This window comes from Mauremys reevesii, linkage group 6 (assembly GCF_016161935.1).
Source record: "Mauremys reevesii isolate NIE-2019 linkage group 6, ASM1616193v1, whole genome shotgun sequence".
NCBI classification, from domain to species: Eukaryota; Metazoa; Chordata; order Testudines; family Geoemydidae; genus Mauremys; species Mauremys reevesii.
In genome coordinates, this window is record NC_052628.1 from 47,165,850 (window position 1) to 47,381,829 (window position 215,980).

At 41.3% G+C, this 215,980-nt stretch overlaps 3 protein-coding genes and 2 long non-coding RNA genes across 11 annotated transcripts; 2 read left to right on the plus strand and 3 right to left on the minus strand.

Annotated features, from left to right (window-relative positions):
- Positions 1–1,337: 1,337 nt before the first annotated feature.
- Positions 1,338–32,057, minus strand: PTCD2 (pentatricopeptide repeat domain 2). Of its 4 annotated transcripts, XM_039544348.1 has the most exons (11): positions 31,900–32,057; positions 27,495–27,587; positions 24,478–24,607; positions 23,735–23,852; positions 20,357–20,435; positions 19,007–19,098; positions 15,558–15,671; positions 9,924–9,998; positions 8,292–8,405; positions 4,926–5,095; positions 1,338–1,452 (listed from the first exon to the last, which is right to left on the minus strand). In XM_039544348.1, the coding sequence occupies exons 1-11, from the start codon at positions 32,030–32,032 to the stop codon at positions 1,407–1,409; spliced, it is 1,164 nt and encodes a 387-aa protein (XP_039400282.1). In that variant the 5' UTR covers positions 32,033–32,057; the 3' UTR covers positions 1,338–1,406. The 4 variants fall into 4 exon arrangements, with proteins under 4 accessions (XP_039400282.1, XP_039400281.1, XP_039400283.1 ...); XM_039544347.1 differs by lacking the exon at positions 1,338–1,452 and having other exon boundaries at positions 4,771–5,095; XM_039544349.1 differs by lacking the exons at positions 1,338–1,452; positions 31,900–32,057 and adding an exon at positions 31,205–31,341 and having other exon boundaries at positions 4,771–5,095.
- MRPS27 (mitochondrial ribosomal protein S27) lies at positions 32,030–96,015 on the plus strand. Of its 4 annotated transcripts, none has more exons than XM_039544345.1 (11): positions 32,030–32,163; positions 37,867–37,944; positions 45,637–45,707; positions 48,259–48,317; positions 78,780–78,894; positions 79,517–79,595; positions 80,303–80,418; positions 85,927–86,029; positions 87,923–88,065; positions 92,180–92,335; positions 95,637–96,013. In XM_039544345.1, the coding sequence occupies exons 3-11, from the start codon at positions 45,654–45,656 to the stop codon at positions 95,874–95,876; spliced, it is 1,065 nt and encodes a 354-aa protein (XP_039400279.1). In that variant the 5' UTR covers positions 32,030–32,163; positions 37,867–37,944; positions 45,637–45,653; the 3' UTR covers positions 95,877–96,013. The 4 variants fall into 4 exon arrangements, with proteins under 4 accessions (XP_039400279.1, XP_039400277.1, XP_039400280.1 ...); XM_039544343.1 differs by lacking the exon at positions 32,030–32,163 and adding an exon at positions 32,170–32,312; XM_039544346.1 differs by lacking the exons at positions 32,030–32,163; positions 37,867–37,944 and adding an exon at positions 44,903–44,921 and having other exon boundaries at positions 95,637–96,014.
- On the minus strand, positions 63,202–83,347 carry LOC120407950. The gene is made up of 3 exons (XR_005600348.1): positions 83,243–83,347; positions 80,865–80,953; positions 63,202–63,299 (listed from the first exon to the last, which is right to left on the minus strand). It is a non-coding gene; the product is annotated as an uncharacterized LOC120407950 (long non-coding RNA).
- An 11,558-nt stretch (positions 96,016–107,573) lies between the features above and the next one.
- MAP1B (microtubule associated protein 1B) lies at positions 107,574–215,759 on the minus strand. The gene is made up of 7 exons (XM_039543857.1): positions 215,311–215,759; positions 209,181–209,282; positions 139,257–139,339; positions 133,597–133,737; positions 118,803–125,427; positions 114,563–114,801; positions 107,574–111,271 (listed from the first exon to the last, which is right to left on the minus strand). Exons 1-7 carry the CDS (start codon positions 215,486–215,488, stop codon positions 111,116–111,118), a joined length of 7,524 nt encoding a protein of 2,507 aa, XP_039399791.1. The 5' UTR covers positions 215,489–215,759; the 3' UTR covers positions 107,574–111,115.
- On the plus strand, positions 133,609–141,976 carry LOC120407786. Its single transcript, XR_005600252.1, has 4 exons — positions 133,609–133,742; positions 136,435–136,658; positions 136,747–137,673; positions 140,564–141,976. It is a non-coding gene; the product is annotated as an uncharacterized LOC120407786 (long non-coding RNA).
- Positions 215,760–215,980: the final 221 nt, after the last annotated feature.

Consider the following 215,980-nt stretch of genomic DNA (forward strand, 5'->3'; position numbering starts at 1 on the left):
GCAGCCCTGGAGCTGGGGAAAGTTGCCTCTTTCTCTGGCTGCTGCAGTTCTATGTCCCCCAAATTCCTCCCACCCCCTCTGCTTGCCCCACTGCCCCCTCCCCCCTGCCACCTATTCCCCCCCAAGGCCACCACCTCACCTTACATATGCGTCTTCTCCAGGGTCCAGTTACCAAATTAGTGGAGCCATGCCTGTGCAGCTCCACTAATTAGGTGTGCAGCCGCCCAGGCACGCACCTTAGAGGGAACTATCCGTGGACCACCTGAATGGAGCTCGCAGACCTCTGGTGGTCTGCAGACCACAGTTTGAGAACCTCTGTTTTATTCTCTAGCACAGGAAGAGTATGGCCCTAACAAATACCGGTATTCAAAAATAGCATGCACATCTACAGTGGAGCCACGCTGACACCATCTCAAAGAACTGGTGTTTTCTTAATGTTTCAGCTCTTGGAGTCACATGATTACCAGATCCTGGAGCTCTCAGCTTTCATAAAAATAAAATAAATAAATAAATAGGATGGCACTAGTCATATGTATTATGTTCCTTAAGCAACACTACAAAGATAAAATGAAGGTTTTAAAAAAGTTATTTAAAACTAGTTATGACCTTGTGTAAAACAGAATCAAGACTTATTTTTTGAGGCCTGGGAACAGTCCTTCTCTCCCACCAATAACATGACAAATGAGGGTTTTGTTGGAAAGGAAAATAAAGTGGGGGAAATCCTAAAATACTCTCTCCCAAATTACTTGTTGGGAGAGGGGAAAAAGCACTAAAAAGATATTAAACCAAGAGGAAATGACAGAATGTATAGACAGTAAAAAGAAAAATATTTAGAAGGCATCACAGGTGCACATCTTATTTTATTGTGAAAAGCATGTGAATATTAATCCCTGTATAACCTCAAGAGGTACAAACTTTAGTCATCAATATGGTGCTGATGAGTCTGAGCCTAAAAACACTTTTCAAAATTTGATGATTTGCAATAAAACATTTGGAAATTTTCTGTAACTCCTAATGAAAACATATCTCATTCCCTCCTCTTTGATTATGGGTAAATATCTTCTCATGCATGCCATTCAGAATGCTTTAAACACCCTCTGTCATGAAGTAATGTCAGAGATTATTTTGATTTAGTAAATTTAATGAGGCAGTTTTCCACTTAAATGCCATGGATGTCTGAGTTTAGAGTCTATGCCAATAACCAAACAAAAAATCACTATCTATTAAATCCCCTATTTCCCATTTCAGATTGTTTAAGCAGGCTTGGGTTGCTAGAGGGTCAAACACTTCATTTTGTCATTGCCTGACGTAATCTCATTAATTAAAAATACCCACTTTTAATCAGACTTTTATATTACTATGAAGCATGAGCTGGAGCGCCCTCTGTTGTATGCTGTGTCACAGTTCTAAGCAGCTAGTGGAAGACAAGCATGCAGATTTTCTTCTTTCAGTCTATACTGTGCAGAAAAAGGATTTTAGTTTATTTAAAAAATAAAAATACATAATGCATGATAGAGACAGACTATCAACTGTTAAAGCTGCATGATCCATCATTTATCTATTGCGTGAATAACACAGTAAAGATAAACATAAGGAAATGTCATCCGATGATTTATTACTTTGAAATAGAATATTTCCTTTCTTTCACAGTCATCTGTCAAGCAAGATAACTCTACCAGTTGAGTTTCGTGACATTGGTTTCTCTTTGTTTTTATGGCTTGTCTTCACACATTTTTTATTCTAATTATTTTTAGTTTGTATGGTATTTTGCTGTTGTGTCTGGATGCAATATTGTACAGTGTATTGTATAATAGATGGGTACATTGGTACCTGCGAAAGGCTTGATTCCCCAGGATTCTGAGCATTCTGACTCCAATCCAGCAAAACGCTTTAAACGTGTGCTTAGTTTTAAGCATGAGTAGTTTCACTGACGGCTCACATGGCCCACATTCAGTCACACTACTCACACATACTTGTAATAAGCACGTTAAGTGTGCGGCTGAATCAGAGCCAGAGTGGTCAGCACTTTGCTCGGCTGAGCCCTAAATTAGTAGACAATATTATAATACACAGAGGTTTTTTGATCACATAACTCCAGGATATGCACAATTTGTGAGACCACTGGCAACTTGCTTAAAACTTGACTACATTTAATTTAAACATAACTGCGCATGAATGTAACAAAGCATACGAACATAACCATAGGGTTTGCTTACTCTTATCTTCCTTGATACATGAATATGTTCCCAGTTTAAGACTGTTCTAGAAAGGTTATAGGAAACATCTTGGCAAGTATTAACATTCTGAATTTTAGCTACCTTTATTTTTTTTTTTCTTATTTGGCTGCCTCCTTTATTTTCCACTAAGGCGTTATCTATTCTTTATACCACACAATTTTGGGCCACCATCATTAAGCCCTCTAATTTTATTACTGTGCTGAATTACACCAGCTCATGTTTACTAAATCCACACTTCCCTCAGGTAGTTAGTTCCCTTGTTTTTTGGAAGGTGGTGGTGGTGCTGCTGGTGTGGTATGCAGCAATTCTAGGAGAGCTTTCCTCCAAGATTGACTCTCTCTTTTTTGCATCATATGTTTCTCTCCATGATTTTCAAACCTTTCAAAAACACTATCAATACTCATTACAGACTAATAGCATACGGGTGGGGGGAAGACAGCTTCTACTGCTAGGAGATTATTAATCTAATACTGATGTATGCTTGATTTTATTACCTAAGTGATATCTAGCAGGTAAAGTACATGTGTTTTAAAGTACCAACAAGAGTTAGTCTAGGCATTTTTTCATTCTTGCTTTGTTCTAGGGCTAGCTATCTGCAAGAGGGGATTTCTGCCTCTCCTCCTATAAACATGTGCTTCCCATTTTATACATTCTCAGTTACCATATTCCACCCCTGGTGAGATCGCATCTTTGCCTCGCTTACAAATAACCATCAAGAGGTACCAGATTCAATTACCATAGTCATGGTTTTTCCCTCCTGCCCCCGAGGATTAGGGAGTGTAACCTGGTTTCAGCAACCCTCTCTCTGGTCCCCATTTCTCTTACCTCTGTGTTCATACCCTCCATGTTCAATAGAGCGATGGGAACAACCAGAGTGGAGAAATGCCCCTCATGCCATGCCATGGTATTCACTTCCATCCTAATCAATGCAGCAGGGATGGGGGAGACAGACTGACAGAAACACTTGTTTGGGCAGATGGAAGCTGGTGACTAACCATGCCCTGGTGGCTTTGTCCTCCTCTCTGGCAAGTGTAAAGAAGAGCAAAGGTGGAGGATTAGTCAGCCATGACCTGTGCTGATGGTGGACTTTAGTGACACAAGATAACATTAAAAAAAACCTTCCAAGTCGCGTACAGGACAGTGGTTGGATTGGTTTGAAAAACGAAAGAGCGGCCCGGCCAATCAGGAAAGCTGATGTGCAGAATACTGACATACATATCAGGGAACAGCAACCATACAAGGAGCACATATTTTTGTACTAAACATACATTTGGAGATTTAGCAAAAGTAATCTAGCAAAACTGAAGACACATTAATAATGTAACAAAGACAAGTCAGACTATTTTTATTATACATAAAAGTGCATTTTACATCAAGCTATTTTTCGCCTAAATGTCAAATGCATCCTTCTGAGTGCATACACAATTCTCTGCTCCTTTCAGTCTACCTTCAACTAACGTTTAGCCATTACTGCATTGAAATGCAGTCTTTATTAAATATATTTACAAATATTGTGTGAATTTTTATTTCAAAAGAAAATATTCTAAGCTTCTTTAGTGTCTGTACTGAGTTAGAACTAGTGAGAAAATTCCCAACTGAGGAGAAGAAAGTTGTCCTGAATCAGTAAGCCAATGAATTACATATATAAACAAAAAGTTAAACATGTTGCGCATCAGAACAAGTCTTCCAAAACCAACTGTAATACCAACACAAATGTGTGTGTGTGGCATTTTATCTTGACCACATGTATGTGGTCATGAAATCAGCACACAGACTCCTACATGTCTCAAATCACAGTATGAACTTCAAATTAGGTAAATCCTTTATGCTGCACTTGTGGAGGTCACAAAACCAAGCCCATACCCACAACACTATTTCCATAGTAACTAATGATTACAATACTAAGGGGACAAAGCAGAAGGAGACTTACTGAACAAAAGACAAGTTGATAGAGTGAACATGTGTGTCAGTTATAAAATGTATTGTAGTGCCAGAGCCGGGAGTGGAATTCTGCACCAAGAAGTGATTGGTCGAATAAGACAATGCCAGTTTTACACAACCTGCTCCCCACGTGTTTTCAGAGTCATACTGGCTCACTTGAATGACTACGCCTTTGATCCTGAATGGACGGAGTCCTGTTTCAGCATGGAGCCCCACTGACTTCAGTGAGGCTACATATAGGGGCAGGGGGCTGCCAGTGTGGATTTTATTGCAAGATCAGAGCCTAAGCTTTTACTCCTGATACTTCTGCAAAGCCAACACAGAGGATTCTAGCAAAGTAATCTGAGTTGGATTCTATTCTTTCTTGTATGTCTATTGGATTATTTACTAACTTCCAATTACAGGGCCAATTGTTTCGACACGTGCAAAAGCAATAGAGATACATAGATCACCAAGGTCATAACTTGGAATCATAACTTTTATTACTGGGGAGACCACACAAGAAGGAAAGAACTCTGCTTGACTCTCAGATCCCTGGTTGGGTGTGCACGGCTAGTAGTCAGAAAACACAACACTGTTTCAGACAAATGGCTTAAAACATCTGTCTGCAGGAGAAGGGAAGAAGAGATGCTTTATTCACACATTTTTTGAAGTGATGCTATTGTTAGTACAATTTGCAGTCAAATATAGAACTACTCAGCTAACAGAGCCGATTTAAGTGGTCTGAAAGTCCGACGGCTCACTTGCCTTTGCTTTAATAACTGCATATGGCGCTTCTTTCCATAAGAAATCTGGCACAGCATGTCGTCCAGAGTCAGCTTGGTTACCTGTCCTGATGCTTGCAGCTTGGCACAGATATCTTCTAATCTGGCACGAAAAACAGAGTTTTCCTCCAACTCTTCCCTGACTGTAGCCAGCTTTGAAGAAGAGATAATGGCACATTGTAACAGTCCGGCAAATAATCTCATTTAATCATTGCCTTCCAGACAACACAAACATTCAATAAAAAAAACTATGTGGTGACAGTGAGACGCAAGGTTAACATAACCATCTGCAAGATCTGTTAAACAGCACAGGTTACAAGGCAACATACCACCGAACATGTGTTGAAAACCAATTAAAAAGAGTTTATTAAATTGAAAGCTTCTGTAAAGTATCCAAGTATTCTTTTCAGTCCAAGTACAGACTGTAATAACACAATTATTTCTTCTTTAAACCCAAGTGGTATAATTGAATCCTGTATTATAGTGTTGTTTCCCAGATCAGCACTATAATTCAATGAAAGTAATCTAGCACGTTACACTTACATAGCAATCAATGAAAATCAGGCTGCTATAATGCTCAAAAGTTCTGTACACCATGAAATCTGTACAAAGAGATGAACTCAGAAGAAAATCTGTTTTATATGGACTTGACAAATAATGCACTCTGCACAGGAAAGGGGTAAGATTTGTGTTTGGTCTTTGACAAGTTTATAAACCTTTATTTAAAAAACAAAACATTTGTAACCTTGGAGGGGAAAAGACCCATGAAGGGGAAAAAACCCATGGAGCTGAGGTTTGGTCACAAAAACAATTAAATTACAAAACCAGGATGCTGCTTTTAAAAACCTTATTTTATGTATCTTATTGTTTGTAGTAGTTTAAAAGATATATATACTACGTGATCATCTTTCTACCAACAATTGTGTTTGATGCCCACTCTTTCTCCACCACCCCATTAATTCTATAGATAAGTGTTTAAGCAGGTATTTTTATATTCTTACAATGGCTCTGTCAGTAAATGTGTTCAAAGTGAACAAGTTCAACATGTTGCTAAACATTTGCAGAAAAGGAAAAGCCGGGCTGTCAAACCCAACTAGATCAGTGTTCTCCTTGAACATGTTCTGCCTACTGATTAATATAGTAATGGAATGATAATACTTTTTCTGTAGGAAATCTCAAAATACTTTACAAACATTAATAAGCCTCACAACATCCTGATGGGGAAGGTAAGAAACAGGGTGTACAATTTTCAAAAGCACTTACATGACTTAGGACACTAAGTTCCACTGATGTTAAACAAGACTTAGACACTTAAGTACTTTGTGGATTCAGGCCTTACTAGCCTAAGTCCTGGTTTTAGGTTCTACTGCAATCCACAAAACCCCCAGTTGGCTGCCACCTGACCCTGTAGATATCTATATTTTCGCAGTAAGAAGTTCCCTAGGCACCTAGGTTCTGTCTCTAGGCACGCACACTGCTGCCTTGCTCAGGTATCCAGATGCCTCTCTCCTGCCTCAGCTCCAGAGGGATCCATAAGACAGGGGAATATAGGCATTTCTCTGCCCAACTCGCATGTGGAGTCTGAACCAGCAGGTGTGCTCACAGGCTGCCTAACTCCTTGCAAAATAGCCAAGGGGAGGAGGGGAGAGAGGAGCAGCTTCCTTTAACCATTGGGCAAAAGGTTATGGATACTCATCTGGGATGTGTCACTCCCTCTTCCACCCCACCCTCTGCCTGCTGAGGAGAAGGAAACTGCAGTCTGCCACCTCTCAGGTGAGTGTCCTAACGCACTGGACTATATAGAGTGAGTCTCACTTTTTCTTTGGCCCAATTAATATTTAATTATTCAATTAAAGTGAAACAACTTCAATAGGACAGACTGAAGGAGACCCAATGAATATCCTATAGTCCCGTGGTTAGATAACCTACTTGAGAGGTGGCCAGTCCCTGTTCAAATCTCTGCACCTGCCCCCACTCAGATGAAGTGGGGACTTGAACCCCTGGTCTCCCCCATCCCAGGTGAGTACCCTAACCACTGGGATAAAGGTTGTAAGAGCTCCTCTTCCTCCGGCTGTTTTATGTGGAGACAGGTGGCTTCTGAGCATTCCTACCGGATCAGGCCCTGAATTTGAGTTGGGCAGAGGAGCACCTATCTCCCCCGAGTTGTGGATCGCCAGCAGAGACAGGTGCTTCCCTGCAGCTCAAACTTAGGTGCTTATCTCCTTGAGAGGGGCGGGGCATAGCACACACCTTTCTCATTGCCATCTCCCACTGGCTAACTTAGCCCTGGTCTACACTGGGGCGGGGGGCTAATTGATCTAAGTTATGCAACTTCAGCTATGTGAATAACTTAGCTGAAGTCAACATACTTAGATCTACTCACGACGGTGTCTTCACTGCGGTAAGTCGACTGCTGACGCTTTCCTGTCAACTCCACCTGCACCTCTCGGCCCAGTGGAGTACAGGAGTCGACGGGAGAGCACTCGGGAGTCGATTTATTGTGTCTAGACTAGACGCAATAAATTGACCCCCGCTGGATCAATTGCTGCCCGCTGATCCGGCGGGCAGTATAGACGTACCCTTAGGTAGCTCCCTGCCTAGCATGTGGATCACATTCTAAGGTGCCTCTCTCTGCCCATTCATTGTACGGGGAGCACAGGTGCCTAACTCAGGCTTGTGGACCCCAGGGTTGTTCTTATGATTTTGTAGGAGCCTAGAACTTCAGCACTGTGACACTGTGCATCGCAATGCCTAAGTTACTTCGTGGATCTGGGCCTAAGTCACTTCTGAAAATGGAATTTAGGCTCTTAAGTTATTTAGGCACTTTGAAAATTTTACCCAGGGAGAGCAAGTTAGTAGCTTAAGGTCACAAAGGAAGGTTTTGCCAGAGCCACGAATATAAGACAGGTCTCATGATGACCAGTCCTGTTTTTAAACAAGATCATTCTTCATCCCCATTCCTATTCCACAGAGCTGTTATGTTTGAAGAGAAGCAGAAAAGTGATCATCAAGTTTGTTCACTTATCTGGTTATGGTACCTTAATCTATCTAGAACATTAAATACAATAATTATAATAGAGAAAGGATGATAAACTAGATAAATGAACAGCACTGATGATGATAATGAAGTTTTTAAAGTAATCTTTGTTCTTTCACTTATTTTGTTCAATATCTGCAAACTATGCTAAAAGAATAACTTAAATAAGCCGAAGCACTAGAAAACATGTTGGAGGAAAAGAAAACCTGCTCTGTCAGGGGAAAGGAATCAACTAGATGATCACCTAACAGGTCTCACCCTCAGTGTTAATGATTCTATGATTTTTAATTAACCAAATTATGGAGTACTCACCACCTGCTCAGAAAACTCAGTTCTTTTCACCAATTGTGAAGCACCCATATCCACTGCTGCCTCCAGTATCTGCATAAGGTCTTCTAGTGCCCCAGACTTGGCCAGTACAAGAATCTTTTTAAAAGGAAAAAATAGAAAATCATACACACCACCAAAAAGCATGCTTTAAATGTGTTAAAAGGAGGACACTGGCAAGGATGACAGGACTAAATACAAGCTAACTGTAAAGGTTTAAATTTTTAAATGCTCTATTGATCCTCTACCAATCATGAGGGGAGGACTTAACCAGTAGAGCCTTTACAGTGTAACAACTGGGCCTTGGAAGGTGAACCATGTCATGGAGACAGTGGTCTTCACAGACAGCTGTGTTTGTTGCTCTGGGGGAAACTGGTTTTGATTTTACTGAGTTATTAGCTTCTGAAAATCACATACAAAGGATTTTCCTCACTAAGCTGGTAAAATGTGCAGCTAAAGAAAGATTCACTGCATGTGCATGTGCACAGAGCCGAGGCAGGGTTTGGGTGGAACTGGGCAGAGCTAGCTGTAAAGTTTACTTAAGAGTTTTTGTCTGTCTAAATGGTGATGTTTTAAAATTGCAGTTTTAAATGGGAGAAAACAGCATTATTAAAATAACTTGCCCAAGGGCCCAGAGTAAAAGCAATGGCTGTATGAGAACAGGGTCCCAGCTCTACCCTCACCAAACTAGGTCATGCAGCCCCTCTCTCTGTTACTACAAATATTCAATAAAAATGAACTATTTTTGTAACAATTCAGAATGTGACATTTTTAAAAGTGACCATGACAAATAGCGGAGTCTGTTTTTGGAGCAGCCCACTGAATCATTAAAATACTTACAAGGTCCTAAAAACCAGATTCTTCTCCACTGCCTTGCACCTTGTGTAGTGATTCACACTTGAACAATGCAAGGGCAAAGTAAAGACTCACTGTTTTACTTCTCTTAGACCTTGTCTATACTACAGGTTACTTTGGTATAATTTATCTCACTCAGGAGCGTGAATAATCCACACCCCTGAGCAACATAAATTCTACCGACCTAAGCGCCGGTGTAGATAGCACTATGTAGACGGCTTCTCCCACCGACATAGGTACCACCTCTCTCAGAGGCAGGAGTTACTAATCTCTCTCTCATCAGCTTAGAGCCTCTCCACTGCAAGCACTACAGTGCCTAGCACAGTGGGGTCCTGATCCATAACTAGGGCTCCTATAGGCTACAATATTACAAATAATAAAGAAATAAATAATAAGCACCAAATCAGAGGGGTGGCATTTTACATCCAGATTGTGCTCATTTTGCACAGATATATGTGATCTATCTGCAATCTCAAAATCACCCATGTTTTTCACATTTCTAAATCCACGTGCCAGATTCCTCTGAGCTCTTTCAGCTACCAGTAGTGAAAGTGCTACCATACGTAGACATCGATAATTATTACATTGTCCTGCCTTGAGTGCAGAGGACTGGACTAGATAACCTCTCAAGGTCCCTTCCAGTCCTACACTTCTATGATTACACAAGATGCAAGAGAAAGTCAGGGTCTAAATGCATACATAACTCCTTTAGTGTATTTCTCTGCACAAGCCTATGTGAACATGCAAAATAAGCACACTTACATTAAGATTACTGCATAGTCTGCTCTCTGTGTTCATGATCTGAGAATAAAAGGACCGGGCTTTTACCACATCATTCTAGAAGGAAGGAAAAAAAACCCAAACAAATATCAAGTTATGCTTGTACAAAACCGAATTTTATTAAAAAACCTAAAAATAGCTAGCTTGTACAACCTCCCAATTAAATATCCACACTCCCCAACCCATGCTCTTTCAAAATATTTCAAAAGACCCACTCATTCTATGAAGTACTCACTGTAAGAAACACACCCTGCTCAGTGTTTCTTGTGTCATGAAGCTCTCTATGGGCTGGTCTACACCACGTTGTTAGATCGACATACCCCACATTAGGTCGAATTTATAATGTGCGTGTCTACACTACTAAGCCCTTCCCACCAACCTAAAGGGCTTTTAAAATCAACGCCTGTACTCCACCTCAACAAGAGGAGTAGTGCTAGATTCAACCTTCCCGGGTCACAGCAGTGTATTTTGACTTGTTTGGCCTCTGGGAGGCACCCAAGAGTGCTCCAATGTGTCCGCTCTGGACAGCACTTTCAACTCCACTGCACTTTAGCCAGGTAAACAGGAAAAGCCCCGTGAACTTTTGAATTTCATTTCTTGTTTGATCAGCGTGGAGCGCTCACTACCATAGCTGCCCAGGTACACAAATGTGCTCCAGCGTGGAGCGTACAAGAGACACTGGATCTGACTGCTGTGTGAGGAGAAGAGTCTGTGCAGGCAGAGCTCCGAACCAGCAGAAGAAATGCTAACATCCATGCCAAAATCGCACAGGTCATGGGAGAAAAAGGCTACACCAGGAAGACAGAGCAGTGCCATGTGATAATAAAGGAGCTCAGGCAAGCGTACCAGAAGACAAGGGAGGCGAATAGTCGCTCTGGTGTTGAGCCACAGACATGCCACTTCTATGAGCAGCTGCATGCGATTCTAGGCAGGGACCCCGCCAGTACCCCAACACTCTCCCTGGATACCTCCCAGGGGACTCGGGCAACAATGAGGACATTGTTGATGAGGAAGAGGAGGAGGAAGAGAATGCGTAGCAGGCAAGTGGAGGATCCATTCTCCCCGAAAGCCAGGACCTTTTCCTAACTCTGGAGCCAATCCCCTCACAGGATCCACTGATGCGGGACTGTGATGGTGGGGAAGGCACCTCCGGTGAGTGCACACTTGTAATAACACTACAGGGGTTAAATGCAATTGTGGTTAATGTTTAATTTGAGGGAAACAACTGGGATACAGTGGCGGTCAGTGCAGCCAAGCAAAAGGTGCTCCCTGGAAAAGCCTCTTTATGTGCCAGTAGTTTCCACACCAAAAAAATATCCCCAGGTGTGCCCTCACACCACTTACCCTTTCATGTGTGCTTACCAGGCCTGCCCGCAAATCGAAATCTGCTGCCCAGCACTCTGCCATTTGTTGTACCTTACTGGCAGGCTCTTTTAAAACACAAAATTTGGCTGAGTGCCTCAGGGAATGTATTTACTGCTGTGAATTGCTGTTTTCAACAATGTATGCTTTTCCTTGCAGCTGCAACATTTTCTCTGAGTGCTTCCTCCACTCCAGCACAAAGGCTGTCTCAGATTAGAAGGTGAAAAAAGTGGACAAGGGAAGACATGTTCTGTGATTTTATGTGTTCCTCCGAGGCTGACAGGGCCCAGCTGAATGCATGGAGGCTCACGCTGTCGGAGAGCATCCGCACTGACCAAGAGGACAGGAAAGCATGCAGGGAACAAGAGTGTAACATGCAAGAGATGTTGCGGCTTATGGGGGAGCAAACAGACATGTTGAGGCCTCTGGTTGATGTGCAGGAAAGGCAGCTAGACCTTAGAGTCCCACTGCACCCAATGATGAACCAACTGCCCTCCTCACCAAGTTCCATATCCTCCTCTCCCAGACATCCTAGAATGCGGGGCTGGGGTGGGGTGGGGGGAGAAAGAGCTCCGTTATCCCTTGAACTCAACTCCAGGGGATGGTTCATGGAGCAGAAAGCTCTCATTCCTACAGCTGTGATTGCTAGACATGCAATTGTAATAAGCTAAGTGTTCTTACCCCTCCCTCCCTGTGTTATCAGGCCCTTACTGGTTATCATTGCTATTCATTGCTGTCTCTGCTCAGTGTTTGTTAGCATAATAAAAATGCATGAATTGAGGACAAGAGGCTCTTTAATCACTGTGCATACTGTGGTGGTGGGGGGTTAGTTTACAGAGCAGTACATGCGAAAAAGGGGGCAGGTTGGTAAGGAACAACACACACAACTGTCACATCAGTGTTGGATCATTCATGAAACTGGTTTTCAAAGCCTCTTGGAGACGCAGTGCGTCTTGATGTGCTCTTCTTATTGCCCTGGTGTCTGGCTGCTCATAATTGGCAGGCAGGCGATCTGCCTCAATCGCTCAACCCGCCAGAAACTTTCCTCCCTTCTTTTCACAGATATTGTAGAGCACACAGCAAGCAACAACAATAGGAATATTGCATTCACTGAGATCTAACCTAGTGAGCAAGCTGCACCAGTGCCCCTTTAGATGTCCAAAGGGGTATTCTACCGCCATTCTGCACATGCTCAGCCTATGGTTGAACTGCTCCTTACTGCTATCCAGGCTGCCTGTGTATGGCTTCATGAGCCACGGGAGCAAGGGGTAGGCTGGGTCCAAGGATAGCTATTGGCATTTCAACATCACCAACGGTAATTTTCTGGTCTGGGAAGAAAGTTTCTTCTTGCAGCTTTCTGAAGAGACCGGAGTTCCTAAAGATATGGAGTTCCTAAAGATGTACCTTTCTCAACCATCCCACGTTGATGTCGGTGAAATGGCCCGTGATCCACTAGCGCTTGCAATACCATTGAGAAGAACCCCTTGCGGTTTATGTACTCTTTGGCAAGGTGATTTGGTGCCAAGACAGGGATATGCATTCCATCTGTCACCCACCACAGTTAGGGAACCCCATCACAGCAAAGCCATCCTCTTATGTCCTGCACGTTTCCCGGAGTCACTACCCTTCTTAGCAGAAGTGAATTGATTGCCCTGGCTACGTGGATCACAGCAGCCCCCACGGTAAATTTACCCACTCCAAACTGATTCCCAACTGACCGGTAGCAATCTGGTGTTGCAAGCTTCCACAGGGCTATCACTAGTCACTTCTCAACTGTCAGAGCAGGTCTCATTTTGGTATTTCTCTGCTTCGGGGCTGGGGAAAGCAATTCGCAAAGTTCCATGAAGGTGGCCTTACACATTCAAAAGTTATGCAGCCACTGCTCCTCATCCCATACCTGCATCACAATGCAGTCCCACCAGTCTGTGCTTGTTTCCATGGCCCAGAAGCGGTGTTCCACTGTGTCAACAAGTCCGGCTGCCACTGCCAGAATGTGCAAATCGCTCTGTTCCATGGCTTCCAGCGCAGCTATTTGCATGGCATCACATTCTTCCATGCGGCTGCTCCTGGGTAAGCTCTGCAAATACTGCAGGACGATGTTTGTGACGCTCACAGTAACAGTGTACAGCTGAGCGGGGTCCATGCTTGATATCTAGAGTGTCTGCACAAGTAACCCAGCTTAGGCACGAAAATGATTGTTTGCCATTGCTTTCAGGGAGGGAGATAGGAGCCAAGCGCATCATGGGAGGCTGATGATATGTACCCAAAACACTTAACAAAATTTTTTTTGTCCCATCAGGCATTGGGAGCTTAACCCAGAATTCCAATCGGCAGTATCAACTGTGGGATAGCTGCCCACAGTGCATCACTCCATTGAATCAATGCTACCCATGATAGTGGGGATGCGCTCCGCTGACAGAATGTGCATAGTGGGGACATACACTGTCAATTTTGTAAAATCGGAGGCTACAGGTCAACTTTAATAATTTCAACCTAATTTCATAGTGTAGACAAGCTGTATGGTAGCATCTTGAGCCTTTAGACTTTAAGTCCCCAGTCTGAAGGGTATGTAGCTTGGAGACAATAAGACTCTCACCTCCTTAAATACCTTGCTGAACTAGCAGGAAACTGTTCAGCGCTTTTACATTGTGGACATAGCCAGGCACATGTTACGGTTCTATTATACGGCAGCACTACATGTGTGATCAAATCACTATATACGCTTCTTAAGCACATAATGAGACATGATGTCATAGTCCCCATATCTTCAGGAATATACAGGTACATCCAAGGGTGTTGTTCCATTTGTAAAACAGGAATTTAAAATATTTTAGTGAGCAAAATAAAGGCATTATGAATACAAAAGAATGAGACTCCATATTTGTATATGAAATGAGATTTTGGTTTTAACCTAATGGCTGTGGAAAGAAGTCGACATCACAAGAACCACCACCACCACCACCGATACTAATAAAGTACACTTGTTGATATTATTATACTATGCTCACAGAGATGCACCAGGGGGGCCAAGGATTGAATGAGCATGGAGACTGAATATTTAAATACCACTTTACACATTCAAATCACTATACACACATCAACTAATTGGTCCTTAGAACACTCTGGTGAGGTAGAAAATATCATCCTCATTTTACACATGGGGAAGTGACACAGAGGGTTAATGAATTGCTTAAGATTGCGTAACCATCTAGTGTCAGAACTTGGATTAGAACTCAGAATTTTCTAGTCCCCATTCCTCTGCTCAGTCTTCCAGACTATGCTGCCTCAGAAACCTGAAGATGGTCCCTTCTGTGTCAGGTTTAGAGCATGCTCTCAGGGCAGTGTAAAGATATTTGCACTGCCTCTGTATGTGGTGTTCCTATTTTGTGGTATTCTGTTTCAGTTTCAAAAGCTGTTAGTAGGCAACTAATTTACAGCAGCCTTTGTATTTATGTTACTATTTCCCTAGGTATTTAGTTATTACCAAAGAGCTTTGTTAACTTTTTCATTGATTCATCTAGTCTGACCTGCCATGTAACAAGGGCTATAGAACTTCTCCAAAATATTCCCTAGAGCATAACTTAACTTACAGTTCTTTCTCTTTGGCCATGGCTACACTTGCAAATTTGCAGCGCTGCAGCAGGGTGTGAAAACACACCCTCTCCAGCGCTGCAAATTGTGGCGCTGCAAAGCGCCAGTGTGGTCAAAGCCCCAGCGCTGGGAGCGCGGCTCCCAGCGCTATATATTATTCCCCACAGGGAGGTGGAGTACGGACAGCGCCGGGAGAGCTCTCTCCCAGCGCTGGCGCTTTGACTACACTTAGCGCTTCAAAGCGCTGCCACGGCAGCGCTTTGAAGTGCAAGTGTAGCCATAGCCTTTCTCTGACCCCCTCCCCCCCACTCATACCAAGGAAGTCATGAGTTAAGCCATTAACAACCTCACCAACATGTTCAGGGCAGGGTCCACGTTTACGTCTTTGGCCTCTGGGCACTACTGTTGTTAGCAGCCATCTCAATTCACACAGTGTTGGGATTTTGCATTAATAGGGCTAAATAACTGTGCACTGGACTGAATATGTATTCTAGAATTTCCAAATTCCCACACATTTTAAATGGCAGTTATATTATTCGCTTTTTGTCAGAGGCCTAATCACAGTGGTAGACAGACACACCTTTTTCTTTTCCTTCTGCTTGCTACCACATTGCACAGAAAGTCAACAGAATCAAAGACTAAATAAAAATAAAACCCCAGTACCTGTTTCAGAGCAAATGCTACAGCAAAGCAGTATGCTCGTCTTGACATGTTCTCTCCTTTTAACTGAGCCTCTTCAAGTAACTTTGTGCAGATTTTGCAAGACTCTGGACTGTTCTGTGTAGACATTTAAATCCACATTGTCATTATCAATTTAGAGAAGCAGCAAACGTTTCACATGATTTCAGAATTTTATTTGCATGTAAAAATAAATATATCATAAGACTAATAAGACAAACATCTTTTCAAATGGTCATCACACCTGAACCAAACTACACTATGCTACAGGACAAATTCTGTGCAGCAATTCCTGAGAAGGACAGCACCAAAGGTATAATCAAGGGGAGGTAGGATTGTGGGAGCAAAGGTGACTTTAAACCACCTTTGCATTGCCCTTTTTGTGGGCTGCTCGCTAAAACGGCCCCATGAACCATTGTGCGTAGCACTATAGAGACTTCCCCTCCCACCTCCAGCATGCCTCCTAAACAAATTGACTTTTCATCATTACATTTCTTTGTGAGCTGCATTGGATCTCAAAGGAAATCCATATGTTTTCTAGATAGCATTAATCTAAGAGAAGACTGTACCCAGGAACTTGAGAATTCATTTGTTTCCATAAGGATTATTACAGAATACATTTTGAAAGGTAGTTCAGTAGGAGGAATTCTAATATAGCTTAGATTTCTGCTAATTCTTCAGTATGGATACCTTGCATTATTTCTTGGAAATAAATAATCACATAGATGTTCCACTAATGCCTTAAACATGCACTCTGTTAGGGCCAGCTGCTATAAAGACTTACACACATACACTTAACTTTATGCACACAAGCAGTCCCATTGAAGTCAGCAGGATCAGGGTCTTACTGTGCGGATCGATGTGCCAAATGCACTCATTGATATTGCATCACTATTTTTAATGGGATCATATAATAAAGTGTGATGAGTTTGTCCATGTATTTTCTGCTTAGTTAATCACCTTTAATTTTTTTTCTACTACTTGTTCCTGCTTTCTGTTGCCACGGCTTCAAGAATTACACCTGCAATGTACCCGCTGACTGTTTTATGATTAGTGTCTTTCAGTGTTTAAGGCTGTTGTTTTATTATTGTGAGAGTCAGTCTTCACTACTATTAATGACCCTTCATGTGTTATTTTATTTACAATTTTATTTAAAAGTATGTTTTTGGATACTTATTCCAATGATTAGCAGACAGACTTATTATCTAAAGGTTTTGTTCTCCATAAGAGAGGTACTGCCCTTCATGGCAGCAGCAGAAAAAACCACCTGCTGAAGTCAGCTGATAGGCATCCTTTACAATGATTTGAAATATTCAGTTGTCTGACCTTAAAAACACTTCTGTGCAAAGATTAAACAATAATTCCATGAGCAATAATCCCATCTTTAAATCCTATACATCTCTCTGAGCAGTCTCCTGGTATTGCTATTCAAAATAAATCTATACAGCTATAATTACATATTACTATTACTTATAGTAGCATCATAATTTTACATCTGAAGACAGTCAACTTTAGAGTGTTTCTCCTTGTAAGAGTGTGCTTATTGCTTTCCTAAGGCTTCCTATATTGCAATATTAACAATAATATTTTGCACTTCTATAGAGCTTCTGTAATATACTTTCCCCAAGCCATCATTTTAGTATGTACCACTTTAAGAGATGGGTGGCAGAACCAATGAAAGACTAAAATTTCAAATAATCTCCTTTCAATCGTCTTTAGTGCATAAAAGGCTATCCTGGCATATCCCCTTATCAAAGGCACCTTGTCTTGAAGGAAATGGGAAATGTATTACTGCTGTTAAATTTTAACTGGGTGATTGTTTGAAACCACTGCTCGGCTCACCCTCCTTTAGCAGCTATGTTCAATAAGTGAGGATGAGCCAGGTTCTCCTAAAAGCATGACTAGGGTCAAAAGCAGTAGAAACCAAGCACTTCCACTGAACCTTTGCAGGATGCTACATACTTTTGTGTGCAATGAAACCAAATTCTTCTGCAGCTCTCTGCAGCAGACTATACAAGGATATTAATCAGAATTTTAGGGGTATGAACAGCAGAGGTCCATGATCCTCTAGCCCAAAATTACATATGTTGATCTGTTGGGGGAGGAGTGTCAAAGCAGTGGACTGTATGTGCTGCTGATACTCCTCACAACTTGTTGCATGCCAGCTACTGCAGGTAGGGGCTAAGGATGCCTTAGAGATGCTGGACTGGTAGGAGTGAAGATCAAAGCCCTTTAATAGGGGGTTGCTCCTTGGGCCATGATCTGGCCCTATATTATTACTCTTATTACAGTAGATACCTGATAGCAATCTCTATAATTTAGATAACAAAACAGTTTGATTATAACCCAAGTTTTTACATGCTCATAACTTCCCAAATATTAACTTTCTACATTTAAATTATTAGGTCTGGGCTTCCAATCTGCCTGCAGGCAGAGGGACCCACCCTTTTTACATAGTGGACAATCTCCTCTCTCATTCTTGAGCACTTTCCACCTCCCATTCTATAGGCCATCAGATAACGTCACCATGTGACCAGCCAGCTCTCCATGGACCACCTGAAGGTGCTCCTCAGGCCACTGGAGTTTGAGAATGATTGACTGTAAAACTCACTACCATGATATAGTGTTTTAGGCCAACTCTTTTTCTTTAGTGAAAGTAAAAAATATCTCCTACATTTAGCTGAAAAATTCTGGGAACTGAGTTTACCATGGAGTCATTATTTTGGAGCCAGTGGCTGTATTCCCAATGAGGATGATGGAAAATTGTAAGTATGGATTTCCTACAGAGCTATAACTAAAAGAGGAAATCTTTTCTAGGGTGGCACAAATAGCAGAAAAAAATATTGTGTTAATATCCTTAACATTTCATTTTTGCATAACTGGGTTCAAATTTAGAGAAACAGAGATCATAAGTGACACCAATTTGGGTGCCCCAGTCTAGTCCCTAGACAATGTTTGCCTATAATACAAAATTAGTGAATGATTTGAGCATACACTGACATTTCTGCAAGGAGCAGATATTCCAGGAAATAACAAATGCTGAATGCCAAGTTTGGAGTGTATTATAATAGCAGAACTGCCACTGAATGAGGCAGGAGCCCTGTGGAAAAAATAGTATGTAATCATATGATTATAGACTGTATCATAATATATGCGCACAAGGGGGAAGAATTACACTTGCACAGGAAATCTTAATTCTGGCATTTCCTAATTTATGAGTGCTCAATTTTGCAAACTTAACATTTTTTTTTGATGTGTGCAATATATATTGTACACTTGACAAAGAAGCAATCTATGATTGACTTAGGTTTCCAACTGAAGTGTTTGCAGCAGATGAGAAACAACGGCAGGGTATCAAATAGAAATTTTAAAGATAAATCTAATTAAAATAAAATACCACAAAACTTCTTCATGGAAATAATGAAACATTTTACCAGTTTGTAGCATATTGCAAATGCAAGTAAATAGGTATCTTTGATGAATTTTATATGTTGTTTTTTCATTTCTCCCAGCACTTCCAAGGCACCTGCCAAAAAACAGATATTCATCCAGTAGTTAAGTACTTCACTAATTGGGGCTCTTACATTTAATGCATAACCCATCTACTACCGAAAAAACAAGATTACAGTATATGAGCCCCCAAAAATATACATTTAAAATAATGTTGCAGATTAAGAACTATTAGTCTAAAAAGAATTTACATATAAATGATACATTTTCAGAAACCTTGCATCAGTGCCAGGTAGAGATAGCTGTTACTTTAAAAAAAAGAGTTGTGATGAATACTTGATTTAGATTCAATTTGTATGAAAATCCTGTCTTATTGTCAAATCTATATTCGTACAAATGTGATTCTCAAATCATATGCCTCCTTATCATCCTCCCAGATCCCAATAGACGCCAGGCAGTGGCCATTTACAAATATGGCCAAACTCCCTTCACTAATCCCGTACAGAATTCCCACAAGCTCCCAGCTACTTCTCTTCATGCTGGCCCTGTATACAGTCTCTAATATGCTCATTTCCAGGTTAGCTTGCCTTCCTGACCTACTGACCCTGACAATATTGAAATCAGGTTTGCCAAATGCCAGGACATTGTGCTGGATATTCTTCAAATTAAAAAAAAAAAAGGGGGGGGGGGTTGTCTCAACTTTACTTTACATTGTACTTTAGATTTTCATGTCAGAAAAACCTTTCTAGGCCACATGAGACAGCTTCCCAGGTCTTCATAAAGGGTGAGATTGTGGTTTTAAGACAATGGCAGTGATGTGGGGAAGACACTCTGATTGTACGTGTTTTCAGATCAAACAAACAGAGCCTCTCAACAATTTTCTTACAAACATATTTTTCCCACATGCTCTAACGCCCACAAAAATGCCTGAATAAATTTTCTTCAACCTTCCCCATACCACAAACAAAACAGTGTAGGGGGAAAAAGCATGAGACATTTCAGTCTAAAGGACATTTTTAGAGAAGTTAAGCCCCTGGAAAATAGGAGTCTAAAACAAAAGGCTCTTGCCTCAACCATAATTGTACAGTATTGCTAATGGGAGGCTAGAGTGCTGCTGCAAGTACTTAATAAGTACACATTATGGAGCCCTTCAAATGCTGTTACATACTGTTGTGCAGCTTTCAAATCCAAGAGTGATCACATATGGCTCAGCTAGCCAAAAGAAGCATACTGTTCAGTGTTATTTATAGCTTTAAAATAGATTCATGGTTATATTGAAGACGTGTAGCTTGCTCAAAATGCATTTGCTTTGACCCATTTATTTTAGTACTTACTTTCGTAATGACCTTTTTTAAACAACATATCCATCAAAATATTGAATGATGTGCTATCAGAGAAGAAGCCGTGCAGAGTCTGGTGAAGAAACGTATAAACAGAGCCAGTTTTAAACAAAATTGCTATTAGGCCCTGCCTTACCACATACAGCATGTCCTCCAGCTGTGAACTGGCCATGTCCCCATAAGTGATACATTTGGCTCTCAAAGTTCTCCTTGTGTCCCCCAGTGGAATAATCTTTAATTTTTCATTGAACTTTAGATCATATTGTGTCATTGATTTTTGAAGAACTTCCCACTGAGTTCTACTTCAAAAAAGATTGATGGCAGGATATGCCCTTTAAGTTAGTACAAACAGAACTGACTGGGCATGGGCTACTTTGAAAGCTTAACAGTTACAAATCCAGGTTTGTGTTTTCCTATAGCTGAACACTGATTAATGATGTCTTTGAGGGAAAAAATGCCAGCACCATCAAACTGAAGGAGGTTTTTTTGCTGAACACAGAACAAAAGTGGTGAGCTGATCAGGACTAAGGCTATAATTACCAAGGGCAGAGAATTCAATGAGAGAGCGCCTTAGAATGAAAAATTAGCGTATTTTCCCTCACTGAAATTATACTGAACACGGAGCATTCAGGGAAATGAATGTGTAAGAGACAACACAATGCTAGAGGTATATTAAGTTTGAATTTCTATCCACAGAGGCTGCACTAGTGACAGCTGAATGTTACTGTGGAGAATGAAGGGTTTACACGTAAGGCTACGACTCTGGTGGGGAGATCAGTGTTTCTGATAATCATGAATCTGAATAAAGTCCGCGATCGTCGCAGCAACAGCTCCTTTCCCTTCTGAGAGTTGTGACCTGGCCCACATGGTCGCAGGGCCACTCAGGTTTGGTGTGTCCGCCACTCTGCAGATGGTGACAGAGGGGCGGAGACGTCAAACCTGAGTGGCATTGCGACCCATGGACTAGGTCACAATGACAATCCAATTCAGCCCTCCCTTCCTCCATAGACAGAGGGATGGACAAGCCACACCTAGTGGCGCTGTGTCCAAGTGAGCCAAGTACCAATGCCTGGAGCAGGGAGCCAGGCCCAGCCCTACACAATAGGAGCCGCTGCTGCAGGGTGAGTCCAAGGCAGGCTTCCTCTGCAGCCCCCCTTTTTCCTCAGGGTCTTCCCTCCTCACCGAGATGGGCTCACTCTCCAACCTCTCCCATAGGCCCCCCTGCTCTTCCCCTTTCCGTGAGATGGCCTTGTTTTCACACACCTCTGCCATCACATTTTTTAAAATTTCTGTGAAAAAAATTGTAGCCTTAATTACATGTAGTTTTTTTTTTTATAAATATGGCATGTCCCTCTGGTTATCTGTTCCACATTAACCTGCTTGACTGCCAGAAGTTAAATCAAAGGAGGTTGTTAAGGGAGAAACCAGCAGGAAAGACATGGCAGTGATGAAGATAAGACTCCTTGGAGAAACAATGGGGTACCTGTGGATTGGGAATAGCCCTTGCCTGGCTCCAGATAGTCTGGAAAGGTATATAAACCTAGGATCAAGCTGTTCCAAAAACGTAAGGTATGTCTTTACAGTACAGTCAGCTTGAGTGTTACACCCTAATTGGACTCCCATCTACATACACAAATCTCTAGCTTGAGTTAAGTGGTGCTTTAGGCTTGAGCTAGCTGGTCTGTCAGGGTATGTCTACACTGCAGCTGGGATCATGCCTACCAGCCCAAGTAGACAGACATTCCTTAGTTTCACTTACGCTCACATCTTAAAAATAGCAGCATGGCTGTTATGGCATGTGTGGCAGCAAAGGCTAACCACCCTGAGCTCAGACCCAGGTGGTCATGGTGGGTCTGAGCTCAGGTGGTTGGCCCATGCTGCCTGACACCCATGCTATAATGTCCACACTGCTATCTTTACCACCCTAGCTTGAGCGAGATTCAAGGTTGCTTGGGTAGGCTAGCCAGTGCACTTTTGCTGTGTAGACATAACCTGAGGCTGACACCCAGACTGACGGAGACATACAAAGGGACTGTAGCAAGCAAGCTGGCTCTCTCAACCCACAGATGGGAATAAGTCAGACCCACCTGAGCTATGAATAGGGAGGTTAAGCTTATGTAAGGGAATATATTCAACTCTTTGTTGTGTTGACCCTTTGCCTAAACGCTGTGTTCTCTTTGGCAATTAAATGCTACTTTGTTTTGAAGATGCTGTTTTTGAGTCACTTTAATCAGCTGGCACTGGTGCCTGGAGAAAAAGGGGCTTACAGGTGCCAAACTTGGTTGGGCCTGTTGGATTAACATGGTTGGGTAAACAGGTGTGCTACAGTCTCAAGACTCAATCTAGGAGTGGTTGGATCACATGGTTCCACCGAGAGTGAGGTGCAGGAAGCCAGGCCTGTCACCTGAGGGGTGCACTTGAGAAAGACACAAAGGTATTTAAGATATGGCTGGCCCGGTAACCGTGACAGCTGCCTTCCATGATCTAATACCATTCATCAGTTCTGCAAGAACTCAGGGCCTTTCTTACATAGGCCCCAATTCAAAGAGATTTATTTAAAGACATCCCTGAATAAGCATGCGAGCAGCCTCAGTGATTTCAAGGGATTTTTTACATGCTTACAGCTAGGCATGTGCTCAACCATGTTACTAAATTAATGCCTGATCCAAATCCCAGTGAAGTCGAAGAGAGTCTTTCCATCAACTTCAGTGGGCTTTGGAACAGGCTGATAATATGCTCTCTCTACATCTCCCCTGTAATAGGTAGCATGTATATAGGATTTTATATCTTCAAAATGCTGTCCAAAAACTATTCTTTATAATTGTAAAGCATTAAGGGACTGGTTTTCAGAGGTGCTGAGCACACACAGCTCTCGTAAGCTTCAAGAGTTGCTGCAAATGCTCAACATCTCTAAATCTGGGCCTAATCTTCTATACAAAAAACTCAGAATCACCAATGTCCAAAGATGATGCTAGAGAACAACAAACGATGCATCAGTGAAATACGTTTACCAATATTAGGTGAGTTCGGTAGATTGAAGAACTACTTCTATTCAATGCATTTTATAGAGAATGTTGTAATTATTCTGAAATCCAGCTAACCTCCCAATTACAATGGAAATGCTAGTTTGGTTCAATGTTTTCAATTATTGTTCCTAATAGAGAAAAGCAGAGACTGGAAAGTCAGCACTGGCTAATCAGCCCACACACCTCTGCATCTTAGAAAATAACTTCCCATTATTTCTACAAATCTTCCACTTTACTATAACTTTGAGTTCACAGGAGGTCAGGACATGCAACATATTACTAACCAAAATTAGAATTGAAATGGAAAATAATTTTTTAAAAAATTATATATATAAAGGGAAGATACCTGATCTTTGATGAGTTCTATTGCAGGTACTTCAAGGTCCAGCTCATAACACAGCCTCATAAAAAGGGGTCCAAATTTAAACTCACCAAAGGCCACATTTCTGTTCTCTGTATGGTACCTGATTAGAAAAGATTTAAAAAATGTAAATACATCAGGAGTGGAAAATTGCAACTAATTATGACTTTCAAGAGGCAATGAAATCTGCATATGAAATGGCTTAGGCATGTATACAGTCAATGGCATTTAGAACAACAGTAAGATCATTGCATGGCTGGAGCTGACAATGTTCTTTCCAATTAGTAAATAATGAAGTGAACAGTAATAATAATAATGTCATCTCTTCTGTTGCCCACAAATTAATCTCTATTAGTTTAGCAATAGAGTGGGCCTATATATCGCTACAGCATTTATTTGTATTGGGTTTTGTTGCATTATTTTTTTAGTACACATGCTACTTGTAAAATGTGTTGGATTGACAGTCCTAAATACTCTAGTCCTCTATTTACAAAGCAAAAGCAGTACAGGCAGTAGCAAGGCTATTTTCATGCCAACATGCTTCCATCTTTTTCTGCAGGGCAACATCTAGGTGTGAGTGGCTTTTTCACTCTCCATAACCATTTTTCCTTTTACTGAGCTCAGCGTTTCATAGTTGCTAGAAAGATACATTACAAATAAAATTACCATAAATGAAAAATACAAGGAAACAGAGAAAACAATTTGCTTTGGATTTTTTTCTAAATTACCTGTAAATAACATTTTTAGCTATTTCCACATCGTCTGGTGTCTGGCACAAATGCAGCAATGTTTTTAACTCATCTTTGAGGATTATTCCATTTTTCTTCAATTTTTCTTCAATATTTCTAAAATATGAATCTGAAAGTAAACAAATTGTTGCAGTAGTCTATTGGACACAGCTCCTTCAGTCAGTATACTATACTCTGTACCAGAAGTATGACAATTTCATAGGCTACATCTACACTACAGCACCGCTGCAGCTAGGGTAGGGATAGCTCAGTGGTTTGCCCATTGGCCTGCTAAACTCAGGGTTGTGAGTTCAATACTTGAAGGAGCCACTTAGGGATCTGGGGCAAAAATCAGTACTTGGCTCTGCTAGTGAAGGCAGGGAGCTGGACTCGATGACCTTTCGGGGTCCCTTCCAGTTCTAGGAGATAGGTATAACTCTCTCTCACTGCTTGTGGTGGAGATACTCTCAGGAGACAGCTCTCCCATAGGCTTAATAACTCCTGCCCCTGCAAGAGGTAATAGCTATGTTGGTGGGAGAAGCTCTCCTGCTGACAGAGTGCTATCTACACTGGCACTTAGGTCGATATAATCCATACCCCTGAGCGATGTAAGTTATACCAAAGTAATCTGTAGTGTAGACAAGGTCATAGCATTAAAAGGATTTCCTCAGTAATAGGCATAATACTGCCCACAAAGAAATACATATCTGGGGTTTTCCTTGAAAATCTGAATGTCTGAAAGAGAGGGGGACTCAGCAAGTTTAAAAAGGGCTCCAAATCTAAAGTTTTTCTAGACTCTTCTGCACCGTGTACTGTATGGGATATAAAAGTAAAAACCCCAAGAGCTTTGACACTCTTCTTTCTTTCTTCCCGTCCCAGTTGTAGACTCAAACAGGCATGGGACTACACCAATCACCAGATAACAGTATTGGCCTGGGGGATTCATAGTCCTAGATAAGTGAAAGAAGCAAGGAGAAGAGATGTCTCATACTCTTCTAAAGCTAGAACAGAAATGCACAGGCTATAACCATAGGATCTTGGTAAAAAAAAGTAATTACGTCTCTTGGTCTCTCAAATGCTATGGTGGGTGCAGGAAATAAGAACACACCCAACATATGCACCATAAACTAGGGATTTGACATATTATAGATCCATTAGTTCCCAGGGGATAATATAATTCAGCTAAGTAGACAAAAAAGGTGAAATATGACCTGAATCCCTATAAAGCTTAGTTCCTACATTTAGCAACAGTGCCTGACCCACATTAATAAGTTCAATATATATCTTATGAATCTTATTCCACATCCTCTGCATACTGAAATTCCACCACTATAGCAGGGATCTTATGAGTGAACCAAGCAGTGGAAATGGAAGAGAGCCCTTTTAAACATAAAAAACAAACATCTACTTTTAACAGATCTGTGCAAATCAATACTACTAGTATTGTAATTATTAGTCCACCAATCCTTTGCTTTCCTTGTGGCGAAGGCCTGATCGACTGTGGGACTACTAGTCCAAATTTGCGCAACCCAAAGTAAACATCACAGAGTGTAAAACCACATTCTAGGGAGAATTCATCTGAAAAACGCTATTACATCAGACACAAAACAAGCATTTGATGTTTTAAGAAGCACTATTTTTTCAACATTAAAAGCTTTTAAGAATTGCCATGTTGCCTAATATTTTTAAAGAATACTGTTTAAATAATGCTATATCTATACAAAGTACCAGAAAAATGAATAAGTATGAAGAAACTTATGCTATTTTGAAAGAAAGCAAATTTCCACAGCAGAACTGTGATTATGTTAGGCTTGGCAAGCCAGTCAACTGACTGCTCAAATAATGTCATTTGACACCCATTTATTTGACCGAAGTCAAATGTTGCCAAATATTCCAGCAAGAATGGCCTAATGTAGGTGGGAGCCTACGTTTTTAACTGCATCCTGGTGCCATTCTTTCATTTTTTACAACTTCATTTCATTGCATTTTGCAATTTTCTGAGTTAAAATAACTGTTAAGTAACTTGTTTTTTGTAATTAGTCATGATTATCTACCTAAGGCTAAGCCTATTGGGGACCGTAAATTTTACTTTTTTTTTTTGGTTAGTGTTCTAATAAATCACTGCTTTAAAATATATGATCAATGTATGACCGGTCAATTGACTGATTCTTTTTAGGATCGATCAAATGGCCAACCGCAGATTATGTCTCACCTGCATTGCTTTTTCTCTGCCCCAGGGCGCTAATGTGACACAGTTTCATGCCATTCATCCCTTGTTTAAATTATGAGTATCTCACTCTTACCCTATATATACTGCCAATTACATTTTTTAACACTTATTTCCTGAGATAAAAGATAGAAACAACTCTCAGCTCTGACTCTGTCCCCCCAAAGATTGGGTTTTACATCTTCACAGAACATCGTTCCCCCATCCCCTCAACAACAAACCTCATTTTGTTCTTTGGGATAACTTTTTACTTTCACAAATGCAAGAATTATCAACAGAAACAAAATCTGTGTATAATCAGACAGCTTCATGAAGATAAGTCCTGCATAATCTTTATGAACTCCTCACGGTAGATTTATGTTTCATTAAATAAAGGGAGAAGGAACCTCTAGATTTTCCCTAATGGGACTTTATCTATTAACAATAACAATCCAAGACTTCACTCCACACTCATTTTGGAGATCCTGAACTCATCTTTCGTATTTTTAATTTACAGGTGTCACTGGAATCGGAGGAGATACAAGATGAGAGGTTGAGAGAAAGGAAATAGCTGAATAGCACAAAATTGCTAATTTACAAAGTGGGTTAAGAATTATTGGCATAACCCTCTTCTGGATACCTAAGCATTTACTAAATTTTGTACTAAGTTTCCCTGTAGAAGAAAACAGTTACCTGTTCTAAAAAGTTATAAAGTTGCACTGTGGTTTGGTGGCCTTGATTGGAACAAACAGAAATATTAAACGCTAATTTTAATATTGATGATATTGTTCAATAAAATAAATACTTGTACCTCTATTGCCATAAATTTGATGTTCAGTTGCTATCTTCTTCTGCTGAAATTCTTGCAATCGTATAATATCATCTGTTAGCAGATATCGCTTTGCTAAAAATGGGGAGGAAGGAAGGGGAAGATTCAGCATAATATTAGATTTACTGTTTGACAACACTGAAGTCTCCATTTAGGAACTACTGCTATTATTTACCATGCAATCTGGGACCACAAGAAGATTTAGGGCCTGGTTTTCAGAAGTGCTGGGCACCTGCAGCTTCATCAATGGAAGCTGTGGGTGTTCAGTGCCTTTAAAAACCAGGCTCTTAAAGTGCATCATAGTTAAAATGTGACCGTAAATATGGCACCTTCTTTCTCAACTGTGAGTCTCTGAGTCATAGTTGCTTACTTTACTGACAAAATAAGTATTTACTCCTACAGCTTTGCAGGGCAAATACAGACAAGGAGGAGTGAGCATTAGAATAGTTTTGCTTCATGCGTAATTAAAGTAAACTGCAAAAAAAATAATTAAAATTGAGATGTGTGTTTCCCCATTAACCAATCAGTGAGAGCAGTCATAGCAGAAAGGAGGAAAAAAGCTCCCTTTTGTGAAATCCTCTTAGTAGTACTCCTTTCTGGCTTTCTCAAGAGATCCCAGAATGCATCATTCTATGACAGGACAAATAGTGGCTGTGAAGAGATTTTGATATTTGTGCTGTCATAGAAAGATGCATTCTGGGATCTCTTGAGTAAGCCAGGAAGTACCAAAAGAATTTCATAAAAGGAGGGAAAAATTGGAAGATGAGCATGTATTATATGCATCACAATAGCACCCAAACTTCCCAATCAAGTTTGGAGCTCATTCGTGTTAGGTTCTGTTCAAATACATAGGAAGACATGGTTCCTGCCCCAAAGAGTTTACAATCTCAAGACTTCGATGCTGAACTCAATTTTTTTATATCTCATCTTTGTCAGCTAATTGTCAGCTAAGTTCTGTTTGCAAAATCTTTACCATCACAGACATCTCTTCAGTAACAGAAACTTTTTGCAACAAAGCAATTTTAACAGGGTTTACACTGATACAAGCCACTCTTTTAGGTTGCTTATGGAATCATTCTAATCCTTTTTGTGTGTTGGCTTAATCATAAGTTAGGGGAATACAAAAAGGAAATACGTAGCCTAACTAATGGAGCAGCTCATATCGAGCAGGAAAAAAGGATGATTTTATTTATACATACACACAAACCAAAAATTCTAAGGAACCAAAAAAAAATTAAGAAAATCCTAAGATTTCTATTTACATAAAAAAATAAAGGCCCATCTATACATATTAAAATATACACCAATGCAAACCATCCTAACATGGTTGAAATAAATACATCTCATTTCTTTCAAGTGTGTCTTGTCTCATGGTAACCTGTTATAACTGGGTGACTAAATGACACAATTCATTTGTTACCACTGAACTAGAATGTTGAAAATTGGTATATTCATTCCTCCTCCCATCCCTGAAATGTGCCATTTCTAACATATCTCATCAAGAGATCATCAGTTTAATAACTTACAACACATTCTTTATTTTGAGGTAGTCTTATTAATAAGGCTAAGATTTTGTCACAGATATTTTTAGTAAAAGTCATGGACCGGTCACGGGCTTCCATGAATTTTTCTTTATTGCCTGTGACCAATGTTTTCAGAAGAATGTGGTGGGCACCAACAATTACTCACATACAGGGCCGGCTCCAGGCACCAGTGGAGCAAGCACATGCCTGGGGCAGCACATGCTACGGGGCGGCATTCCGTCCATTCTGCAGAGTCAGAGAGGTTTTTTTGTTTGTTTTTTGGGTTTTTTTGGCGCCAGTTCTGGGCAGTGCAGAGAGAAGCCGGAGAGAAGCTGGGAGGACAGAGAACACTGGCGCCCGCAGCCTGCAGCCCAGGAGTTCTCTGTCCCCGGCAGGCGCAGGACCGCGGCTTCTCTCCAGCTTAAGCCACAGCCCCGCACCTGCCAGGGACAGAGAACACCAGTGCCTGCAGCCCTGGAGTTTTCTGTCCCCAGCAGGCGTGGGGCTGCAGCTTCTCTCTCCTGCTGGGCACTAGGCAGGCATACACAAATGCCCCAGCGGGCGCCATGGCACCCGTGGGCACCACGTTGGGGACCACTGGGATATATCTTGACTGCAGAGTTAACTGAGGGTGATGAGCACTTTCATCGGCCTCACCTAGGTGTGAGTGGCCACATTGCAAAGCTATACTCAAGAGTGTCCATGGTGCATGTATTACTAGAACTTCTGAGGGGCTCATATCATGGCTGTTAGTGCTAAAGTAAACTGAGCTGCTTTATAGTTCTTTCCAAGTAAACTGCAGAACTTGTCTGTCCTTCTGAGCATCTGGGGCTAATTGTGGAAAAGAACTGGAGGACTATCAGCACTAAAGTGGTTTAGCTTGCATCCACACTGCAAAATGGGTGGGTTACCAGCCCAAGAGTAAACATCATTCAGGCTTTAGCATATATCTCAGTAACAGTAAGAGCTCAAATTAACGCTGCAGTGAAAACAAACCTTTAGTTGTCTAAAACCAGTTGTCTACATTACAAAGTTTTCTCAGCATAGCTATATCTGTGTGTGTGTGTGTGTGTGTGTGTGTGTGTGTGTGTGTGTGTGTGTGTGCGCGTGCGTGCGAACCACATCCCCTAACTGACACGATTATGCTGACAAAACCCCCAGCAGAGAGACAGCTATGTTGATATAAAAGTGCTTCTGTTGGCATAGCTAACACTATTCAGGAAGCTGCTGTTACTATGCCTATAGAAAAATTAATTGGTATAAACTGCATCTACACCAATATAGCTATATCAGCAAAGCACTGATAGTGTAGACAAAGCTTCAGTATCAGGTTTGGAATATCTAGGCTCTCTGGAAGTACATCCCAGCAAGGCAGACATCCCTTCAACCTTCTAAGGCAGATAAACTGGGTATCATACAGGGTAGACATTCGGTAGCCACTGAATCAGCGCTGGGACAGAGTGTCTATGTATGGGACAGAATAGTTTTATCTGGGTTGAATTCAATTCTTTGTCTTCTGAAGTATTCTATAGCCTTAATTTTGTAACTTATACAGTAGAAAATTGAAAAGAAACTTTAGAGGGTAAAAGTAAGTATTGAACTGATTACTAGCACTGTACATTGTGGGATCATGGACATTCCACTCACTAAGAAAAACAGCTCTGTGATGAAACCTGCTTTTGTTGAAGTGGCCTTTCATTGTTCAGAAGCTTCCATAAAAGGAAAGCCCATAGAGGAATTCCCATTTCTAAAAGGATAGGACAATAATAAATGGAAGGCCATTCCCAGTTAAGGCACCTCCAACATCACAAGTTGTAGGTAAGGAATGGAACAAGGATGTAGTTACACAGGCTGTTCTGTTGCTCTTAAATGCTAGAAGCACTGAAACAGAAATTCAGCTTTTCTTGGGCGGATTCCCTTTTCTTTATTTCCACAAAACTGAACACAGCACATCTCAGATTATGGCATTTGGAAAATTGGTCAAAATAACTACTTGGTGTCAACAAGCAGAGGCAACGAGCGTTTGGGCAAGGGCACTTTTCTCCCTGGGAAATTTTTATATTAAAAAAATAAAAAGTTAAAGCACTTTTCAAGGCCAGTAGGCGTAATCTTATATTTACAGATTGGTAAAGTGAGCCACAGAGATGAAGTGATCTGCATACTACTCACCCAGGGATCCAAATGCAGAGCTAGAAACAGAACCCATATTTCCCACCACGTTCCTAACCTACCCAGTGGCATTAGAACTATTTTTACAGTGGAGGATGCTGAAAGCCATTGAACAAAACTATAAACCCTGTATATGATGGAAACAACTTCAAGTCGGGGGTGCTACAACACCCCAGCACTCCTAGTTCCAGCATCACAGACCAGGAATCCCTATTTCGGGCTGAGGCCCCATGTGGCGGGGGGTGGGGAGGGATACCACGCTCCGCTCCGCACAGCACAGCTAGACGCTGAGCGCTGTTAGCTGCTAACACAAGCGGCTCTCTAGCCCCCTGAACCGCTGGGGGCAGGGCGGGTGGGCGGGCAGACAACTCCGACAGCCCCACTCCCACCGGCGGAGCCTAACCCCCAAAACAACGTGTGCACACGCTACGAAGCAGCCGCTGACAGGCCAAGGGGCCGCTCCATGCCAGCCCAGCAGTGAACAGACGGAGCTCAGCAGGGACCACACATCCCAGCAGCCCCAGCACCAGTTAGCCGAGTCCACTAAATCCAAGACGCTGCAGTGCATGCTGGGAAGCGTAGTCCTCCTGGGCCGTGACGCCGTCGCTGGAGTACGCAGCCGGCCGCCTCTATAGCCCACGGGACACCCCAACCCCCGCTCATCTCCCGAGCCTAGGCCAGGCGCCCGCGAGTACCTCCGTGCGGGCAGCTCCAGCAGTCGAGCGCCGCGGCAGCTGAGCGCAGCATGGAACGTTTGATTGTCTCCCGCAGGATTCGATTGGAACCCCCGGCTACCGCGGCGGCCATTCTGTCCTCGGAACGTACCATCTGCGCCCAGAGGCAGGCGGGCGGGCAAGAGGCCACCTGTAAATGGGATTCACCCCGCCCCCCCGCTTGCTAGTGCCGGTGTCCCTCCAGGGGCAGGGAGGGGCGCGAGTCCTCAGTAGCTAAATAGCCAGGTCAGCGGAGCACTGTCCCTGTAGCTGCTCGCGTCTCCCCTCTCCGCCTCAGGCGTTGGTACATTCCGAGATGGCGGCCCCCATGCTCCGGCGAGCCGTGCTCTTCTGGGGCAGGGCTGGGGGTGCGAGAGTGTCCCGCGCCGCGCCAGGTGGGTGACGGTCCGGAGCGCGTGGCCGGGGCACCCTGCAGGCTCCACCTGCCCTGGGGCTCGTTGCGGGGTGCGGACTCCCGGGGGAATCAGGCTGTCGGGCACCGCTTGGTCCCATCGCCTCCCGCGCGCCCCGGGGTAGGAGCAGCCCCTCGGGGCGCTGAGCCAGACGGGCCCGAGCTCGCCGCACGCGCGCGGCTTCTCTATGGCCCAGGCGCCATAGGCCAATGCAGGAGAGCTGGGATCTGCTCCTGGCTCCCTAGCGCACTGCTGGGGCGACCTGTAAAATGGGGATAATCATGCTCCTCCCCGCCAGTGTAAAGTGCTCTGGGAGCTCTGCGTGCAAAGAACGAGTCGGAGCTGAATGTCCTGTGGCTCCTGGCTACTGCTCCCAGAATAAAGGGGTTACTGACGCCAGTGCCCGTGCTAGCCTCCTGGGGGCGCTAAGCAGAATTTTTTGGGGGTGGTGGGCCTACAGTACATACTAATCATTAATAGGGAGCCTTCTTGTACTGCTCAGGGCCTTAAGCAATTGTTGAGTCTGCTTATTCCTAGCACCAGCTCTGACTACAGCTTGAGAATGTAGACCTACATTTATTACACATTCACCATACTATCGTCTACCCAATCACCTGCTTTTCAGGCTAACATGAACTAGCACCCTGCTGTTATGTTGGGACTGGGATAAACACTTAACAAAAATTATCCATCCAGCAACAAAAGTTAGAGAGGTCAGGTGGGTGAGATAATATTGCCTCACCATCTTGTCTTTCTAGTAGCCTGGGACCAACTGGGCTATAACTCCACCATGTACACCAGTGGTCACCAACCTGTCAATCATGATCGACTGGGCAATTGTGATCTCCAGTGGTGTAGCGTGGCTGCCTCTAAGGCTGATTCCCTGCCTAACCGGCCCCATGCCACTTTTGGAAGTGGCAGTGGCCCTCTGTGTGCTGCTCCTGCCTGCAAACGCTGCTCCCACAGTTCCCATGGGCGGGGAGAACTGCGGGAACGGTGCTTGCAGAAAGGGGCAGCGTGCAGAGCCACATGTGCCCCCCCGGGGGGGGGCTGCAGGGGCATGTTGGCACATTCTGGGAGCAGCATAGGCCGCCTCTCAGAGCCAGCACCTCAGACCTTCTCCTGCATCCCAGCCCTGAGTGCCCTCCTAGAACCAGCACCCCATACACCCTTCTGTACCTTGAACCTCCTCCTGCATCCCAAGCCCTGGCTCCTCTCCCAGAGGCAGCACCCTGTACCCCCTCCTGCACCCCAAACACTTTGGACCCTCCTCCCAGAGCCAGCACTGTGACATTGCACTCTGTGTTTTAGGGAAATATGCTTATGAGTGTGAATATGATGTAACTGGAATATGCTTTATGCAAAAGGTCTCTTGTAAGATATAACAACAGTTATAAACTACTGAATATATTCCTCCTATTTGTATGCATTTATTATTCTTGTATCTGAAGCTAGACATATGAAGTATAACTCTGAGGTCCTGTTGTAATTATGTAAAGTGTGGGCCATTAATGGTGGTTTAGAATCTTGCTGGCTCCTATTGGCTAGGACAATTGGTTGTAGATGGTTTATTTACCTGCAAGCCTTCCTCTGTACGGTGGGCCAAACTAGGAAGAATGGAGACTAGGGGCTAGTCTACACTGGCAGCGCTTTAACATGGCTTGTATAGTCATGGCAGAGGAGTTGAGAGAGCTCTCCCAGCGCTCAAAAAAAACCCCCACCTCCATGAGGGATGTAGTTACCAGCACTGGTGCACTGTTTACACTGGTGCTTTACAGCACTGAAACTTGCTGCACTCAAGGGGATGTTTTTTCACACCCCGAGCGAGAAAGTTGCATTGCTATAAATTGCCAATGTAGACAGGCCCTAGGGAGGTCTTACAGTGACATGTGACCACGTCACATGCTACTGGAATCCATCTTAATCCTTGTACTTTTCCATTGGTGAGGCAGGGGTGGGGACAAGCACAGACAAAGGATTCCTGCCTTGTGCCAAAGCTATAAAAGGGGGTGGAGCAGGACAAAAGGGGCTGCCAGTCATGAGAAAACCACCGCTTACCTCCTGAGATGTCTGCTAGATCTAACAAAGACTGTACTGGGGAAAGGATTGGGCCCAGACTAGGAAGGGGTCAAGTTTGTGGAAAAAAGCTTATTAGAACATCTTTGAGGGTGAGATATTATCTGTAATCAGTTTCTTAATGTATTAGGCTTAGACTTGTCAGTTTGTTTTATTTTGTTTTTGTGACTTACTTTGTCCTGGCTATTATTACTTGAAACCACTTAAATCCTACTTTTTATACTTAATAAAATCACTTTTATTTATTAATAAACCCAGAGTAAGTGATTAATGCCTGGGGAAGCAAACAGCTGTGCATCTCTATCAGTGATGTAGAGGGTGAACAATTTACGAATTTACCCTGTATAAGCCTTATACAGAGTAAAATGGATTTATTTGGTGTTTGGATCCTACTGGGAGCTGGGTGTCTGGGTGCTGGAGACAGGTAACTTGCTGAGTAGTTTTTAGTTAGTCTGCAGCTTTTGAGGGCATGGCCCAGACCCTGGATCTGTGTTGCAGCAGGCTATCATGTCTGGGTCAACAAGGCAGGGTTCTAGAGTCCCAAGCTGGCAGGGAAAATGGGCTCAGAGGTAATTTCAGCACATCAGGTGGCAGTCCCAAGGGGATCTCTGTGACTGCCCCACCCTGAGCCCCCTCTCAGAGCCAGCACCGCAAGCCTCCTCCTGCACCGCATCCCTGAGCCCCATCCTGGAACCAGAACCCCATTCCCCTTTCTGCACCTCAAACCTGCTCCTGCACCCCAAGCTCTGACCCCTTCCCAGAGCCAGCACCTGTATCTCTTCCTGTGCCCAACACACTGCCCCAGCCTGGAGCCCCCTCCTGCACCCAAACTCCCTCCCAGAGCTTGCACCCCTCACCCCCTCTTATACCCCAACCTCCTGCCCCAGGCTCAGCCCAGAGCACCCTCCCACACTGTGAACCCCTCAGCCCCAGTCCAGAGCCTGCACCCCCTCCTGAATTGCAACATCCTGCCCCAGCCTGGTGAAAGTGAGTGAGGGAGGAGGAAAGCGAGTGTTGGAGAGATGGAATGAAGTGAGTGGGGAAGAGGCGGCGTAGATCCTAGGTTGCCCTTAGATTCAAAAAAGTGATCTTGGGCATAAAGAGACTACTGACCTACAGCAACCCAACTTAACAATTTTTTGTTAAATTGTGTTTTTACAAAAGCAAAATTTTGGGCAAAGTTGAACCAGAGTTCCCCTTAAAACCCTGTACATAAAACTCCTCTGCTAGTGGAGTTTGTTGGGTGAGTTTACAATTTCACTAATTTGAAATCTCTTCTTGTTGCTTCATAGTAGATCAGTGTCCATGTCACAAAAATCACCACCTTTTCATTTGGAACTAACTGGTACCCTTGTGACAAAAGTGAAGTAGCATGGAGACTGAACTACCCTCAGTTAGGGTTGAAGCGCTAAAGGTAGTACAAGAGTAGGATTGGCAATACCATGATCCCCCCTAAAGATAACCTTGAGACACCCTCCCCGCCGCAACTTCCTTTTGCATAATGTCCCGGCGTTATGGTGTCTATGTGTGTTCCGTGGAAACATCACATTTCAGCCTCTAGGGCTGGCATTCTTAACCACCTCTAACTATGCACACAGACACAAACGGGGAAGTTGTTCTAAAATGTCTAATTAAAATTATCAGTTTAACACACCTACCACTTGTATTGAAGAATGGAGGATATTAAATGCTTCTTGTGATTTGAAACCTTTTTGTACAGCTGAATACATACAATAATGTATTTTGACCACAGGACTCCAGACCACCAGATTTTTTGACACACATTTGCAAAGAAATGCAGAACTGGACATCTTTAAAAAGAAGGATGGTGAAGTGAGAGAGGTTCATTTTCTAGCTTCCAACTATAGCAGGAAAATAACTAGGAGTGAAATGAAAAATGATAACTTTAAATTTCATGAGGTTTATCAGTGCTTTGAGATGAGGACTTGAAAACAGGTGCTATTTAGTATGTGGAACCATAATACACCTCTACCCCGATATAATGTGACCCGATATAACACGAATTTGGATATAATGCAGTAAAGCAGTGCTCCCGGGGGGGTGTGGGGCTGTGTGCTCCGGCCGCTCAAAGCAAGTTCAATATAACACGGTTTCACCTATAACATGGTAAGATATTTTGGCTCCCGAGGTCAGCGTTATATCGGGGTAGAGGTGTAGTAATTTGTACTTATAATATATATTTCATCCAAGTCTTTCAAAGCATTTTACGTCCATATCTGAACCTCTTTCCCCTTCAGCAACACATGACATGCTGCCTGTTGCACCTCTCATGTATTCCTTTGCACAATGGTGTTCCCTGTCCTCCAGGATTCAGCACTTGCCATTGTCTTCCAGAAGTTATGAACAGTCTTGCTCATGTTTCACAGGGCTGCCAGTGTCCCTTAAATAGATCTTGGAGAATAACCTTTTTTATGTGGCTTATTGGCAATTTAAAAAAAAATCCTTTTGAGTTGGTTCTAAAATGAAAACTTTAGGCAAATAAAGTTTTGTTCAACCCCCAATGGATTTTTTTTTTTACTTTTTCTGACACTAAACTTTTCCTTTAAATTTTGAGCTTTAACATTTTTTAATTTGTTGAATAAAATTGAATGACATTTAAAACCCAAAATAATTTCAAACTGAAAAATTGTAACATTGTTTGGAAAATATTGAAACAATGTTTTGAGTTTCAGATTTATTTTCAGAAACAAACAATTTGGGGAAACTGACATCAATTTGCAAACTGACACTAAGTTGTGTTATTGAAACCTTTTTGGCAAAAAAAAAAAAAGGCAGATTCATTTGAAAAATTGAAGCCCTAATCACAAATGTGCATAAACAGAAAAGTATGGGGAGCAAAGTACATGTTTGATGCCATGTGGGTTTGTACTTCTTGCTTTGGTTCATGAATGTTTCCTGGCCTTAAGCTTTTATTAGAGGTGTAGAGAAAAGAAGGGTGTGAACAATAAATGTTTTAATGCACCAAAGCTTTCTCCCAAATGCTAAAATCAAGTTAAGTGTTGTGGAAGTTAATTTCATGTTGCAGGGGACTATAGAGGCTTCTAGGAAAAAGAAAGTGACCATGGCAATGTCTTGTCATGAATCATAGAATATCAGGGTTGGAAGGGACCTCAGGAGGTCATCTAGTCTAACCCCCTGCTCAAACAGGACCAATCCCCAGACAGATTTTTGCCCTGATCCCTAAAGGCCTCCTCAAGGATTGACCTCACAACCCCAGGTTTAGCAGGCCAATGCTCAAACCACTGAGCTATCCTTTCCCCTCATGCATGGTTTGAATGCATATATGATGAATTAACTGCTTGAAATATGGAGTGCTCACAGAACAGTTTGTTAATTCAGTGAATGGAAAATATAAACGTTTGTTCTAATAAAATGTTTGTTTAGTTAAACTGACACATTTAAGTGATCTGACTTTGACAATGATTTTTTTTTAAATTAGGCAGAAGATCTATTCTTTCTGCAGCTTACGTGGACAGTTCAAAATGGGAAGAAAGAGAAAAAGAGGTGCACAGCTTGGGTAAGGAAAGTGTTTTTACATTTACTCATCTTGACTAACTGAAAAACCTAAAATCATTATGGAACAGTTAATACCATTACTCAAATTAGAACTTTATACTGAGTATTTGTGGAGTAAAATGCTACTAAGATTGAGTGAGTGGATCAGAATCCAATCCTGTAAGTTAGAAATGTCTTGCCTGTTTGTACTATTGATCCAAAACAAAAATATGCAGATACTTTCTCCCAAGGGTAGACTTTATACCTTTCATTAAAATTAGAAAAAGTCTTTTTTGTAAATTGTTTTTCACAAAATACACATTCTATGGACGTGATTTTTTTTATCTAAAAAGTTCAAGTGCCCATTCAGAGTTTTGATATCAAAATTTAAAAGGCAGTCTGTTACTTACAATGAAGAGTAAGATGTGTTAGATGTGCAAGATGTCATTTTGTAAACTATTGGAGGATAATTTTCCCTTTTAAAAAGACCGACTGAAATCACAGTGTCTGCTAAATTTTTTGCAGAGATTTTTTAATTTTCTGTCAGGAAAATTGAAGCTTAGTTTTGGGTTGGTTAAGCATTAAACCATGTGCTATGATGTTTCATGGAAGTTGTAGTCTGTGCACTTGTATTATCTCCTTTGGGCTGAGCTCCTGGGCTGGACTACATCTCCCATTGTTAGGGCCCTACCAAATTCAGTCTATTTTGGTCAATTTCACAGTCATAGGATTTTAAAAATAGTAAATTTCATGATTTCAGCTAGTTAAATCTGAAATTTCATGGTGTTGTAATTGTAGGGGTCCTGAACCCACAAAAGAGTTGTGGGGGGAATTGCAAGTTTATTAGGGGGGTGGGGTTTGTGGTACTGCTACCCTTACTTCTGTGCTGCTGCAGGCGACAGTGCTGCCTTCAGAGTTGGGCAGCTGGAGAGTGGTGGCTGCTGGCTAGGAACCCAGCTCTGAAAAGCAGAGCTGCCGCCAGCAGTGCAGAAATAAGGATGTCATGGTATGGTCTTGCTACCCTTAGTTCTGCGCTGCTGCCTGCAGAGCTGGGTGCCTGGCTAACAGCTGCCACTCTGTGGTCACCCAGCTCTGAGGGCAGCACAGAAGTAAGGGGGGCAATACCATGATCCCCCCCAAAATAACCTTGTGAACTCCCCCCCTTCAACTCCCTTTTGGGTCAGGACCCCCCATTTAAGAAACTCTGGTCTTCCCTGTGCAATTGGTCTAGTATAGGGTAAAAGCACATAAGACCAGATTTCACAGTGGGAGATCAGATTTCACAGTCCGCTACATGTTTTTCCATGGCCGCAAATGTGGTAGGGCCCTACCCATCGTGCACCACAGCATCTCCTCTGACCTGCATGGCATATCATAGTAGTTTTATGGCAAGCTTTCAGCTTCCTTTGGGTAATTATGCTTGATAAGTCCAGATGATCGGCACTGAGGACCAGTTAGTGCCAGTTGTGATTTTTTTTTTCCTTTTTGGGAGGGTTTTGCAACTGTAGAAGCTTAGAGGGGAGAGGGTGGGCAAGGAAAAGTACTGCAGTATCCAGTTCGTGTCCTTGCCAATGCAAGAGGATGTCTCAAATCAAGATTGGAGGTCTTTCTAAAAGATATAGTGTAGCTCAACCAGAAGTTAAGCTAGATGCAGGATTACTGGGTGAAAGTCTATGGCCTGTGGGGTGCAGGAGGTCACGATCACCATGATTCCTTGTAGCATTAATGTTTATGGATCTGTGAACTGCTCTCTATAGTATAACTTTTTCATCTATTTATAAATAACTAGACTGATACTAACTCATTTTACTGTACATAGGCTACCAAAATTTTTGGATAGCAATTACTATAGCCCCGATCATAGAGCTCTTTTATGACACTTTTTTGGGGAGGAAGACTGCAACCTCTTTTCTGCCTGAGACCTTGGACCAAAGCAGTTACCCTACTCCTGGCAGCCTCAGAAAGTCAAGACCGCTTCCCCTCTCTCAGGGTTATCAGAACAAATTCATTCATTTGGTTTGGGTTTTGGTGTCTTGTTCCTGGAGGGAACAAAAGAAGTTAGTAAAACCATGTCATTTCTAATAGCATGTTGGGGGAGATGACATCAGACATCTGGACTGTAGCCTGTCTTTGCTAATTGTGTTGCTGCATATTTAATCGTGTGTGTGTGTAAGAACAAAAAGATAACTACTACTAGGATGAATTATTCATATTAAGACGACTTCGTTTTAGTTTTTATAAAAACAAAAAAAACCTCATCTCCCACAGAACACTGAGAAAGAAGATTAAATTGGCACTTACCCCTTCTGTATCTGTTCTGCTGGTAGAAGCCTATAATCTCCATGGTTGTCAATCTGGCACATCTCATGATGATTTAAAGAAAGTAGTATTTTTGATAAAGAAATTCCCTCTATTCCACTGCTCTGATGACATGGCTGTGTTTCAGGCTTGTTCCTTTACTGCGTTATCTGTGTAGTGTATTGTTACAAACTTAACTCCATAAAAATAAATGCGGATTATAGCCTAAAGTTAATGTTCCTGGAGTGATAGGATTTCGAGACATTAGCATTTGTTCCACATCCAAAACTAACCAAAGAACGGTTGGTTTTTAAAAGATATTGACATGTTCTGGTCATGGTTTTCAAATAGCCTACTGATAGTCTATTATTATTAAACTGACTTTTCCCTATCTTTTGAAAATTAGATGTTCAAAAAGGAGGAGGATTGGATGGATTTGCATTCTCTAAAATTTCAGTTGCTCTGTCAACAAAAAAGATGAAGTTAATGGACAGTAGCTTGATGGCAAGCAGAGACCGCACTAATGGGGCAGCATTAATTATTTTTTTCATTTTATTTGAAAAAGCATTGGTGTTTTAGTTATCAAAACGGTCCTATCAGAACAGTAGATGGCAGTGCTCTCTTTGTAGACTTCAGTGACTCAAGGCCTTTGTTATAAAAATCAGTCCTTTCCTGATGGATCCCAGAAATGTGGAGGCTAGGGCCAGTTGTGTGTGCTGCATCTCATTTGCATGTTGGCAATTGAGAGCAGAGAGACATTTGATGTAATACTAAAGTTATAGGGTGAGCTCTTGACTCAAGCAGTCGTTCAGTCTCCCAACATAGGACAGCATTTTTTCCTCCAAAGCGTTTTGTTTTTATAAAAACGGAACGTTAGCACTTGACAATTCTGCACTGAAGTAGGTCTTCATTCACAGGACAAGTATCAGAGGTGTAGCCGTGTTAGTCTGGATCTGTAAAAGCAGCAAAGAGTCCTGTGGCACCTTATAGACTAACAGACGTATTGGAGCATGAGCTTTCGTGGGTGAATACCCACTTCGTCGTATTCACCCACGAAAGCTCATGCTCCAATACGTCTGTTAGTCTAAAAGGTGCCACAGGACTCTTTGCTGCATTTACAGGACAGGTATGTCATAGGTACTAGCTTCCCAGTGTTGCCTCATCAGTGGGCTTCAACCTTGTTCCTGATGATCACCACTGTGAGTGAGATGATAGTTCAAACTCCATGCCAATTACATGTTTGCCATAAGGGTGCCAGTTGTCAGAGTGGTTTGTATGATGGACAGATGCCTACTAGGAACTGAACTGAGACCACATACATGTTGCAGCTGAAGTAGTTTTTTTTTTTACCCACAAAAGCTTATGCCCAAATAAATCTGTTAGTCTTTAAGGTGCCACCGGACTCCTTGTTTTTGAGACCACATTCATATCACACAGGCCACCAAACATCAATCAGATGTTAGCCACTGTTGACCTGAATTGTATTTGAAATCAGTAACTTGGGAGATGAAAGACTCTTTCATCAGTAGGTTCCCTGAGCCACCCAATTGTTGGGAGCAGGAATTTTAGTTTCCACGAACAGATTTAAAAACAAACAGGGTATCGACAAGCCCGTTATTCCCATGACTAAGGGAGGAAGGTGATGCCTTGAATTTAAGTGACCCCCACTCTTATCTTTTTTTTTAAAAAAAAGATAAGACAATATATGGTTATACTGTCTTTTGTAGTCTGTGGAAACCTTTTTATGAAAGATAATTCAGTAAAAATTAACCTTGGATGAGAGTTGATCATATTCGTCTCCTATTTGATAATTACCACTGCTGGACAAATAGCATAAAAACATTTTTGGTGGATATTTGTTAGAATTTAAATACAAATTCATTTGGCCATGTAAACACTCCTTTTGTGTTTCTACACACATACGGTCAGGTTTTACTGCCATGAAAGCTAAGAAATATAAATCATGCACTTGCATTCAGATATCGCACAAGTAGGGTTGAGCATTTGATCAGTAAGATAATTGTCAAACAGTGTAAAAATGGTAAAATACTTTAAGCACTAATTTAGTAGCTCACTAATAAAAGAGTAAGACTTTATGGTCTCCAGTAGGCTGAGCCTTAGATACTTATGCCTAATTACAAGAAACAAGTTACTTAACTGAATTACTTTAACTTAGAAAAATGCAAAACATAATGAAATGAAGTTCTATCGAAAGAATGGCACCATGATGCAATCTAAAAAGGTAGGCCACTACCTACTTCAGGGCTTTCTTGCTGGAATATTTGACAGTGGTCAAATATTCATGGTTAACTGACATTATTTGACCAGCCAATTGTTCAGCTTGCTACACCTACCCACAATTTTATCATTTGCAACACAGCTACATTATTTTTTATTAAATAGCAATCCACAGAATTAAATTCACAAGAAACATTAATTTTTCTGAAATTCATTATTTTAAATTATTCAATCTGCTCTTATGCTCTACAGACAGAAGCAAACTTGAATGAATATTTTGCAGTGAACATATTCCATCTCTAGTAACTACAGTAGAAGCTGCAGTTTGGCTGGCAATGTAGTTAAATTTTCAGTTAACCTGATTTCTGTTACCTATATGTTAAGCTTTAATTTTAGTGTGATTTTTATACTGGGGCTGAGGGAGTGGTATCAGTGGTGCAAGTTACTTTCTATGGTAAAGTGCTGACAGATTTCCAGCTTCATTGACAGATCAAAGGACTAATCCTGGAAGTCCTGGGTGTGCAACTCTCAAATACTTCAGGGGGAGTTCTCTGTGAGTGCCTTTCAGGATTGGACACCAACACTCAAAGCTATCCTAGACATCTTTCAGTTTCAGATAGAGATGCATTAAATCCTCAACAACTCAAAGTCGTCTGAAAAATGACTGCTACAAATGTTTCCCCAAGCTGTATATTCATTCACCACAGAACCATGTTGTGTTATTGTTTAAATACTGAAGATATTTGTGTTATTGTTTAAATACTGAAGATATTTTTATTGTATACTTTCCTGTCTTATTCACTGTGTAGATTAAGAATTCTAGATAGTCTTATGCTCAGATGAGCATCTTTCTGTAACTAGCCTTTTGCTAATTGCTGTCAACCTGATGTTGCTGCTACATCTGTTGCCCTTGAAGAATAGTTCATTCCACAGTTTGAATTTTATCACTGCAGTGAAGAATTGAAATGGCCTCTCCAACTGTTATCAGTTGTCTAGACCTAGATCAGGGGTTGGCAACCTTTTAGAAGTGGTGTGCTGAGTCTTCATTTATTCACTCTAATTTAAGGTTTCGTGTGCCAGTAATACATTTTAACGTTTTTAGAAGGTCTCTCTAAGTCTATAAACTATTGTTGTATGTAAAGTAAACAAGTTTTTTAAAATGTTTAAGAAGATTCATTTAAAATTAAATTAAAATGCAGAGGCCCCGGACCGGTGGCCAGGACCCAGGCAGTGAGAGTGCCACTGAAAAAATCAGCTCGTGTGCCGCCTTCGGCATGTGTGCCATAGGTTGCCTACCCCTGACCTAGATCAGTTGATCAGCTGCAGGAGAACTGAGTTATTCAGTCCCTTCTACCATTCCCAAAGGAGTTTAAAAAAAAAAAAAAGTACAGCAGATACATTTATCCTTTAAGCTTAGTGACTCAAGGCAATAGGTGGTTGACAGTTTTCCATGCTTTCCCTAGAAGAATCTTGTATAACATTTTCTCCCCCTTAGATCAAACACTTGAAAGATAGTTGAAGTTAATAATTGTGGTAACTACAGCTAGGTTTAAAATAATCAGCATTTTACTGGGTGTGGTCATTCAGACATGGTCCTGAGTTGAAAGGCCTAAATTTTCCTACTTAGATATCTTGTGTTTAGACACCTAAATCCACATTTAAGTACCTAAATAAGTGGCCTGATGTTCAGAGATGTTGAACAGTCTGAGGGAGCTGCACCTTCTTAGCACCTGTGAAATCAAGCTGCTTACTTATATGCCAGAACACAGATTTAGGTGTGTAGCTTTAGCCATCCTTTTTTGAAAATTTGGCAAAAGATCCTATTTACAATTGTAGATAGAGCTAGATTTTCAAAGGTATTTAGATTCCTAAAGATGTGGATTGGCATTTCTGAAAATCCCACTAGATGCCTAGGAGCCCATCTGCATCATCAGGCATCTAAATACCTTTAAAAATCCAGCTGAAAGAGCTTGAACTCAGGTGCAATGGAGACAGGATCTACAGGAAACCAGCTGTAGCTCTGTGATTCAGGGCCGCCTAGGGTAAGTGGAGGCTGCACAGGTACAGACTGATTTATGCCTCTGGTGGTAGGGCCCTCAAATACTTTACTTACACCACTGGAGGATCAGGTGTAGTGGGGCAGTTCTTCCTCTCTGTCCTGGCCCACCTCCCCTCCCACTCTGCTGAAGTTTAGAGCTCAACATCCTTTGTGCTGGAAATTATGGATGTTGCATATTACGACAGGTGGAAAACAAATTTAAAAATAATCAACGCACTCCTTCTCTTGATTGCACTGCAAGAGCCTGATCAAAAGCTCATTGATATCAATAGTAAGACTCTCACTGATTGCTTAATAGGCTTTGGATCAGGCCCTAAGTGAGTTGCAAAGGGGTCAGTGAGTAGAGCTGTTTGGAAAGGGGGCTTGAGGAGAGTACTTGCGAGTCTCCCTGTCTCCCAGGTCTGGTAAGTACTCCTGGGGCTGCTGCCAGGACCACAGAGGCATTTGGTATCCCTGACTCTGCAATGGAGCTGATACACAAGAGAATAGAGAGACAGTGAATCTGTCTTAGTATCATGGTTGGGATACCCTTGACGCATATCAGAGATGCTGCAATAGAGCTTTTTCCAAGACATGGTTAGACATGCAAAAAAGATACCAACTTAGATATCTCAAATTCAGTAGTTAGCCCCAAAGTTTAAAACCACTGTGCAGACTGTTTAAAAAAATTACCATGTTGGGCTACTGGGATGGTAATAAAATACTGACATATAGCCCAGTTTATATTTGACTTGATGTTTATCTTCTTTGGGCTTCTAGGAGTTGTTAGTGTTTGACTTTTATTTTATTATAAAATAAGAAGAAACAAAACAGCTGCGCTGTCCAGTAAACACCAAACTTGAAACCAACAGTGAACTTTCAAGGCATCTGTCCAGCTTGTTTAGGCACTTATTGATTTCACCTAATGCTTTAAGTCTTTTCCCGGTATTAAACATTTTGAAAAATCCTCCATGGATTTTGTTCTAACTTCAAATGAAAATAAAATACATTGCTAAGAACTAGTGTTTAATTTCATGACTGAATGCCTTGTTCCAGTTTGCAGAAGAGTTAATCTTTTACTGTCAGGTTTTCCTCAGTAACTTTGATTAGTGGAAAATAATTTTTCATGTGTTTCTACAGCTGAATTGGCCACATTAATGGACAGAACCTATGAAAGAAAGCTTCCTGTCAGCTCTTTGACAATATCACGGGTAAGAAAAAACTCCACTATTAACAAAGATGGGAGTGACCTGAGAATACTTAAGAAATCAAGTAAATTATTTGTGCTGAGAGTTCAAATTGTAAACATCTTGTTATATTGCTAAATTGAAGCCTTAGCTTTGTAAAAGCTGTCTGCTATATCCACCTGCTTTAACTATGTGCTGTACTTGGATTGTAAGCTTTTCAGGGCAGAAACTGTCTTTATTGTGCGTTTGTACAGTACCTAACGCAAGGAGACCCTGACCCATTATTGGGATCCCTAGATACTTCCACAATACAGATCAATATATTGGATCAGATTCTCTGAAACTGGCACAGAAGGGTGTAACTTACACTCCCCTGTGCCAGCCTGGCCCCGTGTACCAGAGTTGAGAAGACCCATCCCAGTGGAGTGCTGGCAAAGCTGCTGTTGCCTGCCCTTTTGTGATTTCTGTCTGTGGCAGCAACAGCTTTAAAATCCACCAAGTACTAGAAGTGTAGCACATATGACACTTGCTTTTAAAAGAATTTCAAAGCACAGAACTAGGTCAGAAAGAAAAGCTGACTGGATATATTGGAAACTCAGCAGTACTATTCTCACCCATTAGCAATCACTGGAATGACCGGTAGGGCTTTCATACCACTTCATTCAGAAAAACTTCATGCAGTTACTGAACACTTTCTGTGGCTTCAGTTCTGGTAGTCCTCTTGCTTATAGCTGCTTCCACTGGGAGAACCTGTAAACTGTTTTGAAGCATAGTATGGTCTTGATCGAGAGCCCGTTGAAGAAGTCAGTGAAAAGACTCCCATTGACTTGAGTGGCCTTTGGATCAGACAGCTTTGCCTTTTTTGGGGTTGAGCTTTACTTTCTGACCCAATATCAAACTTGTGAGAAGCAGGTAAATTCTGAGATCATTACTGGAGGTTGGGGAACAAAAATAGTGTTTGTCAATTTTTGATTCCATTAATTCAGAAAGGCTGGAAAATTGTGTATTGCATTGAGACCACTCAGTGTAACAGATTCCCACAACTCCTGTTCTCTGCTCCTGTTGTCTGAATTTAATTTTAAGATTTTTTTTGTAAGATTGTCTAAATTAGAGACTTTCCATTGGCATAGGTCAGCATAGCTTCATGGAGTTACACTGGTGTAAATAAGAGCAGAATTGGGCCTTCTAGCTCTTTTTTTTTTTTTAACTATTTAATGCCTAGTGCCAGGTTTCAGAGTGGTAGCCATGTTAATCTGTATCAGCAAAACAACAAGGAGTCCTTGTGGCACCTAAGAGACTAACATTTATTTGGGCATAAGCTCTCATGGGCTAGAGCCCACTTCATCAGATGCATGAAGTGAAAAATGCAGGAGCAGGTATAAATGTATGAAAGGACTCATATCTATTCAAGGGACACCATCATAGGACCTAGCCACACCATCAGGGGCTCGTTCACTTGCACAGCTACCAATGTGATATATGCCATCATGTCAGCAATGCCCCTCTGCCATGTACACTGGCCAAATTGGACAGTCTGTACACAAAAGAATAAATGGATACAAATCTGACATCAGGAATCATAACATTCAAAAACCAGTAGGAAAACACTTCAGTCTCTCTGGTAACTTAATAACAGACCTAAAATTGGCAATTCAACAAAAAAAAAACTTCAAAAACAGACTCCAACGTGAAACTGCAGAACTGGAATTAATTTGCAAACTGGATACCATCAGATTAGGCCTGAATAAAGACTGGGAGTGGCTGGGTCATTACAAAACCTAAACTTAATTTCCCCATTACTAATTTCTCTCCACTGTTACTCACACCTTCTTGTCAACTGTCTGTAATGGGCCACTCTCTTACTACTTCAAAAAGAGATTTTTCCTCCCTTGGTATCCTGCTGTTAATTGATTTTATCTTGTTAGACTGACCTCACACTTGGTAAAGCAACCCCCCTCCTTTCATGTATTTATACCTGCTCCTGTATTTTTCACTTCATGCATCTGATGAAGTGGGCTCTAGCCCACAAAAGCTTATGCCCAAATAAATGTTAGTCTCTAAGGTGCCACAAGGACTCGTTGTTTTTATTAATGCCTAGAGACTCTAGCTAAGACTGGTCCCTGTTGTTTTTGGGGGTGTATATACACAGTAAGATCTTGTAATATAAATAGAGATGACAGACAAAGTGGAAGAAAAGGATGATTTTTAAAGATAGGGAATAGAAGCACAGAGAGATTAAGGGACTTGACCTGAGTCAGAGGATGGAGCCAGGAATGGAATCCAGATCTCGTAATTTCTGGTCCAGGGCCTTAACCACCACACCATTCTCAGTCTTTTTGGACTGTGTCTCCATCTGTGTCTCATAATCAGTGACTCTTAAGGTTATACAGCATCTCTTGGATGTTTTACTTGTGTTTGCATTTAAGAAAACAGTGCAAAAATGAAGTCAGTTACTAAACAAAGTGAAGATTTTTTTTGTGGCTAGATACTTAAATGTGAACCAAAACAAATTCCTTAATGTTCTAATATGCATCGTGACTGCTGTACACTAAAGCTTTTTTTATTTTTAAATCAGTTTATTGACAACATTTCCTCACGAGAAGAGGTGGATCAAGCTGAGTATTACCTTTACAAGTAAGCATCTTTTTGCCCAACCTGACCTTTAAATCAAAGCCCCTCCCTTTATAGGAATGACACTTTCCCCACTCATTGACTTGGATTTCTGTGTTTTAAAGCATGTATCTGTTGCTCTTATAACTTAATTGAGGGACGTTTTGATATTCTTGGTGCTGGTTTGGATATCCTGTTTCCTGTCCTCTGGCACTGGCTCCAGTCAAGCATGCTGATTTTGTGCAACTGAGCAACTAATATATACCACTGGTTATGCCTTAAGTAAGAGATGATAAAATAAAGGAATTATGTCTCTAAGATTTTTCCTTCTGTTGACTTTCTCTAGGTCATAATTAAATCCGCCATTTGTGTTTGCATGTGTAAATACACCTCTACCCTGATATAGGGGGGAGGGATAGCTCAGTGGTTTGAGCATTGGCCTGCTAAACCCAGGGTTGTGAGTTCAATCCTTGAGGGGGCCACTTAGGGATCTGGGGCAAAAATCAGTACTTGGTCCTGCTAGTGAAGGCAGGGGGCTGGACTCAATGACCTTTCGAGGTCCCTTCTAATTCTAGGAGATAGGTATATCTCCAACAAAAAAAACAAACACTGTCCTAGGGAGCCAAAAAAATCTTACTGCATTATAGGTGAAACTGCATTATATCAAACTTGCTTTGATCCACCAGAGTGCGCAGCCCTCCTTTCCCCCCCACCCCCCAGTGTGCTGCTTTACCATGTTATATCCGAATTCGTGTTATATCGGGTCACATTATATTGGGGTAGAAGTGTACAGGATTCAGGGCAGCTTCTCAGTCTACTTCTTCAATCAAAAGAGTCAAGAAATAGGGTGCTGTGGTAATGATTGAGTCAGGCTAGAGGAGATACAGTTGTTTATCTCCTTTCAACTTTAATTGTTCTGAATAAACTGTGTGGTTAACACAGTGTGAACATGCAAGTGAAGAAAAGTAATATACTACTTTGCTAGTTCAAGAGAAATCAAGTGTCTAATAAGCAGATTTGGCCTCCTTAGGTTAGTACAGTTTGCTCTTCATGTTGAGAGGGAAATTAATCTTAATGGTCACTGAAATAAAGAAGTCAGTACTATATGTATTGCTATATACATTCTGATACCTACATTTTCAAAAGTAGAGAGGAGAGATTCCTGGGCAAATATATAGGTCTGTATTTGCATGTTCATTTACCATGATTGGTAATTAGATATCTGGAAGTGCTAATGATCATTTTAGCAAATAACTGTACACACAGTTGCTGTAAGTGCACAACTCCATGAAGCCTTCAGGTCTTAGATTTTGAACATTTGACACTTACTATCTCTGTTATGAGAAGGGTCAGCAGGAGTACAGAGCTTCTAGCATAAAGATGTATGGATTCAAGATGTATTAAAAATCCTGTTAATACTTACCCACCCCACTTCTGTAAAGAAAATAAGCTTAGGGATGCCTATGAGGGGGGGCTCTCTAGTCCTGATAGAGGTTGCAGGGTATTATAATAATCATAATAATGATGTGGGGCAGACTATTCAGTCAGAATGATACAGATGAAATCAGCATATTCAGAATGGAGTGTTCATCTGTGGATGACATCTTATGTTTTTTCCTCCTTGTAAGAAATAGGAGGTTCACAGATGGATGACAACAATGATTAGAAGCATGGAAATGCTTCTCTAGCAAAGTAGAGTGAATTGATCATTTATTAAATTGTCATCCCATTTTCCCTTATTACTCACCCAGGTCTAACTAGGATCCTGAATTAAACAAAAACAACCCCCCCACATCTTTTCAGATTACATTCTAAAGAAGAGATTAGCAGTCCAGAGCAACAGTTACAGGGTATTTGCTACTTATTTGAAAAAATAATAGATTTCCCATAGCTAATCAACTGAGATGTAGTTATTTGCATATGCAGTTTGATTGGTTATCACTGTTTCAGACTTTAACCTTTTGAGAAGATAATAGAACTGTATTGTTTTGTCACATGATTGTTCTCAAAATGCATTAATACGCAAGAAGCCCAACAGAAGCCCATCCATATGAAATTGTAAATAAAACTCAAACATCACTTTCCCTTTTAAATTAAAATAAATGCACTAGCTTGAGGAAACTAGAGAAGTGATATTGGCGAGATCCACTTTATTTTTCTGCACATTTCTCACTTAGGCTAGAGTTCACATGAAGGACACATTTATAAAGAGATCTCTTTGCAGCTGGGAGGTTGTTAGAAAGCGCCTGCACATTGCACAGTGTTCAGCCAGCTATTGCCATCAGGCATAAAGGGAGCAGGGGAGTTAAAGGAGGAATAGCAACTTTAATTAGCACTCTCTCTTTTTGGGTAGTCACATCTGTAATGTTGTAAAATAGCTCCGTGCATTTAATTTTCCTTTTGTTTAAAAATCAGTGGAAATGTTTAAAAAGGGAAGGAATGGAAAATATTTTTCTTTGGTCCTGTGTAAGGTTTACAGATTGGGTCCTATTTATGAGCAAATGGCTTGTAAATTTCATTATAACTAACCTGTTTGTGTCACTGGATGAATGCAAGTAAACAGAGGGCTCCCAAACCACCTACCATACAGCTCTCTTCCTTTCACTAACTAGAGTCTAAACCTGTATTAGTAATGGGGAACCTTTTCCATGGAGTGCCACTTCCTGTGACACTCGCCCTGGGCACATTTCCAGGAGGAGGTGGCACTTCCAAAGGGATTGCTGATATCCCCCAACACAGGGCTGTCAAACTCATTCTGTGGAAAGGACCATATTACACTTCAACTCTTGGGTTAATGGTACAAAGACCATACCACTTATCTACAGCAAATCTCACATGCAAAGACGGTGATAGAACATGGCTCATTAATAACTAAACGTTAATTTATTAGAGTTGCTACTGCATTCAGTAAGACTCAATGCTCTTTATTTGAAGCAGTTTGTGTGTAGTTAGCTGGTTTGTGCACATAATTGCATTAAGTGTGTGAAAATTAGGAGTGCTAATATAAAGGGATTGTTTGTGGAATCATGTGGATAGATATGGCATGTATCGGGGGACAAGTGTGTGTGGGAGAAATGGAAAACAGGAGTGATAAGGTGGAATGGGAAGAACTGGAGGGGGTAGGAGGTTTAAAAACCAGCACAACAAGGGAAAACAAGATAATTAAGGAGCTAGAACAAGGGAGACAGTGTTTGGGTTTAATGCCAACATTTAACCATGCTAATTCAACATGTTTGTGGCACTTCAAAACATGATTTACTATTATTAATCTCTCAACGTTTTTTGGGGGGAAAATAAAATACAGCCAGGCTGACAATACTTGAGCCAGAATTTTTATGACTAATATTTTAATTTTCAAAAGGAAGCTGGGCAGCTTTGAAATAAAAATGCAAAATGACCTTCAGGTACAATTCCTATATTCCAGTTCTCATTTTCCACTTTTTCCAACCTCCTGCCTGACCCTTCATCACCTTATCATACTAATTGTTGCACCTTCTTCTGTTCCATTTCCTATGCTTGGAATTCTCTTCCTTTCTTTGTTTTGCCAAGCAGCCTCCTTCCTCTGCATTTCTTCTGCATGACCTTTAATAACCCACTGTGTATTTGCTGTAGATTTATACGAGGAACCCACCATCTCTCACTCATGATGTTACATATAGAGCTTACTTTAGATAGAGGGTGAACCATTTATACATAGTTGTTCTTGGTTTTGCTGCCTATGCTTAAGTTAGTGTCCCATGCTCCCCTTCCTTTATGTACATAAAGGAAGACTGCATTTGTGGATGTGGCCTTGGGGACACAGAAGGGAGGAGAGCCTCCTCAGTGCCCCCCTCAACTCGGTCAGAGGCTCTGGAGTGTGAAGAGCATGGGGCACCAACCTGGTCTCCACTGGATTTTTCCTAACGCTTCCCGCCCCCACACTCCAAAAAAACAACAACAAAAAACCCAAAACTCAGTGGCACAGCAGCATAAGTTACAGCAATGGAGTCTGCAATAATTAAACACTGCCTCCTCCATGCTGCAGAACACTGCCCTCAATAAGGGAAACTTGAGGGCCCAGGGAGCATAGCTCCTGCAGTGGCAAGCAGCAGTTCAGATGCTTTTGGCCACTGCATAGATCTGCCAAGACTGACCTTGATTACAAAAGGGCTGCAGGTTTAGGGTGTGGAGCCCTGTCCCTTTTGCAGAGCAGCAGATGTCTTTGGAGCAAGAATCAGAAGGAAATACAGAGTTTTCACTCCCATTCTGTGGTTATTCCCACATATGGGAGTTTACTGGACCTTTAAATTGTAAACTGCATGGACAGGGACTTTTTGTACATTGCCAAAACAGTGCACATGCAGTAAATACAGGTACATTCCAGAGCATTGCTTAATATATTTAGCGTATTGAAATAAAATATGCTTAACGTATTTAGGCCTATGTAACTTTATCTGCTTTAGAACTGTGGGTCTCTAGCCAGACCACAATATCCTGCGCTCTCAAGTATAGCTGTGTGGAAAAGACTATGCTGCATGGTGGGGAATGTCAGTAACAAAAAAATCCCATTTTTAAGCAGGATGTCAGTGGCTTGCAGTGCTCCTCTTTTTGTTCTCTTTTGAATACCTTTTTTCTTGTTACTGTCTGACTTAAAATCCTTTCATCTCCTAGCAGCCCAACATAAGTTCTAATCAGAATTCAAAACACTTTCTGTCTGCATCAAAGGCAGACTGTTTGCCCCACTTTGTCCTGTCTTACCGAAATGTCACTTTTCCTCAGTTAATGACTGTTCTCAGATGATGTAAATATTAGTATATTGGGGCTGAATTTTTTGCTGTCATAACTTCATTGATTTAAGGCTTTATGCTAGCAGAGAATGAGTCTTAGTGTATCAGAGAAGTAACATGGAATTTTTACATTTTTACTTTATAGGCTTTTTGTTTGTATTAAGCACACAACCCTAACGTTGAGAGTGAAAATGTGATATATAAAAAGGTTCCAATCCAGCATCCTACATCTACTATAGATGAGTCAGCTTTGGTTTAAAAATTAAGAACAGTGTTGATACGATATGTCTGAGACTTAAAGCAGGAGGAACATGGATATACTGTGTAAGAACACAATTTTTGTGGAGCGTTTTATTGGCCCTGCTGGTCTGATATCTGTGTGGGGATATGAAACTTTGTCCTTTGAAAAATGCAGGTACTTCCATAGATTTGACTGTGTATTACAAGATTTAAAAAAAAGTGTGTGATTATAATTGCAAAATAATGCAATATCAAGCTATAGAGCTTTCTACGTATTCTAATCTTATAGCTCTGCTGGTAGCAAATTACATTTTTTAAAGCTTAATTTCAGCTCTCAAACCATTTCGGGACCACAAAAGTCTACAGATGCATTAAATTAACTTTGTTCCTCACAGTGCCAAAGTATCAATCTGAACTAATATTCCATGTTACAAAACAAGTTTCATCTGAAGTGAGCATGCACGCATGCCTCTGTATTTGCTGCCACAGATTAGGTTAGACACCTTTCTGCAAGTCAAGCAGCTGAAGGTTAGTTGGAGCCACCCAGAATGTTACTTAATAAAATGATCACCATGCACTAAATAAAAAATTTTGCTCCTGCACTTTGGCTGGGTGTAGTATTTTTGTACTACTATGATAGTTTCACTTCCTTTCTTTGTAGTGTATGCACATACTGGTATTGCATAACATACTGCAACATATTACCATGCAAACTAGGGACCTAGTATTGTGAGATGCTTAATGCTTCCTTGAGATGCCACATCTCCTATAGACTCCAGTCAGGGTCATAGCAACATCATAGGAGTCCTGGTCCCAATCGTCTATGGTCTTTCAGAGTTTGTACATTGCATTACTGAGTTCATAAACTCTGCAGGAATCATTGTAGACTGGTAACCAGCCTCTAACCTTCAGGACTCTGAGCACTTCAATCACAGTGTCTACAAATCTCACAATCTTCAATGCTCTGTAAGAACCAAATGCTGCAGCCTCTACTCACCTGAGTAGCTGCACTTAAATTACTGGCTGTTTGCACAAGTAAGAGATTCAGGACCCTCCTCACAGAAGAATCATTCACAGCATTGAAAAGTTCTCGTTTCCTGTAGCACATAGTTTTTCAATTATCTGATCAACTCAGTCCCTGTACATTAGTTCTCCCTCAGACCTGGTGAATGTACTGAATTTGGAGTTTCTAGATTACATGTACAATAGCCAAAAAAGGTAGACAAATTGCTTTTTAGGAAGTAAAGTTTTGAGGTTAACAGCTGAAGACCTGCAAATGGTTACAACAATGTGTATATATGATAATTGGCTAGGAGAGCTCATGCAAACTTCAGGTGGAAAAAACCCTTTACTGAGGAGGCGTCATTTAGCTTAATAAAAGGAAAGATTCTTGCCTTGTTAATTGAACAGTCATTTCACAGACTCCAGAGCTGTTTAACCACATGAGAAATGTAGCCAAAAAGTAGGGGTGAAATCCTTGCCCTGTTGAAGTCAATGGCCAAGATTTCACCTCATGCCAATACTGGGTAATGGAGGGCATTGGGTAAACATTGTCACTCCCAATGAGAGACAGAAGAGTGAGTTGAAAATTAAGGACCAGATCCTCAGTGTAAATTGGCATAGCTCCATTGAAATTAACTGAGCAATGCCTGATTACACTAACTATGGATCTGGCCATAAGTGTCTTGAATCATCATAGTGACTGAGAAAAGAGGCTGTTTTTATACCAGAGGAGAAATACTCAATATAGAATAGGTTAGGTACATTTTCTTGTCATGTACTCTGATGGCTATTTGTTGTCATACTTGCAAAAAAAAAAAAAATCTTTTTCCTACCAGCATCCCAAAACATTTTGTATATTAGATGAAATCAATAACAGGTTGAAATGCAACATAAGAAGCATTTTACAGTCAAATCTTGAGATGTGCTGATCACTTTTGATGCCTGTGGAAGTTATTGGGAATTATTAGCCATTTTAGATGACAATTCCCTAATTCAAAAAGTGTTGCAGCCAACCCAGAGAATTCTATATTACACCTTGTCCTAACAGGTAGAGGAACTGATCACAGACTTAAAAATTAATGGTAGCTCAGGTACAAGTAATCATGACTTAACCACTATTCATTGTGCAAGTAGAATATAGTCCAGATGAATATATATCCTTGACACTTTAATAGGGCTGGTTTCAAAACAATTGAGCCAGATCAGCTGGAAGGAAGAATTTAAACAGAAAAATGTGATTGATAATTGGGAATCCTTTAAGAACTCCTTACTAGATGTCCCAAAAGCCACAAATCAAGGAAGAAGGCTGTACTGATTAAAAACTAGACTTTATTTAGAGGGGAAGTGAAGGCAGCTGTAAAAATAAATAAAAACAAATGGAAGAAAAGGGGAAGTTGATAGTAATGAACATAGATTAGAAATTAGGATTTGTAGAAAATTGATAAGGGAAGTAAAGGGACACAAGAAGTCTATGGCCAGCAGAGTTAAAACTATAAGAAGGCATATTTTAAATATGAAACAAAATAATCATGACAATGGTATTAATCAATTACTAGATGCAACTAGAATTATCACTAATAATACAGAAAAGGCAGAAGTGTTCAATAAATGTTTGATCTATATTTGGGGGGGCAAGCAGATGAAATAGTCTCATCAGATAGTGATAACCCTCTTTCCCTTTCACTAGTATCTCTAGAGCATGGTAAATAGTAGCTACTAAAAGTTAGATATTTTTAAAATCAACAGGTCCAGTTAACTTGAATCCAAGAGTTTTTAAAGAGCTGGCTGAGTAGATTGCTGGACTGCTGATGTTGATTATCAATAAATCTTGGATCATTGGGGAAAAGGGTAAATAGGATGACCCAGGTAATGATAGGCTTGTCTGCCGGACATCAATTCTGGGCAAGATAATGAAGCAGTTGACACAGGTCTATATTAATAAAGAATTAACAGGATAATATAATTAATGCAAATCAACATGGGTTTATGGAAAATAGATCCTGTCAAACTACCTTGCTTTTTTTTAAAAATGAGATTACAAGTTTGGTTGATAAGATAATAGTGTTAATGTAATAGACTTGGACTTATGTAAGGTGTTTGACTTCATACCACATGACATTTTGATTTAAAAAAATCCTAGAATGATAAGATTAACATGGCACATATTAAATGGATTAAAGATTGCCTAACTGATAGATCCCATTATGTAACTAAACAGGGAATCATCACTGAGTGAGTGTGTGTTTCCGTAGGGGTCCCAGTTCTTGGCTATATGCTATTTAACATTATCGTCAGTGAGCTGGAAGAAAACACAAAATCACGATAAAGTTTGTAGATGACACAAAAATTGGGAAAGTGGTAAATAATGAAGAGGACTGGTCACTGATTCAGAATGATCTGGATCACTTGATAAACTGGATAAATGTATACAACTAGGAACAAAGAGTGTAGGCCATACTTACAGGATGGGGGACTCTATCCTGGGAAGCAGTGACTGAAAAAAGATTTGGGGCTCATGTCAGATAATCAGTTGAACATGAGCCCCTTGTGATGCTGTGGCCAAAATGTGATCCTGGGATGCATGAACAGGAGACCCTTAAGTAGTAAGAGGGAGGTTATTTTACCTCTATATTTGGCACTGCCGCAATACTGTGTCCAGTTCTGCTGTTGATAATTCAAGAAGCATGTCGATAAATTGGCTAGGCTTCAGAGAACAGCCACAATAAGGAGTAAAGGATTAGAAAATATGCCACACAGTGATAAGCTAAATAGATTGAGCTCCTTGAGTTTAACTAAGATAAGGTTAAGGGGTGACTTGATTACAGTCTGTAAGTACCTACGTGGAGAACAAATATTTAATAATGGGTTCTTCAGTCTAGCAAAGAAAGGTATAACATGATTCAATGGCTGGAAGTTGAAACTAGATGAATTCAGACTCGAAATAGACATACAGTTTTGACAGTGAGGGTAATTAACCATTGAAATATGTAACAGGCTCACTCACCATTGAAGCGTGCCTCCTTTTGGCTCATCTAGGGATTAGCGCTCCATGAGTCTGATGCCCCCCTCCTCTGCTTGCTTGCCCCATAGTCAGTTTCTCTCACTTTTGACTCGGTTGCTCCCTCTCGGTAACAGCTTTATGGCCAGGTCACTATAGTCCTCCTGTTCCAGGGTACCAAAGTCCCAGCCTTCCTATCCACTGCCCAGTCTGTGTCACTTGCCCAGTACGGGAACCTGGGCCTGCCCACTACTCTGGGTTCCAGCCCAGGGACTCTGCCTAGCAATCAACATCTGTGAAAGTTCTGACCTTGTTGCTGTTTTCCTGGGCCTTTTCCTACTTTTCTTCCCTATCTTCTGGCTCTTTGAGTAACCACTGGGGCTTTCTCTTCTCCGTGTGATTACTTCATCCCCTCTGGGCTCTTGCCAGAGTCTATTTTCCAAGGAAGGATCCCAGGGCTTACTCTCCTAGACCTCTTCCTTGTACCTAGCTGCCTTCCTTTTTCTATAAGGACTGACTGCAAAGCTCCTTTCTGTAGCCTTCTCTTATTACCAGTTTCCTCTCTTTATAAGCTTATCCTAGCTAAGCTTCCTAAGCCGTTAGGCCTGATCAGGCCCAAGCTTTCCTCCAGGTGCAGCCTATAAAGTAAATTGGCCTCTTTTAACCAGCTCTGCCTTGCGTGGGATGGATACCCCATTACAAAATAATTTGCCAAGGGTTGTGGTGGATTTTCTATTACTGACAGTTTTAAAATGAAGATGGGATGCTTTTCTAACAGATCTGCGCTAGGACTTATTTTGGGGAAGTTTTGTATCCTGTATTACACAGGAAGGTAAACTAGATGATCACAATGGTACCTTTTAGCTTTGGAGTCTATGAGTTGCTGCAGCACGTCTCAGGATTTGGCTCTTATTCTTCCCAAAGTTAAACTGAAGTGCATTCAATAGCAGTCTGAAGGTTATTTTAGAGCCTGGACCCACAACAGCAAAAAAGCCCTACTGGAGACAGGTTGTGGATTATATTTTAGAAAATTTAAGAGATCAGCCATAGACAAAATAAAGTTGCAGCCAAAAAACGTAGGGAGTAGGTAGTTCAGATGAATATAAATGAGAATAATATGAGATTCAGAAAAATCTTGTTAAGAGGCAGAGATGTGTCCAGAAGCCAGTTCAGACATCTAACTGGCAAAATATATTTGAGACTTAAGCCCTATCCGGCTACCATTGAAATGACCATCTGCTGCCATAACACCTTCGGAGGACTACAGGCAGCCAGTATAAGGCAGAGCAGCCCCAGGTGAGCATAAAACACACGTGGAGCCACCCCCACTCCAGAATTGCACTGAGTTGCTCTTAGGTTAGCCTAGGGAGTTCGATCATCTTATTTGCAAGATTGGTGCAAACTATATAATCACTTACTTAAAAAACATTCATGGGCTAGTGCTTACTACCTGCCAATTTTCATCATTCCTTTACAGTATCAAGTGTGATTTTTTTTTTCATTTCCTTTTTGTGGCAAACAAAACATAGACATAGAACAAAGATGATACACGGAATGAGCAATAGCCTAACTGTATTGTATTAATACTCAAGGAGCTGACTGAGGAGATATTTGAGCCAGTAGCTATTATCTTTGAAAAGTCATGGAAGACGGGAGAGATTCCAGAAGACTGGAAAAGGACAAATATAGTGCCAATCTATAAAGAGGGAAATAAGAACAACCTGGGGAATTACAGACCAGTCAGCGTAACTTCTGTACCCGGAAAGATAATGGAGCAAATAATTAATCAATTTGCAAACATCTAGAAGACAATAAGGTGATAAGTAACTCAGCATGGATTTGTCACGAACAAATCATGTCAAACCAATCTGATAGCTTTCTTTGACAGGCCTTGTGGATAGGGGAGAGGTGGTAGACGTGGTATATCTTGACTTTAGTAAGGCTTTTGATACTGTCGTGCATAACCTTCTCATAAGCAAACTAATGAAATGCAACCTAGATGGAGCTACTATAAGATGGGTGCAAAACTGGTTGGTAAACCATTCCCAGAGAGTAGTTATCAGTGATTCACAGTCATGCTGGAAGGGCATAACAAGTGGGGTCCTGCAGGGATCAGTTCTGGGTCTAGTTCTGTTCAATATCTTCATCAATGATTTAGATAATGGCATAGAGAGTACACTTAAAGTTTGTGGATGATACCAAGCTGGGAGGGGTTGCAAGTGCTTTGGAGGATAGGATTAAAATTCAAAATGATCTGGACAAACTGGAGAAATGGTCTGCATTAAATAGGATGAAATGCAATAAGGACAAACACAAAGTGCTCCAATCGATTGCACAGATACAAAATGAAAAATGACTGTCTAGGAAGGAGTACTGTGGAAAGGGATCTGGGGGTCATAATGGACCACAAGCTAAATATGAGTCAACAGAGTAACGCTGTTGCAAAAAAAAGTAAACATCCTTCTGGGATGTATTAGCAGGAGTGTGTAAGCAGAATACGAGAAGTAATTCTTCCGCTCTACTCCGCGCTGATTAGGCCTTAACTGGAGTATTGTACCATATTTCAGGAAGGATGTGGACAAATTGAAGAGGATCCAGAGAACGACAACAAAAATAATTAAAGGTCTAGAAAACATGACCTATGAGGGAAGATTAAAAAAATGTGGTTTGTTTAGTGTGGAAAAGAGAAGACTGAGAGGGGACATAACAGTTTTTAAGTGTGTAAAAGGTTGTTACAAGGAGGAGGAGGAAGAAAAAATATTTTTCTTAACCGCTGAGGATAGGATAAGAAGCAATGGGCTTAAATTGCAGCAAGGGAGGTTTAGGTTGGACATTAGGAAAAACTTCCTAACTGTCAGGGTGGTTAAGCACTGGAATAAATTTCCTAGGGAGGTTGTGGAATCTCCATCATTGGAGATATTTAAGAACAGGTAAAACAAACACCTATCAGTAATGGTCTAGATAATACTTAGTCCTGACTTGAGTGCAGGGGACTGGACTAGATGACCTCTCGAGGTCCCTTCCAGTTCTATGATTCTATGATTTCTATTATCATTATTGTACTGTGATCTAGTCAGATTATCAAAAACTGGTGGTACAGCTGAAAGCTAGGGGAATCCATTCAAAGGAAAAAGTTAGATCATCCTAACTTACTTACGAAGATAGGTACAAACAAAGAGACCTTCTAGCACTCACTTCTTAACATGGAAGGTTTTGTACCTATAACAAAGGTTTTGATGTGTTCTGGATTTTATTGTAACTCTGGTTCACAGGTATAGCAGCATAACAAAAAGGAACAAACACATACAATACAGTGCACCTATGCCTTACATATGTGTGTCCCAAAAATGCTATAGCATCTTAAATATTACAGAACAGCTTATGGTATAAAGCAGAGAAAGAAGTAGGATACATTTTTCAAAGGTTAAGCACAGGAATAAATTGCCTAGGGAGGTTGTAGAATCTCCATCATTGGAGATTTTTAAGAACAGGTAAGACAAACATCTATCAGGAATGGTCTAGATCAGGGGTGGGCAAACTTTTTGGGCCGAGGGCCACATCTGGGTGGGGAAATTGTATGCAGGGCCGGGGCGGGGATTGGGGTGCAAGAGGGAGTATGGGATGTGGGAGGGGGTGTGGTGTGCAGGAAGGGGCTCAGGACAAGGGATTGGGGCAGAGGAGGGGTGCGGGGCATATGAGGGAGCTCGGAAGGGGGTTGGCGTGCAGGAGGGGTGCCGAGTGCGAGAGGGGGTTCAGGGCAGGGGGTAGGGGTGCAGGAGGGGTGGGAGGTGCAGGCAGAGGGCTTAGGACAGGGAGTTGGGGGGCGGGGTGCAGGAGGGGTTCGGGCTCCGGCCCGTGCCACTTACCTAAAGCGGCTCTGGGGTGGCAGCGGTGCGAACTGGGGCCAGGGCAGGTTCCCTGCACGCCTGCCCTGGCCCCACGCTGCGCCATTCCGGAAAGCGCTGTGGCCCCTGGGGGAAGGGGGGTGGAGGGCTCTGCATGCGCTACCCTTGCCGCGCCTCCAGGTACCTCCTCCAAAGCTCCCATTGGCCATGGTTCCCCGTTCCCAACCAATGGGAGCTGCGGGAGGCAGTGCCTGGCGGCAAGGGCAACACATGGAGCCCTCTGCCCCCCCGCCCCTGGGGGGCTGCAGAGAAGTGGTGCCGGCCGCTTCTGAGACCGGTGTGGGGCCTGCAGCACCACGGGGGACAATTCCACGGGCCGGATCCAAAGCCCTGAGGGGCCGGATCTGGCCCGTGGGCCGTGGTTTGCCCACCCCTGGTCTAGATAATATTTAGTCCTGACTTGAATGCAGGGGACTGGACTAGATGACCTCTCGAGGTTCCTTCCAGTCACATGATTCTATGATTTCTATTGATTTTGACAAAGAGATAAAAATTGCATTGTAATCAGTGACAGTTTAAAGAGGATGATCAGCAGGGTGACTTTAGAGATTAAAGCAGGCTTTAGAAATTACAGTTCTTGGAAAAGTGGCAGGGAGGTGATTTGGCCCATGTGTTTTCAGACGACTGGGGAAGAGTAGACGCAGAAGCAATGTTTTAATTTTTGAAGGATGGAAAGTGGTTGGTCAAAGTAGGTAAGATATTTTAAAAATCAGCTAAACATGCCTTGCAGGCCAATAGATTTCTTTCCATGTCCAATAATAAAAAAGTTTAAACATTTCAGTGTTATGGCAGGCACTCACCCTTGAGCATCCCCAAGAGTGGGGAGTCTTCCTGCATGCCTTCTGGTTGCCTGGTGTGGAACTGCAGGTACATCCCTGCCACAGTGAGCTTTCAGTGAGGCTTTGATGCAGTGAATAGTGCCCCTTCAGGGGTCTGATTTTTTTTAGTTAAAGGCCAAACACAGTACACAAACAGCCTTCACCCCAGCATCCTAGTTTGGGGGAATCACTTCACTTCCTACAGAAAAAAAACAGGCTTATGGTGCAAATAGAACAAAATAATGTTTCAATATACTGTATAATGGCACTGATAAACCCAAGGTACAGTTTAAAAATTTGCTGAGGTGGCCTGTGTTATACAGAAGATTAGACAGATCACAGTGGTCCCTTCTGGCCTTGGAATCTATGAAACCCTTAAAGCAGTGTAGTAAAACTGGCCAGTTAAGACTGCCTGGTATTTATTAATGCTTTCGAATAGTGGTCACTTTGTAGCTGTATGCCCATAGTATCTGTGCTGGAGTGAGGCCAGCTGCATTTCCTTTGCTCTCTGAAGCAAGCACTCGAACCATTACCTGCAGCTATTGTCAGAAGCTCAATCACCTATTTTCCCTCCTTTCCACCAATCCCATCTCTTCATCCCAAAATAGTAAATCCTACAGCCTTCCTCTGACAAACATCCCATCCCTGCTCTCTTCTTCCTCAGAAACAGCAGCTCCAGTCCCACCTCTCAGCTGTGTACACCCTCCTAGTGTCAGCACCAGAGTCCACTCACCTCCTGAAACCTTGTACTCTTCAAATGCTAAGTGTCCGCAGTCCAACCCACTCAGCTATCAATTTCTCTCAATTGTGCTATGCCAGATCTAAAATATTTGAAGCCCAGAGATTCTGCAAAACACAAGCTTGATCCTCTCTGGAGGAAGGCCCCCACTACCTTTTTTCTGCTGTATGTTTCCATCTTCACCCTCTAACTGTCTGTGGGTGGGATGTGGACCCCCTCAATATGTGCCTGTTAGATTTTGTGGCCCTTGCTTCCCACACTGTTATAATTGACCATGTCTGGTGAAGTACCTCACATATATGCTTAGTGCGCGAGATCCTCAGCACCACTGAAGTCAGTGGAGCTATGCTGTGTCTGGTTACAGCTGTTTAGGATTTGGTCCAGAGTGTTTTTAGGGGGCCTTTAAACACTTTCTATGGTCATTGTCATTTGGATTATAAGCGTTTATTCAAAGCACTTTAGAGAGCAGTTGGTGGAATCTTCTGTTTTCTCAGCTGTAAACTCAGATGCAAATGGTATGTCCTTTGTCATTCTCTTTCTGGAAAAAAAACATGAATGGAGTTTTGGATTTTGTTTTTGTAAGTCTAGATCTCCTCAAACTAAAAGTGTTCAGATTTTGGCAATTGGTTTTGCAAGTAGGTACACACCTTTGAATAATACACTTTTCCAAGCATTGTAGTTTCTAAAGCCTGCTTTAATCTCTAAAGTCAACCTTCTGATCATTGTCTTTAAACTGTCACTTATTTCATTCTGATCTTCCTTTTGTCTTCACTGCAGTTCTCATTAACTTTTTACCAAGGGAAAAATATGTCATCTTACTCCATTCTAATTGTAATTTTGCTGTACAGCTGTGCTGGAAATGCAGCTTAGGGAATGATTTTAGGACTTGCTTCTTGGACAGGTGAAGTCTAATCCCATCAAGGCTATCACAGGTTGCGTTTTCTGGGTCACTTTGAATGAGGTTAGTAAAGATGTAGGAAGGGTACATGCTGTAAAAGCAGCCAGGCTGGGGAAAGGTAGAAGGAAGGCAGGGCTGTATAAAAATCATGGGACTTAACAGTGTCAGGCCTATTCTGTGTTGATTTGGGTGTATTTTAGTGGAGACACAGGCAGGCAGGAAGAGGGAATCCTGAGGGATGGCTGGTTGACATGTATTCAGTGGCTCTAGGTATGCCAGCCAGTTTGGGAAAGAACTAAATACTGACCATGTATAGTGGAGGAGCAGTCTGCCAACTGGCTGGGCAAGTGAAGAGGCAGTCCAGGTGTGGAAGGTGGTGAGGAAAGAAGGTAGAGCCATATAAAAAGAAAGTGAGCATCATGGTGGAAGTGCTGCACTTGTTATATTTCTGAACTGTTCCTGATATGCAACCAAGTTATGAATTGGGCAAGGGGTCTACTATACAAAATATTATTATCTATTACCACTCATTGTGTTGATTGACCTTGATGTAAAATGGACAAAAACGTGTGTCAGAAGAAGAGAGATTTGGGCAAGGTGCTGCAACTGGGGTTCTTGTGTCCTGCAACTAGCCAAAACTAAAAGGATTTTAATGAATTTAAAAGATATTTGGGGTCTTCCTTTCCTGAGGCTGAAGATTTTATCTTTTGCCATCATGAAGATTCTTTAAAAAGATGAAAGAATATGATCATGGTTCTGTTATGATAATTATCCCTCTAACTCTGCTAGTAGCTATTCTGATTGATTGATTGATTTTTGTTGCACTTTTCAAGTTACTATAGTAGAAATAAATAATAATGTCCATAGGCCCCAGTCAGGGCTAGGGCCCCATTGTGCTCTCTATCTAGATCTTCACAGTATTTAAAGGTCATACAAACACTTAGAAAGACACGGTGCCTGCCATGAACATCTTAAAGTGTTCACCTGAGTATCCACTGGAATACAGCGTTATTGCTTTAAAAAGGAAGACCACACCTCTTCATGCTCCACCGAAGCTCCTATTTTGCAATGGTCACACATACCCAGATGGCTTCCTTTATCCAGGCCAAAGATTGTAGCTACTAACTTAATTTTAGGATTTTATTAATCTGTTTGGAAAGCTGTGGTTCTTAGGAGGTTTTTAAAAAGCCTGCCTGGAAAATAAATCAGTGCTAGTAACTGTTTTGACTCACCAGTGCATAATATTTTAGCTCTGATCACAGACACATGAATGTGATATGCACACATGTAGTACTTTCGCCCATTCTGCCTGTCTGCTCTGTTTTTGTATGCAATGGGTAACATGACATTTATAAGCCTTATGCACTATGAATGCTTCAGAGAGCTGGATGCTTGTAAATGTCAGTTCACCGTCTGAATACAAGAGCTGAGGAAGCCAGCACAGTGGGGAGGAATAACATTGCATACACACACTTGCACCATGTTCTGATGCTCATCAGCAATCACAAACCCAACAAGTGGGTCATATTTTCTGACTACCAAACTTGACAGTGTTCCTTTTCAGATGAGAAAGGAAAGGACAATAAAATATCCCCCTGCATTTTCAAGTCATTTGTCTGAGCTTTGAGTCACACAGTCTAATTGAATGTTCATGGGAATTATGCAGCTTGCAAAAACCGACAACTCTGAACATTTATCCAGTAACATATACAGAACGTCAAGTTAGGTTCTTACTGTCTCTTTTTAAATAAAAGCCTTGACTTTTTTTTAAAGAACTGTGTAAAATGCAAAACTAGCCATATTCCTTGTGTAAGTATGCTTGTTAGATTAAATTCAATATTTGATAAGGAAGTACCAGTATATTAAGCAGTTGCTGTAAATCCAAGAATGTAGTGTTTCCCCACCCCACCATTAGTAAATTAGTAACAATACCAGGGCTGGTGCAAAGATGTTTTGCGCCCTAGGTGAAATTTCTACCTTGCGCCCATCCCCGAGCCCCAACCCTTAGGCCGCCCCACCCCATGGCAGCTCCGCCCTGAGGCGCCCCCCCCTTGCGGCAACTCCTCACCCTCCGCCACCCCCCCCCCACCCCAGTTCACCCCTGCTCTGCCTCCACCCCGAGCACGCTGTTGCTGCTTCACTTCTCCTGCCTCCCAGGCTTGCGGCGCCAATCTGCTTAGGCGCCTCAAGCCTGGGAGGTGGGAGAAGTAAAGCAGCCACGGCGTGCTTGGGGAGGAGGCAGGGCAGGGGTGAGCTGGGGCGGGGAGTTCCCCTGCGTGCCACCCTCCCCCCTTACTTGCTGCAGGCGGCCCTCCCCGCGCTCCCCTGCCCCAGCTCCCTCCGCCTAAATGCAGGTGGAGACTGGGGCGGCCGAAGATGCGGCCGCCGCGGTCACTGCTGAAGAAAATGCCGCCCCCCAAATCCTAGTGCCCTAGGCGACCGCCTGGGTTGCCTAAATGGTTGCACCGGCCCTGACAATACATATCTGTAAGTTGTTTTAACTGTGACTTACTATTGACTTTAGGGCATTTACCTTTATTTCCCCTCCACACACACACTGTTTTTTTGGCAAAATGCTTGGACCAGCTCTATCATTATTAATTGTTTAGTATTCACAATAAGTTTGGCATGGCACAGTACAGTAATAAAGACAGCCCCTGTCCCAAAAAACTTAAGAAAAGGCTAGGCACACAGAAGACAGGCTGTACTGGGAAATCTTCAGGTTGGATAACTTAGTTTGGATGCGGGGTTGGATTGTTTATTTGTCTGTTTTTGGGTTTGATGAACTCAAGATTTGGGTTTTGTTTGGTCACTGAATAAAAGAGTTAAATAGATGAGTGGTTTGTAAAGAAGGAGATACAAATAGATTGCTATCCAGTTCTATGATCAAATCCTTAACTAGACTGCATTACTTACATTACTTCATAGCACCCAATGGGGTGGTAGGTGCTGTATAAGAAACAGATGGTCCGAGTCCCTCAGAGCTGACAGCTGGACATCAGACCTGTCACAAAAAGTGGTGTGACAAACAGCAGGAAGGAGATAGGGGTGGAAAGACGAGTTACTACAGTAAAATCGTGCAGTTGCTGAGATTGATCTAATTTTAAATAAAGACTGTGATGAATGTTATTGACTCACTTATTGGCAGAATCACAAAAAATAGGAGTTTTCAGAAGGATTTAAATGAGGAAATGCTAATTGCCTGTCAGACCAGCTCACAAAGGAAAAAAGCACAGAGGAGTTGGATTAAAGGAGTGCTCTCCATGGGCAGAGTGGTGGGAGTGGGAGCAAGTGGTAAGAGATAAGGCTGGATAAGTAGGGGAGTGGCAAAATTATATATGGCCTTGAAGGCAAGGACAAGAAGTTACAATTGATACCAAGGAAAAGGGGAGGGCTAGTGGAGAGATTCATGGGGGTTAGTGAGGTCAGAGGAATGTTTTAGGAAGATAATTTTAGCAGCTGCATTCTGGATGGACTGGAGAGAGACAGGCAGTGTGGAAGCTAGGGAGGCTGGAAAAGAGGGGGTTGCACAGTAAGTAAGTGGGGATCTGATTGGAGCATGGATGAGATTTTTTTGTAAGCCAGACAGAAAGGCTGGATCTTCAAAATGTGGAGAACCAGCAAGACTGAGTACAGCCTGGATGCGGGAGGCGAACAAGAGGGACGAGTCAAAGATGATTGCCAGATTATAGACCTGAGTGATGTGAGGGGAGGTGGTAAAGTTAACAGTATCAAAGAAGGAAGAGGAGGAAGGTGAACCCATTACCCGGAGCTATAATACAATATGGCCTTGACAATATTGTGAAATGTAATATTGTTCAGTTAATAGTATAATAAGGCTTTTCTACTTCACTTACTATACATGATAAACCTTAGACATGACTGTAATGTTGAGATACAGCACTGATTCAAGGTAAACAGCCCAGTAGCAGCCTTCAGAGAGAGTGGTCAGATTTTGTCTCCTATGAGTGAATTTTTCTCTGTGTTCCCCTAGGTGTGAAGCCTAAGGCATCTACTAACATTGCACTAACATTTTGGAAATAGCTGCAAATTTGTGGCCAAAACATCAAATGAGCCTGAATCAATTGGTCAGTGTTACATGTGCGTTTAATATGAAAATCTCATTTGTATTCCTTAGCAGTTCATCTCATTCATTCTAGCCCTGACACCACTCTGTTCATGTTGAGTTTGGGTAGCAATGCATAGTGGAATCAGATTGTCATAGTGAAGAATTGTGAGTACAGAATAGTAAAGTAAAAACTACGTTCATCTGCCACATGGACTCTTGTTATGAGATGGGGAGCAGGGACAGGGAAAGGGTATCACCCACTTTGGATTAAAACATTTTGAAGTGAATAAACATAGCAGTGAATTTTTAAATTTGGAAATTGGTTCATGCCATTGTTACTTAAAATTTTTTGGCAGCAACTGTGAAGTTCACCTCTGAAAGGTTAAATCATCTTATAAAATTTGTTCAGTAGTTATGTTGTTACAGCACTGCCTTTTATTTGCGTGTGTGTGTGTGTGTGTGTGCGCGTGCGCCTCTGGGGCGTCTGGTGTGAAAGTGAATGACATTGCAGAATAAATGGCTTGGTCTCAGAACACGCTAATTCAAGTTTCTGGTACAGAAACCAGAAGGAAAAGGTTGCTGCATAATCTGCACGGCTTCAACTTTGGCCCCTGTGATATTCAATTGTGTAAGCAGTTGTGGCAAGTGGCCAGGGCCGGCTCCAGGGGTTTTGCCGCCCCAAGCAGCCAAAACAAAACAAAAAAAAAAAAGCCGCGATTGCGATCTGCGGCAATTCAGCAGGAGGTCCTTCGCTCCGAGAGGGAGTGAGGGACCCTCCGCCGATTTGCCGCCGAATCCCTGAAAGTGCCGCCCCACTCCCGAGTTGCCGCCCCAAGCACCTGCTTGATAAGCTGGTGCCTGGAGCCGGCCCTGCAAGTGGCACAGTTTTAAACTAGCATCCAGTCTGTGTCAAAAAGAAATTATGTGAAGTACTGGTAATTTGAATAGAATAATAGAATTATTCTATTCAAATTGCAACACGTCTATTACAAGTGAAGGCTTTCTAGGTGAGCTATATCTTTGACAAAATTGGTCATTTCTCCCTCTCAGACTAAATTTAGTCTTACATTAGCCACCATCAAAAGTCAGTATTTACAAGCGCTTCCCACAGTAATTTATTGCAGTTTTTTCTGTTCTTGGAATAGAAGGTCATGGTGGCAATGCAGTATTTGTTGGCAATATTTACTTTTTAATGGCACCCATAGTGTATTACTTTATAATGTGAAATAGAAAGGCATGCGGTAGTGGTATGAACACAGGACTAGAATCCTGGAACCCCTGCGTTTTAATCCTAACTCTGACACAAATTCTTTCTTTGGCCTTAAGCAAATTATTTAATGGTCCTGTCATCTTGAATTTTTTAGGTATAGACCATTCCTAAGTTAAAGCAAACTAGGTACCTTGTAGTTCACCCCAGTAGTGTCCACAAAGGGGAGTTAGAGCACAGCATGGTAGTGTGCGCTAGAGTTCACACCCCATAGTCTAAACTGTGGGACCATGTAGACATAACCCTTAGATCTTCCTTTCCTCCTGCTAGGCAGCACAGCTTTTGTTACCACAAAGTAGAAAGTAGGTCATCACTTGTAAAACTCATTTTTTAAGATTAAAATGAGCAAAACTTTTCAAAGCAGCTAAGTATGGAGGGTTGGCCATAGGCTGAAATATTGGCAATCTGAGCAAATGACAAGCGAGGAGCTGAAAAATAAAGCTGTCATCCTCTAAAAATGAGATCCTTTGATAGCTAGTGCTTGAGTAATATAGAGTTTGAAACATACCTTTTTGACACTGTAAATTAACAATAACTTGCAATATGCGATTAGCTGGGGCAAGGAGTGGATTTAGTTGGCTTGTTGCCAGTTTTTGGAAGGCTCTCTCTCTCTCTCTTTAATTGTATAATGAGCCCAGATGGGAAGGTGATGACTGCAATAGAAATTTAAGTACGTTTTCAACAACATGTTTACTTGTTTTTGAAAAATGTATCTGGCTGATAACTTGTGTGCCAAGTTTCAGACAGATGGAGAATCAGTCAGGATGGCAACAAGCATCCAGAGAGGCTGAATGACTAAAAGGGCAGAAGGAAAAAGTATTTTACTTACATTTGCTGTAGTTTTATAGCCTTTGTGTCTAATTAATTTTTAAGAGATACGCAGATAAGCAATGGCTCCATACAACTGCCCTTTTGTCAAATCTTAATACAAATAAGTTTTAGCCTGACACTTTGAAATTGCTGAGATTCAAAAGCAAGAAATCTAAAGCGTTGCTCAGTTCATCATTTTATAACCTGTATTTCCATGCCAGTATACCAGGAGAAGGTATAATTAATGCAAGTGTTGGTTGTAAATTAGACTTTATTATGGTTGTATTGGGACTGAGAAAGGCACTAGAGAATATCTTCTCATAGAGTCGCTATAGCAACAGCTCACCCCATCATACTCCATGTTTTCCTGAGCCTATCGTACTCTGCATCCTAACACTAGATTATTAGTGGCATTTGTATTCAAATCTGGTCATTTTCAACTGTAAAAGCCCAGAAGTATTTTTAAGAAGCAGAATTCCTAGGAGCTGTGTCCTTAACTGTCAGTAAGATTTTTTTTATGTTAAGAAAAGGCTTTTTCCATTTAGTTTCTTAACTGCTGCACCTCAAAGGAGTTTCAGCTTTATATCGAAAGTAGTTTAGGTTCTTCATGCCTGTGACAAGAAATTCTGATTTCTTCTCTCCTCCTATCCCCCTTTCTTTTCTGTTAGGATTTAGAGAGAAGGAGATGGTTAATCAGATATTCTGTTTATCCTAAGGGCAGGGACAATAGGGACAGTATTTTAAAGTTGGGTCTCTGTCTTTCATCAGGGGTTTATCCCTGAGCAACAAGGAGTGAAACTAATCTTTCTCTAACACATCTTTCTGTCCTGAAGAGAATCTGAAAAAGTAAAATCCAAAAGATATTTGTTGATTAGTTTGTGTTTAAATAAAAAAAAAATTAAAACACTGCTAAAATAATTGGCTTACATTCTACAGGAAGCAACAAAGAATCCTGTGGCACCTTATAGACTAACAGACGTTCTGCAGCATGAGCTTTCGTGGGTGAATACCCACTTCTTCAGATGCAAGTCTTCACCCACGAAAGCTCATGCTGCAGAACATCTGTTAGTCTATAAGGTGCCACAGGATTCTTTGTTGCTTTTACAGATCCAGACTAACACGGCTACCCCTCTGATACTATTCTACAGGAAATTAGGCTAAATGCTATCTTCTGAGTTTATTAGTAGTATTTACATTTCCACAGTGCTTTTCTCCTATAGGCTCCCAAAGGGCAATATAAACTGCACAGCAAACAGCTGGGAGACATGGCTTTAATTCAGTCACTTCATCTGCATTAAAGGCAATATGTCTTGTCTGTTCTAGACTTTTTAAGGCATGTTAGTTAGCACCTTTAAATCTTGGTCTAGACAAGGCCTGAGACTGAGGAACTGTTATTCTGGGATATGAAAAACACCCACGGTCCCTTAACCAAAATTTTGTTGAGGAGAGCCTGAGGCATGCTGAGAACCGAACTTTTGTGGTTACATCTTAAGACTGATCACTGTATTGTTCTGAAGAGATGTGGCCATTAGAAGATTCTGGAGGAACTGCAGTAACAGCCAGGGGAGTTTTCCATCGATTGAGAAAGAATCAAATCCTGAAGGGGGCACCTTGTGTGTTCTCTCTCTTGGTTTTACACGTTGGAGGACCTGTCTTGCTCAACTTCCATCAAGTTCACTGCCAGTGGATGGATGGCTAAATTTGTAATATACTTTCCAGAGTCAAGAATTTCAGAGCCACGATGGTCCTTTGGGCTTTGCTGCAGATTCTAGAACTGCTGCTGTTACTATTTCTTTCCTAATGCTTCTTTTTTGTGTTTTTATGAAAACACAGTATTTCCTTTGTCTTTGTGTAATGAGTCTCTATTAATATATTGTTATGAAATGAGTAGCAACTCTTATGATTTTTTGCAACTGCTTGACAGTCCTGTTTTTCTCTGTGAACATAAGATTGTTCTTTTCTGTTTTGTTTAGAGAGCTGCATTATATCTATCAAAAGAAAGAGGAGCATTTGAAATGACATAAGGCTAGAAGATTGACAACATTGGACATAAGTGCTTGTTGTATCAAAAATTCAGCTTGTCAGTCATTTGTAAGGAAATTCACATAAGTGACTGTCAAATATACTAAATGGGTCACTAATGGATGGACCAGATCTTGCCAGCATATGGATTGATTGCCCCTCAGTCACTGGTGGAAAGAGACCTTTTGAAGCTGTTTTCTATGCAGCAGAATAGTTTTGAGCAAAATGTTAGCCTTTTCAAGATTGTTGAATGGTAAATACCATTGCTTATACTGTTAAGAGATTGTTTTTCATGATCATATGAATTTCTCATGCAAACCCATGCACATCTAAACTCCTCCTAAATGACAGTATATGCAAATGTGTGCTTCTCCCAACAAAAATCCAGACCAAATGTGTCTGGTGCTTTTACCAAACATGATTATTACTGCACGTGGGGGTTAAAAACAAAAACCAACCAACCAACCACCCACACTTTGGACAAGATAAAAATAAAAGGACAGTGGAATGGGAAGGGGAGAGAAGGGAGTGGCAAATATGATTAAGTGGTGAAGGCTGGCCACAGGGTTTTGAGTTCTGGGTTCTATTCCCAGTTCTGCCACAGACTTGCTGGGTGACTTAACTATGCTTCTGTGCCTTACTTTCCCATCTCTAAAAGACATTAATCATTTCCCCCTACCTGAAAGACTTATTGTGAGACTAAATTCATCAGTGCTTGGAAAGCTCTTTGTGATGCTAAGAAGGAAGGTGCTACAGAAATTACAAAGTATTACTTGGGGAAGAAAAAAAAGCCAACCGTATAGATGCTGTGGCAGTGAGTAGAATACAAATGCTTAGAATAGCTCATAGGCAAAAGATAACCGGTTTAAACTCCGTTAGAGAAAGCTGATAAAGAATTAAAACATCATGGCTGATAACCTAAACACATGACCATTTTCAGGGAGCACAGTGAGGCTTTTCTATAGGAAAGAGCAGTTGTGCCTGGCAATTATTCTGCTCCCCCCACTTACAAATATTCTGCTCCCCCAACCCCCACCCCAACTTAATCAATCTGTTTTTAAAAGCTTGTTCCTATTACTGCTCTTGATAATTGATTTATTATACTATGTAGCAAAGGTATTCTGCCTTAATCCTATGTAATGTTTTTATTTTACTTTAAAAGTTTAAAAAAAAAAGTTCCCTTTGCTCCTACCAGAAGTTAATGAGTCATTATGTTAAGATGACTTGTGTATTTCTTGCATGAATGGTATGACTACGTACTGTACTGGATTTTAAACCAAGTATACACACACTCATGCAGACAGACAAACATGGATATAGCTGAAAAGAGAGAAAACTGACGCTTCCTTCACTCACTCATGTTTAAAAGGAAATTTCCAAACCACAAAGTTTTGCAGGGCAATTGTCTTGACATTGACACATGATCCCTGCCTCTGGGCCATTCAAATGCTGAGGATTTCTCCCAGAGTATGCAGCTTGACATGACAAACAAAGGAGACATTTAGGTGACGTTTTTCTTAACATGTTAGTTTCCAAGCTAAGTCTGCCTGGAATCTATTTGATCATTATGCACTGTAGCTTGAAAAATGTGCCTTGGAAGAAAAAAACCTGGCATTGCCAAGGAGCTTTGCATCTCCATATGACTTGCATTTAGAAATTGGAGTGGCTTTGGATTTGTTCCAGAGAGGCAGCTTCTTTCTGGCAATTAGAGATGTTTCTTAGGAGTTGAGGCATTTTTCATCCTGTTAATTCCATTTCTATTTTGCTCCAAGACCTTTTAGAATCTGAAGTGGATGAGAAGAAGCCTGACTCTCTTCCTTTTCCTGATTAAAACAGATAAGCATCCGGATCCATCCCTCGCTCTGGTTCTAGGGAACTAAAAGACATCTTAAAAGTTAAATGGAAGAATTTCACTGTAGTTTTCAACATAAGACAGGATTCATGTTATGAAAGGGAGATAAACATACACCAAGCCTATAGGTTAACTATTATGAGGAAAGTTAAGATGAGTGAAAGATATGAGCATCAATTATGGGTAGAGATGGGAGGTATAATAGAAATCTTCCAAATATGTGAAGACTGTCATTGCCAGAGAGAAAGAAAAAAATATTTAGGGTAGTTCCCAGTTGTTTAGGAGGAACAAGATGACATTTTAAAAAGGGAAATTTCAGGTGAAATTCAGTAAAAATCTTCTACAAAATGTGATTACTACAAAAGCACCTAGAGGCCTCAGAGATCCCATTGTCTTGTACACTGCACATACACTTCATAAGAGACAGTCCCCGCCTTGATGAGCTCACTGTCTAAATAGACAAGACCAAGGAAGTTGTTGTTCCCATTTTACAGATGGGAAACAAAGTTTGCACGCAGGAAGTAAGTCTCTAGCAGAGCTGGGAATTGAATCCACACCTGTGAGTCCAAGTCCAGTGCCTTAACCACAAGGCCATCCTGAAATGTGAAATAATCTCCCAAGGGAAGCAGTGACAGAAGCCCCATCAACAACTGGACATTTTAAAGTAGAATTAAAAAATTTAGAAATTTTATCTAGGGAACCATCTTGAATGGTTTGGGGGGCAGAGAGGAATAGACAGCTCAATTGATCTGTTCCCTCTGCCGCTGCTCTGATTTTGTGAACTGGTTTTGGAGCATGCAAGTTCTTTCTGGCATCTGACTTTTTTTTTTTTTTAAACTGAAGAGAATTTGCTGCCTTCTTTTCCATTCTGTTGTCAGCTTCAGGACTACTGTAATTTCCTTGAAAAACTGTATATGAATGTGGTAATACATACGTTCACCACTTGGTGGCACCAAACAAATTTTAAAAGGACTATTCTTATTTTTAAAAAAGGGCACCAGCTCAGCTGGTTCTGCAGTGCTGGAAAGAATCAATGTGCGCCGTACTTCCTACAGTTTTGAGCAGAAAGGCCAGCCCTAACGCATTTTCAGCATCTGATAAATTGCTTCATTATTCACTGTCTTCTAAAACACTGAAATATTTCAGTATTACTGTAAATAACAAGTAAAGTCCTGATGCAGGAAATCAGTAGTTTAGGACTATATTCTCAGTGTAATATTCAGCCTTTATCTGCATGTCAGTGATAGTAGGGAGTTTCTCAGCTGAAGTCATGTCAGTTGTGCTGAATATGTCCTGTACCTCATAGCTGCCAACTCCAAGATATATCAATAACTAGTTTCTGCAAGAATTAAGCAATAGTTTGAATCAGTCACCTTACTAAAGTAGGTTATTTGAGCATTTTTCCACACGGGGGAGGAGGAGACATGCTACTTTTGGTAGTAGAATCATAGTACATTATTGCATTCTACATGTTTAGTTTCACAATGATCTCTCTAGTTCACTGACTCCTTGTCTTAAAGATATTCCTATCTGGGTTCCCTGTAGGGAGAGATGTTCTCAGTTCAGTGGCCATGAGAATCGCCATATTGATTTCTCCGCCATTAACACTAAACTATTCCAACACTGAGCTACACTAATACTGGTATAGATTCTTCCCCTTGTCTTTTCTGAGTGTGTCATAAGAATCTGATATTTCTTGAAGTTTTATCAGACCTGCAAGGAATGAATCTGGATGATTAACTCCTGGTATTTCCACTGAACATATAGGAATTGCTAGAGGCTTCTTTAAATTCAGTATGTATCCTCTGGCTTGCCGTAACCTGCTTTCTGTAGTTTATCCACCTCCTATCTTTTTGTCTGTCCCTGCACATACTGCATTCCCTAATTATATCTTGTTGTGTGTTTCAGAGAGGAGGGGGATATTGATACTTGTCCAAATGACCAGCATTTTTCCCTCTTCCATTTCAAACAAAAGCATCTGCTACAACATTTGGATATTTCATCTGGGTTAGTTATAAAAATTGAATGGTCTATTGGCTTCGGTCCCCAACCGATACAGTAACCTACCCAAGCACAGTAGGAGTCAGAAATGATGAAAAGACAGATACGATATATTTTCCTTTCATAACTGATTCCCTCATCCCCCTGCTAGGAAAAATGTGCTGCTGCAAAGGGGTCTATACATGCACGTACATGCATGGCGCAAGCACACACATGTGTAGTGGAGACAAAGTGAGTAAATTTGGCACCGCTCCCTGCCTCCCCTTCCCATGCACAACTGTTTAGTACTTATTTATTTCTTAGATAGTAAGCTCTTTGGGGCAGGGACAATCTTTGTTCTGTGTTTGTACAGGGTTAAACACAAGGGGGTCCTGATCCATGACTGCTACAGTAATATAAATAATAATTATTTGTACACTGGTGGTGCCCACAGCCTATTGGGTGCTGTTCACCCACAAAGGAAAACCAGTCCCAGCTCACAATCACCAGTGTTTTAGTCATCTTTATTGTATACCCTCCAAGGACTTTGATGGTCATGTCATTTTCAGAAATTTTCACTAATGAGATTAATTTCAGGCTGACTCCAGTTTTCAGACAACATACCATTTCCTGCTGAAGCCCTTTACCGTTCACTTGCAATTTAACTTTTGAATCAAGAAAAAATTCAGCATTAGAATATGCTGTAGTGCTTCTAGCATGCAGGGAGAAATAATGGAGGCATTGCTGTGTCTGGTATCTTTTAGAAGAGAAACACAGCTCTGCTTAAAGATGACTGTTCAGATCCATTATTAGTCTTCAATTTTTTAATGTTCCCTTCGATCCTTTACTACCACCCCACTGGAAAAAGATATTAAAGACCAGATAGATGTCAGTGGGATATTTTTAGTGTATCTGAAAGTATTACTGTCATGTCTTTGTAGTGCAGGACTGTAGTTTTGCACTTAGGAAAGGATGTTAGCTGTTAAATGAAGCAACTTTGAAGGATGCTGGCAGTGGATGTCAAGATTTCATTCTGACCTCTTTTTTTTTTTTAAATGACTGGTGAAATAGTCTTTAGCAATTAGATAATTGTTTCATCAAGCTATGATTAAGTCTGAGTGTCTGTAATTGATGCTTTTTGTAAGCATTAGTGAAGCAGGACTTTCATTAAAACAAATATAGGATCTTGCTGTTAATCAGAGCTGGGGGGAAGAAGAGGGAGAAGAGTAGAAAGCAAGTAGATCAACAGAATGCATGTTATATCTATTTTAAAAGTGTGCTCTCATCTGCCACGTAAATAACTTTATACTTAGACCTCATTCAGATGTTTACGTCTCAAAACCACTGCTTTTGGCAGGCCAGTCTCTAGCAATTCTGCAGATTCTATAGACTTGAACATTTTCTCCCTGTTTCCAAGCTTGGTGATCTGTATAGCCTTTAGCCATAGGATACAATTCGTAGGAATTCACGGAGAGGGTGGGGGGAGAGGGTTGGTGGCTACAATAATCTGATAAATGTTCCGGAAAGCATGCTCATTCAGATGGAAGAGCCAATCCTGCAACTAAATGGTGATGTAGCGTGGCTCCAGGCTGCTAGCATCTGCACATTAGTACAACTCAGCCATTGCAGTTTTCTGCAGGAACTGTAGCTTTTGTACTTTAGGCATAAAACCTTTTCTTGATGCACAGTGCAAAACGTGAAAGGTTTCAGGTATCTCTTGACACTTAGATATGAAATTCAGCCCAAAATCAGGACGGACCCTACCATACAGGGTTTTTAGTTTATTTTACAGACTATAGCTACTGCAAGACTCTGCAGGTTTTGGTCATTAATTTTCCAAACAAATTGTGAGACATATTTGGGTGAATAAGGATGAACCTTCCAGCATTTAATCTTGCAACTTTGGATCTGCACCATCCCCCAACCTCAGCTGTTCATCATGGGCTGATGCCCTTTGTGAAAATGACCACCAGCAGCAGGAAGCTGACTGTGAGGTTTATGAAGACCAATTGGAGCTACTATATAAGCTGGAGTATGAGTTCTAGGTTTTTTGTTCTCTCGTGCAAAATATTATTTTCAGATACTCTTTTTTTGTGGAGAGGGAAATGGGGAAGAATAGGCTTTCATTGGAAAATACGTTTACTCCTAAAACCTCAGAATTTAAGGTTGTGTCAACACTTTCATTATAAATCCTGCTTTCCTCTACCTTCCCCTACTCCAACCTGATAGAGTCACAGAGATTTGTTCTGGGTTGCAACTTGGCTTGTGAGGTTTTCTCCCCAGAGGAAATTCATTTGAAGTTATGATTGTAACAAAAAGTAAATACAAGAAGAATTAATTAACCTGTTTAAATTTAATGTTTGTTTTTATTCAGTGGGCACTTCCATGGGTCCGAGTCTAATCAGACTGACATTGGTGTAAATCAGTGTAATGCTACTAAAAGCAATTGAGGTACTCAGGGGTATGTGAGGTGGGATATGTGAATCAGGCCCAGGCACCTCAAAAATATTTTCCGACTGGAAATAAGACACATTTTTAATGGTAAGAATAATTAACCTTTGGAACAACTTACTAAGGGTCATGGTGGATTCTCCATCACTGACCATTTTTAAATCAAGTTTGGATGTTTTTCTAAAAGATCTGGGGGAAGTCCTGTGTGTTATACAAGAGCTCAAACTAGATGAACTCATTTTAAAATTAAGTAATCCTTTTCAGTTTCTTTCTGTCCCCTTCATAACATGATAAAGTTATATTCCTCTAGGAGAATGGAAGGACTGGCTAGATACTTTCTTTGATGAGCATGGACAATGCTTGCTAATACTACAAAATCATGGGGGGGACACGTCCCATAGTATCTGACTCATCAAAACTCAGGTTAAATTTATAAAAGATTTGCATATATTTACTATTCTCATATTAATAAGTTGGGCCTAAGGCATCAAAGTTTAGGCAGAACTTTCATACTGCTGCAGCTATAAAAAGATACACCTTTTTTTGTGGGGTCAGGTGATGGTGGTGTTCTTAAATACTGCTGATTGTTTTAAATTATGCCCTTTGCACCTGTGAGACTTCTGGGAAGAAATTAATTGTAACTTAAGACTCTTCTGTTTTGTCCGTTAGGTTTCGGCATAGTCCAAACTGCTGGTACCTGAGAGACTGGACCATCCACAGCTGGATCAGACAGTGCTTCAAATATGGTGCACAGGACAAAGCCTTGTACACATTAAAAAACAAGGTCAGGTTTTTAAGAGAAAAGGCAAGATTTTATTTGATCAGCATTAGACAAGTGTAGCTTATTCTGAATTCCTATCATAAGTGATGTCTCTCCATAGACTGCAGTCCTGGATTACATACTTTTGTTGAATTTAAAAATATAGATGGGACAGAGCTTGAAATAAGCTCTTCCCAGCTTTTTTTAACTTTCCCCCCCCACTTGATGTCTTTTCCCCCGACCCCCCGCATGCACAGTGGTAGTGTCCAAAAAGTGCTGGCCACTATACAGACATATGGGAAGACAGTTCCTACCCAGTCCTGAAGAAAACTAAAGAGGACAGAAAACCGCCAATGGGTGGAGGAAGAGACATGTCATAGAAGCCTAGTTATCAGGATGATAAGCCCATGGGCTCTGATTCCGAACACTTACACACACGCTTTAATGTTACGCAGGTGCATAAGTGCTTGCAGACTTGGGTCATGGCTGTTAGTTCTTTGTTGTTTAAATTTAAAGAAATAAACACCACATTATACAAGATGCCTCTCCCATGTTCTAATCACTCTAGCACTTACTAAAATCACAATTCAAAACGTGGAACACTCATGATATTTTTCAATGTGTTTTTTTTCTTTCCCCTTTTTAGGTACAATATGGAATTTTCCCAGATAACTTTACCTTCAATATATTGTTGGATTATTTTATAAAGAATGAAAATTATGAAGGTAAGAAACCAAATATCAGTTATGTCATCAATTTTATGCTTTTCATAACAATGGTACATTGGATTTTTAAAAGTCTTATAGTGAGTTAAATCCAAAATTGTTTTTCTTAAAGCCCTTTTTTCCCCTCTGGAGTTTAACACATCTTCTCCCCCGCCCCCAATCGACTTTTCCACATGATTACATTTGGTTCCTCTGTTTCCTTTGGTGTCTTTGCATAACACTTAGGAGTCATCAGCTTTCTACCATCTTTAACTCCTCTTCAATCTAAACTACCTTTCCCCATGTTTTTGAAGTCAAGCATATTGTATATTATGTGGTGGGGTGAGGGTAGGGAGTATTAATTAGATATCTGAGATGGAATACTCATTTAATAGCAGAATTATTGCAAACAGCTTAATCACGAAGTCACAGTTTGCTGGTAGGTATGTGCAGGTTCCCTACCTCCCCGAGAGACAGTAGTTGTCTACACCAGGGGTTAGGTTGTATAACTGCATCGCTCAGGGTGATGTAGTTATACCAACATCATATTGTAGTGTATACCAGGGCTCAGAGTAGCTTGAATGGTATATAGTAGTTCTCCAGTACTAGGCATAAGGAGGCTCATTTTTTCTCTTATCATTATGACTCTGATTCTGCATCCATTGAAGTCACTGTGAGTTTTGCCAGTGTTTTCAACCTGTAAATTGTTATTTTATTTTCCTCCCTAGATGCTGTGTCAGTAGTTACTGAGATCATGCTGCAGGAAAGCTTTGATGAATTCTCAACACAACTTCTCTCCCTCCATATCTTATACCAATACCTGGCAACCAAATCAGAATTTACAGTAAGCTTGCTGCACATTAAAACTATCTACAGTGCCTCTGGTTCAAAGGGTTACTGAATCCCTGGGGGGGCACTAAGCTTGGTAAAGCCCATCCAAGTTAACTTAGAAAATGAAGTGATCTAGTGCCAATGTTTCAGCTGATTTTAACAGCATAGGAAAAGCAAAATCTGTGTCCCTTTTAGTTTAGTTAGTCCCTCTGTCTCTCAAAAAGAGGCTGGGTATTTCTAGATGTTTAGGAGATTAAATGAAGATGAACCAGAGTTTATGGTTCAGATTAGGCATTGTTTCTTTCTATCTGCAGGATTGACTAGTACTGGGCTCCAATCCATTTGAAAAGTTTTATAAGTGCAAATAAAGAAAATCTGTAAAAAGACACATTTACTATTTATTAACTAAACAATGCGGTATGGGAAGCACTGCAGAAAGAGAATGTAAGTGTTACTCACAGTTAGGGATGTTATTCAGTGGCAATGATGGCGGTAAGGGTCTAGTGCTGTGAAGTTTTTTCACTAGGATTTCTGCCACCTGTTGGGTTCTGGAAATATTGGATTCAGTAGACAATACTCAGGTTTTTTGAATTAGGTTAGTCTCTTATCACTAAGGCTGCGAGTTTGTCATGGAGGTCCCGGATTCCGTGACTTTCCGTGACCTCCGTGACTTCTGCAGCAGCCGGTGCGCCTGGCTCAGGGGCAGCTCAGGCAGCCCCTGTGCCAGTCGCACCGACCGCTGCTGGGACAGTCTCGGGCCACCACGCCCCCCACACTCTCTGAGCAGCAGATTCTGGGTATGGGAGGGGGCAGGGGGTTGGGGCATGGGATGGGGTGAGGTGGGCTCTGGGCAGCGCTTATCTGGGGGTCTCTCCGGAAGCGGCGACATCCCCCTTGCTCAGCTCCTGGGCGGAGCACTTCTTCTATAAGAAGAGTGCTTAAAGACCCCATTTTTGTTACTTGAAACATATTCAGTAACATATTAAAACAAACCACAGATGTCATAAGGTTTTCATCAATTGGCTAGTCATTCATATTTTTTTCATTGCTGATAACTATTTGTTTAATCAGCAAAGAGTCTTGTGGCACCTTATAGACTAACAGACGTTTTGGAGCATGAGCTTTCGTGGGTGAATGCATACATCCGACGAAGTGGGTATTCACCCATGAAAGCTCATGCTCCAAAACGTCTGTTAGTCTATAAGGTGCCACAAGACTCTTTGCTGCTTTTACAGATCCAGACTAACACGGCTACCCCTCTGATGTTTGTTTAATTGCTGTATTCTCCTTTCTTCCCTCTCATCCATAAAAGTCAGTCATTTGAGTTGTCTTTCCTGATTGCATGATCATGAATCTAGGAGAACAAAAATCCTGTCCTCTGTTTGGGTATATGCAAATCACCTACATACATCGCTTGCAACAAATGCTAGTCAACCTGACAGAATCCATTGTGTGTTTGATATGCATATTCAGACACCATCAGGTGATAGAATATTCACACCCAAATGCCATGTCTTGAAAATGTGCTCCTAGATGACTTGTTAATTCAGGATGCTGAATCCCTCGGCTATTGAAAGCCCATGTACTTCAGGAGTCTCTTGGCTCAATTTTTTCCCCCCTCATGAGGATATTAATTTGTTTAATATTTTTTCAAGGGTTGGGGGGACACACCAAGATACTGGAGTGCAATGCAATAAAACAGAGTTATTGAAGAGTTTAGGGCCCCTTCAATTCACTGTCTTTTACTTTCATTCTCTTTTGTGTTCATAGAAATAATAAAAATGTAGGGTTGGAAGGGACCTGGAGAGGTCATTTAGTCCAACCTCTTGTGCATGGAGGCAGGACCAAGTATGCCTAGACTGTCCCTAACAGGTGTTTGTCTAACCTGTACTTAAAAACCTTCAGTGATGGTTCTACAGTTTCCCTTGGAAGCTCATTTCAGTACTGAACCGTCCTTATTGTTAGAAAGATTTTCCTAATATCTAACTTAAAATTCCTTTGCAGCAGATTAAGCCAATTACTTCTTGACTTACCATCAGTGAACATGAAGAACAGTCTATCACTATCCTTTTTATAACAGCCTTTAACATATTTGAAGACGGTTATCAGGTCCTGTCCCTGCCCCTTCAATCTTCTTTTATCAATACTAAATATGCCTAGTCTTTCCTCAAGGTCAAGTTTTCTAAACCGTCTATCATTTTTTGTTGCTTTCCTCTGGACTCTCTCTAGTTTGTCCACATTTTTCCTAAAGTGAGTTGCCCAAAACTGGACATAGTAGTTCAGCTGAGGCCCCACCAGTGCTGAGTAGAGTGAGACAATTACCTCCTTTGCCTTAGACGTAATTCTGAGTAATGTGAGTATTGTATTAGTCTTTTTTGCAGCTGCATCAGATTGTTGACTCACATTCCATTTGTGAGCCACTGTAACTTCCTAGACCCTATTCTGTAGGACTACTGTCTACCCATTTATTCCCCATTTTGTATTTGTGCATTTGATTTTTCCTTCCTAAGTGAAGTATTTTGCACTCGTCTTTATTGAATTTCATCTTGTTGATTTCAGATCAAATCTCTAATTTATCAAGATTATTTTAATTCTGATCTTATACTCCAATGTACTTGCAACCTCCCTCAGATTGGTGTCATCCACAAATTTTATTGGCATACTCTCCTCTCCTTCATCCAAGCATTAATGAAAAAATTGAATAGTATTGGACCCAGGACAGACCCCGCCGGGCCCCATTAATTATGCCCTCTCAGTTCAACAGCAAACCATTGATAACTAATTTTTCAACCAGTTGTGTATCCACTTTGTAATAATTTCATCTAGATCATATTTACCTACTTTGCTTGTGAGAATGTCATGCAGAACTGTCAAAACTTTCACTAAAATCCAAGATATATCACATCTACTGCTTCACTCTCATCCACTAAGCCAGTAACCCTGTCAAAGAAGGAAAGTAGGTTGGTTTGGCTTGACTTGTTCTTGACAAATACATGTTGGTTATTGTTTATCACCCTATAATACTCTAGGTCCCTACAAATTGATTGTTTAATAATATGTTCCAGGATCAAAGTTAGGCTGAGTGGTCTATAATCTTGGCGGTCCTTTTTGTTCCTCTTTTTAAAGATAGGTACTGTGTTTGCCTTTTTTCCAGTCTTCTGTGACCTCACCAATGCTCCATGAGTTCTCATAGATAATTGCTAATGGTGCCAAGATTTCATCAGCTAGTTCCTTACCGATGCTCAGATGAATTTAATCAGGCCCTGCTGACTTGAATACATCTAACTTATCTAAATATTCTTTAACCTGTTCTTTTCCTGTTGTAGTTTAGAATCATAGAATATTAGGGTTGGAAGAGACCTCAGGAGGTCATCTAGTCCAATGTCCTGCTCAAAGCAGGACCAACATCAACTAAATCATCCCAGCCAGGGCTTTGTCAAGCCAGGCCTTAAAAACCTCTAAGGATGGAGATTCCACCACCTCCCTCAGTAACCCATTCCATTACTTCAGCACCCTTCTAGTGAAATAGTGTTTGCTAATATCCAACCTAGACCTCCCCCACTGCAACTTGAGACCATTGCTCCTTGTTCTGTCATCTGCCACCACTGAGAACAGCCTAGCTCCATCCTCTTTGGAACCCCCCCTTCAGATAGTTGAAGGCTGCTATCAAACCCCCCTCACTCGTCTTTTCTGCATATTAAATAACCCCAGTTCCCTCAGCCGCTCCTTGTAAGTCACTCCTCGTAAATGCCGCAGCCCCGTAATCATTTTCATTGCCCTCCACTGGATTCTCTCCAATTTGTCCACATCCCTTCTGTAGTGGGGGGACCAAAATAGGACACAATACTCCAGATGTGGTCTCACCAGTGCCGAATAGAAGGGAATAATCACTTCCCTCAATCTGCTGGCAGTGCTCCTACTAATACAGCCCAATATGCCATCGGTCTTCTTGGCAACAAGGGCACAGTGCTGACTCATATTCAGCTTCTCGTCCACTGTAATCCCCAGGTCCTTTTCTGCAGAACTGCTGCTTAGCCAGTCGATCCACAGCCTGTAGCAGTGCATGGGATTCTTCCTTCCTAAGTGCAGGAATTTGCACTTGTCCTTGTTGAACCTCATCAGATTTCTTTTGGCCCAATCCTCCAATTTGTCTAGGTCACTCTGGACCCTATCTCTACCCTCCAGCATATCTACCTCTCCCCCCAGCTTAGTGTCATCTGCAAACTTGCTGAGGATGCAATTCATCCCATCATCATTAATAAAGATGTTGAACAAAACCAGCCCCAGGACCAACCCCTGGGGCACTCTGCCTGATACTGGCTGCCAATTTGGCATCGAGCCATTGATGACTACCCATTAAGCCCAACAATCTAGCCATCTTTCTATCCACCTTATAGTCCATTCATCCAATCCATACTTCTTTAACTTGCTGGCAAGAATACTGTGAGAGACCATATCAAAAGCTTTGCTAAAGTCAAGATATATCACATCCACCACTTTCCCCATATCCACAGAGCTAGTTATCTTATCATAGAAGGCAATCAGATTGGTCAGCCCTTGGTGAATCCATGTTGACTGTTCCTGATCACCTTCCTCTCCCCCAAGTGCTTCAAGTGCATGTGTTCCTTCCTCTTGTAAATATTGTAAGCATCCACTTACAATTAACTTTTTTTAGAGACAACTGAAGCAAATTGAAAGCAGTCTGTGGCTGACAACTGTTCATCCTCTTTCCCTTAACTCTTTAAGTCTGCTTCTTTGTTTTTATTCTGCTGAAGGAGAATACTGTATGTTTCCCAAGGTCAAACTACTCGTGTGGTTTTAATATACTTACTAATTTGGCCCCAGTCTCCTAGCCTCACGGGTGGTCTGGATCATACAGTGCTTCTTCCTAATAGCAGAGCCATGTCTCCAATGAGTCCTAGGGCATTGCTAACTAGACAAGTGTGTTGGTGTATTTTGTTTGGTTTTGCCCTAATATTCCTTTCACAATCGTTGATGCGGCATTCTCTCTGCCCAGTGATTTCCTACCCTGTTGGCATTCTCTTCGCTGTGGTTGCAAGACTCATATATTTTAATTTCTGATCCCGTGGCCTGCCCCCTCCCCCTTTTTTGTGGAGTGGGGGTGACTGCTCCCATGCACAGATCTGTGCAATTTTGTTTTCAATAACATTACCCTGAATATTATGAATTTCAGAACACAGGTTCAGATCTTCAACTGGTAAATGAAGGTAGCTCTGTTGATTTCAATAGAGTTATGCTTAATTATACCAATTAAGGATCTGGGCTACTGAATTTGTTTTAATACTCTGTTCGAAGAAGATACAAATCCTCTTAAATGTAAGCTAAGACTGTAACTTTGAGTTTTTGATAGGGAGTGATTTCCAGAATTACTGACCTATTTAAGGATTTTTTACCTCCCCATGTTGTATGATATAAGGCAAGGACATGCTGTGTTTGACTGTTGCCATTGTAAGTTAATGTTTTATACAAGCAAGACTTATCTGGTTTGAATTATTTACAGTGGGAAGAGGAAAGAAATCTTGGAGCCTCTCTTTTGCTTACAGGCCTAAAACAGACAAACACTGTGGGTTTTAGCTCCCAGCTGTATGGCTATACATTCCTTGGTAAGTTTTTAAGTTCCTTACATACCAATATTTTTTTCCTCCACTGTACTTATTGATTTCATTAAAAATCATCCCATTAAATTATTCCTTTGCTATATTAAAATGTCATCATCATTCATAGACAATAGCACTTTATTTAAGCATAATTCAAGTTTTGATACAAATACAAACCAGATCTTGAGTGATTTTCAGTCCATCTTTAGCTTGCATCAGTCAGGGTGGGGAGGTCACCATGATGTGAACTAAGAATGGAGTAACAGATTTAACTTTGAAAATTGTGCCTAAAATTGCCGTCAGTTTCACACCTTCCCTTCCCTGTGGGCTTCCCCTTCAGGTTGCCCTGCTACAATGGAATAAGAAGAGGTATTCTTTTAAATGTTTGCGTTTCATTGGAACATCAGTGTTTCCAAAGTGAGATTGCTGATATTGGAAGTGCATTTTCTGCAGCATACCGAGTATGCTGGATGTGTCTAAGTAGCACCAGGTGTGGTGTGCTAGGCAATGTTATTTAAATAAATAGTGATCAATCTGAATTCTCTTGAAATTTCACCTCTGTATTTCTTTTAACTTTCATAATTCCTGCGTTTCACAGAAGACTATAAAATGCATAGTGATTTTCTTCCCTCTCCACTGCAAAACTGCCATTTACCCCTGGGTAAACACCTATTTTAGCAGCAAGCTTTACATGATTGCTCCATCACTGTATTGGTTTCTTTTAGAAATCTATCAAAGGTAATAAAAACTAGACATGTTTTGAAAATGTAACTTCAAAGTAAAATGTGTAGTGGCAGAATAAGGATATTGATTCTGATTTAACCTGATTGTAAGAAAAAATTGCACACTCAATCAAAAGGGAGATAAAAGTTGTAAGTAAATTTGAAAGCAAGTTTTCCATGAGGCTGTTGAGATATTGTTACAGGTAGATTTTTGCTGTTTGGTATTCAGATTTGTTACGCCATATAGATTGGCTGGGAAGTGGTTCTGTTTAGAAAATGTACTTTACTTTGTCTGTAAGCAATAGTCCTCATCCCATGACATTGACATTCAGTGGATCAAAAGCTATTTACTGCAATGTCATGTATTCTACAATCTTGCCAACCCTAACAGAACAGACCTCTGCAAGAGTGAAAGATGTCTCTAGGCATAGACTGACCTGGAGCACTTTAGCGATTTACATTTAGCCATAGTCCAATAAGCTTTGTCTTTGCATTTGTTACTGTGCTTTTCCTAAATCATCATCCTCCATGTATGAAAAATCTGTGTTTTAATAGCTTGCATTGTCAGAGCCATCATTCTAACTAAGTTGTACAATTAAAGGTCATATGAACTGCAGTAAGCGAGGTAAGGCTGGATCAAAAAGGTATAACAAAAATACACCATTAGTTACCATGGTGATTGTCAAGAGCTTAGACTGGTTACCATTGTAAGTCAGCATTTACCAACATGTTACCACGCTGTGGAATGTTGATTTTCATTTTTCTGTATGTAGAATAGGTGTTTCATGTTTTATGATGTGTTAACTCTTGGTAAATGGGCCAGATTTCTAGAGGTGCTGAGCACCTACAACACCAATGAAAGTCACTGGGAGTTGTGGTGCTCAACATTCCCAGAAATGAGGCTTAATGTGTCAAGTTGGGCACCCAACATGAGGCCTCTGCTGAAAAGTTTGGCCTAACAGCTGTCTTAGTTTCTCCATCTGCAAGACAGATGTTAATCCTTACCTCGCTCACTAGGGTATGATAAGGCCAAATTAGTAAATGTTTGTAAGGCTCTGGAGCAAGTTCCTTAGACACCAAAAGAGTTGCTTTCACTTTTTTAGTGCAGCCCTTTGTCATTCCTTGTCTCAGGGCTCAAACAGTAAAGTATTAACTCTTAGATATTATTGTACAACAGGAAAAGTGGAGTTGCACAAAGGACTGCGAGCTGTGTACCATCAAATGCCACTGATGTGGACACCGGGATACCTGAACAGAGCTTTGCAAGTGATGGACAATGTGGCCTCGCTCCCAGGGGATATAAAGCTCTGCAAAGAAGCTGTAAGTGTAAAAGAGAGTTTAGCATGGCATAGTTGTGCACAATATATGGCCTTGAGGGTCACACGCAGCCCATGGACTCCCTGTCTTGGTAACTGCAAAGTGGGGACAAAGCTGACTCACCGCAGGTTTGTGATGAATCCTTGACAGCAAGCAATGTCTGTTCAGTGGTGCACAGCCTTTCCAGCCTGAGAGCCAGACATATTACAAGGTCATGGGGCCACAGTCAGTACTTAGGGACAGATTCTGTGCTCTGGTCCCAAGCCATCTGCTGAGGATTCCCCTGGTGTGAGAGAGACAACAATGGGCACAAAGCCAGCAGAGCCTACTCTTATGTCTCCCTTTTAACAGCCCACAGATCAGGGGACTGGAATGGGTTGGAGTGTGCTGCATTCAGTCGATTCCCAATGGACTCAAGGGGACCATTGGCAGCTGATTAAAATCAGAGCAGCCTGGGCTGGGGCATGGAATCCTTAGCTGGTTGTTGGTTTTCAGCTTATTCTTTTTATACCCTCCCCTGGATGGCTGTCTGGGGGAGGGAAACTTCCCTTTGCTAGGAGTTCCTCTAGGCACAGGCAGAGCCAGCCAAGCTCCTGTCCTGCTCTCCCCAGCGCTCACAGCCTGACGGGAACAGGAGATGACAACCAGAACACCTCATTACGTCTTGCTGCCATGAAGCAGGTGGCCAGCTGGGGAGTTGCTGAGCAGCTTCTCAAAGCACCCCACAGGCTCACCGCAGAGCAGCTTCTGGGGCTGCAGAGGAAGCAGTGAGGAGGTGGCACTCAGTTTGAGGCTATTTTTGGAAATTGCAGGCTGCAGCTCGAGGGACGCATTTCCAATTCCCAATCAAATACTCATTTTCTTCTGAAACATGAAATACCATTTAGAGACACAACTCAGAGTCCCAAGGACCACAGGTGGCCCTTTGGTCACAGTTTGGACACCACTGATCTGAGCCATTAAGGAATATAAAAAACCCAACAAACCCCACAAAGCGTTGGTTATTGCAGTGCGTGCATTTGGTTCTGATTTTCAAGCCTTAAGGATGAAGTCTTGTAGGTCCTGGCAAGTTTGTTTGTTTAGATTTATAATCATAGAGTAAATAAGCACCCATTCAACGTGCTTTGGGAAATGACAATGTGGCCCTTGATGCCACAACCCTGAAACCAGCTTTTGTCTCTGTTTATAGAACTTCAGATCTGATCCAGTCCCTTCTAAATTTGTATTTCTTTTATCTGCATATGAAATAACAATCATGGCCTGATCTAGCAGAGCCCTCTTTGTGCAGATTTTAGTGAATGAACCATCAGGGTGGTTACTAAAATTTTCAAGCGCACTTAAGTGACTTAGGATACGTCTACACTGCACTGTAGGTCCAGAGTTCAAACTCAGGCTCAAGCCTAACCCTCCTTCCGTCTACACACAAATCACACTAACCCAGGGTCCCAGGATTACATGAGCCTGAGTCAAGCTGGGATCTAGAGTTAAAGCCCTATTGCTTTGCAGTGTAGACGAAGCTCCACTGGATTCGTGTTGAGGGAGTTCACCAAAAGTGTTCCACAATCCCACTAGCCAACTGTGTGTCCTCTGGACAGTCAATCTTGGTGGACAGTGAAATTTTCCCATAATGCACTATGAACAAAGGGCTAGAACAGCTTCATTTTGGGAGGCTGAACTCCAGCCCGAATAATGCAGATGCTGGACCCAGGGTTCAGCAATTCCTAACCTGGGATTACATATGAGTATAGCTGCTCAAGCCCTAGGTTAACAAACCAAGAGTCTGTTAACCTTGGGCTTACATTGCAGGGTAGACACACCCTTAGGTACTTTTGAAACTTCTACTCTGAAGAGTTTTATCATGTCTAAATTGCACCTTTTTTCGGTCAGACTGCAACAGAAATTAAAGTTGGTGCTGATTGTTAACCATGGCCATAATCAGAGACACTCATCTGTAGACTCATGACTAGTATCCTCAAAGGCTGAACTAGTAGAACCCATGAGGTATATGTAGTCAGCACCAAGAAACTTCATTTCTGCTGAGGAGTAATTCTGCTCTCAGTTACCAGTGACTTATTATCATAAACATGACACTATACGTCAAAATCTTGGGCCATATTCAAACCCAACTGAGCCTGCTGACTTACTCCAGCAGAGGATCTGGCCAGCTCCATTTCAAGGCTCATTTAAGAGCTTGCTCCTTTTATATATTTTTAATCATTATCTCTGAGTGAATGTAGTGTTCATAAGAGAGAAAATCTAATAGCATTGACCAGATGAGACACTGGGGCTAGTCCTGCTGCTGTTGAAATCAGCAGAAAATCTTCAAGCGAGTCCACTGGAAGCTGGATCAAGTGCTGTAAAACCTCCTTTCTCACAGTGCCTTGGGGCTCCCTTGAGTGAGACTGTCAAACATGCAGAATTATATTAATTGTGGGGTGGTTTGGGGGATGTGAATAAATAGGGGACGTATCAAAACCACTAAATTCACCCACACTTCTGTGACCCCGGTTAGTACAGTTGCTTGTTTGAGAGATCCACTAATCCATTCCACAACCTAGTCCCATGCATTTTTAGTGTGTGCAGTGTATTTCTGGTTGGAGGTATTTTGAAGTTTCTCTTTAGATAACAATCTCAATAGTATGACTTAATAAATAAGTCATAAGCTACTGGTTCTATATTGTTGTCTGCTTTTACAAACTCTAGAGTTGTCTAGAAAGATATTTAATTTCCTACTAAGGTTTAAAGCTTCCATTAATCTCTGACTAGTTGGCCTCTGTTTCCCTGCTGAGTTTATTCTTCCAAGAACTCAGTGTCCTTTTCGTTATCATTATAAATACTGTAACTATTATTTGACTGCTGCTGTGCACAAAAAAGATACACATGCTCTTAACAAATCTCTGGATATTCTGAGGAATTCCACAAATGAGAGTACACATATTTCTAAGCATGCATTTTTGTTCTTGCCACTTATCTCATCTTGTTGTTTCATTGTTGGTAGTTTCAAGCTGGTTTATGGTCCCATTAGATTACAGTATCAAGAAACAGCAATTGAGAAATGTTCTATTTCAAATTAGCCTGATGTTGGTTCATTAAGTGTTATACAAATGCAGACAGTAGGAAAATGATCTTTAAAAATAAACAAACTGCAGGCATCAAGATCACTTTTGCTTTATGGAAAGTATCAGAGGCTTAGAATGTTCAGTGGTTATTTATAGATCTACTTCATCTTAGTGGCATGCATGCAGAATAAGATTCACAGTAGGATAACGGCTCTTTGCATTTGTAACAGTTGAACCTGAAAAAATTCAGACTAGACAGAATTTTAATTTGTTACAAGAAACTGGAATTTTCCCCAAATACCACAACAGCATCAAGATAGCAGTGCCATCCTTTGCATTGATCATACATACAAAAATTGTTTATAGAGTTACTTCATTAACCTAATGCATTCCTTTTGGTTCTGCTGCAATTAGATTATCAGACAGGGCAGTTCGCTGAGAGAGCCAAAGTACATCTAGCTGAAAGCAATACAAAGAGAACCAGGATCTCGCATAGATTAAAACCAAGTCTGTACTATGGATGCTATGTGCTAATGTGTTTTTTTTTCTGTTCCTCCTATTAAATTATTGAATTGCTGAACTAAAGATGTTTTTTTCTGCCAGTTAAACAGATCATGAGTTCCCAGTGCACTTTAGCCAAAGAAGAATTGAGATGTCCTATGAAGATTATATTACAGAAGCATTCCGAAATAGCTCCCAGTATATAAATGCTGTGGTATATTGTGTCTGTACTATTTTCACCATGAAATATTTATAGCCAGAAATTAGAGTAGTGGCTGGGTGGGATTTTTCAGAAACACCAAGCATTGGCCTAACTCTGCTCCTAATGAAGTCAGTGGTAGTTTTACCATTGACTTGAATGGGAACAGAGTTTCAACACTTATGAAAATTCCAAACCTTAACACTCCCAAACATATTAGACAGCATTAATTCTTGAAACAGTGAATCATGTTCCTTGTGGAATTGTTTTTTATTCAACTTACAGTACAGCCATCTCATAAAATGATGTTGGATTTTGTTTGCAAAGGACATGGTAACAATTCTGATTTCTTGTTCAGATTGATGTTCTGGAGACGATTTTGCAGTCTGTCCCTGAGGTAAAAACTGATCCAGAACCATCAGAAGAAGTCAAGGTATCAGAACACAAGCCAAAGCAAATGGAATCTGAAGAAACTGAGCAATCTAAACTGCCTGAGTACCTTACCCAATTTAAAGTAAGATTTTCTTTTTTACAGTTTTAACCAAGCTGTAATAGGTTTCTACTATGTACAGCCGCAAATAAATATGTTTTCCTTTTATGCTGATGGACTGATACCCCCACCTGCATCAGTAACGCTAGCTGGCATTTTAAAAACTGACACTGAATTACATTTTTACTGCCTCACACAGGAAATTGCCTTCAAAGAAACAAATGCTCAAGGCCACTTGTCTATTTTGTCTGTCTGCTGGGATTTTATCGTCTCTTTTCATAACGTCAGACTGATAAATCAAAATCCTGTTAGCTAAAATGGTGTGTCATTACAGATCCATTATTTGACCATATGTGTGGGCTCTCGCTTGTTAAAACAAATGCCGTTGGTCTGACATAGTCCAGGATTTGTTGCCAATTAGGTATGTTATCATTAAATATGACTGTTATAGCTTCTAACTTCAGTCTAGGAAGTTACAGGCCCACCCCCTTTTTTTTTGGCCTTTAAACTACTACTAATGTGCACAGTATAAATTATTAGATTGGTGTCCATAAGGAAGATTCACATACACATATTAAGACTGTCTGGATTTTTTTTTAAATTTAAATTGTATGAAATTATATGCAAATGTATTGCAGACTTAGGCTTCTGTCAGATTGCCCTCGGTCTGGCAATGTCTGGGCAAACCCCTGCCTTAACACTACTCACAGGTAGTAGAGTTTCTCCTTTTGCTCAGATGATATTGGCTTGTGTTTTTCCAGCTGAAATTGGTTAGCTCTGTTGTTCATACTCTTTGTATAGGGGTAGCTGATGACAATGGTGTCTCTGTGCTACATTTTCATTCCATGTTTACTTCAAGAAATTACTAGGACTGTTCGTTTCATGCTTGGACTTGCTCTGCCTGGCTTTTCCACACACGCTTTTGGATTCATTTCTGTGCTTTGTATTCAAAGGGGCTGTTTTTGGAAAAACTTTGCAGACTGGCTAACAAGGAAGATGTTCGGCAGAGTGCCTCCTGAGAGGTGCTGAGTGCCCTCCATCTCTGCTAAAGAGACTGGGAGTAGAGGATACTCACCACCTTCCAGGATCAGGCCCTTAGAGTTATAATTTAGACTGTATCTGATGTTGTCATTGTAATAATTACCTGTCCTCAGATACCACACCAAGGCCTACAGTTCAGTACAACTTTCCTCCAGTAACTCTTCCCAGCTGTTTAAATGATCAGTGGGCATAAGGCTCTACAGACAGCTCATGTGAGGCACCAAGCCATACACAAACCATTCTGTCTAAAAGCAGTGTTCCTTTTTGGACTGTCTGCATGTGGAGCCCAGGGGAATTGCTTTAAAAAAACCAAATCAATGATTTAGCTATTTACAAATGGCTTCTGGCATCTACAGCCTGTTATTTTCCTAAATGAGTTTCATTTACGTATTAGTGTATTTCCGGAGAGTCCAAGAGTTCAGTTGTTATAGGTGACAGAAGATCATCTAGTTCCTCATTCTTTTGCATTTCTTTTGGTTTAATGTCTTGGCATGCGGGTGTCCCTCTCCTCATCTCTCTGCACTCCCTTTCTCCTATGCAGTAGGAAAAGTTTTGGAGTGATTTTTAGCAGTTATATTTAAACAAAAAAAAAAAAGACTAATTTGGCAGCGTGAAAGTAGCTATGAGGAATGCCGTCCCCCACAACCAGATACGTACTAACTCATCAGATTTCTCAATGACATGCCAGTATGTTTACTAACAATATTTCAAACAAAATAAAAGAGCTGCATGTCCAGATATGAGCACATATTTGCATGGTCTGGTGACTTCAAAGCAATTGTTGATCTATTAGAGTTTTACAGAATCCACTTCTCAACTATTCCGCCCCCCCCCCAGCATCCATCAAGGTCAGGCAGTCTAAGTGCAGAGGCTGCTAAAGGAACATTGCAGTCTTCTGGGCACTGCAGAGCTGAGCTCCATGGCAACTCTCCCTGAGCAGAGGGGGGAAAGATTTTGAGCAGACAGAGGAGAAGGAAGAATGTGATCAATGGGTCTGCGAACTGTATAGAACACAGTACGAGTTGGGGCATGGGCTTCAGCTTGCAACAGAAGCTCTAGCCCAGCTGTCTAGGTGCCCCATATCTGCCTTCTTGTTTTGGGGTGAATTACACACAGACACTGCAAAGCCCTTATTCAGCCTTTGTGCAGGGAGCTATGGTACAAACATAGCTGCACACTCTGAAGAGGAGACACTATTTCATGCATCTCCTAATAGAGGTCAACTCTATGAAATAGATATTAGAATTTTATTTAGACCACCACAGTGTGAGGAAAATGTGATCCTTTCAGAAGAGTGAGCAAAGGGTAAACATCTGCTTTTTAAGCTGCTTGATGCCATGTCATCTTCCTCCTCCAGGAAGAATCCCTCCCCCTGTTCTCTGGAAGGTTGCACTGACAATGGCATTTTACTGCCTTAATGATGCAATATCATACTATACCTTAAACTTCCAGAAAGCCACAAATGGCCCTGTTGAATGATCTAAGTCTTGAAGCACTTAAGCAAATTAATATTTGTGTGCTTCATCAGCGTACTCCACAAGAAATACTGCACAGTCGATATATAACAAAGCTCAGAAAAAAAATACTGCATGGCTTCCTGACCAAGTTCTGCTGTTAACTACACTGGTGTAACCAAGCGTAGAGTCCATCTCTGAATAAACGGCACTAAAGCAAGAACTATTACAAAGTCTGTATAAGCATAGCTGAGCTTCAGATCACATTGGTTGGAAAACGTCTGTAATGGAATTCGGTAGTTCAGAATGGCTGCACGGACTCATGGGGGCTATTTAGTAAGCCATTACTAAGAGACTATTTAAATGATTTGCATCTGTTGAAAGGGATTCTAACAGAGGCAATCCAAGGCAAAGCCTTACATCAGCCTTGGCTTAAAAACACCAGTGAGGTGTTTAGTTTACATTTATCTTAGTTGGCTGGTCATCATTTGATACGTAAGAGTTTTATTTATGGTGTTTTTCTTTAGTTTTGCGAGTTCAGTCAACTCCAGCACTTAACTGAATTAAAAATTGATTGTCTCAGCTTGGTTATTGCCAAATGAAAACTAATTTAGACTTTGTGTGTTTGGGACCAAATGGCAAAAATGGACAGTTACTATAATGAAATCACTTTGCCAAGATAAATGTATAAGTTAAATTATCCCCTAAGAATGGTACAGTCAACAGTTAAATAAAAACAGCCATTTTTTTCAGGCCGGGAAATAATGAGGACATTTTGGGACTGACTGGATTTAAAAAAAAAACAAACAAAAAACCTTTTTTTATGACAGGATCTGTATTCTAAACTGCATTCACTTGGCAAGGTTGAATCTGAAAGCCTGTTGACCCTGACCACCCAACTTGTCCAGGAAAAGCTGCCAGCATGTGAAGTGGAAGACACTGCAAAATATGAGCAGAAGCTAAAAGAATGGGAGCAGGAGCAAGCACTTCTGATGGAGAGAGAAAAAGAGATGAGAGAGAAGGCAAAGCAGGAGCAAGCAGCTAGGGAATTCGCTAAAGCATCTGTTTAATACTGCAAGTCAGAGACTGCTGTTATGCTACATATTCAACAAACTTAAACACATGTCATTATTAATACTGCAATGCAACCTTGCTGTAAATGTAACATTTGCTGTATGCAAATTAAACTAACTGATCATTTCCATCCATTTTGCCTGTTTCCTGGAGTACATGTGCAGTTTAAAAATTATGATCCTGCCTAGAATGAACTCTCCTTACTGGAGGTAGAAGGAGAAGGATTGTGTGAGGGGGGCGGGGCTCATGGCAAAGGCGGAAACACAGTGAAGCAAAAAGCAGCTTGTCATTTGTATAGAGCTTTGACACTGGAGCAAATTTGAAAAACAAACAAATCCAAAATAGCCAGGGCTTGTCCAGTCTTTTCTTCCCTGTGCTTTGTTTTTATTAAGATGCATTTGGATCATCTCCATGAGAGAAAGGAAAACCTGTGGCTACTTTAAACCTGAGAACCATCAGGATTAATATATTAATCACCCAGCAACTCCTGATTTGGAAAAATTGGGCCACTAAATATAGACTTAGGAGCCTAACTTGAGACACCTTTTTTGCAAATCTTAGTCTGTATGTTTACTATTTGTACGCTAAATAAATTGTTAGCCACCTCCAACTTCACTAGCCCCCCTCTGCCCCACCACCAAGATCAGTGAAGAGACACTTGCCACCACACCAGAAAAGGTGGCATGGAGTGTGCCCGCTTCCCCTCAGTTTCTGGGCACACTGCCCCCTTTTTAGTCCCAGTTCCGCCCTGGCCTCAGCTGCTTATATCATCTGCTCCTCACACACTGGTGCCAGTCTTTGAGCAGGTTAATAAGCAGATAGTGGGGCATGTTGTGAGCACAGAGCAGAAGAAGATTAGGGCCAAGGGAATCATTGCAGATAGGGACTCTCCTAAGATGGGGCTGGGTCTGGACTCTTATCTACTTATGTTCCCCTCACTCTAGTAGCTGAGCACCTACTGCCAGAGAACCTCCTTCCTTCATGGTAGGGCAGGAGTTGCCTCCTTAGAACTAGGGAATCCCAGGTGAGGGCCCTGATGCATTGTGGCTTGGTGGAACACAACAATCTACCATAGCATTTACAGCTGACTGTTTTTTAACAGTGTTTGATAAGTATCTTCTGCTTTAGCCTGCAGTTGTCTGTTGTTGTGGACATAAAACTCCTGTCGTGAAGTCAGCATGATTGAGAACCTAAAAAATATGCTTCAGATGTCTGCGCAGTGAAATTTTAGATGTGCAAAGGGTTCTAAGTAAGGTGTATATTGAAAATTAAACTCTTCCTATTCCCAGTGCATTGGCTTGAAATCAGCCCTGACTTCTCTCTCAGGTTCAATAAGATTGTAATAAAGTCACTCACCTAGTCATGGCATCAAGTTGCAGAGCCACGCCTCCATTTCCCCTCACTGAAGACAATCTCTCCCAAGTTGGCAGATGATTTGGAGTTTAGCCCCAGGGCCAAACCAATGAGTCTTTCCCGTCCCAGGCAAGATAAAAATCAAACAGTCCCTCACTCTCCTGTGCAGAGTCCCTTTCCTTAGTTAGCAGGTTGACACTAGTTCATGTCCCTCCTTGGGCTAAGTCTTTCCTCCTGGCTGCAGGGAAGCAAAGGAGCCAGGGATCCTTCTCCCAACCCCTTCTGGAAGCTCCAAACTGAGCCTCCTTAAGAGCAGTGGCACAGACTATGCCTCAGGCCTCCACCACGGCTCCCATTTGAGGCCAAACAGTCCTGCTCCCCACAGGTTTTAATCTTCACAAAAAACCACAACACTTAACTCCTCCACACAGGGCCAACTGCCTCTTGGGTCTGGGGCTCAGAAATAGTCCCTTATCCCTGGACTTCTTCTACAGCCTCTTGGTAGACAGCCACATCTACCATCCACAGTAGCTCAACCACCTCCCCTTCCTTGAGCTGCTTTCCCAGCCCCTTGACTGTCTTAGCCATCCCCCTATGCCTAGGCTCTCCCCTATACCACTGTGAGACGACAATATGCTAATGGTTTGAGCCCTAGGCAGCTGTTATAGTCCTGTCATCACATGACTGTCATGTGACCACTACCCCCCTCCCACCAAGGCACTATAACAGCAGGACACAGGCCATGCTGAAGGCCATGTTGCTGCTGAGCTGGGTCACAAGGGATACTGCCATACGTCTCCCTGGTTCTCCAGTTACATGGCACCTACCATGCTTAGGGTTACCAACTTTCTAATTGCACAAAACCAAATACCCTGGCCACCCCAACCCCAACCCTTTTCTGAGGTCCAGGCCCTGCCCCTGCGCACACCTCCCGCCCCTCTCTGTCAGGCACTCTCCCCACCCTCACTCATTTTCACCAGGCTGGGGCAGGGGGTTGGCGTATGGGAGGGGGTGAGGGCTCTGGCTGTGGGTGCAGGCTCTGGGGTGGGGCCAGGGAGTGGGCAGGGGTGGGGGGGGGGGGGGGGTTGGGGTGCAGGCTCTCAGGTGGGCCAGGGATGAGGGGTTTGGAGTGTGGGAGGTGGCTCTAGACTGAGGCAGGGGTGTGGGGTGTGGTAGGGGGTATGGGCTCTGGGCTGGGGGGTGTGGGTTCCAGGATGGGACCAGAAATGAGGGGCTTGAGGGGGCTCAGTGCTGGGGCAGAGATACGGGTGGGGTTTTGGGGTGTGGGCTCCGGGCGATATCTACCGCAAGGGATCCCCTGAAGCTACATGTTCCTCATCTCCTAGGTGGAGGTGCCGCCACAGGTGCTGCCCCCACAGCTCCCATTGACCATGGTTCCTGGCCAATGGGAGCTGCAGAGCCAGCGCTTGGGGTGTCACACAGCGCGCTGAGTTCCTCTGGCCACGCCTCTACCTAGGAGCCGAGGGACATGTCGCCACTTCTGGGGAGCTGCACGGATCCAGGTAGGGAGCTTGCCAGCCCCACCAACTGGACTTTTAACAGCCCGGTCAGCAGTGCTGACCAGAGCTGCCAGGGTCCCTTTTCAACCAGGCGTTCCAGTCGAAAATTGGACACCTGGCAAGCTTAGCTGTGCTCCTTCCCTGCTTCAGTGCTGGCTCCTCTAGGCTCAGTTATGCCCCACCTTCCCCCGCCACATATTAGTAGAATCACCTCCTTCCAACTCTGATTGCCTGCCAGACCACTGCCTTCCCCAAGTGCCCCAGCTCAAGACCACTCCTCACTTCCCTCACAACTAAGCATCCTTCCATTTATTTAGAGTTAAATCTTAAAAAAAAAAAAGACCTAGCTGAGAGCTCAAGGTGTCCAGCTAGTTAGTTAATATTATAACAAGCATCATTAAAAAAAAACAACTAACACTCAAAAAACAAAGACTGCAGCCAGTTACAACAAAATGTGCTTTCCACCCCCATTCCCCAACTCGCTATCCTCCACTAAACCCTATCAAATTAATGGAAGGTCACCCAATTTGGGCTGTTTTGGACTATAGTCAACAGTCCTGGAGCCATCACATGGAATGATGCCCTGGGGATAGCCCCTCTCTTCTATAAGGAGGGAGCTCCCGCTTGAGCACATTTGCCAACCATAGTTGCGGCAATAAGGCATGGGGAAAGATGGTCCCTCACAAAGGCAGGGCCAAGCAGGGCCATTTAGGGCTTTAGCAGTCATAACCAACCACTTAATCGCCATCTGGCACCCCATGTTTCCACCAATCCCCATCCATATATATCTCCCCCCAGTCCCACACTGACCCAACAACCCCCTCCTGCCAGCCACAATCGCCTCATTCAAGGAATGCCCCCAACCTCTTCTGTTACCACCAAAACCCTTTTTGACATTCTAACAACCCCACTCACGTTTAGTCCAGCTCTCCCAACCCAGTGAGCCCATCAAGCTCTCTCACACTAAGTAGCAACCAGCACCTGCCAACCCTGCATGCCCCTAATCCCAGCAAACCCCTTGTCATCCTCAAATCAGTGTCCCATCCATCTCTTCCCCAATCCCTCAGCAACCTCTCCTGCCAACTTCAGTGCCCCCAACCCACAGACCCCGCTATGTTTTCCCCCAACTAGTGCCCCCCCCCATGTTTCCTCAACCCAACAATTGCCCTTCATGGGCCCCCATACCTCTTATCGCCCTCAGTCTCTACCCCCCACTCCTGAGGCCTTATCACTATCTCTAATGTACCACCTGCTCCATGAACTACAGCACAGAGAATCTAAAACAGAAGCTTTATGGCTAAAGGCTGCAGCCTGCCTAAATGTCTCATCCCTTCTCTTGGAAATAGCAAGCAGTACCTGTTCTAGGAAAGAAATAGTTTTTGACACATTCTACTATGCCACAAAGGCCCCTGCTTCTGTGTCTTTTCTCCCATCCCTGGTAGAGTGGGTAAACTCTGAGGAGGAATAAAAAACATTCAGAGCTCTAAGGATAGTTACATTCAGAGGTCTGCTCAATACAGTGTGAAGTGAGTCCTCTTGATGGATGGCTCAAGGGCCAGAGGTCCAATAACTGCCCTTTGTGTAAAGCTGGCAAGGAAGATGAATATCAGCAGCCACTTACTCTGTGTGGCCACTTGCTTCCCTAGGTTAAGATTTACTTCCTTCTACTCCTCGCTCATGTCCCATATGATAGATTTTGCAGTCAGTTTTCTAGCATCTGGATACGTAAGTCCTAGTAACATCAGCAGGAGCTTTGCCTGCTCAACAACTGCAAAATAAGATATTTTGGCCCAGGTTTTCAAACGGTCTCACTGCTGCCTTCCTCTGTGTGCGCAAACATTTGCATGCTCCATGTCTGACAATGGCCACGTATTGGCAGCTGACAGCAAGGGATAAAATGGGTTTTGTGTATGCAACTTTTACCAGCTACTCCTGCTTAAAAAGTGGGCCTGGTCAACTCAAGGCTGCTTTTTTAAAAAATACAGCCCTGGGTGCGCTTTATGAAGATGAAGTTTGTTAATTGAATGAATTCAGCACCTCATCAGTTACAAAGGGTTGCATAGTGGTCACATTGTAGTCAGCTCTTCCCCAGTGATAAAATGAGGTGTTCAAGCTGACCGCCCCATTTCAATGCCTAAAAAGTCTCATTGCTCCAGGCTGCCCCATTTGAAAAACATTCTATGGAAGCTACTACGAGTGGGTTCGAAGGCTGAAAACAGTTTTTTAGTGAAGCCAGACCTATGTCTTTCTTGGCACTAATTGTGCTACTGCTTATGACTGCTGTGCCTCTCTAGCCATGCATGCTCACATCCTGTTTTCTTCTTAACTGCAGCTGCAGAATGAATTAGAGATTTTTCTAAGCTAACGTTCACATTTTCTCCCTTGCCAGTATATTTCTAAATCATGCTGGGTTAGCCATCATTGTAAAGGCTTATAGAATAATTATTGTACCCAGTGACACAACATACAGATCAGCCAAAGCCACTCAGTATAGAAAACATCACAATAGCATGAACTGTATTTGCATGCACAGTCATTGAATCATGCATGCAAATAGGGGACCAGCCAGCCTCAGTAGATACTGCATGCACAAGCACCTAATTCACAGGCAGAGTTGTGATAAGTTTGTGTATATGTCTAGGCGTTTAATTGCACACACATAGTTACACAAGACTTGGTACCTTTCCTTTAAAAAAATAAAATAAAACTTAGTCCTTAGTGTCTAGCCGCATTAGTTTGGCTAGTGTTTGGAAAATACCAGCATTCTGAGGGTTAAAGTTAAGTTTTCTTTAATTTGAAACACAGAGCACTGATTCAAATTCATGGCAGACACCAAATACTTTAGCTATTAGGTAAGCAAGTCTGTAGCTCTCCCTGCCTCGTTTACTGACAGACCATTTTCACCCTAACACTAAAGGGCAATATCCATTATTCACAAGAGGAAAATTATATATTGATTCCCTTGCAGCTCAGATAAATGTTGCTCTGCATCACTCCATCATGGAACTTATTTACAGTAACACATAAACTTGTTTAAAGTAAGATTAATATGTAAACGTGCATCTGGTGACCAGAAATGTATGTGCTTAATACCCCACATAGAGAGTGGAGAATGATCCTACTCTTAGGCTGTAACTTAATGTGACAAAATACCCCATCCTTAACTCATACTTGTGTCTAGATCTTCACTGCCTCTGCAGCCTCTTTGTGCCTTTCTGGCACTACAAATGGGCCATAAAGCTGGCTTAACTAGCCAAAATGAGGCTTTGCTTGGTGTCACACAATCCCCAGCGTAGGGGGAGAGGCAATCAGGGCAAGAGGAAACATGGATGAAGCCCCTGTGGCCTTCGTCAGCCAGTGCAAACCAGAACAGGCCTGAAGCTACTCTGACTTGTGGATGGATCCACACTGAGTGTAGCTTGGCCAAATCCAAGGATCAGGGAACTATGGCCAAATCCAAGGAACGGGAACTATGTCCCTGAAAGTAATCAAAACTGGTTCTGGAGGACCAAGGGGAAAAAGTGAGCTTCTGCATTGAGGACCCCTCATGGAGTATGCCCTGGGTAGGGCACTCTACCAACCCTAGTGCTCTGCCATGAAACCAGGTCAGGGGAGTAGCAATCTCAAAGGTAGGCAGGGCCCAAACCTTTCAGAGGTTTATGTGGTTAAAATCAGCACATTATACATCACCTGGAAATCAACTGGTGTCCAGTGCAGATTATTTAGCACAGGTGTAATGTGATCAGTCCAGGATACTTAATAAGCAGCAGTCACCTTCTATACTAGCTGCAATTTTTGAATAGGCTTAAATTATGGGCCTATGTACCACACACTGCAGTAATCCAACCTCATGGTGACAAAGGCAGGGATAACTGGCAAGTTCTGTACCAGAAGGAAAATGCTGCTGCCTTCTGCAACACATGAAATGAAAAGCATTTTTGGCAACTGCTGCTACCTGGATATCTGCTGGCAAGGGGCTCCAAGAAGCCCCCTCCCTCCACCCAGACTGTGAGCCTACATACAAACTGCGGGAACATTCCCACGCTGCAGGGAGTTGATATAAACCCTGGCATAGTTACTAGTTTATGAACAGCAAACCTCAGTTCAGTCTTATCTGGACTGATCTCAGCCAGGTAACCATCCTCAACACCTCACCTGTACTAAACGCTCAGCCAGTCTAGCTGGGTCAAAAGAGGCGAAGATCTGGCCATATAAAGCTGGGTGTCATCCAAAGAAACTGCTGCCGATACCACCTCACTAATCACCCTAAAAGGCTCATATGCATGTTGACAAAAAGGAACGAGAGAAGAAAACCCTGTCGATCCCCACCCAGGGCTGACAAGCCCTTGCCCACTACTACTACTCGCTGGGCTCTTTCAGAAAGAAAGAAACAGACTCTGTATATCATGGCCAGGGCTTAAAGTCAGTCAACAACTCTTCATGGCCAATGGTAATGAAGGCAACTTGACAAATCTAAACGAATCCGTGTAACTACTTGAGCTTCAGCCATTGCCAGGATCATTAATTTGTACAACTGGCACCCAAGCCAAAAATTAAACTGTCTCTGGTTGAGGAGCCCCAAGAACTGCAGATGTTACCTGCACTGCTTTCCCACAACCTTCTCAATAATACTTCACCACCACAAACGGGTAATAACTGGCGAAGGTGATAGCAACAAGCTGAGAACTGGAGAGACTGTCAATGTCAAGAGAAGGGTTCTTGGGCAAGAATCTAATGTGTGTTTCTTAAAAGCAGCTGACATCTTTTATTCCTGAAGGGAGGGAGATACAGGAACGCCTCACTTAAAGTCGTGCCGGTTAACATTGTTTCAGTGTTAAGTTGCTGATCAATTAGGGAACATGCTCATTTAAAGTTGTGAAATGCTCCCTTCTAACATCGTTTGGCAGCCGCCTGTTTTGTCCACTGCTTGCAGGAAGAGCAGCCCATTGCAGCTAGCTGGTGGGGGCTTGGAACCAGAGTGGACCAGTACCCCCCCCATCAGCTCCACTGTTCCCTAAGTTCCCTGTGCAGCAGCTGTCCCTCCCCCCACTGCCATGTGCTGCTCCTGCCCTCTGCCTTGGAGCTGCTCCCAGAGACTCCTGCTTGCTATATGGGGGGGAGGAGAGAAAAGGGGGGGGCTGTCAGGGTGTCTCCCCCTCCCCCATGCTCCTGCACCTTGCTTACCTCATCTTCCATAGAGCAGGGGGAACACACAAAGGCGGGAGGGAGCTTCTAAGCAGTAGCTGCCATCTCGGGTCTCAGCAAGCTGATTTAATTAACAAGGCAGTGTACTTAAGCCTGGGGTCAGCTACTTAAAGGGGAAATGCGCATTTTTTCTCTCACACACAGGGTATGTCTCTCTGTCTCTATCTGCCCTCCCTCCTTTCCTGCTGCTTTGTAGAGTGTTGTAAGAGTTAACCCTTGGGCTCAGTCAATTGCTAGTTCATTTAGCAGTAAGGCATTCCCTGGGACATACCCCACCCTCTGACTCCTCCACCTCAACCAAGCTTCACAATCATCATCACTGTGTACCAGTGTTAAACATCATTTTGCTTGAAGTCGCATTTTCCAGGAACATAACTACAACATTAAGTGAGGAGTTCCTGTACTAATAATCAGCTCCAGCAATGGCCCGAGTATGCCCGCACTTGCATTCATTAGCCACAATGGGCAGGTAGCTCACCCACCAGTCGTAACCTGTGTGTACATGCAGCACTTCAGCTAGCAAGTGTGGGCAAAACTCCAGCAGAGAAAACTCCATTTGCTCCCACCAAGTGTAGCTCTCCTCCCCCCGCTACAGCTCACTTAATCCGCTACACAAAGTAGTGCTAACTTTCCTTTCCGTGAGAAACGCTCAGCTAACCCTGTCACCCGAGGCAGATTAAGATTTATTGGGGCCCCTGTCAAAAATTTGCTGGGACCCCTGTGCACAGAGCCTGGGGGCATGTGAGTTAATCCGCCACTCCCTGTCACCAGCTGTGAACCAAGAGTTCCTCTTTGAGTCAACTGCAGCAGATGCTATCATGGAGGTAAAGAAACAATTAAACTGTGGATCAGCCTTCCTGAAGGGCTGGAGAGGTCTCTCCGGAGTCTCAGAGGTTTGCAGAGAGGCTGATCCATTAAACAAAACCCTCTCCCCTATTTTCAGGTAATTTACAGGTGCTTCTGAAATCACCAGTTTTCACAGAACCCTGGGCCCAGGTCATGGCAACTTAAACAATACTTCTGAGTTTACAGTGAAGGGAACCCTTATGCTGAAGATCAATCTAGTAATGACAGTTGTATATGAAACGTAGGTATGAGAGCTGGGCAAAGCCTATGTACATTTCCACCAGTGGTAGTTAGAATATTTTAATGATTTTGTTTTGGCTGTGTTTGCCTCACTTGTGTGTGACTATTCTAGCAAAGGAGTTTACTGACATGGAAGGGCACATATTGAGAGCCATTGAGCCCTTGTACTCACACTGGGTCTGATCCTGCACCACTGAAGTCAATGAGAGGTTTTCCATTGACTTCAATGGGTGCAAGATCACACCCCCTGAAGAGTAACATATTCTGCGAGTAGGCTCATTGGTTTCAGCAGGATTGTTTGAGTAGTAAGGTGCTACTGAACTTGAGTTAGAGTGACAAATCTAGCCCTGGGTGAATATTTGAGTAGATTTTCAGAAAGTGAATTTAAATGTATTTGTCATGAGCATTTTACGCAGGAAACCTGATTGTGAGAATTAACCTCCTCCACTGAGGGGAAAAAAAACAAGACACCCTACCTCTGACTTAGCTGATGCACAGCCTGAATTGGAATATTTATAATAATCTGCTTGGGAGTGAACTACAGAGCAAAAATTATTCACAGAAAATAGCTCAGGGAATAATTTCAAATAGGGAATTGATTAAAGAGAATTGGACAATCTACCCACAGAAAAATATACACCATTCCAGTAATTACAAATTATTCATACAGCTCTAATAGGTATATTCATAATAGCCAATTTGAAAATTGCTATAAAAATATAAACTCTAGCTCAATATTTCATTTTAAAAATCCTGCTTTAACATACAGATGTCATCTTTCCCGCCAGCAACAATATCTCAGAAACCTCCAGCTATACATTTCTGAACGCCAAAACAAAATGTAGCTTTCAGCATAGCTTGTTTATTCAGCTTCTTGTCAAGTGTCTGCCTTAAGTTGAATTTGGAATGGAACCATTGAGACCAGTTCATCTCTAATACATTTAGTGAGTGCTTGGAACCATAAACTCCCGTTGAAAATCCTGACTTGTGGGTGCATGAGGTTGATATTAAAGTATTTAGGAGGGCTGCTTCAGTTTACCTTCAACTGTTTGTCATAAATAGCACAGCTGGTTTGAGATAATGCCAAATTGATAAAAGCCAAGTTGCAATCAGTTTATGAATCTAAACAGGTATATGAGACATAAAAACAGCACATACCTCAGTTGTTAGGTATTTACAGTGAGCTATTGGGATTATTAATTCTATTTGTTTCATGTATCTAGGGTGACCAGACGGCCCGATAAAATTGGGACTGGCCCAATTTTTAGGCATTTGTCCTGTGTCCCGATCGATGTTTGGTTGGGACGCAATTTGTCCCGATATTTCGCACTCCTGGTTTTTTTGTTTTTTTTTTGTTTTGTTCCGCTGGCAGGACTCCGCTCTGCCCCTCCACCGGCGGGACTCTGGGACTCCGTTTTTGTTTTTTTTCCCCCTCTCTCTCTGCCGGTGGGACTCCGGGACTCCACTCCCACCCCCCTCCCCCCCGCCGACCGGACTCTGGGACGCCACGCTTTTTTTTTTTTGCTGTGCCAACGGGACTCTCCCCCCTCCCCCACGTGTCCCAATATTTTCTTCATCCCATCTGGTCACCCTAATCAGCAGCCAGGCTGTTAGCAGCACGCTCGTGCTTGGCATAGCACTTGAATTTAGCTCTCTTTTCAGGAGTGCATACGGTGAGGTAACAACGAAAACAGGTTCCTTCCTTATCCCTATAGCTATCCGATGACAATAAGTTGAAATTTTACAGCCTCGGGAAACCCTTGACTTGGGGTAGTCTCTAGCTGGCCTAGAACGCATAGACAAGAAACATACCAACACCACTTCATCACTTTTGTATTTTATTGTGGAACTGAGTTTGTTTCCTTTACATCAAATATCCTCAATGGAAGAGGGGATATTGCACACAAATATCATAAAAGCACTACATATTACTTTCACTGGAAACTATTTTTCTACATTAGATATGACTGGATAGAATAGAAGTGATGCAGGATTATAGGACATATTACCATACACAGCTGCAGACTGACACAAACACCATTCAGAACAAGAGAGAGGAGTGTGTGAGGTGCTTCTCAGCTGGCAACAAGACTGTTTCTTTCCATAGTTTGGAAGATATATGGCTGCATGCAAACATGTGAAAGCATATTGTACTTTATTAATTGCTCTTCTACTGTTGTGATTACAGCCCAGTCTTGAATGAATTTTATGGATAACTCCTGTCATCTGGAGCGCCTAGCTAGTTAAGTGCAGAGAAGCTTTTTTTCCCCTTTTTCCCTTTCTTTCCAATATTTTTATGCTGCCTTTTTATTTAGTTATTTGATTTTTTTTGTAAAGTCACAACAAACAGATTTTTTTTTAAATAGCAAACATTTTTAATCAGGTGAATAACATAATTGCATTCAAAGAAATGCTTGTCACTAGGTTGCTTTGTGTTTTTGTTCAATTATTAAGTGAAAAGATGAAAGCTTACAGTTTCTTTCAAGTGTAAACATTATAGTTTTTCCTTTTCTAATAAATCCAGACCAAAAAAATTACCATTTCTTTCAAAATGTCATCACTGAGCAAGTACCTTCTGTGACAGATGAATAAAAGGCATACGACAGAAATTTCAAAAATGCACAGTAATTGTTCCTTGCAGCTGAATTTCTTGCAGTGGGAAGGGTGGAAAATTCCATTAACAAAACTATTAGATCTTAGCAAATGAGTACTGGAAGGCTCCTAAACCATATAAACTATTGGAGACAATTTAAAAAAACCCATATACACAATTGGATTTATTCACCAGAGTGAACTCTATGGGAGATGGAATTAAAGGAAAGAGACAATGTAGTCAGCCCCAGCACGAGACTTTGAGAAGGCATGCAAGGGGATCTGTTTAGGTTTGGAAATGGATGAGATCTCCAATGTTAATTCTTCATTGAATTTTATTCAGCAGTGCAGTACTACCATAAAGGTCATGATTGGGAATGTTGTCATGGGTAACAACATCATTTCAGTAGAGTGTTCTTTACACTCAAATATTGAACCTTTATAATTAGAGTAATCAATATCAAACCATGCGCCTAGAAATCTGTGCTGATCACCAGCGCTCACCATTAATGTACATGGTACATTTTGATGGCTGTTACTAAACTAATTGTGTATGACTATGACTAGCACAATTAGATTAGTTTCACAGGCAGGAAAGGCATTAAGGGCAAGAGGAGCTAATTGGGAAGTTAATAACTCTCAGCCTTGGTTGTCAGTTAGAAGAGTGGATGGAACAAGTATTACAGTATCTCATAGGAACAATGTCAGCTGATTCAAAACAACCGACTTTTTAAAAAAAATTCTGTAGCAGCAAAAAATCAAAGTACAATTTAAGATTGGCTGAAACTGGCTTTTTTTTCTTTTAAGTAAAACGATTATTTGAGCTGTTACGAATTTACTTGGGGTGTTCAAAATTTAAAGCTTGTTTCTGATTTAATTTATACTAATTTACCCTCAATTTCAATGAAGCTACTCCTGATTTACATTGGTATAAGATCAGTCTCGAGATCATTGCCCATTAGAGTTTCTATCAAAGTGGAGAAACAAACTACTTCCAGTTTTGGGAGAGTCTGGAATTTGCTCCTCGAACCCAAAAAAGTCTGAAATCTTACCTACATGAGAGAGTAGACAAATCAGAAAGAATTGTGGTAGAAATAATACAACATTCTGCCAAATCAGCTAACTAATAAAATATTTTGCCTTTCACTTCATAGACAAAATAAATGTTAAGTAAATGATTATGAGCTCAGCAAATTCCGCTTGTTTTCACAATACATTTCCCTTTGTCTTTTGTATAAAAATCATTCTGAGTTATTTTCAAGGATCTAAAAGGTAGACCAATAAATAAAATAGCATTGCTAATGATATCTAACAAAAATATTAAAACAACCTCCATCCACATATGACAAACAGTAATTCACAGCATTAAATGGGCTACAAGGGCCCAGATTTAAAGGGCTCCGAAGTAGTATTAAAAAACCCACAAAAATTAGCAGTGCAAACATACACCTATCAAACAAAAATAAACTAACAATGTTAACATTTAAAATACATAATACGTAAAGAAAATAAAATGAGGTCATTGTTCACTACCTAGAGGAACTCAAAGTCTACCATAAAGGTCAATTGTACAGACCAGCACAAATCTCCATTTAGGAGGCCTTTACTTTTAAATTCTGATGCACAAGTCTGCAAACTGAAATGTAACAATATTTTCTACAGTGGTAAAGCTTCCAAGACTTAAGAGTCCAAACTCTCTTTAATAGTGGAACTGATCTGAATGCTGTACTTTTGGAAATGATCTGTAGACACTGGGAACGCTTTACAGAGAAAACAAAAACACACACACACACACACACACAGAAAACCAACCCCCCTCGCCTCTCCCTCCCCCCCAAACCTGCTTGGCTTATTTAAGGTAATGGTTGCTTTTTCAATCTTTTTAAAGATCTTGGGAGAACTGTGAGTCTAATTACCACTTTGTAAAGAGCAGTCAACTGGCATTTCAACTCCTATTTTTTTGTGAGCACTAATAGATTAATTTAATCATTAGGTATTTTCCCCAAAAATTCTTGGCAGTTAAATGTTTTCAATAAATATGTTACTGCAATATCATACTTCATTCTCACCAGAACCTCAAACAACATAATGTATTTCTTACAAAACTACTAAAAAAAAATTGCCTTCACCTGAAATTTTTTTCTTTGCATTTTCCTGTAAACAAAACCTTTTGTTAAAAAGTCATCTATTAAAAGTTCACACAGAGCTAAAAAAAATTCTTCTATACATTTGTTCCCATATTCACTCTTAAATTAACAAATAAAATAACGTAAGACAAAGGAAGGTAAAATACTGTACAGACTCGCCGAGAACCTTTTTCAATATACTGTGTTTCACTAAGTTTTGCATTTCTGATACTGGACACCACTTCAATCTTGCTTCCGCAGTACAAAAGCAGCTTTCAAAAATGCTTGTCTTGTTTTGTTGAGCTGTCCAGGTGTACCAATGAAGTGTTCAGCCAACATACATAATTCATAGTACCAAGCTGTTTGACCAATCAGATAGGCTTCTAGTACCACACATGCACACTCACACTTCTTTACTGGTGTAACTATAATCCTAAACAGATGTTTTATAAACTTGCTGTCTCACATTAAAAAATAAGTGCATTAAGTATCTTTGTACATTCAAGTCACTTTCTAAGGCAATTTGTCTACTGTATGTACTCCCCAACTGCTTTGGTATTTTGCTTCAGTACATTGGCTGTTGACTTAGGTGTTTAAGCATGCAGGTTTGTTGATGCTGAGTGGACTAAATAGATATTCATTGGGAGCATGCCTTAGACCAACATATTTGCATGTTAAAAGAAAAGTTTTAAGAGTTCTGAATGGGGTTCAAACTACTTGCATATTAGTCTATGATAATTATGTTATGTCAGTATGCAGAGTTCAAATTAGTTAATGGCTAATGAGTGTTTAGATCTTATGTCCCTTCAAAGCCACATTCAGTTTCCTTTTATTAGCTCACATAATTTTGTAAACTAAGGCCCCCTATCCTATAACTCAGACTGATACAAATTTAAAACTTTCTTTTCATGTGAGAGCATAAGCAGACTGCAGTAAGCAATACATCTATTGCCGTGAGACTAATGCAGACCCAATTATTTATACTTTCTCCTCCTACCCCTCTCTCTATTTCTCTCTCTCTCTCTCTTTGTGTTTCTTTTGAGGGCAAATGCCTCTACCTGGCAGAAGTCAGTTGGGTTTGCTAGTGCATGGTTTCCAAATGTTCAGCGGAGATGAACCAGGATCTGTAATTTTTCAGTAATCTGAACCCTACTTCGGGAATACTGTTATTTCCCTTAGCAATCAGCAAAGACTGAAAAATATTAGTGACTTGCATCACCGTGACACAGTATAGCATTTGGCAGGTATACAGTTCAGCAGTTGAATTAGATGGGTTGAATTTTTAGAAAAGGTATTTTCAAACTGAAGAATTTCTGGAAATAAAGTTTAATGTTGTGGTGTATGGCCTTGTTTCTACAGTTCAATCTTGCATGCAGGGAAAGATTCATCTTGCATAACAACAGTGCTGCTGCTTGCCAAAACCATGATGTTGAGGTCCTGCTGTTTCTCATGGGTCTCTTGGTACCATTCCCTCATTACTTCTGAATCATGGGTTGGGATTAAGGTCACCTACAATATGGAATAGGAAAACTCTTTAGGAATGGACAGAAAAAACAACTGATGAGAGAACAGAGTCTTGATGCTAAAGTCGTAGTCAACAAGTAGATTTCCTTTTTGAAGCAAATGGACATTTTAAGCAAGAAAAAAGGCAGGATATAATAACGGCAAAGAAATAATTTACCAAAAGAAAAGCCTGAATCTGCAAGGTATTGTGTTGCATGGAAGCTAAATGAATGGTCTCTAAATGAAAAAACTAACTGAAGATTGCACTTACAGTGCTGCTGTAACCCACAAGTAAGCATATTTCATGTCCCCTTCTGTGCTGATCCACAGAGGAGATGAGTAGCTACAGCCTCAGCCACAGAACCTTTGTGCTCTTAAGTCAAACTGTAGCAGCTCCTGCTTTTACTTCAGAAGGTCCCTAACGTCAAAACCCCATGTGTTGGCCAAAATGACAGCCATCACACTACAATTCTGTAGACTGCAGAGGTACCTTTGGGACTAAGGCAGCATGTTTAGTGTTTTATTTAGGGCAAATGAGATGCCCTAGAATTACATGTTTGCTACATACATTCAGGCAACAGTCACAGCTTCAATAGCTAAGATCACATAGGTCCAGATCTTGCAAGGAGTACAATTAGGGCATTTTGAAATTATGATGATTATGATTATGAGACAATTTTCAAAATCTTTTCTAAATCACAATTTGTACACATACAGTAACACTGTACAATAACAAATTTCTAAAGCTTTTGTATATACAACAAATCACTCCTGGAAAAAGACAGAAAAAGCAACACAAGTTTAATACAGATATTTCTAAATGTAACTGTTCCTATGCTAGACTACTTGGGAAAAAACTGCAGAGTGCAGCCAAGCAGCCACTGACTCCAGCAAGCAGGGGCAGGGCACAAGCAGCCAAAGCAGAGTCTGCTGCATTGGGACAGGATGGGTGTCAAATGGGGACCAGCCAAAGACATCCCTCTCTCCAGTGCTCGGCAAGACCCAGAACTATGTAGGGGAGACACCCTTACTAAGGGGGCACTAGGATCAGATGGTACCTCTCCTTCTGTCCCCCAACTCCCCGTGACCATGGGAGAAAACTGCAGAGTGGAGCCAGCCAGAGACTCCAGCTAGTAGGGACGGAAGCAGCCCAAGCAGGGACCTTTGGGCATTTGGCCCATTCTGAGAACTTCCTACAGTTTTGATTGTACTTTCTCTGCCTTGTGCTGTTTGCTCCGGATCTCTCCTTTACAGTCTTCCCCTCAGCTTCACTCCATACCTACCTCTCTTCTCCCCTGCTCTGCCCCCTCCCCTTCCCTTTGCTTTCCATTTAGCTGATCCCCTTCTAAGTAAACCCATCCTAAAAAACTAAACAAACAAAACTATTAGTACCCATGGAACCAATAAATTAACATGACCTTTTTTGCCATCACATTGTTCCCGCTGCTTGTATATTAAACCTCTTCCCTCACCCAGTGTCTATCTTCTCTATACATTGTAAGCTCTTCGGGGTAGGGAGCATCTACTACTCAGTATTTATACAGCACCTAGCACAATGGGGCCCTATTTTGGTTGGCCCTTAGGAAATACTGCAATAAACATGACTAATATTAATAATAATTCCAATGAGTACAATCTTGTTCCTTAAAATGTATCCTTCTCTTCACGGATTTCCTGGTATGCTGAGTAAATTCCATTAAATAATGTTGAGTTCCTGTTTTATAAAAAAGCTGGAAAGAGTCGCCTTTTCTGTAGGAAAGGAGAACTTTAACAGGATGGCACTGGAGGCAACATTTTAATAAAACTGTGTTTAATATTTTTATTCATTTGAACTGCCAAAGGTATGACCACTATTCCTCAACGTTTTTCCCCACATGAAGAGCACAAAAAGGTCCCTGTCCTCTCTGATATTTATTTTGGTGACACAGATTGGGCACTCAGAAAATGAGCCGATATTGAAAGAAAGAAAGAACTGGATATTACCAGATCAGCCACACTAGAAATAATAATGATGGCAAGGAAGCTGGATATCAAATTAACTGGACAAAGAAAAATAAAACTGCTTTTATCTAAACTGTGCTACTCAATTACAAGGAATTGGTATAAATAAATAACCTATTTAGGCTTATTGTAAATAAGAATGTTATTAACATTGTAACTGAATGTTTATTACACCAGCTAGTGTGGAAAATTTTACAAGAGAGGACAGTTTGTTTGTTAGTCTTTAGGGGAATTCTTGCATCATTGAAACGGGTCTTCAAACACCTTTTATACAGTAAAACCTCAGTGTTATGAAGACACTGAATGCTGACTTAATACAGCTTTGGAACTTGACTATGCAAAAAAAAAATGTTTTCCCATTCTTTTTTTGTAGTTTACGTTTAACACAGTACTGTACTGTGTTTTTGTGTGTGTGTGCGCGCGCTGCAGCCTGATTGCATATTTCTGGTTCCAAATGAGGTGTGTGGTTGACTGTTCATTTCGTAACGCTGGTGTTCGTAACTCTGAGGTTCTACTGTATTACACGTCACCATGCTGCTCCTAAATGGAAAATACCAAAGCTGAAGATGAATAAATTATATTCTACTCTGCACAAAGGCCACCTGCAGATACCACAGAATATAGCATAACGTTAGGTATCAAATGGATTTTAATTGAGTTAGCACACTGTTTTTAGGGATCAGATACTAATGCAAGCCTTGTTCCATTATGTACCTTGAAAAATCTGCTGCTGTGCTTGCATATACACACAGCATGTCACATTTTATTTTTGAGTATCTAATATTAGCATGGTATTTCTTCATTTTTAAAAACTTGGGTGTCTACGTTAAAAGAACCTAGATCCACATTTAGTTGCCGAAATTGGCCAAATCCCTTGAGACTGCTCTTGTTGTGAAGATCACTTGGGCTAGGGGGAGGGATAGCTCAGTGGTTTGAGCATTGGCCTGCTAAACCCAGGATTGTGAGTTCAATCCTTCAGAGGGCTATTTAGGGATCAGGGCAAAACTCTGTCTGGGGATTGGTCCCCCTTTGAGTAGGGGGTTGGACTAGATGACCTCCTGAGGTCCCTTCCAACCCTGATATTCTAAGTACCTTTCAGCATGCCTCTAGGCTAGGAGGATTCCAAAACCTGATCTTCACATATTTCACTCTTATTAAAAGAGAAATGAGGGAGTGTTCATATATAGTACACCAGAGGACACTCTTCTAAACAACAGCCATAGCTTCTCTTGCTTCCTGTGGTTGCTTTTCATAACAATTTTAATTCACAAACAGAAATATTGTTAGACAGCCTACCTGCATGTTACTTCCCCACTGAGCCTTGCCCTCCAGCAGGGAGTCCAGAACAGCCCTGCTTGGTTCTTCAGCTGCAGGATCATTCCCACTCACCACGTAGTAGGATGACCTCACCCTCTTGAAAAACTCTACATCGACATTCTTGCTATTACTGTGGTTGGGAATATATACCAGGTCCAAGTACACTGGAGGTCCTGGAGGAACAGCTGTGGATTTTGCTGGTTTGCTATTTCCAGATCCTTTTAAAATAAGCATAAAAGCCTGTCACTTATTGGTGGAAACACACATTTATTAGCTACCATTATACCATTAAGGTGACATTCTTTTTTGAGAGGATTAGAGTTAGTATCAGCGTCACACAGCCATTGCTGTATTCCACTCTGATGCCCTTATGTTGTTATCCTATTATATCTAATGGCATGCTCTAATTTGGTTATATCCCATATGTATGTTTTATTGGGAGGAAAAAGAACAGAATAAACTTAACTAGCTATCTGATACAACAAAAATTCATTACCGGTCTGGGCAATCAATCATTATTAAGTATTCAAGAATTATCCAGTCACTGTGATTACTGAATTACCATTCAATTAATGAGATTATTTTTTCTAGACCTTGGAATTCTCTTGCATGCCTGATAACACAACTCTCTGACACTTTTTCTTTTCAAGACATCAGTGTTGTAACTCAAGGCCAATTCTGCTTGCTTTACTCATGCAAACTGTCCCATTTACGGTACTTCAACGGGACTGAGTGTGAAAGGAAACAGCATTTGGCACTCAGTTATGGTATGCAGGTTTGGAACCTGTCTTGCGACTCTTGAGGCATCATTATGACAAGGATGGGAGATAACTGTTGATATCCTAGGGGTATCTTGCAGGAGCCTACTATATATACGCAAAGGTAGAAGAAAGGGAGGGAGGAACTTGGAGCACACTAAAACCTTTTGAAGAGAACATCCAAGGGGACCAGAAAAAAATATCAGTTGTACAGTAAAGATAGTCTTTAAAAACACTGAACTACTTTGTACTAGAAACCTCACAGGGACATTTTGAAGTAGTCACTTAAGACCGAGGGTTGCCTACTGGAGAGGATTGTTAGTATGAGGGACAGCATCTCCTCTCAAAGACTATTTTATATGGAGAGTGGAGGGAAGGAAACTTCACAGATTTTCCTCTAGTTTTCATTTCTTTATTCTAACTCAGCCCAACCCTATATTCTCCTGACTTATGAAAGGAGTGAACACAGTTGGCATATATACGTGTCAAAAGTAATCTTTTCTAAATTCCTGCAATAGTATGCAAAATAAAATGTAGGATTAATTTTCAAAGACAGCATGTACAGTTGTGCCCATACATTTGAGCACCCAACAATTTATGTACACAAAGATTTGATGGAGGTATAGATACTCAGAAATCAGCTCTCGTGTAGATGGGGCCAGTTACAAGTAACTATATGCATGTGCAAACATCTAATCTGTGCTACCCAACTGAACGTTTATGCACATAGGTTAGGTAGAGGCAATTAAATATGCCTAAATTTGACAATCTGGCCCTATATTAACAAGTTTGGGGAAAGCTTCATTTTGCTACCAAGTCTTAGGATGCACATGTCCCAAAAAAGAGGTTTTTATTTGAAAAAAGGTGTAAATTCTTGACATTACAACAAAAATATTATAAAAGACACTGCTATTATCATGCACAGGATAATGGCATGAGCTGAGAATCATAACTTGATCAATAACAAAATCCGTTCTTTTAATCTCAGCGTGTTTCAAAGAGTGCAGTTAAAGTACTAAGTGACCTATGCAACATATTTTTCATAAATTCATAGATTTTTAAGGCCAGAGAGGCCCACTGTGAACATCTAGCCAGACCTCCTACTGAACACAGGCCATAGTATTTCCCTGAATTAATTTCTGCTTCAAGTCCATTAGCTGTCATTGGAACTAGAGCATAATTTCAAAAGAGCATCCAAACTTGATTTAAAAATTTCCAGTAAGGGAGAATCCACCACAACCCTTGGTAAATTGTTCCAAAGTCTAATTATCCTCATTGTTACAAAATTGTACCTTATTTCTAGTCTAAATTTGTCTAGCATCAACCAGGGCCGGCTCTGGCTTTTTTGACGCCCCAAGCAAAAAAAAAACAAACAAAAAAATCCCTGCAGGGCGGCCAGAGCCAGGGTGCAATCTTTCGGCTAGCGGGACTCCCTGCGCTGCAGACATGACCGGAGGGGAGGTGGGGGGGGGCAGCCAGGGCTTCCTTCAGCCAGGGCGCTCACCACTCGGCCCCTCCTGCCGGGCTTGCTGAAGACCTGGCACTGGCTGGGGCAGACGGAGTGTGCAGTCATCTCCCAGCAGGGCGCTCCCCTCCTCCACGCCGCCACCCACTACAGGGCAGCCAGAGCGGCGAACAAAAAAAAAAAAAAGGGTGGCTGTGCCGCCCTAGGATTGAATGGAATGCTGCCTCTTAGAATCTGCTGCCCCAAGCACGAACTTGCTTGGCTGGTGCCTAGAGCCAGCCCTGGCATCAACTTACTGCCATTGGATCTTGTCACACCTTTGTCTGCTAGACTAAAGAGCTTTCTGTTATCAAATTTCTGTTCCCCATGTAGGTGCTCACAGCCTGTGATCAAGTCACCCCTTAACCATCTCTTTGTTAAAATGAGCAGATTGAGCCCCTTGAGTCTTTCAATATAAAGCATGTTTTCAAATTCGTTAATCACTCATGCCTCTTCTCTGAACCCACTCCAATTTTTCAGCATCCTTCTTGAAGTGCAGACATCAGACCTGGACACAATATTCCAGTAGCAGCTGCATATTTCATAATCTTATGTCATAAAAAAAAATCTAGTTTCTGTTCCAGCACAACATGCACTGTAGACTTTTTTGTTCTCAGAACATACTTGACACCAGGCAGAAGTTCAGTGGGGAATGAAGTGTGCTATGGACTTCATTTTACTGCAGCTCAAAAAAGAATGTACCAAATATTCATCTGCACTGGGAAGCCAGGGATAGTTGAGCAGCATACACATAGGGAGGCTAGAGATGGAGCAGTGACGGTTTGCTAGGGACACATCCTCGTTCTGCAGCTTCTGCACAGGTGAACTCGGGAAGGAGAAGGTTTTCTATACTTTCCTCTCTCAACCTGAGATAGCACAGATTTTGCTCAAAAAGGTACAATTTCTTTATATGAGATGAAATACATAGTCTAGTAGAAATATGTTCTGTTTCTGTTGTGATAATAATAAGCCACTCAAGATTTTTTTTTAATGTAATTAAGTAATACAAAGTTAAGCGTGGATTCATGATCAAGCCAGGAAAAAAATTACTTTACCCATAAAACAAAGCATATCAAATCCCACATACAATAAATTGGTCAATATCTGAATTTTTAAATTTTACCTATATCTATACAGAGATATTTCCATTTTAACCATAATTTTTGTACTGACAACTGAAAACCACAGTATTTTATATCAGATTCTACAAGTTCCTAGCTGCAGGATACAGTGCATTGTATTACAGATTATCCTTGAGTTCAACAAGCTCTCAGGGTAAGCCCTGCAGGGGAACTGTGCCTTTTCAACTATCTACCCTGTAAATGGGATTTACAGCTTCTTTGAATGCACAGGAACCTCTGTAGGAAATGATCTCCCTATATGTTTAGTAAACCACCATCATTAGATTATAGTCAGACTTCATGGAAGTGCATGTTTAGATAACTGCCAGTCTTCTGAATACTTAATAAGGAATAATGCACTGGAACAGTAAAGCACATCTAATTTCCTATTACACTCACACAACTCAAACTAATTAACGGGCTTGTTCACTTTACAATTTTATGTTTAAATTATGTTTATAATGAAGAAAATAGTTGCTTACTATTCATTTAGCAATTTTCATATAGCGATTTTCAGCTTAGCCAGCTGGCTAACAAATTGGACAAATAATAATTGCACTCTATATTTCATACATTGCCTCTCTAATTGTTTGATATCAATTAACACACCTAAATCATTATTAGCTTTTTCCAGATTAAAGAGCTGATTCAGTGAATTTAATTAATTTAAATGTGAAACCTTAAACTATAGATTTTTAATAAACATGGATTTTCCTCAGGCACACCTCACAGGCCAGATTATCAGATGATGAAATATCAAGATAGCTCAACTATACCAGCTGAGAGCCTGGCCCCACATCTTTTCCTGAGATACACAGGTCCTGATCTTTCCTTACCTGAAGTTGCAGTCTTTGCAGTCTTTGATGTTGTGGAATTTGTTGCATTCTTGGCCTCCTTATCTTTTTCCTCAACACGGGAAGATTTTACTTCTGGAATAGAGATATTTTTTGCTGCTTTCTCCACAGACTCTTTCTTCTTTGGAGAAGCTGTTCTGGAAACTTTGTCTAAAGATTCCTTTAAGCCACCTGGCTTTGGTGAAGCCACCTGCTTTGATTTACCATCACTTTTTTTGGCTGGTGAGGAAGACTTGGTCTTAGTACCCTGCTTTTTAGTTTTTGTCTTTTCTTTCAGATCCTTCTTCAAAGGTTTGCCTAAATTCTGATCAACAGGCAAAGCTTCTGGGTCTACCATTGAGACATCTGGGTGCCGGGGTGAAGGACTGCGGTCTTGCATTGGGACTGGTGGAGGGTCAATATGTTTGTATGTAATTGTTTTATCAGTTGGAATGGTTTCAGATTCATCTTCTGAGTCAATGTTAGCATCTGCAGTAATAGAAGGGCATTCTTCAGTCTCTGGGGGAACATCTGAATCGGTCTGAGATGGAGCAGACTCGCTTACTGAGGTGGGAGGAGTTTCGTCACACTGGCGTGCTTGCTGTTTTCCTCCTGAAGGTGGCTGGGCTCCTCCAGACTGGGTTAATGGCTTTTCTTGTTCTTGAGACTGTTCTTCACTTGCAAACCACTCCAGGGGATTCGGGTTGATAAATGAGGGTGAAAGTTCAGTTTTGGGATGCTTGTATTCACAGGAAGACACAAGGCATAAATCAACATCTTGACGGGTTTCTGCTAGAGATGATTTTTCTGCAGCAAAATGTACGTCTGTCTTATAGGAGTAACTAACAGCCTCAGGTGACCTTGTGGTTTTCCCAGGTGTCTCATAGGCAAAACCAACAGCCTCAGGTGATCTCATTGATTTCCCACTTGTTTCAAAGGAGTAATCCACGGCTTCAGGTGACCGGGTGGTTTTCCCAGTTCTCTCATAGGAGTATTCCACAGCTTCAGGTGACCGGGAGGTTTTCCTAGTTCTCTCATAGGAGTATTCCACAGCTTCAGGTGACCTGGTGGTTTTCTCTGTTGGTTCATAGGAGTATTCTACGGCTTCAAGTGACCTGGTGGTTTTCCCAGTTCTCTCACAGGAATAATCCATGGCTTCGGGTGACCTGGTGGTTTTCTCTGTTGGCTCGTAGGAGTAACTAATAGCCTCAGGTGACCTGGTGGTTTTTCCAGTTCTCTCATAAAAATAATCCATGGCTTCAGGTGACCTGATGGTTTTTTCTGTTGTCTCATAGGAGTAACTAATGGCCTCTGGTGATCTAGTGGTTTTCTCTGCTGCCTCATAGGAATAACTAGGAGCTTCAGGTGACTTGGTGGTTTCCCCAGTTGTCTCATAGGAATAACTAATGGCCTCTGGTGATCTAGTGGTTTTCCCAGTTGTCTCATAGGAATAACTAATGGCCTCTGGTGATCTAGTGGTTTTCCCAGTTGTCTCATAGGAGTAACTAATGGCCTCAGCTGACCTGGTGATTTTTTCAGCTTCATCTTTTTCTGTGGAGGCTAAAGGCTCTGGACTATGTTTTGTTAGAGAGTCTTGTATTGTGTCATGTGTTACTGAAGTATGGTAACCAAATATTTTATCTGAGGACACATGAAGTGATAGTGATGGTGAGTGACAAGCAGCAGTTGTTTCTTTGACCGCAGGAGGTGAATCTGAAAAACTAGGAGAGTATAAAGGAGAGGATTCTCTTGTAGTTAAAGGAGATAAATCAGACTTTGGTGAAAGCTTTTCTCCTAGGCTCTGCATCTTTTCTGAGGTAAATGAAGAATGCAGCGGCATATCTCTGGGTGACATGACACCTGAGAGAGTTTCCTCTTGCAGTGGAGAAGCTATCTGTGAAGGTGTATGTTCTGATGAAGTTGAGGGTGAAGCTTCAATCTGAGATACTGAAATAATCTCTGAAAGATCCTTTTCTTGAGTATAACATGTCTGCTCCACAGGTGATATCTTATGTGAAAAAGTAGGTTCCTGTATCTCTGAAGGGCTATAATCTACTTCAGTTGGTCCATTTTCAGATATATGGTGTACGCTAGTGCCTACTGTGGGATGTTCTGGAGATTGTCTACTAAAGTCCATTGCCAAAGACTGCTCAGGGGACTCCTGACTGAATTCTACTGACATAGTTGACTGCTCAGGAGATCTGTGCTCTTGCACTGGTGTTCTTGATTTTGCAGTTTTAGGTGAAAAATCTGGTGGAGAAATTGACATGGGTCTCGGACATTCTTCTTTAGATGGAGACATTTCTGTTTCCTGAAAAATTGTTGGTGTTTGTACAACAGATACAGAAAGAGAATCATCAACTTCTGTAGAATGTGGTGATCCAACCTCAGCATGTAAAGAAGGAGAAACATCATCTGTAGTTGGCTCTGGAAATGAACTAGTAGCAACAGAGGCTGTGGAGACAGAAGCAACTCCTTCTATATGTGAATACGTGTCTTCTGCTACAACGTCATCAACAGGAGTTGCAGATTTGTCAGAGACTGTACCTTCAGATATTGACATTTTGGTGTCTTCTTTAAAGGATCCAAACTGGCTAATATCTATTTGTGTAGGAGAGAGATCTCCTGCTAGCTTCCCTTCATCCAAAACCAGTGGAGACTGAGAACTGGTAGCTTCAATATCCCCCATATTCTTTTCTAGACCAAAACCTTTAGCTGGCATAAATGCCATACTTTTTTCATCTTGCTGTCCTTGGAAAAGATCCACAGAGGTGACTTCAGAAACTGGGCTTATCTGAACCGGGGACTCTTCTTTTTCACTTTTCTCCTCAAAATGACTCTCAGTCAGTCTGGCAGTTGACTTTATATCGGCAGTCAAAAATGTATCATATGAAGACTCTGAACCTATCAAAGGTGGACTTCGTAAAGGAGAGAGAACTTTTTCAATAGGCGATTCTGAGTCTGGCACGGGCTCATCCATAGGGCTTATTCTGGGTTTTGCAGTCTCATCTTTGGCATCACTATATTCAAAACTAACCGGAGCCTCTGTTGCCTTTTCAATGAGTTGAGAAGGAAGCCGGCTGGACTTTTCATCAGTGGGAGACTGATAATAAGGTGTGTGTCCTGCACTACCAGCAACAGATTGTGCAGGAGACACCACTTCTAATGTTTTATCATCAGGGCTGACACAGTGCTCTTCAATAACTTCTGGACGTTGGTCAGGCAATGCAGCAAGCACTACAGGTTCAACTGATGCCTTAATCTCATTGGGAGTCAGGGAAAAGTTCACACTACGTTCACTTAGTGGTGTTTTAGCAACTGGTGACGGAGGTGATGGACTCTGAACTGGACTCTTAGCTAGGCTATGCTTTTCATCAAATGCCTGTGAAAAGGTATCTTTGATTTGTAATTTAGCAGTACTTTTGATTTCATTTTCTCTTTGATGGTACATTTCTTGAAAGGAAGATTTGCAGAATCTGTCTTCCTCTAATGAAGAAGGGGGTGAGAGAGTAGAAGCTGAAGCATTATAATCTTTACCTTCTGTGGCATCTGTTTTTGATCCTTCTGATAAACCATTGAAAGCATCATGAAGTGGAGAGAGTTTAGGTCTAGTAAATTCTTGAGAATACAGTGATGTCTCATACTTAGTAATGTTTACAAATTCTTGAGAAGGTGATTCACTTTCTTCATTGTTTGTTTCATCACTCATGATATCCCGAGGAGTTGACATTTCATCCATTGGTGTTGGCTCACTAGAAATTTCAATGGTAGACTGAGTATAACCTGAAGTAGCAGTGAATTCCTCATGTTGGTCTTCTCTATTTTCTTCATCAGAAACAGTTGCTTCACTTTCTGAACCCCCAGGTAAAGTCTCATCATGAATAGAAGATGCTGGTTCAACAGCTGGGGACTGAGGTTCAGAGTGTTTAGTTGGTGTAATTATGAGTAAGCCATATTTATCTTCAACTTCACCAGCCTCTGCAGCTTTGTCTACCACAGCCATAACATAATCTTCTTCAGCTTCAACTTTTTCAGTTTCCTCTTCATCTCTGACATCTTCCATTTTGTCTTCCTCCTCAGCTTCTTCTTCAGTCTCTTCAGTTTCTGCCTTTTCAACTGTCTCTTCCATATCTTCTTCAGCTCGCTCATCCCCTGCCTCAGATTCTGCCTTTTCAACATATTTATCTTTAGTTTTAGCATGTTTATCAGCTTTAGTCTCTCCCATTTCTCTTGCCACGCCAATATCCTGTTTTGTGATGCCCAGTGTTGCTTTTTCTTCCTCATCTTCATCTTGTTCCTCAGCCTCCTCAGTCTCTGCCTTTTCTTCATAATCACCTGCTTCAGATGATTCCTCAAAACCAGTTCCTTCATCTTCAAATTTTTCATTGTCATCAACCCTGTGCTTTTCTACAGGCTCCAGCTCTTCAGGTGTCTGTTCACATTCACCCTCAGCTTCAGTGGTCGTTATGCCTTCATCAGGAGAGTCAGCAGGTCCTTCAGTATCTACTTTTTCTTTCTGGATTTCATGTGCTTCCTTTTGTTCTGAGTCAGCTAGTTTCCCTTCACCTTCTATTAACCCTACCTGAGGCTTTGTTTCCTTTACTATTTCTACTTCTTCAGCCTTTAATTCTTCAAAGTCTTTTGTTAAATCCTCTGGTGAAGACATAAGGGATCTCTCAGCTTCAAGTTCTTTTCCATTAGCTACTACTCCAGCAGCTACTGCTGCTGCGGCAACCGCTCCCACTGCAGCCACAGCAGCTTGTGTTTCACTGACCTTGCTCTCTTTCTTTACAGTCTTAATTTTGCCTTTTTCCTTTGGTTTTCCAGCAGGCCCAGCTTCCTTTTTAACAGATTCCTCTTTCTTTTGTGCTTTAGGTTTTGTCACAGGCTTTCGGGCTTCAGTTGAAGGAGCAAGTGTTTTCTTTGTTTCTTTTGGAAGCTTTTTGGTGTCTTTTTTGGATTCTTTTTCATCCTTTTTAATTTCCTTTTTCTCTTCTTTTTTAGCTTCCTTTTTAGCTTCCTTTTGGGGAGTTTCTTTTTTTAATTCTTTTTTAGACTCTTTTCTCTCTTCCTTTTTCACTTCCTTTTTTGTTTCTTTCTTGATTTCTTCCTTTTTAGGTTTTTCCTCTTTCTTGGTAGGTGTTTTCTCCTCTTTCTTAGAAACCTCTTTCTTTGGTTTTTCTTTTTCCTCTCTCTTTTCTTCAGATTTTACTTTCACTTCCTTTTTCACATGCTTCTCCTTTGCAACTTTTGGTTTGACATCTGCTGCTTGTTTTTCAGCAGTTTCGGATTTCACTAGCTGCTCCTCCTTAGCTGCCATATCTTTTTCTGTTACTGAAGGTTTTGTCTCTGCTTTTGCTGGTTTTTCCTTTTTTACTGTAGTCTTTTCCTTGCTTTCTACTTTCTGAGGCTTTTCTGGAGGACTAGGCTTTGCTGGTTCAGATGCTTCTTCTTTAGATTCTTTTCTGACAGTCTTGGTTGATAGTGTCTTTGTGGCAGGTTTGAGACTTTCCTTGCTGTCTGCTCGCTGTTTCAGCTTTGCTTGTTTCACTGCTGGGCTAGGTATGTTACCAGTAAGGTCTTTCTGTGTAACCATTGGTTGTTTAAGGAAATCTAAATGTTTGAGTTTTTCCAGTCCTTCTAGTATGTTATACTGGGTACTGTTTCCTGGAAACAAAACTCTGATTATTTTTTCTGCAGGATTTGCTGGATGCCATACGATCAGTGATGAGACTGAGGTCAAATAGGATACTGGAATATCTACTTCCTGACCATTTGGCAGCAGTAATTCAGCTTTATCTTTACTTGTACTAGTCCACTGCTGCATAAAATACTGCATCTCTTTGCTGTTTTTGACTGGATTGAGCACATACATCTCAAGTTTGCCTACTCCCATTTTTTGAAACAGAATGATAGGGTCAATGATATTTCCTATGTTTCTAAAGAGAGGTTCTGGTTTCATAGACAACTTATTTAAATACTGGAGAGTGAAACAAGCTTCTTCTATGCTTCTTTTTACCCTAAAATTAGGATCAGAGTTTTTCAGATTTTCAGGAACATTGAGGAATACAACTCCTAAATCAGGTGAGATCAGATTTTTCATCCAGTCACTGTTGGTAGTAGAACCTTGTGACTGTTCCTCTTCTAACTCAGCTATCTTTCGTTGAAGCATGCTATTGATTCCTGGTAGATTATCATCCCCAATGTGGGTGAGCAGAATGGAATCCACTCTGTCTAAATGTCGGATAAGTTTCCAGAAGCAAGATTTTCTTTCAGATCCCCCATTAATAAGCATATTGAATCCGTTCACTGCAAACAATGCAGAGTCCCCTCTTCCACCTGGGAAAATATAACAGCAGGGTTTTGAGAGTTTCAAGAAACCTCCAGATGTTGGCGGTTCCAAAATGTCAAAGGGTGATGGCACTTCTACTGATTCTGACAGATACTCTGTGAATTCAGAAAGTCCTTCCATTTCAGGCAATATGGATGCTGAGTTGAGTTTAATGTTGATGAAGTCTTGAAGGTTATGTCTGTCAAGGTTTGAATTTTTCCAATCCCCTTCCTCAGGGCAAAACAGAGTTAAACTGGCTTTGTTGGCAGGGTGTGTAGTACTCAATAATTCACCAATCTAGCGTTGTAAAACAAAAAGACAAAAGGTAGGTGTAAATTTATATTTTATAATATAAATGTCATGTAAAAATATAACATAGCAAGGCTGTCCTTGAGTTATAGTACAAGCTACAGTATTAGCTTCACACTAAAGATACAACATTCCTTTTTATTTATTTTTTTCACATGACAGTAGCCAATTCTAGGTGCTAAAGGAATCTGTTACTATCACATTATTGCTGTACTGTTTTTCAATACAAAGGACCAGACTGTGCCTGGCCCCTTCTTAGGTGCTGAAGGCACCTCTTGCATCCTTCACAGAGGTACAATGGGAGTGCTTATGCTCAGAGCATAATGTGAAGATTCCATGGTGCTGATGCTGCTAATAGTGCTACTCAATGCAAATGAACTGTGAACTTCTCCACTTCTCTTAACCAGCCAGTAGAGCTGGCGCCCCACCTAGGGGAGCACACCTTATACCTTCTTTATGGTCGTGATATAGCAGCGCCCCACAGAAGCTCCAAGAGGCATCTGAACTGCAATACTTCCTGGAGCTCTTGCTGGAGCAGGATGCCTCCGCATTATTCCCAACACGGGGCTGTATTCCACAATTCTGTCATTATTTTAATGCCTTTTGAATGGTCTGGCGCCAAAAAAAGCAGGCATCACGCCAGAACTAGTTTAACAGCTGGCCAGCTCTTGACAAGAAGAGGAGTTGACGGGTGCTAGAAAAAGTTGTATAGTGGGAGTGCGGAGAGCCACTGAACCAAACTGTAAACCCTGTATATAATGAAAACCACTTCAGTACCACCAGTTCCAGCACCTCTGGGAGCTGATTTACTGCTTCAAAGTTAAAAAAGAGTTGAGAATAAAACTTTTGTAGGATCATTAGGTTTCTCAAATATGGGAATTAAAGAGGCAGATCTGCATATTCTTAGTGTGCAATTTTGCAAACATACACATTTTGAATGGAACAATGGACTCCATAGCATTTATATATAATAAAAAGGCAGTTGTATTAACACCATATGTTTAGTAATTAATCTCTGAATAACAGAGAATTCATGAAATATCAATTTATAGATGTAAACCCAGAGCAAAAGAGAGAACCACAGCTGAGTGTTGTGGCTAAAAATCCTTTTAACAACATTTTGATTTAAAAAATCATGGACCACATTCTGAGTTCTTTTGCCAGTTTAAATCCTGAATAACTCCACTGATTTCTCCAGTGTTGAATAACATTCTGAGACCCAAAACAGACACTGAACTGAAGGCTTCTATGAACAAAAAGTCCTGTGTTCAGTACTAAAAGCTATTATTCTGTTCCAGTCTGAATTAAAGTCATATGTTTGGTGGTCTCAGATTAGTAAACAGAAAATGAAAGCATATATGTAGCAGGGTGGACCCTGCTCCTGCTGTGAGGGTTTTAAAAGTGGCCTGGCAGGGCTTGAGAGCTGCTGCTTTAGGCTGGGCTGATTGGAGAAGTGGCTGCAGCTGGGGCCACGCCCCAACCTGAGCCAGAGGGCCTTATAAGAAGGCCAGAGAAGCCAGAAGTCTCTCTCTGCCTTCAGAGAGAGGAGGGCCTAGCTACAGGGAGCTTGAGACTAAATACCTGAGTGAAGCAGGGCTGGGGAAAGGCTGGGGAGCTCCAGCCTAGAAAGCCCCAGGCTGTGGCCTAGTGAAGGGCTAACAGGTACTGGGGGTTGCAGAGGGCAGCCCAGGGGTAGGCCAAGGCAGCAGGTCCAAACCCCTTTGCCTGTGATGAGTAGGCTGATACTGCAGTCTGCCCCAGAGTGTGGGGCTAGACAATGACTGGCAGTAGCCAATACTGAGGCAAGGTGGGGCTAGAGGGTGGGGGTTCCCCAAGGAGGGGAGACCCAGAGAGAAAGGGGTTACTGCTAGGGGGCAGCACCCCATGTAAAAGGGCACTGGGTCCAGGGAGGGACATGGGGGCCTGAAGGCAGGTGGATCACCAGCTTGCAGAGCGTGCTCTGAACACTGGACTGAGCTAATTCCCAGAAGCACCAGCAGGAGGCACCGCAGGGGTGAGTCTGACCTGTTACACTATAATATTTCAACCCTGACAAATTTCCACTTTTCAGTTTGCTCTCTGAGTTCAGAAATCAGCACAGCTATGAAATGGCTCCAAACTGAATGAGTCCTGGGGACTGGCATGCAAATAAACACACCAGGGCCAAATTCCACCCTTGGATACACATGAAAACTCCCAAGGCTGTCTATGGTAGTTGCATATGTGCATCCAAAGACAGAATCTGGCATCAAATGTTTCCCTTGGCTTCCAAAAGTCAAAGACAGAAAGCTTATATCTTGAAAGTGGATAACAGTTTTCCCAGACTAGGTTCTGATAGTGACTAATAATTTATTAAAAGACACCACAAGATATTCTGTTTGTGAGCCAAAACAAATTGTGGCTAGAAAGGCCAGCTAAATGGTGCTGTGGTGATGCTGCAAGTCTCTCCTTTGCTGCCATTGGGGGGCCTGTTGGGAGAACAGCAATAAAATGTTACTGCACCCATTACTGTCTCTGTAACCAGAAGAGAAGGGGGATTCAGGAGTTCTGTATCCCCCTTCTCAACTTTGTACTTTCTGCATTGGCAGTTCATTAAATTCTGCCCACTAGGATCAATGAGTTACATGAACCTGACTGAATTACAGTTGCCCCCTATCATCAAGAGTGGTTTTTACATAGACAGTGGGGCCTCCAGATTTAAATCCCAGTCATAGGGTAATCCCCACTGCATACATAGTTTCTATTTGTTTTATTGTAAATAAAGTATATGCAGGAGACTTCAACTCGCTCAAGATATTACAAAACTGTTCAAGCATCTTTTTTTAATAATTCAGTCAAATAACTGAATATGGAGACAAAATGTCAATGTAATTTGTGAGAGAGACATGGTGGGTGAGATAATGTCTTTTATTGGACCAGTTTATGTTGGTAGAAGAGACAAGCTCTCGATTTCCAGAGAGCTCTTTTCTTCTTTGTTGAGCTCGAAAGCTCATCTCTTCCACCAACATAAGTTGGTCCAATAAAAGATATTACCTCACCCACCTTGTCTCTCGCATATCCTGGGACCAACATGGCTATAACAACACTGCAAATGTAACTGAAGCATATTCACCATCTTGCAAAGTATTACAAAATACTTTGCAGGGATAGTCAATTGTAATTTACATGTAAAAGAGACTTTTATAAAGATTTAGACTAGACTAGAGCTGAATAAACTGAAAATTTTGGACCATAAACTGGATTACCAAGAGGAATGGAGAGTACTATAATAATTAATGTTGTGTGTCTAGGAGACGTTTCATTTCAGTGAAACTCTGAAGATTTGTATCTTGCTCTACCATTTTTGTTGGTATGAATTTATTTTCAGAATTTACTGAAAGTAAAATTCAGACACAGAATGAGATGGTGGATGTTATCCATACAAAAATAATCTACCCAATGTGTATGGGTAACTAATAAAAGCAAAAAAGGAATAAAATCTCAGAACAGCTGTTTTACGTTCCCATGTCATCCTTACTAAGTATATAAAGCAACTTATATAAGAGTATAAATAAATCTTATCCAAACATCAGACATAGCTTTGTTTGGAAGAGAGCAAAGACAGGACAACAAGGGGAGGGAGGAAAGAGTAAGAGGAGGAAAATGGGAGAGCCATATTAATGGCAATCACAGAGAGGCTGGAAGGGGAAGAGTGGAGAGAGAGGAGGCAAGGACAGGCAAACTGCAGCAGTAAAATTAAGCACATCTGAGTGGGATACAGATGGTGCCTAACTCCTTGTGCTGGACCTCTGCTCAGGGGAAAGTTTCAGTCTATAAAACACACATTATTATGGGACGATAAAGTGGCATGAAGTGCTCTTCATTCAGATCAATGAGACAAAGTTTGATGGAGGGATAATGATAATTCAGTGCCTCTGATTTGGGTGCAGATGATGGTTTCCCATGTAGGGACAATTTTCAGGCAAGATCAGAGATTGTATGGGAAGAAGGTGGGTGAGTGGTCACTGAATTAGTGATGTTGATGGTCTGCAGCCTGGAAGGTAATAGTCATTCAAGATTTTGTTTTACATTGATGAGAGGGATAGGTGTGTGATCACATTAAGGCACTGGTAGGACTGATCAGTGGAAAAAGTGGGTGAGCAGCAGTTTTAGACACAAATCCCTTCAGTGTGGAGTAGCAAGTTCAGGAATACACTGAAACTTCTTTGATAGAAGAGCTGATTTTAAGGTTAAATTGGGTACATGAATCTAGGAGACTAGATCTACGTTTGAAATGGTATAATGCAGTGGTCCCCAAACTGTAGGGCATGCCCCCTAGAGGGGTGTGAAGAAACATTTGGGGAGGCACGGCGGTGTTCAGGCCAGCCCCCAGCACTGCTATGTCCCCAGCTCCATTCTGGCCCTGGGCTGTGCTCCAGCCCTGCTCTGGTTGTGACTGTGAGCTATAGCTCTGCTCCCAGCCCCACTCCCAACCTCGCTCCGCCCCCTGCTCCACCCACAGCCCAGCTCTGCCCTTATTCCCTCTCCACCCAGGCCAGCTCCACTTCAAGCCCCAGCTCTTCCCCCATCCCCAGTTCTGCCCCCCACCTCCACATTCAGCCCAAACTCCTCTGCTGGCCAACTGTGAAGTTATGGAGGGGGGCATGGAAGTTTCCATTACTGGTAAGGAGGTGGGGTGCAACAAAAGTTTGGGCACCACTGGTATAATGGAACCATCATCTGAAGATCCAATAATATTTTAATATTCTATTGCTCCCAAAGGTTTCTTCTGAAGTTTCTTTTCCTACTCATCAGGGTAAGTTGTTTCAAAGAAGAAAGTTGGCCAGAGAGAACTTCTTGCCAGAGGATGTTGTGAAGTCCAAGACTATAACAGGATTCAAAAATGAACTAGATAAATTCATGGAGGATAGGTCCATCAATGGCTATTAGCCAGGATGGGCAGGAATGGTGTCCCTAGCCTCTGTTTGCCAGAAGCTGGGAATGGGCAACAGGGGATGGATCATTTGATGATTACCTGTTCTGTTCATTCCCTCTGGGGCACCTGGAACTGACCACTGTCAGAAGACAGGATACTGGGCTAGATGGATCTTTGGTCTGACCAAGTTTGGCTGTCTTATGTTCTTAAGATCAGCCCATGATGAGTCAACAGCAGGGTTCCTTTTGAGAGGGACAGGTGAGTTTGAAAAGAAAGTAGTTTGGGTATAAAAGAAGGGCAAAGTTTGACCCTCCTTACTTGACAGCTCTAGTGGATTGTACCAGTAAGTGCTTTACATATTAGGAATCCATCTGACCATGTCTCTCAAATGGTAGGCTACACAGTAAAACAGAAGATCAGGTAGACCTAGTCTGTCATTTTACCAAGACCTTTTTAACTATCTCGTGGGAAACTCTTGAGTTCTTTTAGCCACATTAAATAAATTGTGAAAAAATTAGGCTGAGAACTTAAAAAGAAACATGTGTATGGTGTATAGAGTCTGGAGACTCTATTCCTTTCAGAATTTCAGCTTTTCTAATGAAGAGCATAGGCAGTTTCTCCCACTTTTTAATTTCATTGGTATGTTTTCAGCAATCTCCTCTCAGTTACACTAATGCATACCTGTGACGTTGCACTTTATATGATTTTATAAAAATATGTTAATGTAACTGGAATATGCTTCATGCAAAAGGTGTCTTGTAAGGTATCATTACAAAGCTTATAATCTACTGAGTGCAATTATTCTATTTGTATAAATGTATCACTCTTGTATCTGAAACTATAAATATGAAATATAACTTTGAGGGCCTATTGTAATTATGCAAAGTGTAGGCCAATAATGGTGGCTTGGAATCTTGATGACTCCCATTAACAAGGACAATTGACTGCAGATGGCTCTGTTTTATCTCTAAGTTTTTCTGTATAAGTGTGTGCTGGCAAGTGGGTAATGAAGTCTGAGGGCTTGGCTACACTTACAAATTTGCAGCGCTGCAGCAGGGTGTGAAAACACACCCTCTGCAGCGCTGCAAATTGCGGCGCTACAAAGCGCCAGTGTAGTCAAAGCCCCAGCGCTGGGAGCCGCGCTCCCAGCGCTGTCCGTTATTCCCCACAGGGAAGTGGAGTACGGACAGCGCTGGGAGAGTTTTCTCCCAGTGCTGGCACTTTGACTACACTTAGCGCTTCAAAGCGCTGCCGCGGCAGCGCTTTGAAATGCAAGTGTAGCCAAAGCCTTACAGTGACATGTGATCGTGTCACCTGAACTGGAATCCATCTTTAACTTGGTGCTTTTCCATTAAGGGGGAGACCCAGAAGGACAAAGGATTTCTGCCATATGCAAAAGATATATAAGTGGGTGGAACAGAGGAAAGTGGAGAGCCATCATGAGAAATCCCCTAGCTACCACCTGAGCTGGAACAAGGGCTGTACCAGGGAAAGGACTGTGCCCAGACTAGAAAGGCGTCCAGTCTGTGAAAGAAACTTATTGAAACATCTCTTAGGGTAAGATTTTATCTGTACTCAATTGTATTACTGTATTAGGCTTAGATTTGCATGTTTTATTTTATTTCACTTGGTAATTCACTTCGTTCTGTCTGTTACTACTTGGAAACACAAATTCTACTTTCTGTATTTAATAAAATCACTTTTTACTTATTAATTAACTCAGAGTATGTATTAATACCGGGGGGAGGGCAAACAGCTGTGCATATTAGTGTTATAGAGGGCAAACAATTTATGAGTTTACCCTGGATAAGCTTTATACAGGGTAAAAAGAATTTATTTGGGGTTTAGACCCCACTGGGAGTTGGGCATCTGAGTGTTAAAGATAAGAACATTTCTGTTAGCTGCTTTCAGTCAAACCTACAGCAATTAGGGGACATGATTCAGACCTGGTCTGGGTTTGCAGCGGGCTAGCAAGTCTGGCTCAAACCAGGCAGGGCACTGAAGTCCTAAGCTGACAGGGCAGGAAAGCGGGGCGAAGTAGTCCTGGCACATCAGTTGGCAGCTCCCAAGGGGGTTTCTGTGATTTAACCCATCACAATACCTATGAACTTCAGTGGAGTTGCACTGGTGCCCATGAAAGCAGAATTTGGCCCACAGTCTCTGTCAAGAGATGTTGGACCAAATTCTGTTCACAACTACTCTCATGCAACCCCACTCTCTCTCAGAAGATGTTGCAAAGGTGTAACTTCCTTTTATCTTTTTAGATCCAAGGTGACAGTTGATACCAAGGAAAGATATGTTTTTTAAAACACTGTCTGTTCACGCAGCGATAGATTTGTTAAAATGCATCAGTGTGATTGCTCAGAGGGAGAGTGAATCAGATACATGGGGCAGCCAATGTAAAATGATTTCAAATTGTGAAGAGCTGCTGTTAGGACACTGGAATTGGATGTCTACAGTGATCTGGTAAGGGAGAAGTTGAAAATCATGTGTCAGGCATTGCCTGTGGAAAGATCTGGATTTCTAAATTGTATTAAGCAACAGATTTCCCCACCTGAAAGGAATGACTTATTTACTAACTACTCCATTCCCCTTCCCACAGTTTGGTTTTCTACAGTAAGAGTAGGATTTGGCCCTAATTTTGTATGCATTTTTAAAATCCCATTGTTTTATTAATCAGACAGGGACACAGTACACTGTGGTTTATATCTTGTCACACACTTGTACATGATGCTAATTTTTAGATGTTCCATTGGTTTGAACCCTGTCCTTCCCTATACAGCAAAAATAAAGAGATACGTGTTGAACATATCAGTTAAGACACACAGCAATCTGTAGGATTATTTAATGTTATCTACAAGGTAGTTGCTATCAGGCAAGAACTGATATAAACAAAGTGTCAAACTTAATTGTAAAAGTAAAAGCCTTGTAAAAGTATACTGAATAAATAAGCGTTACATTTTAGACATGGGAATTTTACCTTCCATTTGTAAAAGGCTTCCTGGTTTTTTTATTTCATAAAGTTATTGCAATTTGCCAAATTAAAATTTAATTTTGTTGTTACATGAAAACTAAAGTAATGAATTAGACATTTTAAAGAAAATTGTGTACAGAGGGCCAAAGGACACCAACACTGAGGCATCAATGCTAGTTTCAAGTATATCAAGGTGGCCATCTTCAATGCATCTAAAAATACTTCATCATACTAAAACATTATAAAAGATTTTTTGTTAAGGACAAACCTCTTGGTCAGTGAAGATCTCAATGAACTTTTGGAACGAGAAAGATCCTGATTGGAGGATGAGCTCTCCTGTGTTTTCAAAGCACTGGCCAGTTAGTACAAGAAGCTTGTGTCTTGCAGCATCTGTGATCATTAAGCGCACCTAAGGTAAAGAACAAAAGCACAAAAATTAAATGCAGCTACCACATTTCCAACCTTCCTCTTCGGTCCAAACCCTGCTTTGCCTAACTTCAAACCCACCCACCCATTACTGGGTTTCTACTCTGACATTCCACTCCATATGTTTTATGGAAATATGTGTATAAGTGTGAATATGTAACTGGAATATGCTTTATGCAAAAGGTCTCTTGTAAGGTATCATAACAAAGGTTATAAACCACTGAATATATTTCTCCTATTTGTATCCATGTATCATTCTTGTATCTGAAGCTAGGAATATGAAGCATAACTCTGAGGTCTTATTGTAATTATGCAAAGTGTGGGCCATTAATGGTGGTTTAGAATCTTGATGGCTCCCATTGGCTAGGACAATTGGTTGTAAATGGTTTATTTACCTGCAAACCTTCCTGTTTACAGAGGGGCCAACCCAGGGAGACTAGGGGTCTTACAGTGACATGTGACATATGATACTGGAATCCATCTTAATCCTTGTACTTTTCCATGGATTGAGGGGGGGCAGGGAAGAAACAAGCACAGACAAAAGATTCCTGCCTTGTACCAAAACTATAAAAGGGGGTGGAGCAGGACAAACAGGGCTGACAGTCATGAGAGAACCCCTGCTTACCACCTGAGATGTCTGCTGGAACTAACAAGGACTGTGCCAGGGAAAGGATTGGGCCCAGACTAAGAAGGAATCTAGTCTGTGAAATAAGCTTATTGGAACATCTGAGGGTGAGATTACCTGTAATCAGTTTCTTAATGTATTAGGCTTAGACGTGTGTGTTTTTGCTTTATTTTGCTTGGTGACTTACTTTGTTCTGTCGGTTATTACTTGAAACCACTTACATCCTACTTTTTATACTTAATAAAATCACCTTTGTTTATTAATAAACCCAGAGTAAGTGATTAATAGCAAGGGGAGCAAACAACTGTGCATGTCTTTCTATCAAATTATTCACCCTCTATAATGCTATGAATTTATTCGGTATAAGCTTTATATAGAGTAAAACAGATTTACTTGGGGTTTGGATCCCATTGGGGTCTTGGTGCTGGAGACAGGTAACCTGCTGAGCTGTGTTCAGTTAAGATGTAGCTTTGGGGGGTGTGGACCAGACCCTGGGTCTGTGTTGCAGCAGGCTAGCGTGTCTGGCTCAACAAGACAGGGTTCTGGAAGTCCCGAGCTGGCTTGGAAAAATGGGCTCAGAAGTAATTCCAGCACATCAGGTGACAGTCCCAAGGGGATCTCTGTGACCGAACCCATCATACTCTATTTATAAAGGACTCTTAAAGATGTTGTTGTACCTGTGTTGGTACCAGAATATTAGAGAGAAGGTAGGTGAGGTAATATCTTTTATTGGAGCAACTTCTGTTGGTGAGAGACACAAGCTTTTACACTTACACAAAGCTCTTCAGATCTGGGAAAGCTTGAAGGCTTGTCTCTTCCACTAACAGAAGATGGTCCAATGAAATATTCCTCCCAAAAAAGGTAGGCAAACAAATGGTTGACCTGTTATAGTGTACAGAACATGTTGTGCTAAAGTCATCCCTAATGTAATTCCATTGACACTCAGGGAGAGTTACACAGAATACCTAACTTATCTCACTTAAAAAAGAAGCAGAAAGAAAAAACAGTAAAGGAAAAATTAAAGGGAAGGGGATAAAAATGAGTGGAGAACAGGTACAGTGAAAAAATAACTGAAGAGAATGTGAAAAAGGAGCAAAGGAGAGTGAAAAATTAAAATAAAAAAAGTTACAATGGACCAAATGTATTCCTGGTGTACTGCTTCTGGATGTCCATGGAGTTACATCAGGGACAATATTGGCCCAACATGACCTCTGCACTGTAACAGGTCAAACATTTATATCTGCCTACCATTTTTTTGGGAGGAATGTTCTTCTTTCCCCAATGCATAGCACTACCTGCTCTTTAGCTAGAAAAACTTTACTAACAACTAAATTTATCATGAAGAGGAAAAAAACAGGTAAATTAAATGAAAAACTGTATAAACTTGGACTAGTTTTGTGAACTAAAAATCCGCAAAGTTCATGAACCCTTATGCGCCCCAATATTCACCCATTCCTAACTTTAACCAATAGGAAATAGTCAGGTACACAATCTATGTGATGCTCAGTCAGAAAAAAATGGACACGAACTTGTACTGTGCTGGCACAGCATATTATTCTGAATATACATTGGCAAATTATATGGATGCCTGTTGGTTCAAAGAGATTACTACTGGTAGAACAACGTTTTGAAGTTTTACAGTAGATACTGAATATTAAAACTCTGTGTGTGTGTATATGTTTTCTCTTTACCTGTACAGATTATTTTCACTTTCAAAACAGCCTTCACTACAGCTGATAATTCCCAAGTTTTACCACTGCGCCATCACTGCTTGACAGCCTTTTGTCAAAGTAAAGCTTGTAGATCTAGAGGGATGTCTGCTGGCTAAATATGACTGGAATCCAACTGAGTTTTGTGTAAAGAACTGTGTTCTTGAATACATTTTTTGCAAAATATTTCTAAGGCACAAAACAGCATCTCTCAGCACTTCCAGCAAGCTAGTTTTATAACTTTATATATTGATTGTCAAGCGATCAATTGCCCTAAATTATTCTGTCTCATGTCAGGAAGGATGCAGTATTGACCTAAATCTCTGTTCAACAACTCTGTTTTTAGAATGAGTTGAAAGGGGCCACTGAAGAGTATGGATCAGGAAGACCTCCACTTTGATCTTAAATGACCCTGAAGTTTGAACAGCAGAAGGACCCCGTAATTAAAAGCAGGCCTAATACGGGCTTGTCACTAATTGTGCTGGATGATAAAATCCAACAATATCCTTGGTGGGTCAAGGATTTCTGTTTCAGAAGAGAACATTGATAAGTGTTGGCCGGCTGGCAGATGTACGTCGCTCAAGTCTCATCTGTTTTAGTTGTATTAAAATCCATTAAAGAACTGGCTTCCCTCTTTAATTTTTTTTTCTCTTTGCAGGAGCAGTTCTGGGCAGTCAGCCAGCTTATGTATGAAACCACCAGCTTTTTCAGCCACAAAATTACTTCCTGTCTCATGAACCACCCATACATGACTGTCATATAATTCCCCTCAATTTTGTTTATTAACTGATGATTAAAGAGTTTCTACAGAGATAAACTATGACAGGAAAAAAAAATACTTGCAGTTTTAAGAACATAATACATAGCATGTATGGAAAAAATGAAGAGACAAAGATAAAAAGAGTATAATGATGGCCGAATGGGGGACTATCAGAATTCTGTGCATTGATATTAGACCATTACTTTTAAAATAAATTATAATAACGTAGCATAAAATGGATCGAGATATGTTGTGTTCAACCCTAGCCTTGGTTGAAGCCCTATATTGTTCAAAGTAGATGAAAAATATCAGGAAGTTACATGTTGTTGAAAGAAAGCCCAGAATTAAGTTAAATATATGGTGTTTAATGAGTTTGTCTGGCCCAAAGAAATAGCTAATTAGAAGTTTTTTCCAGATGTGGTAAAGTTATAAAATTGTTATAGCAAAAGAGCAGAATCTTCTTAAAATGAGAGAAACTGTCCATATACAGACTATAGGAAATGTATTTTGTTTTGTCAGTTTTGATGGGACAAGAATGTTGCCTGTTTTGGACATGTCTTTCCTAGGGAGTATTTGCAGCTTACTGAACATGTTAGGATTTTTAGGCAGCATCATGCTCAGTGCATAAACCTGCATCATTAATTACCACAAGGCAGGTCCCAAAGATTTACAGTCACACCATGAACCTTCTTCTTTCCCACTCTGACAGATATTCCATCCTGACTAGACAAGGAGATGGAACTAAATGACATCATCTCCTCTCTGGCTGTGTCCTGAGCTACTCCTGCGATATGAACCTAATGTTCCTGATTGCCATATGGTGGGGTGAGATGGCTATTTCTACTCCCATTTTTTTTCCTTCTTCTGCTTTCTTAATTCCCATTTTGACTTTTGCCCAATGAGAGTCTCGCTTAGTTAGCCAAGAAAAAATTAACCTTGTAACTTTTGGCTGTTACCAGTTTGGCAGAATGAAAGCATTGAAGAACAGCCAAATCTCAGGAAAAAACAAACAACAAAAAAACCCCTTTACCTCCCATAGACTGGTTAGAGGAAATTAAGAGTAGCCTACCCAAACATTTTCCAGAGCCAAGGCAGTAAAGCCAGGGTGCAGGAGTTACTAACTGACCTGCATGCCAACTGCTTTTCCTATGGTCTTCCATCAATTGAACTGCAAGCCTCAGAGACAGAAGCTGCATTTTCCTACCTCTTGCCATTCTTTCTTCTCCCCTGCCCCCATTTTTTGATGTTTTTCTTCCTTTATAAGAAGAAAGGGGATCAGACTTTAACAGCAGAACCTAAGAGCTGCCACCTGAACTGACTATCTTTTCTCACTAAATAAATTTACTGCAATTTAAGAGATTCTATAACAGCAGAGAGGAAATAAGAGAAATTGTAATAAAGATGTCAAGTATCAGAGGGGTAGCCGTGTTAGTCTGGTTCTTAGAGAGACAAGAGAATGAATCCTGTCTAGAGTTTTAGACAGAGTTTTTTTTGCAGCATGAGCTTTTTGTGGTGCCACCGCTTTTATGAAATGCACAGTGTATTCACCTCGGTGCAGAGCATCATCAAACAAACTGATGTTTAGAAGGAGATGACTTACTTGATGTTTAAAGGTTTAAACATTTTGATTAGTATATCCTCCTTTTGGTTATGTGTGTTTAATGTTACACAATGTTAGTAAGAATCTCTTCTTTGGTAGTTTACAGCAATTAAAACTATATCCCTGGCAACAAAATACCCATTTGAAGGTTTTATACTTCTAATATGTTCAGAAGGGATCATCCATATGCACACTGAAAATTATTTGTTAACTGTATAAGTATCCCTATTTTTATCTGCCACACCTTCCTGGATGGAATGCTGCTTTGCCTCTCTCTCTTAAGAGGGGTCTTGAGATACATGGCTGGTGCTTTGACCCTCTTCTAAAGAGTATGCAGGACTTGGAGATCTCTTGTTCCGTGATAGCCTCCAACTCTGTTGATCATGACATATGACTTCTTGGAGGAAAGATGTTATATACATGATAATCCTTCTCAAACATCTAAAACTGTCTCAGATGACCTGGTTTATATGAAGTTTAAAATAGACATACAGAACCAAGCCAGGGAGGGCTGCGGGAGCAGCAGCACAAGAGCTCTCATCGCAGTTGCCTCCACTTAATCAAAAACAGATTTTAGTGGGTTATTGGAAATGTAACCCTGAGAAAGGAGATATGAGTATTCCTGTTGTATGTCCTTTAAAATCCTATTATGGGAAAAGGAAACAAGAGGAAGAGATAAGAGAAGGCTGACACTTTTACTGACATTCACTCCCACATGTTCATTTATCTACAGTCAAAATACCCTTTCCTCTTATTCACTTATGGTGCTTTTATGACACATCCAATAAGACATTTCCAGCTGACTTACCTCAGTACTAACTGCTTCATCTGAAGGGTTAATCAGGACTACTGTTTCTAAGACATCACTTCTGTGGTGAAGGATTTTCTGACCTGTAAGCACAGGAGAGGAAAAAAGAACCATAAGGCTTCATAAGTTAAAACCAACACTTCTTTCACCTAAGCACATGTCCTCCAGTGGGCCAGCTCTCATGGCACTCAGAGCAAGGGCACTGGCAGTGTCACCTACATGCATCCAGAGATGCCACCAATGTTCCCCTGGATGGGCCAGATCCACTGCTGAAGGTCTTCACCAACTGGCAGTAGCACCTACCCCTGTCTCTTCCAACTTCCCTTTGTGATTGAATTGTTCCTAGGTGTACCTGTTGGTCTGTCTGAATTAAATTATAAGGTCTTCTGAGTGGGGATCATGGGCCAGATTATGGGCCATCTGAGAACCTGTCCCCATGTCTTTAATGTGTTTTTTAAGCTACTTCACCTATATACTCTATGAATAAGAACACTATGAATAATTTTCTGGGAGAAATTATTTATCAAACATGCAGAATCCTTGCAATGTTCCTGTCCCATATTCCTTGATCTTTCAGTTGTACACAGAATTTCTAACGGTCAATGTTATTAAATAAGAGTGAACAGACATTCAATATGCAGGTTCCTAAATGAATAAAATCTGTGTGGTTTTGGTGCTGTGTCATGGCACATTGGCTTTCATACTTAGTAGTTAGTCTGTCTCCGTATTTAATAGTGATATTCATCTCACTGGGAGTGCGTTCCCTAAAACACAACAGGGCTCTTGACATTTTTTTTCTTATGTTAATTGGTGATATGCTTATTAGCATTTTTTCTATGAGAATTGCAGCAAGATTAATTAGCAGCCTTATTGTGAAAGGAATGCCATCCAGAAACCCTGACTGGCAATTAGTCCAACAACCAGAATAACTGTCTCTTGTAAGCAGCATCTTGGTGTCAATTTAATTAATTAATTATGGCTTAAAGGAATATGCGAGAAGCCCAGAGTAAACTGCCCATTGGCTAAGTTGGAAAATTCCTCTTAAAAAACCTTAATAAATAAATCAGAAGCAAGCAGCATGTCGGGAAACACTTCCTAAGAGGGTGGTGTTGATTCAGCCTGGGTTGCAGGCATCTGTAGCTTCCCATGTAACCTCACCATCCCATTTTAAATATTCCTCTGCAAGAGAATCCAGCATGGGAGTTCCACTGATATATTGGTGCTGCACATAGCACTTCCCCAGCATAAGCTCCTCTTTCTGCAGTACCAGGGGATCATTTTGCTGTTTCTCTTGTGGGCCCCTCTAGGGAAAGAACAGCAATCCTGAGGGACCACACAAGAGACAAAGAAGGAGAGGAAGGACATGGAAATGAGGATGAGACAGGCACAAACAGGAATGAGAGAAAGGGGAACAGAAATATACAACCGGCTGATGGAAGAGGGATGAAGCATACAAATGGAGAAGGACAGACACTTGAGCATCAGGCTAGTGGCAGACCAGGAGAATTAAAAGCCGAGCTTGATCTTCCATTCTCTGTGCCAGCAGGTGAGGAGCGTTGCAGGGGCAGTGCATTGAGCCCCTGAGAGAATAAGTATGTGCCTGTGTTGCTTTCTGGTAGCCCTTTTAGTTTGACTCATGGAGTAGTATCAACAGTCTCTGGAGGAAGCTCTGCCAGAGGGAGGCAGATTGTGAAATATCGTTTTTAGAACAAGAATAATAAAAGGAAAAATCCGTCAGACAACTAAAATGGAAGACTGAAGCAAAGAGGAGGAGAGAGAAAACCAAAAACAAAGAGAAGAAAAAAGAAAGCCTCTGTGTGTCAGAAATAAAAGGAGTGGAGGGAAAAAATAAACATACAAAATCATGGGGAGGTGAAGACATGCAAAGAAAAGAGGACAGAGCTAAGAAAAAAGGAAAGAAATACAAAATGGGTAGTATAATTTAAGAGGAGAGATTGTATTTAAAGATTTTTGGCTAATAACACTATGGGGAAGTACCTCAAAGCAGCATCCTGGAAACTCCATATTCACCCGTGTCATATAGTTATGATGTATTTCATACAAAGCATGCCATGTAAGATACCACGTGAAAGATCCTGATCTGCTGAAACCCACTGTTCTGTCCAAATATATATATTGTTAGTGTGTATGACATGAGATTTTGCTGTATGGTTGTTAGTGAAGTATGTTGTGAGTTTGGAAGTCGCTCAATGCTAGTTCTCCAGTGACAACAACAAAGGAGGTGCACAACACCCTGGTGGGCGTAGAACGAGCATCACCAGCCATTGACCAGCGGGAGAATAGTAAACAAAGGATTTACAATTCAATGACAGTTGCGTAAGCACCACACAACGGGGACTGCTCAACTTTATGACTCAGTTGCACAAGATCACACCAGGGGGATTGCTCAATTCTGTGACTCAGCAAAGCCCACCAGGTTAGTGTCTTCCATGCACATGGAATGAAGATATAAAATAGGGGACAGTGGCATCATGCTTTGGCCGCTCTCTTCTCCTACCTACGCTAACGCTGAGAAGACAAAGACTTGAACTGAGGAAACTGGTCCCAGCTTAAAGGGGAAGCCTGTGTGTTAAGAACTGTAACATCTGGTGGGGTGAGAAAACTGCTTGATCCAAATACCTCGTCTAATAAGATTTAAGATTTAGACTGGTGCTTACATTTTATTTTCTTTGACCTTTTGTGCCTAGAACTTATAATCACTTACAATCTATCTTTCGGTAGTTAATAAATCTGTTTCAGATTTTACCTAAAACAGTGTGTTTTACTTGAAGTGCTTGGGAAATCTCAGCTGAGTTTACAAAGGTTTGTGAGTCTCCTTTCCACATCGAGGGATGGACTGGGCAATGAACTGAAGATGGCTCAGTTCTTGGATGCAAGGCAAGGGGCTTGGGAAATTTGCTGGTGCCCTTCTGTGTGTGATTTCTGAGTGGCTCAGCGAGCATTCTTGCAACTAGCTGGATGTGTGGCTCCACATGCTGTTGTGCTGAGTGAGAGCAGCGCCTGGAGGGGTTTGCTGCCTGCCCCTTTGGCTTCAATGGGATTCAGTGCAAGTGCATGGGTTCACCTCCATGGATCAATTTGCATATTCAGAGCCTAAATGTGTGCTTATTATGCAATTATTGACATAATAGATACAAATAAAAACATATCTGGGGTTTTCCACATCACTAGCAAAGCACCGTGAGAGACAGCCCAGGCTGGAAAGTTAAGGAGGCACAACAGTATCCCAGTTCCAGGGTGTATCCGGGGATCCCGTCACAAATACAGATAGCTTAAAAAAAAACTCAGTAATTGCGCCAGCTATTTTTTTCTATTTATGTTACTTGAAAGAGAGTATGAATGTATGTACTGGTGAGTGGGGGAGGGGCAGGCATCACTCCTTGACAGCAAGTTTTAGGGTTAGCATTCCAATCTGTAACTTGATTTTCATGCATTCACCTGCTTCTCCCCAACCGAAACACATATTTAGGCCTAACTTCAATAAAACCTCCATCTAATTCCTTCACCACAGAAGCTTTAGACTCTGAAGTTTAGAGGGCCCTCTAAAATTTGATATGTCAAGGATTCTGCTGGCTTCCTCAGTGAAGAGATTGGGCAGTCTATAGAATATGGCCTTTAGTGTTGGGAGAAGAACAGAAAACCGGTCCTCCTTCACTTACTGCAAATATTTTTTATATGATAATTTGGTGGCAATGAAAATTCTTTTCCATGTCAAAGTATATGTAAGGATGCACAACTCCAGCTTAATACAAAGAATCAAATTCTGACTTCAGTGAAGCTTCCCCAGTTTACACTTCTGTAACTGCAATCTGGATTTGTACCAAAGTAAATTAAAAGAATGCTGACCAACACTGATGACTGTCAGAACACTACAAATGTTTAATCACTATGCTATATAAACAACAACAACACCGGTACATACATACTGAGAGCTACATGGGGCAGTAACTCATCTCCTATTGGTTAAATTTGATACAACTGTACATTTAGGGACCGAGGTGTGGGTACACCTAAAATATGTCTGATTTGGATATGGTGTGAGGTACATGAGGTTGAGGGCCAAGTGTCTATATGCCTTCAGCCCCACAAGATTTTAAAACATTTAAAAAAATTATCTCAACTAGATTTTTAGAGTAAATAGCCACTAATTTTATAAAACACTGCAGCTGTTCCTCTTTAAATGCTATTACTAGCTTTGGAAAATGCTTTCAGTGATGTTTTTGTAACAGCTCAGGCCAAGTCCCAACCTTCATCATTATACTAGATGTACCTGTGCAAACAAAACCATCTGCTTTTTCTTTTCATAATGCCCTCAAACTGAAAAAAAAACCTGCATATAAGAATGAAACAGTTTTTTGCAGTCATGGGATTATCCTTGACAAGGTTTTCACAACTTTCAGTTCATGTAAAACTCAAAAAATCTTTCTCCCTATCATAACTGCTCTTACAGCTGCTACTATGCTTCTGTGTAAACTTTCAAAGAGCAGTGCAGACTTAAAGAGGGCTGCTGCTGGTTTGCCAAGAATTTTCATAATGTTTGTTTAGATGGAAGGAAGAAAAGCTATTAAAATCTTGCAGGAGCTTCTCTATTGACATCATTGACAGCAGAGGAGCAGAAGTAGTATGGGCATTTGTCAAGCTGCAAAACCGACTTAATAGTACAGATCCCAGGCCACCAAGTGAACAACAATATATGTAAGAGAATGTGGCTCACTCTGAAAGTTTAATTTTTAAAAACTAGATTGTTACAACAAATGGCCACTAATTTTATAGAACAGTCACCACTCCTGTTTGTGAAGTGTCAGAAGAGAGGAAGAAAACATCATTTACACCCGCACAGAGTGAGTGCGAGGAAACATTGGCCATTTTACCTACTTCTAGTCACTGGAAACCATGGATGAAGATGGATTCATGTTCTATTTAAAGAAATTAGGAAATTAAGACTGATACTGTTGGAAGAAATATTGTGTGTCTTGGATCATCTTTGAATTTATTAGATAAAAGATCTGGTTAAAATATATATAGATCGTTATATAGAATCTTGCACATATATGGTGCTGGTTTTATTCTGGACCAAGTCAACAGTGATCAGAAGTAATTACCATGTGACAATTGCTCTGTGTATGAATTAGGTTGGTATCAGTCCAGTTCTGGTCATGCAACCACATCATTAAACCCACTGGATCAAATCTTGATCTCAGTTATATTGGTATAACTGAGATCAGGATTTGGTCCACTACAACTACTGCTGCATTGTTAGGTAGTCATGCTTGTTAAAAAACTGACTGAACCACCCTCTCACAGAACTGACCTCTCCAGGTTAGGGTTGACAATGTCAGTTAGGCAGCATGGAAACCCTTTTACTGCTAGCATTCGTATTGTCCCTATTCTATGGATGGCTATATCACAATTAATTTTATAAAATTTGTGTATAAAAATTATAAATGAAAGGCATGTGTAGGTAAGGAGGCACTGCTATGAGCCTAATTATTGCTGTATTTATCATTACCCAGATTTGCTGCATAATACTAAGCCATCAGGAATGCATGCTTGTGCCAACAAGCAAGTCAGCAGAGATGTTACCATCAGCTCTTAACCCCATCAATCATTAATACCAATGCTTGGCTGCACAATGTAAATCAATTCTCTTTCTTACACAAATGAAATTTAAAAAAGCGGCATCTATGGAATTCTCTTGAGAAACAATAGTAATAAAAATCAGCCTGTGATAAATATGGCTAGAGGGGATGAGAGAGAATGCAATCCATTTAGAAACAAGGAGTGTTCAACACATGAGCTAACATTTAATAGTCAGTCTTTGCCTGGCAGTTTTTAACAACTATTTCTCATTCAAAAAATTTTTAAAGTTTCTTTTCTTTTTCAAAGGCATGAATAAAATGTTACCAGTATCGTTACACAACATAGGGTTAACAGATGACAGAGTGAGCAAAGCTCTCTAGTGATTTTTTTCCACACTGCTAGTGAATAGAAAGTAAAAGGTCAGCAGTTAGATTCTCAAAATCCTCTATGTACTTGTAAATTAGCTTTGATACATATAGCTCTCTACATGCCTTTGTCTTGCGGAAACATTCCTGGATTGCTGTAGACACTAAGGAAACAAGTAAAACACAAATCATATTAATTTCAAGGGTCCCACTCCAACCCCCAGAAGAATTTTTTTATGGATAAAAATAATACTTCAGGGAAAAACAATTCACCCCAACAGAATGATGCTATGTTTGAGGAACAGCAATCAGTAAATCCCTTTTCAGTTTCTTTGGATGCAAGCGAAGGAAAAGGCCCTGCATATTTTCAGTGTTACTGTGAACAAACAAAAGCCCTATTTATGGATATTACACATGTATTCACATATTAGGGGCTTGATTCTCTACTGCTTTGCACCATGTATAGTCATTTTCCCCTGCTCAAAGAGTGCATGATGGGTTTAAATGTTATTGAATCAAGATTACACACACACACACAGGTGACAGCATTTCACACACACACACACTTACACACAGGGGCGGCTCTAGCAATTGCGCCGCCCCAAGTACGGCGGCACGCCGCGGGGGGCACTCTGGCGGTCGCCAGTCCCGCGGCTCCGGTGGACCTCCTGCAGACGTGCCTGCGGAGGGTCCGCTGGTCCCGCGGCTCCGGTGGAGCATCTGCCGGCATGCCTGCGGGAGGTCCACCCGAGCCGCGGGACCAGCAGACCCTCCGCAGGCATGCCTGCGGCAGGTCCACCAGAGCCGCCGGACGACCGGACCCTCCGCAGGCACGCCTGCGGGAGGTCCACCGGCGCCGCCTGCTGCCCTCCCGGCGGCATGCTGCCCCAAGCGCGCACTTGGCGCGCTGGGGTCTAGAGCCGGCCCTGCTTACACAGGTGATACATGTAAATAACTACATAAAGAAAGGGGCCAGGCAGTAGACACTCAGACCCTCTTTTATAGCTAAATTCCAGAGGACAAACTACTCCCTTAACAAACATTGAAATAATAAATATTTTGAAGTCTACCCAAAAGATCTCAGCTGTTACAGATGACATCAGCTAGGACATGTGAGCTACAAAGTTGGCAGAAGAGACTATATCAGGGCATGTCAACCATTTCATTAGAAACCAGCTCCTGATGCTCATGAATCCTTGCAGCAAAATTTGCTTTACCCTACCCTTAGGTGAGGAGGACGGATTCCAAAGATCCAAGCAAGAGATCCCTTTGAAATGAATGAGGATTTTGGCCTAAAAACAACAGTGCAACATAACCCCAAGGTTGATGGGTTTTTTTTGTTTTTTTTCCCCAATTTGAATCTTTATTTAGTCATTAAAAAATATCTAAATCTTCAGGGGCCTGGGCCTTGGATAGCTCCAAACTATTGTCCCTAATACAGCAAACAGAAAATAGAACCTTTTTACTCTTCCACCTTCTTTGGATGCTGGGGATATCAAATTGAGACCGTCAAAAGGACATTTAAACCTCAGTGTTAGGTTAACACAGTTGCTCTCCATTATCCACAAGGCAGACAATATGAGTTCTGGAAGGCTCATCTTTCAATAGTGATTTTTTTTAGTGAGTAGTAAAAGAATGCATTTGTTCTGGTGTTTTTAACACAAAAACCAAACACACACCATCAAGTAATGCTAACATTGTGACACAGTCCAAAATCCTCTGCGCCAGCATTCTTGAGGCCTCTGCCACAGCTACAACGCTTCCAGCTGAAGAAGAAAGGATCAAGATCCTCTTTACAGCAGATCCTTAATTAGCTTGAGAAATCATTTGTTAGTGACATGAAACACTCCTTCCCTCTCATCCCCAGGGTCTGAACAGAGTACTTCAGGCCTCTAGTGACCCAAACTGCATCATTACCACCAGGCTGAAGCAATACAGCTCCCTGAGAGCACTTAGAGAGACCATGAGTGAAAAACTGGATTTTGTACACTAATCAGTAACCTCATTAGAATCTGGATGAAAAATGTTTCAGCAAGACTGACAGCAGTGGAGAACCAAATTGCCCGAGTGGAACACATGCTGGTGCATGTAAAGGCTGAGGTTTAAAAAAAATGGTAGAACAACTGAGGAAATAGGTAAGTTTTAAAAAACAACAACAAATACATTGGGTTTTATGTTGAGACCCAAGCAAGAACAGGGTACCTAAGAATTTGGGACAGATCATCTGGCAACGAGAGAAAAAGGATGTGCAGACTTGATGGAAATGTTAGTTTAAAATATTCTAGTGAATGGTGATGATTGTGATGATAACATTACAGGAACTCCTCACTTAAAGTCGTCCCAGTTAACGTTGTTTCCATGTTAAGTTGCTGATCAATAAGGGAACATGCTTGTTTAAAGTTTTGAAATGCTCCCTTCTAACGTCGTTTGGCAGCCGCCTGTTTTGTCCACTGCTTGCAGGAAGAGCAGTCCGTTGCAGCAAGCTGGTGGGGGCTTGGAATCAGGGTGGACCAGCAGCCCCCCAGCAGCTCCCCCAGCAGCTCCCCACTCCCCTAAGTTCCCTGTGCAGCAGCTATCCCTCCCACCACTGCCATGTACCACTGGTACACATTTATTTATTCAACTGCAAGTTATTGTCTATCTAGAATTAAAATATATTCTGCTTTAGAGAGAGTTTAAAAGACAACGTCCCTGCCACCAGGGGCTTGCAATCTCTTTTAAAAAAAAATCAATAATTCTAGTAGAGAATGTTGAAGTGTTGTAAGGAACAATTCAAACGCAAAGCTGTTACTGAGTGGGTTACTGGCTAAGCCTCTGAGCCTTAGTTTCTGGATTTCTAGTGTAAATAGGGATTCAAAATTCAAACTGATTACATGTGCATACCAGGGTAACCAGCTGTCCCTTTTCACTGAGTTTTTCCCAATTATGAGGGACAGTCCCAATGTCCCAGCTGGTTGTAGTGAAACTGGGAAGTGGCCAACCACCTGGCAATCCTGTTTCCCCTCTTTTTAGCTAGCCACTGCTCTCTCCCGGTTGCTGTCACAACTGTCTTTTTGCTGGGTCCTCGTCTTCAGTCAGCTGTTTAGCCTTTATTGATTAGGCCATTTACCATCCATGCCACAGAGCATATGGCATGATCCCAGATGCCCCATATTCCACTGTTAAGTAATGTGGCAAACTGAATGGTGAACTGGCCAGCAAATAAAAAAGAGTCAGCACTAGCAGAGCTAGGCCCACCAGCTGCCAACTGCAAGCAGCAAGTTGCAACAGTGGCAGTGTAATAAGTCAGCGCAGCATTAAGAGCCCACCCCAAAGCAGCAGCAAGATCATGTAAGTAGAGGGATGTGGAGCAGGCAGGGTGTGGTTGGGTAGGGAAGGTGCAAGCTTGCTGGGGAAAGAGAGAGAGAGCAGCATATCTGGGCAGAAAAAAATGGAGGATACATGGCTGTCTGTAGGAGAGGGAGTGTGAGTGCCTGTTGAAGGAATGTGAGAGCATGGACGGGAGAAGGCAAGAAAGCTAGGTGGAGTCTATAAGAAGTGGACACCTAATCCTTAAAAAGCATCTTAACCCTTATTGGCTCTCTATGTGTGCTGCAAGCTCTTTTCTATCAGTTTTCATGGTAACAAATGGCAGGTCGAGGTTCCATATAAATAAGTCTCTTTCTGGATTTTCCTTTAAAACATTCAAAGGTATGTGGTCAATTACTTAAAAAGGAACAAGTTAATTTTGTTTAGGATAGTTCTTACATCTTGTTTCTGTAGACTAGTAGAACTGTATTTTAACAGTACTGTACTTGCCAATATATTATCTGAGCAACTCACATATGTTAAAAGCCACAAGTCAGACCAAAGGTCCATCCAGCCCAGTATCCTGTCTACCAACAGTGACCAATGCCAGGTGTCCCAGAGGGAGTGAACCTAACAGGTAATGATCAAGTGATCTCTCTCCTGCCACTCATCTCCACCTTCTAACAAACAGAGGCTAGGGACACCATTCCTTACCCATCCTGGCTAATAGCCATTAATGGACTTAACCTCCATGAATTTATCTAGTTCTCTTTTAAATTCTGTTATAGTCCTAGCCTTCACTACCTCCTCAGGCAAGGAGTTCCACAGGTTGACTGTGTGCTGTGTGAAGAACTTCCTTTTATTTGTTTTAAACCTGCTGCCCATTCATTTCATTTGGTGGCCCCTAGTTCTTATATTATGGGAACAAGTATAGGTGAGTCGCATCATACGCACATTTAACTTACGCGAATTCAACTAAACGTGCTCGACAAAAAAAAGAAAAACAAGATACCTGTAAATAGTGCGGGTGATTCCACCCATCATTCCACTCAATGAACGTATGCCCCGGAGTGAGCGTGAGATGTGAATCTGCTGTTCCCTCAGTTGGTCTCAGTTCCTGCATGCCTCTCATAGTGTGAGCATCTCACCATGCTGAGTGTGATTCTAGTGTTTAAAGATACGTATTTTTCATACAACATGGCCCCTAAACGCAAGCCAACTACTTCATCTGGTGCTCAACCGAAGAAACAGCGAGCTGTTCCAACGCTGGAGGAAAAACTGGCTGTGTTCGACTTATTGAGAGACAGTATGTCGGTCTCCAATGTGGCGCGTAAATATGGCCGTAACGAATCTAGCATCCATGTCATCAAGAGTTGAGAGAGAGAAATTCGTCAAGCCATGGCATCAAGTGCTCCAATAACTGCTAAGGTGATGAGCCAGGTGCGTGATAAGACTTTAATGCCTTTTCAGTCTTCACTAATCTTATGGCTGGAAAACATGAACCGCAAACATATGCCTATCGATGGCAACACGTTGCAAGAAAAGGTTCTTAGCCTCTACGCACTGTTCAAACCTCCTGCCGAAGAGGGACAGCATTCTGATGAGAAAGAATTCAAAGCCAGCCAAGGTTGGCTTAACAGTTTAGGAACCACTTCAACCTCAAAAACATGCAGACTACTGGTGAAGCTGCATCTGCCAATGAAGAGGCAGCAAAAGCCTACCCCGAATAATTAAAGAAAATCATAGAAGAAAAGGGCTATCTTCCAGAACCAGTTTTTAATGCTGACGAGACTGGGCTCTTCTGGAAAAAAATGCCCAACCGCACTTACATTTCGAAGTCAGAAAGACAAGCCCCTGGCTTCAAAGCAGCTAAAGACCATGTGACTGTGTTGTTTTGTGGCAATGCGGCTGGGCATTTAATAAAGCCGGGCTTGCTCTACAGGGCTGAAAATCTCCATGCCCTAAAAAGGCAAAAAGGCGTGATTCGCTGTATCAAGGCCATGTACACGAGGCTTACGTTCTCACGGATACGTAGCACTATGGATGCTGATCCCAATCTTAATGTGATGGAGTGTTGGAAGTCCTTCAACTTTGCCGATTGCATCACTTATATTAAACCGGCAATGGATGCAATCAAGCCTGAAACAATCAATGCATGTTGACGAAACCTATGGAAAGAATGTATGATGATTTTAAGGGTTTCCCCACCATTGACAAAGAAGTGAAACACATTGTTCAGGTGGCCAGGCAAGTGGGTGGTGATGGCTTCATCGACACTCTTGAGGAAGAAATTGAAGAATTAATTGAGAGCCATAGAGAAACATTGACTAGCGAAGAGTTAGAGGAACTGAGAAAATCATCTACAGAAGACAAAGATGATGACGATGAACTTCCAGGAAGAGCCAGCAAGTTGGAATCTTCATAAATTTGCTGAAGTGTTCCAAGCAGCAAAACACTTGAATGATTTAATTTCTGAATACGATCCCTCTATGGAACAAAGCCTCAAAATCACACGTAGTATTACGGACAATTTGAGACCGTATCAAGAAATGTTTGAGCAGCTCAAGAGACAACAGCGACAGTTGCCGATCACCATGTTTTTTCAAGGAAAAACAACCAGCAGCAGATGATGCTACGCAATCAACTTCTCGAGCTGAACCAGAGCCAACCACTTTGTCTACAACTCACTCTCTGTCACCCAAGCTCTCCATCTCCTCCATCTCCTGGATCAACATCAAGCCCTGACGACCCCCTGTAATTACCCCCGTAATTAAAAATGCAGTAAAATTATATTTTGCATATGTACTCTTTATTATATACTGTACATTACTGCATACATTATACATTTATACATATTACTGTACAGGGTTGTATACACAAAACCATGTACAGTATACTGTACTTTATGGGAGATTTAAGGGATTTTCAAGGGTAATTTTGACTATACGTGATTTTCGCCTTACGCGCTGACTTTAGAAACTAACCCCTGCATAACATGCGACTCCACTGTAAATAACTTTTCCTTATTCACTTTCTTCACACAACTCATGATTTTATATATCCCCCTTTAGTCTCCTCTTTTCTAAGCTGAAAAGTCCTAGCCTCTTTAATCTCTCCTTATATGGGACCCATTCCAACCCCCTAATCATTTTAGTTACCTTTCTCTGAACCTTTTCTAATGTCAGTATATCTTTTTTGAGATTAGGCGACCACATCTGTACACAGTACTCAAGATGTGGGCATACCACGGATTTATATAAGGGCAATAAGATATTCTCAGTCTTATTCTCTATCCCTTGCATCAAAAAATGTTGACTATTTAAAAATCTATTAACAACGAATGACACTTCTTTTTAGATTCACTTACTAAGTCACCTTTTTTGGCTACTGTCCACTGCTCAGTCAGTGGCAAGGTAACTGCAATTCTTTTATTTGATGTATCAGAGTGCCTGACTATACACACATACATCATTTAAAAACATATCCTAACTATTCAGTATATTAAAACTCTAAATAAAATGGCAGCAGAAAACAGAAACCAGGACCCTCACCCTGCTCCCACTAAATTTTTGTCCTATGTATAAATACCAGCTAAATATTTAATATTTTGCATAAACTGCAAGAGCAGGAGCAAATCTAATCCATCTCATCCTCTCTTTATCTTTCATCAACTTCTTATAGACAGAAAGGTATGTGTTTAATTTTAAAATAGTCATCAAGCTTTGTAAACCTCCATTTTATAAGCATCATGCTCATAGGAGGTTTTTGCAGTCAATTCATCATACTGTATGAGCAAACCTTCATTATAAGGATGCAATAATTCTTTCATGTGCTCATAATAATCTTTCCCCAACCCTATCCCCCTAATTTTAAATACCTAGAAAATGGCAAGGGCAGGGAAACTGTATTCAGTATTTCCACCGAATACTACTGCTCTAACATTCTAACACTATGATTTTTCTGCAGAAGTGAATGTGAATTTGGAGTGTTGGTTTTCAGTTACACAGCAGATTGCCCTATTACCCACATAATTGGCAGCTACCATGTGGTGTGATGAAAGACTGCAGGGATGTGGAGCTGACTCATCAATCCTGAAGGTTACTGAAGTCCCAGGCCTGGAACTTTACTGGGAATAATACCAACCAGAGAAAGGAAAGGTAACATGGCAATGTCAAATGTTCTCTTGTCTAGGACAAAAAAGTACATTTCTTCTTTTAGTACCTGAACACATTTATGACCCAGAAATTAAAATAATAATGAGTGTTGCAGTCTAATTCCAAGTGAAACTTCCTCTATAATTGTTCAGATAATCTGATAATTTAATCTCATGTAATTATTCAAGAAATGAAAGGTCTCTTTCACAGCTCAAATTGGTCTAATCACTGAAAAGCTAAACATATTCTGCAAAAATAGGTAACTCTTTGCTCAATATCTCTATGGGCCTCATTTCAGGATCATTACTTACAAATGCAACACTTGAAGCTCCAGTATTTATCAAACAGAATCTGATGTCATAGTCAGCGGGAGTGATTTGTAGCTTAATCATTCTCCTATTATATTAGGCAGCCAATACATGTTCAGTGGTGCAAGGAAACTGTTAGTGGGTTGTATGAAGATGCTCAGCAAATTCAATCTCAGGGGGAAAAAATGCTTGGGGCTTATTTCAAGGGTGGTTTTACATGGAAAAGAAGCATGAGGGCCATTCCTTTATCACAGCATGTGATAGCTGGGATCATAATTAAATAATTCTGAGCCTGATCCAAAGCCCATTGAAGTCAACGGAAGTATTTCCACTGACTTCAGTAGGTTTTAGATCAGGCCCTCTGACTAAAATATCTTAACTGTTGAAATTAAAGCTAAATAGGAAATGCCAGTATTACCTTTCTCCTTAATGGAATTTAATCTACAGTATTGCTCAAGACCCTTAATATACTTGTAAAAGTCTCCGCTAATTTTACATTATCATTTTTCTCTCTTTTTTTAACATTGTTATTGTAACTCTCAGTGATGGTTCACAGCTCAGAATGCAGACATTAGTTCACAGATTCCATTAACTCAGGGCTTAGGGTCTTCTAATGCTAGAGAACTGCCCAGAGTGAGTCAGCTTCAGAGGCTTTGATCTTGTGGGATGCTATACTTTCCAATTTATCTTCTCGTGTTGCTCTCTCCAGCTATGGTGTGGTCTGTCAACGAAATGACATTTCTTAGAGTACTTTCCTCTGCAGCACTGTGTGCCAATGCTTCAGAATGTAGGATTTCACTGAACTTCACTATAACTACCAACACAATACACTGAAAACAGAACACAGCATAGTAACATCAGAAGTAAGCAAGCAACACAAGAATGCCTGGAGTGGGAATAAAACACTGAATTGAAAGGAAGGATGAGAACAACCCTATTGTAAGAGGAAAGGGTAGAAGGAGAGAAGAAACCACACACAATGGAGGAAAAGCAAGCAAGATGATTGAGTAAAAAAATACTGCTGGGCCAAAGGTTGCTCAGTTACACCAAACACAGGAGTAGATCTGGAGTAATTGCACTGATTTCAGTGGAGTTACTCCAGATTTAAACTAATGTAACAGAGAAAAATTTGGCCTAATCATTTTTTAAAATTGAATTTTTGAACCTGTTGTGAAGCAATAAATTCTTCAGGAGAACAATGGAGTTTTGAAAATTTCATCTGAGGGTTGACGGACTCTTCAATTCTCCCAGTCTCTGAGTGATCTCTGTGTTTGCTATCAGTCTGAAAAATATACTACCTCACAGAAATGTTGGGCTGGAAGGGACCTCGGGGTGCTAGAAAAAAGATCAGGTGCACTGAGATATGTGCATATGCCGCTAGACTCAGTGACTGCTTCCTTGCTCATGGTTGTAATGAGACCCAGGCACTTCTGAGAACAGGACCTAGTCCTTGCATCTCAAAAAGGGTCTCTCTGCTTTTGCATCAAGATTTTGTGTCTGGTGAGGAACCAAGGATTTCTGAGGAAGACACGACCAGGCCTCTGGCCTGATAAAGGTCTTGCTTCTCTTGCTTCAGGCTTTGTGTCTGTCTAGAGTTTTCCCTGAGGTCTTTGCTTACAGCATTACTCAGACTGGAGACAGCAGAAAATGATCTAGGAAACCTGTTTGAGATTTCTGTTCTTCACAGACATCTCTGGCTGATTTTAACTTCAGCCTTTTACTTCACTTTCCATCAGGAGAAAGTGTCTAGATTTTGATTATTTCACAAATTCTAGTCTACAGTAACATTTCTAACGAGATGGGCTCTCATCACTATGGCAATTGGAGCCAAACCCAGAGCTACAATTAGAAGACTTTGGAGGCAGTTCCTATTCTGGAATCAATGCTGGAAATGGGAATGTAGTTATATGATCATTGGCCATCTCCATGGAAAGTCTCCAGGGAGTTACATACATATATAGTTTGGTGTAAACAAAAATACACTTTTCCTTTAACCTGCTATTCTTTTATATGGACTCTGGTTTATTCCAATATTAAAGCTCTCCAGTTTATATGGACTGTCTCTCCTTCCTCTCAATTAAATGGAGAAAATCCTCTGACAGCCAATGAATAATGAATGACAGAAGATTTGCTGGCATCTCCTGCAAACTATATTGCAACTGGACTTGGGTTCCAGCTTAGCTGTTATCTTTATAGTATATAAAATAATTTATGGTTGAGTTTTTATTTAGTCTGCCAGTCAACAAATATTCTTCCTATGGATCTTTGTAACCTAACCATGTAATCTCCACTGTAAAATTCATTACACACAATAAAAAAAACCCAAATCCTTTAAAATCAATATCCTGATTATTTGTTTGCCACTGTACTTCTTTAACCCTATTGCATGCACATATATTTTCTTTTCTTTTCAAATACCATCAGAGCTTTAGCTTTGTTTCATGAACACAATGTGATTATAGGATTTGTATTGTAAACATTTTTGAGCATTTGCTTTTACTTCTTTATAAACCTTTTAAGAACTCCTCACTCTGCCTACGTATGTGATCATTACCTTCCAATTTACCAGTTGTGGAACCCCCCTTGATCCTTCATGAGCACTGTAAAACCTAGCTCTGTTTGTAAGCCTTTAATAAGAATCGGGCTTAAGTTTTGTCCCTGGCAACCAGCCAGCTTCCCAATTCTACAGAAGCTGTTGCCCAGGGCTTACATTTTGCTTTATATAAACACTCAGTGAAAAATATTAAGATAAACAGTGTTAATAATCAATTTCTTAACTTACAGAAGTCAGTCATACGCTAGTAGCAAAACCTTTGCTAACTTGAGACATCAAAGTGACTTCTGTACCCTAAAGAAGAGCCCTGTGTAAGCTTGAAAGCTTGCCTCTCTCACCAACAGAAGTTGGTCCAATAAAAAAATATTACCTCATCCACCTTGTCTGCTGTACCCAAAGGCAGAAAGCTTGCTGTAAAAGGGAAGAAACCCAGCTGAAAGCCCAGAAGCATCTTTGCTCTATGATTCTTTATTGAATGCTGGAGTCTCTGCTGAGAAAGTGTCTTTGTCCAAAATGGTAAATGTAATATGAAAAAAGTGCCCATACTAACAATAAATGAACATACTATAAATAAATTACCTAGGGAGCTGCAAACATTTTAAAAGGAAGGAATCAGAAGGTGCAGCTGCTAGATCAGGGGCAGACAAACTTTTTGGCCTGAGGTCCGCATCAGGTTTCAGAAATTGTATGGATGGCCAGTTAGGAAAGGCTGTGCCTCCCCACACAGCCAGGCATGGCCTGGCCCCCGCCCCTATCTGCCCCCACTGCTTCTCGCCCCTGACGGCCCCCAGGACCCCTTCCCCATCCACCCCCCTGTTCTCTGTCCCCTGACTGGCCCCAGACCTCCCACCCTTAACTGCCCCCCACCCCATCCAATCCCCCTCTTCCTGACTGCCCCTGCTCCATCCACCCCCACCCGCTTCCTGACCGCCCCAAACTCCTGCCCCCATTGAACCCCCCTGTTCCCCACCCTCTGACTGCCCCCACCCCGATCCACACCCCCGGCCCCTGACCATTCCCCAAACTCCCCTGCCCCGCCCCCATCCAACCCTCCCGCTCCCTGCCCCCTTACTGCGCTGCCAGTATCAGGCTGGGCTCTGCAGCTGCAATACCCAGGAGCTTGCAGCCCTGCTGCCCAGAGCATTGCGCCTGCAGCGCTGTGAGCTGAGACTGCAGGGGAGGGAGGACAGCGGGGAAGGGACTGGGGGCGAACCTCCTGGGCCAGGAGCTCAGGGATTGGGCAGGAGGGTCCCGTGGGCCAGATGTGGCCCATGGGCCGTAGTTTGCCCACCCCTGTGCTAGATGTTTCAGAATAAGAGGAATTATACGCAAGTTTTCATTTCTTAGACAAAGACAAGCTTTGTTAAAACATATTCTCTATTGTGTTGGCCCTTAAAATTTTCCTACAGTACATCCTTGGTACAAACAACTAGTCTGTATAAGGATGCAGCACAAGACACTGGTATCCTGAAATCTAAATAGCAAATACAAGTAGAAAAAAAAAACAAAGTATCCTGAGAAAATACAAAAATAGTATCCAAATATATTGAAAATTTGATTTCTGCTAACACCTAAATTCTAAAATTATACAAAGCAAATATCCTTATCAGTGAGGGGACTCTGATATCAAGAAGCAATGCATTAATGACAGATGGTAGGAGCTCATCCCACTGATATGCAATGTAAAAGAAACAAAAACACCTTTTCAAAAATCAAGGACTGAATTTATTTTCTTCCCACTGCTTATTAAAACAAAGAACCAAAGTAGCACTTAGGTTCAAAATGTCAGACCTCTATTTATCTAATATAACTAAGCTCAATCTTATAATACTTCAGTGCCTTAATTGATTGGTTTTTCAAGGATACATAAACCTTTGTTTACATCTGGAACATTGAACTAATGCAGTGAAATTATTAAATTTCCCAAGATGACATTTTTGACCAACTCAACTTAAAATTTTACACAACTACATGGATACAGAGTATTAATACAAATTCTCTGGAGCTATATCATTCTGCAAAGACAATACCATAACTATTCATAGCTTCTCTACATGTAGTCATGTCAGGCCAAAAGTATCTAACAACCCACCTTCTAGGCGCCTATTCCTATCGTTTTAGGATTCTGCTGCTATGCGGAGAACCAAATAGAAACCCAAACAAGTCCTCAGAAACTGGGTATTCCTAAGTAATTCATTCTAATGACACTTGGGAAAGTATCTGACCTCCTTAAAACACCTGGAATAAAATTAAGGCTCCACTGAAGTCAATGGGAGTTTTGCCACTGACTTCAACGAGGGCAAAATTTTACCTTCAAACTCTCCCGCCTGAAAATATCCAAACTTTAATAATTATTCTGTTCAAACTAGAGGATAACCTATTCTTTCCCATATGGTGCCAGTGCAAACACTTGATACAATCTGGATCATCTGATATAACCTAACAGAGGCACAGAATTAAAAATTACCAATAAGTGAAGGTTGTTTTTTTAATCAGTTTCACAGATCTCTCTCAAACACATCCATGAAATGTTTCATCAGCACCAACCCCTGTGACTAAGCCCATTGCTCACGGAAACACTCTGATTGCATCCTTTGGCTACTGTCTTCACAGCAGGTCTTGGAATGACACAAGGGTTTTGCTATGCATGATGTCCAAACACTTTCCTCTCTACCAGTGGTGCTGGAACAGGAAGGCCCGGGGGGCCATGGCCCTCCCACTTTTCATAGGGGCAGACCCTGTCCCCTTCCCCTCTTCTTTCCCCCAAGGTCCCATACCACAGCCAGGCCAGCGTGGAGCCCGGCCGGGGAGCCATGCAGACTCTTCACCTGCCTGCAATGCGGGGGGGGGGGGGAGGGGGGGCTGAGAGCAGCCCCCAGCCTGTGTCCCTGCCCCCAGGCTCCCCATCTGGTCCAGGGCAGGTGGAGAGTCTGCCGTGACTCCATGCTGGCTCCCCACAGCTGCCCATGTGGCTCTCCCTGACCTGGCTCCGGGCAGGGTTGAGAGGGCCCTCAAAGCCACAGTGTGGCCATGGTAAGAGCCTTTCTGCAGGCAGCTATGGGGAGCCACGAACTGTCCATCTGCTCTGTGGCTGCTGGGGCCAGTTGTGAGTCTGTGTGTGCTATGCTTATCATGGCCGGGCTGCAGTTCTGAGCCCCGCCGGGCTGGATCCGGATCAGGGAGAGCAGCATGGGGAGCATGGGTCCCTCCACCTGCCCTGGGCAGGGGGCAGCTTTCGCCCCTCCCCCCTTGCTCCAGCTTGGCCAGGAGTGAGGCCTCAGTGGGTGGAGGCCCCTGGCCCTTCCACTTTTGGGAAGGCTCCGGCACCCTTGCTCTCTACTCAGCTAATGAGTCAGGCAGAATTGCCTATAAAGTATCTGCTATTAACAGTAATGTGCCTCCAAGAGATATTCTGTGAGAGTATCTCCTTAAATATACCACCCAAGAGTCCCGATTGCAATTTGTATACAACTATATGCAAAGCAACACAACAGGAAACAGAACTGTACAGAGTGAGAATATGGGATTACAGACAGTTCTGAGGATGTGCACCCTGTGCAGGCATGCAAGATGCCTCTCCACACCTCCAGAACAGTAATGTGATGTCACAAATTGAATGCACTTTAGCTCTGAAGACGTTGGCATGTGAAAGTGCTAAACCCAGTGCGGCCAGAAACGAGCTCAGGGTGTGGGAGGGGGCTCCAGGCTAGGGGATGGGGTGTGGGGTGTGTGTGTGTGGGCTTTGGCTTGGGGGGTGGGCTCTGGTGTGAGGCTGAGGGTGCAGGAGGGTGCTCTGGGCCAGGACCGAGGGGTCTGGAGGGCAGGAGGGGGGCTATGGCCTGAGGAAGGGAGTTGGGGTGCTGGTGGGGTTGATGGCTCTGGCTAGGAGTGTGGGCTCTGGGGTGGGGCTGGGGAGTTTGGGGTGCAGGAAGGTGTTCTGGGATGGGACCAAGGGGTTCGGAGGGCAGAAGGGGGATCAGGGCTGAGGAAGAGGGTTGGGGCACGGAGGGGGCTCAGAGGTGCAGGTTCCTGGCAGTGCTTACCCCTCAAGCAGCTCCCGGAAGCAGCAGCATGTCCCTTCTCCGGCTCTTATGCGGAGGCACAGCCAGGCAGCTCTGCACACTGCCCCATCTGCTGGCACCACCCCTGCAGCTCCCAGAAGCAGTGGCATGCCCCCATATGGCTCCTACACGGAGGCGCAGTGCTGGCCGGGCAGCTCTGTGCACTGCCCCATCCGCAGGCGGTTCCCGGCCAATGGGAGCTGCAGGGGGGCGGCAGTTGGGACAGGGGCAGCATGCAGAGAGACCCCTGCCTGCCCTTACACATAGGAGCTGAAGGGGGGACATGCTGCTGCTTCTGGGAGCCGCACGGCAAGCCCCTGACCCTGCTCCCAGGCTGGAGCAGGGCAAGCCTCTGACCCCGCTCCCCAGTGGGAGCTCGAGTGGCCTGACAGGCCAGACATGGCCTGCGGCCGTAGTTTTCCCACCCCATGCACTAACCTGTTTCTAGGAAGAAGTTGTGCCCCCTGCTGACGACACAACAACAGGCAACCTCAGTGAGAGGGAAGGCAGCAAGAAGCAGCACCTACTGCAACCAAAAAGGGAGGCTGATGCTGCTTCCAAAAGCTTTATGTTTACCTTGACATATTTTCTTTCCCCCTCCCCACATCAAAGGAAGGTGATGGTAGTCATCCTATTATGACCATCAAATGTAATTGCTTTTGTGCCCAGAAAAATAGGCCAATCTTGCATATAAGATTCAAGAAAACCTTGACTATTGAGAGTTGCTGAATTTTCAACCAGATAAATATTCCTAATGCACAGAGAAAATCAAAAGTGACGTGAAGAAGTTTTCAATATTTATTAAAACTAACATTTTTTTAAAATGCAAAGGTCTGTTCTAATAGCATATCACAAGCAGGAACAAGCATTTAGTTAAGTATGATTCTACTTCAGATTTTGTTTGTTGCAACTGATATCATGGCTGCCTTTTCCCAATCCTTAGCTGTAATATAAAAACTGCTAAACATTCCTTCTGCCTCAAAAATACAAGTCTCTTAGAATATGTATTACTACTCAATGGGAACAGTAATACAATCCAGGTCTAGTCCTCTGTGAAATTGTAATCATGGTACACCAAAGATTTCCAATTTTAGGGTCTATTCTCTTTAAATGTGTGCTTAAGTCCCATGAATGCCAACAAAAGTTATGTGCATGCAACAATGAAAGATTAGACTCCTTTATTGTTTAAGATGTGGTGGTCTGTCCTGAGCTGCTTTTGGAAAAACCTCAAGGATATTGCAAGAACTATGGGGAGTTAATCTCATTACACACTACTAACAGCATTTATGGCAGTCAGCAAAATGTGTGTTTGTTCCTTAAATCAACCATACATCACCACCTGGTTCCCTACAACTGGAAAACCCCTTCTACAAATACATGTATACATATGCAGACGAGTTCCAGTCTGGGAGGTTAATCTGTGAGCAACTATGTTTTGATTCTGTAGCACTTTCTCCCCCACTGAGTACAACATATATTCACTTTGTCTGAATATTTATAATTAAACAATGAATTATATTTTAAAGCATTTAAATTATAAAGATCCTTTTAACAAGTCAACATTATGAAAATCATGGATTTAGAAACAAATTAATTTAGAACATGTTATGCTGTGATGTTTTTCAGTGGAACCATTACAAAGGCTGAATGTTTCAAGTTTCTATATTGCCAACCCCAACTAATATCCCTTCAAAATAAAACTGCTGCATGGACTAGCTTTAAATACTGTACCATCAATACACAGCCATTCCAGAACATACAGAAAGTTGTAAAGGATACAGTGAGAATGAAAACTACATAGGAGACACCCTCACCCCCCATCCCGCATTATTAACCAACCTTGTCTTTACAGGAGGCCCCATAATATTCTCAAAGACATTGGGACAGATCCTCAGCATAGCTCCACTGAAGTCAGTGGAACCACTCAGATTTACACCAGCGGATGATCTCACCCCTTGATTACAATTCTGCTCCATCTTCAATAGAAAACCACCTCAATTAGGAGACCTGTTTAAGTCAGCCAATTGAATGGCTTCTTTAAGCAGGTATCATTGTACAAGAGCACTGTGAACAAAAACACCTTTTGACTATGCTGTAGATGATTTCTAAGCCAAGTCATCGCTCATCATCACTTAATAGAGCTCTTATTTTGCCCCTTATACAGGTATAAATCCAAAAGTAACTCAATTTAAACCAGTAGAGTTACTCTGGGTTCAAGAGGGCATAAAGGAAAACAGAATTTGGCCAATGTAGTAAGGCTATATATGTCTGGTATATTGATATAGATGTTTCAACTAATATTTCAAAGTAGGTAAAGAACATATAGGAAATCACAATGGGGAGACTCCTTTCATTTCATAAAGGATCTGTGGTCTGCTGTATTACAGCTGCAATATTACCATGATGTAGAGTACAAAGCTAGGTGTATAATAGGAGACTATTTCTAGATAAGCACAGATAACACTAATGCTCAGGCATTCATGTATATCACCTGGAAGTTCTTTCAAATTTAAAAATCAAAGACATTCTTGAATTCCCCAGGTTAACGGTGGAGGAAAAAGGGGCAGGCTCCTAGTTTTCCCAGGTTTACATCCAGCAATGGTGCTGAGCGGTTGTTCAATCAAACTAAAGTATGGTGGGAAACAGCACCAACTTGGTGGGAATACAGGGGTGGAGCCGGAGGGAGGCAAATGCACCCACCCCCAAGGTTTATACACTTGCTTAACATTCCATAGGCCGGGGAGCTGGTAGGGGGACATGGCCCAATTGCCTTTAAGCAGTCGACCCATACAGCTGGTAGCAGAGTGGTCCAGAGCATCACTCCAGCTACGTAGTCACAATGCCATTGAAATTGACCAAGCTGCCCCTTCATACAGACAGAGGGGTGGCTGGGTTAAATTTCAGTGCATGCCTGACTGGGTGCAAGTGGTTGCAATGTCACTGAAATTTGGCCCGGCTGCCCCTCCAGCTGGATTTCTGTGTTCAAATGGAGGGGCGGCTGAGACAAATAGTGGTGTGACCTGGTGCAGGGGGAGTCTACTTCAGCACAGCAGAGCACAGAGAAGTCTGATGAGAACTTGATTCCTGGCGGCACCAGCTCATGCACTGAGTGGGTAAGAGAGCAGGGAGACTCCCGGGATGAGGGAAACTGGAGTCTTTGGGAGAAGGGGGGTGAGGAACAAGTGGGGACTGGAACAGGTTCCCTGCCAAGATGTGGAGGGGAACCAGAATTTGCCTCCTATCCATTATGAAGTATATGAATTGGTGTCACTTATAGTGGGTGAACCGCAAGAATCTCTGAAGTCTGCCAATGTGGAACACAGGAGAGGAGAGGTAATCAATTTTCCTTTTTATAGATTTCCTTTTTTCAATTCTATTTGGCAACGGAGACTGATTTTTAATGCCTTCATTAGTAGCCTGAAGCAATGAGTTATGAGATGAGACTTTACAGAGAATTATTGTAGAATATGCACTTGTAAATTTGCTTAAATGTAAATGATAGGATTGGGTTGGCAGAATTTTTTTAAGAGCACTAACGTTGAAATATACAGAGGGAAATATGGATAATGTGCCAAAATAGAACAATCTGTAGCAAAAAGGAATATACAACATTCTGATTTTTTTAAGGACATACTATATATAATTTGCAGCTGTAAATTTTATAATGAGTTGTTTAACTGATACACTTTCTCTGTACTCATAGCTCTGGGGTACTATTATTGATGAGTGAACCTCAAAAGATTCAGAGGTTCTGTTTAGATTAGGTGCTTTTTTTTTTTCCATCCAAACTGTCCCTTTGAGGCCAGTTACCCCTTAACCATAATCTCCCCTCCAGACTTGTGGCTTCTCCGAAACAAACTATTTACCTTCTCTGAGTCTCTGCACTTTGTGAATTGCCTTCTCCTGGAAATCATGTCAGGGAGCCTTCAGGTCTGAAAGGCTCTCATTTGTGCCCTCAGGGATTACTCTAGTGAAATAATCCACACTCTGAGGCTTCCTTGATAAAAACAATAACGGACTAGGAGAGCAGAAGAAAGGAGATCCAGGGGGATTAGAAGATCTCTGGATGATAGGTGATAGGAAGAGATAAAGAAAAGATCTCAGGGGAATAATTTCTCAAGAGAGGGAAATCTCAAATAGATGGAGATGGGGGAAGATGGCAGAATAGACAGAATAAGGAGAGCTTTGTTAAAATTACTCAATAAAGATGCAAATAATTTACTAAACAAATCACTCGTGCTTTTGTGTGTGGTTAGAGCTAACTGGCTTTAAAAAAATCCTGTAGATTTTCCAAAAATTTACACAGACTCTCGGGTGGCAGGATGGGGGTCCTATAGAAATTGGCAACATTGCCTGCAGATTTCCAGAAGCCTTATGGTTAGTTACAAAAGGATCTCTCAAAATTGGGTGTCTGGGCAACAAAATGGCAGATGAAATTCAGTGTTGATAAATGCAAAGTAATGCACATTGGAAAACATAATCCCAACTATACATATAAAATCATGGGGGTCTAAAATAGCTGTTATCACTCAAGAAAGAGATCTTGGAGTCATTGTGGATAGTTCTCTGAAAACATTCACTCAATGTGCAGCGGCAGCCAAAAAAGCACACAAAATGTTGGGATCATTAAGAAAGGGATAGATAAGACAGAAAATATATTGCCTTTATATAAATCCATGGTATTCTCTCATCTTGAATACTGCGTGCAGATGTGGTCGCCCCATCTCAAAAAATATATTGGACTTGGAAAAGGTTCAGAAAAGGGCAACAAAAATTATTAGGGGTATGGAACGGCAGCCATATGAGGAAAGATTAATAAGACTGGGGCTTTTCAGCTTGGAAAAGAGACGACTAAGGGGGGATATAATAGAGGTCTATAAAATCATGACTGGTATGAAGTAAGTTAAGTGTTATTTACTCTTCTCATAACACAAGAACTAGGGCCACGAAATGAAATGAATAGGCAGCAGGTTTACAACAAACAAAAGGAAGTATTTTTTCATATAACGCACAGTCAACCTGTGGAACTCCTTCCCAGAGGATGTTGTGAAGGCCAAGACTATAACAGGGTTCAAAAAAGAACTAGATAAATTCATGGAGGATAAGTCCATCAACGGCTAATAGCCAGGATGGGCGGGGATGGTGTCCCTAGCCTCTGTTTGACAGGAGCTGGGAATGGGTGACAAGGGATAGATTTTTTTTTAATTATTTTTTATTTAAAAAAAGAAGGAATCTGAAGACATTTTTGTGGTGTTCAGACTCAGAGAGTACATTTCTGGTGGAAGGGTAATAGGTAATAATTGGAGATATACCAATCTCCTAGAGCTGGAAGGGACCTTGAAAGGTCATCTAGTCCAGCCCCTGCCTTCATTAGCAGGACCAATTTTTTCCCCAGATCCTTAAGTGGCCTCCTCAAGGATTGAATTCACAACCCTGGGTTTAGCAGGCCAATGCTCAAACCACTGAGCTATCCCTTGATGATTACCTATTCTGTTCATTCCCTTTGGGCACCTGGCATTGGCCACTGTCAGAAGACAGGATACTGGGCTAGGTGGACCTTTGGTCTGACCCAGTATGGCCGTTCTTATGTGGCTAAATAGCTTTAGTGTTTTGTCTATACCCTAATATGAAGTTAAATGCCCATCTTTTTGCATTGTTTTTACTCACGACTCAGGAATGAAGATAAGACAACAACAGGGTAGCTCTTTGACTGTTTTCTGAATACTTGTAAAATAAATATCAGGTTATTGCAAAGGTTTTGTTGGTTATATAATTTTTCACCACACAAGCCCTACAGTGTGGGTTAAATCCTAGGGGCTCTTACTCATTTTTTTTAAAATCTGTTCTCACTGGGCAAATTCCCATTGGTTTTAATGAGAGTTTGTCTGAGTAAAAACTGACCCCCCTGCCCCCCAAGGATCTAGACCCAGGTTTGTGATGTACAGTAGATTATATGATAGAATCTAAATATAAAAGGTACTTTGATCTTGACATATAGCTCAGAGAAAAAAAAGATGGATATTTTAAAGTTATACAAATATGCTCAGTTTCCTCTCACTACATCCAAAATTGGAGGGCCCCTGAGACCTTCATGGAGTCTCCAGGATTTCTGTCAGTTTTTCCCTTTGTTATTTTCCCCACTCTCAAAGCCACATGCCATGACAGCTGTCCTTTGGCAGAAAGGGGCTTGATATGGATCCATCAGAGTCCTGAAAAAGCCAGAGGAGTCACTGCTGATTGACATGAGGCATTCCTATCCCTAGAGCCTAAGCAACACCATGCGTAATTTACCCAGGCCCCACAAGTGTTTTTCAGTCATCAGAAATAGAGGCAGATTCCAATATTAGGACTCAAATATCCTCCAGTATGGATACTATAGTCTACTATAGCTTATATACTTGAGTGTCTTAAAGAATGCTGCTACTGCACAGATAGTTACAAATAAAGGGAAATGTTTGCTCTCTGTCACTCTACAGAACAAGAGATTGAATAATCTTTAGTCATCACAAAGAAGCCTATGGAAGAGTACACATGTATTTATGGGGTAAAACTAGAACCTTATACTCAGGTTCTTATCCCTGAACTCTGAGTTTGGATAAAATGATATCTGGATCACCCCTGGTTTTGCTTTTACAAAACTAAAACCCAGCTTTATTGGCCCATCTCTAACAGTAAATAGTGCACTTAAAATTTCACATGGTTTGCTTTTAGTCAATACTTAATTTTGGTATGCGATCACAAACACTCCTTTGCTGTTCCCTCATGCTAAAATGTTTGGCTTTATAGTCTATAAATAATATATTATAAATCCCCGGTGGTTTGTTTTTGCTCTAATGTATTTATAAAATGTCCCTGTCGGTCGTCTTTGAATATCATAAAATGCTTCTGGGAGCTGTTTGGGGATACCAAAAACCACACATTTGCAGTTTGCAATACTTGGTATTATGCATGCAGCACACATCAGCACTTACTAACATTCAGATATAGGCAAAGGAGACCTTACAAATATTAAGGGCCCAATTCTATCCTCAGATATAAAAGGAAACACACAGCTCATGTTCAATATTCATTTGAGATGTGCATGCAGATTGTATTTGAGGGAAGAATATGTTCTAGAGTATAAAATCAATCATTAAGGCTTGATTTCAAGTTTTAATTAAATTAATATAGTTGTATGCAAACTCTAGGAGAACAGAGATTTTTCCCACCCAACTTCTTGCATAAATTAGCACATCTGAGGAGCTGATGCTTTGGTTCTGAGTTTTCGCAAATTTGTTTAATTTATACAAACATTATTCAGCCTGTACTTTCCTTTCCAACTCCTATCACCTGAGCACAGCTAATCCCATTGTTGTCAGACACAATCCCTACACCAACTGTCTAAATTCATTTGCATACCCAAAGTCTAAATAGCTCTCTCCTGTCCGACACTTTAATCTTCCAGGAACAATATTCTATGTCTATCTCAGCATCATATTATATGAAATCAAACGTATCCTTCAATTATGTAAGCCTAATTAAAGTGCATTTTCATGGTTTTATTCCTTCAATTTATAAAATCCAGAATGCACAACAGAGTCCTAATTCTGGCACTTTGTAGGCACTGTTTATTTGTGGTTCTATTCTTTCCTATTTGTGTTCTTACACAGCACCTATTATTGTGAACTGAGTGCTTAGACAGAAGAATATTAGACACACTCATTCTGACAGATGACTACTAGCCTATCTAAATCTTAATCTTCTTAATGTCTGCTTGCATTTATGAGGCCAAATCCATGGAGGTGCTGGCCACCTGTAATTCCAGTTTGCCCTGGGCCACACATTTGAGTGGGCCCAAAAACCAAGTGGCACTGTGATTGGGCACCCCACTCACTGAAATTTGGCCCTGAATCTGTGGCAAAACCTGAGTAATAGTGTGATCCTGCGTGCCAGGTCGCTGTGCCTGGAGTAGGGAGCTGGGCCCAGCCCACGGGACAGGGACAGGCCACTGACACAATGTGGGTGCAATGTGAATTGCTGCCCAACTCCCCCATGTCCGCCCACAACCACACCCACATACTCCTACCTCTTCCCCTTGAGGGTAAATTTTTTTTGGAATATTGGGAGGGTGGGGGGGAAGAGAGAGAGAGAGAGAGAGAAGAGCTCAGTTTCAGATCTTGCCCTGGCCCTCAAAAACCTCTTTGTGGCCCTGCGCTTTGACTTAAATGAAAGTGGCAAGTACTCAGTCCCTCTAAGGATTTGACCTATGGTCTTTCCTCTATATTCCTCTACTGTTGAGCTAAGGAATGTCCTTTATATTACACAGTGAAATACTGTTTGCTTTGTACCAATGACTGTAGAAAGTTTTACATGATTTTCATGCTAATAGGTTCCTGGAGTTTGCATCCTTTCCACAATCCCTCACTTATATTTTGTCTAATTATATTGTAATTTATTTGGGACAAGAAACACACACCACCAGCCCCATATAAACAAGGAATTGAAATGTCTTGCAGGAGCATCCTGTAGCTCTGCACAGTAACAAACAGGAGGTTATTAGCAGGCTGCCTGAGTGACATCTGGGTAGCCAGAGGATCCACTGGTCAGAAATCCCACATGGGGCTGCTTATGCATAATGGGCCACAGCTGTTATTACTACCTATAAGCTACAGCAGTGGCCATATCTCAGCTGTGCAGGGTTCTCAGACCCTATGTCCAAGTTTGGAGGAGGAGAAAATACTTCCCTCATGCAAAATCAATTTAATCAGGTTTTGTGCAGGTTACATGAATTTCACTTGTAATTATTTATCTTAGAGATGATTAGGAAATGAATATTTTATTTTTGTCAAAAAAAAAAAATAGATTTTTTCCGGGTTTTTATGACAACCCCCCAAATGTGCTGCTATTCTACAAAAACCTGAAAATTTTTGATATAAAAAGTGACATTTTTAAATTAAAATTTCCATTTTCCATCAAAAAACATTTAGATAGAAAAATTTCAGCCAGTTCTAATATCTCTGTTTTTAGTGACCAAATACAAGTTTCCCTTTTAGCTTCCTTTCAATAATTACAAACTCCCTTCCATAGTCACTGGAGTTCTTGTTTGCCTTATCCCTGACAAAGCCTGAGGGCAGCCTAGCTGGTGCGCTACATTTACATTGGAGCCCTTGGACTGCGCTCTCCACTTTCCACAGCTGCAGCTGTTGACCTAGTGTTTTACTGATATTTGCATTTCAAATAAAATCAGTGGAAGCAATGAACTATAAAATAGATTGAAGATTTGCATAGAAAACAGAAGCTTTTCATTTATCAGAGCTCGGCAGCTACAGTATTGTGGAAAAGTATCAAACTGTGGACAACTTGTCAAGAGCCATGAGATAATGGCCAGTCTGGTCAGGACTAGACAATGTTTAACTGAATAAACTACCCAGCAGAACCAAGAACATGTCCAAAAAGGCTTTCTGTAATTAATAAAGGGCCTGATTCTCTACACTGTTGCCCCCACTTCATGCTGATATAGCTCCACAGAGTTAAATGGAGTTACACAAGCATAAAACCAGTGCAATGGAGAAGAGACTGAGGCCCAATAAGTCTGTCTTTAAACTATCACTCCTGCCCTCTATACAAATATTGTAATTTGGAATGCTGTACAATGTAGACTTTATTAGATATGAGCATGATTTGTTTCTCAAAAGCCCCCTGCTTATTTCAACCTCACTCTCATAGGTAATTTCTCTCCCGTATTCACCCTGAATTTTGATGAATAAGGAAACTTGCACTGGAAACTAGTTTAATGTATGATTGACACAATTCTAGTCCACACTTTAGCAAAAAAAACATTGTGATGGAGCAAAGCTGTACAGTAAAGTACAACATCCCTGTAAAACTACATAAACAACATTCTATAGAATTATTCTTGGACTACAACCACCCAGTGTCATTACTTCATTATGACAACATGGTTTTAAGATATGCAGTGATAGATATGGCAATTTCCTGCAGTATCTTTAGGAGATTTTACTGTATTAAATTTATGTATCATTGTGGGCCAGGGATTCCATGAGGGAGGGAAACCACTGCCCTGCAAGAACTAAGGGAGGTGTTAAGGCAAATTTACTCAGAATGCAAAACCTCCTGGCACATATGTAACACCTCCTGCTACCACGTGGGTAGGCTTGCATATATACGGGCTCAAACTAGATTCTCTAGAGAGCAGCAGACAGAGAAAGGGCTTTTGGATAAATAGTCTGAGGCCATGGCTACACTTGCAAATTTGCAGCGCTGCAGCAGGGTGTGAAAACACACCCTCTCCAGCGCTGCAAATTGCGGCGCTGCAAAGCGCCAGTGTGGTCAAAGCCCCAGCGCTGGGAGCGCGGCTCCCAGCACTGTATGTTATTCCCCATAGGGAGGTGGAGTACGGACAGTGCTGGGAGAGCTCTCTCCCAGCGCTGGCGCTTTGACTACACTTAGCGCTTCAAAGCGCTGCCGCGGCAGCGCTTTGAAGTGCAAGTGTAGCCATAGCCTGAGTTTAAACTGACTCAGGGCATGCTTTCTGATCCATCAAATGGATCTTTTGTCCAATTCTTCCTGGGAAGGGTTGGACAGACTTGAGCTATTCATGGGGGTTCTTGTTATGGGGAAAAATAAAAAAGTTATGAATTGTAATTGAAAAAAAGCCCTGCACAGGGTTTGAAGGACTGTTCACAAGCCAAAGCCCTTGCTGGAGTTGGGGTGATCTGTCACAAGCTTATTAGAACGTGTGCAGGTTCTGTTATTGTTTTAATGTTTTCTCCATCATATTTTTACCTTAAGAATAAATTTTAAAAAAGCTTGCTTAGAAAGAGCTGTGGGGTAATTACACTGTAGCCTCTGAGGAGAAAGTAAACCAGGCCTGCTGAGGCAGTCTGACCTGCTGGGGACTTCGGTGTAGGCAGGGAACTGTGCAGCCTGGAAATACCCTAAACGGGTGGGAGAGAGATGCACGTCTCCCCCCCAAAAAAGGTGACTGTTGGGGAGCCGGAAGCCTAAGAGCGGAAAGTCCATAGACTACAGTGCTGTTTTATACTTATCAGGATGGGTAACTGTTATACCATCTTTACCACGACCAACTACTCATGTCAAACCTGAAATAAAGGAGCAAAGAGTATATACAGATGCTATATCTTTGATGGGACACAAAACCAAAATCCTGATCATGAAAGATCCCATGGCACTTTTCCACAAAAGTAGGGTTGTTAACCTCAGTGTCCTGGCCAAATTCCAATCTGGGTAGTTTCATTATGCCTACCTAAATTTCCTTTGAAGTTTCAATTGCATAAGATATTCTTCACTTCCTGTGTTAACTTGCAGTGTAGTATTGCAGTGCACCATTAATAATGATGCAACATTACACTCTACAGCTGAATTTTAAGTAGTGAATAAGGCAATCCCTATCTTTGTATTTCAATCTAAAAGCTCTTTTGAGCAGAGATTGGACTATAAGATGGATAGAAAGCTGGCTAGATCGTTGGGCTCAATCGGTAGTGATCAATGGCTCCATGTCTAGTTGGCAGCCAGTATCAAGGGGAGTGCCCCAAGGGTCGGTTCTGGGGCCGGTTTTGTTCAATATCTTCATTAATGATCTGGAGGATGGCATGAACTGCACCCTCAGCAAGTTTGCAGATGACACTAAACTGGGAGGAGTGGTAGATACGCTGGGGGGTAGGGATAGGACACAGAGGGACCTAGACAAATTAGAGGATTGGGCCAAAAGAAATCTGATGAGGTTCAACAAGGACAAGTGCAGAGTCCTGCACTTCAGACGGAAGAATCCCATGCACTGCTACAGACTAGGGACCGAACGGCTAGGCAGCAGTTCTGCAGAAAAGGACCTAGGGGTTACAGTGGACAAGAAACTGGATATCAGTTGACAGTGTGTTCTTGTTGCCAAGAAGGCTAACAGCATTTTGGGCTGTATAAGTAGGGGCATTGTCAGCAGATTGAGGGACGTGATCATTCCCTTCGATTCGACATTGGTGAGGTCTCATCTGGAGTACTGTGTCCAGTTTTGCGCCCCACACTACAAGAAAGATGTGGAAAAATGGAAAGAGTCCAGCGGAGGGCAACAAAAATGATTAGGGGGCTGTAGCACATGACGTATGAGGAGAGTCTGAGGGAACTGGGATTGTTTAGTCTGCAGAAGAGAAGAATGAAGGGGGGATTTGATAGCTGCTTTCAACTACCTGAAAGGGGGTTCCAAAGACGATGGATCTAGACTGTTCTCAGTGGTACCAGATGACAGAACAAGGAGTAACGGTCTCAAGTTGCAGCGGGGAAAGTTTAGGTTGGATATTAGGAAAAACTTTTTCACTAGGAGAATGGTGAAGCACTGGAATGGGTTACCTAGGGATGTGGTGGAATCTCCTTCCTTAGAGGTTTTTAAGGTCAGGCTTCACAAAGTCCTGGCTGGGATGATTTACTTGGGGATTGGTCCTGCTTTGAGCAGGGGGTTGGAATAGATGACCTTATGAGGTCCCTTCCAACTCTGATATTCTATGATTGTGTTTTATATATGGCTGTACCCAGTGCATTGGGACCCTGACCTGATTAGGGCCTCTAGTCACTACTGTAGTATTACTACTAAAAACAACAATATTACAACGTAAGATATTATTATTAGATACAGAGATACCAATTCAGCTGTGGACTTCTCATTTACCATCTATCATAGATGCTGGAAATAGAAGAGACCTATTAAATTATGCAGACATAGTATGATCTAATTCCCTTTAAACACAATGGAAGTTTTTCCATTGACTTCAACGAAGTTGGGCCGGATCCCTAGAAAGGAGCAGTTATCACTTGCTGTTTAACAATCTCCTTTAAAATTATAATTGAAATCTTTTCCATAAATAAACTATATGCCAAACAACACAACCTGACTTTTCCATGGCTTCCAAGAATGGACTGATTCTGGACTAATTTTTTGTCTGATGTTGAGAACGTGGATGAAAAAACATTTAATCTCACTCATGCAGCGTCATCCCCTAATTACAAATTACTTGGAAAGTCCTTTCTGGTCCCAGATTCTGAATTGGTATAAATTGGGATGGGTCCAGTGAAATCAGTGGGGAAATGTGGATTTACACCAGATGAGAACCTAGCCCTCTATCTTTACCATGCATATCAGCAATGGACCCAAGAAATTATATATAATATTTCTTTATTAATTCTGATCAATGAAAGTGGACTGTGTGTCTTGGGATAGTATGTCTGCATCAGCTATGCCACTACAGACTGCCTGCCGCATCTACTGGAATATTAATATCTATACCAATAGCAAAAAGAAAAATCAACATTTCAGTAGAAAGAATAAAACGAGTAGTAGAGTTTTGGAAGCCTGCATGTTTATGAGACTTGATCCAAATCCAAAATTTATTTTTACTAAACTAGTCTTGTCCCTGCAAAGATTTACACACATGCTAAATTTTAGGCATTTTGAGTAGTCTTACTGAAGTCAGATTTCTCCTTTAGTGTATTTGGTCCTAAGGGAGTGGCAACTTAGAAGGTTATGTTATTTTAAAATCCAGCTTTTAAACTGTTTATCTTTAATCTCTATAAAATGATGACCCATGATTAAAAATAAGTGTGGACTTAAATCATAGCAGAATTAGAACCAAAGAGTCAAATCTAGAAGTTCAATATTTTCAATGGAAATTTAGACTGGGCAAAAACAGTAAATTCAGGAAATGGCCCTTACAGTAGCTGTGCTAATACAGAGTAATATCAATGCTGTTCTGATAAACTTCAGAAGATAATTTCTTTTGTTTTCTCAAGTTTTCATCAGATGTGCTAGCTTTAATATTTTATTACAAGTTTATTACATTATTCTTTTTGATGCATTCTTTTCTATAATTAGAAATTATTTCAATTTCTTTTAAATAACTTTGCTCTTGTAGAGGCACCTTGGTAGGGATCAAAACATCCAAGCAACTCTGTCCAGGTTTGGACGAGAACTGGTAGTAGGAGATCAGAGCAAACCAACCTGATACTGACCCCAGTAGGAGAGGTTGAACCAGGACCACAGAATGCCATGTCTCTGTGTCCTGAAAGTAGTGGTCCATGAAAAGAAACAAACATTATAAACAGAAATAGCTATTCTTTTTCCACGTCCATTTTTCATGTCTGTTCTAACTGCAAGGTTAATCTAAAAATGACCACGGAATGCTGAGCTGAAATCACAAAATTCAACATTTAAGTGACTCTTCCTTTCCCTGCCACCTTAAAAGGGTACTTGTACCTAAAGGGAAGCTTTTAAATGCAATTTTTTATTGAAAAAACTTTGTGTAAATACAAAAATAGAAAAACAGGATTTCTCCAGAGTTAATTTTTATTTTATTCTTATTTCCTCATGTTCAACTTTTCCTTTCTCTATGTATATTTAACAAACTTGGCACAAGCTTCTTTTTCCTAGCTGATCATAATAGGTTAAATCTCTTCTGCATAAACTTACATTCCAAAATTATCTGTCGAATGCAGTGGAAGTAAAAAGGGATCCAAACCCACTCCAACAGTCCCATATTCAGTTCTCCCCTTTGGAATTTGCAATGGAGCACAGGTTCATCCAATCCCAGTAGGGAGCAATCTGTTGGGTTTCAGAATTAGGAGTGTCCCACTGACAGCATATTTCAAATTATTTTGTTCGAAACAGCAATCTTTCTTTCCATTAGAGTGATCAGGTTTTACAAGGTCAAATGCTGACACAAACACTATTATTTATATAGCATAGGCAAGCACGTCTCATGTTTCTTAAGTCACCAAAACCATTTTGCTGATTAAAAGGTGGCTGTCTGGATAAAAATCACTTTGAGGAGAGACAGAACAAATAGGATGAAGTGATTCAAAACGCATTAATATTTTTAATGAACAGTTCATATACTTGTAACTTATAACTGCTTCATCTCTGCTGCATTCTCTTACCTTGGTATCTCATATCCTCTGTTACTGCTTATGTAAGCAAATAACTTGCATTGCTGACTACCTTGAATATATATAGAGAAAAAGTAACTAAATAAAAGATTTCCTTACATTGGTTACTGGCACTACTTTGGAATATTAAAGCTGATTTAAAATAAAAATCTAAATTGACTTTTCATCATTCATGCACTGTATTTACTTTTTGCATTTCACTTAGTTTGGACACTGAAAACTGATTAGTCAGTTTCACTGCCCATATGGTTAGTATCTGGTTCCTAAGCACTAACCCAGTGCTGCAAGGTATGTGTTGCAAACTGCAAAGGAATGTAGAAATAAAAGTAAACCATTTTAATTGAAGCTTGAATAAAATATCATTTAGTGAAAACATTTTAAAATGCCTAAGGCCTACTTGTTGCCATGAGATCAGCAAGCAGAGGAGACCCTCCATGTAAGGAATTTTCCATTTACTTACAGAGAGGCATGTGGGGATCAACCATTTCCTAGGTACCATCTGCCACAGACTGACTCAAACCTGTGGAGGGCCCAGTATGAGTCAGAGATCTAAGGGAGCGTATAGTTCCCACCCTCCCCTCCCCCCAAGCCTATGGGGAATCCATGAAGGAGTCAAAGCAAACTCCAGATGCCTTGACTTTCCATACTCTACCGTGCCTTATGCACACAGCTGTCAGCTGAGGAAGCCCTAGCAATGCAATTCCACTGGAGCCATGTTGTCTGGGAGACAGAGTGGGTAGGAAAGGGTCCCTAAAGTCAGTGAGGAGGCACAAGGCTCTCATTATCTGTGAGGCTCTGGAGGGAACCATAGGTTATGGGGAATGAAGCCCCTAATCAATGAGATGGGATGGGGCATACTGTTTTTCCCAGCATGCACAAGATGAATGTACACAGATAATGTACTTTCCACTGGGTCTCACAGCAATGATTTGTGCTCTGTCACTATAGTAATTTCCATTGCCATTCCATATTCATTCAGAACTCATGGTGGGGGAGGGGTCCTTCAACAAAGAAAAAGTGATTTCATCGCCTATCCTTGCTGGAAGAGACAAACAAACAAATCATATCAGTGCAGGGTGGATAAAAATCAATGATTTAAAAAAAAATTCAAAAAAATCTGATTTTTTTGAGGAAAAAAAACCTATCCAAAGATAGTTTTAATTAAGATACATTATAGCTCAAAGATATCTCATCATGAAATAGGGATTATAAATTCTAAAGTACGAGACAATACATTCATGAAATGTTTAAGAAAAGTTTTGTAAATGAGTTCCAATAGTTCATGGATTAGGGACCCAATCTTATGGGGTTTCAGGGGCTTCTATATAGATTTAGGTTAATCTTTCTATCTACCCAATGGGACTCAGTGCTCAGTCTAGAAGATTCCATCAGAGATGCTTAGTTTTGCAGTTCTCAAACTGTGGATTTGCGTCTCCAGAGATAACCTGCAAGTTAACAGCAAAAATGTTTTAAAATAAATAAATATATAGAGGTGAGAAATAACAGACCTCAACCGTATTGTCCCTCTGCAAATTTGTGTACACAGAGTCAATCTTTTACCTCTCTCTAAAAGTGCAACGAATAGAAGATTATTGGGGGCAGAATAGATCTGGACAAGGAGAAGTCTGGAGATAAATGTGAGCAGGGAGAGACAGGCAGTAGAAACAAAAGTGAACTGTTTGAGCAGCATATTCCAGAAGTCTTGAGGTCTTTCTGAGTGTAGCCTTCATGGATTTGAGATCTACCATACCATTCTCTCACTAGAAAGGAAAACCTATAACGGCAGCAGGCCGTAAAAGAGACCCAGTTTGGGAATATTTTAATGAAGTTCCTCTACCTGTGGGTAAGACAGGCATGCATGCAAAAAAAAACAAAATGAAACAGAAAATCTGGTTGTGCAAAAATGAAACAACATCATGAGAAGTGTTCCTTCTCAGGAAGAAGAAGAAAAGATGATGAAAAAGAATGAAACAACATGAACAACAGGAGGTTATCTTTTTTATTTTCTTTTTTTTCCTTCTTTCTGCCTGTCTTGCTTCTCTTCTCTCTGGACTTCTTGAATTCTCATGTTTGAGCAAAAAATAATAGTTGTTACTTATGGTACTACTACCTTTTGTGATATGTGAAAATAAATAGCTGAAATAGGCAGATCTTCCTTTTATAATTTCACCTTTAAAGTAGTACTGAGAGTCAGTGAATGCAATGAGTAATACTACATGAGCAGTATGGTAATAATTAAATAAATGTATTGACTTATTTTGTTTAGGAGAATCCGTCCTCAACATACAGGATTCTGAAGACTATCCACCTTCAAGAGCATCATCATTTTCTATAGTTTCAGAGTTATCTGTCAATGATAGTGTTTCAGTCACATCATGTATGTCACATAGCCACAGTATATCACCTGTAGCAAAAAGCGAAAAAAACCCTCCATCATCCAGAAACAACCATAGATAAGTTTGTGATAAGAACCACCAGATTACAAAATGAGGTAATTGATGAAAAAATTGCCCAGTTTGTTTATGCAACAAACTCTCCTTTCTGTATGATTGAGAACCCACACTTCATTAACATTCAGTCATTAAGACCAGGATACAGTCCACCCAACAGAGCAGATATCGCAGGCAAATTGCTGGATAACGTGTATGAAAGAGAAATTGAGCAGTGTGCAAAAGGTCTAGAGGGTGAAATTGTTAACCTGAGTCTTGATGGGTGGAGCAACGTCCACAATGATCCTGTTGTATGTGCTTGTGTGACAACAGAAGAAGGGAATGTCTTCCTTACAGAAACAATTGATACATCAGGAAATGCACATAGCAGAATGACTGCTACTTCTTGTAAGTAAACTATAACAAACTGTGAAAAAATATTCAAATGTCTAGTATGCAGCTTGGTCACAGACAATGCGGCAAATGTATCCAAGATGAGAAGAAATTTAGAAGAGAGTCCCAAGCTAATAACGTACGGTTGCAGTGCTCATTTGATGCACCTCCTAGCCAAAGACTTCAATGTTCCAGAAATAAAGGCTAGTGTTGTTGAAATTGCAAAATACTTCCATAACAACCACTTTGCAGCAACTGCTCTGAAAAAAGTGGGAGGAACCAAGCTAACTCTCCCACAAGACATGCGATGGAACTCAGTAGTGGGCTGTTTTGAGCATTACATCAACAACTGGCTTAATCTGATGACAGTTTGTGAAGAAAATCGTGAACAAATAGATGGCACTGTCACAGCCAAAGTTCTCAACATTGGGCTTAAGAGAAATATTGAACACATGCTGAGTACCTTGAAACCTATTTCTGTAGCCTTGAACAAAATGCAGGGAAATAGCTGTTTTATTGCTGATGCTGTTGAAATTTGGAAGGAACTAAGTGAGATCTTAAAGAGAGAAATATGCAATGACAGAGTTAAATTACAAGCATTAAAAAAAATGTATGGGACAAGCACTATCTCCAGCTCATTTTCTTGCAAATATTCTCAATACTCGGTACCAGGGTCAAACCTTAACTGCTGAAGAAGAGGAGTTGGCTATGAATGGAAATCCAGCAATCATCCCTCCATAATGCCAACTATAGTAAACTTCAGAGCTAAGGGTGAACCATTCAAGAAATATATGTTTGCTGATGATGTTTTAAAGAAAGTCACACCAGTGAACTGGTGGAAGTCACTTAAACACTTGGATTCAGAGACTGTTGAAGTAATAATCTCACTTTTAACAGCAGTAGCTTCTTCTGCCAGTGTAGAAAGAATATTTTCTTCCTTTGGACTAATTCATTCCAAATTGAGAAATCGTTTTGGGACCTGAAAAAGCAGGAAAGCTTGTTTTTCTTTTCCAGATTATGAATAAACAGGAAAATGAAGGTGAAGACAACTGAGTTAGCTGCAGAAGCCAATATTTTAAGTTTCTTATGTTGACCTGGCTGACACAGTCAATTTAATTTTTTTTATTATTTTAACTATTTTAGTTAAAAACAATTTTAAACAAAAAAATCCAGAATACATAACATTGTTGTTTTAGTTAAATAAAACAATTTAAATGTCTATCTGGTGATGTTCTCCTCCTAATACAGCATGGCAAGAAAATCCTCCAAATATTAATGATTAACCTGTTGAATTGGAGATTGTTCATTTCCCAATGACTTCATAAATATCTGCTTCAATTACCTTTAACCAATCATTCATTTTCTGAAGCTAATCTGAAAAAAGTTTTCAAAATAAATCACTTAAAAATGTATAGTGTGTACCTTCTAAAAATGAAACCTATATCTATCTCTGAGTTGTGAAGAACATGTATTAAGGTTATAACAACCAATAAGAATGTACTTTTATGTAGAAATCCATCATTAAATTGAGTTTTCCTGACTAGTGATTTAAATCAAATCCACCTTGCATCACTGGCACAGGACAAACAAGTATCAGACTCTAAACAGTTCTTTTTTCATCCAAACAAAATAGCTTCCAGTCACCTGTTCAAAACTGCTGTAGTGTTCAATTCAGATGGCTTTTTATGGACCATCACATCAGCTCGTGTCCTGAGTTTTCAGAAAATAAGATCTGCATTGATTTCTTTAACTGATGAAGACTAAACCAGCAATATTCTGTGCTAGATGGTTATTTTCAATCTGTAGAGGTGCGAGACTTACTGCTGTGGCATCTCCTGCAGGCCATTCTGGAATTAGCTCAAGTCCTTCCGCAGGGTGCCCTCCTCTGGTGGTGTCTCCCTTGCCATTACTCCCACTTTGCTGTCTCCACCACTCTCTGACCCATGTTGCTCCCTGGACCACGGCATCCTCTTCTGGGCACAGCCCTCCAGCTGTGCCCCGCTCTGCAGTCTCCCCAACTTTTGGGGGGACCCACAGTCTATAGTCCAGCCACTCGCCTCAGTGGCCTGCTGCAGTCACCAGTCTAGTCCCTTGCTCCAGGGGCAAACTGCAGCCTGTGTTGGCCACTTCCCTCAGAGCAAGTAGGGCAGCCCTAGCACCTTATCTGCCCTTCCTCCCATGCCTCAGTCTGGCAGCAGCCAGCAAGAAGCTCCTTCTGCTCTACTACCCCGCCCAGCACTGCTCTAGCCATGGTGCTCCTAAACAGCCATTCTTCTCCCTAGCATGCCAGGGAGAGACTTCCTTCTGCTCTGTTGAGCACCCCTTTATATATGGCCTTGCTGGCTCTGATTGACTGCTGCAACAAGCCACTTTCCCATTGGCTCGCTTAGTGAGCCCTCCTCTAATTGGAGGGTTCAGCGGAAGCTCCCTCTGGCCTGCTTTAAACCTTCCTCCTTGTGTGGGGCAACCGCCCCACCACACAGTCACTCAGGATACTGTGATTACCCTATACCAAAGTCATGAATCACATTATTACTCTTCTAAATATTTAGTATCTCACTTTAATCCCACATTCAATTGGGCTTCCTGTTTTGCTTCAGCGTTTCTTTACAGGTGCAGTAATGGCATATATGTATCTAACTTCCATGTGATAGTGCCCCCGGATCAGATATCTAAACATCTAAAATATATCAGTTGTACCTACAAATTGAGGGGAACACGGGAAGATAAGAGACTAAAAATCTGGACTTTACAAGCTGAATCAGGAAAGCACTTAAACCTTATGGCTTACAGTTAAGACTCATGCTTAAGAGCTTTCCTGAATAAGGATGGATTAAAATATGTAAGTGTCTTCCTGCATCAAGGCTTTAATTTACTGTATGATTATCCTATGCTTATCATACTAGGTCTTTGCATACAAAAAGGTATATCTCAGATTTTTGACAGAATGCTGGTAATGGTTAATATTAAACTGCTGCACAGAATTTTTTCAATTTATAATTATGTCTACTACAAGCACCTGTTCAGGCTTTCAGATTCAGCCCGGAAGAAGGAATGTAAGAATGTGTCTGGGTCTTGTATTAAAGTATCTTTTTTTCCTAAATAAGGCAAGCTTTATTCCTAGCTCAGCAAAAGCTTATCTAGTCTGGTCAGAGTTCACAGAACCAGACATAATCATAATACAATTTCCTGACAAAATGTTGTTTTTTTACATTTCCCCTTGGGATCTTGGGTAAGTTTCTACTTACAAGACTTCAGACGGTATCAGTTTCTTTGTGGTACTTCTGTCAAAACTACATTATATCCTCTGTATGGTCTTTCTTATAGCAGCAACCGCTAGTACAGCTATCATTAATGCACTGTCAGCACTTCCTTTATAAACCTCTATTTTCAGTGGCTTATACCTCAGTTATAATAATTTGCTCCATTCTGAAAAAGCATCTTAGAACAGTCTTTTATTAAACTAATATTTTTACAAGTCTGTTTCACTGTTTTGAAGGGCAAAAATAGAAGTACAAGGTGTAGTTTTTTAGGTAGGTTATTTACAGAATGCCCAAACTGTGTTTCTTTACAAATAAAGAAAGCCCCTGCCTAAAACAATCTTTGTTAGGATAAAACCATCAGAGGGGGCACATTACCCACAACTACTTTCACTGGGGTTTCATAGACTTTCCGCTAAAGTATTTAGTACTAGCCACAGTTGGAGACAGGATACTGGACTAGATGGACCAGGGTCTCATCTAGTTTGGAAATGCCTATGCTCCCTAGGTTGATGGTCTTACAATCTAAATAGATGACAAACATACAAAGGAAGGGGGACTGGATGAGACAAGAACACGAGAGTGCAGTGTTGCCCAGCAAGAGTCTTGTAGTCTAATTTTTTTTTATTGTTCTTATTTCATATATTCATTTTGTGGGGTGGAGAAGGGAACGGATTCCAATAGAATCACAGAAATATAGGGCTGGAGGCTCATTAAGTTCCCTGCGCTTAGGCAAGACCAAGTAAACCTAGACCATCCCTGATGGGTGTTTGTCCAACCTGTTCTTAAAAAGCCTCCAATTATCTGGATTTCACAGCCTCCCCTGGAAGCCTATTCCAGAATTTAACTATCCTTATAGTTAGAAAGTTTTTCCGAATATATAATCTAAATCTCCCTTGCTGCAGATTAAACCAATTACTTCCTGACTTACTTTCAGTGAACATGGAGAACAACTGATCACCATCTTCTTTATAACAGCCCTTAACATATCTGAAGTCTTATCAGGTCCCCACTCAGTCTTCTTTTGACCAGACTAAATATGCCTCATTGGTCAGGTTTTCTAAACCTTTTATAATTTTTGTTGCTCTCTCCACTTTGTCCACATCTTTCATAAAGTGTGGTGCCTCACTTGGAGGCTTTTTAAACACTCCTGCATAAATAGGCGGTGAATGGAAAAACACTCCGCATATGGATTTCATCCCTCTTTTGTTGAGGGAGTCAGTCAGCTCCATAGTACAATATTCCTGTGCCATGTGGACTATGTGGTGAATGGAAGGAAAGAGAAGAAAAGCCAGGATTGAGATTAGGGGGCCATGCTTTGTCCCTCACCAACCCCACAGAAAGTGCTTAATAAAATTTACATAGCCAGAGACTATATTAATGGACACACAGAAAAAACTCTCCACTGGAGAAACTACCTTAAAAGAGAGTTTTGGGGGAAACTCATTGAAACTTAGCTGTCAGAGAACTGAGACAGAGCCCTAGGGAGCAAGAGCCAGTGCAGAAGCACAGGACTTCTGAATGGTTAGCCCCAGGTCTCTAGGAGATCCCCAGTGACCTGCAGAGATCTCAGGGTTTCTAAACCCCTGGCTGTCACAAAGAGGGGCAAACCTGGAAACTTCATGAGAGGATAAGACTCCCCTGAATGGGTCCATAACAATTTTGTTTTTATTATATTATCAGCATTGTGCTGGGATCCACATTACAGTCTGACTGGTATGAGGTCAATACAGATTAACAGGGTTGTACCATCAATAATACTCAATTCTTTTTTAACAATGTATATTTGATAATGCATGAATTATATAAAGAGCTGCTCAGTAGGTGCTGGTGAAATAATGGTACCTTTGTTAACTTTGTCTTCTGAAGTATACAATTATTAAAGAGAGTATAATATCACTGATTACCCTATGTTTCCATTAAAGTCACAGAAAGGAAATTAAGTACTAAACCACAATTCATAAGATTATGGGCCAAATTCTCCTATTCCAGCATTTAAATCAAAATATGTATGCAACAGGTAATTATGCATACAAAATACATAGGCATCTGTACACAAAATGGGTAAAACAGTCTCCCATCTGGATGCACAGTCCTAATTTTATTTGTGAAATTTAGGTTCTTATTTTATCCTTTTGTTAATAATAGATTTCTTCATTGTAAAAATAAGCAATTAAATTCCTGAAGTATCTGCCCATGTCAAGATTTACTCTGTGTTCCTCCTGCTTACTGGTAAAGTTAGAACAATACTGTGACTGTATTATTGGTAAAGGCAGGAGATTACTTTTTTAAAAAACAACATTTTTAATTAAATTATCTTGAATCTGGATTATCAATAGGCTGGGAACAGCAATGTGAAGGTATCTCCTCACTGAAAAGCTAACTACTTCACAAATTTCAGAGTAGCAGCCATGTTAAAAAGGTTGTCCAGACTGTAAGAATTCACATTTAAACAATGTTTTTCTGAGAAGATGTGTGAAGGGCAAATGCAAAATACAACATACTACACTAATTATTACATGAAAAATGTAGGAAGCAATTTCCAAGGCTAAGTCTTAGTGCAAGCTACTAATAAATATTGCCTCCGGGGGGGGGGGGGAATCTATATTAGACTGGAAATAGAAGCAACTCAAGGGAAATCTGCTAAGACATAATAACCTTTTTTCAGAGGGCCCAGATTAAGCAGAATATATTCTATGGTTTTCCAAGCAATAGTAAGGTGCGGACACTGGTTACATGGCAGCTTGACATAGCCAAGAAATCACCCCCCACACCTTCTATCCCAGGGTGGAAGGAGCAAAAGAAAGAGAAAAAGAAAAGCTTCATACTGGGTATTCGACAGCTGCCAAGGGAAGAAGATCAAGCTCCATAGCATCTTATTGCCTGTTCTTCTTTCCCTCCAACTAGGGTTGACCTAATTCTCCTATATGGCTGGGAGCAGGATGCAGGGATATCTCAGAACTAGAGGTGAGGTTTATGTTAATTTAATAGTTACCTGGAATTAGAGAAGGGATAGGTAAATGGTTCCTACTCTCTTGTAACAAATAATTCTTCAAGCAAGTTCCTTCTCTCAGTTTGCCATTGTGCCAGGACTCTCCCTCAAAAAATCTGGGGGTCCAGGGAGAGAAAGGTTGATTGCCATTTTTTAGGATAGGGGTGTATTCTTTAGGTTGTATGATCTTTGTGTATCCTTCAGTGAAAACAGTTGTGAGCTATGAACGTTCTGGTATCTTTGGGCCACAATCCCTTAGAATTCACGTCAAATGTATCAGGATGTCAAAGAAGTCTCTGATCATACTTACATCCCCCCTAGGAATACAAATATCAGATACTGTAAGCAGTCTAAGTCATATCATACACTCTGTTCCTAAAAATGATTGGTTATTGGCATTCTACTGGAGACAAAATAACAAACACGAGAAAATGGAGCAGTCTCTGAGATTTCAGAACTTCTGTTACCAGTAGCCATAGTAATTAGTATTTTTCCACAGTGTCCAGAGATTATGAAATTGGTAAAGTAGACAAATAATTCTAAGTAAATCAAGATACAGAGAAAGATGTACATTCTTGTATAGTGCTAATACACTGTATTATTTCAGGCAGGTAAAGCATCTTCTTTTAGCATATGATTAGTAAATGATTTAATGATAGTAAATCTTTGCCATTTTATTCTTTTATTGCCCTCAGGGACAAGCAGAGATTTAATAGCATGAGCAAATCCATCCTGTCTATTTACCACTTACGTTTCCCTTGACATAGTTCTCAGACTCCCCGCCCCCCAACCTATACTCCCCCAGACAGCTGCTGTCATTGATACTTCATTCCCTCCTCTGCCTTACAGCATGGAATTTGCCCCGTTTAAGGAAGCTGTATTAACACTGATCTATCAATCATCTAGCAGGGAATGCTCATAAAGGCAGTTCCACTAGCACACATACTCTTCAGACAAAGCAAGTCTCTTATATATGAAGTTTCTTACAACACAGAAATGAATGTTATGCTTGGACACCTTTTTTTTATTTTTTTTCCCAGAAGTTAGATAATAAACACAATTTTAATAAGTTATTTTCTTTTCACTACCAGGGTTGGCAAAGGTTTTGCTTAAAAGATGACCTAGTCCTTTATTTGATAAGTACGTCTCATGACATGAACGATCAGAACCTGAAATGAAAGACATATGCAGTTATTCATCAAAGTAGAAAAATGTAGGGTTTTTTTGTAGGAAAATACGTAAAATATTTAGCTGACTTTAAAACCTGAAGCTGTACCTGGAAAGACAAACTTCTTTCAGGATTATGTACGCTGCATTTGAGGTACTATCTATAAAGGCAGAGCTGTGTGCTTTAATTAAAAAAAATTAATGAACAAAATAATTTATTTAAAATTAGATGAGCTGCATTAATCTGAATTTTAGCCTTTGGGCATTATTAAGATTCATAGTATTAAGTGTCATGCTGGGTTCTAATAAATTGATTAAAATGATTTAATGAAAATATACCATCTCTATAATGGAAAAATACTTTGCATTACTAGTACTTCCAAAACAAGTTGGGTGAATTGCTTTTATTGTATGATTCGCTGCCACATGTTTAATATATTGGTACTTCCCATTGGCTGCATTTGTGTCCTATACTCCTGCAACAAGGAGTGTAACAATGTTTAATTTAATCAGCCTCTTCAACTATCACATGTATTCACTGTCCTCCCTCTAACATTTTGACAGATGATAGAGACCTATGTTAAGTAAAAACTGTAGCCATTGGTCCAATACCAAAGAGATCTCCATGGGATATCAAAGTAATAACAAATGCATAACAAATAGCAAATTACTAAAACAATACAAAGTATCCAAGATCTATAGTAGGTTGATGTACATGATGTAATATTTCATTAGCATAACTAGAAGCAGATTTATAACAGCTTATATTTTCAGTCACCATCCCTTGTGCCTGAAGGGAGACTGCAATACTTCGCTGCTTCTTGGAGAAAGTTTGTAATGTGACTGGAAGAATGTCAGATGAAATTAGACCACAGAATGCAGAAAATGTTATTTTAGATGTGAAAGTTAGAAATCTTGCTGATTACACATACATTGTGTAATTACAGATTCATGCATTACCAGTATACTTCATTAGAATGACAAAGTGTCAGTGCCAGTGAGACATTTAACCTAGCTAATAAAAGAAAAGCAAGTTTTTAAGATCACCATCAGTCAAAAAATAAAGGAATGACAGGTGCATGCTAATTTCACCAGGATATTTTTATGCTCTTTCCAAAGATTAAAATCATTCTATATTTAACGTAATTTCCCCTCTTTGTGATCCTGTGGGATTTAGTATTTTCTTTCAGCAAAGAAATGAGAAGATTGATGTGAGACTTCCAAGATTTGTACAGGGAATTTCCCATATCTTTTGTTGTAGGTGGGGTTATTATTTTCTTTAAGAGCAAGAATATTTAAAAGGCTGGTGTACTAAACACTCTAATGGACTAAACTTACATTAACTGGGAAGTTCTTGCAAAACGTTAGCAAACTGATGATGATACAGTTTTTGATAGCTCTAAAGCACATACAGAGACATGGTTAAAGAAAAAGGTACTTACATGCAGAATAGGGACAAACACTAACATAGGGTCTGAGCCTGCTCCCGTTGAAATCAATGGCAAAAATCCCACTGACTTCAACAGAAGCAGTATTGGATACACAGATTATACTATATGGATTTATAAAAGGTACAAAACTCACTTTAAGCTCTGGGTGTTCAGTAGAAAGGAAGATTTTATGTTAGGTTAGTCAAATTACCCATATTTGCAAATCAATATGTAAATTCCCTTGGTACAGCATTTAATTTAGTGATTATTGTCCAAGCCTTTTCTTTGTCTCACTCCAAATTTTTCATAGGTGGCTACATTTTAGTAGAGACACATTATTGTACATTTTATTAAATGATCAAATTAAATATATAGTAAAAACATAAATAGCAAAGTCACTCTACTGTAATACTAATCAAACCAAGTCCTGCAAAACTGAGAAAGACAAGTGGTTGTTTTCCATACACATATGATTTCTTATTATCAGTTAATATGAATGGGTCTTTCATTTCCTGTAAGGTTATTGGTTTATGTTTCTATTTCAGTCCTTTTGTGAATCCTCACTAGTGACTACATCTTGCACATTACCCCTGTTTGCTCCTCTGTGGTTACATGCATCCTCTGCAGACACCGCTACTGGAACTGATTTTAAACAACAGAGCTGCCATGCAAATAAAAAACAAGAAACACAAAATCACAAATAACAAACCCTCATTCACATGCGTTGACTCCTATGTGATTGTTCTCAGAAGGCCACTCACATGAGTAAGTGTTTGCAAGACTAATCCCTAAATATAAATCCTTTGAAGCCTTTGCATCTAGGAGGCTCCACAATTTGGATTTGCACCTTAGACTATGGTACTTATCTTATGATAACTAATGCAACTAAGCTCTTCCTTGACCCTTCTATATTTGTGTTTGAGGTTAGTCACTGTCTTTTAGCCTACTGTCCAGAAATATTTTGAATCCTATATTAGTTTATTCTGAGACAAGCAGTGATAAGTAGTCTCTGAAAAGAAAGACCAACAACTGCTTCTAATGAAGCCTAAATATCAAAATAAAATAGTACAGGAACTCCTCACTTAATGTTGTAGTTATGTTCCTGGAAAATGCAACTTTAAGTGAAATGATGTTAAGTTAATCCAATTTCCCCATAAGAATTAATGTAAATGAGGGGGGTTAGGTTCCAGGGAAATTTTTTTCACCAGACAAAAGACATTTTATATATATATGACGATTGTGAAGCTTGGTTGAGGTGGAGGAGTCAGAGGGTGGGATATTTCCCAGGGAATGCCTTACTGCTAAATGAACTAACAATTGACTGAGCCTTCAAGGGTTAACTCTCACAACACTCTACAAGGCAGCAGGAAAGGAGGGAAGGCAGATAGAGACAGAGACACACACCCTGTGTATGAGAGAAAAAATGCACATTTCCCCTTTAAATAGCTGACCCCAGGCTTAAGTACACTGCCTTGTTAATTAAATCAGCTTGCTGAGACCTGAGATGGCAGCTACTGCCTAGAATCTCCCTCCCTCCGTTGTGTGTTCCCTCTGTTCTATGGAAGATGGGGTAAGCGGGGTGCAGGAGCAGGAAGGAGGGGGAGACACCTTGACATTAACCCCGCTTCCCCCCCCCCCCCCCCCCCCGTACAGCAAGCAGGAGTCTCTGGGAGAAGCTCCATGGCAAAAGGCGGGAGCAGCACATGGCAGTGGGGGGAGGGACAGCTGCTGCACAGGGAACTTAGGGGAGTGGGGAGCTGATAGGGGGGCTGCTGGTCCACCCTGGTTCCAACCACCCACCAACTAGCTGCAACGGGCTGCTCTTCCTGCAAGCAATGGGCAAAACAGGTGGCTGCCAAATGACATTAGAAGGGAGCATTTCACAACTTTAAACTTAACATCAAAACAACGTTAACCAGGATGACTTTAAGTGAGGAGTTCCTGCATGACGAAAATATACTGGGAATTAAAGAGACTACTTGGTCTGTCAAATTTAATTTTTAATATTCTTTTGAAATTAACATTTAATTGTTTCTTTGGAATCTTTGAATGGGCAAACCTATTTAACTAAACAGACATTTTAAAAAATACTCATCTCTCATATTACAATATCTCCTATAAATACAACAATCTTTCTTTGCCTAAATAAACTGTGCTAATATGAATGTGTGTGCCAGGCCTGTAAGGCACAACAGACCTGACAGTGTGAAAATGCCTTGAAGTCATATCCCACTTGAAAGATATGCACTGGAACTCTGTCTGCATACTAATAAACCCGGCCAGATCATAATCCATACAGGTGGAATTTAAATTACCCTCCACAACTTCATCTTAAAAGTGTTATAATTAACCTTGTGCCAGAAGATAAGCAGCCATGCTGACTGGGGGATGGCACACCAGAGATGATAAAAGGCATAAACTAGTCAATCCCACCATTCCGCCCTGCAGGAGCTGAAGGTCACATTAGGAACTAAACCAAAATATGAGGGGTAATCAATTTATTTTATCTCTACATAGCTTTTTAACTTTTATCCTGTAAGCACTTCTGGATTTAGTATGGCCAGTACATTTCAGAAATAAAAGTGCACATATTTTCAGAGACACGTGGCAGTGGTTAACTCTCATGTGAAGTAAAGCTTTGTTAGATGACAGACAATATTTCACCAGCTTGCACTGTATGATTGTATTATGCTTTGCATAAACATTTTACCTTCACAGGTTTATATCTAATGTAAGTCTGCTGATTCATAGCCATCTCTACCAAAGCCCAAAATAAGGGGGGAAACCATATTGGACTTTCTGTTCAACAGAGCACCTTAACCCAATATCACTGCATTATATTTTATATGTAATAATGTTACAAACAAAATATAGAATGCTCTCCAAAACCAATCCCCAAACTATGCATATATGGGATTTATAAATTGGAACTCTTCAATAGTGGGCCAAGTTTTGCTCTTATTTACATTGGTGTAAATCCAGTGATCCCACTGTAGTCAGTAAAATTACTCAAAATTTACATTTGAGCAAATGAGAGCAAAATTTGGCTCCATGAATATAACTAATATAAGGATCTGGCTATATGATTATAAAGCAGAAGCAGACATCCGTGCACAATTGTACATGCGCCTGCACCTGTGCATGCAAATCAGTTGAATGAATGTACAGGTAGGTATTTGCATGTGCATCTTCCAATTTTTGCATTTGATCAAAAGATCTGTCCATGCAAATCTGGGTAGATGCACACTGAGTGTGCTGGACCTCAGTTCGTACCTCTTAGAAATATCTCACCCTTAATATCTTGAGGGAATGAGTAACTCAGGGGCTTAGTGATAAGATACAGAGTCTTTTATATCTGTGTTTCTTTTCAAACCAAGTAGAGACCTATAGTCATTACTTTCTGACAGCTGGTTGATGACTTATGCAAAGAGAGAGTTGGTGGTCTCAGTTTGAGTTCTAACGAAGAACATACAATACAAACCATCTGCACTGGCTTCATTCTTGGCCCTCTGAGCAGAAAAGTCCATTATGTGAGACTGAAGCAGGACATGAAGAATAAATAATCTTTTCACCCTTACGAATGGACCTTCCAAGTCAAGATTGATGCCATTTGGCAGGGTAACATAGCAGGATAGCAGTTTCTACCTATTTGGTGGGTAGTTAGGACTTGAGAGTGTCCTAACTAAATTCCAAGCCTATCAATATAGCACTTTTTATGTGCACTGTGGTCACTAAAAATATATTTTAACTTTTAGTATTCTCTTCAGTAAGTGACATGGTACTGTATCCCTGGTGCCTCAGACATTTTCCTGTCTCTTTCAGAAAGGCACATCACACACTGAGATGGGGGAAAAAACTGAATTATACTAAACTCGACAAGTGATTCAGAGCCTACTTGCTTAGGACTCAGGTCTTTAATTTCATGCTGTGTTCTAAATTCAGCTGGGGGAGAGAAGGAAGCAGAAGTTCATGCCTTTTTGACGTTGTTATAGTATAGCTTCAGCAGGGAAAAGTTGAGATCTTTCAAGATGCATTCTTACAACACAGAGAATATAATGTTTGTAAGACTTTTAATATGTATTCCCTCTGATATCTGTATTCACACACACACACACACACACACACACAAACACTTTCAGAATTTGGCCTTATTCTGTTCCCACTGGCTCTTTAATGGAACAGAGTTAGGACAATACTGAACATTTTTGAAAATCCTGGTCCCTACTCATAACCCAAGTAAATGGGCAGTGAGCAGGGGAACTACATGGAGAAATGACAGGGGACTATCTGCATCCACTAATGAAGCTGTAGCGATACACGAAGTTTTTGACCAGTCAGTGTATCCAAGCAATCACAGACCCAACAGACATCTCCATCATGCTCACAGTTCACCCAAGGGCCTATGCTCCAAGGCACATGTGGGTCTGGGGTGCACAGTCTACCTATGAACTATATCCTGCCTCTCCCACACTGGTTACAAAGCACTTCGGGACTGCTGCACTCCTACACTGGAGGATTTGTCCCTTAGATTCTATAGAACATTCCAAAGTAAAAGTATATGAAATTAAAGTTCAGGTAAATGTTTGTACAAAATATTTTACAGACATATACATATCAAATTAAGTGCTAAAATCTACATACTTTATAAAAATTGATTATTATAGCTGGTATTTTTTACTGTATGTTTATTGTATTGTTACAAATATAAAAATTGCCAATGCCATCTACTGGTGAAAAAGCAGAAAGGAACCAAGTATCAGAGGCGTAGCCGTGTCAGTCTGTATCCACAAAAACAATGAGGAGTCTGGTGGCACCTTAAAGATTAACAGCCTTATTTGGGCATGCATTTGAAGAAGTGGGTTTTTTACTCATGAAAGCTTAAGCCCAAATAAATCTGTTAGTTTTTAAGGTGCCACCGGACTCCTCATTGTTTTTGTAAAAATGAACATAATTTTCCAAATCACTATTTCTGAATAAAGATAGTCTGGATGACAATTAATAGTCTTCGTTCAGTTGTTCCTCTTAACAATTTTAAGATAAAACAGTTGAAAATGTGTAATTAAATGTTGGACTTCTTATGCAGACTTTGTTTGGAGTAAATGCAGGATCCTTAAAATTACTGCTACCATATAAACAATGCTGGAATAAGATAGGAGTTTGAAAGTAATATGAATTATATTTGAAGACTAGTGAGAAAATGTGTATAGGCTTGCTTGTTAGCCTCTTGTTTTTGTTTCTTCTTTATTAATAAATTTCAACAAACTACACACACACGAGTTCTTAGGATGTTTTTTGCTAATATTCAAAGTGCAAACCTTTGGCATACAAATCTGTAACACTTTAAAGCAGCAATGTCCAACTGTGAATGTGTTTGTTAATTATGCAACCATGACCACAAATCTAGTGGCAGAATATATGTAGCTTAAAACAGTTATTTTTGACACAAATACAACAGCAATGCAAATTTATTTAAACCCACACTGATGGTAGTTTGATCCTGAATATCATAAGGTTTGAGCAGTTTAATAAATTTATCTTCATCTTATTCTTAGCCTTGGTTACATATGGGGTGTGTAGCGGGGTCCCTGCGGGGCCTCTCTGGCCCCTGCCCCTGCTGGGCTGAGAAAGTCACTCAAGAGTCCTTTGTTGCAGTGCTCAGCTGGTGCTTTATTTTACAAGTAGTGTTCCCACCACCTTTTCACCACAATACACACAATCCCTTTCTGCTTGTCTACCAGCAGGAGAGAGGAGACAAGCTACTCCTCCCTGCTTTCTCTTAGCGCAGCTTCCCCTCTTCCCAGCTCCTCCCATGGCTTCCTTCCCCTGGGGCTTTTATCCAGCCCAGCCTGATGAGGCAGCAGCTGTTCCAGCTTCCCCAATCAGGGCCAGGTGATCTACCCAGCTCCAATTCACCTCCCTTAACTGGAGCTGGAGTGACAGAGGATTGGCTAAGCAGCTTTCTGCTTAGCGCCCTGTCACAGGGTATTTAACATCTCTAGTCTGCACAGCAGTCAGCAACTAAAACAAGTTATCACAACTGAACAAAGCTACTCACATTTGATTCTGGTCATGCAGTATGCTCTGAGGAGTGCCCTGCAGGTGATGAGTCATGTACCAGATTAAATAAGTGATACAGGACATGATAGAAGTTGGTAGGGTTCAAAGAGACTCAGATAGAATTAGAGTCCTGGGTATCAACAGATGGCACGTAAGGGAATGTTCAATGACTGAGAGAGACCAAGAGTGCCCAGGAGGGAAAGAAAATCTGAAGAAAGTTGCTTGGAAGGGTAAAGTGGACATTTTAACTTCTAACGATTAGAGTAGCAGAGGTGAAGCCAAAATCAGTGACAGTGTCTGACCAGATCCGAGCAGGAAAATTATTAGGCCTCAACCAGCTGATTACCTTTAGATTCATGTTGGACAAAGGTGAAAGACAAAGAGGAGCTTGAGGGCAGGTCTGACGTATGTCAAGAGAAGTAAAAACTGTAGAAGTTAAGATTTAATAAGGATGGATCCATCTGTTTCACATCTTAAAAACATAAATCTTCTGAAAAAGAAAGGAACATGGAGGAGTAGTGCCATGGAGAGAAAACAGGCTAGAGTTTGAATGCAGATAAAGGATATACATAAACACTTCCTTGTGGTCAAATGCAAAAGTAAGGACTAACTAATGGACCAGGCATTAAAGAGATTGAATCTGTAGAGGACGGGAATAGTGAAGGTACTTGATGGAGCAGTATGATACTGTGCTGTATATGTAAGACATACAATACAATATAACCCTCTTATAGCAAAGAATTTTATAATGAAATCCATGTTAGGGGAAATAAAGACTGCAGCTTTATTACTAATAGTAGTTTTCAATGGCATACACAATGACCATGGCAAAGAGCAAACACAAAAGAAGTCACCATCTCTATTCTGAAGAGCTTACCCTTTACAGAGAAAAGGAGACCCTCCTTCTCACTGCCACTAAGGACCCAGCAGTTTCAGAACCCATCTGTATCTGTAAATGCCTTCAGGAAGGACATATAATCACTCACATTGCAGGACAGCTGTAGAAAACAAACAGCTCTTCAATCCTACAGCGATATTGGGCTTACTTCTTCTTAGGCTCCACTAGCATAGATGCATCAAGACTGGGAACCAAGGATTTCTCTTTTCTCTTCCCTCCTAAAGCCTGTCTACATTAGTTCAGCAGCACCAGTGTTAATAGCTTTGGAAGCTCTAGTGTAAACATACCATCATCATAGCTCAGTGGTTTGCGCAGTGGCCTGCTAAACCCAGCGTTGTGCGTTCAATCCTTAAAGGGGCTATTTAGAGATCGGGGGCAAAAATCTGCCTGGGGATTGGTTCCCCTTTGAGCAGGGGGTTGGATTAGATAACCTCTTGAGGTCCTTTCCAACCTTGATGTTCTATGAATTTTAAGCACTGTACCATCTGACCTGATCAGGCAAGATCTAATTACACCATCCCTAAAATGATGGCAGCAGTCAATGACCCATCTACATGAGGGCTCCCAAATTGCTAACACTGGTGGAGCTGAACCAGGGATAGCAATGGTGGGAATATTTTTCAAAATTTCACTATTATAGACAAAACTGATTTTTTCGTTCTCTGCTCATCAAGAGCAGAAAAGGATGGGGAGAGGATAAGTGGTGCCTTCTAAGTGGATTAACACCTAACTGGCAGGCAATAATTGCTGTATTAGAATGGTATTAACACAGCAAAAGATCAATGTAAGCCCAAAGAATCTTCACTATGGCTTTTTGTACACCAGGGTCTTTTTGAAAAAATTCTCATTACTGCTAACAATAGTGCAGCTCTATGGGTGGCAGCAATGGTGAAAGCGCTTGACAAGGTGCCACTGGACACTGACATGTCATTTAGCCTTCCTCTGAAATAAAAAAAAAGAATAAAGGAGGAATAAAATAAGGAGAGAGAAAAATAAGAATGGGTGGAATTTAGACAAGTGCACGTCAGACTGCACTCTTCAAAACATAACAGCAGTATCAAACCCACCAACATTAGTACATCATATTCTCCAATGTGCCTCCTTCAAGCATAACTTTCTACTTTGAAAAGGGTGAGGGGCAAGAGAAGACAACATGACTAAAGAGAAAGAAAGGGGTAATGTTGGACTACATGATCACATAGTGAAATAGCATTTCGTGTCTTTCACTTTATACCATGGAAGAAAGAATTCAGAGTAATTCCTGCCTTTTGCTATTTAAAAAGAAAAAAAAAAATCGAGGCAAGAGTCTCAGTTACCATACCATTAAATTTCTAGCACTAGATGTTTCAGGCAGGCCTAAAAAAAAATTGGAGGATTCAGGTTATTTTATAGGTACCACACAAGTCTCCTCTCACATCAGAAGGACTAAAGATGAAAGCTAAGGAATGGACTCAAATAAAAGGACCAAAGCTAAAACTTTGTAACATGTTGTACAACATAGCAAATAGGAAAACTGTAGAGATCTATTAAGAAATCGCCAACACTTGCAGAACATTTTCCTTCAAGTTTGCTGCAAGCGCAATGTGTGAGCCAGATTCTGCTATTGTTTACACCAGTGTAAGCCATGAATAGAGTTACACAAATGTTAAATTAGTATGTAAATCAGAATCAAGCCCCATTAAGCAACTATTGCTACAGTGTATGCTTGCCTATATTGTTCAGCATACTGACGAGCAAGTTTATGCTACTGTTTATGGAAATACAGATTTTAGAGAAATGCTTTTGTCCCATATCCTCTGTAACTGACAGTAAAGGGTTATGGAGCATGTGCTCCTACTAATAGAGCCAGTAAATGGGTTTTTCCCCACTGCTGCAAGGCAACAATTGCTTCTCACAGATTAATATAACCACATTCTCCTGTTTAACATAAAATGAAAATGTCGGCAGGGTCTCCTTCCACATGATAATCCCCTACTTGACATGCAATGACATTATCCCACTGAAGCTGGAGACAAATTGTAATTCCTGTTGTAATTACAGGGTTTAATGGAGAGAGGAGATGGTTAGGTGCAGAGCAACTATTCCCACCAGAAATTCTTTGGGGATACAAATGGTGCAGTCACAAAATGTTTATGCAATTGAGGGATCATGCTGTGATTCAACTCAAAAGAGACAGGAATCAAAGAATCACAACTTAGAATTTTAAAGGGTCACATGAATACTACACGGGCTCTATTTTGATTGTTTTTGAATGACGTCTCTATTTTTTCCTGGTGTTCCATTTAAATAAGAAATTTGTTTTTTTCAGTAGATACAGCAGGTAGACTTGGAGCCCAAGGCAAAAAAATATATATTTAAAGTTTTTTTTAAAAATAACAGTGACTGGAAAATATTTTTAGTTTAATTGTCAGCTTCAGTAATATCATTAGAAAAAATACATAAAAGATTAAAACAATTTTTTTAGAATGTGTTTATTGTTCAAAATCCACATTAGGTATTGAAGAATATTTAAAATCTTTTAACTCATATGAACTTTCAGAATCTGAGCTGGTAAGTGGTAACGATGTCTTAAAAATTTTTAGTAGATGCAGTCAAATGAGTATGAGCAACACCACTGGATTAGACACATTTGAGGACACAGTCTCTTTTTAATGTACCTTTCAAACAACTGAAAAAAGTGAATACATCGTTTTAGTCAGATACAACCTAGTTATCTCCATCAGAAAGACTGAGAAAACAGACAATTAGTACTTAAAAAAAAAAATAAACTTAGCAGGTCAGATACATATCACTAAAATTACACTGCATGAGAACAGATGGCTGGCTCCTAATGTCTGAATCCTGCAAGCTACTGAATGCCAAAAATTCAGTAAAACGGAGATGGTTCTTCTGTGTGGGTGGGGTCTGAGGCAGTTGCCAGAATCAGAGACCATGTGGTCTCTGCTGAAATGCAAAGGAGGGAGTTATGATTGTACCAGGGAAGCTCTGGGAATACAGCCATTGGATCCACTAGGGGCTCTCAAACTGGGGGTCGAGACCCTTGAGGGGGGGTCACAAAGTAATTACATGGGGGGGTCGCAAGCTGTCAGCCTCCACTCCAAACCCCACTTTGCCTCCAGCATTTATAATGGTGTAAAATATATGTTAAAGTGTTTTTAATGTATAAGGGTAGGCGTCGCACTCAGAGGCTTGCTATGTGAAAGAGGTCACCAGTACAAAAGCCTGAGAACCACTGAACTATACAGATCCACTGACTATGCATAAAGGAGGGTTTGCAGCATAGCTACTATAATCAGGGGCTATTGAAAGGTGTGATAGTAACAGGCAGGTTGGGGCATGAAAGGTTTCTGTCCCCAACACAAATATTGTATAGTCAGGCTTTACTTGGTGACAAAAATTTTCACACCACCATTACTGCCAACGCCAAAAGTTCAAATAACTTGAGTCAGCCCCCCCACAAAAAAAAGATAATTAAAACAAGATTAAATCAGAGGTGTTGTCTGTCTTCTGTTTTTTGAACACCGCCCCCCCCCCCTTTATGGATGTGAAAATTAAGATTGTTGCAACTCTTAAAGTGAGTGAGGCAATTTTAACCTCTGCTACAGGATCTCTTGCTAGAGGACCCAATCAAGATTGGGGCCCCTTTCTTACTGTGCTTGAACAGGATCTAGAACAAAGGGTCTATATTTCAGGGTCTGCAGCTCTCAAATTTTGGTCCACAGGGAAATCAAGAGCCAGTAAGTTCCAACCTGTTACACAGTGACCTGCTAAAAGTTCCCAGAACTAGAAGCTGAAATCCGACTGAGGACTCCTGTCCTGGGATCTGACTGGCAGAATTCTGTGGGTCCTGATTGGTTTCCCTGCTTGTATTTTAACTAAGCTCAGGAACAAGAAGTTGTCCATGCAACTGGGTTTCTTTCCCCTGCTTAGAGCTCCTTCCCTTGCACTACCTGCTCTTATTGCTTCTGATCTCCAAAGCATAGTGATGAGTTGTGACATGAGATCCCAGGATTTCAGAGCCCAGGCTCCAGCCAGAGCAGGAATGTCTACACAGCTATTTTTAGCTCTGTAGTATGAGCCCAAATCAGTTGACCCAGGACGAGATTTGCAGCTGCAGGATTTTTTGCTGTGGATGTACCCTTACAGAACTGAGTTCTAGTCCCAGCTTTATCTGAATTTATATTGTCTAAATCCTGACCAGGGAAATGGGTGAATGGTAGTTACCCCCTAAGGTAGCAACATGAGACCTAGGCTCATAATAAGGTCTGTGAAGTGCACAGAAATATTAACAGTCTCTTGATGGGCCTGCAGTTTAGTGTACCCTCCTCTAGTCTACAGGGCACAGGAGGCTCTGTCTGATTTTGCCTCCACAAAATTATATGATGGCTGGAGCTTTTCACATCATTGCAAGACTGAAAACAGCAGCAGCCAAAATTGCATTTCTCTCAATGAATTTGAGAGAGTTGTCAACATTGCGCATAACTAACTATTCCAGTTCTGCCTGTACAGTTAGCAGCCACATAGGTTCTGCGCCTGCTCCTATTGAAGTCAATGGCAAAACTCCTATTGACTACAATGGTAGCAGATTTGGCTCTCTTATACTATTGTACATACATAGGAGGGTTTTTCACTGAAAATGAAGTATCATCTCATTTGAATAATAGGGAAATATAATTTCCTTTCCCCCCTCCTTTCAGGTAGTCATGAGATCAAGCACTTATTTTACCTTTAAAAATGATAGAAAATATTTGGTCTATAACAGTGGTCACCAACCTGTAGATCACGATCGACTGGTTGATCCTGGAGCCTCTGCCAGTCGATCGTGATCTCTGGCCGCTAAAAGTCCGGCGGCGCAGTGGGGCTAAGGCACGCTCCCTGCCTGTCCCAGCCCCATGCCACTCCTAGAAGCAGCCAGCATGCCCCCGCGGCCCCTGGGGGAGGTCAGGGATTGCTGCTCCTGCCTGCAAGCACCATCCCTGCAGCTCCCATTGGCCGGGAACGGGGAACTGTGGCCAATGGCAGCTGCGGGGGTGGGGGTGTGCGCTGGCAGACAAGAGCAGCGCATGGAGAGCCCTGCCCCTCCTGCCCCCCGGGGTCGCAGGGGCATGCTGGCTGCTTCTAGGAGTGGCATGGGGCTGGGGCAGGCAGGGAGCCTGCCTCAGCCCCGCTGTGCCACTGACCGGGAGCCACCTGAGCTAAGTGCCGCCCAATGGGAGCCCACACTCCAATCCCCAGCCCTGAGCTCTCTCCCGGAGCCAGCACCCCAAAACCCCTCCCACACCCTGACCCCCGGAGCCAGCACCTCAAAACTCCTCCCACACCCTGACCCCCAGAGCCCGCACCCCGTACCCCTTCTTGCACCCCAACACTCTGCCCCTGCCTGGAGCCTCCTCCTGCACCCAAACTCCCTCCCAGAGCTTGCACCCCTCACCCCCTCCAGCACCCCAACCCCTTACCCCATACTCAGCCCAGATTCCCCTCCCACACGCCAAACCCCTCAGCCCCTCCCCAGGGCCCACACCGCCTCCCCAACCCCGTCCCAGACCGGTGAAAGTGAGTGAGGGTGCGAGCGACGGAGGGAGGGAGGGAGGGATGGAGTGAGCGGTGCGGGGTAGATCCTGGGTTGCACTTAAATTCAAAAAGTGATCTCGTGTGTAAAAAGGTTGGAGAGACCACTGGTCTATAATAATTCTGTACCGTTAGGGCCTGGTCCAAAGCCCACTAAAGCCAATGGGAATCTTTCCATTTATTTCAATGGATTTTGGATCAAGCCCTTTATCATATCTAAACAGAAACCATTAATATTCAGCTCAGTCTTTCCCAGCAACTTACTCATCAAAAGGTTGATAAATTGTAGGTGAAAGTAGATGGAGAAAGTCTAGGTAGTGAGATAAAAGATAAATCATAGAAAGAACATGAAAAGCCAACAACCAGAAAGCTGATGACAGTTACAGCCTAGTTACAGACTTAAGAACAATTCCAGAAAGGAAGACTTGAAAAATCAGACAAAGGTCATGTGCTAATAACACTGAACAAAGGCCAATAATTAGAGGACATTGGAAATGAATACCGAAACAAAGATCAATGTGAGCCACAACAAAGGGGGCAACCAAAAATAACTAAGAGTCTAGAAAGAAGCAACTGAATGAAGAGAAATATGGAGAGTAATACTGTATTCCCTCAGCAAAAATCTTGGGAATGTACAGCTAAGGTTGATCATGTCTCCTCCAAAAGCAACAACAAAAACCCCCAACATAAATATTAACAATGGGGATTTAATTTAAATGATCTAAAACAGCGGTTCTCAAACATCATTGCACTATGACCCCCTTCTGACAACAAAAATTACTACACAACTCCAGGAGGGGGCGGCCGAAGCCTGAGCCTGCTCGAGTCCCACCGCCCTAGGTGGAGGGCTAGGGCTGCGGGGGGGCAAAGCTGAAGCCCAAGGGCTTCAGCCCCAGGTAGGGGACCTGTAACCTGAGCCCCGCCATACAGGGCTGAAGCTCTTGGGCTTTGGCTTCGGCCCCGGGCAGTGGGGCCAGGCTTCAGCCCTGGTGACCCCATTAAAATGAAGTTGCAACCCACAGTTTGAGAACCGCTGATCTAAAAGGAAATTCTCAGTTAAGGCTCACCTAACTCTACCCTGCTGCCAGGGGCGGCTCTAGGCACCAGCGGGCATCCTGGGGAGGCGTCATTTGGCTCGGTGGAGCTATGCCTGCGGCAGGTCCACGGAGGCGGACCTGCCGCAGGCATGACTGTTGAGCTCCGCGCAGGTCCGCTCGTCCGGGCTCCGGTGGACCTGCGCATGCCCTCCCAGGATGCCGGAGCCGCGGGAAGAGGGGACCCGCCGCGGCACTGGGGAAGGGCGGCGCAGCGCTCCGCGCTGCTTGGGGCAGCCTACTTTGTAGAGCCGCCCCTGCCTGCTGCCCACCCTCCACATACAAGCCAAGACCCTTTGCTATGGGAACTGGAGAGTTCTATAATAACATGCTAATTTTATCTACTTGTGATGCAAGGCATTTAAAAATAAACTTCTCAGTACTATTGCTGAATCACTTTAGCAGCTTAATATCAGCATGTACTGGTGTTTTAGCAGTAATGTAAATTCATGTTAATTGTCTGAGATCATTCCTAAAAAAAAACAGATGTGTCAAGTTATTCAAGAATGATTGTCACATCAGTGCAACAACTGATTTTACTGAACAAATAAAATCACTTAGTAGCACACCTCTGGAATTTTGATTACCACCAAAGGGAAGAGTTTAAGTAATTCATATCTATTCCTGTAGCCAGACATATTAGGTATTTTACTTATAATCCTTTACTGATCTATGGAAATCTTTGTACACTACAAAATAAAGCTAATTATACTTTCTGAAATCATTGCATTTCTTTCCTGAGTGAGCACCATCTCAAGGATCCTTTTTCACCTTCTTCTAAGACATCTGCAATCCCCTACCTCAGCGCTGCTCTGTAGTGAGAGACAGTGACTCGACTGTGAAGTTGCTAGCAGCAACACCCCTACAGAGAACACCAATCAGATCCAGCAGCATGAATCAGCTTAATTCTCCACTCGAGCTCTCTCCCTCCATTTTCTTTCTTCCAAGTAGCAACCACTTTATAGCACAAAAACAAATCTTTTAGCCAACTGGAACTAAACTCTCCAAATATATACCAAGTTAATCTGATTCTCCCCAGATAGTTATTCAAGGTACAGAAGTCTCTACTAGGTTGAGAATCATATTTATAGACTAGCCCTGAGCTTGTTAACATGCCAGAGTACTTGTGTTTTGACGATGAATGTATCTAAGTATTTAGAGACATTGCTCAGTGCTTAGACATTGACAGTGCTTTCCATTTCTCTGCACAGAACACAATATACTAGACAGATATTGCAGTATAGACACACCTGGTGCCAGATGATGATCCCAGTTACTCTTGTTTATGCTGATGTAAATGAGATCCAAATGTAGTCCAAGATATTTTAACTTTAAAAAAAAAAAACTTTGCTGAAAGTAGAGTTAAAAAACAACTTTATAACCACATTTTATCAGTAATTTTGGGGATCTGATCTTACAATGCATTAGAACAGATTCTAAACTGGTATAAATTGGCATAGCTCCAATTAAGTCAGTGGGCGCTACACTATTTACACTAGCTGAGGATCTGACCCATTGTTTTTCTGTCTAACATAGATAAGGTCTCAGTATTGGAGAGGTGAATATTTATTTAACATAAAGAGAGTCAGTACAATATTTCTCACATAAAGTCACATTTCTATAGAAGTAATAATGGCTAAAATGCAATGCACAAATTCTCCATTACAAGACAAATAAAAGGTACTTATGTCATTTTAATTAAAAATCTACACATAGTATTCAGTCAGACAGCACTAAGGTTTATATGCAACAACTCAACAAGGATAATTAATAATAAAAAGGTGTGTATGGTATGTTGTGTGTATTTTAACACAAGAAAAGCTGCACATCTCTGAGAGTGACCTTTATTGATTAAGCAGCAAAGAATCCTGTGGCACCTTATAGACTAACAGACGTTTTGCAGCATGAGCTTTCGTGGGTGAATACCCACTTCTTCAGATGCAAGCAGTGGAAATTTCCAGGGACAGGTGTGTATATATAAGCAAGCAAGAAGCAAGCTAGAGATAACGAGGTTAGATCTATCAGGGAGGATGGGGCCCTGTTCCAGCAGCTGAGGTGTGAAAGCCAAGGGAGGAGAAACTGGTTCTGTAATTGGCAAGCCATTCACAGTCTTTGTTTAGTCCTAAACTGATGGTGTTAAATTTGCAGATGAATTGGAGCTCAGCAGTTTCTCTTTGAAGTCTGGTCCTAAAGTTTTTTTGTTGTAAGATGGCCACCTTAACATCTGCTATTGTGTGGCCAGGGAGGTTGAAGTGTTCTCCTACAGGTTTTTGTATATTGCCATTCCTAATGTCTGATTTGTGTCCATTTATCCTTTTCCTTAGAGACTGTCCAGTTTGGCCGATGTACATAGCAGAGGGGCATTGCTGGCATATGATGGCATATATTACATTGGTGGACGTGCAGGTGAATGAACCGGTGATGGTGTGGCTGATCTGGTTAGGTCCTGTGATGGTGTTGCTGGTGTAGATATGTGGGCAGAGTTGGCATCGAGGTTTGTTGCATGGGTTGGTTCCTGAGCTAGAGTTACTATGGTGTGGTGTGCAGTTGTTGGTGAGAATATGCTTCAGGTTAGCAGGTTGTCTGTGGGCGAGGGTTGTCTGTACAACCGTATCTGCTCTAACCCCGCAGACAGAGACCAACACCTAGAAAATCTCCACCAAGCATTCTCAAGACTACAGTACCCACACGAGGAAATAAGGAAACAGATCAACAGAGCCAGATGTGTACCCAGAAACCTCCTTCTGCAAGACAAACCCAAGAAAGAAACCAACAGGACTCCACTGGCCATCACATACAGTCCCCAGCTCAAACCCCTCCAATGCATCATCAGGGATCTACAACCCATCCTGGACAATGATCCCACACTTTCACAGGCCTTGGGTGGCAGGCCAGTCCTCCCAACAGACAACCTGCCAACCTGAAGCATATTCTCACCAACAACTGCACACCACACCATAGTAACTCTAGCTCAGGAACCAACCCATGCAACAAACCTCGATGCGAACTTTGCCCACATATCTACACCAGCAACACCATCACAGGACCTAACCAGATCAGCCACACCATCACCGGTTCATTCACCTGCACGTCCACCAATGTAATATATGCCATCATATGCCAGCAATGCCCCTCTGCTATGTACATCGGCCAAACTGGACAGTCTCTAAGGAAAAGGATAAATGGACACAAATCAGACATTAGGAATGGCAATATACAAAAACCTGTAGGAGAACACTTCAACCTCCCTGGCCACACAATAGCAGATGTTAAGGTGGCCATCTTACAACAAAAAAACTTTAGGACCAGACTTCAAAGAGAAACTGCTGAGCTCCAATTCATCTGCAAATTTAACACCATCAGTTTAGGACTAAACAAAGACTGTGAATGGCTTGCCAATTACAGAACCAGTTTCTCCTCCCTTGGCTTTCACACCTCAGCTGCTGGAACAGGGCCCCATCCTCCCTGATAGATCTAACCTCGTTATCTCTAGCTTGCTTCTTGCTTGCTTATATATACACACCTGTCCCTGGAAATTTCCACTGCTTGCATCTGAAGAAGTGGGTATTCACCCACGAAAGCTCATGCTGCAAAACGTCTGTTAGTCTATAAGGTGCCACAGGATTCTTTGTTGCTTCTACAGAACCAGACTAACACGGCTACCCCTCTGATACTTTATTGATTAATAAAAGCAACAAAGAATCCTGTGGCACCTTATAGACTAACAGACGTTTTGCAGCATGAGCTTTCGTGGGTGAATACCCACTTCTTCAGATGCAAGTGGACCACGGCTACCCCTCTGATACTTGATTTATTGATTAAGCATCTATGCCACATTGTATTACAAGATGGCATTTGGCAGAAAGTTTATATTTTAAAGTGTGGTGCAAACAATGCCTATGCAGCAACATCTGCTTCAAGAAAGTTTCTTTGAACATCTTACAAAAGTAATACAGATTAAAATAAAGCAGACATGGGCACCAACTTATATGGGCTCTTGGAGCTAAAGCCCCAGGAATATTCATAATCAGGGGCTCTGCTCCACCAATATTTGGAGCTAGATTTTTTCCCCCTCCCACTTTGTCACAACAGGTGCAACAAAATTTAATACCGTATATTAGGTATTAATAGGCAAGTGCTGCTTCTGACTTTCCACTTTTAATTGACCCTTGTAATCTTGTGGTGCTGACGCATTGTAGCTTCATTTTATATCAGCTTACAGGGTGAGAGCGGGGGGGGGGCGGGGGACCACCATTTTGGGCCCCACCAAAAATTATACGAACCTGCCGCCTATGAAAGCAGATGAACCCAAATTGGCATGCATGTGGTTGCATGTCTCTCTATAGATACGTATTTTGTATGTGCACACACTTCTCCACAAAAAGACAAAGGAGAGAGAAGGAATACAAAGCCAGTGGAAAAGACAGAACCAGCAGGGAGGGCGATAACCCACCCTGGACATGTTTGTCAGTCAACTGGGATTCTCAACAACCACACTGAGAACCTGCAGACTAAACTGATACATCACCTTTTATTCTTTCTAAATGTGCTACTCTATTCAAATAATTTCTCCAACACAGAAACAATACATTTTGGGTAGAATTCACCCTACTACAGAGGGCCCAAGGCAACCCCTCCTCACTGTTTAAGTCTCAAGATGTAGATGGAGATATGGATGAAATGGCCACCACCAAGGCCTCCACTTCCTCTCCACATCAGTGAGCTCCTGCCTGGTACTGAATAGGCAAAGACACGTTCATTTGGGGCAAACTAGGAAAGGAGACAATAGGAACTAGTCTACACACAATCCTTGCTGGTTTAGCTAAAATGGATTTTATTTGGACAAGGCCTAGAATCCACACTGATCCAGTGGCTGGAAGCCTCTGTGTAGGAGGCAGAAAGGGGCAGAAGAACATTTGTGGAGGGCCTGACTGAATGAAGGAGAATATGTTCCACCACCCTCAACCCACACTGATTCCCTACACAAAGCCTATTTACTCTGGCTTTGTGTAAGAAGAATTTCATCTATTATGCAATTGCAAAATAAATTTTTATTTAAAAAGAACTAACAAATTGTTTAAAGGTAGCTCTGTTTTAAAATAAATACTAGTCAGTATTTTTCCACCCTCATCTCAGCATGAGATAAATTGTTGCATGGGGGGGGTGAGAGAGATTTTTTTCCTCTTGTGAAGTTTACTTCAAAATATGATGGAAATTATCATCAGCTCATGATGGAGAAAACAAAGAAGTAAGCACTGGAGTATTTATTTTAAGTAGTGTTCCTTGTTGTCTTGGCAACCATTTTATTAGCTTTGCATTTATTTTTCACCAGGACTTGACAACTTCAGTGCAAGATTTTTTTTTATTAAGGAGCCTGCTAACTCAGCTACTGTATAAGCCATAGGAAAGGGCCTGTTAGCATTTCCATTCTAAACCCCATTTTTGAGGGCATGATATATTGTCTTTATAAGTACTATTCTGGCTATACCTGAGCATACAGAACACCAGCAAGTGAATTTATTCTTTTATAACATTTAAAGAACTATGTTGGAACTTAATTCTACTCCCATTGATATCAATGGGAGTTTTGTCACGCACTGCAGTGGGAGCAAAATTAGGCCTCAAATTAACTTATTCCTCAGATATACAAATGTAAAAAGTAAGGATGCTCAGGAGAGGCATATTCTCTTCAGTACCTCTCCTTTCACCTTATGAGTGTGACCCCACCTTTGTCAGACCCTTTTGGAGTAACATACCCTGTTTGCATTGTTGCTTTCCGTAGCCCTTGAATTGCTGTGAAAGGTGCGAGGAAACTTATTACTCTTGGCTCTGTCACTGTGCAGCCATGCAGGGACTGCACAACATTTTTGTTACACATTTATATTGTGGTAGCACTTAGAGGGCCTTCACCACGTGGAGGACTCCACTGTGCTAAGCTCTACACAAACATTAGTAAAGACAGTGCCTACCCCAAAAAGTTTATCTGGTTTTATGTTTGGATCACACTGAGGGCTTAGTTTTAAACAGACAAAAGCAGGGAGTTTCAAAATTAAGGGTGACATTTGTTATTTAACTATACCCCCATCTTGCATATGATGGGTCCTACTGGAATCTCGTCAGGTTGATTTCCCCCCCATGATGACTATTGTATACTTGTTTTACTGAACATGGGTCTTAGCTACCTGGATTTTCCAAGATGAGGAGAAATTTAGTCGGTTTTGCATTTAACACAAAATGTTAACTCTGTTGTGAAATCAATCATAATTTAATTTCAATCCAGGCTCAGAAATTTCAACAGAAATCAGTTACTTTGATATTTTATGCAAAAAGGACTCCAAAAAAGGTCTCCAAAAAAGGCCTCCTTTTCATGGCACAAAATGGAAAGCACAATGGAGTCTCACATGGGTTCAGTACCAAGGCACTGAGGATAGACACCAATTTTTTGCCCTCAGTTCTGTGAAGAAGGATCTCACTGAGGTCAATGAGAGTCTTATATAAGCATCTGAGGGTAGAATTTGACCTAGAGTGCAGGCTTCACTTCTGAATTTCCTCACTTTTTCAGGTTTAAGCCAGATTCTTTAATGCCTTTGAACATAGATTTGTGTGTCTTATTGTTTAAAGACTGAGCAGTGCTAGAAAACACATTTATACTGTTTGTCATAGAGATCGTGATGAATTCAAGTCACATACAATTAAGCTGTAATTCTACACAATGACAGATTAAACAGGCTGTCTAGACAAAAAAGGCAGCTAAAAATACAATTCCTAGAGAATATTTCCTAGATGATTTTATAATCTTTCCATTGAAAAAATAGAGTGTATAATCTTACTTTTTATTTAAATGATATCAGAGGATTTGCTTGGTTTTAATTCATGTAAACCTATCAAAAAATAATGTCCCAAGTTAAGCCATTTATCTACACTTGCTGAAAATCTGAAATGCACGGTCATGTTTCTGCTAAAATAAAGGCACAGATTTTTTAGCTGAAATCTTAAATTAGACATTTACAAATTAAATTTAGGTGTAATGTACAGTTCCACCCTCAGGGTCAAATCCTGCTAGTCTTACTCATCTAACTACTCTCAAAGCAACAAAAGGGAAACTTGTGTAACTAAGCAGCTGAATTTGGTTCATGATCAATGAAATTTAAACCAAATTGCAAGATATGTACTTTGGATTTGATCCCGCTTCCATGAAAGTCAACGATGGCAAGACTAGGACCTAGACGTTCATTTTTATTTTTTAATTTGTTCTGCTGTTTCACAGGCCAAGGGGAAAAGTCCAAAAATTTTTGGTTTTCTAAATCTAGCACAGTCTATGCACATTTGGTCACCAGTCTGTTTATTAGAGACAAATGCTATTGTAACTAATACTGCACGAAGTTACAGAAAAATCTCCAGTGTGTTAACCAAGATGACAGAGTGAATACTGCAAGACAAGAAGCATCAGAATCTCTTTGTTACAATTTGTGATACTGATTCTAGGAATCTGCTGTAGCAGCATTTCTTAACCTTCCCTACCATGCTCATGACCAGTAATTTTAATGTTATTTACTCAATATTATGCTGCATTAGTTGTTACACTTACATCCACAAATATTTCACCAGTGAAAACAACCTACATTCCTTTGAGAAGACTGTATAGTATTAACTAACATCTACGGTTGATTGCGCACATGCCTAAACTCAAGATTTGTTTTTTAAAAAAAAAAAAAAGGTAGAAAACTTACCAATCATCAGATTCCCATGAAATGACAGAAGTCAATTCTGTATGATTCACAACAAACTATAAAATTAATTTTTATTGGTACAAATCCTCATATGAAAAGCAGGCTTTAAGAGAAGTCAGAAGAGAAGATTTAGGTTTCATGCCTCCCATAAAAGTCCACAGTCCCCACGGAAGTGAAAGAAAAGTGTTCCCTCAACCATTCAAAGCAGGGGAGTGGAAAATTCTATCTGAGCCACTCAGACACAACACTATACAAGCCATGTTCACAGAACAGGAATTATACCAATTCTGAAGGGCTTTATCATACTGCAAAATTAGCAGTTCAGATGTAGTCATAGTGTAGTCAAAATAGGGGAAAAGAAAAAGCTGACTTGTAGGGGGAAAAGAAATGGACTTGACTGAACAATGAATCCCAGAGTAAGCCAGTCCTCCCTTTCTGTATAACAAAGTGGTGGCCAGGAGTCATTTCTGTAGCAGTGCCCCTCCATCATACCCAAATGCCACAGAAGGCCCTCCAAAACAGTTTGAGGTGCTATGTGAAGACGGGGTGGACTTGAGATTAAAGGGGAGCAGGGCCCTCTCTCCCTCCCCAACTAACTAGGCGGAAATCAGCTGAAAATTGTATTAATCTTTAAATTACAATATTCCATTCTGTGGAACTGGTGCTGAGGCACGTCTTCTAGTGGATTCCCCTGAGGTTTACGTAGATCTCAGGGGATCTGTGGTTTCTGGCAGCTGAAAACCCTTTTCATTAACTGAGGGATGGAGGTAGCCTTGTTTAAAGTAAGTGCCCCAAGATAGTAATTTGCTGAACAGAGCCTGCTCTGATGCAAAGAAATACCCGAGAAAGCAAAAGCTTCTTACTCATTCTCAAAATGTACATTAAGTAAGGAAATGGATGGGGCAGAGAACTGTTACAGGGCTACAGAGTTTTTCACCTTTCAGTTATCAGTTCAATTCCAGCCCAAGTAAGTAGTAACCAAAAGTTACTACCTTTTGATAGCTCTTTGGTGACCTGTTCACCAGGAGTTGATAGGCTAAATCCAGTTCCTTCTGAACACATTTCCATGAGACAAAACCTCCACCTTTTGTTCCAGACTTACTCTCAGAGAGAACCATGAGTGAATGATTTTAGAGAATGAACCACCCCTCCTCCCTCTCTAGAAGTAGTCCATCCAAGTCAGGATCAAGGCACATTGTTGAGATTGTGCTGTGCCTATTCTAATAAAAGACCCCCAGTCTCCAGGGCTGTTAATCTGTCACTTTACGTTAAGGAAAACAACCACTCATTCAAAGAATGAGTATTGCCTAAACCTCAGTAGCACCCAAATATCAATATGGAATGAAGCTGAACATAGCGTTGAACATGCAAAATAACTAAAGCATAGGTTTTAGTTGGCTTACCGTACAAAGTACTATCAAATATATTGCATCACATATTTGAATATTTTGACAAAAGAATATGTCTGAAGCTTTTTTTTTTTTAAATAGAGAGAACAATCATCCTGTGTCAGAGACTAAAAACTAAGCTGAGTTATGCAGTAGTTTTTTTGTTTTTTGTGGGGGATTTTTGTTCCTTTTTTTAAAAAAGCTATGTCAAACATTGGTCAAAACTAAAAGGAACTCTTACCTCGAACTTCAGGAGAAAACCGAGCTGAATGGCGAGACACAAAAAGTTTCAGTTCTTGGTCTAAGTTGCATTCAATCAGATTTGTGTCCCATGATCGGATTCCTACAAGTCAAAACACAATATATATTCATATTTAACATGAGTGGTTTGAAAAAGTTTTCAACTGAATATTTTGGATTCTCATTCATCAGAGTTAAATATTTCTCCATTCCAAAGCCTGCTTGTGTCCCATCCTCTCTCTCTCATATCCACACATTTGACAGCTATTTTGTTCATTTGCACTCACTATATAGCCCAATCTTGTATGATACTGAACATTCCGACACCACTAAAGACAGTGGTCAGTGAGAAATGAGGGAAAGTCCATTCATTGGTGCTAAAAAGTGGTGGCTCCTGCAATCTGAGAATTGCTTGTTGATGATTCTGCAGCATTATGACATTTATTAATAGTATATGCCCCCAAACTGACTTGCAATGTAATAATACATTGTTTTTACTGATCATTACCTACTGAATTGCATAAAACTAAATTATTCAGGGGAATATTTTAGCCACGTTACAAGATCATTGTGTTTGCTCCCATGAAAGAAAAATTACATCAGCTTACATTTATTATAGTCCCAATACTTTAAGTATTAAATTGGCAGATCTCTTAATGAAGAGCTGTTATGCTAGTAATGAGCCATCTCATTTAAAGTGAAAATATAAATTGTTACTTTATTCCCTTTGTTCAAGAAGTGTCAAAATTCTGTCTCTCTGAAACATAATATACTACTTGATCTCCTCTCTTAAATTAAATTGGAAACAGTCCTACTACTTTGCTGTCCAGTTTCTTTTCTCAGTTATTTAAAGAGGGAGATTCTTGACACATGTAAGGCACTGAAACTTATGTTTCCATAATAAATATTTTTAAAAGTTTATAGTTGGGAGGGGAGAATGAAGTTACCAGTTTAAATATCACAGGAATGAGAAAACCAAATATGAAATGATCTGGAATGCTTTGTATTTTTCTACAACTCAAAAATTCTTTATTTTTTAAAAAGTGAAAAAGTGTGCAGGCAGTTGTTCTCCAATAAGGTACAGGTACTCGCACCACTCTGAAAATAAATTTAAACGTTCATCCTCTTCTGCTGGGGTGTGGTGATTAGACAAGCACAAACTAGCCAAGCTGGATGGCAAGTGGATGGGTAGAGGGAAAGGAGCAGAGTCTATAATGGTATCTTCCTCTTCCCATTCCCATAAGCTGAATTGTCTCTCTGGCTTTTCTGTACATGTCCTGTCATGCAACTGTGAAGTTGGAGCTCTGCAGTAGTTGGGGAGGGAGGACCCAGTTGGAGGAGCTAGAGTAAGGGTGAGGGCAGCCACTCAATATGGTACCATCCCCTGGCATTTCTTCTGGAAATTCCAACATGACTTAGGAGTTAATGCTCAAACTAGCAGCACTATTTCCCACTTTCTTCTCCCTCAAGGGGGAAAAAAGAAACCCTAGTTCTAGCCTGACTGGATGGTAGGGATGAAAAGAAAGAAGTCACAGAGAGAGTTCAGCACTCTGCATGGTTCGCCTGAGATCATTAGGTCTGATGACTGGATTCCCCATACAAGTTTGAGGATCTGCATTTCAAGGGCCTTGCCCCCTGCCCACTCCAGAGGCCTTTGCTATAGAGAGAAAATCCATCTAATGCTTCCGGCAGCTTCAAATCTGTTGAAATACAGGTTTATTTCTCCCATTTCCATGTGATTTTGCAGGGGAGGAGATGATTTAACTCTTAGCTTGCTGTTTTGATCCAATAGCTACTTTGTGCCATCAATGACATCATAGGAATGCTCATTCTGCAGCAGGTCCAGAAGGCACATAGAGAGTAGCTACTTTTGATGATTTTTCATAAGTGTCTTTATGACAGCTTTTCAGCCAGACTATCAGTGTGCCTGATATTGGGGTATGTCACTTTATTAATAAACTGCAGTTTTTAAACAATTTTAAAATACAAGTTTTAGAAATATATAATTTTCCATACATTTCATAATAGTTTATTAAAATAATTCCCTAACTAAATTACTTAGTTGAACTATAGAGGGGCTCTCTCAGTACTTGAATTGTAACATCTTTGCATGTAGGCACCGGAGGTCACCCACTGCTAAGAGTCTTCCTATCTTCATTTGCTAGAAACTTCTTGGTCATGCAGTGCATTTTTTGGTGAATGAATTTGGGAATTAAATACACCACAGTAACAGTGTTCATATTTAACTGTTTCCATGTGTCAAATACTTCAAATCAAGAATAATCTTAAAGATATCATACCCAGCATCAAGCATCATCCAGATAAGTAGGACATCAGAGAAATGCTTTTTGTAAATGTACACTGACCATAGATCATGAAGCTAAACAATGGTGATTAAACAAGTCCTAAACTCAGGCAAGCTCCAGACAACAGCTCATTGACCTATAATAGCAAACCCTGAGTGATGAGCAATGGTGTTGTTTAGAGATAGACTACAAGCATTTGGTAGACCTATTAAGCAACACAGACGTTGATTCAGTGATGTTGCAGGCACACAGTGTCTGTCCTGCCATCATTCGGTGCATGGACATCCTTTTGATGCAAATGTATAGAGTGTAGATTTATGCCTGGACTGAGATTCTACAATACAATACTGGAACAGAGCCAGATTGTTCAACCTGTCAATGTGCAAAACAGAAGATTCAAGAAAATGTTGGAAGCTTAAAATGATAAACCTCTATCCCGCTGTCCTCGGGAGCCAAAAAAAATCTTACCGCGTTATAGGTGAAACCGCATTATCTCAAACTTGCTTTGATCCGCTGGAGCATGCAGCCCCGCCCCCGTGGAGCGCTGCTTTACCATATTATATCCGAATTCATGTTATATCGGGTCACATTATATTGGGGTAGAGGTGTATGTAATTATTTTCTTTATCTTAAAGAGCATTTTCTGTACTTGAAGGTCCATGATTCAGCATTTCTGATATAAACACCATATTTCAAATAGTAAAAGTGATAACGATAAGTATATGTATTGTTATGCATGTAGTCAGTGGAAGTACAATGGAACTAGGATCATTACTTCTTTCCGGGATATTAGAAATACAGATGGTGCTAGCCCCTGGACTAATTATACAGCAGAATGGGCACACCCACAAGCCTTAGTCTGTGGATAGATCTTGAAGCCATTTTTTGGCACATCAGAAGGCAACCCTAGACCACTAGAAGACTGACATTTCAAAACAAGTAGTTATACAGAAAGAGATATTTCAGGAATTTAAAAATACAGTTGGCAAACTCAAAACAAGAAACCCTCTCTTCATAAAATTTAAAGCAACTAAATCTGCAATCATCCAGGCTGCATAAGATCAAACCACTGATGTAAATTATCAGATAATATCTTCTCTGATTCTGTTTCTCTTCAGTACAGTACAAGAATCCACAATCTTCAATGATGATGCTCAAAAGACATACCAGACAAGATAGCAAAGAAGAAGAATTAACAGGGACGCTGAACTCTTGAAGGCCTTGTTGAGAATGGATGGTTATGGAATGGAATATTTTTTCCAGATAGTAGTCAGCTTTCCTCAGAAAATAAGAGATTCATCAAGCCCATATTTAGTCCACAAATATACAGCTACTGACTCCCCCAGTGTGTTAATCCAGAACAAAGCAGCTGAACATCAGATCAGTGATATCTCCAGTAGTTGAATTCCTAATCAGATCATCTGCCACCTGCAGGAGAGAGGTGACTTCTAATCCAACATTTTGAGTAGACAGCCCACAGGGTTGCTTATAAATATCTAAAATTTTAAAAGATGCTAAGCTTTGTGAGTTTAGGTGGCAGCAATGGAAACTGTACAGCAGGAATTACACAGCAGAAGCTTCAAGAGCCTGAAGAGGATTTCTTCAGAGGAAGGATGACATCAGATGTCTTGAGGGCAGAAGACACATCCGTTTGCTCTATTAATTATTAATAATTTGATTTAAAAATGCAGCCAACACAGCTTTAACTCAATCAAAACTTGGGTAAAATTAGGAAAATACAATGACCAACTGGTTCTAAATTACAGAGCAGAGCAACAGCCATCAGCAGTTTTCACTAGAAGACAATGGCAGCTATAAATATAAAAAAAGGTAATTTTAAAAGTGGTTAGCTGTGACTAGCTAATCCTTAATCAGAAAAGAGTAAAAAATAAATTTGGAAAAAAATAATGAAGTAAAACAAATGGTGGGTTTTGAAGCAACAATAGAAAGAGACAATTGAAGTCCTATTTGTACTGCTGAACCACACCTATAAACCAGGAATGGTAACAAATTCACTGTTTAAAGATCTCTCTCTGACAATGGACATTTTTTGAAATCTCTATCCTCATCAGCCCAAAAAACAAAACACATTTGTTACAAAAACCATCAGTAATGTAGCTTAATAAACTATGGCATCTAGTAATGATTTTATTTGTACTGCATATCAATATTGTGAAATCAAAGCATTTTCCAATTCACTGAAATCTATTATTTGGAAACAATATCAAGAATTGATTAAGAAAATCATGATTTTCACTTATATTTTGATGGAGTTGTGACTTTTAAAAAAAATATATAGCAAATATACTGAGTCATAGCAGCAGCCTGTAGCTGGATAATGTAAGGATTATGAGAGTTAATGTTCAGATATTTAAATTTTAATCACTTAAATCTTTGTTGTTTTTCTCCTATAAAATCTATTTCTGTAAAATTCTCTAAAGCAAAAAAAAATTCTTATTGCTGAAAGTTGGAAACAATAGAAGCAGCTGAGTTCCTCCTCAGGGGTTCCTTGCTATTCAGAACTACGACTCCCCAAATCCCTTGGATTTTATTTTGCAGTGAGGAAATCCAGTTTGTTTTTTAAAAAATAACTGTTTAAAATGTTTTTTTTCTTGGCTATGTGAACGCCCTTTGTCCGCTATGGGCTGCCATAGGGACCGCAGTGCGGACTGCACCACGCCCACGAGCCGGTATCTCTGGGCAGACAGACTCCAGCAGCACCAAGAGGGGAATAGAGAAAGCGAGGGAGGCATTGCTGCTGCTGCTGCAGAAGACCGGAACGACCTCTGCAGAAAAAACCACTAACACAGCGCAGTAACAATGCGGGGGGGACACAGAGAAGCAAGAATAGTTGGGGGGCGGGGAGCGGCTCGAGATCAGTTGCAGTGGAGGGAGAGGTCTGTTGTCTCACCCGTTCACCTTCTCCTTTCCTTGTGTCTCAGGCTGTGTGGGTGCAGCAAAAGCCAACTGCAGATCTTTGTGCGGGGGAAGCCAGTGCGATATAGAAGGAGCTCCCTCCTTCATCGCTGCTGCTGTTGCTGCTTTATGGACTTAATAGTCGTATATGTCTCATGATACTGCACCTACACTACTAGATTAGCATTGGCTTGAACACAAAGATCAGATTCCTGCAGTCTTTGTCCCCCGTCCCTTATGTCTGGACATTCTCGATAGAGAAGTGACACCTAGGAGGCTGTAGGTCCGAGGGGGGTAAAGGAAAAGGGCAGAAAATAAGCAGCCCCCTCTCCAGCAGGCAGAGATTTCTGTTTGGCTTTCCCCAGTTTTCCTTCTGAAATGGTAAAAAAGGGCAATGATGTCACGCAAGGTGGGGCGCTCCTTGAGCTAAAAGGAAAATTCTCTCTCCCGGGCGCCAAACTGAACCACCAAAACCGCTTCAGGAACCACAGCTGCATCCCTCCGCCGGTTCTAACCCAGGCTACCCTCCCGACCCCTCCAAGGCGCGTGTCAGCCAGCCGAGGAGGCTGAAGCCTGTCTGGGTTGGGCTGGGCGAGCCCCGCTGCCAACTGTTGGCGCTGCGCTGCAGCTCGGAGCAGAGGATTTTCCCCCTCCGAGCAAAGGGAGTGGTTGCATCAGATTCTTTTTTCCTTGTGGTTTAGTGAAGGCAACATCTTGACTCCTGGCGCCGGACGCTGCGGCAGACGGTGAGGAGCCAAGGGCGGGTGCCGAGCCGGGGGCATTTATGGCCGATAAAAGGGGGAGAGGAGACAACAGCAAGGACTTCTGTGCAACCTGTGGTTGTCCCCGTGCCTGCCACCCCCACCCGCAGCAGCAGGGCTGTTCCCGGGGGCGGGACGGGCCGCTTACCTCGCTCTATGTTGCCGATGGCTCGCCTCAGGTGCTCCTCGGTCACGAGCTCGCCGATGACCACCAGCAGGTAGAATTTGCTGTCGAGGAAGCGGTGCGAGAGGCTGGGCGAGGGGGACGCGGGGTTGGGGATGCTACAAGACGGGTCCGGCTCCGCTTCCACCACCACGGTCGCCATCCTGCCAGCCCCTCTCCTCCTCTTGCTGCTGCTCGGGGTGGGGGCAGGGAGGCTGGGAAAGGATTATCTCCAGCGGTGCCTCCCTCCTCGGCGCGGAGCTGCCGAGTGGTGCCTGGCTGCGGGCAGCAGGCGAGTGAGGGCGGGCGGGGAGGCGGCGGCGCTTTTATACCGAGACGGTGCAGGGCTGGGACCCGGGGAGGAGGAGGGGGGACCCGACACATCCCGGCGCGTTGCTGCTGCCGCTGTTCCAGCATCCACAGCTGATGTCATCTGCAGCAAATCATCCCCGGCGCTGCCTCCGGAAGCAGAAGGGACGAGGTGTGCAAACAATGCCCAAGGCTGAGCAAGGTGTGGGGGGCTTGGGGCCCAGCAAACCGCCCTCCTTTGCTGTGCAACCCCCAATCCCGACCTTAGCACACAGGCCCCCCAGAGAGAGGCCAGCGGAGGAGCAAAGTTCAGGCCAAATCTCTCTCTCTCTCTCTCACACACCCC

What these genes read in the sequence shown, in the direction of transcription:
- MAP1B (XM_039543857.1), bottom strand. Translation starts at nt 215,488, where the DNA reads ATGGCGACCGTGGTGGTGGAAGCGGAGCCGGACCCGTCTTGTAGCATC. An exon ending in AGATCTTCACTGACCAAGAG is followed by an intron (nt 125,428 to 133,596) that starts GTTTGTCCTTAA and finishes TTACAACGCTAG; the next exon opens with ATTGGTGAATTATTGAGTAC. An exon ending in TGCAAAGACTGCAACTTCAG is followed by an intron (nt 114,802 to 118,802) that starts GTAAGGAAAGAT and finishes TTATTTTAAAAG; the next exon opens with GATCTGGAAATAGCAAACCA.
- PTCD2 (XM_039544347.1), bottom strand. Translation starts at nt 32,032, where the DNA reads ATGGTACGTTCCGAGGACAGAATGGCCGCCGCGGTAGCCGGGGGTTCC. An exon ending in TCAAATTTATGGCAATAGAG is followed by an intron (nt 24,608 to 27,494) that starts GTACAAGTATTT and finishes GTTTACTTTCAG; the next exon opens with ATTCATATTTTAGAAATATT. An exon ending in TAGCATTTGCTCTGAAACAG is followed by an intron (nt 9,999 to 15,557) that starts GTACTGGGGTTT and finishes CCTTCCTTCTAG; the next exon opens with AATGATGTGGTAAAAGCCCG.
- MRPS27 (XM_039544343.1), top strand. Translation starts at nt 32,234, where the DNA reads ATGGCGGCCCCCATGCTCCGGCGAGCCGTGCTCTTCTGGGGCAGGGCT. An exon ending in AGTGTCCCGCGCCGCGCCAG is followed by an intron (nt 32,313 to 37,866) that starts GTGGGTGACGGT and finishes TTTTTAAATTAG; the next exon opens with GCAGAAGATCTATTCTTTCT. An exon ending in GTATGGCTATACATTCCTTG is followed by an intron (nt 86,030 to 87,922) that starts GTAAGTTTTTAA and finishes ATTGTACAACAG; the next exon opens with GAAAAGTGGAGTTGCACAAA.